Below are 246636 nucleotides of genomic sequence, written 5' to 3' on the forward strand. Positions count from 1 at the left end.
GCGACAGCTAATGCTAAGCCAGGCACCAGAAAAACAAAGAATCGTCTTCCACACCCCACATCCAGACACGCAAGAACACAAAACTCTCACACACGCACACACACACACCTGATAATTCCTTCCCCACGGCTCCCAAATTCTCCTCCCCGGCCCTAGCAATATCTCCCTAGACAGCTCAAGAACCTGGTCTTTCCACCGCGCCGCGCCGAAATATCCTTCGATCTGTGCCGACGCCGCGCGATAGAGCGCCTGGAGCGCGAGAATCGCAGAGGAGAGATCAGCCGCCGAGCGCTGGCCGCCGCGATTGAGCCGCGCCGCGAGCGTCGCGCGAGGAGGCGAGCTCCGCCATAGCCGCTAGGCTTTTGGCCTTCTTGCTTGAGAAGCAAAATACCTATACTTACACTCACACACACAAAAGAGTAGTAGTCTCGCCAGCATCCAACAGAATGAATGATTCTGACAAAGGGGCGCATCACAAGGGGATTAAACTAAGGCACTTTACGTGCTTTTTTAACCATGGGGCGAAACTTTTCTTCCCTCGCATTTTTCTATTCTAGGGATTTTACCTGCTACGCCAAGTACAAGGGAATATTACGCGGCGATGCCCCATGTATACTACACGTGCATGGAATCACTGACAGGTGATTGGCCGGCGTCACGAGTGACGGGTGGGGGTTTGGAACTGACGGCCTCGCGAGTTTTCCTCTGACGGGCCAGACGACCCTTGGAGAAAACCAACCTTCCCATGTTCGAATCTCACGAGGTTATTTTTCTTTGGTGGCTTTGACAAGGAATATAAGAGAAATATTCATGCTTCTGTCTTCTCTCATGAGCTTCGAAACTGGAAAAGAAGCTCGATAGAGATTGTGTGACTGACCAAACAAAAAACTCTATAGGCATAGCAGTAAACAAAACTTCATGATCTCGGCCATCTCGCGGCCACCTCGGACTCAGTTCATCATCGCGATAGCGATAGCTCGTCCATGGCCGCCTATCCTTTTTCCTCGTTTTCTCACCGTTTTAGCGAAAATGCTCTCGTCCTCGCGAAATGCCGCGTAGCGTGAGGATGCCGTCTAAAGACTTAGTCATCTCGGTCACCACGTCCACCACAGAAGCCACCACTGGGTCACTGTAACCACTCATCCACCCCGGAAGCTATACTGTCAAGTCCACCTCGAGGTCCAAACCGGCCACCTTGCCGTTAAAATCGTCGCCATTGTCGAATCTGCCACGGGCGGGCACCTCCTCGTCGACGGACCAGACCACCCCGAGGCTTATAATTAATCTAGATTTTCCCTGGATCAAGTCCTCAAGGATTCTCTGATAATTCCCTTGAATGGCTACTCATCCTTTCCACAATGCCACATTCCTCCCCGTGGCACGAACTTGTCGATTAATAAAGTATTAGATAACTAATTAATTAAAAAGTGAGGTTTAGACTTTTAAGCTAGATTTAATATAGGAGGAAACCTTCCCATGTTCGAATCCTGCTAGGTTCTGTTGTTTTTTCGTGCTTTGACAAGGAATATAAGAGAAATATTCATACTTCTCTTCTCTCATGTAGAGATCGTCAAACGAAAAACTCTATAGAAACTTACGCACCAACGCCATCGCCTTCTTCTCTTCAGTAGTCCTGGCCTCTAAAGCCGGATCCTCCTCTCCCCCGGAATCCACCGCGGCCGCCACCACGGAAGCCTCCTCCTCCTCCACGGCCGCCGCCAAAGTCATCTCGGTCCCGGAAGCCACCCCCACCCCGGAAGTCATCTCGGTCTCCAAAGCCGCCGCGGCCACCTCGGCCTCCACGAAAGCCACCACCACTCCGGAAGTCATCTCGGTCACCATATCCGCCTCGTCCGCCGCGCCCACCTCGGAAGTCATCACGGTCTCCAAAGCCACCACGTCCACCGCGGAAGCCACCGCCGTCACGGTCACCGTATCCACCTCTTCCACCTCGGAAGCCACCGTCGCGGTCGCCATAGCCACCTCGTCCGCCCCGGAAGTCATCCCGGTCACCGTAGCCCCCTCGTCCACCCCGGAAGTCATCTCGGTCGCCATATCCTCCACCACGGCCGCCGTATCCTCCACCTCGGCTTCCAAACCGGCCCCCGCCACGACCACGGCCTCCAAACCGGCCGCCACCTCCACCGTCGTCATCACTCTCGTCGCTAAAGTCGTCGCCATTGCCGTATCTGCCTCGGCCACCTCCTCCTCGTCCGCGGCCCCGACCACGACCGAAACGAGGCTCGTCATCCTCGCTCAGGAAATCGTCGCTGTCCAAGTCGGAAGCGTCGTCGCTGGCGTCAAACTTCTTATGGCCAAACCGGCTGCCTCTTCCTAATGCTCCGCGAGCTCCTCCTCGGCCGCCACGGCCTCCTCTCGAAAAACGGTCGTCTTCGCTCACGTCGTCGCTGTCGTCGTCGAGGTCGTCGTCAAGTCGCGAACGGAGTCCACCACGGCCTCTTCCTCTGGCTCCTCGACCACGACCACCACGGGAGCTTCCAAAGTCGTCGTCGTCATCACTGAGATCGTCCATGCTGTCGTCTTCACTGTCAAACCGGCCACCACCTCTGCCTCTTGCTCCTCGACCACCTCGGGTGGTGAAGCTACCACCACGTCCTCCACGAGCACCCCTGCGAGGCATGTCATCGTCGTCACTGTCGTCCAAACTGTCATCAAGGTCGTCTTCGCTGTCCTTGGCAAAACTCGCACGACCACCCCTTCCCCGTCCGCTAGTAAAACTCCGGCCTCGTCCCCCACCGTCGTCTTCTCTAAGTGAGGACGCCCTGGATGCAAATCCTGCTCCTCGCCCTCTACCTCTCATCTGGCCACCACCACGTTTGGAGGACGTAAAGTCGTCATCGTCGTCGGAGTCGTCGTTCCATGCATCATTTTTGCTCTGCTTCTTGCCTAAATTTTTCCTGGACCCTACGTCGAAGTCCTTGTCGTCGGAGTCCTCATCTAAGTCACTCTCGGACTCGGACGCCATTCTCCGGTTTTGAAGGGAAGTTGTTCGCTTAGGCGCAACTTTGAAGTCATCATCGGAGTCGCTGAGACCATCACTGTACTTGCCTTGCGCTTGTTTGGCTTTCCTCTCGAGGTGTGTGTGCTGCCGGGCAAAATCTTCTGGACTGCCCTCCCACTTCTCTTTGGTTCCTTTTATTGTGTGGAACACCTTGACTGTGTCAGGCCGCTCGGCTTTGCAGTCGTGGCATTCTTCATTTCTTGCAAAGTTCACGAACCGGCACCTGAGAACAAAGAAGACGACTCGTTTGAAGTTGGTATAAAAAGCATGAACTTACTCTGGACATTCCCAATCTCCGGGACGGAGATCTTGTGGCGGACGTGGTGTATGACACTCTCGGCAATGCCTATTCCTACAAAAATTGATGTAATCACACCTGTAGAAAGAGAGAGAAAAAAAAACATCAGAACCAGACGAGGAAATTATTCAATCTTACTCGACGCATTTCCAGTCTCCAGGTTTCATTTCATAGTTCTCGTTTTGTGGACGGCTAGTTTTCGGTTTTGCAATCACTTCCTGACGGTCACGAGGCAGTGTAGGATCCCGAGAGACGGCACCTAGACTGGTAAGCTGCCTCAAGATGTTCTTCACAGCAGTCTTGGTTTTTTCAGGGAAATCCGAACCCTCGGACGTACACACCACAAACTGGAAAAGATACTGTAGAGCATCACTGGTTGAAGCCGTCGAGTCTGGAGGCAAGTACGCACGACTGCAGTCGTCTTTCTTAGAGCAAGACTTGCAAACCTGGATTAAAGAAAAGGAAAACGACCAGTAAATCTGAAAAAAGGAGCCAGCTTTTGATTACTTACTTCTGCTTCCTCGACGTTACAAAATCCTCGCAACCTCTTTCCAGAGTTGACAGCCTTACGAAGTGTAGTCGGACAAGGATGACTGGCCAAAACTTTCAAGTCGCCCATTGGAAGCATTCTGCAAAGATTAAGAACAGAAGTCTGAGCTAAAAAGAATATTGGAAAGTAAAGGAAGGAAAAAAAAACTTACTTGAGGATGTCGTCCCTCTCGGTGCTGAAACGCTTGAAAGCCTCTGCGATGTTTGAGAAGCTTTCATAAGCCGCCTCACCCTTCACAAGCTCCTCGGCATTAAGCTTGAAGTAATTCTTCTGCTTGAGCAGCGCAACGAACTTCCTCCAGGCGTCCATCACCTCCCCACCAATGGACGAGTCCAGCGTTTGCCTGTGACCAACAACTCTCTGCTTCGATGCCAACACGTCTTCGATCTCACTGTCGCTCAAGTCGGACACCTCCTTCCCATTCTCGGCTCTAACATCAAAGTCCGAGTCCGACCCGGACTCCAGCTTCTTAAACTCCTTCTCGAGCTCCGAGTCGGACGCCACATCCTCCTCCACCTCCGACTCGGTAGAAGCCCCAAGAGCGTCCTCAATCTCAGAGTCATCGAGCTCCGAGAAATCGCTTTCATCGTCCGACTCCATAGCAGCAGCAGCGGCCTTTGCAGAGAGCTTGCCGCGCTGGCCAGCCGACGCCCCCCGGCCTGTGGAGCTATTGATCTTGTCCATCTCTCTCGCCATCTTCATATTCTCCAGCTTGAGCGACTTGGTCTTCTCCTCCTCGCCTTTGAGCGACTTGTTGAGCGCTTCTATCTCGCCGTCCTTCCCTTTGACGCGCTCCTTGAGCGACATCAACCCATCCTCGGCATCCTCCTCCTCGGTGGAGACCGCTGCTGATTTCCCAGGAGTGTAGCATCTTGTGGAAAGAATCCCAAGCGCCGTTGGGAGGAATCGCGACGCCCCAAACAATGCCGGCATTCCTGCCGTGCTGCTGCTGCTCCGTCCAAATGCCGGAGCTCCAGCTCGCGGCGCTCTAGTTTTGCGAAGAAGCATACCTTGCGTGGTGATTGCCCTACATTGCCACGAGCGGCTGCTGGCGGAGACGAGCGAGAGACGCGAGCAAAGGCCCGCCGGTGCCATTGCTCTGGAAACGTTCATAGCCGCGCCTTAAACCCTAAACCACCATGGATAAAACCCTAGACCTAAAGGGTTTAACCCAACCTCCTCCATCCAACGGCTATGGGGGTGTCGAGATTTTTCTTTAAAATTTAAAACTTTTTAGGTTTTAGGGCTCTCAGCTATGGCGACTTTGGCGCCCACATCGGGATTTCGCCTCGGCGGCAGCATTTTCCAGGCGAAGCCGCGGAGATTTTCGCCGGTTCTTGTGTCGAGCAGGAGTGGCGGCGGCAATGCGGCGTCGGACATGGCAGTTTTTCTGGAGATCGACGGGTATGGAGGATAATTTCACTGTTTCAGTGCTTGAAAAGGGCTTGTTCTTCCTGGGCATAGAGTTGTGGCTGATTTGCACAGGCACGGGCATCGGCAAAGCTTCAATGTAGGTACAGAGGTTTTTGTGGCTGTGAGCTGAAAATCAAGCGGTATTTTTGACAGCTTTCCAGAGGCTGGGCCTCGACTGCGCGAATTGGACTGAGCCTGTCTACCTTGATCTTCTCAGGTTGCTTTTCCTTCTTCTGTTCTATTCTCCTCGTTTTTTCCGTGAACGAATTTCTCTGCAGGCAGGCAGGCAGTGATGAAACGCAAATGCTGACCACATTTTTCGATAGAGTATGTTTTTTTTCTTCGGTTTTGTTCTTTTGTTCTTTTGTAACGTTGGAAAGGATTCCAGATTGGATGGCCCATGTCGCTGCCAACGAATGAGAAGGACACATTCGTAAGAAAGCTAATGGAATCCAAGGTACAATTCAATCTACAATTTGGTTTCTCTTTCTCTGACAGAATTGAAAACAACTGCTATCTATCAAGCAACACGAACTGGAGACTCTGGCAGCATCGGATGCGATTCCAATTCGACCCGACTTAACGAGGTATGTAGCAGAGAGAGCCTTTCGTCACCTTTCATGTGTTTTCACAGCTTTGTGGACGAGGCCATGGGCGAGCTCGTCCCCGTTGTCTTCATATCTTCCTACAGCAAGAGCGGAGAGCGGGTTGCAAGGTAGTCTTTTACAAAAAGACGAACACGAAATGGATATTTGGTGTGACCACAACAGACTGCTACTCGACAAGCTGGGAATGGAGCGCCTCGACTACATCAAGATTGTTGGCTCGCACGAGGTGGAAAGCAGTGCGTATGGACAAGTTGTCCTCGGCCTCGGCGTTTCTTCCTCTCCAGATGAGCTCCTTGCCACCGAAGTCGCCAAAGCTGGTTTGTGTCACCTGACTCTATACTTCGACTCACTACTCTTTTTCCACCAGTTTCCAGCGAGAAGCAAAGGCTTGCCAGTGAGGTTGCTTCCACCTTGAAACTTAAAGTCGATCTTGACACAACCTCTAGTGTACTGTATGGAAACTTCAAGTTTATATTGCTAAAACGTATCTAAGTCTTTGTTCCTTCCAGATTAAAGACAACAATAGCAGCTCTAAGAGCCGCTGCTGAGACCGCTGGAGTGCCTATCGATCGGGGCATCCTTCTGGCTGGTGCCTATCTCGGCACAGAAGCAGCCAGCAGAATCAGCCTTCCCTGCGTTGTTGTACGAAGCAGGTTTGTGCTTTAAAGTTCTTTCCATCCAAACAGAATGAGTTTTTGTCATACAGTCTAACGGCTAGAGCGGAGTTTCCCCTTGCTAGAGCAACACTGGAAGGCTTTGGAGCTGGAGCTATAACTCTAAGTAGATTGCGGAAGTACCTGGCTTGAAATTCTACCCTGTAAGTTGTAAGCTATGTCAATATATATGAGCTTGGGCTTTCTAAACCACCGCTTCTGTGTGTTTCTCGTTCTTGATGTTCTTGATGAGATCGTTGGTTGATTGCTTCTGTGTGGACGAGACTGTTGGCAGGAAGAGGGCAGTGTAGATAAGAGCGGCTGCCGTCGCTCCCAGCAGCGGCGCGGCCCAGTAAATCCAATGGTTCTTCCACTGCCCCGACCACAGTGCTGCTCCAAGTGATCTTGCCGGGTTCATCGATGCTCCAGTGACGGGCACCCCAACGAGGTGGTCAACAAGTACCGCCATGCCAATTGTGAGGGGCGCTATAGTCGAGGGGCCTGTTTTGTCCACCGCGGTTCCAAAGATAACGTATACAAGCACGAAGGTGAGCAGCGCTTCCAGTCCGAAGGCTTCGATCACTGTGAACTTGGAATTAACAGCATGAGCTCCAAAGTGTCCCTGCAAAGTTGCGATGGGAAATGTAAAGTTGCGTGGAGTTGTACAATGAGACTTACGGCGATGGCAGATGGAAACTCGCGGTAGAATCCGGCACCGAGCACTGCTCCTGCCAGCTGAGAGATCCAATACATGAGACCTTTGATGATGCTCATGTTGCCGCTCATCATGAAGCCGAACGAGACAGCCGGGTTAAGGTGGCCTCCAGAAACTCCAGCGGTTGCGGCTACGAGGATAGCGATCGCGAAGCCATGCGCGATGGCTATAACGAGAAGCCGGGCAGAGTTAAGCTGGTCATCCACGATTCCTGCACGAAAAGTTTTCGCGTAAGTTCATGATCCTCAAAAGATAAAACAAAACAGACCCGAGGACACGACAGATCCGCATCCGAGGAATACGAACAGGAACGTCCCGATGAACTCTGCAGCACAGCCAAGGAGTGTTGTTGGAGAGAAGGGGTCTCTCACTCCCAAGCTCCAGCTTCTCAACATGATGGTTGATGAGGTAAAAGCTTCTCTCTAGTTGAGGTCGCTCCACACCAAGGAACTGCAACGAGGAGAGCTAAGGTCCCAGAACTTATATACGTCCCCAAGGCGCTTTGTTTGTTTGTACCCCTCTATCTGCGATCGATGGACTATTCCCGAGTCGGCCGAGCAGGGTCCACGTGGAGGACCGACCGTTAAGAACTGAGCTCCCGGAATAATTCTGCCAATGTTCCATGCTTCATAAGTCCATGCTGTAATGGCCAACCAGCCGCCCTGACTGGGCCCTTGCCTTGAATTCGTTCTTCCTCATGCGCTGCTCGTTCATTGAAATGCTCCTTAGATAGATTCGAATACCCCTGATTGCAAAACAACGAAAGTCGAAAGTCTATAGCGAAGGATTCAAAAGCAAGAATGATGAAAACCTGCTTTTAAGTTCTCGGCTGAGCAATAGTAGCTCCCTCTCACGAGCACGATGGCGATGGTGATGACGATGAAGATGACGTCGAGGATGATGTTCTCCGTCTCTTCGACTTGTGGCGTTTATGTCTTTCCTTCCTTTCTCTTCTCTGCAATAATGCGTAACGTAATTCAGTCGCATGCTTAGTGCTAATACCAAAGGACCTTACTTTTCGTTTGCTCCGTTCTTTGGAAGACTCCTCCCTCCTGTCCCTGCTCTTGTCCTTCCTTTTGTCACGGGACCGGCGTTGATCTTTATCGTCCTTAGTAGTGGCGTGGTCCTCGGGTTCACTTGTGTACTGCGCATCCTTGGCTTGTGCTTTCTCGTCTCTCTCTTTCTGAATATCGGCTTTCGGTTCCTCTCCTTTCCGAGACGGTTTAACGAATTTAATATGACCCTTTGGAATGTCTTGAGGTTGTCCGCTTGAAGTGTCCTCAGTAGTTTGTCCTTTTGAAATGTCCTCAGGCTGTCCTCCTGAAGTGTCCTGAGTAGTTTGTCCTTTTGAACTGTCTTCAGGTGCCTTAACTGGAACAGGCATGGGAGGAGGAACTGCAAGTCCCAATTCCTTTCCAAGTGACTCCAAAAAGTCATCCGCCACCAAGCGTGTTAAAGCTGCATTCGCAGCATCTACGTTTTTCACCGGTTGGCTTGGAGCTTCTTCCTCTTCATCATCAGAAAAGATAGCCTGCCACCATTCACGTTAGATTCATATCCAATTTGACGAGGAATAATACCTTGTAAAGATCAACGGGCTTTTCTGCAATTTTCTCCTCGGGTTCCTGTTGTTCACCCTCATCAACAGGAGGTGTGCTTTCCCTTTGCACTTCTTCATCTTTAGCAGCACTTCCAAGAGCTTCAGTTATCTTCGAGGAAAACAGACTCTCTGACGGCGTAGCAAGCGTCAAAGACTCTATCCGGCTCTTTGGTTTCGCTAGAGAAGACTGCAAGACGATGTAACATTCAGAATAATAGGCAAAAAGATACTGAGGCGCACCTGTCCAGTGTATGGATCTAGCACGTCGAAACGTTTGCAGAGAAGTGGAAGAGGTCTCCATGGCTCCTCAGTCCTCCTAGGATAAGACAAGGATGTGGAAGGCTGAGGTGCATAGTTTGTTGATGGAACTGATAGTTGATTTGGTGACTGCTGTTCCTCGATGCTTTCTGAGGAAAAAACGAATATGTAAGCTTTAATGTGCTAAGAGATTGACATGATACACACTTACTTACAAATTTGCCTGCCTGTTCAACACCCCCGGACGTGAATCTGTCACTTGAGGCAGCCAACTTGCCAAGTAAATTTGCACCCGACGATGAAACAGTTCCTCGAGCAGCATGTGCAACAGCCTCAAACTCAAGAATTTCCTGCGCACGTTGGGCTTCTGTCAGCTGTTGAGCACCTTTGTTCATTTTTCTTAAACCCCCGGTGTACTTATCCTTAACAAACTGCTCATAGCGTGCTTGCTTAGCAGGGTCATCCTCGAAAGGTAGACGATTTGTCTTAGTTGGCTGCAAGACTACAAAGTAAGTGAAAAAGTACACTATCATCGAGCCTACCTCTGCAGATGGCTTCATAAAAGTGTTATTGAGTGTCGCCTGTAACCGAGCACGATCTTCAGCGGGAATAGCCGGCAGCGCTGATTTTTGCAGAGGCATTTCCCCAAGAGCTTGACCACGTTCGCTTGCACCAAGCTTCGGCCTATCTCGATTAGATTGAATCTGCAAACCACGCTTCGATCGTTCTTCCCATAGCCTCCTTGTATAGTAGTCACCACCCGGCCCCCCAAAAAGAAACTGAAACAAAGGATTTTCTTTGTTCTTCTCTTTGGAGAGAGCTTCAAGTTGAGTTCCACTCCTTGCCACAAGGATTGCCATGCCGTCTATCAGCTTCACAAGAGTTTTATCTTCCGGCTGTGGTGCTTCGAGTGGGGCATTGTCAGATTGTGATTGTGATAGATCCAAGGCTGCAACGAACTTGTGAACTGGAACGTAGTCAGGAGGAACCACAGGAGGGTGAAACCTGATATATGAAACAATACGTGAGCATAAACAGTAATGAAAATGCATACTACAAACCATTCTGCTTGGTAAGTGTTCTCGCTAGCAAGTTTGAATCCCGGCAAAGCATCTTTTCCAACTGCCACAGTCGGAAGCCTTGGCCTTGGTGGTGCTTTTTTCTCTATTTTTTCTAGCCGCTCTAGCTCTTCATCTTCGAGTACCATCATCTCAGGATGAGGACCTTAGGAGAAAGAAAAGGCAAAAGAAATTAGCTGAAAGTCCCAAGTATACATTTACAACCTGTTGCATAGACGTCCTCATCTTCATCCCCCATCTCTTCAAGGGCTCCTATGCCGAAGCCCTTCGACATTGTCACAGCTGCAAAGTGCCACGGTTTTAGATTTTATAAAGCAAGGATCGAATTACCATTTGGACGAAGCGTTCTCCGCTTGACTTTGTCCTTATCATCATCCAGCCGATAGTCCTTGGCATCTGCAGCCATCGCATTATCATCTGAAGAGAAAGAAACAACGAATGCCTACGTCGAAATTCAGGAGCACTTTGAAACGGATCAAATCCCAAGCCATGAACGTTGTCCTTTATTTTCCTGACAAAGTCCTGCACGGAAACACAAACATGATGTCTGCAAAATCGCCACAAGCAAACAGCTTACAGGAACACTAGTCGGTGGCAAATCCAATTGTTCCTCTGCAGTTTCACTATCTTCCAATGATGGACCAGCATCTTGTGAGCTACTGCCTGCACTAGCTAGAGCCAGCATAGCTTTCCTGCCTTCTCTTTTAACCTCTGCAAATGCCCGCAGTTAGCAATCATTAGAAAAAAGAAACGTACTATTACCTGAAGAGGCTGCTATGTGTTTCGGGCCAATACCCCGACCATGTCGCCATCCCATTTTCCTCAGCAGCTTCACACCGATAGAATCTGTCGGAGGTACGATTATCTCATCCGGCACAAACCCCGGAATAACAGCAGGCCTAGAACGTAAATCTTGAGGAAAAATCACGAGAAACAATGCGTACCTGTTCGTTTCTTGAGTAGCTTCACGCCGAGCATACTCCGCTGCAGTGAAACCGAACGTGTCGAATTCTTGAGCAGTTCCAATTTGCTTAGAATCCATCTCCTGCAAACGGGTTTCCAAGGCGGCCATTAAGCGGACTCCAGCTCTAAAATTCCTACAATGCGTACCCTTCGTTCTTCATCATCCATATAATCATAGGCGCTGTGTTGTCGCATATCAGCTCGACTTCCTCGCGACGACTTGAAAGTTTTTGGCTCCCATCCTTGAAATCAAAAACGTTTAAGCACACGCAACGAATGCAACATTTCTCTTACCGTCTTTGGACCCGACAGTGTTGAAGTAGCCAGCAGAGAAGCCTCCCGTAAACGCTCCATGGAATCTCCTGCGGCCCTCGCTATCACGAGCCTAGAAACGAAATTTTCAGCAAGAGAAGCGAGAAGAACACATCGATCTTACATCCTGCTTCCACACGGGCTGCTGCTGGCGAAGCGTCCCCTTATCCAGCGCCTTGGCGCGTTTGCGAGCCGAGAGCTCATCGGAATTCTCGAGTGGAGTGCCATAGACCACCAGGGCGCTTCCATCGTCATCGCCTCGCCCCATTAAATCCCAGCCCTAAAACAAGAACCCGATCAAAACCCTAATACAAAAGGGGGAAAGAAAGCTAGTGTCGTGCGATCGATCGAGCGATGGCGGAGGACGGCGACTACACGGCGGCACTGCGCGGCAGCAACAGCGATCAGTGGCAAGCATTGAAGCCTCCAGCTCCAGCGGCGCCTAGGTTTGGCGGCAATCCAGGAGCTGGTGGATCATCTTCTTCTTCCGACGGTGCGTGCTACCGCTGCGGGCAAGCTGGCCACTGGTCCCGCGATTGCTCGATGCGCCCGGCGGGAAATGCAAGTGGAATCCAGCCTCCTCCCGCGATGAATCTCTCCTCCAAGTCTTGCCCTTGTGGAGCTGGGATGTGCGTTCTTCGCACGTCCAATACTGCCAAAAATCCCGGCCGCCAGTTTCTCACTTGTCCAGCTCCACAGGTAAGCTTCTTTCGTTCTTTTATGTTCTCGCTATAGAACGTAAAGTTCTTCGTGAAACCATTGGTTCTTTCACGGTTTCTTTAAGCTTGTCAACTTTCGCTAACACGTAGTTCTTGCTTGATAGGGCGCGAAGTGCAGCTTCTTCGAGTGGTGCGATGCCGCAGGAGCACCCTCTACGAATCAGCCACCGCAGGCACAGCAGCCCGGCGAGCCCGAGTTGAAATGCCGCAACTGTAACCAACCTTGCGTGGTATTCACAGCCAGGACCGACAAGAACTCCGGCCGCCGGTTCTACAAATGCGTAAGAACCTGTTTTCTTGTGCTTCAAAGCCTTCGTTATCGATTGATGGATGGTGTAGAAAAACGAGGACTGCCACTTTTTCAAGTGGTGTGACGAAGCGTTCGCTCCCTCCTCGTCCCCCGGCTATAAGCCTCCTGCTGGCTATGGAGGCGCGAACTACACTGGAGCAGGATATGGAGGTGCTTCTCCCGGCCATGTGAACCCAGGTATCATCCACCACTACTCACCTCTAATAAATCATTTTGCTTAAGCAGGAGTATATGGAGGCCATGGAAACGTTTCCTCCGGCTATGGTGGTCCAGGTACCATTGAAACACAGAGAAAGCATTCACTTTCGAAACCTGTATAGGCTTTGGAGGGCCAAATAACACCGAAGGAGGATATGGCGGCCATGGCTACGGTGGCTCTGGTACCTCTCGACTCTCGTGAAAATGCTTTCAGTCCCAGGCTTTTTTGCAGGGCCAACATACTCGGGAGGATACGGGGCCCGTGGAAACGCCTCTTCCGGCTATGGACGCCCAGGTACCATCTCTCGACCGGTATAAAACTTCCAGCGGTTTACAAGCTCCTGCAGGCGATGGACACCCGAGCGCCAGTTATGGTCGTGGATACGGAGACTATGGAAACACGTAGCTTGCTGAAGCGATCTAGAGATATGGATTGAGAGAGGATAGTAGAGAGAAGAATGCTCGTCGAAAGTTTAAAGGTTTGCTGTTAATATTTTGCCCCGGTTTTAATGTATCGCATTTTGGTTCAATCTTCTCTGTTTTCTAGGGCTTTCCTTGTGAGGGAAAAATGCAGTCTCTCCGAAGAGCGTGGTCATGGCTCAGGCGTCGCCAACAAGAAGACCAAGGGCCTCAGCTTTCGGCGGAGGACATGGGTTACTACACGGAGAATTCTTTCTTCTCGGCGCGTGAAGTTGCTGTGCTCTACAAAAAATTTCACGTAAGCATTCTCTTCCGTCTCTGTTCTTGATGGATGGATTCGTTCTGTTTTTTCTTTTTCTTTTTCTTGTCCCCAGGCAATGTGCAAGGAGGGATGGAATGTGCTCACTCACGAGGATCTAACGTCCATTGAGGAGATGCTCGCAAATCCATTTGCTCCGAGAATTCTCGAGCTTTTCAGCGAGGACGGAAGCGGGTTCCTGACTTTCGAGAAATTCGTAAACATGGCGGGCGTGTTCTCCGCAAAGTCGCCACCCGAGGTGAAAATGATATGGGCTTTTGCGCTGTGGGATTTCGACGGCGACGACGTCATTGGAGATGGTAAGGCTCTCGACGTTTTTGGTCTCAAAGCTTTGCTTTAAGCTGTTTTAGAAAGCCTTGCAGACGATCTAAAGCAAGGGATCTCTCTCATCACGCAAACTGACGAAAGCTCCAATCCTTCGGCTCTTGCCACCCTTGGAGAAGAGCAGATTGACGAGGTCGTGTCCAGAGTCCTGCAAGAGATCGATCCAAACAACTACGGGCTAAACTATGCGGACTTCCGAAAAGTGCTACAGAGAATGCCGGATTTCATCAATAACTTCCACATGAACTTTATTGCTTGAGTGCGTAAGTAGCTACACGTCAGCTTTTCCTCCTAATCTTTTGTTATTGCGAAGGGCCGTTCGTCATTTCTACAGTGGCCGCCACACAAAGGATACTTCGTCTGATCATACCCCGTCCTTGCGCCCCTTGCTGCCTAGTTGAAAGTATAAAGGGGACTTCTTGCAACGCTCCTCAAGCATATTTCTCTCTGTTCTTTCCATTGATCCACAGACGCATGGGTTCGATCGCCATGATCCACAGTGGTAAGCTCTAGATGGTTTTCCTTGCGCTGCTAATTTGCTTTGGTTTTTTTCTTTGCAGGCTCTTGCATCCACCACAAGCTGGGTATTTTACCGAGAACAACAGCAAAGGGCCTAACAGCTTCATTGAGCATGTCTAGCGCTTTCGAGATTAGCAGGGATCTTAGAGCTGCTTCTTCTGCAGGTAGGTGGATCGACATACATTCTTCCTCTATGTTATTACATGTTTCCTCTTTCTTCCAAAGTCGGCATACAGGGAATTTTGTCCAGCGCTTTTTCTCGCCAGCCACCAGTGTGTCTCGCCGTGAGAGCAAGCGCCGAATCCAAATCCAACGCTGAGCTCGTTAAAGACTCGTGGCGAGTCTTAAAGAGGGACGCTGGAACGCATGCTACCGCTTTCTTTCTCAAGTAAGTTCCTTTTGCTGTTTGTCAAACCAGCTCACGTCTAAGTCCTCTCATCGCAGGATTTTCGAGATCGCTCCCACTGCCAAGCAGCTCTTTTCGTTCATGAGGGACTCCACCGTCCCGGCGGAAGCTAATCCGCACTTAAAGTCCCACGCACTCGTCGTCTTTACAATGGTACGCTTGTTCTAGCAGGATTGATATCATCAAACAAGCGTTTTCTCCATTTTCATGACTAGACTTGCGAGGCCGCGATTCTTCTCGGAGAGGATCCCACACTAGCAGCTTTGAGACCAAAGCTCTTGGAGATGGGACATACGCACGTCGTCCACAAGGTCATCGACGAGCATTTCGACGTAAGTTTGCTTGTCTTCTCAATTCATTTGGAGCTATTCATTCCTTCAATATTTTTCTTCTCTTTCAGGTGGTAAAATATGCGTTGTTGGAGACTCTAAAAGAAGCACTCAAGGACGAGTGGAGCCCAAGCATGAAAGCTGCGTGGGCGGAAGCCTACGACGCTGTGACGAAGATTATCAAAGACGAGATGCACGCTGTAAGACGCATGGAAGTAGCTGTCTAGTGTTCTTTCCGGCTGGGAATGTCCAGGCGATAGGAATGTAAGCCGACGGACCAGATCGTTTGGAGGATTCTGGGAAGTGACAATATAAAGATCTCTTTGAGCCAAACCCCTATTTGCGTGTTCATTTGGTTGAGAGAGAGCGGCGATGGCGTCCTCGGCTGTGGAAGAGGGTGCTGTGTCTGCGTCTGGCGCCGTCATTGGCGATGCTCCTGGCCATGGCGCTCCCGGTGAGATATTTCGCCCTTCGATCTTGATTGCTTTGTGTCGCCATTGAAATTTCGATCTCTTTCATCGATATCTTGCATGCACTTGCAGATCGTGTAGCCCGGGTGCTAGATCGGCTCGTTTTGAGTGCTAGATCGTCTTTGTCGGCGCTAAGTTTCTGTCGGTTTGATTTCAGGAAAGAAAGATGGCGAAGAAGCTCCGGCTGTCAAGAAGGAAGAAACTTCCGCCGTCGAAGCCAAGGTAATGCCACTTCATGTCTTTGATCTTCCAGAACGAAATCTTGCGCAGGAAAAATCCCTGGAGAATGCTCCGGCTGTCGAATCCAAGGTAATGACATTTCTTTTCTTTGATCTCCCCTTGTGGACAGGACGAAATCTTAATCAGGACAAAGCGCTGGACCTGGGTGTCAACACGGATGTCAACAAGGTGAAAGCGCCTGGCTTTATGGAGCGTACCATGGAGGAAGTCGAGGCCGTGGCGGAGGCTCTTCACGAGAAGCTCGATCTCAAGGGGACCAATGACGAGAACAAGGACCAGAATGAAGAACGCGACGGCATTTTCAAGCGGCTTCTAAAGAAGATTGGCTTCAAGTGAGCGGACTCGCTGGACATGCCGGTCAGTATATCTCTTTAGCTTATCTTTGCCTTGTGTTGCTAACGTTCTCTGTGTATCATTTGCAGCTTTCGTCTTAGGCTTTTAAACGTGTATAGAAAAGACTTCGGGCTCTCTGTTTTGTTTTGTACTGTGATTTGTTTTCACTCAACACGATGCTACAAATTAAACAAAGGTACTGTCCTTGAGGCTGCGATCTTTTGTGACCACTTCCACTTCTCGGCAACGTAATCCAGGTTTATTATGGTTCTTTTGTTACTAAACAATTGTCTGTCGTTCAAGAGTAGGAGTGACGTCTATCTCTGCTCGGCTTCTGGGAATGACTTCCTTCGGATGCTTTGGAAAAGGAGTCGGACTCTTTGGAGCTTCTTCTGCTGAACGGGTTGAGGCGATGAAGTCGCCTGGAAACAGTTTGCGCGAGGTTAGCTGAGCTGGTTGTTTTCTCGATGTCCTGTTTCATGTTGTTGTGACTTTTTTCCAGCTCCGACAGACGCATTCTCATCCGTGCGATCTCTAGCTTGAGCTCGCGGTTCTCCCGTCTCAAGGACGAGTAGTTGTCTCGGGGAGACATAGCAGCACTCACAGTACCACTTGGTCCACCTCGGCCACCAGAAAAGTGAGACAGGTTCGGGTCGTCCATAAACAACGTGCTTCCCATTTCCGTTCTTATTCTCACTTGCTCGAAGTAGAGAACCTGAATCGCAAAGTGCGCGGGCAGCCTGTCGTTCTGAGCTGCATGGCAGCATGCTTCTTGGGACAACTTCTGAGCGCTGAGTAATCTGCAAATTTTCTTCCTCTCCTGCTCACCTAGATTCGGATGTGCCTGGAAGATTCAAACTGAGGCAGTCAGGTACTGAAAGGTTTCTCTGAAGCTCCCTTACCTTGAGATAAATGTCTACTGCTCTGTACAGGCCGTCGTCAATCGCTCGGGCATAATCTGGCAAAAGTTCTCCTATCGCTACGAACTTGTTGACCTTCAAGTTGGCATCTGGCGCAATCTCGGCCAAGTAGCCATCCATCAACTTGGCCACTTTAGAAACTGATGTCTGCGTCGGCGTAGCAAGACCATCCGACTCGTAAGTAGTTTGAGCCTCAGGCAAGTCGTCATTCTCATGCTGCTGTATGAAGTTGGTCAGGATCCGCTGCACTATGTCAACGTCAAAGAGCGTTTCCCCGTTGTAAGAAAAAGATGGCACAAGCAGGTCGTCCAGAGTTGCCTGGTCCAGCTGCAACGCGATTCTCTTCTCTATGTCTAGCCTGCAAGCGACCGTCGTATCGAGAATGATGGCCGTCCGCAGCAAACCGAACAAGAAGCTGCACGACGCTATGTTCTTCTCTCGAGGTAGCAAGCTGACAATTGTCTCGACTAAGATTCTCTGCTCGTGCTCCAGGGCCGCAGTATTTTCCTGGACTTTCATCAAGCCTCGACCGCCAGTCGGAGCTCTATTGAGGCCCTTCAGCGACTGCTGAGCGTAGTGCATGAGAGTCCCCCAGAGGCTCTCCTCTCGCACGCCTTTGGACTTCATCGCTTCCAGGACCCTCTGGTAGAAATCTATCCGCAGCAGCGACAGGTCCTCGGCCCACCACTCCGTGAAGGCAGACTTTGGAAGTGTGGCATTCGGCTTGCCTTTGCTGCCCAACCGGCCAGAGCTACCGTAATCCGAGCTGGAGAGGCTGGAAGCTGGCTTCTGATCCTTGCAAGCGATTGACGCGATGGCATCGATGCACCTGGAGACGAGATTGTTGTCCTCGGCAATCGGGAGGAGCTCCTCGCAGCTGTGCAGCACACACAGAGAATTGGCGAAGCTGGGTAAGACAACCTCGTTGACAAACGCTTCTGTTCTTCCCAGCAAGTTTCCTTGCCCGTACTCATCCTTCATTTCCAGGTACTCGGCGGCACAGCGCAGCGCAGCCACATTTGCGGTGGTGATCTCGAAGTTGATGCCGTAGCAGAACTTGGCGGCTAGCTCGAAAGTCTCGGCTCCTCCGGGAACGTCTGGGAACTCGATGCGGGAGAGGTCCATCTCCCGCGCCTCGGCCACCGCCCGCCTGATACGCCCGCATCGAGCAACCAAGGGGAACTGCCAAGCCAAGTTCGCTCATTGGTAAGTCCAAGATCTCTGTTTGAGAGAAGTTTCTCACGCTTTCTTTCATTACCTTGTGAAGGGAAAAGCTGGTGCCGGCTGCCTCAACTACGACGTCTGTGGGAACGTCTGCGGACATGATCCTGCGCAAATAGGGGGTAAGATTTCTTCTCTTTCTCCTGCCTCTCTACTTCGTACTCACCATTGCCCAGTTCTTTTCTTGTTGTAGGAAGTCCGGGACACCAAGCGTTTGCCTTCCTGTTTCGGCATGACGCCCACCATCACCGATCGATCCTCTCAGCACTTGATCATATCAACGAGGGGGAAAGGAATTGGAGACTTCTGGAAGCGTCGAATTGGAATGGGAAAGAGCGTCCAATGGAAAGGCCGTCACAGCACACGAGCACCCAGGATCGCCATAGCCAAACCGGCTTACACACACACGGAATCAAAATGTAAGTAGCAGCGCCTACTTACTTGCTAGAGCGAGCGTTTGCGCGAACAGACGTTGATCTGGAGGATCCGGCGGTGGTCATGCTTGCACGCCAGACGCCGCGCTGCCGTTTATTCTGGATCTTGGCAATCCAACGGTCGGGGGCACGAGTCGGATCCAACGGCCACCATCTCGCGTCGTGTGGCGTTCCAGGCCGCTGATTGGTTCACCTTCTCTGCTGACAACCGTCCGATGGTAGGCGCTAGAGACAGCGGATTGGTCAATTTACACGGTAACTTGTCGTACATTCCGCTGGCAGGCAGGTGAAAAGAAAATTTGGAGGAAAGTTTCCGCTGTGATCGAAGTTTTTTGATCCACCGGATTGGATGCTTGACGATCGTATAGTAAATCCTTTGTCTTGCTAACAGCCAGCAGCCTTTCATCAAAGGGAGAGAGACTTTGGCCAAAGGCCTTGTAACGCTGCCAGCGCGGCGTCCAGCTCAGCATTTTCGTTGGGTGTCCATGTTATTATGGGTGCGCATGCCCAGATCTGTCTAGTAACGCCCTTCTTTCTACGTAGATAGATGATTTACATGGTTTGTTTGGAACGAGGGGATCTGGAGGAGCCACACTTTGGTAGGCCATAAGTTTTGAAACTCAACATTGGAATCAATCAAATTGGTAGGCCACAACTCTTGAAGCTCAACATTGCGATCAATCAAAAATCACACCTTGGTGGGCCACCAACATTGGAATCAACCAAAACGATCCAAAATCGCAAGTGGCTCAACATCTGTAGGAAAGTGAATCTTATCTCGCGAGGGGGGAAAAGAACCTGGTTTGATCGAGAGGCCACGAAATGCAATGCAAGACGTTAGAAAATGGGAAGGACCACCGCAAAAGTTTAATTGAGGAACACGAGTTAGGCGACGAGGATCTATCGGAGAGTTATATGTTTGTAGTTTTGTATGTCTAGAGAGCTCTCCTTAAAGTTTGAGGGGAGATGCCTTTCATTTGCCACCTTTCTCAGACGCGAACGATATTTCTTTGGCATGTGCTGTGGCTACGAGACAAATAGCATGATAGATCCACATAAAGAAACGCTTCACGAGATTAGCGTCAACTTGGAAAAGATTCGAGCTCTTTTCTGGTATAAGTTTACTTTTCGTTCTAGTTGGAAAGTGTCAAAACTTGCCAGTGCCAACCTTCTCACAAAATTTAGGCAGCTCCCTTGAGTTGCTAGCCAGCAGCACGGATCCATTCACCATCCTCAAGCTTATTTTCGCCGATCTTGTGGTAGTAAGCTTTCCAGCTTCGTCTTGGTGGCCTTAGCATTGCCGGAGAAAACGTAGTCATTCACGGCCGACGATAGCGCCGCGGTGTCCACGAGCTTGGACAGTGGCCGGCCCGGGAAGAGCACGGGCAGGGCCTCGAGCCAAGCGACGCAGAAGCGCAAGAACGATGCCTGTTTTGCCTTCTTCAGTGGCTTGGCGAGGTAGAGGATAAGTAGCTCGCTAAGCAGCGGGAGATGAGGCTCGATATCTCCCGCCATTGACGAAGTCTTGTTTGATCCGGACGGCTTGGAGCCCGACTTGGTGTAGTGCTTGAGAACCGAGGTCGAGAGCTCCATGGCCTCGGCCTTCTCGTAGTCTGTCCGGCCATCTTTGCACTTGTTGAGTAGCTTTCCAATGGAGACGCCCCGGAGCCAAGGATATCTCATAGCAGCGTCGCGGAGGAATGACAGCGGTAGCGTGTTCTTCTTCTTCTGAAAGATGTCGTCCAGCGCAGCAAGCATAGTTTTGACAACTTCCTCGTCAGCCGCACCGCAAGTTGCTTGAGAAACTTTGAGAAGCCAGAAGACAAAACCTTGAGACAAGCCACGGAGCTTTTGGTCTGTGGTTTTTGCGGCCAGAATCAGCAGCTTCTGAAGCAAGTCCTTGACAGCACCCATATCCACCTCAGACCCCTTGGGATAATTCTTGGCTTTGAGAAGTCTGTTTAGAACGCCACCTATCCTGTCGCTTAACTGCTTGTGCCCGTCTGATAAAGCGTCGAGGTAACTCTGAAAGAGTGTTGGCAAAACCGTCAAAACCGCCACACTCTCGGACTGCTTCTGCAGGAACGTGTCCAAAAGGCCGAGGACACGAAACTTGAATTGCACGAGCTGTGCCTGTGTGTCCGGCTCGCCACTTCTCTTGGCTTTGAGAATCTGCGCGAGGTGGACATCCATCCTAAACATGGCGTCGTCATCCATGTCCGAAAGCTCTGCATCGTCCATAGCACCTTGGATCTGGTTATCGGTCTGCTGTTTACCATCTGTACCACCTGTTTCTGGATCTTCTTCCGGATCACTGACTTCACTGGCTTCGTTGTCCGTAACTTCTTCTACACTGAGAACGTCTTCGTCGTCATCAACTTGAATATCAAACAGTGGCTCCTGTCGAGTATGGCCAGTTTTCTTGCTGATCACCTTGAGCAAGCTACTTAAGCCTGACGAGGTGATTTCGCCACAAAACAATTCGAACATCTGAAATAGACAAACACGAGAAGTGAATATCGTCATACACAGTTGCAATGGTTACCTGCTCAGCGGCAGCACGGATTGGCGCCGGAGACTGCCAGAGTACTGAAAGAATTATATCAAGAAGCACATCCCCCATTGATGGTGCCTCTTCCTCGTCCTCCATCTCATCGCTAGAAACGTCGACAACCTTCCCGAATGCCTTGTTACAGCAAATAAGTAGCTCGTTAACGATATCATCCATAGAACCAGGTTCGAGGTGCGACTGAATAAATAGCTGCGACAAGAAGCTCCGCATGGCTTCCAACTTCTTATTGCGACTTTCTTCCTTCTCGATCTACAAAACAAAGAGAAAGAAAAAAGTTGAGTTAAATCGCATGAAACAGATCTTACCGCAGATGAAATCTGAAAAATCGCATCTCTTAGACTGCGTTGTACGGTTCCCTTGTCCGGTTTCTTCCAAGCACTCCGAAAGAACTCAACAATATCGTAGCTCAAGTCTTCGTGAACGTCGTCGTCCTTCGAGCGAGGACTCTTCTCCGAAAGTAAGGATCGGAGCTTTCCAATATACTCATCCTTCTCAGAATTGGATACGTCCCCAGAAGCACACATTATAAGAGCCTTGACTTTATCAGTGTTCACCGCGTCACTGTTCAGAAATATATGAGCGGCAAGAAACCTCGTAACCTCCTTTGCCGCGGACATCGACTTTGATACCGATATGGCTTGCTTGGAAAAGCTGCACATAAGTTCAACCATCCAGATTTTCTTGCTAGCTACCATTCTCTGTGTATCATCTGACTCGTCTGTGGCATTGATAGCGTCACTGACAAAAAGGCGTTGGAAGTTCTGAATAGCGAGAAGGCAGCTCTCTTCGCTGATAACTTTTCCTAATAGTTCTTTCACCGTAGAGCTCTTTGTCAGATGATCAAACTTTCCGGAGCTGCTCTGCTGTAAGAAGCCAATCGTCAGAACCAACCTGTCTTGGTCTTCTTCAGCCCATGCGGATAAATCGGACACGAACTGCTGAGCGGCACTATGGAGAACGTTGTCCATTCCTGATAGAATGTCGAGTAGACAGCGTCCGAACGAAGCAGATAAGATGATGGGAGTGCAGGATATCGGCAGCTTCGAAAGGAAGAGTAGCACTAGCCGCATTGCTAAAAACTTCCGTTCGTGAGATGAATCCAAGAGGCTCTCATCCACCACTCTAGTCCAAAAGGTTATCAAACTGTGTTCCTTGGAAGCCAAGTCGTTCTTCTGCTTACTCTTCTTTTGGCGGGTTCGAAGAAGCCCTTGATCCAAAAATATGTCCGCCAGAGCATTCCAGACTAGATGTAGTCGAGGATGGCTCGAAGAAGACTCCTGCAACATATAACGTTAATCTATCGATCGATATTCATGCCTAGAACGCACCTTTAAGTACGGGATGAGAACGTCTAGATGTGAGGCCTGGACCAAGTGCTCCAGAGATCCGGACTTGGGTAACATACGGCATTTTGAAGAAAGAGAGTCTGGTAATTTTCGCCACAGCTTCAAGGCAACAAGTAGCGCATCGGCCCCTCCAACTTCGGGACTAGCATTCAACCACTCTAGAAAATTCGGTAGTGTAAAAACTGATTTTTGTAGAGAAGACGAGGCAAGCTGCATATCAAAACTGTTAGATTATAAACAAGCTGGTATTGTCGATGCTGTACTTACTCTCTCGGACAGGTCCAAAAAGATGGAAGCGGCTGGTTCTCGAAGAAACGTTTTCTTAAATCCAAGAGTCAGGAGCTTTTCTGCGACGTGCTTGGCAAGCTTTTGTTGCTCCTCCGTCATGCCGTTGTCAATCAATCGATCAGCTCGAACAATCGAAGCATAAGCAAAAAGCCTCCCCAACAGCCCATCCTTGATATCCTGCAAGAATCACACTGCTATATATGAGAAGTAAAAGAAGACTATAACAAAAACGCAGACCTGTCCCTTCATCACGGAAGATACTTCTATTTCCTTGTCAATAAGATTGAGAACCATATCACCGGTTATAGAAGGCAATGCATGAATGGCAGTAGAGAGCGCCGCAGCAAATCCTTGCCTAGCACACTAAAAATCACACCACGCTGAGAAAGAAGAGAGACAAACCAAGAAGTAGAAAGCAAACCTGGTTAGAAGATCCGACTCCTCGAACAAGCCTTGGAAGCGCATACTGGAGCTCCGGAGCACACGACTTGAGCGCACCACCACTGTGCTCCTCTCCGAGAAGAATCCTCTCGGCACCACTCTCAACTCTTCCATCGACCGCCTCAAACGTCTGCTGAGCGGCTTGGAGCTCTCTCACCAGTGCCAATGCCGCTGCCTGTCTCTCCGCCGGATCCAAAGAAGGGAGCTTCCAATAGACTTCCAGCCCTGTCAGCTCAATCGCCTCAGCGCCGAGCTTCCTCCTCTTGGTTTTCGGCAAATCCGGCCGCTCCTCGCCCGGATTGCCCGACGATGGATCATCCGGAGACGGATTATCAACATTTACCTCCGGCGCCCTGGATTTCTTCTTCTTCCGCCTCTGCTGCGGCGGCTCTGGCGATGGATCGACCATTTCTACATCGATCTTCTTCGTTTTCTTCTCCCCCGTCGCCATGGCAGCTGGGTTTTAGCGTTTAGGGTTAGGGTTCATATGGAAATATGGCTAACGGAATGTGCATAGAGATATTCCGTCCTCGTAAAACAAACCCTTGCATTTTGCGGTTGCCCTAAATTTTCGCAAGGCGGGAGGAGAGAGTGGAAGCGAAGGCGGGAGGCTTCTCCGCGCCACTAGCGCGAGGTACGCTGTTGAAGATCTCGGGGGTGGAAATTCTCGAGCCAAGGCGCCAGCGCTTTGATCTTCGCGGTTTCTTGGAGCGCAATGGTGTAGTCGGGGACAGGGCTGGGAAATATGAAGAAAAGAAGGCGATTGGAGTAGTGCTGGATGCTACATTGGTGTGGATCATGCTTGCCGCTGGCGAGCGTGAGCAGAGAGCTGGATGGGGAGTTTAGAATTTCGGCTAGACAATGGAGGACGCTATACAGCAGCTGTGCGCGAAGGACACCAAGGAGAGGATGGCCGGGGTGGAAAGGTTGCAAACGCTTCTAGAGAATAGCCGGAAGGGCCTGTCGGTGACGGAAGCTAGCCATCTTGTGGACGCTACGTTGGGTCTTCTCAAGGACAACAACTTTAAAGTATGCCAGGGAGCTTTGCAAGCGCTGGCTCTGGCCGCGGCACTCGCGGGCGAGCACTTGAAGTTCCATTTCAACGCTCTCTTGCCGGCGGTCGTGGAAAGGCTCGGAGATGGAAAACAGCCCGTGAGAGATGCTGCGCGACGGTTGCTGCTCGCGCTCATGGAGGTACGAAGAAAAGAAAGAGGGAAGTCTGTCATTCACCCTGTGGTGTTTTTAGATATCATCTCCGTCGACGATCGTTGAGCGTTCTGGGAATTGTGCGTGGACGCACAAGAACTGGCGGGTGCGGGAGGAATTTGCTCGCACCGCTGCTTCTGCTATCAACTTGTTCTCTGCGAATGAGCTTCAAAGGCTTCTACTTCCGCCGGTACTATGGCTTTGCCACTTGTCTTCTTATTGAAGCGAATTTTTCTTATTACAGATCTTGCCCTTGTTGGAAGACTCAAATACGAGCGTGAGGGAGGCAGCTATGATGTGTGTAGAGGTATGTTTGAAAGTTTTGGAACTTTGTGATTTATATAATTGCCTACAGGAAATGTATCGGCAAGGTGGTATACAGTTCAAAGAGGAGCTGCAACGCCATTCTCTACGAGCCAGTCAGGTTAGTGATTGTATATGAAGTGAAGTGGAGTTCTTATAATTTGTTGTTTTTTTTTTTTTTTTTTCCGCAGCTCAAGGATATTTTGTCTAGATTTGACAAAATAGTTATCAAGACGCAAAATCTTTCGTTGGCGCCGGAGCCCAAACACTCCTCAACTGGAAATCGCCGAAATAGTCCGAAAGCAAAGTCTTCCCTCGAGATTCCCAGTACTGGTAAGGTATTCTTGCTGTTGTCCTGCTAGGAAGACAAAATTTGCCTTCATGCAGTTGAAGCTGAAGCGAGTGATAAACCTGTGGAACCTATTCGAGTTTCTTCTGACAGAGATTTGGCAAAAGAAATAGAAAAGGTAGCCAGCATGCTTACTCCAGAGCAAGACTGGTCTGTCCGCATAGCGGCCATGCAACGGGTGGAGGGACTTGTTGCTGGAGGTTTGTATTTGTGTACTGAAAGCTTGTTTTTTTTTTTCTAATGTTTTAGTTCAGGTGCTGTGGAGCATATGTGTTTTCCATCTCTCCTCAAACAGCTCGTTGGGCCTCTTTCTCTCCAGTTATCTGACAGGCGGTCTAGCATAGTAAAACAGGTATCACAAGCGTGAGCCTGAAACACATTTGATTTCTAATCTCGAGCGAACTGCAGGCATGTCATCTGATGAATCTCTTGTCCAAGAATTTGCTGTCCGACTTCGAAGCTATAGCGGAGGCCATTATACCGGTATTTTGTCTGCTATTGAGATATAGAGCTTACAACCCGGGTCTTTTGTTTTTACAGGTTTTATTTAAGCTGGTTGTTATAACAGTATTGGTGATAGCTGAATCCGCTGACAATTGCATCAAAACGGTTTGCTTGCAATGGGCTATCAATTCGATAATGTTTTTCGGATATTGCAGATGCTTCGGAATTGTAGGGTGGCTCGTGTACTTCCTCGTATTGTTGACTCTGCAAAAAATGATCGGAATGCCACTTTAAGAATGAGGTATATGGTCGTAAAACATACTGCTTTTGGGTCTGAAACACTTCTTTTCAAGGTGTTGTGAATATGCGTTGGTAGTGTTAGAACGATGGGCGGATTCTCCTGAAATACACCGGGCAGCTGACTTGTTTGAGGATTTGATAAGATATTGCGTTGGGGATGCCATGAGCGAGGTTCGTGTGATAAGTTCTTCGCAAGAAGTTTTAAACCTGTATAATTTTTCTGTACAGGTTAGATCCATGGCAAGGTCTTGCTATCGGCGCTTTGCAAAAACATGGCCTGACCGTTCTCGTCGACTTTTTTCAACATTTGATCCTGTCATCCAGAAAGTATACTTGAATTTCTTGCACTCTTTTCTATATTATCTTCTATTTTGCAGCTGCTTAACGAAGAGGATGGCAGCGTCCCGAAACGGTATACTTCTCCTACTCGCGAAAGAGGCCATCATCTGAGAAATTCGGCTTCCGTAACTGTAAATACAGTCGTGCCGCCGCCAACAACGCAGCTGGATAGGAGCGTCAACTCTTCGATGTCGGGAAATTTTCTCAATCATAGAAGATCCGCGGAACAACTTGCCGAACGTAATTTAGAGAATGTTCTCCAAGCTAGTCAACAACAAGTAAATGCCATCGAGACGATGCTTAAAGGCATGGACGTTCCTGATAAGGCGGTGGTTTCAACTACGGCTCGATTAATTGGAAAGGATCCAGGTAGTTTTCTGTTCCTGAGTGATGTTATCCTAATGATATTTTGATTTGCAGTCGGTGGAAGTTACCGAAAAATTCACGCTCCTGGACGTGTTAATGTGGATCCTCCGTCTGCCCGGGATCCACCCCATCCCGCATCTGCGCCAGCAGCAAATATCGTTAGTAATCGGGCACCGTCCTTGCCATCCAATTTCCGTGGGGGCCTGAGTTGTCCTTCCGAAGCTTTGCAGCAGTCCTTTACGGATCATGGAAGATCAGCGAGGGAAACCAGTGGAAACGTTGCAAAGAGAGTACCGATGACCACTGAAAGATCGAGTCAAACTTTGTCCGGCGAGCCTATTGACGTGAAGGGGCCGAAGCGCATTCTAAGGACCGAACCTGTGCAAGAAGGCATACCAGGTTTCCAGCGACCTCTCATGCGCAGCTTGATATCTGGGAAGTCTTCGGTGAGCAGTAGAAGCAGTGTCGAAGAGGCTCAAGCGTCATACTCAGAACCTTTCACCTGTTTGGACGGGCTTATGTCACTGAACGACGCGTTAACGGAGGGCCTTAGCATGAACGCGGACTGGTCAGCTAGAGTTGCAGGCTTTACATATCTTCGGAAGCTTCTACAGCAAGGACCAAAGGGGCTACATGACGTGAATCAGAACTTTGAGAAGGTCATGAAACTGTTTTACGAGCATCTCGACGATCCGCACCACAAAGTTGCACAGGCAGCCTTGTCAACACTGGCCGAAGTCGTACCTCCTTGCAGAAAGCCTTTTGAGGCTTACTTGGAGAGAATCCTTCCTCGAGTTTTCGCGAGACTTATAGACGGTAAAGAAGCTATCCGCCAGCTTGGTACGTCAGCTTTGGAGATCATCGGCAACATATATTCGATCGACTCGCTACTTCCGGCCTTGTTAAGGTCACTGGACGAGCAGCGTTCTCCCAAGGCAAAGATGGCTGTCATTGAGTTTGCGATTGCCGCTTTTGCGAAGCTGGCTCTCAACGGTGAGGCTCCTGGAGGCAGTGGTATGCTCAAACTCTGGCTTGGAAAACTAGCTCCTCTTGCGAACGATAAGAACCCCAAGCTAAAAGAGACGGCTGTTACTGGCATTATCTCCGTTTATTCACACTTCGACTCCGCGACGGTCTTAAATTTCATCTTGGGACTGTCGGTTGAAGACCAAAGTATTTTACGACGAGCCTTGAAGCAGTACACTCCGAGAATCGAAGTCGATCTTATGACATACCTGCAAAACAGAAGCCAAAGAGCAAGGTCCAAGACGGCAACCAACCATGACGAGCTTCCAACGCCTTCGGAAGATAACTCTGCCGGCATGCAAGTGAAAAACTCAAAGGTTCAGCCAGTGAACAACGAAGGTAATGGTTTGAAGCGGAATTCCATGCACTCGGACAGGCTGGGTGACTTCGAGCCAGGCAAGCTTTTCCACTCGGACTACGACATGTATGTCAGTACTGAAGATCCAATAGGCCATGCTCGGGAGGTGCACCATGTGGACACAACGAGTCTGGACAAGTCTGTTCGAGACAGCGACGCAAGGAGTATTCCGCTTAATCCGATGGGATTTGTGGACTCTCGGATGGTTCCTTCTTCGACAGTTGATCAGGATGTCTACAAAACTCATACCACCGGGTATGAGTATTTGTACGAAGAATTGCACCGTAAGCCGCACAGGGGGACACATCCGGATACTGGCCCAGGCAGACTGCTGCAAAAGGTAAAGTAAACATTACACAGTGACGTGACTGATTTCTCTCCTGCATTGACAGCTCTTAAACTGGATGGAAGTACCCGTTCATGAAAAACGCGAAGCCTTTCAGGAGCTTTTGCAGTTGCTGCGGTCAAACGACTTTACTCTTTGGTCGCAGGTTTTATACACCTCTGTTTTTCAGCTTCGGTGCTAAACTTCTTGTCCTTGTGTGCAGTATCCGAACCAGATATTGTCAATGATACTGGAGGCTTTCGATGACCCCGACTCACAATTGAGGGAGATTTCGCTAACAGCGATATCCGAGATTGTCACTATTCAGGTGCGGCAGATCCTGTCTATGCTTTGTACGTGACATCTTGTTTACCTGATTTGTTTTCCAGAAAGCGCTGATAGAGAACAGCATCGAAATCATCCTAGAGAAACTTATACATGCCACGAAAGATCTTTCAGTAAAGGTAAGGTCATGGCCATGTTCATGCCAGCGCCAGCTTGACTGTAAAACTTACAGGTTTCTACCATCGCTGACCGTTCTTTGAGCGCCGTGCTATCCCAATGTAATCCTCAACGGTGTCTTGGTGTAAGTGTTCTCATCTATTGTTTCAAAACTCTTGAATGACTTTCTAGCAGGTTGTGATGCCTCTTTTGGTTAGTGACGATGATAAGACTCTTGTCACTTGCATTAGCTGCCTGACAAAGGTAAAGCCGGAATATGTATGTACGATTAACAGACACTGTCCATGCAGCTTGTCACTCGACTTCCTCAAGAGGAGCTCATGGCACAACTCCCGTCTTTCTTGCCAGCATTGTTTGATGCTTTTGGCAATCAAAACGCCGATGTTCGAAAGGTGATTTCATTTATTTTGTGTCATTCGTTTCTAACAAGAGTGTGGAAACTTGCAGACCGTCGTCTTCTGCTTAGTTGATATTTACATCGTACTTGGGAAAGCCTTTGTTCCGTACCTCGGAAGCCTCAGTAGCACCCAGCTACGACTTGTAACAATTTACGCGAACCGCATATCACAGGTGAGATTTTACTTGGTGCATTGCTTCTCGAGCTTTTCGTGTTCTTGCCCGTGCATTCCAGGCCAGAACTGGCGCAACTTTGGACACACAATAACGACTGGCAAACCCAGTCAATCAGTCATCATGTACAGTAACGTGTAACAACACTGACCAAGCCTTCAATTTTTGCAATGAACGGACGTCTTCACGCTTGTTTTTGGAAGTTCCTCTTGCAGATCTATTCTAAACCATTGCTCAAAGAGAATAAGCTACAAAACTATTCTTCATGCTGATACGAATTCTTGATCACAGTGGTGCGGTCTGATTGATGATATACCAGAACAGTAAGTAACTCTTGATTTACTTTTAGAGCTCACCTTTGCATCTCCGACTCGCTCTTGCGCATGTCAATGACGAACCGATACTTGACATCCGACTTTGCCAGCCGCTCCATGGCCTCGTTGACGCTGCCCATCGTGATCTGCTCAACGATGGCCGTCACGTTGTGCTCCCCGCAGAAATCCATCATCTCCTGCGTCTCTTTGATGCCCCCGATCAGGCTCCCAGCGATCATCCGACGTCCTGGGACATAAACCACACAAGATGAGGCACAAGAGGATTGAAACTCATGTGTTACCAGCAAGGAGAGTTATGGGTGCTATCTGCAAAGGAGCGTCCGGTGCTCCAACCAAGACCATCTTGCCATTTACTTTGAGAAGCGCCAGCAGGGGCTCCAACGCGTGCTTCGCCGAGACGGTGTCAATGATATAGTCGATCGACATCGCGGCAGCCTGTGCACATATATAGAAGGAAATCTTGCAAGAAACTAAGGTGATTCTTACCGCCATTTGTTCTTTGTCCGTGCTAACCAGGAAATCGTCCACTCCAAGCAGCTCCCTGGCTTCCCTCTCCTTCTTTGGCGACGTGCTAATCACCGTGACTTTCATGCCAAAGGCCTTGCCGAACTTGACAGCCATATGCCCCAGGCCTCCCAGTCCCACCACTCCAAAGCTCCGCCCAGCCTCCGCCATTCCAAAGTGTTTCATGGGGCTATACACCGTGATCCCGGCACACAGCAGTGGAGCTGCGGTGTCCAGCGGCAACTTTGCCGGGACCTTGATCACAAAGCTGGGAAGTTCCATCAAGGAAAAGGTTGGCATACTGTTCATAGATGGAAGAAAAGCCAAACACTAACCTCTCGTCCACGACGATGGCGGTCGAGAAGCCTCCCATGGTGTGGCTTCCATCCGGTAAGTGAGAATTGTAAGTCCACACAAGCTTTGGGCAGTAGTTCTCCAGGCCTTCGTTGCAAGAGTGGCAGTCATGGCAAGAGCTAACGAGGCAGCCCACGGCCACACGGTCCCCGAGTGTAAAGCGGCTCACCGAGGAGCCCAGCTGTTCCACCACGCCAGTAATCTCGTGCCTGGAATAATAGAATCGCAAGAAGATATAGTAGCTTACCCAGGAACAACGGGAAAAATCGTTATCCCCCATCCGTTCCTGATCTGGTGTAAGTCCGAGTGGCAGATTCCGCAGTAGAGGATCTTAATCACCACGTCCGTGGCACTGGGATTCCTGCGGAACTCTTGCAATTCATCGAATCGAGGGAGGGAAAGCTCCAAGGATTACCTCCGGGCGAGCTTGAAAGGGGCAAGAACACCCGCCGCATCCCTTGCCGCCATCGCCATCGCCTCAAATCCAGCGCTCTTGCCCATATCTTCCCGATCGATCGAAGCGAGCACTCTCAGGGACGTAAAAGGACGTCCGGGGAACTCAACCACTACTTTTTGAAGGAATCTAATTGTGATAAAGTATATTTTTGATATGATGGTTATGATATCAATAATTATGAGTGCTTGGAATATGGAAAGGGAATACAAAACATATGCATATCAATTAACCCAAAAACTTTAAATTATATACAAGAGTGAGTGGTTTGGATTGAAATCAATTTGACAGCTATCAAAATTCCATTATACTAATATTAGCTATACATTTGGCCCTCACATCATCCCCTCCTCTCAGAACATGCAGATATGTAAATGGTATTAATTGCTCTTAATCATTTTCTATAAAGCATTTCAACTGTTACACATGCACAATCTTTGGAGGATCGGCCTGCTATACGTTATGCCAAACCTCATAAACTTGTGGTTCGACTTGCCATAACACTCAATATGGTCCTTTCCACTGCACAAGGAGCTCTTTATATAAACCACATACCATAAGATAGGGAAAATGGACTAACACCAAATCCTTCATTTTGTACTCTGCAGGTGGACAATGATAAGAGTTGTACCGCTATTGTTGTCCCATTTGTACGTGGCCTAAGTGTTAGGCAAACTCTACTCAAACAAGTGGAAGAATGCTCATCAAATATTGATCTCATGACCTAGCATTGGCAGCACGTGGCAATCGCGAAGGTAAACCCAGCTCCGTTGGTAATATTGGATCATAACCATATAAAAGTTTATATGGTGAAGCACCAACAGAACTCTACACCCCTGTGACATATGAATATCAAAGAGACGGTAAATAACCATCCCAATCCGAATGCTGAAAGTTCACATACTTCGCAATCATCCCCTTGAATGTCCAAACGAGCCATTCCACCAGACCGTCTGATTGTGGATGATAAGCACTTGTGAAAGTGTGGCGTATCCCCAACCGAGACGTCAAAACATGAAATGCCTCAATCATAAATGCGGGACCATTATCTGAAAGAATCCACTCTGGACAAGAATACTGGAACACCACTCGATTGAGGAGGAAGTATCCAATGGCAATTGCAGAGGCACTATCAAGAGCACCAACTTCCACCCAACAAGTCAAATAGTCAGAAGCAATAATAATATACTCATTGCCAACAGTCAATCGTGGAAAAGGTCCCATAAGATCAAATGCCACTAACTCAAATGGATGGGAAACTACCAACCGTCCTTCCGCAGCCCGACGGGGAGTATTACAAACTTGGCACCAAACGCAGTTATGCACATACAGGATAATATCACGTCACATCTCTGGCCAATAGAAAGACCTGCGCAGCTTCTCGGTTACATGACGATGTCCCATATACCCACCTAGAACAAGAGAATCACGGTAAGCCTGGAGAAACCGTGGAACAAAAATAAAAGGCACCATTAGCTATAAATGATTATTAGGATCCGTCCTCACAAAATAAAGAAGGCCGTCTTCAAAGCGATATTGAGAATATAAATGCCAAAAAGGCAAGTCATCAGCAAGTGATGCAAGATTTTCAAACCCATCTCAAAGCCTTTAAATTCATAGCTCAATCTTTTGAGCTTCGCGAACCTCATCAAGAGAAGGTAGATCTTGCTCTGTGCCTTGTGGATACTAAACGTCAAGTACAGCAACCGCCGATAGCACAGAATCCTCATCTAGAAAATCCACAGAGGCTGGAACAATAGGCTCGTCAGAAACATGAGAAGAAAATGGAGAAGGAAGAGGAGCTTGAGAAAGAGCATCAGCATCAGCCATAGAACTCCCTAGTTGATGAACAACATCAAAATTATATATTTGAAGTTTCAAAGCCTATCGAGCAGTACGACCAACCAGGTTCTTCCATTTTAATAATGAAGTAATAGCAGCATGATCACCTTCAAGTAACATCCGAGAACCATGTAGATATGCATGAAGTTTCTCGAAACCCCAAACTACTGCTAAACACTCCTTTGTCGTGGAGTAGTTCATTTCCACTGGTTGTAATATATGGCTTATATACGCAATAGGATGGCGCTGACCAGGCACACTCGAGCTCTCTTGCATCAACACACCTCCAAAACCAATGTCAAAAGCATCCATGCACAAAATAAAAGGTCAAGTGTAGTTAGAATATGCCAAAACCGGAGGAGTTGTCAATAGCTCTTTAAGATCCCTAAACGCCCGCTCACAATCCAGAGACTAGATGAAAGATGATGTTGATGACTTCAACAACGCTCGCAATAGTGTAGTGTGATCAAAAAGATGATCCACAAAACGACTAAGATACTACACCTTGCCTAAGAAGCACTACACATCATTCACACACTTTGGAGTAGGGAACTTTAAAACAGCCACAAGTTTGTCAGGATCAACTTGCAAACCCTCACGAGAAATACAGTATCTAGGGTAAGTTGTATCTTGGACCCAAACACCCACTTCGACCACTTCAGTTTTAAACCAGCATCGCGTAGCTGATCCAACACTTTACAAACATCACGAACATGCTCCTCCCATGTCCCCTTTGAGTGAATCAAGACATCATTAATGAAGTTAGTAGTGACCTCCAGCATATTGCAAGAACCTCATCCATCATCTGCTGGAAAGTTGCTAGAACATTGTTCAAACCAAACGGCGTCACCAAAAACTCGTACAAACCAAATAGTGTACGAAAAGTAGTCTTAGGAATATCTTCTTCAGCCATTAGTACTTGTCAATACCTAGAAGCAAGATCTAGTTTGGTGAACTAATGACTTCGCCCTAGACGATCCAAGAGATCAGCAGTGTGAGGAGGGTACACATCTGGGATCATCACTTCATTTAATGGACAATAGTCGATGTAGAAATGAATACTCCCATTAAGCTTCGTCACAAGATTAGGTTTACATGCCCAAAAACTCCGCTACTTCTGAATAACACCCTTCTCCAACATCTCCTTGACATTTGCACATAAAATCTTGATCTCCTTGGGTGACTGATGACGAACGGGAACCTTGATTGGACGAGCATCCCCGGTTGGAATTGGATGACATGTGGCAACCTTGGCCCCAAACTATAGGTCAAATTCAAAGAGATCAGAATACTCTTTCATAAGCCGGTCCACCGCTGCAACATAAAGATCGTTGGAGGGATCGGAAAAGGGAAGAGCAGAACAAGATAGAAACATAGGAGGAAATAGTGGGGGAACAAAAGTAATGAAAGCAGAGGTAGAAGGAGAGGGACAAAAAGGTACAGAAGTGAGAGGAATGGATGAAACATAAGGAAGTATGAGATAAAGGGGAGAAGCCTGAAAGTCACACTTGGCATGATTGTGTTGCAACCAATCCATACCAAGAATGAGGTCAAACGCTTGACTCGGCACCACCCGCAACGACTGCAACTCAAGCTCAAGATCGCCCACACGCACAACCAGGTCCTCCTCATCCCGTGCACATGCATGTGTACGGCCGTTGCCATAAAGAATGAAAACTAGTTTTGCCACATGATGCAAGTATAGACGACAATGTGTGGCAACAGGACGAGCAATAGAAAATAAACTCGAACCTATATCAACCAACACGGAGAGAACAATAGGAGACCTCTTGTTATAAAAACAAGCTTGGAAAGTAAACACTGGATGAACTGGTGCCGAGTGAACCCCTTGATGATACCCCCGAAAGAAAAATGGAAGGGTCACTGACTTATTCGCGCAAGGTCCCTCAGTTTACTCGCGTGAGTCCTCGTTTCCCGGATGCATCTTGGTGTCCAAACCTTCCACTGTAGCAACACTAATGGGACGTTGTTGACACCAAGGTCTTTGAAGATGTTCGGGAGAACACTCTAATCCCCACGAGTGGCTACACTCAAACCATTGTACCATTGCAACGCCATCCCTTGGAAACACATGGGAAACTCACGCAAACATTGAGTATTATCCGAAGAATGATATGTGGCAATCACTATGAAGTGATCAAACCAATGGTACACATTATCCCCAAGATTCCTGCGAAAGAACTCCGGTCGAATGCGAGGATTGGCACTAAGAGGAGGAGGAGTTGTACCACGTGTCGTGAATGTCACCATAAATTGAGTTTGGTTGTTCAATTGCAAACACATAGCATCAAGCAATTGGACCAACTGCTGCTCAATGTAAGCAACCAAAGAGAACGACTTGAGAGACGATCCGTTGGAGTTCAAATATAGAGGGAAAAGGGCCCATGAACAAGAGTGCACCCCCTTTTCCAATTGGTTAAGGGTCTTGGGATATTTGGGGTTAAGTGTCCTTGGGTTTGAATAGTACTGGGCTGGGTGACCTCCCGGGGAAGTCCAAACTCAAGAGCTTACACTCAAGAGTTAAAGGAGAAGATTGTTAATCTGCTATGAAGATGAATGAAAAAGAAAGAGTAAAAGAAGATAAATGACAAAAAGTTAGAAGGAAATAGTAGATCTAGACAATGCAAAAAGCTAAATCTAAAGGAAATGGAAAAAACTAAATCTAGATAATGCAAAAGCTAGATCTAAACCAAAATCCCAAATTCAAGCACTCCTCAGAAGGTGCTATTCACCTCCACCAATATGAGTGGAATATAGAAAGGGAATACAGAAAATGTGCATATCAATTAGCCTAATCCTCAGAAGGTGCTATTCACCTCCACCAATATGAGTGGAATATAGAAAGGGAATACAGAAAATGTGCATATCAATTAGCCTAAAAACCCTAGCTCAGGAGTGAGTGGTCCGAATTGAAACTAATTCGATGACTACCAAAATCCCACTACGCTAATATTAGTATATAGCATTGTAGCCGTACACTTAGCTCTCACAGAACGATATTATAACCTTGAACGATGGTCATGTGGCTTTGGTTTGGGCGAAATTTAAAATCTCTTAAAGTGGTTTGAAAATTCTACTTGGTGTTTAAGCAAAACTTAAGGGACTAATATACTTAGAATATACTTGGATTTTCTAGGATATTTTACCCTTATTCAGTTAAATTAATCTTATAATTTATAATCATATTTATAATTTATAAACTTTCCTAAACACTTCATAATATATTCTTTAATATTCTACCATCTAATGGTTAATATGCAATAAGATTAATCTTGATTTACAAATTATAAACATGTTTATAATTATTGATCAATTGGATTATTCAATGGCACTACAATTAAGCAAACCAAATGTTGTTTCATGCAAACATACAGCAATATATTTAAATTGTGGTGTCAAGACTTTTTACTTAAAATATGAATTCAGATAGTTTTGTTAATTCAGATAATATAAATATTTCTTCAAAAGATATAATTAAAACTTATATAGAAATACAAGAAGAATTAAAATTTTGCATGCCGCATGTGCTTAATAAAAGTGTTATTCCTGTTTATTAATAAAATTGGAAGTTTATAATCATAAATAAAAAGAAACCTAATTTTATTACATATTGGTAGAATAAATTAGAATATACTAAGAAGTGTTTAGGAAAGTTGACAACTCATAACATGTTTATAAATTATAAATACAATATTAATATAAATGAACAACAATTATTCAATAGTAGAACATTACCTACAACAAGAGACGCATTGGTGGTTAGAAAAGTGAAAAACTAAGTTCCAGCCACAGGAGTACTGCATGAGAAGCCAAAGTCAACGCTGATGGTATCTGCAGCTGAATGGTGGAAACAGAATCAGTGTACATGGAGAATAGTACGCGAATGTATTTCAAAACGAAGTTGTACGCCATCATTGCCACGTCAGTGTACCCGCCATTTCGAGTCCTCCGGTGCTCAAGCATGGCGACGATGTGCTTGTTTCTTATGGGGGGCTCTACTACAATGCCAAGGTGATTTCAAAGGTTTCGAAGCTAGGTTTTAGCGATCTTAGCGATCCCATGGCAAATGCAGGTCACCAACATCAAGTTTCGAGCGAATGCTTGGCGGTATTTAGTGCATTACACGGTTTGTTTGAGACTACCAAGAAATGTGTCAGTGGATTTTATTGTCCTGTATTTTTGCAGGGATGGAGCAAAAAGTAGTGTAACCCTTTGATATTAATCTAGGCAACAATTTTCTTGGCCTCGATTCTTGGTTTTGCAGATTTGACGAGTGGGTTCGCAGCAATCGCATTTTCGACGAGAAGGCCAGGGGCCAGCTTAAGATCGCCCCAAAGGTAAAGCAGGAGCTTGGTTTCAGCGATGGATTGAACCGGCAGGAGGCAAATCCTTCGGACTCGCTGTCCAAAGTCTCCAAAGTCGAGCAGTCCAAGCGTTGCAAGAGTCGGCCTTCTGTGGGAGCCACTGCTGAGAGGGGAAAGATGATAAAAACTCCTAAACAGGAGTTTATAATCGAGAGCCCTAGCGATTTGGGAAAACAGGACGCGAAGCTTCTTCCAATTCAGGTACCGTAGTTTCTTTCAATGCTACTTTACTATTGCTTTGTCTCTTTTCTTTTCTGTTGCTAGATTGTTCTGCCGAGAACTTTGCGGCGACATCTGCAGGATCACAAGGATCGCATCGAGAACCTCCAACTCACAAGACTTCCCAAGAAACCCAGCGTGGAGGACATTCTGAAATTGTATCAAGACCACAGGATGCTCAAGAGAGGAAAAGCTGAGAGGTGTATATATAATGCCGTCAAGTTTCATTGTGCAAACTTTTGCCTTCCAGGATTGACGTCGAGGTTTCAAACGGCCTGCGGTATTACTTCGACAGAACTCTCAAGAACTTGCTCTTGTACCCGGCAGAACGGAAGCAATATGCAACCTTGCTTTCGCTCAACAGCGACATTGTACCGTCCACGATCTATGGAGCCGAGCATTTGCTTCGTCTCTTCCGTAAGTGATGAGCTTTCCACCTTTAAGCCCTCTTAACAAATCACCTAGATAACAGCCAAACTCGCGGAGCTTCTCGTGTATGATCAGCTCAAAGAGAAAGAGGTGTCCGAGCTCGAAGACAAAGTGATGGAGATAATGCTGTAAGTGGACCATTGCAATCTTCTTCTTGTTTGTTTGACTCAAGAAGCCATGGCAGATTCATTGAGGGAAACGAGTCGCAGTTCCTGTGTGCTTAATCGAACCATAGACGTATCAGGTGGTGAAACGATCCCCAAACGATTAAGTTCGCTTTCATCGTTTCATGATGTGGTAGCTTGTGGATTTTGTAATTTTATGGTTATAGCACTCTCGCGCGAGCGACGAGCTACTGGAAACTAGATAGCTTTTCACTGATGCCATTAACAATTCTCAGTGAATTGACGGACTTTTGGCTCGAGAACAAAGCTGCTAGCAATCGAAAATCATTGCACGAGAGGAGTGTGGCTCCCTCTCTTGCTACTCTACTTTGTCGATATTTCTATAGTAGATTGGAACACAAGCAGACAGTGTGGACCACACCTCGACCATTAGTTAAAAAAGAGAAAGTTTCTTCCTTCTTTATCTTCCCCAAGGACAAGCAGACCTCTGTACATGTCAACGTTCACTTCTTTTCTATCAGCAAGCAAGCGAGCAAAACGAAAGAATCGAGCCAGGGGTCGAACACTGCATCATCTCTTTTTTCTCCTTTCCTTGTTGCTTGCTCTTTTGGCGGCCTCTCAAGAAGAAAAGAAAAAGAGAGACAAGCACAGTTGGATTCAATCGGATTCCCCTGTGTTTCTGTACCTCCCCTTGGCCCCTTACAAGTTTGCTTACCAACATAGCAGAGATAATATCATAATTCCATTGTGATATCTAAAAGGGTTTGTAAAAATAAAATATAAATAATTAAAATATTTATAAATCAAAGTTAAACAAAAAACTGTGGTCAGTGTGGGTGGGGAAACTTGAAGAAGGCACCAAGACGAAAGTTCTGACAATAACTAGTTGAATGGACAATGTGGATTTGCACATTTTGAAGGGGTGGGAGCAAAAACAAATATTAAAACTATAGCATTGAAATAATATGAGAAAATAATTACAAATATACAATTACTAGTTATTGATAAAGTAGCATTTTAAATTAAGAGATTAAATGAAGTACACAGTTTATATAAATTTTTTATAAATTTAAGAACACTTGAAATTATAAAATATTTGAAAAGATAATATCAAAGATTATGAATTACATAGATAATAAGACAATATAGAAATAAAAAAATTATACAAAAATAAAAATAATGAATCCTACTAAAAAAGATAAAGATATGAAAATTTTAAACTTTGAAGTTCCGCTATTAAAAGTAACATAATAATATCCATATACTATATACAAATAATCAAGTACAACATTAAGACTCCATCTTGAATGAAAAGTTTAATTTAATAACAAAAAATCATTCATTAGAATATTAATGAAAGGATTAAAACTTTAATATTAAACTATTTATGAAATAATTTAATTACAAACTATAAAGTTTATAAATATATATATGTATATACATGTATTACCTTACATAGATAATACACTAATTATAGTACTAAAGCATATTGACCATCCATATCATATTTGAATATGATCTATCCATCCAAAGCACTCACATTAGTGGAGATGAAGGGCAATGCAATTTGTACTTAAAGGGCAAAGTTTTTTGGCAATGCTTTACTTTAATATTCAGGATTGTGTTTTTCTTTTTTATTTCTTCATTCTCTTTTAAATTTAGATTTGTATTAGCTTTTTGCAAGATCTAGAATTTTAGCTATTGCTATGCTTATATTTGTTCTTTCTTCTAATCTTTATTGGATTCTCTTCTTCTACCATGCCACATTGTCATTGATCAAGGAGTATGTTATTTGAGATTGTTTATGCTATTCTTTTGGATTGAACTTTTGGTGCTGTGTCATATTAATGTTACATTAGTCCTTGATGTATTGCCATCTTTAACTTTTATGGGACATGATTATACAATTTGTCTTGTTTTCGGTGTTCTGCCATCTTTAGTTGATGTGAAGTGTGATTGTGACATTGATTGGCAATCTATGGATAATCCAGTTCAATTCTTGAAAAATATTTGAGGATCAAATTTATGAAAAGATGATATGTACAAACTCTAGTGGATTCTAGATTATGATGACAAGTTTAATTATTATAAAGATTGTTTTGGAGATGAAGTGAAGATTTTGTAGGGTAAATATCAATCCTTCAATTTGCCATTTAATCTTTTCTCTTTACCTTTTGCTATTTCTCAACCTTTTTTTATTTCTTAGCTTGAGCCACTTTTTCATATTCTTAGTGTTCCTTCCTCCTCTGCAATATTTCATTTTCTTGGTATATTGATTATTTCTGACTCTTATGATTCTCATTCTTAATCTAGGGTTGAGTTAAGTGTTTTCTATCTTCCTCATACTAATATGGATGTTGAGTATGTATATGAAATAGAGAATTTTACTTTTGTTTCATTAACAAAGTCTTTGATTAATTCTAATATTGAGTATTTCCATATTTCAAGGGTTAAGTCACTTTGGCCAGAATTTCAAGTTGTGTCTCCACTTATTAGTGTTACTAGGAGCTTTTGTTTTCTTATTGTTGCTAAAAAGTTTATGTATTCCCTCGAGAGTGTAGATATTATTATTGATTTTCCCATCTCAAGTGTTGAGTTATATATTGAGGAAGTTGAATGGTGTGAATTTTTTGTTTATATTGTGGTGGCAAAAGTATTTTATGATAAGAAGTCCCCTATTTTCCAAACTTTAAACATATATCCTTTTAATTTTATTATTGTTGCATTGCCAGCTTCTGTAAATTTTTCTTCCAATGCTTTTTGATCCATTTTTTTTTCTTCTACAATGGTTTTTCCTCAGTTTTTCTCACTTTCTCTTTTTGTTTTGACATTTCAAAAAATAATTCTTTAGAGGGGGGGAGGGGTGGTTAGAGGGAAGGTATAGTAGTTTGGCCTCGACAATAAAGTGAGGATAAGTGACTATGGTAGTAAAGTGAAGATGAATAATGGAATGAGGACAAGTATAGTGAGTCCGAATAGAACATTTAGCCCTGGCATAGTGAGGCTAAACGAATATGATAATGGAATAAAGCCAAATATAGATAATAAAGTGAGGACGAGCATAGCAAATCCAAACAAAGATAGTGTTTTAGAATTTATTTTCCTTCAAGGAGGGCATAAAGAAGATATAGAGGACAAACAGAGTGAATCCAACCTATTATATACAGTGTTAGACAAGGATAATGATTGTGAGTTTAAGTTAATATAGATTTCAAATATTAACCAAAAGGAAGGCATAAGTAAGTTTTACTTATGGTCCTAAGTCCTAGTTAATGATGGTTTTGGAGGATCATCAATAGATACACTTAGAGATAGGATATATTATTTGCTACAATGGTGCTTTATGGACTACAATGGCTCTTGAAGTTCTTTACTTTGGTTTAAAGTTATGGTTTCAATGTTGGTTTAAACATTTAGTAGTTGCACATAGAGTTGCAATTGGTTTATTAAGATTCCGTAATTGACTAATACTTATGCTATGGCTCTAGATTTTGTTTCAATCATGGTTGTCAACAACTTTGTTATTAGTTTTGTGGGAGCTACAGATTCTTATGATAATTTGTTATTGTTCAATAAAATTATTGTCATTACCTTTTCATTTTCCAAAGAGGAAGATGGTGTAAGGTTTGTAAATACATATGCATGTATTATCCTGCTTAGATAATACACTAATTATAGTACTAAAGCATATAAAGTCTGGTCCATCCACATATATACATAAATCTGTATATAAGCAGGGGTCTAAACCCCAATTAATATACCTATTCCCACTCACATAAACTAAATATTAAAATGTTGTGTTAAAACTAAAACTCAATTTTTATATATTTACTAATGTTTTTCTCTAATCAAGAGATAAAAATATAAAGCAAATAAAAAGTAAATACTATATGTTGAAAATGGAAAATATAAAGTGATAAAATGTTTTTATTACTTTTGCTTTGATGATTTAAAATACATAAAACTTTTAAAATAGGAGCAAATACATACTAAGGATAAAGAAGGCTATAGGAGGCAACTATTACAGATTAATGCTTAAGTATTAATGTGATATAAAATCTTTTTTTGAAAATGAATAAACTTATTTAAATTTTAAACATATTACTATTTCTGTTTAACTTTCTAAAAGAATTCAAAATAGATAATTTTTATTATAATTTTTATTAAACCACATTATATAACAAGAGTCTTGCCATTTTAAAGAAAAACATTAATACCAGCCTTTATGAGTGCATGGAATATGGAAAAAAATGTGCATATCAATTAGCTCAAAAACTTTAGCTTATACACAGGAGTGAGTGATCCGAATTAAAACCAATCTGATGGCTACCAAAACCCCACTACGCTAATATTAATATATGGTATTGTAGCTATACACTTGGACCTCACATCATTCCCTCCTCTCAAAATAATAAAAAGACCATCTGGGTTCTTTTGTAGATAGGCCAGGATTTGGAGGAACATCAAGAGGATGCATTAGCAGATATATAGATGGTATTAATTATTTTTGATCCTTTTGTACAAATTGTTTCAAATGTTGCACATACAAAATTTCTAGAGGATCGACCTACTGGACATCATGTCAAACCTTATAAACTTGTGGTCCAACTTGCTGCAACATTCGATATAGTCTTTTCCACTTAGTAAAGAGTGCTTTAGATAAACCACATATCGTAAGATGGGGAAAATGGACTAACACCAAGTCATCCATTTTGTACTCTACAGATGGATGATGATGGGAGTTGTAGTGCCATTGTTGTCCCACTTTTATATGGCCTAAGTGTTCAGTAGATTCTACTTGGATAAGTGGAAAAATTCTCATCAAATACTGATCCCATAACCTAGTATTGGCAGCTCGTGGTAATCACGAAAGTAAACCCAGCTCCATTGGTAATATTGGATCATGACCATATAAGAGTTTATATGATGAAGCACCAACAAAACTCTGCACCCCTATGACATATGCATACCAAAGAGATGGCAAATAACTATCCCAATCCGAATGCTGAAAGTTAATATACTTCGTGATTATTCCTTTGAATGTTCAAATAAGCCGTTCCACCAAACTGTCTAACTGTGGATGATAAGCACTCGTGAAAGTGTAGTGGATCCCTAACTGAGATGTCAAAACGTGAAATGCCTCAGCAATAAATACAAGACTATTATCCGAAAGAATCTATTCCAGACAAGAATGCTAGAACACCACTCAATTGAGGAAGAAGTATCTAATAACAGTTGCAGAGGCGCTAGCAAGACCACCAACTTCCAACCAACAAGTCAAATAGTTAGAAGCAATAATAACATATTTATTGCTAGAAATCAATCGTGGAAAAGATCCCATAAAATAAAATGCCACCAGCTCAAACAGGCGAGAAACTGCAATTGACTTTAACCATCCTTCTGCGGCACGAGGGGGAGTATTACAAGCCTGGCACCAAACGTAGCTATGGATATACTGGATAACATCACGTCACATCTCTGGCCAATAAAAAGACCTACGCAACTTCTCAGTTACACAAGATGTCTTATATGCCCGCCTAGAATAAGAGAATCATGGTAGGCATGGAGAAATTGTAGAATAAAGACAGAAGGCACCACCAGCCATAAAGGATCATCAAGAACCGTCCCCACAAAATAAAGAAGGCTGTCTTCAAAACAATATTAAGATTGTAAATGCTAAAATGGTAAGTCATTAGCAAGTGATTGAAACCCATCTCGAAACCTTTGAATCCACAGCTCAGTCTTTTGAGCCTTGCAGACCTCATCAAAAGAAGGTAGATGTAACGCTGAATTTCAAGCCGAACTCCAAGCCTGTTGCACAACAAAACGAGGGTCCAATACAATCCTACGAGCACCAGCTCCCCATATCCAGCACCTGCACGCAAAAATGGTGTCAGATGGGAGTCTGGCACAATTTTGGCATACTAGTGGCCTAACGTGAGGAGCAGGGTACCCTACCGACTGGAGCAGTGTGGAGCTTAGGTTTAGACTCAAGCCGGACGCAGAACAAGGAGCAACATAACCTAACAGGAGCCAAACTAATGTCTCAAGTGGTCGAACATGCATTTCAACCACTATCCCTACTATACATTTAGAACTCCCTATATCCCCCCCCCCCCTTGAGGAACACACACTTTGGGTTTTCACCCCAAGCCTCCCTTAGTACCAAGAGTTAGTCTTTGAGATAAGCTCAAAACTTACTAAATATGGAATGGCATAAGATTGCGAATTTGGACACAGGATGAACACTATTGTGTTCAGGCCAACCTCTACATTCTATAGATATGCCAAATGAGTGAATCTAGACACTTTCCATAAATAGCATTTGGGACCAAAATGAGACCAACACAAAGGGTATGATAGCGAGAGTGTTTGGCAAACACGATAAACTATCATCTAGCAATATTGAGGGATTAGTCTCAATACATGAGGGTTTTTGCCAAGCTAGTGCAAGATAGAGCAAAAGAAAACTAAAAAGCCAGGCCAAGTATGTTTGGCAAAATAGACACTTAAGAATTCCGTCCTTATGCTTATCCGGCCAAGTACAAATAAGCTCTATTTCGTTAAAGTGGGATTTATTCAGTAAAATGGGACTAAGTACAAATTTTCAAGTATTTGAAAATGATGTGAATTTATATGTTTTTTGTCCATGGGCTAGACATATCTGGGGCATGGTGACTAGCGCGGTGACTTTGTGTCCAGACTGAGTCCATCTGGTTGTATAATAAATCTCATTGTCAAGGTGAACAAGCCGAATCTGAAGCTAAAGAAGAGCGATGGCATGCGCGCACACACTATTTGTTTGTTCATTGAGCGTGTGGTGAGCTTTCCAAGATGAACGTCATTCCTATTAGCTAGACATATAACTTAATGGTGAGAACATTTAGATATTATTCAATGTTATCTTTTTCTAACGAATCTAATTGTGAAGGTGTAGCAAGAGGCATTGCTAGTCTGGAGAAGTCATTTAACTCATTTGACCCTTAGTGTATTTTCATGAAACTAAATAACATTTATATTATTAAGGAATTTCTCTAGTACCTTTTTTTTACGACATAAAGGCTTGCATTTCTTTCAAAGGTGATTTAGTAAAAGGCCTGAGGGCACATGCCATTTTCGACAAAGCCATTTTGATAGCAGTGCACTCGTCACACTTTGAAAAGCTGGAGTACTTTCTTATACTCACATCCCTGAACCTGTTGCTCCACAATCTACTAAATCTAGATTGGCTCAGCTTCCTGTAGCCATTACTCTGGAGTTCCCGATTCACATCTTCCAATATGGCCCCCTTGGTATACATGGAAGGGAGAACTCGTTAGGTGTCTTGTGTTCCATCTTCCAAGAGGCGGGTTTTATGTGGTTGTTGCTCGCTACATGTCTCGACAAACCTCTTGAAGATTGCCTCTTCATATACAACATGACCCCTGGTTTTGTGAGTACTGTCGTTCCCATGGACTGCCTGTTGAACCCTTTGTTCCTCGAATTCAGTTTTGATTCTGTAGAATGTGGTTTGAGGGACTCCATAAATGATTCTCCATGCCTTCATGCAGACCAAACCCTTCTGGAAGACCATGCCCCCCACCTGATGTTCTGAAGCATCAACAGATGACCGTAATGCCTCATACACAAAATTGCGAGCTGCCTTCCAGGACAATGTCTTGTATCTTGCTCTCTCCTCTTCAATAGCATCCCAATTAGCATGTTGACAGCACCTCCTCTTGCAACAAGCAACTGTCGAGACCATTCGAACCTCCATCGCCATTTTCTGCCTTTTCGGTTCGTTGCTCAGATCCCTTTGGCTGCGCTTTAGAAAGGTGTACTTTCTTTTCCCATGAAGAGATGTTCTGTCATCAGTTGTAGTGGTGTTTGATTGTGAATCCTTCACATTCTCAAACACTAAGTACCTCAATTTCCACCGCACAATGCTTCCAATAGTCAGATTGTTTTCTTCTGTGTCAACAACCTCTAAAATCGCAACTCCAATATCATCCCAGCCCAATTCTTGATTAGCAACCGCATCTCTTGGATCGACAACTGTGGCTAAGCCCTCAGCTACCACCTCCCCCTCGGGGTTGTTTAGAAACACCTTTGCCTAAATCCATGTAGCACGGTTCTTAAGATCCACGGAGGGAACATGCGCTGTCCCCAACATCTGCTTTCTTCTGAAGATTTTTCAAGGCAACAACAACATTTACCCCGACGACCATCTCTCCTCGTTCAATAGCGACCACATTCCCATCGAAGACAGTCTCTACTGATACACCCTAAGCCATTGACAGTGTATAACAAAGTTCCGATCCATAGACACAAGGGTCTCTTTTGCAACTCTCTTCCCACCATTCAAAATGTAAACCTTTTCCCCAACCCTGAAGGCCATTCTGAAAGTGCAGAAAAGAAGTTAAGACCATAAAAAAAATGATTGGAGAATGGCCTAAATCATAATATACCAAACAACCTCAATAGCATGAGGCCACATGCCATTATTCAAACATGTTATTGACACCCATGTGAAATTTCGCATTCACAAAATTGGCATGAGCCCTCATGCCATTAGTGGTACCATTAATGGCATGAGGCCTCACGCTATCTTTGGCCCCTGCTAACCTGTTGCTATATTCCTTTTGCCTTGTGGCAATTGTATATATTTTTGTGTGCGTGACTAGTCACCCATACAAAAATATATACAGTTGCAGCAAGGCAAAAGGAATATGGCAATAGGCTAGCAGGGGCCAAAGATGGCATGAGGCCTCATGCCATCTTGATATACACACAGCTGCAGGCAAGTAAAAACATACATAACAATACGCTAGCCATGAAATTGCAAGAGCCCAAGATGGCATGTGGCCTCATGCCATTTCTAAATGTGGTCTTAAGCCATTCCATAGTGAACATACCAGGAAGCACAAGTGCCGAATATCAAGAGGAAGCGGTAGCCACACCAAAGACAGTGCCGCTCGCAACACCGCAACTACTTGTAGTGCCGCTCGCAACACCGCAACTGCTCGTAGCGCCGCTCGCACAAACTGCCACTCGCATAAACTGCTGCTCGCAATGCCGCAACCGCTCGTAGACGCATAAACCACAGCTCACAACGCTGCTTACACAAGCAGCGCTCACTGCGCTCAGCAGAACCAAGAACATGGCGCACAAAATGATAGACCTAGGAATGAGTTTGAGAATTCAAAAATAACACACGCTTGAACGTCACATCAAATCCTTTGACAAACCAGATCTTATGATTCCTTTGACAAATTTCAAACTGAGTAGCTTCTAGACTTTGCTGTCGGACGTTGAACTTTTTCACATCATGTCCTTGCCTCGATCCAGCTGTGCCATGTCAGTGATTCGAACTTTGCCATGCCATGTCAGCGATCCGCGCCAAGATTATTCGCCATGTAAAGGAATAATTATGCTATGTGTGTACGTCCATTTATGGCAATATAAGGCCACATGCCATTCAAAGACTAATGCTAGTCGAGCATTTTTTGGTGCATTTTTGGGTTCAAAATTCACACGCTATAAAGTTTACCTGTACCAAAAATAGAAACAGCTTTATTTACTTGGGAATTTAAGTGGTTGAGGCATTTTTAAACTTACAAACACATGCCCTACTTACATTCCTTTGGTTGCTTAAAATTCAAAAATATTATAAACCTTTCTTTTTGCATTTTCAATGTTTTCAATTATGGTTTTTGATTTTCGCAGGACTAGCCTAGTAATCTATTTGCATCCCGTCATGTTTATAGCTAGCTTTCGTTTGTCCCCTTCGCTAGCCTGAGATACATCTGCTCGGCATCTGCCTCTTACAGCATTTGCCCAGAAAGGGCATCTTTCTTCACGCAGCATTTGCCACATGTTTAGGGTTTAGGGTTTAGCAATTCAGTAGCTTGATAAACATGCAAATACAGAACTTGATGCAAAATCCTTTGATATATCACAATGCCCCTAGGACCATAAACACATTTCAATAGAGAGGGTCCTTTCATTTCATAACTCCTTACGTAGATCTTGGTGAAACCAGAGTTAGTGAAGTTAGTTTCTTGAGATCCCGCATCTGATTGTGATGTCCCTTTGTAGTGTCGATGGAAAGGTCAATGCAGACCAAACTGTAAAATCTTGGAGCAAAATAACGGTCGGATCTATGGCAAATGCCCCTGAAACATTGTAAGGTTCGTGTGGTTTCATATGGTGTCCGATCGAGATGCTTCTTTGCAAGGTCATCAAGAAAGACATTGTATACCATTTTGTAAAATCTAGTTGCGATTTAACGGTTGGATCTCCAGAAAACTCAATAAAATCTCACGCGTGTAAGAATATTCTAGGAATATACTCCTATGTGCCCCTGAAAATGGCATGCAGCCCCACGCCATTCAAGAGATAACGCCAGATGACACCGAGCATTTTTTGGTGCATTTTTTGGGATCAAAATTGCATGAGCCCAGACGCTTGAACGTTACATCAAATCCTCTGACAAACCAGATCTTATAATTCCTCTGACAAATTTCAAACTGAGTAGCTTCTAGACTTTGCTGTCGGACGTTGAACTTTGTCACATCATGTCCTTGCCTCGATCCAGCTGTGCCATGTTAGTGATTCGAACTTTGCCATGCCATGTCAGCGATCCGCGCCAAGATTATTCGCCGTGTAACTGCTCGGCATCTGCCTCTTACAGCATTTGCCCAGAAAGGGCATCTTTCTTCACGCAGCATTTGCCACATGTTTAGGGTTTAGGGTTTAGCAATTCAGTAGCTTGATAAATATGCAAATACAGAACTTGATGCAAAATCCTTTGATATGTCACAATGCCCCTAAGACCATAAACACATTTCAATAGAGAGGGTCCTTTAATTTCATAACTCTTTACGTAGATCTTGGTGAAACCAGAGTTAGTGAAGTTGGTTTCTTGAGATCCCGCATCTGATTGTGATGTCCCTTTGCAGTGTCGATGGAAAGGTCAATGCACACCAAACTGTAGAATCTTGGAGCAAAATAACGGTTGGATCTATGGCAAATGCCCCTGAAACATTGTAAGGCTCGTGTGGTCTCATGTGGTGTCCGATCGAGATGCTTCTTTGCAGGGTCATCAAGAAGGACATTTATTTAGCTGAACATCTGGCATTTTTGGAAATACAAGATGCTTTGGAATATCCAATCATGCATGGTATAAATATAGCGAGGGTATTAAATGATATCCCAATCATGATCTTTCTTTTGGATTTCGCGTGCATGCAGTCTGAGGAATGATGACGTTGTGGATTTCTTTTGGATTTCACGTGCATGCATGCGCGCGGCGATCCAGAAATTAATGGTGGCGCCCAAGTCCGAGGAATGATGACGTTGCGGGATTACCAACCGTCGTGACATTTCGCGCGTGTGAGGTTAGGTTTTGCATTTTGCTTCGTACTCGCACTTGCACACTCGCGCTCGCATCGCACTCCCACTCGCGATCACGCTCACATTCGCGCTCATCTACCTTCTCTACAGGTTTCTCGTGTGCATCGGCGTCCACTCGCGCTTGCATCACACTCGCGCTCGCATCGCGCTCGTGTGCATCAGCATCCACTTCAAGACACACCCAGTTTGTAACTTCGCTGCCAACTCCGCCGCCCACTCCGCCACCCACACGCAGCCCACTTGGCGTCCCGGGAGATTTCAGCACCACTCTCCAACTGTAAGTGGCAGAGTAGCCTTGTTGCTACGATCCGCTGCACACACAGTGCACATTCGCCAGCGAGTCCGGCCTCGATTGTCATGCCTCCATTCGGCTTCAAATGGTAAGTCTTTTAGGCCAAGTAGAAAATGGCATGAGGCCACATGCCATTCAGTAGCAACATTGGCATGCACCGATTAGGCTCTTGAGTGCAGTCCGGTTACAGATGGCGTGTAGCCTCATGCCATCTTAGGATGCAGCCTCAAGACATCTGATGCAGTGGTGAATGGCGTGTGGCCTCGCGTTATTTCCAGCTGCTAGCTTTTCATCTGTCAACTCTAATTGTTGTGCATTTCTGAACAGGCGAGGAATTGCGTTCTTCTTCCAGCCACTATCAATGTGGATGCAGAGAAGGGGGAGGAGCTCACCAGTTGGACTTTTGGGATGGAAGGCGAGGATCTGAGGCTGTACAACACAGATGGTGGGAGAAAAGAATGCATGGGGATCCTCATCCAAGTGACAGACACTCCATGCAGTTCCATACAAGAATATGGACTGGCACTTGTGGTAGAGATAGCGTCCGCCTTCAAGATCCACCTTGCACATCCTAGCGGCTTCCCGGAGGGGGGCAGCGGCTATGAGAAATTCCTAGAGGGAGCTAGGGAGAGGTTGTCCAGGAGGCCCACAATTTCAAAGACGCTGCGGGTCTATGAAGATCACATGGAATCCACGAACCTCACCTATGGCGATATTCAAAAACTATATTCCAACATTGAGCCGTTGAGAGTGACTCCAGTTTGCGAAGCGAAGGGGAAGGGGGTCGATCTGGAAACTACCCAGAAGCAGAAAAGGGTGGTCAAGCTCAAGCCGACGTCCGACTCTCCTGCTCCAAAAAAGAAGCTACTCGGTGATGCCATTGCCTCGGGTTCGAACACTACACCCACCAAAAAGAAGAGCCGCAAAGAGCAGAAAGAGCAAGAAGAGGCAGCAAAAATCGTCACAGATAATAGTACTTGTTACTATTCCAACAAAGTATATACAATCGATGTGAGCCACATCGACATCCAAAGCAAATACAACCACAAGCTAGTATCTGATGAGTGGCTGGAGAAACTGAAGCAGAAGATGCTGGCAAGTCCAATAACACCCGACATCGCAGACGTGATCCCCTACTACCGAACAATGAAGGGCGAGACGAGGTTTCCAGACTTGATTAATAGGAAGGTGTTGGACGATCAGAACATCCGGTTCTATGCCGTCTCCGGGCAGCATTCTAGCTTGGCGATGCAAGAGATAGTTGTGGATATTATGGTGGGCGAGGAGGTGAAGAAAGTCTTCAAGACAAGAGTTGTCTGCCTGATAAAAGGCAACTCGCCCCTCCGATCTATCATATACATCTCCCACGCGCAGAATGTCAAGCAAGAAACGTGCTACAAATCGGGTCTGCACGAGACATTGGCACGAACACGGAAGCTCTGGGTTTAACTAAAGAAGCCACAAAAACCAGGACAAGGACGTGCACTAGCAACTAGCGCCTGGCAGGTAAGCCTCATTGCATGTGGCATAGCATGTGGCCTCACGCCATTTCCATTGCAGAAATCAACCAAATGGCAGATGGAATGGTATATCAGAAGCCATTTGATCGGACAGACACCAGTCATCATTTATGGCATATATATTGTCTAGCCAAGCACTATCCGCATCTCCATAATCTGCTCAACCGGATGGGTTCTTCGACCACTGAACATGAGCGTGGACGTATTAGAGAAGAGATGGCATTACTATTGGGTTTAAATCCTGATAGTGTGGAGAGTGATGAAATTCCAAGATTATTGTATAGGCGTTGGAGGCAAAAAATAACAGTCTGAGATGGCATGTATTTATTTAAAAATGTAACTTATTATGGCATGGGGTTCCATGCCATTGTATTAATATTAAAAGACAATTCTTTGAGAGGATTTACATTATACTAGAAGTGTTACAGCATGTTATTGGAAGTTTACGAAGTTGTTTTATTAATAAGGGGAAAGTAAAGATTGAATGGGGACTTGGGCTCCACCTAGACTCGGAGCAACTGAGCCAATATTAAAAGGATGGAAAGAAATTGAACGACGATGACAAGGAGAAGAGAGAGGTGAAGCAGTGGCAGGGAGAGAAGTGATTGAGTAGACATTTCCTTGTTTAAAATAAAATGGCATGTGCCTCAATGCAGTTGAATTTTGTTATATTTATACACTATATAAAGGTTTGGAAACCTTATTTTACAAGTGGGATAATGACAATTCCCACTTTAACGAAATAGAGCTTAAATGCTAAGTCTAGTTTACTAACACTTGGACAAGAGGGGCCAATAAAGGGAACCAACAGTACCGACCTCTTGCCGTCATGGTAGTAAGGAAAGAGTGTCCGTAAGGACTGGCCGACAAGTATCTTTCAATACCCGAAATTACATTCGCGACACTCTCCCCCCCCTGGAGAAAATCGATATCTTCGTTGATGCATACCCAAGTTTAGCAAACCGTCAAGGAAACAACTCTGAAAGTTAACGGAAAGCACACTATGTGGGAAACACACCGACTTATATGAGTTATGGAACAACCTCTCCTCTACGTCCAAAGACGTCCAGACTTAGACACCCTCCGACCGTCACCGATAAGGAAATGACTAACGGAGTTAGCCACCCTTGTTGCTCCAAGTACCACTCAACTTATAAAGGAATGATATATCCTTGCCTGTAGAGATATGGGGAGAAGGCCAGAGGCCTAACTTCCCCTGAGCAAGAAATCAACCCTTTGGGAAGATTTAAACAACTATTATAAACAAGCAGATTAAGTTGTTTACATGATCACACCCCTTTTCAAAAATGAGTCATCGAGAGAGAGAGGCGGGGACTTGTGATCAGTCTATAATAGTTATCCCCATGGTTATGGATTGGACCCACGCACCGAAGTGCCGAAGTCAACCTGCCAAAACTGACCCAAGTACTAATGAACGAGAGAAACAAAACTTTGATTTATAGAAATATATTACTTTATTATTTTTCAAGATTTAAGACAATATTTACAAAAACTAGTTTTCTTTTACTATTCGCATACTCCGTAATAAGCTCATGAGCATGTGTAAGATTGCTAAGAGGCTCTTAAGTTGATTCACAAGTTGGATAGCCTTTCCACTTAACTAGATACTCTCGACGTTTGGCATGTTCAAGCCAGCATGCGTCCAAAATAGCCTCCACTTCATATTCAAGTTCACCATCCACAACTTTTGGAAATGGATGAATCTCCCTGTGTCATGCAACATCCATAGTGTAAGGAGTCAATAGATTGGCATGAAATACATTATGAATATTTGACATCTTCGCAAGATCCAACCGATAGGATACTGTGAGACACAAAATCCCTAGGCCCCAAAGTGGAGCTGGAAAGGGTGCCACGTGGTAATGGCCGAAGCAAAAGCCAAACGAGCGTAACATGTTTGGACTAAAAGCTCCGACTTGGAAGGCTGAGAGTGGGAGTGGAACTCCCAACAAAGTGCTCAAGGAACAAGCATGAAGCGAGCAATAAGTGAGACTCCAAAAAGGGACCCAAAAGGACCAACACCTGACACGTGGAAGTGTCCGAGATGGAGTCCGAGGTGGAGTCCGAGGTGGAGTCCGAGATGGAGTCCGAGATGGAGTCCGAAGTGGAGTCCGAAGTGGAGTCCGAGATGGAGTCCGAAGTGGAGTCCGAGATGGAGTCCGAAGTGGAGTCCGAGATGGAGTCCGAGAAGGACCCGAGATGGAGTCCGAGGTCGAGACCGAGACTGGGACCGAGACCGGAACCGAGACCAGGACCGAGACTGAGACCAAGACCGAGACCGGGACCGAGACCGAGACTGAGGCGAAGGCCGAGACCGAGCCCGAGCCCGAGTCCGAGTCCGAGTCTGAGTCCGAGTCTGAGTCCGAGTCTGAGAGGGTGAAAGCCCAAAGCGTTTGTCTCCCAGACCCTGGGGGGTTTGGTGAGCTCCAAAAGTATAGTAAGGGGGAGGACTGTAGTGGAGCCAGTTTGGCTAGGAAAGGCCAGTTTGGCCCAGGAAGGCCAGACCCAGTGTTGGGTGATGAACTGACCACTGGGAAGTCCAAGACTAGAGTGAATACGGATCGACAAGCGGGGTAGCTTGGTGAAGTGTTCAAGAGCCGGCTCTAGTTCCCCCGGGAGATCGACTGGCCGATGCTCCCAGTCCAAGTGTGGGTGGCACTACCTACTTGGATACCAGGGGTGGCTCAACGGAACCTCGCTCTAAGCCCATGGCTAGAGCACCCAAAGGCGAAAGGCGGGGAGAGTACCCAGGTGGCTCGCGTAAGGTCACAGTGTTCCGAAGTGTTGTCCCAAAGTCCCAGACTGTGGAAAGGAAAAGGAGTAGTCCTTTAGTGTGGTGGCCAAGGATACTGTCATGTGGTGAGGAAGTCCCAGAGGACCATGGGACTTAGTGGTCAAGCTTGTGGGCCTCGATCCAGTGGCAGTGTTGGCACACACGGTCAAGGGCAGAAAGGGACTTAGTGGGGACAGACAGAGGGATATTGGGGAAGGCTGCTCCCCTTGTCGGTGGGCATCCTAAGGATGCTAAGGAGTGGATCTGGAATGACCACTCACAGATGGTTGGCTCAGTCTTGGAGAGACAAGACTGTGTTGCAAGTGGTATTGGACTACCGGTGCGGCAAAGGTGATTAGGCATGGCCTTAGCGTAACAGGCTGCTATGTCGGTGGTACCTTTGAGTGTCGGTCATGGGATCAGACACGTAGAGCACTTGGACCAGGTGCAAGGGTGGAGTGGCATGGATGCCACTCTTGGGGCTAGCAAGTCCCAAGTCCTGAATTGGACTTATGGAGGTTGTGAATGAAACTCCTCCAAGTGGTCAAAGGTGTGGTTAAGTGACTAAAGTAGAATGGAAAAATTAGTCGCTTACAACTTGGTATCAGAGTTGTTCCTTAGTCCGACTCTTATTGGTGGCCAAGTATATCACCGCTTGTATTGGAATCGGAGGGTCCTAGATATGGACCTATCCTTGAGGAGTAGCATGTCGAAAAGACATGGCTCTCCACTCAAGTTCATGCATGAACTTGCGCACGATGTGGTGGATGGAAAAAGGGCCAGTAAGGGAATGACTTTGGGATCTTGGGAACAGTATAAAGGTTTCTTCATAGAGTTGAGGATGTGATCTAGATGAGCGTTTGACTTTGCAAACTGGCTAAAGTAGTTGTGGTAAACAACTATAGTTAGGATCATGGGAAAGATAAAGACTCCAAAACAATAAAGGAGTCACAAGATTATCCTCATATATTTGAGGTGGGTGCTCATGAATGTGAGACTAGAAGTAATGACCGTGGGAGGTCAAATACGAAAAAGGACACAAGTCCTTGAAATGGTAGCTGGAGCTACCTCTAATAAATGCTAGAATAAACCAAGGAGGTGGGGGTGTACTTAGAGGATGAGTTGGTATTCTCATCATATGGACAAGTGGTCCTAAGGGGCAAAGGTTAGCCCCAAGAAAATCATCAAGTGTCAGAGTAACACTTGCAAAGATTGTCCTTGTGAGTAGGACATGAATACAAGAAGTTGTATTCTAGTGAGTTGGCACCTCTAAGACTGAGACCTCGCAGGTTGTTGGATTAGCAAAGTCCAAAATGCTGGATGACTCAAGCGGAGTCAGGGAATGGTCCTAAAGGATTGGTTGAAGCATTTAGACTAAGGTGTATGGTGCCCCATGAGGTATGGGGAGGATCATAACATCCAAGTATGAGAACAGTAGGTATCTCATTAATGGCAGAATGTGCCATACTAAAGTTGTGGGAAAGATGTTCCCAGAAAAAAGCAACTTTGGCCCAGAGTTGGGTACAAGCACTATGGTGCGGTGCTAACGGATAGTTAACATGAGGAATAATTATATTGGTCTTGGCAAAGACCTAAACACTAATAAGTAGTGTTATAAGGGTAGGCTCGTGGGGTTGATGGTGTGGAGACACCAAATGTGCCAAGGTGTGATACCTTGAGGTTATGATGGTGGGTTCATAAGAACCCCTTGCCAAGGGAATCCTAACGGAAGCGGGAAAGGCATGGCCTAAGCTGGAAGGCATGCGGTTGGAGTGTGGTGACCCAGATAATGATGAAGGTGTTGAAGCACCAAGCAATGAGTTGTAGGACTTGACAGCTATGGGGCAACTAAGCAAGAGGTGCAAGATAATTGGTTAAACTAGTAGAAGGTAGCTACCCAAGACTTCTTAATGGTATAAAAAAGTTAGATATACCCTTACGGGGGATAAATTACTTATGTTGTGATATAGTAAGTCAATGTCGTAAACGGGAATGCTCATTGTCCAGAAGCCATCATTGGGACACCCAAACACTCTAGAACACCAGGAGGTGGTGTTTTGTGTCGTAAGGGCAATGGATAAGGCCCAAGGGACTAAGTCTCTAACGAATGATGGATAGAAGGTGCTATCCAAATGTCCAATGTTGTGGAGACGAGAAGACTGTCTACCCGAATTGGACAAAGCCAAAAATGAAATTTTGGCAAGGCTAGTGATAGGCATGTAAAGGCCCATAAGCAGCAACGTTAACCCTGGTGTGGGGGATTATAAGGTGAGCATGCCCAAGATTGAGGAACCACTCCCTAGGCTATCGAGTAGGTTCATCCCTAAGCATACTTGCTAAGGCATAGTAAAATGTGCAAAACTATCCTCCTAGTTTGGAGGAGAATAACCAAAGGAAACATATGGGGCCAAAAGGCAAGTAGTATTGGGATGGAACTAAACCATAGAAATTGAAGGGCATATCCAATGATGGTTATGGAAGTTGGGAGTGGAGAATCAAGAGGGTGCTTGAGGATATTGTTGCTAGCAACCGTGAGGCCATGGAGAGTCTAAAATATGCAATTGTCCATGTTAGACTATATGGCAACTATAAAGCTTGCGAAGAGGGAGGCCTTAGCAAGCTAAGGGACAGAATTCCTTCAAGGTTCCCAAAGATGATTCTAGGTAACTTAGTACTTAGAAAGGCCAAGTGTAAATGGTTCATGGAACGCGCGAAATCAGAGTGGTGTAGCAGAAGCGTGGTCTTGAAGCTTGCCATGAGGCAATGCTATCAAGGTTAGGGAAGTAGTTCCCGAGTGTTCAAAGAGAGGGCTTTGAATGAAAGTCGATGGTCAAGGACTTTCACGCTTATGCAAGAACCATGTTACAGTGGTCGGAGGACTTGCCAAACGAGATTGGCAAGTCAGGGGAACAAATACCCTAGTTGAAGGTGATTACTTCAAAAAGGGTGGGCCATGGGGCCAAGCATGGACGAGTCCCTGCATGATCACGGACTTGTCAAGTGAGAGGACTTGGCAGTGTGGAGGAACTAGGTTCCTAAGCTGTGATCTGTAGCGCGCTTTAAGTATAAGTTGGTACACCGGCATGGGGAGTCACGCTAGGCATCTAGGGTGATGCCGTCCGTAGATGCATATACAAAGGTTGGGTTCGAGTCCCGACCCTCTAGTGCTTGGGTTCGAGTCCCAAATCGCTAGGGCGTGGTGATGGTTTGGAATATGAGGATACTCATATTTCGGTGGTCATGGACTCTCAATGAGGAGATTGGCTTGGGCACACCGCCAAGCGGTGGATGCCCCGGAGTCGTGATACACGGTTAGATTGCTTAGAGTGAAAGCTCGGCATATCTAACTTGAACACTTTGGTGTAAAGGGCACTAAGGACGTGGTGAATGAGATGGGGACACCCAAGTCTCAGTTGCTATGAATCCTTGGCCGAAAGGGCTGGCTTGGGCGCACTGCCAAGTGTGGGGGGTACCCCCGGGGTCATAGTCAACAACTTAGAAGGGTCTGGAAGACCTAGTTCCTATTGATAGACTTATTAAGGGGTCAAGATGAGATCACTAGGTGATCTTGTGGCTAAACAAGGACAAAGTCTTTGTTTGGGTTAAGGAATATAATTCTTAGTTCAAAGTGTTGATTTGAACTATTGATAAAGGTGTGGCTTGGTCGAAGTGACCAAGTGGGAAGAACACCTAAGGGAAATGAGTTATGTCAATGCTATGGCATAGTAAGTCCAAGGAAAGTAGTCTCTATAAGAGATCCAAGGGAGGGTCTCAAAAAATTGGGCCGTGGATAGAGCCCACGACAGAAAATGTTAAAGAGACGTACTAGGGGTGAACACCCTCTAGACTTGGCAAAGCAAAGTGTTTGCTATGGAACCGAAAGGAAACCTCAAAAATGGAGGTAGCGATCCTATGTTGTTGGGTGCAACAATCAAGGATAGGAGCAAAAGACTAGTGGCCAAGAAAAGAGCCATGGGAATCATGGGAAGGAATCCAAATTGCAAAGTTAGCCAAGGAACACAAATGTGTTTGATACTAACGGATTGCGAAAAAGGAAGTGGACTTCCAAGGATAGATTCCCAAGTGCTCCAATTTGGCAAAGTAAAAGCTCCAAGTGAGGAGCGGCAAAGTAGCCAAAGGATAGGGCCGTGGACAGCCCTGGCATAAATGATGATAATTGAAACGTAGTGCCAAGGGTGGCACAAAATAGAAAAGAGGATGGTGGTGCCCTCAAGTAAAGAATTTCCTAGGATAAGGAAGTGGACTTGCACAATATGTGCAATGCAAGGTGTCGGAGACACCTAGGAAAATTGACTTCAAGAAGTCAAAAGTAAACGTTCCAAAGTGCAAAGGTTATATCGATGAAAATTGAGACTACTCAAGATGGAGTAGTGGGATTGAGATAGAGATGGTGTCTCTAACAAATTTAGCGAGAACTAAACCAATAAATGGAAAGAACCACCACAAGTGGTCTAGTCAGTCTCTAAGTTGGAGAGACTATCCTCCTTAGAGGATGGACAAGGCATGGTGAGCCTTCGGGGTCAAACCATAGACAAATATTGGCCGGGTGCCAAGGATGGGAATGGTAATACTTGTGGGTGTTACTTTATAAAAGGGTTTACTGCTCGATGAGGACATCGAACTTCGTCTATGGGTGGGAGTTGTGAGACACAAAATCCCTAGGCCCCAAAGTGGAGCTGGAAAGGGTGCCATGTGGTAATGGCCGAAGCGAAAGCCAAACGAGCATAACACATTTGGAGTAAAAACTCCGACTTGGAAGGTCGAGAGTGGGAGTGGAACTCCCAAAAATGTGCTCAAGGAACAAGCACGAAGCGAGCAATAAGTGAGACTCCAAAAAGGGACCCAAAAGGACCAACACATGACACGTGGAAGTGTCCGAGATAGACTCGAGTTGGAGTCCGAGATGGAGTCCGAAGTGGAGTTCGAGGTGGAGTCCGAGGTGGAGTCCGAGGTGGAGTCCAAGATGGACCTGAGTTGGGGTCCGAGATGGAGTCTGAGGTGGAGTCCGAGGTGGAGTCCGAGATGGAGTCCGAGATGGAGTCCAAAGTGGAGTCCAAAGTGGAGTCCGAGATGGAGTCCGAAGTGGAGTCCGAGATGGAGTCCGAGATGGAGTCCGAGACGGAGTCCGAGAGGGAGTCCGAGATGGAGTCCGAGATGGAGTCTGAGATGGACCAAGATGGAGTCCGAGATGGACCCGAGATGGAATCTAAGATGGAGTCCGAGAAGGACCTGAGATGGAGTCCGAGGTTGAGACCGAGACCGGGACCAAGACCGGGACTGAGACCAGAACCGAGACCGGGACCGAGACTGAGACTGAGACCGAGACCGAGACCGGGACCGAGACCGAGACCGGGACCGAGACCGAGACCGAGGCGGAAGTCGAGACCGAGCCCAAGCCCGAGTCCGAGTTCGAGTCCGAGTCTGAGAGGGTGAAAGCCCAAAGCGTTCGTCTCCCAGACCCTGGGGGGTTTGGTGAGCTCCAAAAGTATAGTAAGGGGGAGGATTGCAGTGGAGCCAATTTGGCTAGGAAAGGCCAATTTGGCCCAAGAAGGCCAGACCCAGTGTTGGGTGATGAATTGACCACTGGGAAGTCCAAGACTAGAGTGAATACGGATCGACAAGCGGGGTAGCTTGGTGAAGTGTTCAAGAGCCGGCTCTAGTTCCCCCGGGAGATCGACTGGCTGATGCTCCCAGTCCAAGTGTGGGTGGCACTACCTACTTGGATACCAGGCGTGGCTCAACAGAACCTCGCTCCAAGCCCATGGCTAGAGCACCCAAAGGCGAAAGGCGGGGAGAGTACCCAAGTGGCTTGCGTAAGGCCACGGTGTTCCGAAGTGTTGTCCCAAAGTCCCAGACTGTGGAAAGGAAAAGGAGTAGTCCTTTAGTGTGGCGGCCAAGGATACGGTCATGTGGTGAGGAAGTCCCAGAGGACCATGGGACTTAGTGGTCAAGCTTGTGGGCCTCGATCCAATGGCAGTGTTGGCACACACAGCCAAGGGCAAAAAGGGACTTAGTGGGGACAGACAGAGGGATATTGGGGAAGGCTGCTCCCCTTGTCGGTGGGCATCCTAAGGATGCTAAGGAGTGGATCTGGAATGACCACTCACGGATGGTTGGCTCAGTCTTGGAGAGACAAGACTGTGTTGCAAGTGGTATTGGACTACCGATGCGGCAAAGGTGATTGGGCATGGCTTTAGCGTAACAGGCTGCTATGTTGGTGGTACCTTTGAGTATCGGTCATGGGATCAAACACGTAGAGCACTTGGACCAGGTGCAAGGGTGGAGTGGCATGGATGCCACTCTTGGGGCTAGCAAGTCCCAAGTTCTGAATTGGACTTATGGAGGTTGTGAATGAGACTCCTCCAAGTGGTCAAAGGTGTGGTTAAGTGACTAAAGTAGAATGGAAAAATTAGTCACTTACAGATACATCACCAAGTTTTTTCAACACTCGATAGGGTCTGACATATCTCGGCAAGAGCTTCCGAGACAAAGAACCCTTAATGTTCAAGTTTCGGGAAGATAACCACACCTGATCTCCCACTTGATAGGATACATCCTGACGATGCTGATCCTTATCATATCGATACCTATTCTGAGCTTTGCCCATCGCCTCAGTAGCTCGAGACTAACCTTGGCATAGCTACTCCACATAAGTCTCAACAGCCAGGACCAACACTTCAGATATTGATTTCGGTATAACAATCTATTGAGGGACTCCACAAGCATTTCCTTGCAGCATCTCCCAGGGAGAACAACTAATAGCGCTGTGAAATGTGTTGTTATAACAAATTTTTATTGTGTTTAAATGCTCAACCTAGTTGCGTTGGTCCGCCGTGACATAGTACCATAGATAATCCTCAACTTGAGCATTCACACGTTAAGTCTGCCCATCAGTCTGAGGATGATAAGTTATACTAAACTTCAACTTGGTACCGAACAACTGGAACAGAGTGCCCTAAAACTTCCCTGTAAATCTCGAATCTCTACCCGAGATCATCTTTTTAGGAAGACCACAAACCCGCATTACTTCATGGAAAATGAGCTTTGCTGCTTATTTCGCATTCATTATTCCCACAGTTGGAATGAAGTGTGCAATCTTCAACAATTGATCCACAACCACCATCAAAGTATTATAACCCTTGGATTTCGGCAAGCAAATGATGAAATCAAGTGTCACACTTTGGAATGGCCATGCTAGTGCTAGAATGCATTGCAACTTTCCAGTTTGCTTCTCAATTCTGCACTTACATTGCTAGCATATAAGGCATGAACAAACATAGTTTGCTACATCACCTTCCATACCAGACCAGAAAAAATCCCTTTTTCAATGAAGCCAGAGTCTTCCACTTTCCACCATATCCCGCTGCCGGAACATCATGATGTTCCCACAGAAACAACTACTGCAAATCCTTAGAGGGAAGATACAATCTTTCTTGCTTATAGAATATAAGCCCATCCCAAACTGAGAAGTGAAGCTTCACATTGGTGTGGCTAACAACTTTCGTTGCATCGCTATCAAAGTCCTGCTTTGACAACTCCACACGGCATAACATTGCTTTCGTCAATAGATCACTTCCATATGAAGCTCAAACATCCTCCAACTAGTCCGAACTGATTGTCGATATTGCCGGAAATTGAGCCTGACGACTCAACGCATCCAGAACAATATTGTCTTTACCAGGTTTATATATGATTTCAGTATCATATCGAGCGAGCTTCTCTTACCAATGAGCCTGCTTCGGTGTAAGCTTTGGCTGCGTAGCAAAGTATCTTAGTGTGTTATTATTTGTATAAACCTTGGTATATCCACCCAAATAGTATTCTAGTGCCAACACTATAGCAAACATCTCTTTTTCATGCGTTGGCCATTTTTGTTAAGTTTCATCCAATTTCTTGGAATAGAACACAATGGGACAACCATATCGCTTTAGCGTAACACCAATCACTTTGTCACAATCTTGCTATAACATGGCACCAATAGCATAGCTAGATGCATCACAATGCACTTTGAAGGGTTTATCAAGATCTGGGATCCTGAGAACAGGAACTGTAGTCAAGATCTCCTTCATCTGTACGAAAGTATGCTGACAAGCTAGTGTCCAATGAAATTGTACACTACTCTTTGTCAACTCAGTCAACGAAAGAGCAATTCTGTCAAAATTGCAGACAAATTTGTGATAGTATCCCGCCAAACCAAGAAAGGAACGAACATCTGATACAGTGGGCGGAACTTCCTAGGATTTCATTGCTTCCACCTTCTTTGGATTTACCTCAATTATGCCACCACCAACTATATGTCCGAGAAAGTTTACGCGCAATTGTCCAAAAGCACATTTACTTTCCTTAGCATACAGTTTATGTTCACGCAACTTCTGAAACACCAGCTCCAAGTGTTTCAAATGATCCTCCAACGTTTTGCTGAAGACTAGAACATCATCGATGTATAAGACAACAAATGTCTCTAAATAATCTTCGAGTATTCTATCCATCATAGTGCTGAACGTTGCCGGAGCATTGCATAACCCGAACGGCATGACAAGGAACTCATAAAATCCGTACCGAGTATTAAAGGTTGTCTTCTTGACATTCTAATTTGCCACCTGTATACCCGGACCATAAATCAAGTCGCATAAAACTTAGCCTTTAAGAGTTGGTCAAACAAGTCATCAATGTGAGGCAAAGGATAACTATTTTTGACCGTGATCTTGTTGAGTGCTCGATAGCCAATACACATCCTCATGGTTTCATCCTTTTTCATAACAAAAAGAATTGGCACTCCATATGACTTGCTTGGTCAGATATGACCTTTGTCAAGAAGCTCCGTGAGTTGCTTCTTAAGTTAAGCCATCTCCTTGATATTCAATCGATATGGAGCTTTCATAGGTGGTTTAGAACCCGGAATAACCTCAATCCGATGATCAACCTCACAACTAGGAGGTAGCCCTAGTGGTAAATCCTTTAGGAAGATATCCTGATTCCATGCCAACAACTTTAATATCTTCTTTGGTACAGGATCAACCCCGTCGCTAATTCGAACTGAGTCACCAATACCCTCAGCTTCCATCACTTGAACCCAAAAGGTCCAACATCCCTTCTTAGCTACTTTTTGAGCGACTCTCGCAGTCAGGAACTTAGAATCCCAGTCCTTTGAGGAGTGCTTTTGCAACTGGAAGGACACTTCGGGACGTCCTTTTGATTTCAACATGATACGACTTTGTCCAGCACCATAAATCCCTTTAATATATTTGTTGAAGAAATCCATACCAAACACCATATGAAAATCTAGTATCTTCAACACTACCAAGTCCACTCTTTTTTTCCACTTGGATATTTTTATAGGAATATCACTCACAAACTTTCTGGCTACTTGCCCACCTTTTGCAAACCGGAAGTGCATATGCGACATTTGCTCAGCATTCAATCCTAACAACTTAACTAAGTCTTCGGATATCACGCTGTGCGTAGCTCCCATGTCAATCATCACTCAAATTCGATATCCGCAGACAAAACCTACCAGATACATCAACGAATCAGTGTTTGCATTGACTGCGAGAAAAGCTTGAGGAAAGCAACAAAAGTAACTCGCCTCTTCTTCCTCATAGTCTGCATTGACCAACTCATCAACCCCTTCAGCTTTGCCACCATCGTCTTCCCTCATGACATTAATCTGAGACCTTGTCTTATACTTGTTGGGACATTTCGAGGACCTATGTCCTGACTCTCCACAATGGAAGCATTGGCCCACACTACCTGTTCCACTAGGAGCAGGTTTCATAGGTTGCTGCTGCTTGTACCCACCAAGAGGAGGAACAGAGGGCCTAGAACTAGAAGAAGTTGCTGGTGGTCTCCAACCACCACCACCTTTGTTAACTGTTGCTTGTGAGCCTCTCAAGTGGAACCTACCTTCCACTTTCTATTTCTGGTCACCTTGTTTATTCCTAGAATTTTTATTATTATCCAAGTTACCAGCATACGATTGCCGATATTGTTCCATGAGCGAGTGACTAAAGGCAACTTGCTGTGCTGCCTCCTTACACTCCAGATACGTCTTTGGCTTAAACTTCAAAATCTTATTGTGAGAAAGTGAACTTAAACCCTCTAGAAAATAACTCCGAGCATCTTTGTCACTCATATTTGCAATTATAATGCACTTTTGAGCAAACGAATTAACGTAATGCATGAGGGTCCCCTCGCTGCTTTAACCACTACAACTCCGCGTGAAGTCTCAAACCAAGATCATCCAACAAGTATTCCTTACGGATATAAGACTGCATCTTGGTCCAACTTCTAGTTTGCCCTTTTTCAGCACAGACTTGGCACCACCAAGTTTTGGCATGTTTGGTGAGAAAGGATTGCGCACACGCAACTTTCGTACAATCATCTATGTCTACCGCTATAAAATAGTTTTTAATATTGTAGACCCAGTCTTCCAAAACCTGATAGTCCTGCATACCTCTGAAATTGGGTGGTTTCAGAGGCTTGAACTTTGAAACTCGTGCAACCGAGGGTGGTTGCAGAACTTACTCATCCTCAAAACTTGAAGAGGAGTTTGGTTGCTTAGGTTTAGCTAGTTTAGCTGCCTCAACTTCTTTCTTCCTTTTCTTGTTCTCCTTCTTCAATTTGTGAATCTCCTTTCGCAAATTCTCGATCTCGACTTCATGAGCCATATGCTGTAGTGCCGAAGCATTTGGCTCTTCCTCTTTTGACTTAGCCTCAGCCTCTTCCCCAGCATCTCTAGCAAGAGTTTCCTCCTCTCGATTCGCCCGTCTAGAGGTTTCAACATCATCAGCACGGTTCCTTTTCACCATCCCACTAGCTGCATGCATGCCTCTATCAGTAACTGAACATGCATACAACATTTTTACCGAATGGTGCAATCTAACTAATCCTACATAAGTTGTTTCGGATCTACTAGAAAAGTCTCTACGTATGTAACTTCAGTTAGAAAATTCGACAAAAGTTGGATAGGAATCGCTGAGACAATTCCTCTGATACCAAATATAGCGCACTTGAATTTGGAGCTGAACTCTAAGCCCATTGCACTACAAAACGAGGGTCTAGTACAATCCCACGAGCACTAGCTCCCCATATCCAGCACCTGCATGCAAGATGATGTTAGACGGAGTCTGGCACAATTTTGGCATACTGGTGGCCTAACGCAAGGAGGAGGGTACCCTATCGACTAGAGTAGCGTGAAGCTTGGGCTTAAACCCAAGCCAGACACAAAATAAAGAGCGACACAGCCTAGTGAAAGCCAAACTAATGTCTCAAGTGGTCGAATATGCATTCTAACCATTATCCCTACTATACATTTAGAATTCTCCATATCCCCCCCCCCCCCCCTTGAGGAACACACGCTTTGGGCTTTCACCCCAAGCCTCCCTCAGTATCAAGAGTTAGTCTCTAGGACAAGCTCGAAACTTACTAAATATGGAATGGCACAAGATTATGAATTTGGACACGAAATGAACACCATTGTGTTTAGGCCAACCTCTACATTCTATAGATATGCTAAATGAGCAAATCTAAACACTTTCCATAAATAGCATTTGGGACCAAAATGAGACCAACATAAAGGGTATGATAGCGAGGGTGTTTGGCAAACACGGTAAGCTATCATCCAGCGAAATTAAGGGACTAGTCTCAATACGTGAGGGTTTTTGCCAAGCTAGTGCAAAACAGAGCAAAAGAAAACTAAAAAGCCAGGCCAAGTATGCTTGGCAAAGTAGACACTTAGGAATTCCTTCTTCATGCTCATCCGGCCAAGTACAAATGCTAAGTCCAGTTTACTAACACTTGGATAAGAGGGGCCAATAAAGGGGACCAGCAATACCAACCTCCTGCCGTCATGGCAGTAAAGAAAGAGTGTCCGTACGGACTGGCCGACAAATATCTTTTGATACCCAAAGTCACATTTGCAATAGTAGATCTTACTCTACACCTTGTGGATACTGAATGTCAAGTACAACAACTGCTAATGACATAGAATCCTCATTGAGAAAATCCACAAATGCTGGAACAACAAACTTATCAAATTTTTCACTTTCATAAGAAGAGAGTGAAAAAGAAAAAACAGCTTAAAAAAGGGCATCAGTATCAGCCATAGAACTCCTCGAATGATGAACAACATCAAAATTATATATCTGAAGCTTCAAAGCCCACTAAGTAGTATGACAAACCAAATTCTTCCGCTTTAATAATGAAATAATAGCAATATAATCACCTTCTAGTAACGTCTGAGAACCATGTAGATATGCATGAAGTTTCTCAAAACCCCAAACTGTTGTTAAACACTCCTCTATTGTGGAGTAGTTCATTTCTGCTAATTGTAATGTACGGCTTATATACACAATGGGATGGCACTAATCAGACACACTCGAGTTCTCTTGCATTAACACACCTCCAAAACCAATGTTAAAAGCATCCACGCGCAAAATAAAAGGTCAAGTGTAGTTAGGATATGCCAAAATCGGAGGAGTCATCAATAACTCTTTGACATCCCCGAACGCCCACTCATAATCCGGAGACCAAATGAAAGATGATGTTAATGACTTCAGCAACGCTTGCAATAGTGCAGTGTGATCAAAAAGATGATCCACAAAACGACTAAGATACTGCATCTTGCCCAAGAAGCGTTGCACATCATTCACACACTTCGGAGTAGGGAACTTTAGAATAGCCACAAGTTTGTCAAGATAAACTTGCAAACCCTCATGAGAAATACAGTACCCAAGATAAGTTGTATCCTTGGACCCAAACATGCACTTTGACTGCTTCAGCTTTAAACCAATGTTGCATAGCCAATCCAACACTTTACAAACATCACGAACCTGCTCCTCCCATGTCCCCTCCGAGTGAATTAAGACATCATCAATGAAGTCAGCAGTCACCTTTGGCATATCGCAAAGAACCTCATCCATCATCCACTGGAAAGTGGGTGAACCAACGATTTCGCCCCAAACGATCCAAGAGATCAGCAGTGTGAGGAAGAGGGTACACATCTTGGATCGTCACTTCGTTTAACGGATGATAGTCGATGTAGAAACGAATACTCCAATCAAGCTTCGTCACAAGATTAGGTTCACATGCCTAAGGACTCCACAACTTCTGAATAACACCCTTCTCCAATATCTCCTTGACATTTACATGTAAAATTTTGATCTCCTTGGGTGACCGACAACAAACGGGAACCTTGATTGGACAAGCATCCCCGGTTGGAATTGGATGACATGTGGCAATCTTGACCTCAGACGATAGGTCAAATTCAAAAAGATCAAAATACTCCTTCATAAGCCAGTCCACTGCTACAACACAAAGATCGTCGAAGGGATCGAAAAAGGGAAGAGCAGAACAAGATAGAAACATAGGAGGAAATAGTGGGGGAACAAAAGTAATGAAAGCAGAGGTAGAAAGAGAGGGACAAAGAGGTACAGAAGTGAGAGGAATGGATGAAATATAAGGAAGTATGAGACAAAGGGGAGAAGCCTGAAAGTCACACTTGGCATGATTGTGTTGCAACCAATCCATACCAAAAATGAGGTCAAAAGCTTAATTCGGCACCACCCGTAACGACTGCAACTCAAGCTCGAGATCGCCCACACGCACAACCAGGTCCTCCTCATCCCATGCACATGCATGTGTACGGCCGTTGCCATAAAGAATGAAAACTAGTTCTGCCGCATGATGCAAGTGTAGACGACAATGTGTGGCAACAGGATGAGCAATAGAAGATAAACTCGAACTTGTATCAACCAACACGGAGAGAATAATAAGAGACCTCTTGTTATAAAAACAAGATTGGAAAGTAAACACTGGATGAACTGGTGCCGAGTGAACCCCTTGATGATACCCCCGAAAGAAAAATGGAAGGGTCACTGACTTATTCGCGCAAGGTCCCTCAGTTTACTTACGCGACTCCTTGTTTCCCAGATCCATCTTGGTGTCCAAACCTTCCACTACAGCAACACTAATGGGACGTTGTTAACGCCAAGGTCTCCACCTAGGAAATGGAGGTCGCCAATCCAGAAAACGCCGACAATGCCGATAAGTATGACCAACTTCATCACATGCCCAGCAATGAACATCACGGCCACAACCACGTGCTCGCCCTTGTCCTTGGACTCGAGCAGCAGCAACATCAACCTCCATTGGAACAGAACCATCACTCATAGGAAGTGGAGTTGAAAAATTGTGTAGCGAGAAGTGGAAGAAGCGACTTCTCATAACGTTGTGCTAAGCAAAGAGCATCATCAAGGGTGGCGGGAGCAAGTGCATGCACAAGTCTGACAAGATCTTAACGAAGTGCTAGCCACAACATTCCTAGCTTGATCCACTTCAACATATTGGGCTCCACATGAAGCAAAAGACTTCAGAAACAAATGCCAAATTGCATCACTGACTCAGATAGCTCTTGGCGAAGGACGATGTAATTGTTGGAAGGCATCATCACAATCATCGACATGGCCGAAGGCGCATTTGAAGATGTCCGGGAGAAGACTTCAATCCTCACGAGTGGCTGTGCTCAAACCATTGTACAATTGCAATGCCATCCTTTGGAGACAAGTGGCAAATTCACGCAAATATCAAGCATCATCCCATGAATTATATGTGGCAATCACCGTGAAGTGATCGAACCAATGATACACATCATCCCCAAGATTCCCGCGAAAGAACTCCGGCCGAATGCAAAGATTGGCACCAAGAGGAGGAGGAGTTGTACCACGTGCCGTGAACGCCGCCATCAATTGAGTTTGGTTGTTTAATTGCAAACGCATAGCATCAAGCAATTGGACCAACTACTGCTTTAGAGTCAAAGGAGGAGATTTCGGATCTGCTATAAAGATGAACGAAAAAGAAAAAACAAAAGAAGAGAAATGACAAAAAGCTATAAGGAAATGGTAGATCTAGACAATGCAAAAAGCTAGATCTAAACCAATATCCTGAAAAAGAAGAACAAAAGAAAGGAAATGGAAAAAGCTAGATATAGACGATGCAAAAGCTAGATCTAAACCAAAATCCCAAATTCAAGCACTCCTCAGGGACAATCAAGGGTGCCCCTCACCTCCACCAATGTAAATGTTTGGAATATAGAAAAGGAATATAGAAAATATGCATATTAATTAGCCCAAAAACCCTAATTTATATACAAAAGCGAGTGGTCCAGATTGAAACCAATCTGACGGCTACCAAAATCCCACTATGCTAATATTAATATACGGCATCGTAACTGTACACTTGGCCCTCACATTATATATTTATATGAGTTTTAACCATTTTATTTGTTAACTATTAACTATGAACTTAAATGAATTTAGATACTTTTTTAGTTCTTCTAAGTAAAATAGCGATACTTACTTTAGCAACAACAAAATGTACGTCTATGCACTTTTGAAACTCACACTTGAATGAAGATGTAAGTACTTTTTAACTAAGCAGTATCAATCCCCAACAAATTTAACTGTCAAGCTAGCTAAACTAAATTTTATTAAATTTTCTAGTGGTTTGTTTTGCATTGCTTCGAAATACGGTTTCAAACGCTGCGTGAATGAAGCGGAGAGAAAGAAAAGGAAGGCTATCACCCTGCCTAAAACCTTGATAGATCCGTGGTACTGCTCCAGCTAGGGGAATATTCTACTCCCAGGTTTTAGGGTTTTAGGGAATGGCGGAGAAGAAGAACAAGGGGGGCATGGCGCTGCGCGTCCGGCCTCCGGCATTTGGACTTCCCACGGCATGCCCGAAATGTTTGCCATCTCTTCTCTACTTGCGCCTTGCCAACATCACATTCTGGCCCGAGTATAGCGCCGCCATGCCTGATTCCGGTAAGGCGAGAATCCATCACGTTATATCTTGGTGTTTTTCTCTTTTATTTTGCGTGGCAGACGATCTTCCCATGGTGGAGCTGGGACTGCTGGTTGGATTCGCGAGCGAGCCGGGAGGAGTGGAGGAGTTCTTGCGGACGGAGAAGCTGGGCGATCTGGACGCGGATCTGGCGGAGGTGGACAGGTCGGAGCTCAAAGCATTCAAGTCTTTGCTGGTGCCGCTCAGTGACGCGCTACAGCTGGAGCTCTGGTCCAGGGAGAATGAGAGCATCGCACACAAGATTTACGTCTCGCATCTTCCATGGCCGATCAACAGGGCGATCGAGTGGAACATGAGGCGAAAGTTGATGAACAGGCTCGGAGTGAACAAAGAGAATGCCAAGGACAGAGAAGCCGAGGTGAGCTTTTATCCCATGGGGGAGAGAGATTGGAACAAAAAGTGGTTTGACGTCTCCTTGGTTGTGGTTTTAGATCTACAAGTGTGCCTTCGATGCGTACGAGGCCTTCTCGGCTAAAAAGCAAATGGACTCGCTCTATCTTGTGAGCGACAAGTAAGTACCGTATTCACTGCTGAGATTGACTCCTTTCTTTTTTTCATTTTTGTGCTTTTAAGGCCAACGAGTCTCGATGCGATGCTACTCGCACACATCTTATTCGTTCTATCTGTGCCTCTGGTATGCTGGCCACTTTCAATTTTCTCGTTATTCTTATGATGTTGTGTTGATCCTGCCATGACAGGTAGGATCTATTCTCAAGGATGAGCTGGTCTCGAAGCATCCATTGCTGGTCCAGTATGCCGAGTCCATGAAGGATACTCTCCTCAAGAGCAACGAACCATCGCCATCGGACAGTGTAAAGTCGCCACCGACATCACCCCGAGCATCAAGTCACGCTAGTTCATCGTCCAGAGACAAAGATAAAGGTTTGTTTTTTCAAGGCGATTTGATTCGATTGATTTGCTGGTTTGTTTTCTCTTTTTCCAGGAACAAACCCTGAGCCCAAGCGCAAGCAAACTCCCAAAGAGAAAGAGTTCCGGAAAAGGGGAAAGATGTTCGTTATGGCTCAGTTAGCAGCTCTCGTGGCCTACATCGTATACTCGGGCCTTCCATTCGAAGAAGACGACGGTGACGACAATGGGCATGACGACGATTGATGCAAGCCCTCTGGAAAAGCACTAACAAACAAACATCGAAAGGTTTTTCGAGAAAAAAATGCATTGACAATTCAAGGAATAATCACTTTGGTGCGAGCAGGGAAAGCAAAAGACTGATCCGTTTGTGCTTCCATTGGTGGCTGGAGATAAACAAAGAATGGATGCGAGAAAATAAAAACTCTATGGTTTTGCGGCCGGTCTCACAGATATGAGCCAAAAAGCAACAATCCGAGTCGCCACGGAATCGAACAGGTAAAGCAAAAGCTCACTCAAATCTGCCAAGAATCACACAAAGCTTAGTGCTGAATCAACACTATTTAGGCAATGGTCTTAAATCACGACCAAAGCTTGAAAGGATGATAGAGTTTGCCTGCCTTACGACAGCGATTTGTGATTGCTGTCGTCGTCTAACTTGTGTGTGTTGTCTCCACTAAAATCATGGCGTCAAACTACAGCAAAACATTTCCAGTCGCCACGAAATCCACTTCAAAAGCGAATTCTTTTTTGTAGCCATCCAAGTCAATCATTCCATTTCTTTCTCGCTGGGCTCCCAGAGGATCAACCCACACCAATTGAATAGATTAGATGAAATTCCTCTCTTGTCAGTGCTGAATCTCCGCGATTACAACAGCCCACCCAGCAGACAGGGGAGGGGCTGGGCGGGAACGCTTTTCAAAATCTCCCGCCAAAACTTAGGGTTTTAGGGTTCCTGCGGGCAATTACGTTTGCTCCGGCCGGAGACGCAATGCCGGATCGATCGGCGGGTGCTTCGACCCACCTCGATCTTCAAAGACGCGGCAATCCCATCCAATGCGCCTGTAACAGATTGGCGAGCGCCTTTGTTCCGTGTGAGCTCTCATTCTTTGTGTTTGCTTGTTCCCTGTTGGAATGTAATGCTTTCTGGTGGGCCTAAAGGGATCGTCTCGACGTCGGTATTGTCCAGGCTCGCGAAGGCTGTCTCGGTATATGATTTTTTTTTCCGCTCTTGTGGCTAGCATGTCTGTAGTACTTTGGACTAAATGCCTACTTCTTTTTCTGCGTCTAATCAGGGACAGGAATTGCTTGCTGGCCTATCATTGGCGCGCGTTTTCAATCAATCAGTGTCCTTTAGTACCCGCTACTATTACGATTGGTGCCGTCAACTTCGGAAATTCGCGCGCATCCGGTATGTGGATTCGGTAAAAGCATTCTCCCTCTCCTTGTTGTTGCTTAGCCCTCCCCCTTTTTGCTGGATGTCACTCAAACTTTTGCTTGCGAGACCTTCCCGCTTTCGTGGTTGTGTTACTTACTTGCATAAAACTTACGAGCATTCAATGGATGTCTTGTTTGTTTGGATAGGTTCCGCGTCGAAGAACAATATTTTCGAACACTCAAGTTGCAAAATCCATGCCACTGGAGTCTGGAGGGTCAATAATCCAAGGCCCCTATGGTGCTGGAAGGGAATTTGCTGCCACGAGGGGAACACCCCACAGTTGGTGGATAAAGCAGGATCCGTCCTTCACCTCCTTGGGTACGTAAATTCTTTCCAGCCACGCCATTATGGACGGTGGCGATGCCGTGGAATTCGGCGTTACGGCTGGGCCCGAGAGGCATTGGTTCTACAAACGGTTTTGTGGAGCTGGAATATGCCCGGGACTCTCGCCTTTGTGCCTGTTAAACGCACCAAGGGGCGCAACAACAGCAACAACGGGGACAAAAATGACACAGCAAACCGGAGCATAACTATCAAGAGGGATGGGGAATGTGGTTATGGGAGAATCACAGGGAGAAAAAGCTACAGGGAGCGTGAAAGGCAACGGAGGAAAAAACTTTCAGCCACAGGGAACAACACAACAGGGGGACTGCCACTTAAGTACATTTCTTAGAGGCTCCTGCATTGAAGAAAACAGCGTAGCAACAAGAGGAGTATATCTTGGCCCACTCACGCGTGCACTAGAATCTTGCGGGGCCGGGGGGAGTGACCCAATGGCCTCAGTCGTTGTGTGGTATAAGAAGGAACGAAGCCGAGACGGGCATCAGTGGCGGTAAGGTGGTGGAGGAGTTTTCACAAAAAACTTCCCCTCCATTTAGTTCCTGCGAGAATGGGAAGCCTCCCTCCCCTGGAGCAAGAGAAGCAAGCCGGCTTGAAGAGCTTGGAGTTTCTCAGCAGCAACGACAAGCAGAGTGCTTACTCCGCAGCAGAGTTGGAGGCCGGGCACTGCGCGGAGGGAGGCTGTCCATGCGACACCAAAGCTGCTGCTCACTCGGCTGGCCAGTCAAGTTTCTTCCAGGCCGTTGTCAATTCTTTCGTGCTGCTGATCGGTAAGAAGCTCTCGTTTCTCCATTCTCGTCTCTCCATTCTTCCTGCTGATTCCCTGTCATGTTTCAGTCACTTGATATGCATGCAGGGATTCTCTTCGAGTGTTTTTGATCTGTATGGAAGAGTTTGTCAGTGTTGAATTATGGAATGATTGCCTGCATGTCCGGTGTACATTTTCGAACCCGCATCTTTTCGTGATTTCTTTTTCTTTGTTCCTTTCATTAGTGCCGCACCAGGTGAGTCGGCAGATACTTCTAGAACTGTTCCCTGTTTCTGTTTTCTCAACTGATCTACTTTTACTAATCATTTGCGCTAACAGGCCTGGGAACTCTCTCCTCTGCCTATGCGATCGAGAAGGCCGGATTCTTTGGTTTGCTGGTGCTATGCATCACCGCATCGTTCTACTGGATCGGCTCCAAGCTGATAGTCATTTGCATGAAGCGGACAAGAGCCTCTGACTACCAAGATGTCGGGACCAAAGCCTTTCCTCGCTGGGGTCGGCTGCTCATAACAACGTGCTTCTACATCGACATCCTGGGATGCCTGGTCGGGTACCTCGTGTCCATGGGTGACACCATGATGCACATCTTTCCTCACCCTCAACTCGACATTCTGGGATTCAAGGGGAAGACGCTCTTCACTCTCCTCGCCTTCTTGGTCATCCTGCCGTCGGTGTGGTTCCGGAAGCTGAGCACCATCTCCTACCTCTCCTTCTGGTGCGGCATGAGCATCATCACGACAATCATCTGCCTGCTCGTCGCGGGGGTCAAGGATCACATTGGTTTCAGCCAGGACGTTGCCATCTTCCGCCCTGCCAACGTTCCAATCGCTACAGGGGTCTACACCTTCACTTTCGGAGCAACCGCCGTGTTTCCGAACGTTTACAGATCCATGAAGAACCCCAGCAGATTCACCGAGGTAACTTCAAGTTCGAAGCGTGCCTTTCTCTTTGTTCTAACGCTGCTCTGTTCGTCCAGGTGATGACACTGAGCTTCTCCATGGCAACACTGCTCAACATCATTGTTGGCATCGTCGGCTCGGTCATGTTTGGAGCAATGACTAAAGCCCAAGTCCATCTCAACATGCCACCGGCGCTCATCGCCTCCAAGGTTGCAATCTGGGCCACTCTCCTCACTCCGGTCACTCAGTTCGCGCTCTTCCTCTCGCCAATCTCTTGCGAGCTGGAGCAGATCATGATCAAGTATCTGCCGTGGAAGGCCGAGTCGCGGATGACCTCTGGAGCCTGCATCATGCTCCGGACAACGCTGCTCATCGCCATCGCCATGGGAGCTCTGCTCTTTCCGTACTTCGCCAACATCATCGAGCTCATAGGATCTTCGGTGAGCGTAACGCTCTGCGTTATCTTCCCCGGCGTCTTCTACTTGAAGCTTTTCTCCCACAAGATTCCCAAGTCGCGGTTTGCCGGCATTTGCGTGGTGATTGGCGTGAGCGCCTTGGCGGGGGTCGCGGGCACCATTGTTTCCATCCAGGACTTGATACACAAGTAAGAGAACTTTCTCTTGGTTTCTTTTATATCGGCCAGGAAGAACCAAGAGGAACCAAGAGGAGAGAAAGAAGAAAAGAACTAACTGGTATTCTCGTGTTAATAGATGATAAGAGCAGATTCAATACTGGATGTTCTTTGATTTTGTTTGGTATTAAAACCATTTAAATGATTAAACCAAGAGCCTATAGCTTTCGTAGTATAGTAGAGTCCTTGTAAGCCTGAAAGGTAAGAACCGCACAAAGCGTGAGCTCGTTGATTCCTCCGCTACGAAACAAGTTTTGGGATCCTGATCACGTAAGTTGGAAGTGACAGAAAGAAGCGCCGCTTTTCACGATTTCCTGCGCGTTGCCATCCCACGATCTTGGAAGCCTTTCCCATGGAAGAGGAGAAAGAGAATCTGTGCTTCTGCTGTTACCAGAATCCACCACACGAGCACTTCCCGTCTCTAAAAACGTGGAACCGGGCCGTGTCCCTGCAAACTATCTCCCGTTCTTCCATCCCGGACAAAACTTCCATCACCCTGTGACAATCGTCGCAAACTCGCAAATTCTTCGTGATCCGGATGGTCGATCCCGGAGCCGTGCTAATGAGAGCGCAGCCCATTGCCAGCCTCTCGCTGTGACCACGAAGAACTTCTTCCTTGGCATCGTCGCTAATGTTTCGTGCGACGCTGTCCAAGTCCGCGACGTAAAGTCCCTCCTGCTTCATCCTCCAAGTTACCATCTTTACCTTGGCTTCGATGGCTTTGATCAGAGCATGGGTACGATCTCCGGCGATAAACGAGTGAACTCTCGACGAGGAATCCGTCCACCAGCTTCGTCCTTCCTCGGCTTTCCTCCATGCACCGCTCTTAATCCTCAAAGCTTCGATCTTTGATTGCTCGCTCCACATCTTCAAGCTGCCGTAGAGACTTGCCATGAGCATGTATGGAGCCGAGTCTCTTGGATCGATCCGGAGCAACGCCTCGAAAGAAACCTTGGCTACTATCAAGTTCTTCCACTTGCGGCACGAACCGAGGAGCGTCATCCACGTCGACCAAGTTGCCTGGAATGGCATCGTCTCCACCACCTCCACCGCCTCCTCAAGCCTGTTCGATCGCCCAAGCATGTCGAGCAAACAGAGGTAGTGCTCGATGACCGGAACTATCCTGTGCCTCGACTCCATAGCCCGGAAGAACTCCCGGCCTTGGTCGACAAGACCGGCGTGGCTGCAAGCGGTGATGATGCACACGAGCGTCACCTCGTCCGGTCGCAATCCCTCCTCCACCATCTTCTCGTACAGCGAGAAAACTTTCGCGGTCTCGCCTCGCCGGCTACTCCCGGCTATGAGAGCAGTCCAGGCCACCGAGTCCCTCGCGTCCAAGACGTCGTAGAACACCCTCTCGGCGCTCTCAAGGCTCCCACACCTCCCGTAGAAATCCACCAGGCAAGTCCCGATAATTCCATCTCCATCAAAACCGAGCCGGCAAATCTGTCCGTGGAGAGCTCTCCCCGCCTCCAGCGCCACTAGAGCTCCACACGCCTTGAGCGCCGCCACAAAGGTGGCCTCGTCCGGCTCGAAGAGCCTCCCAATCTCCAGGAGCTCCAGGCAAAGATCGGCCTCTCCGAGCTCCGCCAGTCCCAGCAGCAGCGAGTTCCACACCACCACACTGTGCTCTTCGATCCGGTCGAAAGCCCGCCTCGCGTCCGCCAAGCTCCCACACTTCACGTACATATCCACAGCACACCCGGCCACAAACACGTCCCCGCCATAGCCACGCTCGCAAGCCTGCGCGTGGATCTCCATCCCTCTCTCCAGAGCCGCGGCTTTCACCACCTTTCCACTGATCTCCCGGCCCTTCTCTCGCATGCCACAGCTCGAGCAGGCCTTGAGCGCCGCTACGAAGCACCGCGAGTCGGGCTCACACCCCTGCCTCCGCTGGATCCCCGCGAAGATCTCCAGCGCGAGCTCCCCCTGCCCCTGCCGGGCATAGCCGAGCAGCAGCGACGTCCACGCCACTGCGTTGTGGCAAACCATCCGGTCGAAGACGCGGTGAGCGTCGGCCAGGCTGCCACACCGCGCGTACATGTCCACCAGCGCGCTGGAGACGAAGAGATTCGCGCTGCTGCCGCCGTCGATCGCCTCCGCGTGGAGCCTCCTCCCGCGCTCCAGCTCCGCGGGGCTGCGACACGATCTCAGCGCCGCTAGCAGCAGCGAAACACTCCGGGACCTCACCTTGCTGGGCCGGAGCTCCATCGCAATCCCAGTCCCCGCCCGGCATTCCTTCCCTCGCGGAAGCGCCGATCGATGGAAGAAAATGCGATGAACTTGGCTGCCCTAAATTCTGGACGAATATTCCAAGCTTCTAAACCTTATTCAAGCAAAACGGTCCTTTGAATCCAAGGGCCCGAGTTCGAATCTCGGTGGGACCTAGTAGCTCCCCCTAGATGCTATAAGCATATTCTTTTGCTCCCTGTCTGCCCTAAACCAGCCACATTCCTGGCGAATATTCTAAACTTTTTAGTTAGTGGAAGGGGCGGAGTTCGAATCTCGGTGGGACCTTAGGGCTAGCTGCCCTAGATTCTTGTCGAATATTCTATTACTGCGAATCTCTTGGCGCGGGAAAAGCCGTTTTACTATTTCCTGCTTGTGCTGGATTGCACTCCCCTCCACCAATCCGTTGTCTCATTCATTACGTCGGGCCCCCTTTTTTGTTTGCAAGCATGATATGGGCGGGCAGAAATCAGCCTGTCTCCTACTCACTGTAGCTTTTCCTTGCCCTAAATTTTACACCGCCATGGCGCCACGGCCAGAGTACGTACGCGTACTGGGCGCCACCAGGCATGTAACAATACAAAGAACACCCTGGACTTAGAAACGTTTCAAAGCCGGATCCTCCCCGGTACGCTGGGCGGAGTACGTACGGAACGGACCACGATTTTTCACCCCATTGTTTTTTATTCCCTTTCCATCATCGGGGTGGCACCAAGTACACAGCCAATGCACCCTAGCAATCTAGCGAGATAGAAGAAACAAAACCAGACATAATATCTGAATTTCTATATGGTCTTGTATGGTCTTTTATAACCCTAGCTACACAACAGGCTGGCGGCTGGCAGTAACAAATGGCCGCCCATCCACGTCATAGAGCCGTATCCTGGCCACTGGCCATGGCCATGGAGCCGTATGACCACGCCGGAGAAAAGCTGCCCCAACGGGTCGAAGCGGCGCCACCGGCGGCGCAACCAGCGGCGCCGCCGGCTCCCATTGTATAAATTTCCGACCCTCTTCCATCCGCCATAGCTGGCGAGCTTTCTCGGGGAGGAGGCGGCGGCGTCTTCGGGGAAAGGAGAGGAGAATAAGCCAATCCCGCATACTTTTCTCCTCGCATTGCTGCGACATTTTAGTCTAACGCGTTGATCGAGCGATTCACAGCCAAAGTCCAGACCATTTCTCCAAACAACGCAGCCTAGCGTCCACCCAAGAGCGTAAACCACCAAGAAAGGCGAGGCAAAGATTAAAAACCCTGGATTGTCACTGTTTGGTTGTTGGGGCGAGAGGTATTTAGATTGGGGGACCCTCGGCATTCCACCATCTTCTCCAATCCCTCTCCTCCTCCTCTTCTCCGCCGCTCTTCCATTCTCTTCGATCGATCACTCTGCCTCTCTCGATCTATCGCTCTCTCCTCGCGTTCTTCCCAAGATCTTGGAATCGCGATCACAAAATCTCCTCTTCTCTCGCAAAATCTCTCTCCCCTCCGCAAAATCGTTCCTCTTTCTCCCCTCCTCTCGCGATTCCACTCCCCTTTGCTTGCATTGCAATTCAAGGATTACGAAGATCCCCCTTGCAAGCGATCGATTATCGCGGAGTATTGGTTTTCTCTTCCGTGATTTCTCGCTCCTAGAGCTCCTTCCCCGTCAAGACTAAGAAAGGCGGCATCAAAAACAAGGGAGAGATCGATCACGCATGGCATTCATCGCGGCGGTGGAGATCAGGCTCAGGAAGATCGGGCTCCAAGCGGCGGCCAGAGGCGGAGGAATGCTTCGGTCGTCATGGCCATTGCTGCTCCTCGCCGCAATGGCCGCTCTCCTCGTCTCCCTCGGATCCTTCGACCACCTCTCGCTCATGGCGCAGCGGCTGTCGCTGGACAGGCTTCCCCATCTCAGGGATTCCATCTTCGGCACGCAGCCCTTCCTCTTCCTCGTCCTCAATTCCGTGATCTTCGCCGTGCTCGCTCCCTCGGGCCTCTTCAAAGATGGTTGCTCCTCCACTCCAGATGATCTCCCTTCGTCTACCCCGTGCTCTTCTCGCACTTCTTCTCTCTCTCGCACTGATTCGATCGATGGGTCGTCGCACAGCACCACCACCGCAAAGTCTCTCGAAGAACAGTCATCCAAGAGCGACACTCCGGCTCCAGAGCCAGATCCAGCGCCGGCTCCACAACCGGAGGATCCAATCGCCCCGAGCTCCACAGCAGATCTCTCGGGTCCGGCTCCAAGCCCCAGCACGGATTCTTCGCTCCCGGCCAAGGAGGTCCTCAAGAAATCGCCGAGGCCGAGCAATGTGAGCCCGCCCAAGTCGCGAGTGAAGCGCGTCAAGAAGATGCAAAAATCCGCGGCAGCTCCGAGCAAGCAAATGGTGGCGCCGGGCATTGTCGAGGAGCATCCCAAAGATCCCGTGGGGGATCCCACGGATTCGCTCGAGGACGAGGATTTCAAGCGCTTCATCGATAGCTTCATCGCCCACACGCGACACCAGATGCTGCTCCAGGAGAGAGAGTACGTCTGAAGCAATCCAGCGCAGCGGTGCCGCACGATCTAGGGCTTGGGAGAGATCGGACGCCTCACACACGCCCATGTTTTCTCCTTTTTTTTGCCACAGCTCTGTACAAAAGTGTTGATGGTGGGAGGGTAGGAACTCAGCACAGTTTCTTGCTAGTTTTTTGAAAGCAAGAAAACTGCTATGCATATATTTTTTAAGCATAGATTTAGGAAGGCATAGCCAGCTTGTTGCAAAATAAAACATTTCTGGAAATAAAGAAAAGCAAAAAAAATTAGTTAGGAAAACTTCTGCTCCTGTTCCTGTTTGCTGATGAAAGATCTACACTAGATTAGCCATGGATTAACAAAGATTATGGGAATGTTCCAATTACACTTAAGAATTGAGGATTTTTCTTTGGAGGGTGATGGGCTGCTCGATCTCACCGACCATATTCGCTTGTTTGTTCCACGCCGTACGCTGCGTACGGAGGTGACAACGACGACCGAGCAGGGTGTTTGGCTGTCTGATCGATTGATTCAAAGGCAGCAAAAGTTTAAGTTTACCGAGATCTTGTCATGTACCTTGAACGGGATATTTCAAACATTCTCAGACGATTTCGTTTCGCTAAGCTAGCTTGAGGAACTTGTGTTTGGCCGCTTGCCATTGTCACCTTGCAATCGTATCGTGATCGACTGTAGCATATAGGCCGCGGTAGCCGAGGGGAGGTACAGAAACACGGGGGAATCCGATCGAATCCAACTGTGCTTGTCTCTCTTTTTCTTTTCCTCTTGAGAGGCCGCCAAAAGAGCAAGCAACGAGGAAAAGAGAAAAAAGAGATGATGCAGTGTTCGACCCCTGGCTCGATTCTTTGGTTTTGCTCGCTTGCTTGCTGATAGAAAAGAAGTGAACGTTGACATGTACAGAGGTCTGCTTGTCCTTGGGGAAGATAAAGAAGGAAGAAACTTTCTCCTTTTTCACTAATGGTCGAGGTGTGGTCCACACTGTCAGCCTGTGTTCCAATCTACTATAGAAATATCGACAAAGTAGAGTAGCAAGAGAGGGAGCCACACTCCTCTCGTGCAATGATTTTCGATCGCTAGCAGCTTTGTTCTCGAGCCAAAAGTCCGTCAATTCACTGAGAATTGTTAATGGCATCAGTGAAAAGCTATCTAGTTTCCAGTAGCTCGTCGCTCGCGCGAGAGTGCTATAACCATAAAATTACAAAATCCACAAGCTACCACATCATGAAACGATGAAAGCGAACCCTTCACCGTTTGGCGATCGTTTCACCACCTGATACGTCTATGGTTCGATTAAGCACACAGGAACTGCGTCTCGTTTTGCTCAATGAATCTGCCATGGCTTCTTGAGTCAAGCAAACAAAACGAAACAGAAGAAGATTGCAATGGTCCACTTACAGCATTATCTCCATCACTTTGTCTTCGAGCTCGGACACCTCTTTCTCTTTGAGCTGATCATACACGAGAAGCTCCGGGAGTTTGGCTGTTATCTAGGTGATTTGTTAAGAGGGCTTAAAGGTGGAAAGCTCATCACTTACGGAAGAGACGAAGCAAATGCTCGGCTCCATAGATCGTGGACGGTACAACGTCGCTGTTGAGCGAAAGCAAGGTTGCATATTGCTTCCGTTCTGCCGGGTACAAGAGCAAGTTCTTGAGAGTTCTGTCGAAGTAATACCGCAGGCCGTTTGAAACCTCGACGTCAATCCTGGAAGGCAAAAGTTTGCACAATGAAACTTGACGGCATTATATATACACCTCTCAGCTTTTCCTCTCTTGAGCATCCTGTGGTCTTGATACAATTTCAGAATGTCCTCCACGCTGGGTTTCTTGGGAAGTCTTGTGAGTTGGAGGTTCTCGATGCGATCCTTGTGATCCTGCAGATGTCGCCGCAAAGTTCTCGGCAGAACAATCTAGCATCAGAAAAGAAAAGAGACAAAGCAATAGTAAAGTAGCATTGAAAGAAACTACGGTACCTGAATTGGAAGAAGCTTCGCGTCCTGTTTTCCTAAATCGCTAGGGCTCTCGATTATAAACTCCTGTTTAGGAGTTTTTATCATCTTTCCCCTCTCAGCAGTGGCTCCCACAGAAGGCCGACTCTTGCAACGCTTGGACTGCTCGACTTTGGAGACTTTGGACAGCGAGTCCGAAGGATTTGCCTCCTGCCGGTTCAATGCATCGCTGAAACCAAGCTCCTGCTTTACCTTTGGGGCGATCTTAAGCTGGCCCCTGGCCTTCTCGTCGAAAATGCGATTGCTGCGAACCCACTCGTCAAATCTGCAAAACCAAGAATCGAGGCCAAGAAAATTGTTGCCTAGATTAATATCAAAGGGTTACACTACTTTTTGCTCCATCCCTGCAAAAATACAGGACAATAAAATCCACTGACACATTTCTTGGTAGTCTCAAACAAACCGTGTAATGCACTAAATACCGCCAAGCATTCGCTCGAAACTTGATGTTGGTGACCTGCATTTGCCATGGGATCGCTAAGATCGCTAAAACCTAGCTTCGAAACCTTTGAAATCACCTTGGCATTGTAGTAGAGCCCCCCATAAGAAACAAGCACATCGTCGCCATGCTTGAGCGCCGGAGGGTCCATGGACTCGAAATGGCGGGTACACTGACGTGGCAATGATGGCGTACAGCTTCGTTTTGAAATTCATCTCTATGTACGCACGTACGTATTACGTCTCCATACACTCGAGGGAGTAGCCAGCTACGTGCGAGCAGACGGAGCCAGCCGGCGTGCCGGTGTTGGCCAGCGTCAGGTCCACGTCACGGAAGTGGATGTCCGTACATGTGGTCGCGCACTGTAGGCTGATTCCGTACGGCGAGACCGAGGTGCCCCGGATGTTTGAGAATGTGATGTTGCTGATCTCCAGAGAGGTTCCCTAGGTTTATCAGTTGAGTGGCAGTAAGTTTTCGGGTGAAACTTACCTGGTTCTGGCAATTGTGGCCAAGTTTTGATCAACTATGATTGGGTTCTTCACGTTGTTCATCACAATATCGTCGAAAGCTTCCTCACATAACCAGAGCCACCCTGCTTGCTCACAGTTTAGCAACAAAAGCAAGGAATATCACAGTGCCGCACCTGCCAGGTTTTGATCCGTACGCCATTCGTGGCTCCGTCGATTTTGATTCCTTGGACCAAACATTGGTCACCGTGTCGAAAGACCCGCCTTTCCAAGGCTGCCGATGCTGATTCCATGCCCAGGCCCGCATCTACTGTTGGTCACCTTGACGTTGTCGCTCCCACTCACAATCGACACACAGTCGTCACCTTTTCAAGTAGAGCTTTCAGTAGATCAATTGAAGGGTCTTACTCACCAGCCGAGACGTCTGCCTTGTCAATGACAATGTTGGTGGTTCCAGAGACGTGGATTCCATCGGTGTTGGGGCTGTCCCCGGGGGAATCAATCACGACATTCACAGCCTCAACAACATCCGACTTAGAGAATGTGAGGTGGATTTGAGGGGGTGTTCCGAACGGTGGTGCCATCGACCTTGATGTTCTTGCCACCGCTAAACCTGATACCCTGCGCCGCAAACACAGTGGAAACTTATCGATAATCAGAGCTTGGCTTACCGTTGGAGCATCACCGTCACTGCAACCCTGGGAAAGAAAAGATTCAGTCATCGTTGCATACAATGGAGAGAGTACCTGTGTTTTGTTGCGTTTGCAAGACTGCGCCCACCAATCAGCGCCATTCCCGTCGTACGTGCCGCCAATCAACGTGAAGTCCGTCACCCCCACGAATTCGAGTCAAACTTTTGCAGCTGACTCGGCTAGCCACGCACTTCTAGGGCTGGCATGGAGGGTGGCGTTTACCTGGCCAACCAAACTTTAGAATTCGCTTCAACCATTGACCAGCGTTTGTGACATTAGAGCACTTCTCAAATACAATGGGCGTGAGGTAATATCTGCCTGTCATGTAAGGAATGGCGATGGTGGCCTCGTTGCCTTGAGTGCATGCAGTTATACATTAAGAAGAAAAGAGAAAAAATAAACAAAAATGATAAACAAAGCACACCAACCTGAGAATTATCATGGACTCCATTCCCCAAAGCTCCAAACTCAAGCACATTGAAGTTTGAAGATGATGGAGTGGGAGACTTCTTTGGGAATGGGGGAGAATCCTTTGGCAAATGAGGAGGGGGGAATTCTTTGGCAAATGTTTGGGACGAGGAGATTGATTTGGTGACGGGGTAGCATCTATCCTTGAGAATGTATCTAAAACAACAGCAATCAACAAAAGTATTAGAGTTCTTTTACTTGCCATTGCCCCCAACAGAATAGACCAGAAGTTGCAAGTATATATCTTAATCTCCCTGTGTTTTAACTACTGTATTATGCGTAGTTTTACTTTTATGAATGATTTCTCCATCAATTTTTTTTTAAACGGAAAAAGAGGGAACACAGACCAAAAATTTGTCTAACCTCTTCTTTGAAAGTGCAAGCTAGTATGTAAAGTAAGGCTACCTGCATGGTCATTGAACTCGAACCAAGTCGGCCGATCGGAAACGCCGGACGTTTGACATAACGTCGGATGGGAGCACTCGACCTCGCTCCACAAGAAGGCACACTTGAAGAACGGGAAAAAACGGGAGACGTGTCGGTGATCTAATCCCAGCCTGCGAAGTCTGTCGTTAGCAACATCTTGGACAAACCCCGCAACAGCAAGAACAACACTGGAAAGTCGTCGCTAGCATATCACCTAAATGATTCAAGATCTGAAACATTGCACTCGCAGCAGATTAACCAACATAAAACATTCTGTTGGCCATAGATACAACAAAATCTAAAATCTAAAAGATAATGTATGCTGTTTCTGTGTGGAGCATTCCATTTCTCCAGCATGTCTGCTACACTTTCATGGCCCGGCGCGAGGATGCGACTCAGGAAACCCCTTCATCTCGTCCGTCCGGATTATGGAATTTTGCTGCCACTCCGGAGACCAAAACACTCCCGCAAAACTTTGCTAACAAAAACGTGACACTCTCAAAAGCTTTCTTCGCAGCTTACAAAAATTCAATCCTCGTGATTTTCAAGGAAAAAACTTTTTTTTACCATATGCCCATCAAGAAATAATATCCCTCGGGGAAAGAAGTGCTCTGCCTCGTGAAAATGGCTGTGGTTGAAAATCGGAATCAAAACATGATCAAGATGCCCGTTAGTAATGGCTAAAGACAAGGATCCAAAACCCTAATAACTGGTCCACGAAAGCGAGGATGACCTCCAACATTCTTGTTTTAGGGTTCATGCGCTAGGGTTCTGGATCACGATGAGAGGCGATGCGAGTTCTCCTCGCCTCCAGCAGCAGCCGCGGCTTGAAGCGGTGCCTCCACACCGCCAGCTTAGATCGTTCCGACATCGCCTCCGCCGTGCTGGATCTCGAGAAACAGGCGGTGCGGGCAGAGAATGCGACCTACGCACGGCTCCTCCAGCGCTGCGCACGGGCCCAAGCGCTACCCGAGGGCAGAAAGATCCATTCCCTGGCTGTCAAGCACAATCTCTTGCCCGGAAATCTCATCCTGGGCAACCACATTGTGAGTATGTATGCTCATTGCGACAGCCCCGGGGATGCCAAGGCCGCTTTCGACGCCTTGGAGCAGCGCAATCTCTACTCGTGGACAGGGCTGGTCGCGGCCTTCGCGATCTCCGGCCAGAGCAAGGAGACGCTGCGAGCTCTGGAGAGGATGCGGCAGGATGGTGTTCGTCCTGATGCTGTGACTTTCATCACTGCCTTGGGCTCTTGCGGCGATCCAGAGAGTCTGCGGGATGGGATCCGGATCCACCAGATGGTGGTGGACAGCCGCCTGGAGATCGATCCCAAGGTGAGCAATGCGCTGCTCAACATGTATAAGAAGTGTGGAAGTCTCTCCCACGCCAAGAGGGTCTTTGCAAAGATGGAGAGAACGAGGAACGTGATAAGCTGGAGTATCATGGCCGGGGCTCACGCTCTCCACGGAAACGTCTGGGAGGCTCTTCGCCACTTTCGATTCATGCTGCTGCTGGGTATCAAGGCCACCAAGTCGGCCATGGTGACGATCCTCAGCGCTTGCTCCAGTCCGGCTCTCGTCCAAGATGGTCGGATGATCCACTCGTGCATCGCTCTCTCCGGTTTTGAGTCGGAGCTCCTCGTTGCCAACGCGGTGATGACCATGTATGGACGCTGTGGAGCTGTGGAGGAGGCGAGGAAGGTTTTTGACGCCATGGACGAAGCTCTCCGGGACGTGGTCTCGTGGAATATCATGCTCTCGACCTATGTACACAATGATCGAGGCAAGGATGCAATTCAGCTGTACCAGAGGATGCAATTGAGACCTGACAAGGTGACCTACGTTTCGTTGCTCAGCGCGTGCTCTAGCGCTGAGGATGTTGGACTGGGACGGGTTCTCCACAAGCAGATCGTCAACGATGAGCTCGAGAAGAATGTGATCGTCGGGAACGCGCTCGTTTCGATGTACGCGAAGTGTGGAAGTCACACGGAAGCTCGAGCTGTTTTTGACAAGATGGAGCAGCGGAGCATTATCTCTTGGACAACGATCATCTCGGCTTACGTGAGGCGGAGGCTGGTTGCGGAGGCTTGCCACCTTTTCCAGCAGATGCTGGAACTGGAAAAGAACGGGTCCTCTCAGCGAGTAAAGCCCGACGCTCTGGCATTTGTCACGATTCTTAACGCTTGCGCCGACGTCTCGGCACTGGAGCAAGGGAAGATGGTGTCCGAGCAAGCCGCTAGCTGTGGATTAAGCTCGGACAAGGCCGTCGGGACTGCAGTGGTGAATCTGTATGGGAAGTGTGGAGAGATCGAGGAGGCTCGCAGGATTTTCGACGCGGTTTGTAGCAGGCCAGACGTCCAGCTCTGGAACGCGATGATCGCGGTGTACGCTCAGTTTGGACAGAGTCACGAGGCGCTTAAGCTGTTTTGGAGGATGGAGATGGAGGGCGTGAGACCGGATAGCTTCAGCTTCGTGAGCATTCTCCTGGCGTGCAGCCACACGGGGCTGGAAGATCAAGGAAAGAGCTACTTCACTTCCATGACGACCGAGTACAGGAACGTGACGCGAACGATCCAGCACTTTGGCTGCGTGGCTGATCTTCTCGGTCGCGGTGGCAGGCTGAAAGAGGCCGAGGAGTTTCTGGAAAAGCTTCCGGTGAAGCCCGATGCTGTGGCCTGGACGTCACTGCTGGCCGCTTGTCGGAACCACAGGGACTTGAAACGAGCGAAGGAGGTGGCCAACAAGCTGTTGAGGCTGGAACCGAGGTGTGCCACGGGATACGTAGCGCTGTCCAACATCTATGCCGAGCTCCAGAAGTGGCACGCCGTGGCTAAAGTCCGGAAGTTCATGGCCGAGCAAGGCGTGAAGAAAGAGCGTGGCGTGAGCACCATCGAAATTGGCAAGTATATGCATGACTTTGCCACCGGCGACGACGCTCATCCTCGGAACCGTGAGATACGTGAGGAGCTTGCGAAGCTCCACTCGCAGATGAAGGAATGTGGCTATGTCCCGGATACCAAGATGGTGCTCCACTTTGTGGACGAGCAGGAAAAGGAGAGGCTGCTCTTCTCGCACAGTGAGAGGCTGGCAATAGCTCTGGGTCTCATCTCGACTCCTCTCGGAACTCCTCTGCGAGTGACGAAGAATCTCCGGGTGTGTAGTGACTGTCACACCGCAACCAAGCTGATCTCCAAGATCGCTGGAAGAAAGATTGTGGTCCGAGATCCAACTCGGTTCCATCTTTTCAAGGATGGCAAGTGTTCCTGCCAGGATTATTGGTGACAGGTTCGACACATTCAATATATCTTATAATTTTTGTTTAATAACAGGGAGTTCATTGCAGGCTCGAAGCAATCACCCTCGTGATCCAGAGCTCCGGCTTCCCTCTTGCCACTTCGAGGCATCGTCGTAGCGCATGAGTTCCATCGTTTCTCGTGGAAACCAGATCTCCAGCCGGCAAAACCGTCCTGCTGTATAATCCTGTAAGCAACACCTTATTGGAAAGTGGATCTTCTCCGTTCTCTCGGGAGTGATCGGTAAGAGGCCGGTGCCAGTCCATCCGACTCCATTAGTATTATTTCAAAAGCAACAGCAAAAACCGCTATGCCATTTCGCAACTTGATCTGATCAAACGTTCATTCACCGGAAAGAAAGGCTCTCGCTCCGCGTTCTTCGTCTACTTTTTTTAAAATTTCGAAAACCGTAACTAACCCGGTTAAACTCTGCCGCGTGGCGTTTTGGACGGTATAGATTAAGGGCCAAAGACTCAAATCGATAGTATGGGAGCGCGCAAGTTGGCAAGGCAAGTAACAAAAGAGAGCGCGAGGAGGAACACAAAGTTGGCCAACCCCTCAAGAGGGTAAAGAGTCAACCTGCAAAGATCAAGGCAAGTCTAGGAGGGAGCTATCAAAAAACCCTGAAAGGATCACTGCAAAGATCAAATCGTGAGGATCAAGCTCCACAAAGAAAATATGTATCTACTTTCAAGCACCATAGTATTACTCTAAACAAGAGTCCCCCATTCCCTATCTCTATGGGTGTGCTGCTCGTTCCATGGCTCCACAACCCCAGGTGCTCCTCCATTCGCTCATGAATTGTAATAAGTTACATAATTTGTTGTGTGATGTAGCATTGTTTAGATTTTATATTTCTACACAATAAAATCTTTTTATGTCTCTAATATACCTTTTATTTTAATACAAGAAACAGCTTGAAAAGGATAAGCTTCTACCCATATTCTTCTCTTATAAAAATCTTAAGACTTCTTGTTTGTGTATACCACCTGTAGCAAAGATGAAGTTGGAGTCAGTGACATTGGTATTTAGTTCTGCTTCCTAAAATAACAAATTTGAAAATGTGAGGCTTTTGAAATGGATCTGAAGTTAATTTTCACTGATGAACACTGTATAAAAGATGCCAGTTAGCTTCTCACCAAATATTGGAGTTGCTCTAGTTGGATTTCTGATTTGTTCATCATCTTTGACAACAATATCCAATACACTTTATTCCCACACTTCTCAAAATACTGAATACAAAATGGTTGAGATTGTCCTGCTCTTAAAATTTGTAGTCAAGGTTTAACTTTACTTATTACTAATACAGGTTTTCTTGGATTGAAAAATATACCGGAAGGATATTTAAGATATTGTTAAACTGTATTCTTATAAGATAATCATTCTATGTTGCTTATACAATCTTAAACCATTTACTTTTACTGTTTACTCTGGTTGATCATGATTTGCCATAAGAAAATATCAAATATATTATTATGGTGTTAGAGGGAAATAAAACAATTTTATGGATATGTAAATCAAAGCTAGTCCATAACCTCCGAAACATCACTATAAGAAAGCAGCCAAGATGCATTAGCAACATCGTAATCTAGAGGCAATAAATCTTTGTTCTTTCAGGGCTCACTTGTTTTTTACCCTAGTAGTTTTGGGATATGATCTAGTTGCAAAGAGGAAATTCCATCGACTTGCAAATAAGGTACGAGAGACATCTATACTTTGCCACTGCCACCAACTGAAAATGCATCTCCTTGTCACTACTTTGATGAGTGACTTTTGGTGCCTAGAATATAGTCATGCTCATCGTTAATGCAGCCCAAGACTAAATCTGAAGGGACCTTCCCCACTATGAAAAGTTGGTAAAAACATTCAAATGTTTATAAACACTGTAATTATTGATTTAAACATTAGAAAATTGAATTTTGAAGAGGAACAACATGTAGATTCAGCAAGAAGAAGAAGAATGAATTGCAAAGATTATTCTGGCCACTTAGAGCTCAAGAGATGGAAAAGAACTCGATAGGGAATTCCTCATTGCAGCAGCATGTTTCCCATGCCTTGACACTCTTGGGACATTCTTGCCTAACTTTAGCCCCAAGTTTAGTAAGAGGAGCTAGATTTTTATGCAGCAAGAATTACCAAGGTCAGTGATAAAGTAGTGATCAATGGTCACATATTATGATATGAAAAGGTTGAAAGGTAAGAAAGTTTATCAAAGTACACTTGAAACTTATAAGAATACCATAGTGAAGATGGTCAAGTACACAAAGTTTCCAGATAGCAATGGAATGATGATAAATGGTCAAGAGACTGAAAAGTGCAAAGTGAGAGGATAGGATTACTAGTTTACTAGAGATGATTTTTCATTTAATTTTCTTACACACCAAAGTGTTCTTTTTCCTCAAGATGTCCTTCAAAGATGAACTGTTATTAATATTATTGATTTGTTATAATTAATAAGTTTTTCTTTTTGGAATCAGCAAACCATGATTGCTGTTGCACAGAAATATAATTAGTAGAATAAATTATTGAATTTTTTGTTGGTCATAAAACACCAAGAAGTCTTGGTGTATAACCAGTACCAATGAAAACAAAAGAAAAATGAAAAAAAGTCCAAAATGCAAGCATATTCTTCTTTTAAATCAAGCATCTATGCCATGCAACGGCTGGAGCACCGGTGCACGATCCGGTGCATGTGCCGGTAATTGGGCGATAGCTGGAAGCTAAATCTCTGTAAGATCATGGCCACGGCGATCTTGGCTTCGGTGTGGGCGAAGGATTGGCCCGCTCTGGCCTTGGGAGAATGGGAGAAATGCGAAGAGGTGCTGTGTCTTGGAAGTGCGTCCGCAATGCGCTCGGGTCTAAACTCGTTGGCGTCGTTGCCCCAGAGATCCGTGTCGTGGAGGAGGCAGAGGATGGGGACGATCACTCCGCTCCGTTCCGGGAATGACAAATGCCCAAGCTTGGCATCTTTGAATTAGCTCCGGACGATGACAACGGCAGGAGAATACAATTGCAAGCTCTTGTTGAGCACCATCCCGACCTGGAATTTGCCATAGGTATAGAGTTTAGAGGAGAAGTCCAATGAAGAATGAAGAACTTACGATTTTTAGCTTGCTTAAGCCCTTGGCATCTGGTGCTTTGGACTGGCAGACTTGGCGTACTTCATCTCGGGCTCGTTCCTGCCAGGATGGGTTTATGGTGAGGGGCATCATTGTCCATGCCAGCCACTTAGCTGAGGTATTGTGTCCCGCAATGTAGAACGTCTTGCATTCCTCCATCATCAATGGGGCGGTGAGGTGTCACTTCCAAGGCAAAGAAGAAGTGTTTGAGTTTGTTTCTTCAGCTTATGGGAAGATTCTTTTTGTAAGAAAAGATTCAAATTGTTTAATGTATGGCATTGAACCATCTTCAACAACCCTAAACAATTCAAATAAGGGGAGAAATGCACAATCTAATACCCCTTTTTCTTACATGTTACCCCTTGCCATGCTCACTCCTCCCTCCCTCCGTGGCATGCTTAGTCACACCTAGCTCTGCACCTTAAATATTTAACAACTAATTCTAAATTAGTGATGTTAAAATTTAATTAGTAGATGTTGTTAACAGATATGCTAACGACTATATTTGTATAATTAGCCAGTGAATGAACGGTTATAATTTATACATATATAGCCTACTATTTGTGCTCCTTATATTTTATTTCTTATTTTATTCATTATCTTTAGTATTATGGCTAGATTGGAATATATAGATTATGCTAAGATAGTATTCTTTCTTTTTCTGATCTTATTGAGAGAATTAATAGTAAAGTAAATTATTTTTACTTTTTGTATTTCTTCAAGAAGAGAGAGAATATAAAAGATATCATCAACCAATGACATCTTTTATTGGTCTTCTTCTTCATTTTAATGCACCAATAATATTCTAAGCATTTGAGCAAATGAGAGATTACTATTTGCAAACTAAGTATTAGTTCTAAGAGGTCTTGTGGTATTGCAATTTTTATGATTCTACTTTAAACCATCTTTACAACCTTGATTATCAAATGATATGTCATTGATCAATGACATCTTTCACATTCTCTCTCTTCTGGAAGAAGACCAATTAGAATATAAAAATTAAAAGAATTTATTTTACTATTAGTTCTCTCAATAAGATCAGAAAAAGAAAGAATACTATCTTGAGCATAATCTACATATTCCAATCTAGCCATAATACCAAAGAGAATGAATAAAATAAGAAATAAAATATAAGGAGCACAAACATAAAATACAATGAGGACAAACTTAAACCAAGCTAGGTTATATATGTATAAATTATAGCCGTTCATTCACTGGCTAATTATAAAATTATAGTCGTTAACATATCCATTAACAAAATCTGCTAATTAAAATTTACAGTTACTAATTTAGAGTTAGTCGTTAAACATTTAAGGATGGCAAAAAGGTAGCCACTTAAAAGAGGGGGTGTGCAAATAAGACTCACAGCCTAATTCCTCACCCATCTATTTGTCTGTTAACACTTCCTGGCCTTCACCTGAAAGGGCGCCAGAGACAAAAAATGTATTTTTGATATATATAACACAACAGAAGAAATTAAGTTATAACCCTCTAGTAACTTAACTTACAGAATCTAAAAGGTAGCAACCAACATTTCCCTTCACAATATTGACTTACTATGTCCTTTGAAAAATACGGTTAAACTCTGACACATATTTTTTCTCGGTTTAGGTCAATCATCTAGTCTTTGGAGAAGCAAGGGCATGCCGTGCAGCGGCTGGAGCGCGATCCGGTGTACGGGGCTGTGCCGGTAATTGGGCGATAGCTGGAAGCTAAATCTCTGTAAGATCATGGCGACGGCGATCTTGGCTTCGGTGTGGGCGAAGGATTGGCCCAGGCACACGCGCTGGCCTTGGGAGAATGGGAGAAATGCGAAGAGGTGCTGTGTCTTGGAGGCGCTGGAGATGCCGTCCGCAAAGCGCTCGGGTCTAAACTCGTTGGCGTCGTCGCCCCAGATGTCCTTGTCGTGGAGGAGGTAGAGAATGGGGATGATCACTCCGCTCCCTTCCGGGAATGACAAATGCCCAAGCTTGGCATCTTTGAAGCAGCTCCGGACGATGGCAACGGCAGGAGAATACAATCGCAAGCTCTCGTTGAGCACCATCCCGACCTGGATTCGCCATAGCTATAGAGTTTAGAGGAGAAGTCCAAGAAAGAACAAAGAACTTACGATCTTTAGCTTGCTTAAGCTCTCGGCATCTGGTGCTTGGGACTGGCAGACTTGGCGGACTTCTTCTCGGGCTCGCTCCTGCCAGGATGGATTTATGGCGAGGAGCATCATCGTCCATGCCAGCCACTTAGCCGAGGTCTCCTGTCCCGCGATGTAGAACGTCTTGCATTCCTCCATCAAGCCGTCAATGGTGAAGGAGAGCCCGGTCTTTGCATCATAGTGCTCCGCGTCGACTTCCTTGAGCATCACTCCGAGGAGATCACTTCCATAGCCCTCGATCTCTCCCGCCGCCGTTTGATCCTTCCGGACTTGGACAATCTCTTCCAGTGTCGAGCGCACCTCGGCATTGACGGCTTTGATATCGCGGTTGATCTTGGAGAATGGAAGCTTGCTGTGATGGAGTTTGTAAGAGACAAGTTCAAGTGCGAAGTCTATACCTCTGTATCCATAGCGATGAAAATTTGCGGTAGACGAGCTCGCCCACTTGATCCAGCAGCTCGAAAACTCTGTGGCCCTGCTTGTAGCTGCTGCCAAATGCCGCTCGAGAGATAATGTCCGACGTTAGTGTAATGAGCTCCTTGCAAACTTCCAGTTCGATGGGCTCTTCTTTGCCTTCTGTGAGAGCATTCCATTTCGCCAGCATGTCTGCTACGCAATCTCGCATGCCGCCGACCATGAGCTACAAGATTTTATGTCAAGAGAAGAACTTTGGAGTGATTTTCGCTCGCTTGCCTTGATCTTGTCGGCGTGAAAGGCCGGTGCGAGGATGCGACGCCTCAACGCCCACTCGTCTCCATTCACGACGGCCATGCCTCGGCCCAGGAGATCGATCTGGAGCTGACGCTGCCAGTTGGAGTTCCAAAACGCTCCAGCCTTGTTGTAGAGCACCTCTTTGATCATGTCGAGGTCCGTAAGAACAACGCCAGGCTCGCTTCCCCACCACCACCGCAATGGTTGTCCTGGAAGAGAAGAAAATGTAAGTGAAATCTCTACAAGAACAAGAACTGGCGATGGGTACCATAGAGTTTAGCCCACTGGAGGTGGTGTGGCTGGACATACTCCATGATATCGTGGGTGATCGGCCCTTCGATGCATTTGGCCTCGACGCGAGTCCGGATGTCAAATATGTGCTTGACATTTCCAGAGAGAATCGACCTGGGCGGGCCCCGAATACCCTGCCGCCGCAGCTTGGCCTCGAGGATCCAGGGCTTGAGCAAGGGCTTCGTCACCGCCTTCCACACCAGAGCTACGCATAACGCCGCGATCGTCCATAGCCACATTGGCGCCATGGAAAAATGATTTAAGAGATTTCCTTTGAGGGAATAATGTGAGCAAGTTTATTTAGTATAGTACCTTGCTTGAGCGCCAAGCGATCTGCGAAAAAAAAAAATTGTTTGGTGCCCTACCGTGGCGAGAGATGACTGGCTGGGTTTTACCACATTGGCTGTCGCTTCCAAGGAATTTGGACCAATGCCTGCCAAAAGGAAGAGGTGTTTGAGTTCGCTTCTTCAGCTTCTACACGGTAGAGAAGAGATTCTTTTTGTATTCATCGAGATTCGAGTTCTTTGAAGTACATTCTTTCAATCCCAGCAATCGAGAAACCGTTGTTTTCCCGAAGACTTCTTCAGCGGGTCCCGATTTCTTCACGCCAATTCAGCAAATCTCCAACCCACCTCTCTTCTGTTACACCAAGAACGAATGGGGCTTATGCTTGTGTCTAGGATTTCCTCTTTGAATTAAGAAATGGCTTCTCGTTGTGGTCCGGACCCGTTTGAAAGCCCACTCTGAACTATGTCTTCAAAGTTGACCTCGACCCTGACATAAACCCACTCTGAACCATGTCTTCAAAGTTGACCTCGAGCCTAGCTCATCGCCAGGGTGCTTTTCTGTGCCGCTTCAGACCAACTTCAACCTCTACGTTGGGAAGTTGCTTCCCATTCAGTGAGTGAATTATGGCCAAACCCTTCACCAAACTTCTAGGCACAGCTTTGTGGGCCCAAAAAATATCACTTTGATAGTAAGCATACATGCTCTTTAAATTCAAGGAGAAGGATTTGTAACAAAGAAGAAAGAGTAATAGACAATAGTACTTGAAGAAAGACCAAGTCATTTCCATAGATGTAATTGTTGAAAGTTGAATTTCTTATAGTCTGTGCAAACTTTTTTTTTGAAATAGCATATTAGTGGCCTAATGTGAAGATATAAGTATTCCACTAAGGAATTTAGGATTAAACCCACTAGAGAAAATTAAATTGCCATATGTTAATCTCAACATATAGTGTGATTCCCCTAGCCAACTAAAAGAGTTTAACCAAAGCCTAATACTAAATGTAAACTCTCGAGTTTGGAGGTCACCTAACCCAATATTACTCAAACCCAATGACATTTAACCCTAAATATCCTAAAACCTTTAATTAATTGAAAAAGGGTACCCTTATTCATGAGCTTTTTCTTTTTATATTTAAATCTTAATAGATTATTTCTCAAGTCATTTTACCCCTAGTCACATTTATGACACCATAAGCTATTGTACTATAACTTCTAGTGCTTTTTAAGGTATTTGTTCAAGAATAACTTGTTAATTTAGGATGAATTTATGATGCTCGTCCTTGCTATTTGATTTAGCATTTGCTCCAAACTTTGATCAACTCCTTATATGATCTATCTTAATTTGTATTACACCCTCATTAAAATATATTGAGCATTAGACAAAGATTTTTCTCTTCATTAGAATCCAAACTCCATCCTCTTCATATTTAATAAAGATGTAAAAATAGACTCAATCATCCATTTTGCCAACTGTTCATCACAAGATATATAGCAAAAACCTAAACTTCAAACACTCAAAGATGGGAGACTTTAGGTTTCTTACCTATCCATGCCTTACAAGGAGTCTAAACATTGTTGATAGGCTCTAAAGTTAATATATATGTGAAATGCCTCTCCAAAAACATGAAGTAATATTTTTGGCTTTCATTATAGAATATATTACATTTCTAGAATGCCATTCTAGCCAAGTTCATTTGCCATCGATTTTTATTGAGAAATTCCCCTTTTATGTAAATAGCATCAAACTCCCTATTCAGGAACTCTAACCCTCCATCAATATAAACAGTTTTGATATAAGTAACTATATCTTTGTGATTCTACTCAAGAACAAAGCATAAATTTGGTCAATGTTCCAAGTTTAGATAGCTAGAGTTGAGCATAAAACTAGAAAATGGCTCATCCACAATGAGCAAAAAGCACCTTGATCCTTCAATAGTGATGTTTTGACCCATTTGTACAATATTAAAGTAAAAAAATTTTAAAATTTCTATACCTTATTGAGCTTTTGTTTTTTTAAAGATTTCTTTAATCCACTACAAAAATCTATACACCTATTAGGATTGAAAGTTTTGTGCTATAGCTCTATCATTGAGATGTCCCCAACATGAGCCACCATGCTAGAAACACTTTTATATAGCAAGATATAAAAATCACCATCTCATTGGGCAAAAGTCATTAGATTGATTTATCATTCTTTTCAGCATTATGATCTTGGTTTTGAACTTGCCTAAATTTTTTGAAATCTCACTTATACTAATCCACATCCTCCTCAAAAGCCACTTCATCTGACTATTGTAATGTTGTAATCTCCCCAGACATGACCTCCCAAATTCCACTATGCCCTAAAAGCTTACAATCATCTCATTGCTAATGTTTATTAAAACTAAGCAAAAGAAACCATGTAAAGACCCACTCCAATGGAACAAAGAAAATAGCAAAATAAAAGTATCTTCAAGTATAGTCTTAACATACTTTAATTTTTCCCTTGATGCTCTATAGTGTCTCATAATGCTCCAGTTGTCATGTCCTTTGTCATTCTTTTGGCTGTACCTAATATATGGGATCAACATGAGAATGATGTGATACTTTTAGATTCAAGTGGTAAATATCATGCGTGGTAGGTAAAAGGAAAGAATTTACATTCTTGTATTAAGAGTTATTATTTCTCTAGAATGGAAAATTTTCCAAAAATATTTTAAGATTTTTCAATAGTTGATCTATTGATCATTTATCCTAAAAACCATTTTATTTTTATAAGTCATTATAAACTAGTGAAGTGACTTTAGTTTACTTAGATATTAATAAATGGTTTATTATGATGTGGTTAAAGCAATTGAGTTGGATAAAGTTTAAAGTTTTAATAAAAAAAGTCAATAATATTTTTTTATAAAGGTAATCTTTATGCATTTCTTATATAGTATTATATGCACTTTACATTTGGGTTAGACTCTATGAGAGTAGTAAACTTTCATTGATCTTAATTTGATTTTAGTGGCCATTTACCTTGGCTAAGGATAGGAATGTCCAACTTAGTTAATATGTTTATTAAAGGTTGTGTACCTATATAAGTACATCTGATGGTCTTTACTTTAGTTTTAGTTGGGTGTTGATCATTTATAGTTAGCCTCTTTAATTATATTTAGAGTTATTAACTAAACATATTAGTGAGCTTATTGTGGTTCAATTGCATTTGAGTAGTCATTTATCTATACTTATCTATGTTTTTATATGTTATACCTAGATGTAGAGTATATGAATTTGGAGATGAACTCTAAGCCCATTGCATTATGAATTGAGGGTCTAATATAGATTTAAATCCTCTATGAGCACTAGCTTCTTATATTCAACTCTTACATATAAAATAGTGTTAGATAAAGTTGGACATAATTTTAGCATACTGGTGGCTTAATGAGAGGGTAAGGGTAGCCCATCTATTAAAGTAGTATAGAGCTTGGGTTTCAACCTAAGTAAAATGCAAAACAAAGAGTAACATATCCTAATGGAAGCCAAATTAATATCTCAAATGGTTTATCATGCTATGATAGGTTTGTTTATTAAATGGTATTGCGAAGGATTGTATTATTGGGCTTGTATGGTTTTCCTATGTTGGTATATTGGTTTCACCTCTATTAATAATGTTTGGCATGGTAGTGGATTATATTGAGTCTTGGACATAATGATTCACTCCTTGAGGATGTATTATTTATAATTGGGTATTAATAAAAGATTGGTCTTAGATATTAAATATAATATCTTTGACTTTTGTTAATTTAGTTGCTAGAAAGTTTTGAGTGGTGGTTTGCTCTTGCTTTCTTTTAATTTTGTTTTGGTGTTGATAGTGTTAAAGTAATCTTGATGTTGATATTGTAGAAGTTAAAATTAAAGTGAGATTAAATATTTTTCCATGGTATATTGAGGAAGTTAAATTTTCCCATCTATAATGATTCAAATGATTGATGATTGGTTAAACTCTCATTAGAGATTGACATTTAGTTTTGCTAGTCTTAATGAAAATGGTGTTAATGGTTTGGCTATACTTTTATATTATTGACATTCAAGAATTTGTTAGATAGCAATTATATTGGCATTCAAACTAATTGAGTGATAAGTTAAGTTAATCTTAGTCTAAATGAGATTATTTAGTAAAGTGTTGCTCTTAAAAAGTGGTTTAATCATGAATTATACTAGCTTTGTAAAATGAAGAATTAATGATCAATATTAAAGTTGTTGAGTCATTGATAATTTGAGTTTGTGAGGGCTAAGTGTACGGCTACGATGCCGTATACTAATATTAGCGTAGTGGATTTTGGTAGCCGTCGGATTGGTTTCAATCCGGACCACTCGCTCCTGTATATAAACTAGGGTTTTTGGGTTAATTGATATGCACATTTCTGTATTCCCTTTCCATATTCCATGCACTCACATTGGTGGAGATGAGGGGCACCTTTGATTGTCCCTGGGAGTGCTTGGATTTGGGATTTCGGTTTAGATCTAGCTTTTGCATTGTCTAGATCTAGCTTTTTCCATTTCCTTTCTTTTGTTCTTTCCTTTCAGGATTTTGGTTTAGATCTAGCTTTTTGCATTGTCTAGATCTACCATTTCTTTCCAGCTTTTTGTCATTTCTCTTCTTTTGCTCTTTCTTTCTCATTCATTTTCATGGCCGATCCGCAATCTCCTCCTTTGACTCTAGAGCAGCAGTTGGTTCAATTGCTTGATGCTATGCGCTTGCAATTGAACAACCAAACTCAGTTGATGGCGGCGTTCACGGCACATGGTACAACTCCTCCTGCTTTTGGTGCCAATCCTCGCGTTCGGCCGGAGTTCTTTCGTGGGAATCCTGGGGATGATGTGTACCATTGGTTCGATCACTTCACGGTGATTGCCACATATCATTCTTGAGATGATGCTCGACGTTTGCGTGAGTTCCCCACATGTCTTCAAGGGACGGCATTGCAGTGGTACAATGGATTGAGCGCAGCTACTCGTGGCGATTGGAGTGTTCTTCCGGACGTCTTCAAACGCGCCTTTGGACACGCCGACGATTGTGATGATGCCTTCCAACAATTGCATCGTCTTCGCCAAGGGCCATCTGAGTCGGTGATGCAATTTGGCGTTCGTTTCCGAAGTCTTTTGCTTCGTGCGGAGCCAAATATGTCGGAGCGGATCAAGCTAGGAATGCTGTGGCCAGCACTTCGTCAAGATCTTGTCGGACTTGTGCATGCACTTGCACCTGCCACTCTTGACGATGCTCTTCGCTTGGCACAACGTTATGAGACGTCGCCTCTTCCACTTCTTGCTATACGTCCTTCAGCTCCACTTCCTATGAGTGATGGTCCTGTTCCCATGGAGGTTGATGCTGCTGCTACTCGAGTCCAAGGACAAGGGCGAGGACGCGGTCGTGGCCGTGACATTCGTTGCTGGGCGTGTGATGAAGTTGGTCATACTTATCAGCATTGTCGGCGCTTTCCGGATTGGCGACCTCCATTTCCTGGGTGGAGACCTTGGCGTCAGCAACGTCCCGTTGGTGCTGCTGCGGTGGAAGGTTTGGATACCGAGGTGCATTCGGGAAATGAGGAGTCGCGCGAGTAATGGAGGGACCTTGCGCGAATAAGTTAGTGACCCCTCCATCTTTCTTTCGGGAGTATCATCAAGGGGTTCACTCGGCACCGGTTCATCCAGTGTTTACTTTCCAAGCTCGTTTTTATAACAAGAGGTCTCCTATTCTTCTCTCCGTGTTGGTTGATACAGGTTCGAGTTTATCTTCTATTGCTCGACCTGTTGCCACACGTTGTCGTCTACACTTGCATCGTGCGGCGGATCCAGTTTTCATTCTTTATGGCAACGGCCGTACACATGCATGTGCACGAGATGAGGCGGACCTGGTTGTGCGTGTGGGCGATCTCGAGCTTGGGTTGCAGTCATTGCGGGTGGTGCCGAGTCAAGCTTTTGACCTCATTCTTGGTATGGATTGGTTGCAGCACAATCATGCCAAGTGTGACTTTGAGGCTTTTCCCCCTTGTCTTATACTTCCTTATGTTTCATCCATTCCTCTCACTTCCGTACCTCTTTGTCCCTCTACTTCTACCTCTGCTTCCATTACTTTTGTTCCCCCATTATTTCCTCTTGTGTTTCCATCTTGTTCTGCTCTTCCCTTTTCCGATCCCTCCGATGATCTTTGTGTTGCAGCTGTTGACCAGCTCATGAAGGAGTATTCTGATCTTTTTGAATTTGACCTATCGTCTGGGGCCAAGATTGCCACACGTCATCCCATTCCAACCGGGGATGCTCGTCCAATCAAGGTTCCTGTTCGTCGTCGGTCACCCAAGGAGATCAAGATTTTACGTGCAAACGTCAAGGAGATGTTGGAGAAGGGTGTTATTCGGAAGTCGCGGAGTCCTTGGGCATGTGAACCTCATCTTGTGACGAAACCTGATAGGAGTATTCGTTTTTGCATCGACTATCGTCCGTTAAATGAAGTGACGATCCCGGACGTGTACCCTCTTCCTCACACTGCTGATCTCTTGGATCGTCTGGGGCGAAGTCGTTGGTTCACCAAGCTAGATCTTGCTTCTGGGTATTGGCAAGTACCGATGGCTGAAGACGATATTCCTAAGACTGCTTTTCGTACACCATTTGGTTTGTACGAGTTTTTGGTGATGCCGTTTGGTTTGAACAATGCTCCAGCAACTTTTCAGTGGATGATGGACGAGGTTCTTTGCGATATGCCGGAGGTGACGGCTGACTTCATTGATGATGTCTTGATCCACTCGGAGGGGACGTGGGAGGAGCATGTTCGTGATGTTTGTAAAGTGTTGGATCGGCTACGCGACATTGGTTTAAAGCTGAAGCGGTCAAAGTGCGTATTTGGGTCTAAGGACACAACTTATCTTGGGTACCGTATTTCTCGTGAGGGTTTGCAAGTTGATCCTGACAAACTTGTGGCTGTTCTAAAGTTCCCTACTCCGAAGTGTGTGAATGATGTGCAGCGCTTTTTGGGTAAGGTGCAGTATCTCGGTCGTTTTGTGGATCATCTTTCCGATCGCACTTTACCATTGCGAGCGTTGTTGAAGTCATCAACGTCATCTTTCATCTGGTCTCCCGATTGTGAGCGGGCGTTCATGAATCTCAAAGAGCTATTGACGACTCCTCCGGTTTTGGCATATCCTGACTACACTCGACCTTTTATTTTGCGCGTGGATGCTTCTGACATTGGTCTTGGAGGTGTGTTGATGCAAGAGAGCTCGAGTGTGCCTGGTCAGCGCCATCCCATTGCATACATAAGCCGTACATTACAACCAGCGGAGATGAACTACTCCACGACGGAGAAGGAGTGTTTAGCAGCAGTCTGGGGTTTCGAGAAACTTCATGCCTATCTACATGGTTCTCAGACGTTACTTGAAGGTGACCATGCTGCTGTTACTTCATTATTGAAGCGGAAGAACCTGGTTGGTCGTACGGCTCGATGGGCTTTGAAGCTTCAGATATATGATTTCGATGTTGTTCATCGCCCAGGGAGTTCTATGGCTGATGCTGATGCCCTTTCTTGAGCTCCTCTTCCTTCTCCACTCACTTCTCATGTTTCTGACGAACCTGTTGTTCCAGCATCTGTGGGTTTTCTAGATGAGGATTATGTGCCGTCGGCGGTTGCTGTCCTTGACGTTCAGTGTCTACAGGGCGTAGAGCAAGATCTACCTTCTCTGGATGAGGTTCGCGAGGCTCAAAAGATTGAGCCGTGGATTCGAAGGCTTCGAGATGGGTTTGAGAATCCTACATCATTTGCTGATGACTTGCCTTTTCGGCATTTACATTCTCAATATCGCCTTGAAGATGGCCTTCTTTATTTTGTGGGGACGGATCCTGATGCTCATTTATGGCTAGTGGTGCCTTCCGTGTTTATTCCGCGGTTTCTCCATGCCTACCATGATTCTCCTATTCTAGGTGGGCATATGGGACACCGTTGTGTCACCGAGAAGCTGCGCAGATCTTTCTATTGGCCAGAGATGCGACGTGATATTATCCGGTATGTGCGTAGCTGCGTTTGGTGCCAAGCTCGTAATACTCCCCCTTGTGCTGCGGAAGGACGGTTGGAGTCAATTGCAGTTTCTCGTCCGTTTGAGTTGGTGGCGTTTGATCTTATGGGACCTTTTCCGCGATCGACTGCTGGCAATGAGTATGTTATTATTGCTTCTGACTACTTGACTCGTTGGGTGGAAGTTGGTGCTCTTGCTAGTGCCTCTGCAACTGCTGTTGGATACTTCCTCCTCAATCGAGTGGTGTTCCAGCATTCTTGTCCAGAACGGATTCTTTCGGATAATGGTCCTGCATTTATGGTTGAGGTATTTCATGTTTTGACATCTCGGTTGGGGATACGCCACACTTTTACGAGTGCTTATCATCCACAATCAAACGGTCTGGTGGAACGGCTCGTTCGGACATTCAAAGGGATGATTGCGAAGTATGTGAACTTTCAACATTCGGATTGGGATGGTTATTTGCCGTCTCTTCGGTATGCTTATGTCACAGGGGTGCAGAGTTCTGTTGGTGCTTCACCATATAAACTTCTATATGGTCATGATCCAATATTACCAACAGAGCTAGGTTTACCTTCGCGATTGCCACGAGCTCCTGATGCTAGGTCATGGGATCAATATTTGACAAGCATTCTTCCACTTGTCCGAGCAGAGTCTGCTGAACACTTAGGCCGCGTACAAGTGGGACAACAACGGCGCTACAATTCCCATCATCGTCCACCAGCGGAGTACAAAGTGGATGATTTGGTGTTAGTCCATTTTCCCCATCTTACGGTACGTGGTTTATCTAAGGGGCTCCTTGCGCAGTGGAAAGGACCGTATCGGGTGTTGCGGCAAGTTGGACCACAAGTTTATGAGGTTCGGCATGACGTTCAGCAGGCCGATCCTCCGGAGATTGTGCATGTGCAGCGGTTAAAACGCTTCATACAGAGGGATCAGGAGCAGTTAATACCGTCTACAGATCCACCGATGCCTCCTCCTGACGTTCCTCCAGATCCCGGCCCATCTACAAGAGAACCCTGACGGCCTTCCATTATTCCGAGAGGAGGGGATGATGTGAGGGCCAAGTGTACGGCTACGATGCCGTATACTAATATTAGCGTAGTGGATTTTGGTAGCCGTCGGATTGGTTTCAATCCGAACCACTCGCTCCTGTATATAAGCTAGGGTTTTTGGATTAATTGATATGCACATTTCTGTATTCCCTTTCCATATTCCATGCACTCACAAGTTGAGGTTATATTAATCATTAATAATTCTCATTATGTTATTATAAAGTGAGTTGCATTTTGATATAGAGAGATGGATCACAGAGGATCTGTTTAGTGATAATTTGTTAAGTATATTGTGGCTTAAAGTATGACTTTAGTCAATTTATTTTATGACAAATTAGCTCATGACTAATCAAGGGTTTTTAGATATGGTGAAGGTAAAGGAGTCGCATAGAGGGCTTGGGGGTGGCTGGGTGGTGATCCATTTTGCATTAGTGTGGTAATTTTTCATTAGGTTCTAATAATTAGTATTAAAGGGTAGAGTTTGAGAATCTGCAAGTTTGCTATTATGGATTCTGCAGAGGAAGTTGCTCATCAATCATTTGTGAAATCTTGGATGACTGATAATATAGTGTTAGAATTGCAAACCCTTAATAACAATATTTAAATCCTTGAGGTTGAAACCTTTGGTAGACATGTGTGAGTGCATTAAGAAAATGGAGAATTCTTGAGGTGGTAGGAGTTTTGTTATAAATCGAGCTCAAATACCTAAGTTTGATGGCATTGATGTCTCTGTGGATGCTCAACTGGCTGCACAAAACCTTGAAACTAATCTAGGTTCAAGGATTGCTAAATGAAGATGCACTGATGGAGGTGGCGCTTAAAGGCTGAGCTACATGTTAGTGGGCTCACCTTTTCTTGATTTGACGATGGTATGTTTATATGTAACAATAAACTCATATCAAGTTACTTATCAATGTAAATTCTAAGATGGTATAATAGATATGATTAATTAACCTACTATATTATTTAGCTCCTTGTTAGGTGTGTTTATCTTTGTTTTTGTGTCTCACTTATGGGCTTAATCAAAAAGGTAGAATGTCAAGAGAGTGGGACGTTTAGGAGAGTTATACCTTTTAACTTCTATTCACGAAGATGTGAACTTGTAGGGAAGTGTAATGGTTTGAGAATCTGTTAGGGTTTAAATATAGAACAAGCAAATTTGATTTGGGTTTCAAATATAAAAGGAAAGGGCCAATGAACAAAAGTGCACCTATTTTCCCAATTATAGAAAATCATCCATTGGTTTTCACTCGCTTATGATATTGAGTTTCATCCCTTAATATTTACTACATGATAATTTACTATGTTTACCAAACACCCTTACTATCATGCCCTATGTGTTGGTCCAATTTAAGTTCTATCAACTATTTATAGAAAGTGTTTAGATATACTAATTAGTTACATCTACAAAATGTAGAAAATGTCCTCAACACAATAATGTTATTCCTATGTCCAAATTCATAATCTAGCATCATTTCATATTTAGTAAGTTTTTGAGTTTTTCAGAGACTAAAAACATGCTTTCATATAGGTCTATAGGGGGTTCTAAATGTATATTAAGGGTAGTAAGTATTGGTTGACTAATTTGAAATATTATCTAGTTCTTTATTGGGTGTATTTATCCTTATTTTACATCTAACTTAAGTTTAAGTTAAAGCTCTATACCAAGTTAACTAGTGGTATACCTATATCCTTATATCAAGCCATTGGTATGTTGTAATAGTGTTAAACTCCATTTGACTCTGTTTTGATATTAATTTTAGTGTTGAGATACTACTATTTAAGTGTTGTTTTGTAGTTCTATTCCTTCCTTCCTTAAGTATGTGTAAGCAATTAAAGAGAACAATTTAAAAGATGGTCTATAAAGATTCAAATATAAAGGGAAAAAGGCCTATAATAAAAGTGCATCTCATTTTTTCAATTAGTTAATAGTCTTAAAACACTTAGGATTAAACATCCTTAGGTTTGAATAATACTAAGCTAAATGACCTCTCAAGAAGTCTAAATTTAAGAGCTTATGTTTGGTATTAGAAGAGTTTTAGATACGATTCTATTAGTTGGCTAGGGGAATCACACTATATGTTGAGATTGATATCTAGTAAGTTTAATTTGCCTTTTGGTAGGCTCGACTTGAGGGGTAAAATGTTAAGAGAGGGAAACTCTTGGGAGAGTTGTGGCTCTTAACTTCCGTTCATGAGGGCGTGAACTTACAAGAAAGTGTGGTGGATTATAAATATAGCCAAATAGAATAATATGAAATATAGTCTATTAGGATTTAAATAAAGAGGGAAAAGGGCTTATGAATAAGAGTGCACCCCCTTGAGATATTTGGGGTTACATGTCCTTGGGTTTAAATAGTATTGGGCTAAGTTACCTCTCGGGAAATTTAAATTTAGGAGCTTACAATATGCTTATATCTTATCCCTTCATTTAGTGGCCCAAAACTTATGCTTGATTGCCCTTGGCACACAGATCTAAGGGTTAAATTCTATTTCATGGTTATCCTATCATAGAGTATAGGATGAACACCATGTGCACTATATTTAGTATCAAAAGGATTAGTCTCAATGATTTTTATGTAATAAAATTGGGTAACTAATCTTATTGTATATGCAAAGATGAAAATAATAATCCAAATGGGTATATGTTTGGTTGTTATAGCTTTACATATAGCTTTGGGTATGGATTTTGGCACATAATATTTTATACAACTTTATATGAGTTTTTGCTTGGGCTCATTAGGTGGTTTTGAGATGTATGAACTTATACTTAAGGATTGATATTAGCCTATCCATGAGTTATTACTATATTAGGGTAAAAGTATACCTCCATATAATTGGTGAATAGGTTAGTTTGTAATTGTTTAGCATGACATTAGTGAATTCTTCTTAGGCATGATTACGAGTGGATTAATCAAGAGTATAGAGATTAATCTACTGGTTCAAGTAGTCATTATTGTGCTTTTTTACAAACTTTTCTTAGATTGAATTTAAAGTAGTGCAAATATAAATTTAAGGTTTAATTTGAAAAGAGAGTTATCATGGATGAATGATCAAATATGTAAATAATCTTCTCTTTTTTGAAAGGCAATTTGTAATAAGATGTGATCTCATTGCTTGTATTCATATTATACAATTGAGAGTCCCTACTTCAATATATATTGGTTATGGTGGTCTTAGAAGTGGTATATCATAGATTAGAAAGCAATAAAGCACTAAAGCATTTTACTTATATTTGCTATCAGAATATTTAAGTTGTAATGCTCAATTCTTTTCTAGAAAACCTTACTATTTCTCCTTAAGTAATTTAGTATTAAATTAGTTTTAAGTTTAGTCAGAAAGAGAGTGGCATGAGCTTGCCTATAAATCTTTAATAATGGGGTATAACATTTATATTGCATTTTGTTGATTAGAGTTAACACTTAATACTAGTGTCAATCTTTGTAGTAGTAATATAGGCTTTTGTCAAGACATTATAATTCTTATATCATATCCTTGTGATTATAAGTAAGTTGTTTATTCAAAAATTCATTAACCCAAAAATGGTTAATAGTGATGCTAATCTACTTGTAAGTAGTAGTCTCAACTAAGTTTTTCATAAGTAATCTATTAAATGCTAAACTAGTATCAATACCTTGGTTTTTTGAGGTAAGGGCCTGCCTGATGAAGTATCCATTGGAGCTGGCCACTCCAAGGCTTCCTAAACACATACAACCTGTAAATTCTTAAAATATCAATGATACAGAAATATCTAGCACTTCTAAGAGGGCATCCAACATCACAAAACCTCAACATAGGCACATGCTCTATTCAGTCATAGTTTCAAACACATAACAAAGATTTTACAAAGACCATTTGTGGCAAATACTCCTAGATTCCAAATCGCAAGGACACTATATTTATCTTGGCCATGCTTTTGAACAACGCTTCTGAATTTTACATATCAAGGGTTTTTTTTTCAAATACATGAATTAAGACACGAGGTTTAGAACACTTCCACAAATTCCTATGAGCAAGTTCGCCAGGAACTTCTCGTGCCGCATGCCTGGTCTTGGGAAATGCAAGCATGGATGCATCTGGCATTGATCGAGGCAGATTTGGGTGGATTTTATCTGGAATTGGGAATCTAGAATTGAAAACTATGGAGAAAAAGCTAGAAAAACTGTTCATGACAGCTACTGACCACTCCAAGGCTTCCAAGTCGCTTTAAAAGTCCGGAAATATTGACACAAGCACCACAGAAATGGATCTAGCACAGAAAGACAGCTACTGACCACTCCAAGGCTTCCAAGTCGCTTCAAAAGTCGGGAAAATATTGACACAAGCACCACAGAAATGGATCTAGCACTTGCTGTGAGCTTCTTAATTTTCATTGCTCTCTTGATCTTGTGGTTCTTGAAAGCTGGCTCAAATCTTCCACCAGGTCCATGGGGATTACCCCTGATTGGCCACTTACACTTGCTAGCAGGAATGCCCCCGCACAGAGCATTGCAACGCATAGCCAACAAGTATGGTCCTATTACTTCCTTGAGGCTGGGAATGATCCCAACTGTGGTAATATCCAGCCAGGAGCTTGCCAAGGAGGTCTTCACCGCACACGATTTAAATTTTGCTTCCAGGCCATACTTGGCTTTCTGGAAGCACCTCATCTATAACTTTTCTGGAGGTTCAAGTAGTCCCTATGGAGAGCTATGGCGAAACACCCGCAAGCTCTGTACAATGGAGCTCTTCACGGCCAAGTGTATCGACTCCTTCTCCTGGGTCAGAAGGGATGAGCTTTCTCGTGCCTTGGAGGGAATTTTGAAGGCCCATGGCGATGGCAAACCTGTGGAGGTGAGAAAAGTGGCCAGTGTTTTCTCCTTCAACGTCACATCACGAATTTTGATGGGTAAGAGGTACTTTGGTGATGAAAACGTAGATGCCCATGCCATGGAATTCAAGGAGCTCAACGACAATGTTCTTGAGCTGGCGATCAATCCCTGTGTTAGCAACTTGGTGCCCTGGTACTTGCGATGGCTGGACTGGCAGATCCCTCGCTACAAGCGAATCCATGCCAAGCAAGACGAGTTCTTGCAAAAGATTGTTGAGGAGCACAAAGAGAGGACACGGGAATGCAAGGACTTCCTGGATATCATGCTCGACTTCTTTGGAGCAGGGACACAAGGGGAGACTTACGTAAAGGCGAATCTCATGGTAAGCTTTTTGCAAAACTTCTCCTTGATTGACTAACAGGTATTTCTTATGCTACAAATGCCCAGGAGATGTTTATTGCTGGAACTGATACCACCACCACCGTCAGCGAGTGGCTCATGGGTGCAGTGATGCACAATCCTCGAGTCATGGCCAAGCTCCACGAGGAGCTCGAGAGGGTTGTGGGCAACACTCGGATGGTACAAGAGTCGGACCTGCAAAAGCTTGAGTACCTCCAGATTGTCCTCAAGGAATCACTCAGACGCTATCCCCCGGGAGCCTTACTCCTGCCGCGCATCTCAAGGCAAGCAGCAAACGTTGGCGGCTTTCACATTCCAAAAGGGACCACTCTCCTGGTGAATACATGGGCGATTGGAATGGATCCGGCAGTGTGGGAGAATCCCACACAATTCCACCCGGAGCGCTTCTTGGGGAGCTCCATCGATGTCAAAGGCCACAACTTTGAGCTCCTCCCGTTTGGTTCCGGGCGGAGAAAGTGTCCGGGAATGGGCATGGGATTGCGATCGGTGGAGCTGCTCGTGGCAAATCTCATCCATGGCTTCAATTGGAGCTTTGTGCCTGGGACAATGCCGTCCATGGAAGAGGTTTACCGCAGTGCTCTGAAGCTCGAGACCCCATTGCAAGCCATGGCCAGTCCAAGGCTCCCCCAGGAGGTCTACACCAAATTTTAAAGATCACTTATCATGGCATTCAATGAAATAAATTAGTCTCACCACGGGTTATTCGAAGCAATGAAATTATTATTATTATTATCATTATATTCTGTTTTGGCAGTCTTGCGGTGCCCACCAAGAAGCATGAGAATGCCAAGCAAGATGTCACGGCCTGGACTGCAAGGAACACAACAAATTTACAAACTTGTTTGCACAGTCTCATGTGGAAGGGCGCTTACAACCGTTTTTATTGTCAAATTAGCCAAACATTAGTAGTCATGGTGCCATTTAAATTGTTGGGCTCGCCAAACAACCATAGCAGGAGAATCCGATGAACCAGGAACTCCACATTTACAATATCACCCTTGAACACCCACTTCCATGGTGCGAGTGACATACAGCGAGATCCGGAGGGATGGTCAATGTCCTGTGGCCCTGTGCGCTGACAATGTAGCTTCCGATAACACGGTTCAAGCGGGAGAAATCTTCTGGCACGTAAAGTCAAGTAGGTATATCATATAGAGGAGAAAATGTTACTTCACAACACACACACAGACCACACGCAAACATATCTCGCAAACTTAAGTTTTTTTCACGCTGCCTGTTCTTCATCGTCGTCCTCGTAGTCCGCCTCCACGGCCGCGTCCTGGTACTGCTGGTACTCGGACACCAGATCGTTCATGTTGCTCTCGGCCTCGGTAAACTCCATCTCGTCCATCCCCTCGCCCGTATACCAGTGAAGAAACGCCTTCCGCCGGAACATGGCCGTGAACTGCTCGCTCACCCGCTTAAACATCTCTTGGATCGACGTCGAGTTCCCCACGAAGGTGGACGACATCTTGAGCCCCTTTGGAGCGATGTCGCACACGCTCGACTTGACGTTGTTTGGGATCCACTCGACGAAGTAGGACGAGTTCTTGTTCTGGACGTTGATGAGCTGCTCGTCCACCTCCTTGGTGCTCATCTTGCCGCGGAACATCGCGGACGCGGTGAGGTATCGCCCGTGTCTCGGGTCCGCGGCGCACATCATGTTCTTGGCGTCCCACATCTGCTGCGTCAGCTCCGGGACCGTGAGCGAGCGGTACTGCTGCGAGCCTCTGGAGGTGAGCGGCGCGAATCCCACCATGAAGAAGTGGAGGCGAGGGAACGGGATCAAGTTGACGGCCAGCTTCCGGAGGTCCGAGTTGAGTTGCCCGGGGAAACGAAGGCAGCAAGTGATCCCACTCATGGTTGCGGAGATGAGATGGTTTAGATCTCCAACTGGATGAAACAAACACCCTTAACTTATATACCAAACAAAACAGGAGAACGTACATGTAGGAGTGACGAGCTTGAGTGTTCTAAAGCATATGTCGTAGAGAGCCTCGTTGTCTAGCACCATGCACTCGTCTGCGTTCTCCACGAGCTGATGAACCGACAGAGTTGCATTATATGGCTCCACCACCGTGTCAGAAACCTTGGGAGAAGGGAACACCGAGAATGTAAGCATCATCCTGTCCGGGTACTCCTCTCTGATTTTGGATATGAGAAGCGTTCCCATGCCCGACCCAGTTCCTCCACCAAGAGAGTGACAGACCTGGAATCCTGCTCAACAAAAAAAAAAAAAAAAAATTCTTTTTTGCTTCAAAGTGTGGTTTTCGTTCATTTTACCTTGCAGGCAGTCGCAGTTCTCAGCCTCCTTGCGAACAACATCGAGAACAGCATCGATCAACTCGGCACCTTCTGTATAATGACCTTTGGCCCAGTTGTTTCCGGCTCCAGTTTGTCCAAAGACAAAGTTGTCTGGCCGGAATATCTGTCCGTAGACGCCGGATCTCAGGCTATCCATGGTGCCAGGCTCCAAATCCATGAGCACAGCGCGAGGAACGTAGCGGCCCCCACTGGCTTCATTGTAGTAAACGTTCACTCTTTCCAGCTGAAGCTCGGACGTCCCGGTGTAGCTCCCGGTCGGATCGATCCCATGCTCGTCGCACACAACTTCCCAGAACTTTGCACCGATCTGATTGCCGCACTGACCACCCTGGATGTGAAGGATTTCTCTCATGCCTGTGGACCCTGGAGCAAAGAAATTCGAGTGAGGGGGAATCCGTCAAAGATCGCGCATGATACGAGCAATCTCTGCGAGATGACGATTCACCTCGTGTTTCTAAGCACAAAGAGCACGAATCGAATGGAACACAACCTGTCAAAGCTCATGATGCACACACGGAAAGCAAGCATTAGAACCCGCAAAAATTTCTCAACACATTCGAATAAACGCCAGCTCGTCAAAGATCATGATAGCAGCACTAAGAGTGGGCAGGAAGAAAGACTTGGAAGAATCTTCAGGAAAATTCAACAAGACAGAAAGCTTAGCTAGAACAGGAACTCCAATTCTCCAAAAGGAAATTCAAACAAGACAGAAAGCTTAGCTAGAACAGGAACTCCAATTCTGCAAAAGGAGATTCAAACAAGACAGAAAAACATGAACAAAGAAGAAGCACAGAACCAGAAGTGTTGGAGAGAACCTGCTTGAAGATAAAAGGTTGAGCGACAGCGTCCTTTCGAGATTGAGAGAATGAATGCAGTGAGTAGGGCTTAAAGGACTTCTATTCCACTCCTAGGAGTGCCGGAAAGGAATCGAAACCGACACACCTCTCAAGGGATAAGAACTGACAAGGAACCGCGACCAAACTCTATATTATTCCTAAGCAAATCAAAACAAGACTCTGTGACTGATTCGACAGCAATCCCAATCGATCTGGTGGGATTGAAGAAGACTTCGCAGCAACAACACATACTCTTGGAGTAGCTACACGGACAAGGAGCAAAAACAATGCCTCTACGCGAACCTTTTGGCGTGATAATTGATCCGGGACTGTCTTAGCGATCACGAACGATTTTCTCCAGCACTCTCGTACGAAAACAGCTAGTTTTGTGTGCCTGTAACAGCGTTATGAGAAGCAGTACCGCAAAATAAATTTAAATAAAAAATAAAAAATGATAAGAATTCGTGAAGTTTATGAAAGACTCACAGCGAGATGGCGCCACCCAACTTCTCTGGACAGCTGACAACCAACTTGTGTGCGTCGTGGTCACTGACATTATGTCTTGCCGCAATTGGAGCAGCCACCGGATGCAAATAATCAAAACAACGTACCATTCGCATTGTTTTGGTCCAACATTGCCTTGTATCAAACTCTAAACCCGAGGTTTAGTTAGATTCAGAGAATGAGCAGCGCTCTTCGATCTGGCACGCGTAGCATGCCTAGTTACGAAGCTCACAAGAAAATAAACGTACCAGGCGCCGCTCCGCCCACGGTCTAAGTTAAGGCTTTGGAAAGGAGAATATCCTGTTCGACGGGTAGGAATACTTCACACCAATGCGAATATGCAAAGCGAATAATTGATGGAGCTGTACCAAGCCAAAGTTTTGAAAAGCGCCCATTCGATTCGCGCCCGCCCCTCCCGGCCCATTCCCATGTCTCTGTACGGACGGCGGGCTCGCATCGCAGCCGTTCCACCGGCATCCAACGGCCGGCGCGCCGCCGTTTAAGTTTCGTGCATTACCTACCGTTAAAACGCGGGGTCCGGTTTAAAGAGCTCTCGCCTTTGATTTTTAAAGAGCCCAGCATCGCCAGAAGAGACGAAGAGGAACAACATACAGGGGCTAGGGAAGAATGTCCGTTTCTTCTCGATGGGAGCGCCTTGATTTCGTCGTCAGTAGCTGGGCACAGCGCGGCATGGCGGGAGCTCTCATCGTTTGTGTAGATTTTCGTTCGGATCTGTGCGGGATCGCGGGCCGGACGAGGCCCCTCGCTCGCGTCATTCGCCCGCTGGTCTAAGCCGACCTAGGGGGCTGGGATCGGCAGTAATCTCTGCTGCTCGGCCGCGCGCTCGATATTTTGGGCGCTTCCTTTCAGCGATCAATCGGTCAGTCGTCGAAATCGATCGCCATGGTCGTGGTCACCGCGGGTCGAGGCTGGGCGTATTTCGATCCGGAGTATGAGTCGCTCAACGCGAGCTTGAATCCACCGAGGTATCTATCCAGAGTGAAAGATTTCGCGCTAGCTAGGCTCTGGAAGCTAGATTGATCTTGCTTTCCTCCTCTCAGGGTCGTGATCGAGAATGCGGCATTTACAGATGCGACGGTGATCAAGGTACTCTCTAGAAAAACTTTCTGCGCATTGCGCTCTTAGATTTGGATTTGCGAGGGATGGGATGCCTGAGATGTGTATCTTTTGCAGCTGGACAGCGTCAATCGCCATGGAATCTTGTTGGAGGTTGTCCAAGTCTTGACTGATCTCGATCTCTTCATCAGCAAGGCCTATGTTTCGTCCGACGCTGGCTGGTTCATGGATGGTATGTGATCAATCCCGTTCTCTTTTGATCGATCGCATCGCACTGTTCTTGTTTTTCTTTTGCCAGTATTTCACGTAACCGATATCGACGGGAACAAGATCACCGACGAGGAAGTTCTCAAGTTCATCCAGGAGGTATGTGGATTCCCAACAATGGTTGAGTGTCAAAGCTCATTTCTTTCTTTCTGCCGACCAGTCGCTGGAGAAGAAAGCGGCAGAGATGCCTTGGATTGGATCCAAGTGCTCCAATCCTTCAAAGGTATGCTCCGCTGAGGGAGGAGAGATCACCCGCGTCAGCCTGGGAACAGGTCCTCACCAACACACTGCGATTGAACTTTCAGGCCCCAACCGACCAGGCCTGCTGTCCGAGGTCTTCTCAACGCTCAGCAGCATGAACTGCAACGTCCGCTCCGCCGCCGTGTGGACACATAACCTCAGAGTCGCCGGCATGATCTTCGTGGATAACGCTTGCAGCAGCGGTGGCCCCATTGAGGACTGTGACAAACTTAAAGACATCAAGGACCGGCTGTGCCGCGTGATCCGTGCCAACGACGGCGAGCGAGGTGGCGGTGCCGGCAGGACGGCCGACTTTTTCTCGGGTTTGACACACATGGAGCGGAGGCTACACCAGATGATGTCCGCTGACGAAGATCACTCCGGCGAAAGTCGCGAGCTCGAGGGACGACTTGGCGACGAGACGGAGCAGCGCACGGTAAACGGGAAAGGCAGACCCGCTGTTACGGTCCGGAACTGCGTCGAGCGGGGCTACTCAGTAGTGAACATTCACTGCCGGGACCGCTCCAAGCTCCTTTTTGACACTGTTTGCACGCTGACAGACATGGACTACATGATCTTCCACGCCACCATCCTCTCCGAGGGGTACTTTGCCTATCAGGTACAGGAACTTGTTGCTTCTTCCAACTTTCTTCTGCTTCTTTTGCCGGACTCATCACGCTAGCTACGCCCGTGCAGGAGTTCTACATTCGTCACACTGACGGCTGCACGCTGGAGACGGACGAAGAAAGGCAGCGGCTCATAAAGCGCCTGGTTGCCGCGATTCAAAGGCGATTCCCTGAGGTACTTTCTTGTTGGAACCGGAAGTAAAAGAAAGAGACCCGCGCTTTATGTGTGCCTGACGCGATTGTTTGTTCGATCCATCCATTGTAGGGGCTGCGGCTGGAGCTTTGCACCTATGACCGGGTGGGGTTGCTCTCGGACGTGACCAAAGTCTTTCATCGCCACGGCCTGTGCGTCACCCGGGCCCACGTCTCCACCACACGGGCCGGCACGGTAGCCAACACCTTCTACGTCACGGACGCGGCCTCCGGCGACGCCGTGGACATGAGAACCGTGGAAGCCATCCGCGAGGAGCTCGGGCAGGCCATGCTCAACGTGAGGAGCGCCCCGGTTTGCCCCCAGCTGCTCGGCCTCGACGACTCGCCATCGCCAAGGTTCTCGCTGGCGGCCTTCTTTAAGTTACACTCGGAGCGCATTCTCTACAGCCTGGGCCTCATCACCTCCAAGGACTCGGCCCCTTCCACATCTAGAGCAGCGGCCTTGTAAAGAGTTTCGTTTGCTCTTGTCGACTGACCACCACCCGCGAGATTGTACAGACGCATTATACCACCATCGCCATCGTCATCATCTTCGCTTGACAAGGATCTTTACTTCCTACACACGACGATATCATTCCTCGAGTTAGATCCACACCAAAGCAAGACAAAGAAAATCACTACCTATAGAAGAGATAGATCACTGTAACATATCCATTTGCTCGTTCTATATCAAAAAGGTTGTAGCTACTCTAGCTACAATATACTTAATCTGGGCGTGCAAAGCAAAGAATATTGGCGTCAGTGGCCAACGATCAATCACGACACAGACTCCCGGTTGCTTCGAATCTTTTCACATTTTTGAGTTCTTCCGCTTAGCTTGCTCTGTTACTGCAAGGTAGCTGTCAGTGCGTTGAGATCCAAAAAGGAAAAACAGACATGAAAGCAAAAAAAAAAAAAAAAAAAAAAACACGTTGGATACTCCATGACAGCAGCCGGCATCAAGTGTTGCTTGCCTCTCTCGTCCGCTTTGTTTGTCCCTCTGATCTTTAGCAGCTATCATTGTTGCCGGCTTCTCAGTGGCCACTCGGATTCGTGGCCACTCCTTGGTGGCGTCCAGTCCTTGCTTTGCTGATACTCGCCGCTGGAGACGGAGGGATTGACACCATAGTCGCTCGTCGCGCCGCTGTATTCGCTGCCGTATTCCTGGCTGGTGCCCAGTGCCATCTTTCTAAATCTCCGCAGGTCGGTGCTATACTGTGTCGAATCATAGTCGTCACTGGCGAATGGCGAGTCGTGCAGGCCACTAAACCCGGGCCTCGAATCTGAATCACTTTCCAGAGCACGAACGATCTGCAAGTAAAAAGGGCATAAAAAATGAGAGATCAGCGTCAATCCATCAATCACGCAGAAATACACGCGCAGCGCGAAGAGAACCGTAGACGCATCGCATCAAATGCTCCGGTACGTACCTGTGCCATTTTTGGTCGCTTATTAGCTGAGTGTCTAACGCATGCCGCGGCTGATCGGAGCATCCTAAGCATCTCGTCCTTGCTGTATTCATTCAGCAATGGATCGGCCATAAGATCCAAGTTTTGTGTCTCTAGCGCCTGGTTTATCAATGGTCGAGACTGAAAATGCAGGAGCACTGTGTAAGAAAAAGGCATGGGCAACAACGTCAAGGAGTACGTACCCACTCAACCAAACTTTCCTCCCCAAGAGGCTGAGATGTGTCTACGGGCTTGCGGCCAGTAATCAGTTCGAGTAGAACTACGCCGAAAGAATAAACGTCGGATTTGTCCGTGAGCTTTCCACTGGAAGCATATTCAGGCGCCAAGTACCTGGTGACGGACAAAGATAACGCTCAGAACAGAACAATCCTATCTGACTTCAGAGAATTTACCCGAATGTTCCCATAACTCGAGTAGTGACGTGTGTGTGAGCATCGGATGCAAGCTTTGCCAATCCGAAGTCGGCTACCTGTTGAAACATACAGATATCCGTCAACAAAAGAAGAAAACGACATACAAACGACCTCTGTACCTGAGCTTCAAAGTTACTATCCAGTAATATGTTAGACGATTTTATGTCGCGATGAATAATTTTCGGATGACCTGTCCAAGCCGTTAAACAAACAGTACGCGAAATCAAAGGAACTTACAATCTTCGTGAAGATACGCTAAGCCCCGAGCAGAGCCAACAGCAATCTTCATTCTTAAACTCCAGTCAAGTAAAGGTCTGCCTTTGCCTGTAAAGTTTGTAAGAGTCAAACATTTTCCCGAAAAAACGGTGGCCCTTTTACCGTGGAGATGATGTTCTAATGTGCCATTAGGAACGAACTCATAGACAAGAAGACGCTGAGTTTCAGAAATGCAGTAGCCTACCAATGTTACAAGATGACGATGATGGATCCGGGTGATAATCTCCACTTCCGCCCGAAATTCACGTTCGCCTTGTCCTCCTCCAATCTTGAGCTGTTTTACAGCCACCTCCTGTCCCCCTGGTAAGATTCCCTTGTATACACAGCCAAAGCCTCCCTCTCCAAGCATGTTGGCTCTAGAAAACCCGTTGGTAGCCTGTGCTAGATCTTCATAGCTAAAGAAAGATCCATTGGACCCCTGTCCTCTCGTAGGTGCATGCCCAAGAGAGCCTGAAGGTGGCATTGGAGGAAAGAATGGCTTTCCATTTGCATCAGACGCGGACGAGTAACCGGAATCAAATCTTCGTCCCGGATCATAGTAAGTGTCTGCCCCTGAGATAAATCAATTCAGAAAAGAAAGAGAGAACGTCAAACTGCTCACCATCCTTGTGATAAAACGAGTGAGCTGCTCCAAAGTTCTGTGTGTTCCCGGTGCCCGATCTTCTTCTCTTCCTTGAAAAGCAAACGACCAAGAGGACCAGCATTGCCACGACCACCACGCCCCCGATAGCAATGCCTACGATCGTTGAGCTCGCAACGCCAGACGAACCTGTTTGGCCATTCGGTATAGACGTTGGCGGCGATAGAACAGCAGGCGGACTTGGTGTTCCTGGAAAGAGCGATGGAGTGCCGGTGGGAGGCGAAACTCCAGTTGGAACCGTCGTAGTAATATTAGGCAGCAGAGGTGGCGACTGAGTTACAGGGGACGTTGGCGGAGTTGCTGCCGGCAAAGGTGGCGACGAGTCATCCGCTGGAGGAGGTGGCGAAGAGTCACCCGCTGGAGGAGGTGGCGAGAGCCTTCTCGAAGGACGAGGAGGCGGGGCCGAGGAGCCTGGATCAGATGACGATGGTGGCGGGGAGCCGGATTCGTCCGGCGGAGCTGGCGGAGAAGGAGCAGTGGGATTCGGCGGCGGTGGAGAGTTTACGACAGGAGCTGGCGGAGATGGTGTCAAATCCGGAGGCGGAGGGGACGCTGACGCCGCTGGAGGAGGAGCAACGATCACAGGAGGTGGCGGAGAAGATTGAGGGACAGGCGGCGGAGACGAAGGGACTGACGGAGGCGGTGAAGCCTGAGGGGCAGGAGGCGGAGGAGACGGATTTTGTGGGGGAGGAGACAAAACCACTGGAAGTGGCGGCGGGGGAGACGACGCAGGAGGAGGAGCAGTGGCAGCGGGAGGAGGAGAGAGCACTGGAACGGGCGGAGGCGCGAGAATCACCGGCGCCGGAGGGGTGCCCCCGGCGAGTGGCGGCGACGCTGGCAGGGGCGGAGAGGTTGCCGGGGGCGATGTAGAAGGCGCTGACATTTTGCTGGCATCCAAGCCGTTCGGGATCTCGAGCCTCAAGAATCACGGAGAAGGAGAATGCCGGGACATAGCATTGGCGACGGGCGAGCGATCGATGCGATAGCGAGCTACATTTGCCGGATTACGGCCACTTACCGGTCGATGATCGAGGTGGAGCTCCGAGGATACGTGCGATCGTCTCCCCCTCCGCCTCCACTATCCGGCCAAACCCTAGGGCGCATGGCGTAGAGGCGTTCTTGCCCCGTGCTAGTCGTGCAGAGGACGAGCGCCGAAGCGCGTGGAAGGAAAAGAAGGAAGTCGCAAGACCGTATATTCCGTCCTGGTCAAACGGATATGTTGCGTATATTCCGTCTGGTTATCAGTCGGATGTGCGAAGCACGACCACACGTTTTGGCGCTCACGACCACGGTTTGTCCGGACTCGTGAAATTCGTTGTCTGGATTATTTCCAAGTTATAAGATGAATTCCCTACCACCATTTCAAGAAATTACTCCTATTACACGGCCGTGGACTTTTTATTTGCAAGCTGTACCATTGAGGGTGAGATACGGTCATTTGATTTGAAAAGTAGAGAACACTATTAACAACCAGGAGTTGAAGAGCATCGATCCCCTTAGCAATTGCATGCAAAGCTTTACTTCTGAGCTACCGTTAATGACAGATCATTTTGTAAAAAACATGGGAGGCGGGAAGAGCATTTCCCATAGGGTACTCTTTCTCTGTTTATTTTCTTTTAAAAATATATTAAATTATTGATATATACTTCATTGTTTTTTTCTCTTTGTCCCAACTTCTTGGATATTACTTGATGTTTACACTATCATATGGAATATTGTATTGATCACTTTGAAAACAAGACATAAGAGCAATTTAGATTCACTTTTGAAACTTTTATATTTCAATCCTCTCATTCAAATTTTTCTTATTGATATCTTTTAGAAATGCTCAAATTCCAAAACACATAGGGTGGGCCTCCTAAAAAACTGTATAAGCTTGCAAGATATATAAAATTAAAACACATATGTGTTTGAATGGTGGTACACAAAATAATTTACTTTTTTTCAAGGTATATATGCATATGTTCTATATATCCACATCCAAGGAAGGTGGCAGGCACTCAAATTACCCAATCTTGATACAGGGGGTAGTGACAATAAATAACAATACTAGGCTTCCAAAGTCTATATATGCATGGATGTCCACATATAATCCATATTAGTTTATTGCCACATCAACATCTTTTTCTTTTTTTAGTTTCAAACCATAAAATCATCTATACTTTGGGTGTCAATCTAGAGTCTTATTGATCTCTATCTTAGAATTGCAAATGTTACATCATGGCACTTAAACTCTTTATCAAAGGTTTGATTTAGAGGAGTCACAGCAGCAGTGACTGCTAAATGAAATTATTAGTGGATTGATAAAGATTGTACTGTTGTATGACATGTTTGATGAGCTAGAGCATACAATCCTATTGCTAGGTAACGTGCTTGACCCAAGCTCTTGTTTTCAACTGCACACAATCACATTTTAATTGCTATTATAGCAACTAAAATATAATTGTGTGCATTATAGTTTTGGCATATAAATGCTATATATGAATCCAACCTATGTCAAGTTAGGATTGCTTATTACTGCAAAGGATTGCAAAGATGTCTAGAATTGCCAGACTGCATATTACAATTGGATAGCAAAAAACTTCAAAAATTGTCAGACACATTGCCTAAGAGGGGGATTGTGTGCTCTAGCTCATCCAATATGTTATACAACACCATCATTTCTATATATCCATTAATAATTTCATTTAACAACAAGATTCTACTCACCCAAGATAAAACCCATCTGTGTTTGGTGAAAAGTTTGAATATGACATTTGAGATTCTAATGTAGAGATTGGTCAAATTCTAGATCAACACTTAAGTGCACATAACTGTTGAAAATTATGACTATATACTTAGTGCCCCAAGAGCCTTAATCAAGTGCTCTATCACATTAAAGTGGAAAGATATTTCCTCTCCTTTAAACATATGGTGCACTTTTGATTTCAAATGCACGAATGGATGAATATTTAAATGCCAAATTGGCATAACATCCAATGGAAAGTGGTGAAACCCATGGCTAACACTCTTTTGGCATGATGTTTGGTTTAACTAGACTTCCAATTAAATCAATAGATTAATCACTTCATTGTGTATTTTTGTTAAACTAAAAGATGAAGAAGAAGATGTTGATGTGAGAATAATTAAAAATGGTTATATACTTTATAAAAACGTTATATGGAAAATATTATTTTGTTAGTCACACTTATGTGTTATACCAATTCAAGTGATTTAATTTTATATATTTTGTAGACTTATACATTTCTTGGGAGGTGTACTTTCCCCCAAAACCTACAATCACAAATTATTTGTCATATCTTAAAATTATAAAAAAGAGAAATATAATTGTAGTAATTTAGATAGATTAATAGTTTTTTTAAATTTTTTTTTCCAATTTAGCTAATTATACTACTCTTCATTGTTATATCTCTCAGAGAGCTTAGAAATTATTTTCATAAAACCCTTATATTTATAATTTTGAATTGCTCAATGTTTTTTATAAATACTAATCTCAATATAATCTTTTGGAAACATTAAGAGCAAATAAATTAGTTGACAATCTTGCTTCAATTTATATTGAATGCATATTTTTCCAATTTAAATAATTATACTATTTTTCATTCTTTTGGAAAGCTTTAGAGTTATTTTTATGAAAACTTTTATATTTAAAATTCTAAAGTGCTCAATAGTTTTAATAAATACCAATTGCAATGTAGTTTTTTGGAAGTATTAAAAGCAAATATACTAATTAACAATTTTGCTCTAATTTATGTTAAATGCATTTTGTTCTAATTTATGTTAAATTAACTAAATTCAATTGTTCACACACCATAAAAAAAAACATTTGCATGCACAAATTCCTAAACTACATTTTTTTTTTAGATTTGATTGGCTACGTTCTTTGACTTGGCTACTAGAAGAAAAAAGCCCCAATCTTTTTCTTTTAACCTGCCAATCCAAGGAAATCTCCCAAATCTTTCATCCATGGCGGTATGGCTATGGACGATCGCGGCGTTGTGCATAGCTCTGGTATGGAAGGGAGCGGCAAAGCTGTTGCTCAAGCCCTGGATCCTGGAGGCCAAGCTGCGGCAGCAGGGCATTCGCGGCCCGCCCAGGTCGATTCTCTCTGGAAATGTCTACGAGATCTTCCAAATGCGCGCTCGTACAGAGGCCGAATGCATCCAAGGGCCGATCACTCACGACATTGTGGAATACGTCGAGCCACACCTCCTCCATTGGGCAAAACTCTATGGTACTAAAGCTATGCCTTTTTTTTTTTTTTTGTTGTGAATTTCTCTAGCAAATTTTCAAAACATTTCCTGCAGGACTTCCTCTGCTGTGGTGGTGGGGAACCGAGCCTGGCGTTGTTCTTACAGACCTTGACATGATCAAAGAGGTGCTCTACAACAAATCTGGAGCGTTTTGGTCTCCGGAGTGGCAGCGAAAGTTCCAAGTCGATATTCTGGGCCGAGGCCTCGCTGTCGTGAATGGAGACGAATGGGCCTTCCGGCGTCGCATCCTCGCGCCTGCCTTTCACGCAGAGAAGATCAAGGCAAGCAACTGCAGTTTAGAATTTTTCTGGACGTCTAGAGATCTGTTTTTTATTTTTTATTTCTCTCTTGGCACAGTTCATGGTAGGGGGCATGCGAGATTGCGTAGCAGAAATGCTGGAGAAATGGAATGCTCTCACAGTAGGCAAAGACGAGCCCATCGAACTGGAAGTCTGCAAGGAACTCACGACGCTAACTTCGGACATCATATCTCGAGCAGCGTTTGGCAGCAGCTATAAGAAGGGTCACAAAGTTTTCGAGCTGCTGGATCAAGTGGGAGGGCTTGTCTACAAGAAGTTCTCATCACCATGGATACAGAGGTACATATAGACGTGTTTTCCACTTGCTAAACGATTCACGCATTGCCACAGCATGCTTCCGATCTGCAAAGTTAACAGGGAAATCAAAACTGCCAACTCCAAGCTCCGCTCGACGCTAGAAGAGATTGTCCAAGCGCGAAGAGATCAAAAGTTGGCGGGAGAGATCGACAACTATGGAAGTGATTTGCTCGGGATTATGCTGGACGAAGTTGATGCCGGGCACCACGACGACAAAACCGGGCTCTCCTTCACCACAGACAGCCTGATGGAAGAATGCAAGACGTTCTACATCGCGGGACAGGAGACCTCGGCTAAGTGGCTGGCATGGACGATGATGCTCCTCGCCGCAAATCCCTCCTGGCAGGAGCAAGCCCGAGAGGAAGTCCGCCAAGTCTGCCAGTCCCAAGCACCAGACGCTGAGAGCTTGAGCAAGCTAAAGATTGTAAGTTCTTCTTGATCTTCCTTGGACTTGCCTAAACCCCATAGCTTTGGCGGAACTCCAGGTCGGGATGGTGCTCAACGAGAGCTTGCGCTTGTACCCTCCTGCCGTTTTCAACGTCCGGACCTGCTACAAAGATGCCAAGCTTAGGCATTTGTCATTCCCGGAAGGAAGCGGAGTGATCATCCCCATCCTCTACCTCCTCCACGACAAGGACATCTGGGGCGACGACGCCAACGAGTTTAATCCCCAGCGCTTCGCGGATGGCATCTCCAGCGCCTCCAAGAGCCACCACTCATGCGCGTTTCTCCCATTTTCTCAAGGCCAGCGTGTGTGCCTGGGCCAATCCTTCGCACAGATCGAGGCCAAGGTCGCCATGGCCATGATCTTGCAGAGATTTAGCTTCCGGCTATCGCCCACTTACCGGCACAGCCCCGTGCATCGGCTAGCGCTCCAGCCACAGCACGGCGTGCCTTTGCTCCTCGGAAGACCATAAACGTCCCGTAAAAAAAGCCATAAGACAAAGGTTTCAGAAATGCAGTAGCTTACCAATGTTACAAGATGACGATGAGGATCCTCGACTGAGCCGCGGACACCGCGAAGTTTATCAAGCTCGGAGAACCCTAGAGCTCGGATTTCAGCTTCAGGCTAATGATCAGGGCGATCTTATGCCCTGTGAGCTAGATGAGGTTGACGAGGAGTGAGACGTTTTCATCATGGAGGTTCAGTCGCGCGTGTTTTGAAGCTATGGGATCCAGAGATAAAGTGGAGTATCCGTGTTGGTGTTAAAAAAATTGAATGCCGTGTTCGTGTTCGTGTTGGATTCGGAAACACTCCGGACCTGCTACCGAGTGGCAGATGGTCTCCAGCTTCATGAGCAACTGCTCCGGTTCCTCCTTGTGGGCCAATGTCCCATACTTTCGATAACTGGAAGTCTCTGGGAAAACGAAGAACAGCCGTTGGAGATGGAAATAGCGGATGGTGGAATGATCAAAACGTCTCAAAAGACTTGATGTTGGGGTTAGCGGAACATTCTGCGTGTTGGATATGGGAGCGATTGACATCACCCTGGGTGTCGAAACGTTAGAGCAGCTGGGAAATATCGTTGTTAATTTTGGAGAGCAGCTTCTCGCCTTTGAAAAGAACGGCCGGACATACAAATGGTCAACCAGTCTCAATGGCGTCCATGGCTCAGTGTCGGAGGTTGGCGGCTAAAGGAGCGGTGTTTTGGAGTTATGATCGTGGCACCAGAAGCTTGATGCCGAGGGAGCAAGCTAAATATTGTAAGTTCATCTTGTTCTTCCTTGGACTTCACTAAACTCCATAGCTATGGGAAATTCCAGGTCGGGATGGTGCTCAACGAGAGCTTGCGCTTGTACCCCCGGCCCCCCTGCCGTTTTCAACTACAAAGATGCCAAGTTTGGGCATTTGTCATTCCCGGAAGGAAGCGAAGTGATCATCCCTATTCTCAACCTCCTCCAACACCATTTTCGCAAAGCTTGCCTGGGCCAATCATTCGCCTAGATCGAGGCCAAGGTCGCCATAGCCAGATATAGCGTCCGGCTATCCCCCACTTAGCTAGCGGCACAGCACGGCACGGCCTGCCTTTGCTCCTCGAAAGACTCTAAACTTCCAAAAGTGTCCTATACTCAAACGGAATGAAAAGAAAACTCCCATTTCATGTTGCACTGTACAAGCGTCTCCACCCCGAAAAACAAAATTTTTTGCCGCGAAAGCGTCCTCCAGCCGCCTGCCTCCCTTTACAGGTAATTTACACTCCCGCCGAGAAGAGGAACAGCCTCTAGTCCTCTACGTGCTGTATCTCCCCCATGAGTATCCTGTTACTCGTCACGCTAAATCCTAGCAGCGATGGATCCACCACCTTCTTCCCCTTCTTTGCTTTCTTCTTCCCGGCCTTGGATTCCTGGAACTCGGTCTCCGCCGCTTTGCTCTTCTCGTAAAACTGCCCCTGTCCCCGGCTTGCCTGCTTCCAATCCTCGCTGATAACCGCGTCACTCACCGTGAAGACGCTGCGGAGAGCTTCCACTGGCAGCAGCTCCTTGCGCTGTAACAACTCGGACTTGAATGCCTGGACGTTGGCCGTGGAGCCGAGATACTGTGTGAGGTACTCACCGGCCTCGGCACTGGATGGGAGGGATAAGCAAAACTCCAAGAGCGTCATATCTGGACAGAGCTGTCGCTTAGCACACGCAAAGACGGAACAAAAGTTGCGGACATACCATCGTTACCAGTCAGCTTTTTCATTTGGCTCTCGCACCACTGCCGGAATGCTTTGGCCTCTGCATTTGGGCCTGTACTCGGAGAAGTAACAACATCTAAAGATGGCAATAGATTAAAAATGTATAGATGATCAACAAACAACGAGGACTTACCCTTCTTTCCAGCTACCTTCTTCACGGTATTCGGGGTTACTGGTGTCAACGGCCTTATCGAAGATGACAAGGATGGAAACTCCGCAGCACTGCCTTGTGAAACCGCGGCAGCAGAAGCTTGTCGAAATCCTGTCGCGAGCTCCTTGGCCGGGCCTTTCCTGCCCGATGACTCTTGCCTGTAACCAACATGTCAGTCTTAAGTCTCGCATAGACAATTATACCTTTCTGACTTGGCCGCTGGCTTGAGAGCATCTTCACCGTAGTCCCAGAACAGGTCCATATCGTCGTCAACCTTCGGTTTCGACTTGGAAGTCTTGTTCGCTTGGACAGGCGTCGCCACAGCGGGAGATGGTTTCTGCCACGCAGAGCCATTAATACCTGCATTTCGAATGATTGCTGGCTTAGAGGCCGCAAGCTGCTGCTGCTGTAGCTGCAGCTGCTGTTGTTGCTGCTGCTGCAGAAGTCTGAGCCTCTTATCTTGCTCCTCCCTGGCCTGACGTTCAGCCTCTTGGATCTCTTTCAGAGACTTAGCCGGTTTCACTTGTTTGTTTGTGTCAATCGACCAAGCAGCAAGTGGTTGAGAAACAGCTGGCTCTTCCCGAGCAAACATATAATCCGCAAGAGAAGGCCCTGGTGGCGGAGACGGTAAAATCTCTTTGCTCAGGTCTGGAAGCTGCTTCGAGCTGTTCGCCTTTGTTGTCGCAGAAGGGAACGCAGGGCTGTCGATGGCACTGACGTTAGACTTATTCGACTTGTTTTTGGATGCCCGCTTCTTGCTTTTCTTAGTTTCCTTTGGCTCGATAAAGTCGCCGTCTTCACTTTTGAATGGAGAAACTTCATCTGCCTCTTGCACGGTGGAGTAAGCTTGAGTTGGAGCAGGGGTAGGAACGTTTGTGTTCGATGTTGTCGACTTCTTGAACGATTCCTCCTCCTGAGACTCTTTCGGAGCTTTCGGCTGTGAAGCAGGAGCGACCCAGGCAGTTGGCGAAACGATCTTCTCCTCACTCTGCCTTTTAGCCTCCTGAAGCAAAATTTCGAGAGGAGTAGCAACCTCACTGTGCTGCTGAGCCTGGAGTAACGGTGATGTATTCTGTGCAGGAAGTGGTGGTTCATCAGCAATGCTTCGTAGCGGCTTGTTCCCCGCCACCTCAATATTCTCCTTGAAGTTCACTTCGGCTGTCGGCCACTGCTGCTGCTGCAAATTTCCTCCAGGCGAATATAACGAAACAGTTGGATTATTTTCAGCCTTGAAACTCTCCTGAGTAGGATCAGTCGGAATTCTTCCCAAGCTGAGGCTCCTCTCGAAGTGAGTGCTTAGAGCTACGTCCTTCTGATCACCAGTCCCAGGTGGCGCTGACGTCCGCATGAACTGCCCGTAGTCATCTATGTCCCATACGCCGGGCATTCTAGTTTTCTCAGCCGTCGGCCACTGCTGTGCAGGAGGTACGCTTACCTGCCGTAAAAGGTGACGCTCGTCTGTAGGATAGAACTGTCTGAATGCCGACTCGTGCTGGTGTTTCAACTGCGCCAACTGCTCTAGCGGATTACTAGAAGCTCGAACTCCAGGCTTTTCAGATAACGGAGACGCGTCGGGCTGCCTGCTTAACGCCTCAAAGTTGGCATTCTGCAGTCGCTGATACTCGTTCATGCTCGCTTGTTGCAAAAGCAGCTGCTCAAGTAAAGTAGGATGTGGAGCTTGTTGATGCAGCTGCTGCTGTAACTGGAGTTGATGTTGTAGCTGCTGCTGCTGCTGCTGCTGCTGTTGTAACTGCTGCTGCTGTAGCTGCTGCTGCCTCATTTTGAGTAGCTGCTCAGTCGTTGGAGGTAAAACCTGCTGTGATATTGGCGAGTGTAGCTGTTCTAAAAGTAGTCCCGAACTCGTACGTTGAGGAAAATTCGGGTTTATGTGCTGGAAGACAAGTTCCGATTGTAGCTGCTGAGAACGAGGCCAATCGGCACCCGCCATAGCACCCGGCATAGGTGACAGCGGTGTCATGACATCCGTGGGTTTTACACTCGCTGACAGCTTAGCGACATCAGCTTCTGAAGAGTTGTCGTGTGGCCATTTTCCTTGAAAAAACCCTGGACCTTGATCAAGTTTTTCCAGCCGACCTTGCGAAAGTACAGCTATTCTCTTTCTTGCCAAGTCTTCTTCTGCAACCTCTGAATAGAAAAATAAATTTAAGTTAGAAAAAAAGAAAAAACAAAGAAAAGAAAAAGAGTGAAAGAAATACCTGGCGTCAATCTACTAGAATCCGGCTTCACATCCAGTCTCTTCGTGTCAAGTTCTTGTAGTAAATGAAGGTTATTATCGAACCCCGCCTTCTCTTCCACTTTGACGTCAAAACCTGGAGGCACGCGAGCTTTCGGTTTCAAGTGCGGCATGATGTTCCCAAGCGGTACAAAACCAGTTCCCTCTGGAGCGTCGGAAAGACGAACGGGCAGGTCTATGTTGAAGAAGCCAGCTTCAAACCATCCTATGATGTCTGCACCAATAAAGGGGCCTTGAATGACACCCTGAGGATCTGTATAAAAAAGTTGAAGGTCTTCTGGTCGCGGCTGCGGTTTGACTTGCTCTTCCTTTCGGGCACTTGGCTTCCAACCCCTATCTTCCTTGTAAGGATCCATGTCGTCTTCATTCACCTCCCATTTCTTGACTTCTTCAGTTGTTCTATATCGCCGAGCTTCGTCCCTCCTCCCGTCTTTTAAACCTGCACAATGGCATATATAAGAAAATTAATCTGTGCTAAACGCATGCATACCATTGTAGTTCGTCCGATTCTCGGAGTCCCCTTCGAAATCTCGAAAAGCGTCTTCATCACTGGCTTTATCGTCATCCTTGCCTGTCAAAGAGAAATTAGAGCTCAAGTGAATAACCACAACACAATTACCAAATGCTCTTCCAAGCCCAATACGCGGTCGAACTCTTGCAGTCTCCTCACGAGGAACACGACCGTCTTTGGAAGCATTCTGTGCAGCTCCGCTACCAGTTATGTCCCCTTTCTGAATAGCTTCCAATACCACCTGCTCCAAAGAATTCAGGCAAGAAAAATAAACATCAAAGCGCATACCTCTTCATCATCATCGGGAGCGGAAACGGCCAGCGGTTCCACTGGCTTGTCCGTAGTTAGCTGTTCGACTTCAATGAAACCATCGGGGAGTTTCGGCTTGACTGGACAGCTCCGATAGATGTCAAGAAGCTTGCCTCTTGGATAACGGTAAGTTGAATCACCCCGTCCCGGACGCATTTCCGCTTTGTCACCGATATGACTTCCTTGCGCTCCAGGCAAGCCCGGACCATGCAGCGGGCCACTTCCATAAGTGTTGCGACCACGTCCCGCAGTAAACGTATCGCCACGCCCTCTTCCAAAACCCGGTGCAAACTTCGGTGGTGTACTCCCTAGTGGAGAAGCAGCTTCACCGCGTCTAGCATGCGGCGGAACCCATGCTCGGGAAGAGTTCTCGTGATCAGGCTCTCGAATGCTGATGGGATTACTTGCATGCCTGTCCTTCTCGCCTTCCTTGTCTGGATCCACCCATTTATCACGACGTGGTTCCTTGTCCTTGTCACCTGGACCCCAGCGGCTGTTCCATTTGCTATCTCGACGATTATCATAGCTCGTGTCCCTGTTGGAGAAATCAGTCCACCGCTCTAAGTTGCCTCGTTTTCCTTCCCCCGGCTCCTTATCTAACCACCTCTTACCATCCGGTCCTTCTCGGTCACCGTCCTTCCACCTCTGTCTCGTGTTCTCCCTCTCGTCCTCTCTCCATTTATCCCTGCGCTCGTCATTTCGCCACCACTTTCGATCGAGCTCGCGAGCACCATCCCCACGCCAGTTGTCCTTGTTGAGCTCGTGATGGAGTCCGGACCTGGGCGTATAAGGCGGCTCCTGCAACGATCAAGCCTCAAAACTAAGGAAAAAAATTCTTTCCACAAATAAGTCCTTACTCCGGCTGGTTTCTCGGACGATTTGGGATGGAGCCACTGTGGAGACAGCGGAAGATCGTTCTCTGCGCCATCTATGCACGAACCAAAGAAAAAGTCACGACTGTGGAACACAAACGAACAGAGAAGAGTGAACCTTTGACATCCGTGTCCAAAATATTCGCGAGAAGCTTCGATATCCCGTTATTCCCATCGTCTACGCCCACAGACACCATCCACGAGCTGAGCACAAAGAAACCGACACAACGGCATCCTCACCTCGAGATTTCCAGGGCGGATTCACGACCTCAGCAGCGCCGGGAGCGTTGCCTGCTGCAATCCCGTCGGTCGCCTTGCCGTCCATCGCAAAAACCCTAGATCAAACCCTAGACTGCGATTCTAGCTCTGTGCCGCCTCGCCCCTGGCGAATCACCGAAAGCAACAGCAAATCCAAGCTCCGCTCGCGCCCACAGCCTCCTCTCTCCGCTCTCGGGTATTAGGGCTTCCTGAGCAGAAAAAGTAAGTACAAGCCGGGGCCGTACGTACGGAAGATACTAGCTAGGGTTTAGGGTTTCTTGGGACGAGATGCGCAAGTAGGATAAAATGTGGAGGGCTTTCTCTTCGCGCTTGAGGTATTTAGGTAGTACTTCTTGTTTCTCTCCATTTCAAGTGTGATTTTGTGCTCGTTTTTCCAGACTCCATGGAAGGTCTTCACAGGTAGCTTCTATCTCTTGTTTTTGCTGTGAATTTTGGGTGATTTTCTCAGTTCTCTACAGGGCGTTCGTTGGCTCAGGAGCTCTAGCAAGGAGTTTAAGCCTCCACTTCCAAAGGAAGTCATGTTTGGAGTGGAAGCAAGAGCTCTTATGCTGGAGGGAGTGAACGAGCTGGCCGATGCAGTGCAAGTGACCATGGGTCCCAAGGTGTGTGATGCGATACTTTTACACTCGTACTCTGTTCTTAGAACGAGGAATTCTCTGTTTTTGTTGATAGGGGCGAAACGTCGTGATCGAGCTGAGTTATGGCACTCCCAAAATCACAAAGGATGGAGTGACTGTTGCCAGGAGCATGGCTTTCGAAAACCGAGTAAAAAACGTTGGGGCTGCTCTGGTCAAGCAAGTTGCTAATGCTACCAATGCTGTGGCAGGGGATGGTAAGGCTTCCGGTTTTTTCTCTCTCTCTCTCTCTCTCTCTTCTTCTAAAACAGTTTTGAATGTGTTTTTTTTTTTCTTATAGGGACAACTCTGGCAACTGTTCTTGCGAGGTCCATATTTGCCGAAGGCACCAAGTCCGTGGCCGCTGGAATGAACGCCATGGATCTTCGCCGAGGCATGAATATGGCAGTGGACACGGTGGTGGAGTACCTCAAGAGCAAGGCGAAGACGATTAGCACTCCTACTGAATATGCTCAGGTCCGTGACGATTGTCTCGACAAATGTCCATCTTGTGAGTTCTTTCTCCAGGTTGCTTCGATCTCGGCCAACGGGGACGCCGAAGTAGGAGATTTGGTAGCCAAGGCATTGGAAAAAGTCGGCAAAGAGGGTGTCATCACAATCAGCGTAAGCTCACAGCTAGACCTTTATACGATCTCTTTTTATATTTCCGATCTCAGGAGGGAAAAACACTTGAAAACGAGCTCGAGGTTATCGACGGTTTGAAGCTGGACAGAGGCTACTTGTTAACAAACTTTATCACCAACACCAGAACTCAGAAATGTGTAAGGAGTGAAATACTGCCCTCGTCATGATTTCCTGATTCACACTCTTTCAGGAACTCGATGATCCCCTCATTCTTGTGCACGAAAAAAAAATATCGGAGGCTAGCAAATTGAAGCCACTGCTTCAACTGGTGGTTAAGGTAGATTTTGTTTCAACTCAATCTTTCACAAGCTTGTGTTCTTTCAACTTTAGTTGCAAAGGCCGTTGTTTATCGTTGCGGATGATGTGGTGGGCGAAGCGTTGACGGCACTAGTCGTTAACAAAGTCCGCGCTGGTCTCAAGGTAACTCTTGTACGGATACTATTTGGTCGCTTTAATTCGTCACCAACATTCAGGTTTGCGTCATAAAAGCTCCTGGATTCGGCAGCTATCGAATAGATCACCTTCTCGACTTTGTAGCCTTGACGGGTTCAAAGGTGATGGAAACAAGATACTTCATTCTAACGACTTTCATCTCTTTCTTCAGCTTATAAGCGAAAGCACTAGTTTGAAACTCGAGGACGTAACAGTAGAAATGCTTGGAAATGCAAAGAAGGTTCGGAAACACTAGCCCGATAGACTAGTTGTCTTTATGCTCCTCTGCAGATTATTGTAACCAAAGACGACACTATCATTTTAGGTGCTGTGGGTGATAAGCAAGTTATTCAAGAGCGACGGGACGAGGCAAGTAGTGCGAGATTCTAAAAATGTCACTGCAATTTTTTGCTTTTCAGGTGACATCTCAGCTAAAGAAAGCTACTGCGAAATTTGACAAGGAAAAACTGGAGCAAAGACTCTCCAGGTTATCTGGAGGGGTAGCTGTGATCAAGGTGAGAGCAATTTAAATGATTTCCGCTATTTTTATTTTTATTTTTTCTCTTATTAGGTGGGTGGAGCCAGCGATGTTGAAATATCGGAAAAAAAAGATCGAGTAGTGGATGCCTTGAATTCTGCGAGAGCAGCTGCTTATGAAGGAATTGTGCCAGGTAGAGCCATGTAAGCTAGACTTTGTGGTAAACACTCATCCTGCAGGTGGTGGAGTAGCTCTTCTTCAAGCCTCCCGTGAGCTTGATAAGATCAAAACAACAAATTTTGAGGAGAAGGTTGGAGTTCAGATCATTCAAATAGCCATGAAGGTATGGTAAAAAGTGTATCGCTTTGAACTTGACGAAAACTTGCAGATACCCGCTTATATCATCGCCGCAAATGCTGGATACGAAGCATCCATGGTTGTAGGGAAACTGCTGGAGAAGATTGAAAACGATAGCTTTGGCTTCGACGCTGCTCAAGGTGAATCCAACAGATACTTCCATTTTCGTTTTCCTTGCGTACTCATGAGCTACACAGGCGAGTACGTGGACATGTTCAAGGCAGGCATTGTGGACCCAGTGAAAGTTTTGAGAAGGGCAATCCAGGATGCTGTCAGGTATGTTCTTTCAAAATCTCGTGATTTAGTGTGCTTTGGTCAATCCATTTATGACAGTGTTTCAACTCTCTTGACGACAACGGAAGCAGTTGTTTACCCAAATTACACATCCAATAGTAACTCTAACTTACATTATAATTAGTAGTATATTGTGTATTGCACCTTCAATAATAACTCTAATTTACATTATAATTAGTAGTATATTGTGTATGACTAGTTATGACGGTTATTAGTAGTAATACTTTGAGAATAAATTCTTAAAATTATATTGAGCAAATTCCAAATTAGCACCACACATAAAAACCTATTATAAATTTTAATAAAATCATAGATATTGTATACTATTATTAGTTTAATGGGTTTTTGATAGACTATTTGCTTTATATATAAATAAAGGTTAGTTTAATTGAATATACATATATATGCACTCATATGTATGAAGTTAGAGGCGTAGCTCTTCCATGCACTCACATTGATGACATTAAGAGGCAGTAAGAGTGCTTTAATTTTAGCTTTTACATTGTCTAGATTTTTCTTATTCTTATAGCTTTTCCATTTTTATTTTTATTGTTTTCTTCTTCTCATTCATTATTATAGCAGAGTATCCTTCAAGAGCAATAATTAGTGTAATTGCTCAATGTTATATATTAGCAATTGAATAATCAAACTCAATTTAGTGTTATATAATCTCTTTAAGTTCTTTAAGTTGGATTTCCCCGACCCAGTATTACTCAAACTTAAAGGTACTTAACCCAAATAAAATGTACTCTTATTCATAGATTAATATTTTAAATTGTTTTTTTTTATTGCTTACATGTTCATAGCATATAATGTAACTTTTCATGCTTTTGCTACCAATATTCATATTTAGTAGAATTTCTTTTGTGGGAATCCTAAAGATGATATATACTATTAATTTGATCACATTGCCACTTATTATTCTTAGGATGATATTTTACATCTATATAAATTTTTCTCATGGCTCTTAAAGATAGCATTACAATGGTACAATAGCTTGAGTGTATATATTCATATAAATTAAAGTTTTCTTCCAAACTTCTTCAAGTGCACATTTAGACATACTGATGATTATAATAATGCTTTCAAGCAACTGTATTTATTATAAACCTTTTGAGTTAGTTATATAATTTGATGTTTACTTCTAAAGTTTTTTTATTCAGAGTTAAATACATCAGACTAAATTAAGTTGGGAATATTGTGGCTAATACTTTGTCAAAATTTTATAAAGCTTATGCATATACTTGCCCCACTTGACAATACTCATAAAACTTGTTTAATTCAATATCTAATAATTTAATTTTATTAAAGTATATCTCTTAAATTTTTTTTTTTTTACTAAAATATAGTTTAATGTTAACATTTTGGTTTGCCATCTAGGCAAATCAGTGTTTAAGCATATGCTGTTTAAATGGCTGAGATTCTAGGTTCTATATCTTTTATGATTGTGATTTGTTTTATTAACAACTATGGTTTAAAAATTTTAATCAGCAATTGTCGGATTTTTAGCATCTCGCAAGCAATTGATCGTAGTATCAGTAATTAAACTTTGTGGGAGCACAACCCAGAGTCCTAGAATTTTTCGAAGAGCTCCATGATGAGAAGTAGCACAGTAAGTGGAGGACTGGACAAGGATAGAGGTGGCATCGTCGCAGCTGGCGAGGGGCCGACGATAGTGACTCTGGGCGAGCTCGTCCAAAGGTTGATAGGCTAAGATCTTCGACAAGACTTGAAGCTTAAACTCCTTACTGGAACTCCCAGCTAGAAAACTTTTATGAATGATGCTAGTATTTTGACACAATCTAGGTGAGCTATAAGTTGGAATCCTTCTGAAATGCTTTGCCTACAAATGTTGTGCACCTCATGGAGAATTGACCAATCTACATTGAGCTTCACATTACATCCATCCTACACTTAAACTAGCTAAACTTAAGACTGGGAATAAGTTGGTCTCCTTCGTTTTTTGGTTTTATGATTTTCTCTCTTTCCTTTCTTCCTCAGATACTACAAGGCTCTAGTTTGAGAATTGAAGAGATTCCAGGTTTTCAATTGAGAACCGACTCCATTGCCAAACGAAGGAAGCTGGACTGCTATGCCTTGGAGAGATGCCAGAGTCACGGTTTTGGCAGTGGCTGTCACTGAACACGCTGTTCTAGCCGCAGAGCTAGCTGCAAAAGAGTCCGACCTCGCCAATTAAGAGCTCAAGATTGAACAAGCGGCTGCCGGGCATGAAGAAAAAACGTAAGTTCTCTCCTCTCTTGAGGTTGATGCTAAAGCTTGCTCTTGTTTCTCTCAGTAATGAACAGTCATCAACTCACATGATTCAAGAGGCAAGTGGGCTCGTTTTTACTTCCTTTTTTCGAAGCTTTCTTTGTTCCAACAGCTCTGCCACAAGATGCAGTAAAGCAAAGACCAAGAGGAGCCGGAAGTGGTAATATACACGAAAATGACGATGGTGTATGGTCAGGGTGGTTGAGTGTCCAATGCCAAGCAAGATATTATTGTGATTATTATTATTATAATTATTGGAGAAAGCATAAATATATTCAAGCTACGCTAATGCGATCAATAATTCATTTATTTAGATTGCTCTGTATGACAAAAAAGTAGCTCTGCTCGGAACGTGACCATTTTTTTCTTGTTGTAAATTACTTTCTTATTCCTCTTCTTGAAGCCTGGTGCCTTGTTTCCAAGAAACGAAGAGTTCGCTTCTTTCTTTTTCACACTAACGCTAAGTTCAGTGTTCTTCCAGCGTAATGGTCCATAATTGCAGCTAGTCCCGTACAGTCACGCATCCCAGACGTCTTGTTGCTGTGTTTAGGAAATGTTTCTATTACCAAGAGCCAGAAAAGAAGTCAAGTGTTTGCATCTGATTTGAGCTGTCGTTCTTCTAAGCGTGTTTCTTCCATATATATCTTGCCGCCTCATCCACACAGAAGTTTGAGTGTGAAAGAACACCGCTCTCGCTTTTCTCTTATTTTCTCTCCAATTCTTTGGTTTAAAGCTCTTTTGTTTCCTTGTGCCGAAGGACAAAGCATGGCACAGACTTGTCAAGGTTTGAGCATGACACAATGGACTGGACTATGGAAACTAGTAAGCAGCGGTAAGTCCTTGATCAGGCATGACAAGGTGTGCCGCGAGATGTGCTAAAGTCAGCTGGTATCCCGGTCACAAACAAGTGGCTCGCACATGAATATCTAAGCTCTCGGATCAGAACAAGCAATCTGGAAGTCGGATGGACGCAAGAATTTGGGATCCGCTAGTCTATCTTCCTCGATTCCACCTGGATGGAATAGAAGTCTGGCCTTCAAAGATACACATATAAAAGATGGATGGGACCGACAAGCCTTTACGAAGTCAGCCTGAAAAGTCTAGTTGTTTTGCTCGCGGTGAACAAATCTAGGATTTACCCAACCTACCATTCTCAAAGTAGTCAAAGGAGCGCTTTTCTATCCTTGTTAACCATTATCTTTCTTGACACTTTCAAGGAACTGTTTTCTTTTTTTTTTCGTAGTTTTGCTAGTAGAATAAGAGGGCCTTACGTTGTCTAATTCACCAGTCGTGATCATCGATATCGAACAAAACATAAGAACAGAAGTAGATGCATGTAGTAGACAAAGTCCTGCTCTGATTAACAATGTAAAACGCGCGTTTGCCGTCTAGAAGGAATTCACGAGTTGTGATTATCGATATCAAACAAAGCATAAAAACAGAAGCAACCAGAAGTATAAAAGTGGTGACAAGTGATTATTTGATGTAAGCCGTGCGTTTGGCAAAAATCCAAGTCGTGCCCATCAAACAATCAAAGCCGACCTCACTCAGGAACAGAAGTATTAATCGAGAGACGACGTAGAAAACTTCACTCGTATTGTTTATTACTTTTGACACAATGCCTTGCTTTCACTTGTGGAACTCCACTACTGATATGAAGTCTACAGTCACGGGAACTTTGACGCTCGAGAAGCCCGACGCCTTGGCGAGCTTCTCAAAATCCTCAAACGTCCTCTCCTTGCCACCCGGATTGTAGACGAGCATCAAGAGATCGATGCTGAGCGCCACTCGAGCTCCAGCACCCGTGTCCAGCACCGAGGGCAGAACGGAATCCACCACAATGACTTTTCCGTGCTCGGGGATGGACTTGTAGCAGTTCTTGAGCAGCGTGATGCAAGCCTCATCGCTCCAGTCGTGCAGGATCCACTGGTCAACGCACGGTCAGCTCCAGTCGACAATAGTCAACGAGAGGGGGCGCTTGCTTACCTTCATGAAGATGGCGTCTCCTTGCGGGACGCTCACAAACATGTCCCCGCCAACGTGCTCCACACCTGGATATTCCCACACGGAAGTGAGAAATTCAATCGCTTCCGTGCTAGCTAGATTTGTTACCTGGAATTTGAGGAGCCTTGGCAACGACGTGAGGAAGATCGAAGTTGATCCCTTTGATCTCGGGATACTTCTTGAGAATCACCGCCAGAGAAGTCCCGACTCCACCACCAACGTCGACTAGTGTCCCAATTCCCTTGAACCCGTGGTAGGCCTCCAGGATGGCGTTCATGTAGAGCTTAGAGTGATTGGACATGGCGGCGTGGAAGAGATTGTTGACCCTGGAATTCTCCTTTCCCAGCTCAAACTCGGTCTGCCCAAACGCCTTGGTGAAGGGCTCGCCGCCGTCAAGAACAGCTTCGTGGAGATATTGCCAGGTCTCCATGAACACCTAAATTCCCCCCAAAAAAAAAACAGAGTGATACTCCGGATCAAAATGCGGATGGAAAGAAGAGAAATTCGAGGAGTTCCCACCTTGTCTTGATTCATGAGGACGTGATGCGCCAGAGAGACCCCTCTCTCGTCCTTGATGAGATGCTTACACATGGAAGTAAGCCCATACTTGCGCACGCCCCCTTCGTCCACCTCCTTGAAGATCTTGCGGCTGGCCAGGACTCGCATGATCCGGTCGAGGTAGATCGGCGACATGGGGCTGGAGCACTCGGGGATCTGTGACACTATCTCGGCGGCGGACAGAAGCCCGCCAGGCCCCGCCTTTTCGATCCGCTCCGCCACATCCATCTCCACCGCTACTTTGAGCGCCATGGGCACCGAACACATGGTCGCGAGCTCCATTATCTGGAGGCGATCTTCATCCTCCACGATCACTCCCCCGGCAGACCCCATATCCTCGAATTCTTCGAGCGATCGATAAAGATCTTTGCCAGAAGAGAGAGAGAGAGAGAGTAAGAGTGGAGAGAGAGCGAGAGAGCGAGATAGAGAGAGAGAGAGGGGGATAGGGAAGATGATATAGGTATAGAGCAGTGCTTACGCGCTGTAGATTTCTAATTTAACCACCATGCCTACTCTTCCAAGAGCTTTATCTCTCAAGGACTCATAGAGCAAAAGAAGAACAGCGAAGTCTCGGATCCAGCAGGCAGCAACAATCAGCTCTAATGTTTTTGGGGCCCTTTTTTCTGTGGCACCCATGTCCAAAAGAAGTATCAACTTCAGAAGTTGGGAGGGACCCTTTGCTTGCGTTTTACTCGTTCAAACCGTGTTATGAAATTGTTACACGAGAAAGGGTAAAAAGTTGGCGGATTACTTACATGTGGCCATTTCCTATGCAACGTAAGCGTGATGTCGCAAGAAGCCACACGGACTCTGTAGTTGCCAAAGGGCGTCTGCTTTTAAATCTCCGCTTTCTCGTAGCTGATTCTCAGAGCTTCCCCAAAGCTCGCACTCTTTCCCCTCACTCTTTGTATCTTGACGGACAGTCTTTCCCTGCGATCGACCAATTGGATCGACGCTGCTCACTCAAGTGGTATCACTCACTCAGTCAGTCATGAATCTCTCCTCGATCATGGGCGAGTACACACAGCATGACAATTTCACGGCCGTGGCCTCGCTCTCGCTCGTCCTCGCCGCCGCGATTGCGCTCCTCGCTGCCTTGTACTCCCGGCTGAGGAACTCCAAGCGCCCGCCGCTGCCCCCATCGCCGCCCTCCAAGCTCATCACCGGCCACCTCCACCTCCTGGACCAGCTTCCCAATCAGTCCCTGTACAAGCTCGCCAAGATCTACGGCCCGCTCATTCAGCTCCGCCTGGGTGTGGTGCCGGTGGTGGTAGCGTCCACCGCGGAGATGGCCCGGGAGTTCCTCAAGGTGAACGACTCCGTGTGTGCGTCCCGGCCGAGGATGGCCGCCCAGAAGATTATCACGTACAATTTCACGGACATCGGGTGGGCCGCGTATGGTGCTCACTGGCGGCAGCTCCGTAAGATTTGCACGCTGGAGCTCTTCACGCACCGGCGGATGCAGGAGACGGCGAAGGTTCGAGCCCGGGAGCTGGCAGACACCATGGCCGGCATTTACCGCGACCGGGAGACGAGCATCAACATGAACACCCGGATCTTCTCGCTCACCATGAACGTGATCAACCAGATGGTGATGCGCAAGAAGCCATTCTCCGGCTCCGACACCACGGAGGCGCGGGAGTTTATCGACCTCATTAATGGAGTCTTCATGGTGTGGGGAGCGTTCAACATTGGAGATTACATTCCGGGACTTTCCATCTTTGACTTCCAGGGGTATATCGGCATGGCCAAGGTCCTCCACAAGAAGCTCGACCATCTCCTAGACAAGGTAATTGAGGAGCACATCCAGCGGCGGATGGCCAAGTCGGACGAGCCGCCGGACTTCGTGGACGTGCTTCTCGCGCTCACGCTCGAGGACGGGAGCAAGGTCAGCCACAAGACGATCAAAGGCATAATTGTGGTAAGTGATCCTTTCCCACTGAGTGGGTTCTAGTCAAAAGTGGGATCGATCATTCGCCCATGACGAAGAGAGATCAAAGACGAGAGGGGGTGGCGGGCGATCTCGAGAGATATTTTATTTGATGTCTATCTCTTCTCTTTGTGCAGGACATGATAGCCGGAGGAACCGACACGGCAGCTGTTACCATCGAATGGGCCCTCTCCGAGCTCATGCGAAAGCCACACATCCTCAAGAAGGCCCAGGAGGAGATGGACCGAGTCGTAGGGCGGGACAGGGTGGTGGACGAGTCCGACTTGCCAAACTTGCCATACCTCGAGTGTATCGTCAAGGAGGCACTCCGGCTCCATCCCTCGGTGCCCATCCTCCGCCACGAGTCCATCGAAGACTGCGTGGTTGCCGGCTACCGGATCCCCAAGGGAACGGGTATCATGATTAACGTTTGGGCGATTGGGAGAGACTCAGCAACCTGGGAGAACCCAATGGAGTTTGATCCGGACAGATTCATATCGGCTGGTAATACTTTGGACGTGCGGGGCAATCACTTTGATCTCATTCCCTTCGGTTCCGGGCGGAGGATGTGCCCAGGAATGCCGCTGGGCATCAGCATGCTGCAGATGAGCCTTGGCCGATTCATCCAGTGCTTCGACTGGGGGCTGCCACCGGAGATGAAATCAGCCGAGGAGATCGACATGACGGAGACCTTCGGGCTCACGGTTCCTCGCAAATATCCCTTGCATGCAGTGCCTATTCCGCGGCTGCCGGCCCATCTCTATCAAGCTTGATCCAAACAAAAGGTGAAGTTCCAAACGAAGAGAAAGCGCAAAGAAAAGAGAGATAACTCTCTCCATCCTCAATAGTCGTATTTCAATTTGAGTAGTGTGTACATGTCGTGGTTTTAGAAAATGGATGTGGAGCCAGGCAGTCCAAGGGATGTCGGGAGGTCTATCATCCATCAAGAAACACAGGGTCAAGGGTGATAATAAATTTATTTTTATGCTTAAATCTATAGAATACGGTGCATTAGCCAGCACTGATCAAGTTTTTTGGAATGAATAACAACCGACATGTTTAAGTGATAAAGCTGGAAAATAGAAAGGTGGTCCAAGTCCTCTCCTCACCGTCAAGTGGTTCACATATGGCATGATCGAACGTGAGGCACAAAGATTTTTGGGAGTGAAGTTCTAAGGTGGGCATTTCCAAATTTTCATACCAAAGAGCTAGTTTGTTTTAAGTAAGAAATCGTTAGTTAACATATAATTTATTATTATTCAAAAAATCATATTTCTAAATGAGATGGTAGTGGATATACTTAGAATATGCTTGATTATTTTAAGATCTACCATCTAACGGTTGTTATTCATTTAGATTAATCTTGTATTTATAATTTATAAAAATTCCTAAACACTTCTTAGTATATTCTTTTTTATTCTACCATCTAATGGTTAATATGTAATAAGATTAATCTTGATCTATAAATTATAATTTAAAAATACTAAATAAGTATGACACTACTATTAAGCAAATCAAGTGTTGCTGCATGCAATGCACAACAAATTATTTGTGTTTTAATTCTATTTTGTGCTTTTTTCAGTATATAATATATCTATAAATAACATTATGTGGTATGTGTTTTTTGTTCATTGTTTTATCTACAATTTATTGATAGTTTATGTTGATTATTAGGATATCACTTAGTATTGCATTAGGATGTCACCTAACTTGCTGTTTGTTTTTTTGTCAAACATTAAGATCTTCCTACACTATTGATTCTTTTTGTTAATTATTAAGATTTATGTTGTATTAAATTCTTAAACTGTTTATCACTATTGATGTTTTTGCGAATTGTTATGTCACCTATTCTACTAATTTGCTTTTATATAATTCAATACTGTCTTTTGGCAGCCCCCAAAAAACATAAGACCAACAGATTTAAATAGGCTGTTGATGTCTTTTATGGTCTCCCCCTCTGGTGTGCCAACTATGACTTGTATTACCAAGGATGAAATAAAAGTTAGAACCTAAGAGTTGGATATGTAAAATAGTCATTAATGATGTGGTTTACATCTTACACTTTATCAAGGCAAGAGGGGCAGAATTACAATTCTCATAGGATCTTTGGCTTGGTGTGATATCCTAACTCCACCATGTGTTAATTCGGCAACTTGCAAGAATCTTTATTGTTAGGCTTATCCTTTAGAGGGTTGTTAGCTAATTGTTTTTTTTTGTATTGTATCATATCAAATTTGTTCTAAGGGCTTTTTAAATTAGCTTAATTTGCAATACCACATTGGAATGTCTATGTTGTGGTAACAAGTACTTGTTACCACCCATAAACCTTTTTTTTTTTCACATTGCGTGAACCTAGGTGTGCCATATAACAAACACTTGATTGGGTGGGAGAGTTCAATGAAATTGAATTTGATATAATTAATGCATAAAAGGGCAAAAGAGGTTTATGTGTTGATCATTCATCCACAGCTAAATACATTATGCAATAGACTATATAGATTAATAATTGTTTTTTCTAGAGAATTAAACACTTTTGAAGGGAGATATAATGTAGAGTGACACAACCCATCAAAAGCTAAACTAATATCTAAGTTGACCATATAATTTTCTAAATCTTTAGTATGTCATTCTTTTTTTACTTCTTTGACGTACATTTCAATATGGTTTTATGTTTCATAGTTGAAGTGGCTCCTACAATAAATGAGTATATTGTGCAGGGCAATGTAAGGGTTAAGGAGGTTGTTGTAGTGCTGTATAATTGTGGAGGTGATAAAGAATATTCTAAGCATATTTCATAGTATATAGTAAGAGTATATTCTAAAGTTTCACATGACATTATACCTTTCTTTATTCATTTTTGGCACACCACATGGGAAAGAGTGACTTTATAATTTTCTTGCTTTGTGAATCTAAAAGATTGAAAGAAATAAAGGTAAAAAATTTGTGGTTTAGGTGATTTGATACATAAACTTTGGAAAAACAATTCTTGTGGGATATGGTTGCAAAGGAGCCACATGTAAGTAATTGTTTGGTCATCAAGATATTTTGAAGTGATTTGAGATTTTTAGTATTTGGTGTGTTTAATTTAAGATGTTTTGTTTTTTTTCTTATGCCTATGTCTATAACAGGAGATACACACTCAACACTAGAAATTTCAAGGCAAAAATTCTTTGATATTTGAGATATTATCAAGAAGTCCACTTTATAGTTTAGATGCTGGTGAAGTATCAAATAGAGTTGTATCAATGGGGTCATTACTTGACTTTTTATTCTTCCAGAGCTAGAAAAAATAGCAATCAATCTTTATAGCATCACAATTTTACCAAAATTCTTGGATATAAACAAGAAAGAGCCATGGGTATACTTGGATTTGGTAGAGTTATTCTTGGAGGTTTTGGATGTGACAAATGCTACCTTATAATACCAGTAGGAGGATGTTTGGGCTCTATATGGAAGTGATCTATTAGCAAAGGCAATATTGCACCATACGGAGTTGTTAAAGCAAAATAACAAAAGTGTAAGTGACTAAATTTTCCATTCTACTTTAATCACTTAACCACACCTCTAACTATTTGGAGGAGTCTCACTCACAACGTCCATAAGTCCTATTCCAGACTTGGGCCTGAGAATGACATCCACGCCACTTAACTTTTACACTTGGTCCAAGTGCTTTATATGTCCAATCCCATAACTAACACTTAAAGGTACTACCAACATATTAGCTCGTTATGCTAATGCTATGCTCATTCTTCTTTGTCACACGGTGATTCAACATTACTTATATTATAGTCCCATTTCTCAAAAACTAAGCCATCCATTCATGAGTGATCATCCTAAATCCACTCCTTAACATCCTTAGGATGCCCGCAGACATAAAGAACAACCTTCCCCAATATCCCTTTTTCGGTCCCCATCAAGTCCCTTTCTATCCATAGTTGTATTCACTAACATTGCCACTGGGTTAAGGCCCTTAGGCTCGATTATTAAGTCTCACTATCCTCTAGGATTTACTCACTATTGTAAGCAACTAAAGGGAACGACTTGAGAGATGATCCATGGGGTTTAAATATAAAAGGAAAGGGCCCACGAATAAAAGTGCACCTCTGTTGCGAATGTGACTTTGGGTATCAAAAATTACCATTTGGCCAGTACTTATAAGCACTCTTTCCTTACTGCCATGGCGGCAAGAGGTCGGTACTGCTAGTTCCCATCATTAGTCCCTCTTGTCCAAGTGTTAGTAAACTGGGCTTAGCATCTGTACTTAGCTAAATGGACATAAGGTAGGAACTCCTATGTGTTTTTAGCTAAGCATTCTCGGCCTGGCTTTTAGTTCTCTTTTGTTCTGTCTTGCATTGGCTTGGCAAAAACCCTCGCGTATTGAGACTAATCCCTCAATATCGCTAGATGATAGCTTATTGTATTTGCCAAACACCCTCGCTTGACAATACGGTCATGGAAACAAGAGAATGAGAATAAAAAAAATGGCTCAAATCATATAGCAATATGGCTATAGAACTCAAATCATGCCCTTTGTGTTAGTTTCATTTCGGTCCCAAATGCTATTTATGGAAAATGTTTAGATTTGCTCATTTGGCATATCTACAGAATGTAGAGATTGTCCTGAACACAATGGTGTTCATTCCGTGTCCAAATTCGCAATCTAGTGCCATTCCATATTTAATAAGTTTTGAGCTTGTCCTAGAGACTAACTCCTGATACTAAGGGAAGCTTGGGGTGAAAGCCCGGAGCGTGTGTTCCTCAAGGGGGGGGGGGATATGGGGGGTTCCAAATGTATAATAAGGATGGTGGGTAAGTTGGGCATGGCTAACCAACCTAAGGCATAGTCTAGCTTTTGCTTGCATGCCTGTCTTTGTTTTGCATCCGACTTGGGTTTAAGCCCAAGCTCCACACCATACTAGCTGGTGGAGTACCCATGTCCTCACATTAGGCCACCGGTATGCTAAAATAGTGCCAAACTCTGTTTGGCTCCGTTTTGCATGCTGGTCTTGACATTAGTTACTCTAGGACTGTTCCAAGTCACTCCATGCTCCTGTCCCTTCGCTCCTTGGGTTGTACGCTCAGGAGTCATTTTGTGCTCCAGTGCCATCACTCCTTAGTGTAAGCAATCAAAGGGAATATCTTGAGAGACGATCCATGGGGTTTAAATATAGAGGGAAAGGGCCCATGAACAAAAGTGCACCCCCTTTTCCAATCGGTTAAGGGTCTTAAGATATTTGGAGTTAAATGTCCTTGGGTTTGAATAGTATTGGGCTGGGTGACCTCCTAGGAAGTCCAAATTCAGGAACTTACACTTAGCTCTATATTTAGGAGTTTGGCACCATTCCTTAGTTCAGTGGCCCAAGGCTCTGAAACTCGGGTTCCACACTATTGTCCAAAGGACAATATGGCATATGACACGTGGCATCTATCATGTGGCACAAAGAGGGTTTAGGTTCCGTTCCACACCATTGTCCTTTAGACATGTGGCATATGACACATGGCATCTATCATGTGGCATAAAGAGGGTCTAGGTTCCATTTTATGGTTATCCTATGATAAATGACTATAGGATAAAGGGGAAAAACCATGTGTATTACAACCCCCTTTTTCAATTGGTTAAGTTTTAAGATATTTGGGGTTAAGTGTCTTTGCATTTGAATAGTATTGGGTTGGGTGACCTCCCGAAAAGTTCAAATTCAAGAGTTTACATTTGGTATTATAGGGGTCTTGGGTCCGATTCTGTTGGTTAGCTTAGGGGAATCGCACCATATGTTGATTGATATCTGGCAAGTCTAAGTTGTTTCGGCTGGGCTCGACCCAAGGGGTAAGGTGTCAAGAGAGCAGGGCTCTCGGGAGAGCTGCGGATCTCAGCTTTTGTTCATGAGAGCGTAAACTTGTAGGGAAGTGTAGTAGATTGTAAGCAACCAAAGGGAATGACTTCAGAGACGATCCATAGAATTCAAATATAAAGGGAAAGGACCCATGAATAAGAGTGCACCTTTTTTTTCAATTGGTTAAGGGTTTTAAGATATTAGGGGTTAAGCATTTTTGGGTTTGAATAGTATTGGGCTGGGTGACCTCTTGGGAAACCCAAATTCAGGAATTTACAACCATGTCACTATATCTTTGGTCACTACACTAGAGGACTATTCCTCTTCCTTTTCACAATCCAGGACTTTGGGATAATATTTCAAAACATTAGGCTCTACACAAGCCTCATGGGTACTCTCCCCACCTTCCACCTTTGGGTGCTTTAGCCATGGGGCTAAAGAAAGATTCTATTAAACCACACCAAGTATCCAAGTAGATAGTGCCACTTATGCTTGGATTGAAAGAATTGACCATTCAATCTCTTAGGGGAATTAAAGTCGGCTCTTGAACACTTCACTAATCTACCCCACTTATCAGTCCGTATTCACTCTAGTCTTGGACTCATTAGTGAATATATAATCACACAACACATAGGCATAGCCTTCTTGGGTCACACTGGCCTTTTCTGACCAAACTGGCTCCACTAGGGTCCTCTCCCTACTATACTTTTAGAACCCCCTAACCACCCTAGGGTGGGGACGATCATTTTGGGCTTTCACCCAACAGCTTATATTAGTATTAGTATTCAGACTTGGACTTGGACTCAGACTTGGATTCAGACTTGATCTCGGACTCGGTTATGGTCTCGGCCTTGGTTCCATCTCGGACTCTATCTCAGGTCCATCTTGGACTCCATCTCAGACTCCATCTCGGGTCCATCTCGAATTCCATCTCAGATCCATTTTAGACTCTATCTCAGATTCCATTTCAGGTCCATCTCAAACTCCATCTCGTGTTCATCTCCAACTCCATCTCAGACTTCATCTTGGGTCCATCTTGGGTCCATCTCGAACTCCATCTTAAATCCATCTTGGACTCCATCATGGACTCCATCTCTGGTCTATTTCGGATTTCATCTTAGATTCCATCTCGAACTCCATTTGAAACTCCATCTTGGATTCCATCTTAGACTCCATCTCGGACTCCATCTTGGGTCCATCTTGACACTTTTACGTATCATGTGTTAGTCTTTTTGTATCCCTTTTCTAGAGACTCACTTATTACTTGCTTTATACTCGTTTCTTGAGTATTTCATTGAGAGTTCCACTCCCACTTTTGCCATTTTAAGTCGGAGCTTTTAGTCCAAACATATATGCTTGTTTGGCTTTCACTTTAGCCACTACCACGTGACACCCTTTCAGCTCCACTTTTGGGGCTCTGGGATTTGTGTCTCACAAAGAGTTGCTAGCTATACTAATGTGAAGCTTCATTTCTCAGTTAAGAATGGGCTTATTTACTATAAGCAAAAGAAATTGTATCTTCCAACCAAGGATTTGTGACAATTATATTTCTAGGAACATCATAATGTTCTAGCAATAGAATATGGCGGTAACTAGAAGACTCTTGCCTCATTAAGAAAGATAGTCTAGTATAGAAGGTGAGGTAGTAAATTATGTCCATTCTTGTTTTATCTACTAGTATTGTAAGTAAAGGATTGAGAAGTTGGGAAGTTCTAATGTATTCTAGTACCAATATAGCCATTTTAGAGTGTTATATTTAACTTCATCACTTACTTGTTGAAGTCTAAAGGTTATTACAGATGGTAGTTGTAAATTAGTTGTCAAAAGTTGCATACTTTTGTGAAAATAAGGAATATTAAGCAAGCAATAAAGTTCTTTTTCCCTAAGATAGGATGTGAATTTGGATTTCCTAGGATGTCAATCAATCCAGTACTATTCAAACCCTTAAATATCCCAAGAAATTTAATCAATTAAAAAAGAGGGTGAATTTACTTCTCTATAAATTCACACCTTTGTGAACAAAAGTTGATTCTCCTAACCAACCCACAGAGTTGCACCCAAGACCTTTTTGATACCACATGTCTTTACAAATATACACTTTGAATCAGATCCAAGACTTCTTTAATACTAAATATCTTTACATGTTCACGCCCTTGTGAACCGATATTAATTCCCCTAGCCAACTAGTAGAGTTAGATCCAAGATCTCTTTCATTATAAATGTAAAAAGTCTTTTAGTTTAAACTTCCTGAGAGATCATATAACCCAATACTATTCAAACCCAAATATGCTTAATCCCAAAACTATTAACTAATTCAAAAAAAAAAATGCACTTTTATTCATAGGCCATTTTCCTTTTATCTTTAAACCTTTATGAATTGTATTTTAAGTTGTTCTCTTTAGTTGCTTATAGATTTATGGACTTCCTGAATAGATGATCTTGGGATAGGGGTTTAAGGTTTATAAGGAAGTTTTTGGGCACCATATTCAAGTTGTTTAGTACCAAGTTGAAATTTAGTATAATTTATCATCCTCAAACAAATGGGCAAATTGATTATGTGAATGCTCAAGTGAAGGATTATTTACAATACTCAGTAGAAATCTATTATAACAACACATTAAACAATATTATACACTATTCTCTATGTTTATCAAGGAGAGATTCATCCATCTTGTGCCATAGAATTATGAATCAATTAAGAACCTCTTAGAAATATTACATATACCTATAAGTTTGTCGTGGAGTATGAATTATATAATCAAAAATAGGTTTTGTAATAAATCTTGCAAATCAATAAAATAAATTAAAAATTTCCTCTTCTAGGTCAATTTTGGCAAGTTGAATTTGGCATTTTGGTGCATGGGTCCAATCTATAATTATGGGGATAACTATTATAAACTAATCAGAAGTTTTTGCCTCTCTCTCATTGACCCATTTCCAAAAATAGGCATAATTGTGTAAACAACTTTATTTGCTAATTTATAATAGTTATTTAACTCTTGGGGTTTATTTGTGCTTAGGGGAGTTAGGCCTTTAATTCTCTCTCTATATCCCTACAAGCCAAGCTATATCATTCCTTTATAAGCTAACTAGTAGAGATGGTTAATTTTATTAGTCATTTATTTGTTGATGATAGCTAAAGGGTGTTTAAGTATTAACATCTTTTGATATAGAAGTTTTCCCACTCATTTAAGTCAATGTGTTTCCCACAAAATGTGTCTTTAATTAACTTTCAGAGTTTTTTTTTTACAATTTATTAAATTAGGTATACATTGATGAGGATGTTAATCTCCTAAAGAAGGGGAGTATGTTGCAAATATGACTTTGAATATCAACAAATATTTGTTGGTTAATCCTTTTGGATATTTTCTTTTTGCTACTATAACAGCAAAAGATTGGTATAGTTGGTTCCTTTTGTTGGCCCTTTTTGTGTTAATGGAGTTAATTGAACATCTTAAGTATACTTAAACTAGACGAGCATAAGGATATAATTTCTATATGCTATCAACTAATTGTACTTAACCTAATAAAGATTTATGTCTCATTGTGTCTTGCATTGGTTAACAACAAGAACCCTCGAATATAAAGCCTAGTCCTTCAATATCATTATATGATGTTTTACTTATGCCCCATTGTAATGCACTTGATTTTAAAACCAAACTTCAAACCTATTACACTACAAAATAAAGATCTAATACATACCTAATATCCTCTATGAGCATTAGCTCCCTATAGCCAACTTTTAAATACAGAACAATATTAAATAGTATTTGGCACAATTTCAATATGCCGGTGGCCCAAGTAAGGAGGTGCATACCCCATTAGCTAAAACAACATGGAACTTGGGCTTAGGCCTAAGCCAAATGCCAAATAAAAAATAAAATAACTTAATGGGAGCCAAACTAATGTCTCAAGCATGCTATCCTTACTTCACATTTAGAACCCTCTATAGCTCCCCCAATACAAAACACACACCTTGGGAGTCTTAAGAGTTAGTCTCTAAGACAAACTTAAAAACTTATTAAAGGTAGAATGGTGTTAGATTGTGAATCAAGACACAAAATAATACCACAGTGTTCTTGATATTCTCCACATTTCGTAAATATACCTCTCAGGTAGATTTAGATGCTTATTATAAATAGCATATATATCCGAAACAGAACCAACATATGGGGCATAATAGTGAGGGTGTCTAACAGACATGATGACTAAGTTCAATATCATAGGGTTCCTAACACTAACAATGCAAGTAAACAAATAAATTTCTTTAACCAAACCAAGTATCCTTAACTAATAACATTTAGAAATTCCATTATGCTCATTTGGTTAGATAGAGACCATGTCCAGAATTAATAGTACTAATCTTATGTAAGACAATTAGTTATCCATCTGGAATCAGTAATATTGATCCATTATGCTCATTTAATTAAATAGAGACCATGCCCAGAATTAATAGTACTATTCTTATATAAGACAATTAATTATCCAAAATCAATAATATTGATCTTATGTGAGATAATCATTATGTTTGTGGATGCCCTACAAGATGAAGGATATACTATATATATAATTTCAATATTTTAGGGTAAGAATATACCTTGCTCAAGAGTATAGCCACTAATAAACGGGAATTGAACTCGTACTATTTGCATATAATAATACACCCTATCTTAATCCAACTGAAAAAAGGGGTAATTGTTTAATAAAAGATTTTTTAATGGCTATTTTATCCATATTTACTCTAATGTTTTAAGGATCCACAATGATAGTATATATAAATTTCATCCTATAGTCATATATATTACATCTACAAAATGTAAAAAGTGCCTAAAAGCCATTATATTGTTCTTGCATCTCAATTTACAATCTAGTGCCATTCAAATTTTCCAAAACTAATTCCTAGAACTAAGATGAAAGCCTCAAAAAGAAGCTCTCATGTGTGTGTGGGGGGGGGGGGTGTCTAAGGGACTCAAAATATATAGATATATAGTAAAGATAGTGGTTAGAAACATAGTTAACCATTTGTGGTTTTGCCAACCAAGGCATAACTTGTAGTCACACCTTTGACAATTTTATATATCATCTTTCTCCATCGATTGAGGATGTTCCATCACTTCTGGCACATTCTGTTCTAGAACTAGACTAGAGCTGGAGTATTCAAGAATTTCCAGACCATCATTAAGTGCAATTGGATCATGCATTAGCTTGGGCCTTGAGGGGAGTATAAGATCCCATCAAGTGGTAGGATATGGGGAGTAGTGGGGCAAGTGAGGATCTAAAGCTCTTGGGTGTTGTTACAAGACGTGCTTAGCTTTGGCAAAGTGTGGAGAAGATTCCTACTTAGCATCTTAAGGCTGGGAGCAAATTTTCCTGCAACAATGGCTGATGCTTATGTTCACTTTAGGTGTAACACTTTGCTTAAAACAACTAAATTGGTATTCTAGCCACTAATGTAATATTTTTTCTTTCTGTATCTGTTATTTTCTCTTTTTGTCCCTGAAAAACAAAAAATTGAATAATATATTATTCTTTAACAAGTAAACCATATTTTAATTTTAAACCTGACCTAACGAAATGTAGGGTTCATGGCGAGCAATGCACAGAAGGAGGCGGATTCGCACCTCAAAGCTCTGATGGCATGGCCAGAGAATCAGAAATGTGCTGACTGTGGAGCCTCCAAGCCTCGGTTTGCATCCATCACGCTGGCTGTCTTTCTGTGCAATCGCTGCTACGGGATCCATCGCGGCGTCGGTGCTCACATCACGCGCACCAAATGCGTGGGGTTGGATCGATGGGGCCCCGAGGAAGTGCATCGCATGAAATGCATTGGGAATGCGGTCGCATCGGCGTATTGGGAGCGTAAGTGTGAGAACTTCACTCCCTTTATCTTTCTTTTTATCCTGGACTGATTTGGCGTTCTTTTAATTTTGTAGAGAGACTGCCTCAAGGAATCCAGCGGCCATCGCCGGAATCGCCGGACTCGGAGGTGGAGAGATGGATCAGAGACAAGTACGAGAAGAGGCTCTTCTGCCCTCCGGATTTGCCTCCTCCCGAAGCTCCAAAGTTTGCGATCGAGGTACTTCAAAGAGTTTTCTTCGCTGATACTTTGCTAAAAGGTTTTTGACAGGAAACGGGAGCGTCAGTACGTTCTTCCGACTGGAAACCATTTGGATAGATGGATACGTTTGGAATCCAAGTGCCTGGAACTTCTGTTACTTGATAGCGATCTCTGGCTTGCGTGCCGCAGCCGGAATAGTTAGATCCAAGAGATCCAAGGGAATTCTGGTCTTCTACAACTCCACAAACTAAGTACACAAGCTTTTTTTTTACCTTCTGGCAAGTTGGCGGGGCATGTTTTCTTAACTTGTCTCTTAGATGTCACTTTTCACCAAAAGAGTTTTGGCAAGATCCGCACCGGGATAGCGATTGATCGCTCCCGCTAACTATCCAATTTCTGTTCATGATGTGGCTCTCTCCGAGCAAGATGTGTCGCTTTTACAAAAGCTGACGTGAGTCCTCTCTGTCGCCAGCGAGATCCGTGCTCGCTTTGCCAGCCACACACCTCTTACATCTCGAGAAGTTACGCGAGAACATTTGTTTCAAGAATGGCTGACGGACTCGTTGTTGGATTGATCCCCAGGAAGACAAAGGGAGGCCACGTCGGGAAGTCGGGCAAAGACACGAGATCATCAATCTCCTCATCAATCATCAACTTGTTTCGTGTAGGTTTGATCAACTTCCGGTCTGCAGGTCAACGCAAATTAAACCTTCCCACATGGGCAGACCTAGAAGCATCGCTCATCAATGAGGTCAACGTGGAATCATTAACGACCGCAGCTACTACTACTACCGAGTCCACCCTGGTCAACATATGGTCAATTGAGGTCAACACTCCAGCACGCTTCTAACACTCGCACCAACCACAAGAGATCCCCCTGGAATCTTGGTGGATCCCTCTCTTTTACAGCGGTGTGGGATGGTTTGGCTTTGCGCCGGGGCGAGTCTTGTGTGAACCACGTGGATTTTGTTTTGAGCAATAACGCCATTTCTTTGTACTTCCAACTTGGGTGACGGAAATGTACAAGGCGAGTTGATCGCCAATCCTATCAATCAAGCTGCTATCAATCTAGAGCCTTTACTCTCCTATAAGTTGAGAAGCTTATAAATGGTGGTGGTGGTGGTAGTGTTGTGAAATGTATACTGTTGAGCTGATCCTCTCGATCATCAATAGACGAGAGCCGAGAGTTTCTTGTTGGAGAGGATCTGCTCATTGCTGCCAAGGAAACGAGCGCGAAAGTCGAGTCAGAGAAGATGGAAGTGCCAGTTTGATGCATAGATAACCAAACCTTTTCTTGACATTGCTGCCAGTGACAATGTCTCCGAAGCATATGTATCGCCCCACCGCGTTGGGCTTCTCCAGAGCTACGAGATGCGCAGACGCAACTTCTTCAACGTGAGCGTACGCCAGCACTTCGTCACGGTGGAGTTGCCTCAATCCTGGTCCATTTTGACAAAAGATTATCGCTCGTTCAAAACTTGTAAGTTCTTGGGGAGCTACCTTGTATCGAGGGATCCCGGGAAACAACCGTGGCCGGATTTAAGACCACCATATCGAGGCCTTTGTCGAGGGCGAGAGCCCAGGCAGCGCGCTCGGCCAACGTTTTCGAGAGAGGCGACCATAGCTGAGCTCAAGAACAAGACAAGGAATAGTGTCAGGGCGACAGTGTGATGGACACACACGCAAATCTTACCTTGTTTTCTCTGCAAAAATCCAGATTTGTCCAGCACTTCTCGTCCAGAGAAGTTTCCTCCTGCGTGTAGACAATGGTGGAGAGACACGAGGTAAGAACCAAGCGCCTGACGGTCTCGGAGTTGGCGCACGCCTCCACGACATTGAGAACTCCCTTGATTTCGTACTCGATCATGTCGGCCTGGAAGAAAAAGAAGAAAGAATCTTTCTAGCTCGCAAGAAAAACATTAAACGAGAGTGTTTCTTTGGCTCACCGGATAGTCTCGCATTCCATTCATGTCGTGTGGCGCTGGCGAGTGGATCACTCCCGAGCAGCCCCGGATCGTCTTTGCGAGGCTCTTGTAATTGAGAACGTCGACCGAGACGAGGTGGAGCCTTTGCGCGGCTCCTGGCAAAGATTGGAGCTGGGAAAGCTCCTCTGCGAGAGATCACAGCTCGTTAGGAAGATCACATCATGATCCAAAGAACCTACCTGAGCTTATACGGACTCCACAACGAACAGAGTATCCTCGCTCCAGAAGCAGCTTCACAATCCAAGAGCCCATCAATTCCCAGCTCCCGGTGACACACACGAGATCGACAGTGTCCTCAGCACCCATTGTAAGACCAGAGAAATAAAAACAAGAAAAGAAACGAGGGAGAGAGACGAGAGATCAAAGAGTGGCGGCGATGAGTGGAGGAATTGGGGGGCGCGGGGCGGGATTTTATAAGCAGGAGCAACGAGAGGCCACGAAACCCAATTCGGGTAAAAAGGCGAAACGTGGAGGGAGTCAATCTATGGCGGGGTTGACTCGCGGCGACCGGCAACGACCGCGAGAAGATGGCTGGCTATGGCGCGCCGAGAGAAAGAGAGAATGACATTAAATACGTACAGGTGGGGAGACAAGATCGTGACCGTTCGTTGCGGGCGGTAAATGCGACACAAGCAACGGTGATGGTGCCTAATACTATGGGTTATTCAAATGATTTTGATTGGATTGATTAATCATAGACTAGCACTCAGTAGCGATGCTCTTGGCCACAGATTCTACAGTGGAGGGTGTCATGGAGTTTTCTCCCAAAATCCACTCGATAATGGAAGTGGAAACGTTCTCGTTGTTGACAATGAAGCTGGAAGGAGCTTTTGATCCTTCCTCGTGAACGAAAACCTGCGAGAATCATACATTGATTTGGAAAAAAATCTTTCCTGAGAGGAATTTTTGAGATCTTGCCTCAACGTGAGAGCTTGACGATGGCCACGAGTAGACGATGGTGGAGTTTGGCTCCAGTTTCTTGCTCTGGAAGAACTCGCAGAGATTTGCGAGAGCTATCTCCTCGTCCTCCTCGTATTTGTCATCGTAGGCTAGCCTGTCGCGAACGCTGGTCTCGATTGTGGATGCGTACTGGCTCCCAAGTTGCCCCTTGACGAGCAAGATCTTGATGAGCTTGGAAACCGGAGCTGCGAATTTTTTCTAAGATTTTATTTTTCTTCCCGAGCGAAAAGAATTGAATCACTCACCTTGTATGAGCTGCTGGAAAAACGCACTGCCATCCTTGAGGAGCTCGGATACCGGGAGGCACTTGAAGGACTGGAGATGATCCTTGACTTGCGGAGCAAAGTAAACGCCGATCTTGGTGAAGATGACGTGAATTGTCTCGATGGTCATGTCCGTGATGCCTGCGAAAAAAGCAATGGTCCGCAATCACAGCGAGCAGCAAACAGAGATTCTTACCATGCCCCAGGAGAATGAGTGTCTCCGACGAGGAGGGAGATTGAATGGATTGCGCAAAAGTGGGATCCATCTCCATCGCTTGAGCTTGGCCACTGGAGAAAAAAGCACGAAAGAAAGAAGAAAAAGAGAATTCAAGTGCTTCTATCTTTGCGTACTCCAAAGCATTGAAGACAGGGATGAGAGGAGGGCATTGGGGAAACGTTGAGAAGATCGACAGTAGCCACGTCTTTGTTGTGTGAGGTCCCAAACTCCGCTGATTCTCCTCCTACCCGACGACGCTCGGCTTGACTGGCCGGTGTCAAAGAGAATTATTAGGGTTCTTCATAATCCATTTGAAATATTTGTAATGTTATGTGCCCTAAATCGATGAGAGCATTGAGGAGCATGAAGGCGATGCTCGCCTTGGGTGGGATTACTGCGGTGTGGCTCTTCTTCCAATGGATCATGCTTCTAGGTACCAACATTGGATCTATCTCCTCAAATCCTCTTCCTATCGTTTTTTTGGTTTGGATTTCTAGTTCCAAAGCCCTGGGTTTCTCTATCGCATGAAGATAAGAGCACATTGAAGGAGTTCCATGGTAAATTTCATCAGTGTGTTGTAAGTGCTGGCGAGCTTATCAAGTTTTATCCTGGCTGCGATGATTTGCTTGCAGCGAACAAACGGGATTGGAATCTACAGCAGGTCTATGGATTACTGCACTGCAAACTTCTACTTTTCTCATGATACTGAAGCGAAATGGGTATGCTTCAATAGTTTTCATGGTTGTTTTGATCTCCTCGCTTGTTTTATAGACGGATCCAAAGACTGGAAATCTCGAGCCTCTCACTTACAATCTGGATTTGTGCGAGGCAATGAGAATCTGGGAACAAGTGAGATTTTTTTTGGTTTCTTGACATCTTTTTTTGCTTATACATGAATGAACTTAAAATTTGCTCCAGGTTCGCAACAGCAGTACGATTCTTACAAAGGAATACATCGATGGTTTACCAAATGGCTGGCATGACTACGCTTGGAAGAGAATCAACAAAGGCATTTTGCTGTATGTGATTCTTTTTCTTTTGGTTTTAATACCATTAAACATGACAACGCACAGGAGAAATTGCGAGGATAAAAAGCTGTGCTTGGATAAACTATCGAAAGTGCTGCCAGATACTCCACCCTTTGTGCCTCGTCAATTTGGACGCTGTGCTGTTGTGGGAAATTCTGGTGACTTGCTCAAGGCAAAGTTTGGCAGGGAAATAGACGGCTTCGACGCTGTAGTAAGGCATAATGGTGCTCCAATAGAGGTAAATGATTTTTTTCTTTACGATTCGTGTTATCATTCGATATCCTGATAGTTCGTGACAGAACTATACAGATTATGTTGGCTCCAAGCGTAGCTTTCGACTTCTCAACCGCGGATCTGCCAAGGCGCTGGACAAAGTAGCAGAATTGGATGGTTAGTAGCTTTAAGTTTTTGATGTTCTATAGTTAAATGGATATCTCAGGAACGGGAAAGGAAGTTCTGATTGTCAAAACCACGATCCATGACGTGATGACGAAAATGATCAAGGTAATCTTTCTGTCGTCTCTGGTTTCTCGTTTAAGCTCTGTAGTTTCATCAGGAAATACCGATCATCAATCCAGTTTATTTGATGCTCGGTGCGTCCTTAAGCTCTTCGGCAAAGGGGACCGGCGTAAAAGCTTTGGAGTTTGCATTATCAGTTTGCGAGACGGTGGATATCTACGGATTTACTGTCGATCCTGGCTACGTTGAATGGTTTCCTTCTCTTTCTTTACTTTTTTCCTGCTGCTTGAATTCTACTTCACGTTTTTACAGGTCTCGGTATTTCTCGGAATCAAGAGGCGGTCACACTCCGCTACTGGGAAGAGCTTATTACCAAATGATGGAGTGCTTAGGAGTAAGAAGAACTACTTCATCTCGATGATTTAGCTAATCCATTGCGTTTTGCAGCTAATCCGGATCCACTCGCCAATGCGCTTGGCAAGGGGCAGCAAAAGTGGCCAAGTTCCCAGCAAAAGCACTCTTGATGCTGCAAGAAGAGTTTCTCAAAAGATAGTGAGGTGAGGTTTCTTACACTGTAGAAAAGTCACTCAAGTTTTTTGTGGGCCTCACGCAGGAACGATGCTCACAGTGATCCACTGAGCTCTTGTTCTATATGGAAAAAGAGGTCGCACGGCCATCGCCGTGTGCTTCCAGCGAGTAAAAAAGCGGCCGAGCACGATAGAGTCGTAAAGAGCGTCACTCAGTACCCACTAGAGCATGGCACTGGGATGCTTTGTGTCCAAAGCTAGCGCGTTTGCTCCAACCTTTCAAGTCCCCACAGGTGGGCGTTTCGAATCCCGACGCGTGCAAAGCCTGCTCCATTGCCACGCGTCAAAATTATTTCCCTTCTCGGATACGAGCATTCAAAAAATTTCTTTTTTATGGCGTACAGATTTTAGGGCTTAGCGATTCCAGCGCTCTGGCGGGAGCGGCGGGTTCCGGGCGAAGCTTGTAAGTCTCTACTCGTAGATGTAGCTGCGATTTCTTCGTGTAATGCACTGGACTTTCTCGCGGCATTGGCTAGAATGCGAGCTGCTTGAGCTTAATCCATCGCTCTTTCTCCGGAAGAACTTTCGCGATTGAGTTTAGTCCATGTTAGAGCTGCTTGAACAATCGAATTCATCGCTTAGAAGAGGGAATTCTCACTCTTTATGGTTTTTTTTTGTGTGTTCCAGATATTGGAGGGATATTTTTCTGGATGTATATCTAGATGGTTGTTTCTTTGGCGGTGGCTCCAGTGCCCTTGTACACAGCAATTGCCGGAGCCTGTGGAAGTACTATCGCGAGCACTCATCACAACAACGAGGCTGATGGAAAGGTGAAGCTTTCAACGTTCTTACGTATCGACTCGCGGGGGGTTCCGTTCTATGGTTTGAAGGCAGACGTCCATTTTCTATCGTCGAAACGCTGGCGCTATACACTCTTGACGTGCGTCGCGTTGGACAAGGGATGGAGCCAGAAGCGTAGCGGCGATTCGGGTTTTAAGCCGCTGGTAGAGCACACGTACAGAACTGCTGCAAGTTTAGTGTCCGAAGCCACAGGAAAGGAGAAGAGTTTTGAGGCTACAGTTGCTACAGGATCTACTCCAAGTTCATCATGGGACTATGCGAACTCGTCCAGGGTGCTCGGTGCCTCTCGGTTTGCTGTCCTCCTTGGAGTGGTGATCACGATTTTTGGAGCGGTGTCATTGACGGCTGTTTTATTTGGAAGGTGGTGGAATCGGTTGAGAAATCAAGACAGGAATGATTTGAAGACAAGTGATTCTTGGCCTGGAGGAGTCGCAAGTCCGTCAGTTGTGTTTGAGGCTCCCTCGGCTTTTTCGTTCTTTCTGAAGAAAGACTTGAAGCGGAAAGAGTCTGTAGAATGGGTGAACATGGTTCTTGGCAAGCTCTGGAAGATATATCGCCGTGGCTTGGAAACCTGGCTCGTTGGACTTCTTCAGCCTCTGATCGACAATCTTCATAAGCCGAGCTATGTGCGGAGAGTTGTGATCCAGCACTTTCACTTGGGAGACGAGCCCTTGACGGTAAGAAGTGTGGAAAGAAGAACATCTCGTCGAGCGAATGACTTGCAGTAAGTTGACGTGACTGTGACTATGTGAGTACTGACTGCCTTTTTATCAAGGTACCATATAGGCCTCAGGTACACGGGGGAAGCAAAGATGCGTCTTATGATCACTTTAAGCGCCGGCTTTCTTCCTGTCATGATTCCTGTTGGAGTTCGGGGTTTCGATGTGGACGGAGAAATTTGGGTGAAACTACGATTGGTTCCGTCAGAGCCGTGGATCGGCACCGCAACCTGGGCCTTCGTATCTTTGCCAAAAATAATTCTGGCCTTGGCACCTTTTGGTCTTTTCAACATAATGAGTAAGTGAGCTACTGCTCTTTGAGCCTTACTAATCGTCATTTTTGTGTTCTACACCAGCATTTCCGTTCATTTCAAGGTATTTAATACTCTTTACTTTTGTCAATTTCTGGCTCTCTAAGTTTTGATTGTGTGCATGAAGATTTTTGACAAAGCTGCTTACCGAAGATCTGCCACAGCTGTTTGTAAGGCCGAACAAGATAGTTGTCAATTTTCTAAAAAATCCGGCAAGTGGTCCATTTGCTCAACAGTTTCAAGACGAAGGTGTTAACGTGGAAGGCAGCAAAGACTTTACTGGGGAGTTGTCTGTCACTCTAATGGATGCACGGAAGCTGAAGTATTTCCCAATTGGTGAGTTAGTTTTTTTTGGATTTGAACGATTTCATTGACATTATTGTACCTCCCAGGTAAGACGGATCCGTATGTAAAACTGATGTTGGGCGATCAAGTGATTCGTAGCAAGAAAAACAGCCAAACATCTATCATCGGACCTCCGGGAGCCCCGATATGGAATCAAGTAAGTTTTTCTTCGTTTACAAACGATACGACGGTGTTTGGTGCATTTACAGGACTTTCAGCTGCTGGTTGAGGACCCAAAGACCCAAAAAGTAGCTGTCCGTGTTCGAGATGCCGTTGGCTTGGGAGTTTTCACTATCGGGTATGGCGAGGTAAATGATCCTTCAGTCTGAAAACTATATGCTGATGTGCCTCTTTGTTTTGTAGATTGATCTGAGCACACTACAAGATACCGTTCCTGTTGATAAAATCGTGACACTTCGAGGTGGCTGGGGTTTTCCTAAACGTTTTGCTGGAGAGATTATGGTCCGATTGACTTACAAGGCATATGTGGAAGATGATGAGGAAGAAGATGACGGGCCTTTCAATCAACTCTCGGACGTCGAATTGGACTCGGACAAGGACGAGTTTAGTACGAGGAAATTCTTTCGCAAGAAGAGGAGACTGGACTTTCTGAGGGACTTATTCGCTGCTGTGAACGTCGTCATCAAGGACTTCGGCTACGATAACGTCCTTGTAGAACCAAAGAAATTCGTCGACAAGAAGCGAGAACACGCGCAAGGTGATGGTCACAGGGGATCATCTCAAAGTGAACCGAGGCGTCACGGTGATACGGGACGGCTACCGCCTTCAAAAGCCAAACACAGACAGGTGCCACCATCTCAAAGTGACGATGGCGCTGGGAAGAAATCACAGGAGGTGACGGACCAGGGAAACTTGCAAGAACCAAGACCTGATATTCCTGCACAGACACCGGAAGCCGAGAAAGAACAAGCCGAAAAAGAACAAGCTGAGGAGACAAGAAGAACGAGCTTGAACTCCGGAGGTGGAAGAACCAAAGCTTCCGGACGGTGGACCGAGAGTAAGCAGTAGATCATCTTTTCTCAGTTCCTCAGTCGTGGTTTGCTGCAGATCCAGCAGTGTTGTGGCTTGGTCTAGCGACGGGCATTGCGCTGCTGGCAGCGCTAAGCCTCAACTTCTCCAACTTGGTCAATCCGTGATCATTTTGCAATTTTTTGTAAGTAAGTTCGCAATGTTATTACGATTCTTTTCCTGTCAATAGCCAGAAGAGAAAGGCAGGGATTTAACTCTCTAGCCGATCGAAAATTGCTACTGGAGACCAATTCTTTGCGCTACAGACCCCTTGCTTCTATCCTGCCCGAGCGACGACGACGCCGATACCTTGGAAGGTCGGGAAGGAGCTCCCTCACCAGTAGTGGCCGCGGCAGCGGCGGCGGCGGCGGCGCGCTTGCGAGCATCCTCCAGCTCCTCCTTGTCCTCCGCCTTGAGCTCCAGGCGCGTGGGCTTGCGACGCAGCATTTTGACCGATCAATTCTTTAGGGTTCTTATCTTAAGTTCTTTCTCCGTACATTCCTGTGATAGTTTTCGGGATTTTACATTTTGTTATCCGTACATCCACGTCACTATGACCAAGGGCCTAAATTCGTAGGAATTCCCCCTATGATGTGTCTGAAACTCGAGGGAAGCTAGGCTTAGATGGCGGTGCTATCTATCTTACAATCATGCTGCGGCCATGTCTTCCGGATTGGGGCCTGCGACGGAGGAGCCCGGGCGCACTGGAACTTGGGCCTGCCTCTCGTGGAAGTCCTTGATCGCCGGCTCCATCGCCTTCTTCCTCTTCGCGTCGTAATCTTTGATCGCGGCTTTGATCGCATCCTCGGCAAGCATGCTGCAGTGGAGCTTCACTGGCGGCAGCGACAGATGCTTGGCGATGTCACTGCGAAGAAGAAAGAGGAGAGAGCTTAGCCTCGGAGAAATCCTCTCAAGAAGAAAAGTTACTTGTTTGTGATCTTCGACACCTCGTCCATCCCCTTGCCTTTGATCCACTCCGAGGCTACAAATCCAGCGAGCCAGTGCGAGATGAGAGGGCCAAAAGAGGAATTCCAAGAAAGAATCTCTTACCCACGGAAGACGATGCGATAGCCGAGCCGCAGCCAAACGTCTTGAAGCACGAATCGACGATCTTGCCGTCGTCGCCGACGCGGATTTGGAGCTTCATCACGTCGCCACAGGCGGGAGCTCCGACCAGGCCGGTGCCAACACTGGGGTCGCTGGCATCGAAAGAGCCCACATTCCTGGGATTGTTGTAGTGATCCACGACCTTCTCATGGTAGAATCGGACCCTAGACGCTCCGCCAGCGCGGCCACGCGACACGATCTGCCTCAGCATCATCTAGAAATCACGCCCAGAGCATCAGCAAACCGGCACAAACGCGCCAAAACCTACCTTCTCTAAAGCGACTAGCTAGGGTTTCTAAAGTGCCCAGGCACTAAAGACTGCAACGTGGGGCCATCACAGCCGTACACGTGTCCTTAAAAAGGTATATTCGCATTTCTTCTCTACAAGTATCTCCTCATGCGCTTACTTCCGGGGCCGAATCCACCATTGTTTGACTGTTGGAGCTCCTTCCAAGGATCTGGCCAGGGGAATCGAAGGATCTTAGCTATCCAGGAAACGAATGCCTACCTTGTAGAGTAAGATCGTCGGTGATCATATCCAGCTCGAGGAGATTGAGCAAGCGCCCAGGTCGACACCGCTCGTCCACTTCTCGGGCTGATCGGACCCATGCCGCAGCTTCAGTCGCCCTCGATTCATCGAGCCTCCCCAGATCAATCCCACCGGCCTGGGCTTGTCACCGTGGAGCGCAAAATCAGGCTGCCACTGTCGCCCTCCGCGTCAAAGTCCCCGCCATCGCCCACCACCAAGAGATCCGTGAACAAGCACCCGCCCCCTTCGTCTTGGTACTCCACCCCGTACGCGACCACGGTGCCCCGGGTGAGCCCGGTGCTCCTCCCAACTTTGATCGCCGCCTTGCCCACCAGGTCGTCCAAGTTGATGGTGAAGAGCTCGCCAACCTCGCCAACGAAGGGGATGGTGGCGGTCACGGAGGAGCAGTCGAAGCTGGCGGCGAAGGGAACGAAGGCTCCATCGGCCCGGACGAAACTTTCTAGCACGTAGCGGCAAATGTTAGACAAGCATTCGGCATTTGCTGGAGAGCGAGAGAGAAGGCAAGACCTGAACAGCAGGAAGCAAACATCCCGTACCAAAGATCGTCGGTGACGAACGAGGACGCCGGCTCCACGGCGCCCAGGTAGACGCCCTGCCCGAGCCTCCCAGGAGGTATCGGGTGGAACGTCTTCCGGTACGGGAAGTCAAGGTCCACGGCAACGTGTGTGTTAGTGAGGAACCATAGTGTCGCTTCCCAATGCGGCTGCGCACCACGGGCCCAATGGTTCCAAAGAGCTTTAAGCTCGCCACCTTTTCCATCGGGCATCATATGAGCAAATAACTCGGCTATGGTATCTACCTGGGATCCAGGACCGATGCGTTGGCTATTCCCTCGCAAGTAGTTGATGAGCTCCGAGTACACCCGTTCTTTTGGGGCCGGAGCCGGCGTGCCATGGAACGAGAACTCCACAACGTCGACATCACACCAAGTGAGATTCCCCGGGCCCTGAAAGAAAGATCAAGACTCGAAACGATCCCAAGTGGGGAACCCAAGAGAGAGGCCAGTGCGAGGACAACCTGCAAGATACGGGGCAGCATTTGCCCGTCGAGCACCCAGGGCATGCAGCTTGCGCGGGACGAAGACGATGATGGCGGGGCGATCGGTCACCTGGCTGTTGCGGGTGCGGAAGCCCAGCGCGGTGCCCAAACTCCGGCGGCGGAACAGCTTCCCGTGGATGGCCCGGATCGCCATGAGCTCGCGCAGCGTTCTGGCCTGGCGTCCCGTCCCCATCGTCTCGCCGCTCGCCATGTTGCTCCAGTGGTGGCTGAGTAGTAGGCGATGCGCTCCACCGCGCATTCCTCGACGTGGAAGCATGGCAGGCACAGCACGTAGTCGAATAATCCGTCCTTGCGGCCGCGGTAGCGCGATCCTGAGGCGTAGGCCCGCATTAGCGAGCGATCTGGTTTCGGGACGGGACTGCCACCAGTGTGTCGAGTCCAAAGATAGCTTAAATAGCGTGGCTAGCCTGCGTTGTTTGGGCTTCCGAGCTCTCGGCGGGTACGAAGCGCCCGCCAGAGCAACACGAAGAGAATCTTAAACCCATCTTAAACCTTCCAAAAAAACAAAAAAAAAAAAACAAACAAACAAAACAACTCGAGTAGAAAACTCCACGAGTTGCCACAGCTGATGTTCTCGCTGTGCCTTGAAAGGCTCCCCGTGAGTGTCCAGTAATGGCAGACAGCTGGTGTGTTCTCTCAGGCCAGAAACTCGTTCTGACATTATTAAGATAGAAGATTGTTCTATGTGGTCGATTGCGAGTCTTTATTGCTACTGAAGACCAACTCTTTGACCCTGCTCCTGTAAGAATATGTTCGCCTTTTATCCGTATATTTTAGCTTTATCCGTATATGGCTCGTCAAACGTGCTATATCACAATCATGTCTTGAGCACGCCTTCTGGGTCGTGGAAGTCTTTGATCCATTGGCTCCATTGGCGTCATACTCCTTTGAAATCTTCAAGAAAAACAAATACTGATCTTATTCCCACTTTCGACGCAACAATCCAGCGAGGCAGCGAATGTCGAGAAAGAATCTCTTTCCCCACGATGGGATCGGGCCAAACGTCCTCAAGCACGAATCGACTCTCAATTGGCGCGGTTTTCTTTTCGTTAGGGTTTCTGGCAACGTGTCTTCATGTGACAAAAAGGGATCTTGGGATTTTCTTCTCTCTACAAACTTATCCTCGTGCGCTTGGCGTTCTGGCGCCCCTCGGCATCGTCGCTACTTCCGGGGCCGGATCTCTTGATCTCGCCTTCCCGTTGCCATGACGAAGGCCCGGGAATGTCTCCAGGTTTCAACTCGGTGCTACAATCCTTGGACTGTTGGAACTCCTTCCAAGCATCTGGCCAGGACAAGTCAAGGAAGAAGCTAAAGCCTAAAGCGATGGGAATGGATGCATACCTTTGAGAGCAAGATCGTTGCTGATGATATCCAGCTGGAGGAGATCGAGCAAGCGGCCCAGGTCGACACCGCTCGTCCAGTTCTGGGGCTCGTGCCCCTGCCGCAGCTTGAGCCGCCCTCGATTCGACGTGCCCCCCCAGATCATTCCCACCGGCCTGGGCTTGTCGCCGTCGCACAGCAGAATCATGCTGCCGCTATCGCCCTCCGAGTCAAACTGGCCCCCATCGCCCACCACCAAGAGATCCGTGAAGAAGCACACGCCCTTGTCGTCGTGGTACTCCACCCCGTACGCGACCACTGTGCCCCGGGTGAGCCCGGAGCTCCGCCCGACTTTGATCGCCGCCTTGCCCACCAGGTTGGCGATGGGGTCGTCCAAGTTGATGGTGAAGAGCTCGCCAACCTCGCCAACGCCCTTGATGCTGGCGGTCACGGAGGAGCTGTCGAAGCTGGCGGCGAAGGGAACGAAGGCGCCATCGGCCCGGACGACAGTTTCTGGCAACGCGGTAAGCAACATGTTAGACTAGAGAAGCAAGGCATTTGCTGCAAAGAAAAGTAAAGCTTTCGGGACACCTGAGCAGCAAGTAGCAAACATCCCGTACCAAAGATCGTCGGTGACAAAGGAGGTCGCCCGCTCCACGGTCCCCAGGTAGACGCCAGGCCCCAGGTTGGGAGGCAGCGGGTGGAACATCTTCTGGTACGGGAAGTCGAGGTCCACGGCAACGTGCCTGTTGGTGAGGAACCCTATCTGGTGCTCTCCGGTGCGGCTGCGCACCACGGCCCCCATGGTTCCGTATACCTCCAAGCTCGCCACCTTTTCCATCGTATAGCGTATCATATATGGCGATAGCTATAAGCTGAGACTGTTACCTGGGATCCCGGACCGACGCATTGGTCATCCCCTCGCAGGCACTCGACGAGCTCCGAGTAGACTTGCTCCTTGGGAGCCGCGGATGAGGCGCCATGGTAGGAAAACTCCACAACGTCGACATCACACCACAGATCCCCCGGGCCCTGCGTGACGAGCGAAGAAGAAACAATCAAAACCCAAGAGGGGCCAGTTGGAGGACAAAACCTGGACGGTGCTGGGCAGCATTTGCCCGTCGAGCACCCACTGGGCATGCAGCTTGCGCGCGACGAAGACGATGATGGCGGGGCGGTCCGTCACCTGGCGGTCGCGGGTGCGGAAGCCCAGCGCGGTGCCCAGGCCCAGGCGCCGGAACATCTTGCCGTGGATGGCCCGGATCGCCATGAGCTCGCGCAGCGTTCCGGCCTGGCGCCCCGTCCCCATCGACTGCCGGCTGTCGTCGCTCGTCGCCAGGCTCGCCATGTCGCTGTACTGGCGGCTGAAGAAGCTGCTGCGCTCCACCGCCCATTCCTCGACGTGGAAGCATGGCAGGTACAGAACGTAGTCGATCGATCGGTCCTTGTAGCGCGACCCCGATGCGTATGCCCGCATGTAGCGGGCGATCTGGATCCTCGGGACGGGATGCTTGCGGCGGCTGCCAGATCCACGGTATGTCAGCGCAAAGATCTATCTATCGGATCATACCATGGGAAGAGCTCTCGCCTGCGCTGCTTAGGAAGTGGGCATCCCCGCGGCTTGGATTTGTGGCACGACAGCGCTACACAGGTATGGTGCGGCGAGTCAAACAGGCAGCTCTCGGCGGGCATGAATCGCCCGGGAGAGCATTTAAAACCCATCTCTAAACCCCCCGCTCTCCCACTCCCCTCTCCCCCTCCCCCTGGTTCTATCTCTCTCTCTCTCTCTCTGGTTCTCTCTCTCTCTTTCGCCCATCCACGCGTCAAAACTCGAGATTCCATATTTAGAAGCGTGCGCTGTCGTCAATGGATTGTTTTGGTCACAGAATATCCCTTGTCAAGGGCTTCATAGATTTAAGTAGTGTCTCGTAACAGTGTGTCCATGGCAGCGTAGACGCAATCCCTCAGGAAGCTCACGTCAGGGACGATCTTCTCCTTCGCCATGACCGCGATCCTCACGTCATTCGCGTAGCTTGTCATGTGGACCAGCAGCCCCTTTTTGTCACCCGAGGGATTCGCAAACTTTGTCAGGACTTGGTGTGTGCTTGTGTCGATGATAAGAGATCTTAAAACGTACCTGTGGAAGGCCCGAGCTCGTGGGGATGATGTAAAGGAGAGGATTTCCAGCGAACGTTACGGTCTCCACAGGGCCAACAATGTTGGAGATTGTGAGGGTGGTGTGGAGCGCGGCCCTGTATGTCATGTCTCGCCCGCCCTGCCGCGATCGAGCAATGAGCTAGCTTTGATTGACGCTCAGACAGTACCTTGATTCCGAGGAGATGGATCAACAAAACCCCTCCAGAGTACGTGAGCTTGGCCTCGTAAGAGAGCTTCTTCCGGGTGGAAATGGATTTTGCGTGGTGGACGTGCTCGAGTGACGGGTGTGTAGGTGCGTTGACCTTATTGACCGAGAGGGGAACGAGCATGTAACCCAGGCTATTGCCCCATCTTGCCTTCGACCTGGTGTTCATCATCTCGTTTACTTCCTACACAAAGTCAGTCAAACATTCGCAAAGTCATGGTTGAAGGACTTTGACTAATGGTTTGACTGACTTGCAAACCTGGGGAAGGTCTGGTGTTGACCATCACTAGCGCCCGGATCGAGAGGCTCTTCAACCATTTTGCTGTGGAAACCATGTCAGAGAGAGAGATGGTTGAATGATGGTTGGGAACTCTTAAACTTACAGTGATTGCCATTGTCATTGCCAGTTTGAGCGTGATGCGTGAGATACTTCTGGAGAGCAATCGAGACAATCGCGAGTAGCACATCGTTCACCGTCTGGGATGGGTAGAAGTGGAGTGAAATTCTTGTTCTCTGTTACGTGAAAACGCCCAAGAAACTTACCGCATTGGCGGCATTCTTGACGCGCTTGACATCGTCGAGCTTGAGGTCGGCGATGGCGAGCCGACTTGGCTCGTTCTCGGCTCCACGATAGCCTCGCAGGCATGAACGGCTGTCCTTGACCCACGCCTGCATGCACAGAAACTTGACAATCTCCGTGATAGAGAACCATGCCACGAGCACGAGCCTCCATATCCGCGGCACGAGAGACCTCCAAATCCACGCCAGTGGATCAAGATCATTCTCTGGCGCCGGCGCTGGCCTGGGAATCGTGGGCAGCATCGCGGGATTTTCCAGCTGCCGTGTAGATGCCAGGAAGAGCGACATGAGCGAAGTTCCATCGCCGAGCGCGTGATGGAAGACGAGGATACAAACACCTCTCGCGCCACCACGAAGAGAGATTTGTGGGCGATCATCATCCATCGCCAGGACGTGGACCTCCCACAGAGGCTTGCTGGCATCCAGGCGAGCGGCGCTGAGCTCGGCGGTGTAGTCCTCCACGATCGTGGGCGAATCCCGCGGGAAGCGCGAGAGATCCGCTACGATGATGTGATCGTCGATGTTTACGTGGGTTCTCACCCAGATCTCCCTCCCTCTACCGTTTAGCCTCTACAGTGTTTACGATCGATCGATCGATTCGAATAGAAATGGAATACGAACCATGAGGCTGGAGAATCGTGGGTGTTTTGCCAGTGTGTTGGAGAGCTCGCTCTTGAGCGCCGGGAGATCGATTGGGTTCTGGAATCCAAGAATGCACTGGGCCGTCAAGTAGAAATCCGGCTGGAGGAACAATCGCCCCGCCGGTGTCACCGGCTCCTCCACTCCATCTCCAATCCGCGGGAGAGAGTTTTCATTCTCATTCCCATCGCTAGATCTTTGCTGAGAGGTTTTGATTCGCCGAAGCACTCCCATTTTTTTCTGGGCGAGAAAGCAGAGCTTCGATGTTATATAGTTCCGCACGACAACTCGTGATGATACTCGAGCCCGAGACCTACTTCATTGTTCTAGGGCTCGCTGTGAATGGCGCTGTGAATGCCGCTGCCATGGCGTCCCCAGCGATGATCGAGTCGGCATTCTTGTCTCGGAGCTGCGCAATCCTGCTCGCGCGCAGGATCGGCGTGGGGAAGCGATCTAGGGTTGCAAATCTGCGGAGGAAGTCCGCGAGCTTCGTTTCCGCCCGATGCTGTGCCAGTGCGAGTGCTGGCCCGGATGTGTCGCCTTCTCCTGCTACAACAAGCAGATCCAAGGTTTGCGCGAACAATCAATCGCTCGTGGTTTTCCTGATTCTAGGATTTGTTCCTTCTTTCTTTCACTGTAGAACACACTGGGCCCAAAATTTAGTTTTTGCCCAGTTTGTGGAGGTCCTGCCGATCAAAGAGTTCCAGACGGGGAGCACGAGCCTAGAAGCGTTTGCACCTTGTGTGGATTTGTACACTATCAGAATCCAAAGATGGTGAGAGCTGGAAAACAAGTCTTTCATTCATTCCAGAGACGAAAGCATCACTTTCTTTTACCAGGTTGTAGGATGCGTTGTAGAACACGATCGGAAGATTCTTCTCTGCCGGAGAAGCATTGAGCCGTGCTACGGTCTCTGGTAAGATCAAAGCTCCATTTCCTTTTGTCGATTGAAGAAGGTGATTTTCTGCCTCAGGACTTTACCAGCGGGATACATGGAACTTGGAGAATCGGCTGCCGAGGGTGCGGTGCGCGAAACGCAGGAAGAAGCTCACGCGCAGGTGGAGCCAGTTTCGCTGTTTGCTCATCTCGACATTCCGCTCATTGGCCAGGTTCTCGTTCTCTCCTCGTTCCTTGGGTTTTCGTTTATCTCTGGTGTTTCTCATTCTTAAGATGCGTGTGCAGTGCAGAGCTATGTAATTTTTCGTGCCAAGTTCGCGCACGGCGTGCAGTACTCACCGGGCCCCGAGTCCTTGGAATGCGCTCTCATCGAAATGGATGAGATTCCGTTTGATAAGATTGCCTTCTCAACCATAAGCGTGGCTCTCAAGCTGGTAAGCTCTCGGAAAGTTTCCGTTCTCGCTTTCTTGGTTATTTGGTTTACGTATCCCTTGGCATCAGTACATCCAGGATTACAAAGCAGGACGGTTTAGAGTTCACTCAGGGGTGATCGATAAGAGGCCCGGTGCCAGTCCATCCGATCCTCAAGGCTTCGTTCTCCGAGACTACCTTTCATCGTAAACTCCCGGAGAGTTTTGTTTCAAAAACAGCAGGAAAAATTACCAAGGCCATTTGATCTCTTTGTTTTGTTTATTCTCTTGGATTATCACTCGTTATTCCACTCTTCCTAGGAAGAACAAAAGTTCTTGGGGTTATTTGGTTTTTATATGATAGATTTAAATATTTCTTCCTTTTGCCTTATTTGTTTAAATTTTGCAAAACCCGAAAACCTTTTGGGTTAAACTCTGCCGCGTGGCATTTTGGACGGTGTAGATTAAGGGCCATGTCCATCTTCCCTTTAAATTGGCATTAAATCCTTTGACTCAAATCAGGGTAAAGGATGATGGTGAGCACTTTTGTGGAGATGCACGGCGGTATGCCCGTCATCAAGGAGCTGATAGTTGACAATGACGAGCTTATGGAGGCTTTGGCCGAAGCTGGCGAGGCAAGCAGGAAAAGAGAGCGCAAGGAGGAAGACAAAGATGGGCAACCCCTCAAGAAGGTAAGGAGAGATGACGTCCGAGAGGAACCCTGCAAGGATCAAGGGCAAACGATGGCGAGTACTTTTGTGGAGATGCACGGCGGTATGCCCGTCATCAAGGAGCTGCTAGTTGACAACGACGAGCTCATGGAGGCTTTGGCCGAAGCTGGCAAGGGAAGTAAGAAAAGGCAGCGCGAGGAGGACTGCAAAGATGGCCAACCCCTCAAAATGGTAAAGAGAGATGATGCCCGAGAGGAACCCTGCAAGGATCAAGGCAAGTCGAGGGGTCCCATAATCGTGAGGATCAAGCTGCACAAGAAGGGAGATGCAGTCGTCAAAGAACCCTGCAATGATCACTGCAAAGATCAAGTCGCGAGGATCGAGCTCCACAAAGAAAACAAGGAAAGCAGTAGCGCTGTTGCAGAGGAGACATTGAAACCCAACGAGGGCAAGAAGAGGAGTGAGACAGAGCTGCCAATCGCTAGGAGCGCGACAAAGACAGTGGGAAGGGCGATCAAGCCTTGCAACACGGCAAGAAAGGCGTCACAGCAGCGGAGGAGTCATAAGGAGCTTGAGACTAGCGCTAGCATGAAAATCGAGTGTGCGCCAGTGAAGAAGGTGCTCAGTGCTAGGTGCTTGAACGTGCCATTGGGTGATGCTGCGAAGAGACGAGATGCCCCCGTTCACTATCTCGATTTTGGTGCTGGCAACGGCTGCGCTGCTCGTTCCACAGCTCCAAAGATCAAGTGGAACCCCATGCGCTCCTCCACTCGCGCATGATTTGCAACAACTTCGTTAATGTTAGAAAACAAGATTAAGATAGGAACTGAAGTTTTTTTAGTAGAACAAATTTGTCTTGATTAATTTGTGCAAATCAAAGAATATAGTGTTTTTTTTCTCCCATGATAATATTACCCGGACGCTGCAAAGAACACCGACGACATAAAGCTAGCCTCTTCAAACAAAGACCGAGTGTGTTAGTGCCGCAGGCTGGCTGAAGAAAAACTTCCAAAACAAAAGCTAAAACCATCACTCCTTCTCTATGTATACTCTTTCTCAACCCAGCCATTCTCCCTCTTTTATCATCCCAGTCCCGGAGTACCAAGCCACACAATGAAAGGAAAAAAAATAATAAATAAATATAGCGTCCCCCCCTCAGTACCAATGAAAAACAAAAAAAGAAAAAAGAAAAACGAGGAAAACCAAAAGACAAAAGAAGAAAAGAAAAGAGTAAAAAGCTTTGCTCTCTTACGTTACCTCCATGGAACGCTGGATGGAACGCTGCTAGAAGTGTCACTGTGATCCTCTTTTCTAAGCCGCCGGAGGAAAGAGCTAGCTACTGTGATCAGCCGTGGAAGGATATGGCCTAAAGCGAGCGTCTGGATTCCCTCCTCTCTGGGATTGTCTACTGCTCGCTCCATAGTTCGCACCATAGCCTCCTCCATTCCCTGTCCCATCACCTGTTGCTCCACTGTTTCCCATCCCTCCGCCATAATTCGATCCAACACCGCTACCACCGCCGCCACCACCGCCACCACTTCCACCACCACCGCCGCCACTCCCGCCACCGCCGCTATATCCATCTACACTCCCAGCTCTCCAGGTGTTGTCCGGATAACCAGAGTACGCATCTGCATAACTCGAGCCATAGCTACCTGCATTACCACCACCGCCACCACCGTATCCTCCGCTGTTATTCCCATATCCTCGCCCACCATAGCCAGCGGCAGCACTGCCATACCCCGCGTCGCTACTATAACCATAGCCGCTCCCGCTATACCCCGGACTCGTCGCAGCATTCCCCTGTCCGCCACCTCCAGAGCCACCCCATCCAGCGTTCCCATATCCGCTCATATTACTCCCACTGCCTCCATATCCACCGGAACCAGCAGCTCCACCATATCCCGGAGCACCGCCACCACCCCAAGCGTTCCGTCCACCTCCATACCCGGGGCTGCCACCTCCGGCTCCGCCATACCCCGGACCGCCACCTCCGTATCCCCCGCCACCTCCGCTAGCGTAGCCACCGTATCCTCCCCCAGCAGCAGCAGCAGCAGCAGCAGCACTGGCACCATATCCTCCACCGTAGCCATATCCAGCAGCGCTTGCGCCGTAGCCTGTTCCTACAGCTCCATACCCGCCAGCGCCACCGTAACCAGCAGCTCCATAGCCAGCAGCACCGCCGTAGGAAGGATAGCCACCCCGGATCCCTGGAGTCGGACTGTACCGGCTGGCAGCGGCGTAGGCACCGGCAGCTCCACCACCTGGACTGCTCGGGTAGCCGGGGCCGTAGGCGCTGTATCCTCCGGGCCTGGGAACTCCCGAGTAGCCGGCTCCTCCGGGACTCCTGGCCGGCCCGGCCGAGAGCTCCTTGGGCACCGCCCGCTTCACCTCCACCATCTTCTCCTTGAGCTCGTGGAAGGTCTTGTGCAGGACGTTGTCCACGGCTTCCTCGGTGTCGAAGGTGATGAATCCAAAGCCGCGGGGGCGCTGCGTCGCGTGGTCGTACATGACGACGACATCTGTAATAGTACCAAACTGCTCAAAATACTTTCGGAAGTCATCCTCAGTTACATTAGAGCCTAAACCACCCACAAAAATCTTTTTGGTTTTAGACGAGGCATGGCCGCCCGGCCCAGCCACGGCACTCCCGTTGGCCTTTACTACACTGTGCTGCTCATCCCTGGGCACGGCCTTTTTCGCTTCCACCTATGTAGAGTTAAAAAAGAAAACAAGCTAGCACTAGTTATAAACCAGCTAAAGACCACACACACTCTCACTCTCTTCAAACACATCACACACACAAGCAAGCCAAGCAAAGAGAGGAAAAAGTATGGAACAAAACACTCTATAGCGCTACTATCACGTAGAGAAATCTAGCGAGCTATGGAGGGAGGGGGGACGTACCACTCTTCCATCGATCGTGTGCTTGTCCAGCAGCACCCGGTCGGCGCAATTGGGATCCGAGAACACCACGAATCCAAACCCGCGGGCGCGCCCAGTGGTCCGGTCCCTCATAATCACCGTCTCCACGACCTCGCCATAGGCCTGGAAGTAATCCTTGAGCTTCTCCTCGGTCGTCTCCCACGAGATCCCGCCAATGAAAAGCTTCCCCTGATCTGTTTCCATGGTCTACAGCAATGCGCGCCCCCGGATCTGAATGCCTGGCCGCCGCGCTTAGATCCGCGGCTGGAGCTCCATCCCCGCGCCCCCGGCGCTGCAATGCGCTGCTAGATCTGGCCTGGAACCGGGAATGCGCCAATTCAGATCCCTGGCAAAGCCGGCGCCTCGGCTGGAAGGCGCCTGCTCTGCGATTATCCCAATCGTCGCCGCCAAAGAGAGAGGGGAAGAAGAAAAGAGAGATTCTCCGAGAGAGTGTGAGTGTGAGTGTGTGTCGTGGTGAAACCCTACAGATCTCCTCGCTCTGGATTAGGGTTAGGTCAACCGGTACGGCACGCGATGACAAGTTAACGGCTAGGATTGCACTCCCGCGATTCCCACGTGGTCGTACCAAGTGTCGGGATAAAAGAAAGGTGGCCGTACGTAGTGTCTGGATAAAAAAGTTAATGATGGAGATGAGGGGCATCGATCCCCTTACCTATCGCATGCGAAGCGATCGCTCTACCATCTGAGCTACATCCCCAATCGTTGGACGCTAACCATGTGCTCGCCTAAAACATGAGACTATAACCTAATTTATTATTCTAAGAATATTCGATGTTTAAATTTCCTAGAGCCTCTCAAAACTCTTTTGCCAGAGAGTTTATTTCATGGACACACTCGCAGCACTGGGAAATCTCTACCCGAAAACGCGGACCAAGTTCTCCACAAACTGGTAGCTCCGCTCCTCCTCTCCACCTCGCCTGGGCTGGCGCTCGCGCCGGGGGAAGATGTAAGCCTCCTCGGCGCGACGATCCTCGAGCTTCTGCTGGAGCTGCTCGTCGATCTGGAGCGCGCTGGACATGACGCTGCGCGGGACTCCCTTGTACACCGAGTTCCTGCCCGCGAGATACGATTCTATCGGCCTGGGAAGAACCAAGACATGATCAAACAAAAAATCCAAAGCAAACGATCCAGGAACTTACAAGTGGGTCTTGTAGATCACCGCGAAATCGAGACCTTCATTTCCGGCCAGCTTTGCGGAGGGATAGTTCGCCGGGACAACGAGAAGAGAGCCCTCGTCCATGTCCGCCTCCACGGCCTGCTCGCCATTCTCGCGCACAACTTCAATCCTCCCGCGTCCCTCGTTGACGTAGATAACTTTGTGTGCGTTGTGTGCCCACGCTGGAGCGGTCAGAGCACCCTGGAAGCCAAGAATCCATCAAAAAAATCACTTTTTTCCCGATCGATCTTACCGATTTGAGCTGGTAGCATGCAGCCGAGAGTCCGAGCTCCTTGAGAATCGGCATCTTCATGCTGTTAAGCTGGCGCAACTCTCCACCGCGCGGAACGTAGACATCGGGCTGCGAATCACCCAGGCGGTAGACGAAGTCCATGTAGATTCCGCTGTTGGTCACCGACGGCAGGCTCCTTCGCTGCTGCTCGTCCACTTTGATGATCTGTGAGCCCTTCTGGCCCTCGCGAAGTCGCTGCACGATCGACTCGTCCACGCCCCACGCCTGAGCCAGGATCTCCTTGCTGAAACCGTGGAGCAGGGAGTTTCCGGTGGACTCGTCCTGTGATTCTCGGCGCCGGCGTGGAGATCTCTCAGACTCTTGCTCGTCACTTCCCGCGAGATGGAAGACCTGCGCAAACAAAGCTGATTGTTTCAGATGAGAACGAATGGGAGAGTGATCTTTGCGGACCTTGAATCGTCCACACTCGCAGCTAGTGGTGGTGTCAGCGACGTCGAGGAATCGAGCGCGCTGGTTTCCATCGTTGAAGAGCCACGCCGCGAATCCTCGCGGGATCGCCATGGTATCTCCTTTCTTGAGCTCAAACACGCTCTTCTCAGTCACCTTATCTGTGAAGGGACTCACGATTCCAGCCCGGAGCCTCCCTGGAGCAACAACATCAACGCAAACACCGTGAGAAACAATCCAAGATCGAGAATGTGGGTGGCGAGCGATCATACCTTCCATGACCGTGAGAAGGACATGCGAGTCCTTGTAGCCCGGAAGAACAAGACCATTCGGCTCCACGGTGACGCGCTTCACTCCAAACTCGGCGTCGCACAGCGCGCGGTAGTCACCGGCGTCATACTCCTCGATCCTGCCACCCTCGGAGCGGAAGATCTCGCGGGGCTTGCGCGGCTTCAAGTCCCGGAACGCCTGGCGCTGCTGGCGCCGATCGCTCGACTCTCGATCGTGGTGCTGGCGATCACCCTCGCGACGAGCGTGAACATCCAGAGCCAGCACCGCGAGAGCCAGCGCGAGAACAAAGAGCTTCTTTCCCATCTCTAGCAGCTCGAAAAGAGGAAAAAGCGATGGTGGATGGAAGAAACCATAGCCGGGGACGAAGCTTATATACTCGCTGGCCAAGCTTGTGCATGGCATCCATTTGGCGTCGCGTATCCTGCCACTATACTTGCCATTTGGGGGCACCTTCCAAATCATCTCCAGTGTGGAGCTGGAACTTCACCATAGCTCAAAGCACCCGTTTAGAAGATCAAATGGAAACGAGTGTGATACCTTTGATTCTTTACGTGTACAAACAAAGCTCGCGGCCTCTTCGCTCTCTCGCTCCGCGCTTGCGTTACGAGATAGCATGGCCGAATCCGAGCTCCACCGCGTGAGTGGCATCCAAACCACACCCCATGCCTTCGTACCACTTATCATTCTCTGCGCAGTAGCTGCTCAAGCCTCCATCTTCGCTGGGCTGCCGGAGGAGCGTCTCGCAGTTCTTGCAGTAGCCCGTCTCGAGCAGGACGTCCGCCTTGCAGCAGCACCTCGTGCAAGAGAGCGTCGGGGCTTTCTCCGCGGCCTTCTTTGCTGGCCGTCGTCTCGAAGATGGCTTCGCCATTGCGTCGTCCTTGGTGTCGGCCTCCCTGCTCATCTCGTCCTCCCGGGACCAGTGCTCCACCAGGCTCATGTCGTCGGCCAGGCTTTGCTGCTGAGCACCAACACCCGCCGCAACGATCGCTCCCGCCGCCTTGTCGATGCTTCGGAGCCTCAGCACCGCCGACGATACGTCCTGGCAAACGCTGTTGAGAACGTCCACGCTCGTGTTCCCCAGCCTTTGTTCCAGGCTCCCAAGTTCCATCTGGAGCTCCTGTATCTGCCGGAGTAGAACCTGGCGCGCTTCATCCTCTTCCTTCTCAGCCGCAAGCTCCTCGGAGATGCTGTTCGGGTCGACAAACCGGTGAATTACCCTCGCGCTGCCTTCGTGCGGACCCGGCTCATGGCCGGAGTGAACCGCATAGAGCTTGAACGTTGCGACGCCTTCTTCCTGGTACGCAAACGTTTTCTCCTTCTCGTCGTAGTTCGTGATGGGAACTATCGCCCGGATCCGGAAGCTGCATCCACACCGCTTGGACATGTACCGCTTCCTCTTGAGCACACCGGGCTTCCTCCCAGTCGGCTCTCCACCCCTGTGGCAGCAGTAGTCTTTCACCTCGGCTAGAAACGGCTTGTATCTGATATACTTCTGCCGGATGCACAACACCACCTTGTACTTGGCCGCGAGATGCTGCAACCGCTGAGGGACGTCTCGAGCCACCACCTCGAACGACTCCGTGTACTCGAATCTCTTCCTCCTGGATTGCTGGAGAGCGGCACTAGCAGCAGCAGCGGCAGTATCAGTAGTAGCAGCAGTAGAAGTTCCGCCACCACCATTACCACCATCACCACCAACACCAGTAGGAGCATGACTAGCGACGCTACCACTGCCAGCACCAGCAGCATCACCGCTTCCTCCAATGCTCTTGATGCTCTTCCCACCGCCGAGGGACGAGCGCTCGCTAGAGCTCCCACAAACCGGGCACGTCGAGATACATACCTTGACATACGACTCTGGAACTCCATAAACCTTGGCACCGACAGTCCACACGTCTCGCATCCTCTCCAGCGTCTCCTTGCAGCCGAGGTGCTTGAGATCCGGGCGAATGTGGAACTGCTGGACGATCCCACCCCATTGCTCGATGAATGGCACGAACTGATAAGGATTGCTCTTGAAGAACAGCACCTCGTTGCCGAGATCGTCAACTTGGGCCTGGAGCTTGTCCTGGATCCTCCTCCAGCCCGTGAGATAGGCCGTGTCTTCGTGACGATCCTTCCACACGCCGCGCCAGGAAGCTAGAACCGGCGGCGTCGCCACGCCCCGGATCTCGTCCGGCGATGGATGCCGCCCGGCCATGAGGCAGCGCACCATGAGCCTGTGAGACGCGCGATTGAATGTGTAGAACTGGCTCGACATGTGAGGCTCTGGATCCACGGGCATCATCATCACGGAGGAAGCTCGCGACGAGGATGGATTGGCGGCGGCGGATTGAGGATTGGAGAGATTTGGCGGCGGGACGATGGCGATTGCCGAGCTGCTGGCCGCGGCTATGCATTCCGCCCCGGCGTAGAGCTCTTCCTGGTCGGGATCGGTCATGGCCGCGTCCTCGCTCAGCACAGACATATTTTCGCTGCTTGGCGAGATCGCTAGAACCTGACAATCATCTGGATTGGTGTCGCGTCCCGTCGGGCCGCCGGATCGAGCGGAAGAGATCCCTCCTCCATCGCCATAGCCGGCTACCTCTGCCCTACTCTCTATATACCCTAATCATTGTTTCGCCAAGAACCCTATTCTCGGATGGGAGGAGGACACCATCACGCCGCCCAGGTCCCCGCGAGCTTGGGCAGGGATCTACGCGCTTGTCTTCGATGCCGCCTTGTCAAAACCTACGATCAGGTGAGCTCACGCCGTGGTTCTTAGAGCGATCGATTGATTTTCATTCCCGATTCTTCGCAGTTTAACAAGAATGGCTGCGAGAATTGTAAGTTCTTTCACATGGAACAGGAACACGATCGAATTCTAGAGTGCACTACTGTGAATTTTTCCGGGTAAGATCAAGCTCTCTCTCTCTCTCTCTCCAACTTAACTCCTCTCTCGCGATTGACAACTCGTGAACTCCATCGATCACCCATCTCTCTCTCTTGACAACTTATGGATTGTGGATTGACAACTCGTGAACTCTATCGATCACCCATCTCTCTCTCTCTCTCGATTGACAACTCGTGAACTCTATCAATTACCCATCTCTCTCTCTCTCTCTCTCGATTGACAACTCGTGAACTCTATTGGTCACCCATTTCTCTCTCTCTCTCTCTCTCTCTCTCTCTCTCTGAGAACACTAACATTTTTTGGTAGGCTTATATCCTCGATGGATCCAACTGGGAGCTGGGCAGCTCGATGGTTGAGAATAAGTGAGTGGATTTTTTTTTTTGTTCTTCCTGTTTTAACTCGAAGTGCTTGACTCGAGCAGGCAAATTCGTTCCTGGCTGCTACGCCCTGGCTGTCTCGGGCGTTCTCAACGAAGATATGCAGGTCAGTCTCACTTGTTCGTCTTTCATTTCTCGGTGATTTCGAGATCTCTTTGTTTCTGGCATGATTCTTGTAAAACTTTTGTTCGTCCATGCGCTAAGCTACTTCTGGTCATTGCCGTGCAGAACATCTGCGAAGACAATAACATCAAGTACGTTCCTCGGTGAGCAGCCGATGATCGCAAGCACAGGAAAAAAAAAAATTAGAAGATCACAGATTCAGAGGAGAAAACAGTGAGAAAAATGTGAATTTTGTCTTTCTCCGCTACTTATTACGCTACTTGATAATGAGATAAGTAGCCTCGCCTTTTACAAGAAAGGACGTAGAATCGACACGAGTTTTGGCCGAGGCACTAGGTAGAGCAGCCATAGCTCGCTGGTGTTTGTTGACCGGATCAATCGCTTGGCTCTCCAGTGCATGACTTGGGCTCTTAGATTTGGCGAGGAGGGAGCGACCCAAGTCGCCAAAATCGCGGCTTAGGCACGGCTTATGGCCCTAGCGGCATCGTCGTCCTCCTCGTCCGGATTCCTGCGCCTCGCCGACGCCCGGAGGAAGAATTTGCCGCTCCGCCCGCAGCGCAATCTCCCCCAGCTCCGGACGATGAGCGCCAGGGCCTGCTCGTCCCCGAATTCGTCGTCGGGCACCTCCGCCGGTGGCGATCTGGTGACGAGCGGCAAGAAAGTGGTGCCGTATGCCAACTATGCCGTGCCCATCGACAATTCCAGCGCCTCCTCCTTCATCACCCGCCCCCTGGCCGAGATCCTGCGCGACATGAACAAGAGGGTGCCGGACAAGGTGATCAAGATCAAGGTGGACGAAGATGGCAACGAGCTCAAGTACATTCCTTGGTATGTTGAGCTCTTTGCTCTCCTGGTGTTCTTGTGCTTGGAATTTGTCTTTGTTTTCTCGGTTTCGAAGACTTTTCTTGTCGTAAAAAACATGTTTTTGGTTGTACTGCTCATCGATCTGATGGTTTTGTAGGTTCCATGCCAACAGGATGCTGAGCTTCTACGCTCCAGGTACGAATTCTCCTTCTCAAGCAAGAAAAGTAACGAGAAAAAGGATTGTTTTTCTCGCAGGCTGGAGCGGAGAAGTTCGCAACTTGACATTCTCGCCGGACAGCAAGACCGTCTCAGTCGTGTACCGAGTGACGATCCGAGGCTCCGATGGCGAGGTAAGCAAAAATTCCTCTTTTTTCTAGGCGAGAGCTCTGGAGATCTGTTCTTCCAGATCTCTCGCGAGGCCTCGGGCACCGCTTACATGCACGATGTGGAGTTTGGCGATCCCGTCCAGAAGGCCGAGGGCATGGCGTTCCGGAGAGCCTGCGCGAGATTCGGGCTGGGCCTCTACTTGTACCACGAAGACGATGCGCAGTGAGTGAGAGACAAGCAAAGCTCTTATAGCTAAGATTTTGCAGTGTTTGAGAGACCTCGCTACGAGAGAAACGACGACTAAGAAATACTCCTTGTAAAGTTGGAGGTGTCTGTTCCATTTTTTCTATCTTTCCTGCTGGTCACACTTTATTTGAAAAATCATGTAGCACGATTTCGTCGTGAAAACGGAGGCTGTTGCCAAAAGTTCCGTTGCCGGGAATTGAACCCGGGTCTCTCGGGTGAGAGCCGAGTATCCTGACCGACTAGACTACAACGGATTACATTATCTTACCATTGACAATCACTGTTTTAAATGATTTTCTAAGAAGACAATGAATGCCATCTTTATCACTCATGTGTTCCATAGTGTCCTGCACTGTGCAAATGCATAAAATTGCCCACCCCAACTACCCCCCTATGATAGAGAATCTACCAGAATATGCTTACAGCCTGATTTCCACCTTTATTAAAAGAATCAATTATTTCACAAAAGACACAGCTGGCGCACATTGATTGGGGAGGCATCGTCCAGGCCCCCATCAAACAGCCGCTTGCCCAGCACAACATTTGCAGCATCTGTGGGGTGGTACGGATCCCAGAACACGTATTTCGTACGGTCGGGGCAGTACTTGACCAGCCCACCTGGCAGGCATGGGACTTGACCGTTGAATGGCCCGGCTCCACAGCATCCTCGGTTCCCATAGTCAAAGCCTATGCGTTGGATGGATGGATCGATTAGAACACGCAAAGGATAGAGGAAAGCATCCAGTCAGAGGGATTACCAAACTTGGATGGGTGGTCGATGACGTCTCGAAAGATGTTGTACACGTTTCCATAGACGATGGTGGCTCCGGGGAGTTGGGAGTTGAGCTCCACCAGCATGGGCTTGAGCGCGTCGTTGAAATCCCTCACGATGGCTTCCACGGGCTCGATGCATCCCCCGGTGGTGGAGTTGTAGAGGAAGAGCGACGATGGGATGCAACCCAGGGGACCAACGTTGGCCACCACGATCTTGCGAGCGCCAAGTCGATAGATCTCCTGGAAGAAACCGCGATAAAATCCAGAGCTCTTTCGAGCTCTGGGCGATTCAATCTTCCAGACTTACTTACCTGGAGCTGCTTGGAGAAGATCGAGAGGAGCGTGTCTCGAAACGTGGATGTAGGAAGATTGTGGCTCCGGGTGTAGGGGAGGAAGTAATTGTTGATGTAATCGTTGCTGCCCATGATGATCGCGACGAGCGAGCGGGAGATGAGGCTGGATGCGGCGGACGGACCCAGCATGGAGCTGATCTCTCCGATGCTGTTGCCGAACCACTGGATTTGCTTCCAGAACGTGATCCTTTCAGCCTGATCGAATCGACCGAAAGAAAACGATGTCACAAACAATGGCATTCCAATATCTCGACGATTACTCACATAGTTTCCCCCGGTTTCATCCTCAATCCCCGCTGCTCCCGACGCATAGCTCACGCCCTGGAGGATCTTGCTCCCTTTCGCGGATGGATCCAGATATGGTGGCACCAGAGGCAATCCAATGAGCTCCCCTGTGACAATTACATCCAAGATCAAGGACAAGAAATCCACAGAGTCTCTGTTACCGACGACGTCCACCACTGTCCTCCCGTTGGAGAATCTCCCAGTCGCTCCCAGCGGGAAATCAATCCCATTCGGCGCCGTGTCGCCCCTGGCCACCGCGGCCAGGTGATTGTTGTTGCCCACGTCCACCAGCGAATCCCCAAAGATGAATGCCGCAGGGACGAGGGGCTGCGATTGCTGCGCGGCGCAGCAGCAGAGCATGATCGTCGCGACGACGAACAGCAGCGCTAATACCAGCGCCATGTTGAATCGCCTCGCGACTGCTGATCGCTCTCAAGAAGCCCATGGAAGGAGAAGAAGAAGAGATCTTTAATCCATCTCTTTCCAAGCGCAGGCGATCACGCGCTCGTCATAAAACTATGGTACTCACAAGAAAGCCGACAGAGCATTGAAACTACCAGTCGGAATTATTCCTGGAATAATTCTGGGTCGAATTTACGCTAGCCCTAAAACCTAAAGTGCAGGTCAAAGCCAAATAAAGTCAACATGGAGTCGTTTTGTTCTATTATGTTTTTAGTTTACTTGCTGGCCGTACACCTGGTAACCAGTAGTATAGACAAGCGCCGGATCTTGCGGATAGAGGTAAGCGTACGGAGCCTGGCTATGGTTGTAGGGGTAGAACGCGTTCCATTGAGAATCAAACGGCGGCTGGTACCACGGCAGTGCAGACGACGAGAGCCTCTGGAAGAAAAAACTTGTCTTGATGAACAAGAGAGCAAGGGAGCGAATTTGCTACACAAATTACCTGCTTGTTCGCGGGGTGACGCCCCCAAGACAATCGGACAGTTTGCTGGCCTATGACGGAGCCATGGACTTGCTTCAATGCTTCTTCAGCACTGGCCCTGAGAGAGATCGAGTAGAGCATTAGAACAGAAACTTCGCTCGGGCATGAGTACCTCGTCATGAACTGTACAAAGCCGCAGCCTCTACCCGGGGGGATCTTGGTGTACTTGATCTCACCATACGGGGAGAAGACGTCTTTCAAGTCGTCCAACGAGACATTCTGGTCTAAGCCGCCTACAAAAATCTGCAAAGCGCACAAAGAGTGCTGAAACGTGAAAGGAAGGAAACACAAAGACTCACGGTCGTGTTTGTAAAGTCGTCCTCACCTGCCGGAGCGGGCATTGCGTAGGCAGGGACCAGCTGATACGAAACTGCGACAAGTCTCAACACACGCGATTACTTCACGAATCAATGCGATGCAAAGCCAGCAGCCAGAATGCACAGAGAGAGCAAACCTATGATGAGTAAAAGGTTCCTTGCTCAAAGTTTCATCAGAGGTTGCTCGAGTAGATTACTTCCCAGAGTCTGCTCAGAGTTCTCTCTTTTGGTGGTTCCTTTGAGTCATAGGGTCCGCCTTTAAAACCAATCAGCCTTATAAGCTTTTCCTTTCCTGCCCATGAAATCACAAGTTTCCAGAAACATGCAGCTAGAGAACAAAGAAACATCCACGAACAAAGGATAAAGGACGAAAGAAAAGGGAAGAACACATACCTCTTTGTACAGGGTGCTGTTGAGTTTGCTTTTTCGGCGTAGCAGTACGTATTCTCATCGGCCGGGAAGAGCAGTAGACTCCATGCATCTCCGTCATTGCCGAGCTCTTCTCGGCCTCGTCTCCAAACCTCACAAATCCATAGCCTCGGCACCTCCCGGAGTTGACATCCATGACAACTTTGGCGCTCTTCACCGAAGGATACCGGCTCTTGAAAGTCTCGAGCAGCATCGCGTCGGTCACGTCCGCCGCAAGGTCCCCCACAAAGATGGAGTCATCGGCTCCAGAGTCGCGCTTGTCACCTCCGACGCAAGCCCAATTCAGCCGAAACGCTTGCTCGGTGCGCGGCATCACGGCCCCGGTGAAACTCTGGAGCGCTTTCTCGGCGGCAGCGTGTGATTCAAACTCCACGAATCCATAGCCTTCGTGGTGGCCGGTTATCTTGTTTCTAATCACCTTGGTGGACACCTGAGAGGCAAAAAAGGGAAGATCTTCCACCGCTTTGCTCCAGAAAAAATCGGAAAGAACTTACGATCGTGGATTGCGGGAAGCAGCTCTTGAGATAGCTCTCGTCCATCCAGTACTGCAAATCGCCGATCCAAAGGCTGCGAACATCGTCCCGAGCTTGCGCTTGCGTCGCGCCCGGCTGCTGCTCCATGCCGCAAATAAACTTCCAACCCTAATCGTGGACGGTCAAGATATGATGCCCGGACACGTGGCGGGCGGAAAAGGCCGTTGGATGAAGCACCATAGACGTGGCACAGATCCGGGCGTCGATTGATTCCTCTGCCCTAATTCCTTGAGTGCCCCAGCCGCCTTGTTGCTGTGCGCGCTCCAAGCTCGATCGAGGTATGTATGATCTTTGGCCCCCTTGCGCGCCGGAATCTCACAGAGAATCGCTGCTTAGAAATGTCGGATGATGAGAGTAAGGAGGAGAAGGAGCTCGATTTATCGTCGGCGGATGTAGTGACCAAGTATAAGCTCGCCGCAGAGATTGTCAACAGTAAGAGCGTTAATTCTTTCCCGTTGTTCTTCCGGTGCTAAAATTTTTGTTCCAGAGGCTTTGCAAGCTGTATTGGCGGAGTGTAAGGCAGGGACCAAAGTCGTAGAGCTTTGTGATAGAGGTGACTCTTACATAAAAACGTAAGTGTTTTTTCTTCATTGAGACGGGGAAGGAGAACTTAGAACTTTGGTGTTTTGTTTCACAGCCAAACGGCCAGCGTCTACAAGAATGCAAAGAAGAAGATCGACAAGGGCGTCGCCTTCCCGACTTGCGTCTCGCTAAACAACACAGTATGCCATTTCTCTCCCTTGGCTGGCGATGAGACGGCTCTGTCCGAGGGTGACATTGTAAAGATGTAAGCTATGGTTATGTGCTGGTTTAAGTTGTGGTTCTCATCAAAGCTTTTTCGCAGTGACCTCGGCTGCCATATCGACGGCTTTGTGGCTGTAGTCGCTCACACGCACGTCCTCCAGGAGGGTCCAGTGACTGGAAGAGCAGCGGATGTTTTAGCAGCTGCCAACACTGCGGCAGAAGTTGCTCTCAGGCTCGTGAGGCCTGGAAAGAAGGTGTCTTTACCAGTCTGAGTATAGGTGGTCGTTACTCACGGTTTCTTTCTGTTTGTGTTTCTGAATAGACCAGGGACGTCTCGGAAGCCATCCAAAAGGTAGCGGCGGCTTATGACTGCAAAGTTGCCGAGGGCGTCTTGAGCCACCAAATGAAGCAGTTCGTCATCGATGGCAACAAAGTCATACTGAGTGTTTCGAATCCGGAAACCCGCGTGGACGAGTCAGAGTTCGAGGAGAACGAGGTCTACGCCATTGACATCGTCACAAGCACCGGTGAAGGAAAGGTTCGTAGCTTTGACTTATCGTTGAAATCTAACGAAGTAAGAAACGCAAACGCTATCACAGCCGAAGCTTCTCGACGAGAGACAGACAACAGTCTACAAAAGGGCCGTGGACAAGAGCTATCATTTGAAGATGAAGGCCTCGAGGTTTATATTCAGTGAAATAAGCCAGAAGTTTCCGCTCATGCCCTTTACCGCCAGGCAAGTTGTTTTCTTCTGTAATTCTATCCTTCCGGTGAGCTCAAATTTGCATTTTCCAGGGAGCTGGAAGAGAAGCGTGCAAGGCTGGGGCTGGTCGAGTGTGTCAACCATGAGTTACTGCAACCGTACCCTGTTTTACACGAGAAAACAGGTCTCCCTCTTTACTTTTCAGTCTTTGGATCGAACTTAAGTTTCTCTTTTCGCAGGGGATTTGGTAGCTCACATCAAGTTTACGGTGTTGTTGATGCCAAATGGCTCGGATCGAATCACCGGACACAGCGTTCAAGACGTACAACCATCCTCGACCGTGGACGATCCGGAGATTAAGTCGTGGTTAGCCATGGGTATAAAGTCAAAGAAGAAAGGAGGTGGAAAGAAAAAGAAAGGTTTGTAGTGATTGGATTTTCTCTTGGGAAGATTTTAAGATCGCAACCGTGTGCCGTGCAGGGAAGAAGGGTGAAGAAGCTGCCGAGGCTAATGAAGAGGAGGAGGCCACTGTTTAGCAAAGCAAAAATTTTGACTGCCAGGTGTTTGTAGGCAATACTTCGACTTGCAAAGAAACAAGAAAAGATTCCATCTTGGAGAGCGCCACGTACAAAGTTTGGAGGAATTGATTTGTCTTGGCAGCAAAGTCAGACTTTTGTTGGCCTACTCCTGAGAAAAATGATGGTTTCTTCTGGACTTCGACAATCGATTGAGTTCGTAAACATCCAATAGCTTTTGTTTACTGCCGACAACATAAGAACCTCTTGTTATTTTCTTCTTTCTACCAAAACGTCGCTCAGTTTAGTGGTTTTTTTCTTCATCGTTCCTCAAGGCTTGATCACGAACAAAGGCTGCACAAACAAAAACAAAATCAGGGAATCCAGAACTTTTGAGATCTGGAGACGAGACTTACATCATCGGCAGCGACGGGCTTTCCATCCTCGGCGACGATCTCGACAAGCGTCCCGTCTTGATCGGACTGTTAACAGTAGGTGGAATAAGAAATGAGAAGCTGGCAAAAAAGATCCCCACCTCAATGCTGTTCATCAGCTTCATTGCCTCAATGATGCAAAGAACTTGGCCTTTACGGACTTTGTCCCCCAGCTAAAGGAAGTAACCCGATGAAAAGCTATGCAGCAAAGTAAGAAAAAGTCTCACCTTTACAAATGGAGGCTCTCCTGGTCCTGGCGATCGATAGAAATTCCCAGCCATGGGTGAGACCATGGGTGGATATTGTGGAGCGCTTGGAGCAGCTTGCGGAGCCTCAGCAGCTTGCGTTACCGCGGGAGATGGAGATGGAGCTGCTGGCATGGGAGCTGGAGTCGGCATCGCAAAAGCCGACGGTGGAAACATTGGATATGGAAGCCCAGCGGCGGCGGGGACGGGAGGAGCTGCCGCTGGTGGTGGTGCCAAAGCCTCGGCCTTCCTGATGACGATCTCATAGTCCTTGTGCTTGAGTTCCAGCTCCACTATGTCTTTGGAATCCACTAGCCTGGACGAAAAGTTCGTGGCATAAGAACAAAAGATTGCTTTGTTGTTTTGGGAGTACTTACTTGACCAAGCTCGACACGTCGGCTAGAAAGGATTTCACGTCCGCGGCCGCGAGAGGCGGCTCCTCCTCTATAGCCGGCTCCTCCACTGGACTCGTCGCTCCCACTGCCTCGGTGAGCTTCTCTTCCGCCTTGACGCCATCGACAGTCACCTGCGACGAGACTTAGCCACTGATCTAAAGCGCGAGAACAAAGAACAGGGGAAGTTCTAAGCCCGCATTGCGCAATGCAGCCAGTGCAATCCAATCAAACCTAGCACGTACCGCCTCCGCCACTGCCACGCTCCTCCACACCCCGGCTTTTCGTTGTAGATCCGCCGCCGATCTGCCGCCAAGCCGGACGCTCCGCCCGTAGAAGCACGACGATGCCGGCGCCGCGGCCGCCCGCGGCACTCCACAGCATGCATCCTCGCACCGCGGGGGGATCAAAATCCGGCATGCCGCCATAGCTGTCGCTCGAAATCGCCCGCTGGAATCGCTCGCGCTCTAGAAATACTTCCTCTCTCTCGCGCTCGCTCGCCCTAGGGATTAAATTGTGGAGCTTGGCTTGAAATAGGACAGGAGGCAACTGGACATACCAATGCCTGTGTGTCGGATCGGCCCAAGCGCTGGGCCTTAAGGACAATACGTGGATTTACACTGGTAATTTCGCAAGGACTCCATGCGAAAGATACGAGCCCCTCTTTCTTGCATGGCTGGGCTCCACTAAATACCGGGGGTTCGATTCCAAGGAAAGAGAATATGCTTTGGCATCACCTACATTTGAATGTTTTAGTTTTTGGCGCCGATTCAAGATTAGGGCTCTTGCGAGGATAGGGTTTGCTGATGAATTTGGCGAGGGCGATCGGCAATCGTGCGCGGAGGAACGCGATCGGCGCCAGCGCGCTGGGCCGGATCCGGCATTTCGATGCGCCACGGACCTCGCGGCCGTGTTTCCAGGTTGGGGGAGGGATCGATGCTGCCCATGGGGCTCCGCGGTTCTTCTCTGCGGGGCGGCTGCTCCAGGGGGGCAATGGCGCCGGGAAATCGGACGTTTCTAAGCAGAAAAAGGGGGGATTTGTGGGATGGTACTTGAATAATCTGGACAAGCGGCCAGTCGTCACGAAATCTCTCACTGCCTGTACGATTTACACCACAGCGGACCTCGTTGCGCAGGTAAGCTCTTTCTTTCTCTGCGATTTCCAGGTGTGCTTTTCGCGTGCTTGAGCTCATATATTTTTTGGCAGGGTGGTCTACACACTTAACGAAAACGTTATGAAAAGTAAGATAATCCAGTGTTCTGTGTGTGTGTGCATAGTTTCTTCTCCTGGTTTTTTTCTTTGTGTGACAAACTTCAAGGTGGTCTTTCCAGAAACTCACGGCTATGAAGCTGGGTAACGATTCTCCATGGGATCACGTACGTACACTGCGCATGTCCGCTGTTGGATTGCTTATGTCGGGGCCAACGTTGCACCTATGGTTCAATTTCTTGAACAAGATACTGCCGGGGAGAGATATGATCAGCACGCTGAAGAAAATGTTGCTGGGACAAACAACCTACGGGCCTGCGTTTACAGCCACGTTTTTCTCTATAAATGCCCTCGCGCAAGGTCTGAAGTCATGGCTACGTAGTGTTACTGTTTCTGATGCTGGTGTATGTGTGTGTTTTGCAGGCGAGAATGGTGCCCAAATCTGGCACAGGTTGAAAAGGGACCTTATTCCCACTTTAGCGAGTGGGCTTATGTATTGGCCATTTTGTGATCTGATCACGTTTCGCTATGTTCCTGTGCATTTGCAAGTACGCTGCGCTTTCTCCTTGGCTTTAGTTCTCTCCAGTTGCTGACTTGTGTTTTTTTGTAATGCAGCCTTTGGTTAGCAACTCTTTCTCGTTAATATGGACCGTCTACCTTACATACATGGCAAGCTTGAAGTGAGGTAAAAACTTGCCTTTCAATTTTGTATACATAGGCAAGCGATGCCCCCAGTCACACGCACACGAACTCGTTATTTTGAGGTCCGGTTAAGTTTGGTTAGATTGTGGACAAAGACCAGCTCTGAACTTTGCTGTTCTTGCCACGTTAAGTTATCGGTTTCACTTTATAAAGCTCCGCTAGTTGATCTCGATCCAGTGTCACCGCCAGGAAGACAGATTTATCAACCTTGCAAAGAAAATTTCTTTGACAACATCCATTTACAAAGATTTTTTTTGGCCACACGATTATTTTCCTCACGAGACGCTCTTCATGCAAAGGTGCGGCGGAAGATTTCGATGACTGACATTCTTTATATATATATGTTGTTACAAATGACAAGGAAACCACTTCCGACCGTGGCCCTTCGGTCGCTGCTCATTTATAATCCGGGTTGACCTTATGAAGCTCCCAGCCCAAGGAAATCTATGAAAGGTCTGCTCGTCGATCCTCCGGATCCAGCATCGCAGCTGATAGCAGGACCTGGGCTTGACGACGGTGTCAAAAGCAAAGAACTGGCATCCTGAGCAGCAGCGGTGGTCGACTCCAATCCAAGAGCTGGCTTCACTGGAAACGGATGAATGCACTCGGACACATCGGAGACGGAGGAGGAGCTGCGTTTGCTATCCTCCAGAGACTGTTCGTGGTGGCCTATCAACCAGGAACTGGCAGCATCGAGATGGTGGTGGTGGCTCCTTTTATTCACGGCGGTGGCGGCGGTGGTGGTGGTGGTGGCGGAGGTGGCGGCGACTTTGCTTAGAGACGGACTTTGGTGGCTGCTGAGAGCGCTGCCCAGAGACGTGACTCCGTTTGCGCTGATATCGTCGAGATGGAAGAGGCCATGGTGGTGCATTGGAGCAGGGCCAGTGTAGATCTTTCCGGCGAGAGCGTCTTGGCTGCAAGTGGGATGGCCCCAGGGACAGGCTTGCGAGAGGAGAAGAGTCGGCTGAGAAGGAGGTGGCCCGGAAGAAGCTGCACAAAGAAAGACGGGGCCAGCAATGTGAGAACGATGCGTGATGGCCTCGGTCGAGCTCTCACCTCTTGTGGCCGCATTGCTCCCGAGTTTGCGAGCGCTCGCGTCGAAATGATCCTGCGGCACGGCATTGAGGTCCAGGCGGTCCGCCGCTCGATGGAAGAGGGTGCTGTTGATCGACTTGGTGGCACCGCCGGCGTTGCAAGCCGATTTCAAGCGATCGTCGTTGACAAGAGAGTACTTTTGGATCCACGCCGTGAGGGACTGGGCTACCGTCTGGCCGATGCTGGGACGCTTGGTTCTCCAGGAAGCCTGGCTCTTCTTACGTCCTTGCATCCGGGACCTCTCGCGGAGCTTCCTGGCCATGACAACGTGCCAGTGGTTCTTGACAGCGTTATCAGTTCTCCCGGGGAAGATCCTGGCGATCATCGCCCACTTGTTCCCGTGAAGCTGGTGCGCGGCGAGCAGTCGCTCCTCCTCTTCCTCGGAGAATGGCTTGCGGTTGATCCGGGGATCCAGCTGGTTGAACCATCGCAGCCGGCAGCTCTTTCCTGCGACATCATCGACAGTGGTGGTGAGAAAAAACAGATTTTCAAACAGGAGGACGAGGATGAGAGAGCTGTGACATTCACCTGATCGACCCTCGAGCTTCTCGGCAATCACGTTCCAGTTCTGAGGCCCGTGGATCCGGACGAGCTCCTTGAGCTTCTCGTCCTCGGCGGGCCGCCAGTGGCCGCGGTGGCACAGCTTGGACTGCGAGCAATCGGCGTCCCTGTCCACGGAATTCTCCGACTCGTCGTTCATGGTATCCTGCGTCTGGTTGTTGAAGCTGCCTTGATCCATGTACTCATCGCCACCACCACCGCCACCGCCACCGCCGCCGCCACTACTTCCAACAACTTGGGGACTCCTTTGCTGCTGCTGCTGGTGTTGGAGCCCCCAGGTCCAAGGAACTGGCGGCATTTGCATCTGGATGGACGGAGCTACAACACTAGACTGCTGCTGCTGCTGCTGCTGCTGTTGGTGCTGGCTGCTCCATCCGATCCGAGAGTTACTTCCGGCCATCGCCTGTGCTGCTGCTGCTACTGCTGCTGCTGGCGTTCCTCCCAGTTCTCCAGCGGCAGCACCATTCATGAAGTCGAGGAACATGAGCATATGGATCGATGTGTGGGGGGAGGGGGCGAAGGAATAGGAGGAGGAGAGAGCGCGAGAGAGATGGGAGAAGTTACGCAACAACAATGCAAAAGTGGCAGCACAGAGAGGCGAGCAAGGAGGGCGGCCGAAAAAAAAAGGAGAGAAACAACGAGAAACAAAACAAACAACTTACTTATACCCGGGGCCGAATGACTGGACTCCGTTACGCGCGCCCGCATTCCGGCGGCGCGCGCGCCACACACTGGAAAAAAAAGAAAAAAAACAGTTTGGTATAATTGCCACGTGGCTGACACGTCAGTGCCACGCGAACGACCAGATTCTTTTTTAAGCGCTTTAATTATGACGTCACCAAGCATCACACGTCATAGTGACTAAAGAATCTTTGTTGGATTCGCGTTTCTTTTATTTCTCTCTTCGCGGGCGACAACGTCACAGTGTGAAAGAATTAACTTTTGCTTTCACGATATAACGACGCTTAAAAAGAATAGCACCAACAAGCTGGTACCTTGCGAAAGAAAGAACGCTATCAAAAAATTCGTGCCTCTTTCTCAATGGGTTCTGTTATTCACACACACATTTCCACGAGCGTGAGAAGAACACAAGCGAAGAGAAATCAGCTCACCAGTAGCGAAGGATCACATCGCATCCCATCGCATTGTCACGGAGCACGGACTGGTTCCTGGCTGTCAAATTCGGGAAGAACAAAAAAGAAAAAACCAAAAGCCACACTTATCTCCCGAGTGAATGTGGCTCCAGCTGAGGCAGGCCGGATTCTCCTCCATCTTCCAACGATGCTTTTCTTTCTCCGTTGTCTCTCGAATCTCGCTCTCTCGATCAAGCGCTTCTTCCATGAAAGTAAAGAGAAAAGGTTCCAAACTCCGAGGCACTGTGTCTGTGTAGGTGGCGCTCCCTGCTTGGCGGTGACGCTTTTGTCTTTCTCAACCCGTCAGGCCCGAAGATAATTGCACACCCGAGGTACCACCACCAGTACCACCACAAGTCACCGAGTTCGCTGACTTTAGCTTCCCGAGAGACAACACCGCAATGAGTGCCTTGGAAGGCAGAATCATAATTCCAGCAGCAACTTATCTGCCATAAAACCCACGAGTGACGACTTCCTGTAATGCTGCTGCTGCTATCCTGCTGCTGCTGCTGTTACTTTTCCCCTCCGAGATGCAAAGAGAGAGAGGGAGAGCTCTCCCTTCAAGTCCCTGCTTACTTCCTGCTATTCTATCTATCTATATGCTGTTTATATTCCTTTCCTCCCTCCCTCCCTCCCTCTCTCCCTCCTCTGGCTGGCCCCTGGCACTCCCAAATTCCCAGATTCCCAAAGGTACCCCTAGTGCTATAGCTAGAATTGGAGATAGAGAGATGATCTGGCCTAGGCAGGAGTATGAAGCCTATAACAAACAGAGCACACTGTTGTAAGGCCTGACTATGGACAAGACGACTTCTTTCTAGCGGGGCTTCTGGTAAGTCTGCCTATTACGGACGAGACGAGGAGATGGTGGATGGAGATATAGAGAGAGGATGGTGATGCTAAAAGAGAGGACGCTTAGGGAAGCACACGCGCTGCTGCAATCAATACCACATGCAACATCAACAAGCCAAGAAAGGACCGACGACGCAGCTCGCAAGAGCGATCTTTCGAGCAAGGAATGAAAATCTAAGCTACACAAAAAGCCCACTTGTAAACTACACATACCTTTCAAAGCCTCATTACGACAGCCGATATCACCACCACCCCCACCACAGACACACCGTTGCTGCTGCTGCTGCTCCTGCGTAAGTATTCCTTTTCGTGGACTCACAAGGTACACGTCCCCTGTGCGCAATGCACGTGGATGGATACGGAGGGTTGAAACTCCACGGGACTGCACTGCCACATCGGCTCTGTGCCTGTTCTGTCTGCCTGCGCAGAACCAAAACCGAGGTGAGTATGAGGACTTTTTAGCATTTAGCATTAGGCTCACCTTGATGATACCATTACCAAGTGGTCAACTTAGCATAGCTACCTAAGGTGGAAAATGAGGAGAGAAAAAAAGAAAAGATCGTCAATAAGAATGAAATCAGATTACCTCTGCCTGCGCGATGCTCTTTTACACACCAGTATCAGTAGCGTTGGATCTCGGTTGGAGCGCCTCTTCTCTAGCTTTATAGACGCCTAGGACATAGTTCCTCTGCCTGAGATGTGCTCTGACTTGTCCAAACAGCTGCCAGCGGAGAAGCCGCCCATAACCAATACCAAATCCCACCAAGTACTTATGGTGGATTTGATCGATCACATGGAAAGGCCTTCACAATCGGTGCAGACAGTAAGCAGCAACAACAACAGCAGCAACGAGAGAGCCTGGTTAAGCTGTTTTTCCCTGCTGCAGGAATCCAACACCACAACCTTGCCTTTGCTGACGACCCGGATGATGGAAGCCTCACACGCAAAAGGCACCCCAAGGACGACCTGGGAAGAGTCAGCCACCTTTGCATAAAATACCCCCGCTCCACGAACTGATGTATGAAAGGGGCGCCTGAGAGGCAGTCCATATCCATCCAGAGCCAAATCTATATCCAATGTTCCCCTGCCACTGTACTCGAGCCTCGCCATCAATACCGCCCCACCTTCCAAAGCCGAGAAAAAGACCATTCCTGGCACCAATTGAACCGACAAGTGACCGGATTCGAGCTCCATGAGGTGCACGAGAAGGCAATCTCATCGGACACATAGTCCTGATTCGAACCACCTTCGTTTCTCCTGTGCCTGTGCCGCTCAGTCGCCAGAGAAAGAAAAAAGAATAAACAATATGCTTACCCCGATTTGTTGTGGACTGTAAGATCCAGGATACGAAAGCCAACTAAATCCTGCCTGATGATGGTAATAAAACACAATGATTGCACGATTGCCTAATTTAACCAGATTATCTGCACCAACACATCAGAAAGACCCCACGAGGCGAGCTAAGATAAGCAAATCGAACTGTCTATGTACGCATCATACCTTATACGTCTAGGCCCGTGGTAGATTACGAGCTGTTTGATGCTCAAGTTGCTCCACGGTTTCCCGTAGCATCTTTCTGTCCGCGCTTGTCAAGGCTTTATCTACGTGAAAAAAACAAAAGAAGAAAACCGCGAAAGGATACACTTGAGCTGCCAGGAGATGGATATCCTTCATCTCCTCGTTAAGTCTGCAACTCACAAGAAAAACATGAGAAACAAGCATCTAGAGAGGAAGCAGAAAAAAAGAAAAAGAAAAGAAAAGAAGAAAAAGCTCACCTGAGACAAGAATTTACAAACTTATTTCCTTTCGTAGCAGCGTCAATGCCTGCATTAGAATCGCATATCAAAAAACAAGAAAAAACAAGAAAAAGAATAACTTACATCCATTTTGTAGACTCCCGGCAGCATTATTGTAGCACGCCAGATGATCCCGCGTACTGCCAGTGACCTAGACCAGAAATCTTCACTCCAGAGGCCAAAATTTAGGCTTGCAGAACCATACCTCGCTCATCGCCTCCCTCAGCGATGCCACCAGCGAGCAGAAGCTACCCGCGGCATCTCTCGCTTCATCCTCCACGGCTTGCAGCAGCTGCGTCGCCCTGCGCACATCCGCCGTGGAATCAAACACGGGCTGGATCTCGTTCTGGAGGGCGCCTCCTCCTCCTCCCCCCGCCATCGCTCCTCCAAAGCCCTAAAGCAAACGCGGCGGGATTAACACGAGATAAGAACAGTGAAGTAAAAATTCGCATTGCTGTGATAGACGGCTCAAGGTTTTTCCATACAAAACGTTTCTTTTCATACGCTCGACTGTGGTGAGGGAGACTCGGGAAGAAGGAGAAGAGTCTAGCCTGACCCGGGGAGCATTATCGACCAGTAATGGCTGTGTCCCATTGATTTATCGCGCTGCGGACCTGGATTATCGCTATGTCGCCCACTGACGATCGCCTCATTTTTTCTCAGTGGTGACTCCCACCGCCACACTGGTCACCTGGAAAGTTTTCACAAAGTTTAGAGATCTTTCCTACAGCAAGGAGCGCAAAGAAAGGAAAGAGATCATACTAGCTTGCCGGTTTCATCCATGGTCATGGGGTTCTCCACAACCACAGTCTGCGATGGTTGCCTCGTCGGCGCAGGCTGCGTGATAAGATACATTAGTGATCGAGTGCTATGTCAATCAAGCTGTGAAAATGGCTGATACCTCTGATACGGATGCGGGCTGGGGAAGGGGAGCGTAGGTTGGTCTTTGCACAGGGAGGGGCATTCTCGCGTTGCTGAGATGCTGGTCACACAGGGAGAAGTGGCGTGATAAGATCAAAACATAACGTCGCCCTCAAGAAAAGACTTACCGGTATCGTCGTGACATACTGGCAGAGCGCGCATTTCACCGATTGCGCTCCAAACGCATACATGAGAGTCGTATTACAGCCTCCGCAGCTAATATGCGCTACTTGGTTCGCTAAAATCACAAAACAAGTGCGTTAAGAAAACCAAAACCAAAGATAAACGAACGAAGAAAGGGACCACACCTTCCATCGCCAAGTTGATTGTGTGACAGCACGAGCACTGGACACTAGTGGCACCACGCACATACATGAGTAGCGTCCGGCATCCCCCACAAACGAGCTGAGCCATCTCGGTTCCTACAGGGACCACTCGCAAAACAAGACAAAGTCAACAAAAAACGTAGCAAGAGAAAAGATTTCTTTGCTTTTTTCTTTGATTTTTTTTTTTTTTTTCTTGATGGAAACCGACCTGGAGGAGGAACGGGAGTGACAGAGCTGCATAGCGCACAGCGGACATTCGTAGCACCTTGAGGATATACGAGCAAAGTCCTACATCCACCACAGATCAGCTGGCCTTGAGACCCTGCAAAACAATTTTGACAGACAACATAAGATAAGGGATGAGAGAGGAAACCAAAGACAAAGTAAAAGCGATGAAAGCGAAACGATTCGTTATCTCCCTCCCCCCTTTTCACGATTTCACGAGATTATGGAGCAGCGATCGGTCCGGGGGGAAATTCTGGAGAAATCGGGGCAAGAAGGGGGGAGCGATTGATTTCTCACCTGGCGGTGGCGGCATATGAGGCTGGGGAGCGTAGGGCACCAGCGGAACCGGCATTGGCGCGGAGATTCGCGTGAATCGCTGCCGATGAATCCGATGAATCGCGCGCCCGGAAATTCCGCCGAGAGATCGAAACAGGGCAACGATCTCCCCCAAAACTTCCCTGCAATGCGCCGATCCGATGGCGCTAGCGCCGCGCCAGGCGCCTCAGCTTCGTCGAAGCCAAACCCTACGCGTCGCCCGGGAGAGCTAAGCTTTGTGGTGAGAGCTTCTTTGAATCCATGAGAATTTTCGTCGAAAGCCTGATCAGCCAGCGCCAAGGCTTATCCACACCGTCCATCGCGACAATCGTAAACCGACGGCCGAGATGGGTTAGGTCTCCTCTTGAGTTGAATATTCTCAGCTTAGAACCCTAATTCTTCCATAGAAGAGGGCGATGAAGATCACGGCGCTGCTGCTGCTCAGGGCGAGCGATTCGGCAGCAGGATCATCGGCTTCCGGCAGCGACCCGGCGGTACTGGCAAATGCATCGGATGTGAGCCATTTCGGCTATTTCCAGCGCTCCAGCGCCAGAGAATTCATCATGTTTGTAGCTAGAACTCTCGCCAAGCGGACGCCGCAAGGGCAGCGGCATTCCGTGGAGCAGGATGGTAAGCGTTGATTTCCAGATCCAGTTTTCTCATTCTTTGCGTGTAGAGTATGTGGTGTATTGCTACAACAGGAATGGGCTTTGCGGGCTGGCGTTCACGGACAAGCAGTATCCAATGCGAAGTGCTTTCTCAGTAATTAACAAGGTGAGCAATCCAAATTCTTTTGTTCTTCTCTTGAGCATGATCATCGCTCAGGTGATCGATGAGTACATCCAAGCGTTTGGAAATTCCTGGAAATCAGTGACAACCGATAACACGGAACAATGGCCGGCTCTAAATCAAGCCTTGATGAAGTACCAGGTTGGTTGCTCCATTCCAGTTTTGCTCTTCAATCGTGAGATCTTTCCGTGAATTGCAGGATCCAATGGAAGCTGACAAGCTCATGAGGATCCAGAGGGATCTCGACGACACCAAAGTCATACTGGTACGTGACGCCATAGCTTAGCTTCCTTTCGACAAGGATTTATTTTTCTCCTTGTTTGTACAGCACAAGACCATAGAAAGCGTCCTCGCTCGAGGGGAAAAGCTCGACTCATTGGTGGAGAAGAGCTCTGATCTTAGCATGGCTTCCCAGGTATCCAAAATCTGTCTTTTCAATCGTATCAAACTCCCAGCCTGCAGATGTTTTACAAGCAAGCCAAGAAAACCAACCAGTGCTGCAGCATCTTGTGAGAGCGACGCGATTTTGATAAAACTCGCTATACATACCGTGTGTTGACGTAAGCTTGTATAATCTACCAGCACCTCAGAAAAGTATCTATCATCACTGTAATCAGCCAGATTCACGAAACTTCAAATCCATTCTTTTCTATCTTCCTGAAACAAGCTAGAAAAAAAGTTAAATCTTACAAGTAAGATCAGAGGTGTTCTTTCCATCACATAGACATTGCTTGCTCACAGCTCTGCAGCGCTTGGTTCGCGAAGTATCTCACGTCCACGTCCGGATCTTCGCTCAACTCCACCAAGCATGGGCGAATCGACTGCTCAACAACCTGGAAATACACATTAAAAAGTAGTCTCTAGAAAGCTTGAGAACTTCTGTGACTTTACCTCGCTGCCAACGATCGGGATAAACGATTGTAGGATCTTCGCCACGTTGAACTTCACGTTTGGAATCCTGTTACAATTTATTAATTCGACTTCTACCTTGGCTCGACGTACCTGTCTTTTGCAGCGTTGATCACGACTGGTAGCATCATCTGGCATGTCACTTCCGAGCCAACAACAGGGGCGAACAAAGAAATGGCATACAGTATCGTCAACCGGTATAAATAGTGAGGATTGTTAATCATCTCCAACACCTGAGAAAAGCATTACTTTCAAGAGATCTTCACACACAAAAAACTCATACCTGTGGAATAATATGTCTGCAAGCCCATTCTGTGCCAAACTCTTCGGTCAGCCTCTTCAGGTTGTTTGCGGCAGCTTCCCTGATAGAGCACACCTGGTACACGATTTGGTTGAGTGTCAACACTTGAGATTTCACGATTCAAACCTGATCTCCAAGCCAATGCATACACAAGGCACCAAGCTTGTCATCAAAGAATTCCACTCCCAGTTGGCTCGCAAGGAGTGGAATGTACTCAATAATAGCCAGCCGCACCCGCCAGTGTTTGTCTTCGGCCAGTTCCACAATCGCGGGTAGGAGAGATTGCGATAACAAGTCAATACCAATAACCTGTAACGAAAAGATCAACTCAAAACAATGAATCTTCGTTGGGCGAACTTGCCTTGTTGACTTGATCCAGCTTGCTTATGATGTTGAGCCTAACGTCAGGGAATTCATCCTTCAAAAGGGCCAAAAATATTGGTAAAAGTTGTTCGATTGTCGCGTCCTGCAAACCAAACTAATCAGCACAGGACGAAAGAGCACAAATTGCCTACTTTTCCAAGAACCGGTGCCATGCCCATTATTACAGAAGCCAAAGCCGCACGAACATGTTGTGACGAGTCTAGAGAAAGTTCCTGTTGGGAGTCAAAAGAAGGTCATGTCTGTGCACCACAGAAAAATCTCTCGGCTTACCTTTACACATGGTAGAATGCTTTGCATGGCAATCTCGGGCTGGACTATCTCACAAAACTTGGTCACTTTATCGGCTGCTGCTATTCTGACTTCCGCTTCGTTATCTCTTAAAAGTCGCACATAGGCGGGGACCAGATCAACCCTTTGCACATAAAAGAAAAGATCAACAATCCATCAGTGTCCCCAAGAAAAAGCCAATGTCAGTGGACAATACCTAGTACATTCCGGTCCAACAGTTTCACAGAGTTCATATAGTTGATTAGCAACCATATAACGTACCCGCCAGGACTTGTCCTGTAGAAACAAACACGCACCGCATCAGCAACAGGAACAATAAAAGAATGAGACATACTTGTGAGAAATTTAGTATGAGCGGCAACACACAGGCAATGCAGTCGCTTGTTTGTAGCAACCTTCCAAGCGCAGCACAGCCTTCAACAGCTAGAAGCCTGACCGAATCCTGCTCTGAAACATCGAAAAAGAAATTTGAGAAAAGAAAAAAAAAACAAAAAAAAATATTGGGAAAGCGTTGCTGATCATACCATCCTGTGTGAGGTCCCGAAAGACAGCCATGATATCGGTCTTTAGAAACGCAGGCTCGATGGTAGCAGCAAACTTCCCGAGGTTGGAGATGGCGGCCCTTCTCACCAAAGGCATATCGTCGTGACTTAGTTGGTTGTAGATGGTTCTCAATTCCGCTCGGAGAAGCTCCGGAGCGCTCGGGTAGACAATGTGTAGCAGTCCACACACCGACACTCTAGCCGTGAACCATTCTCCAGCCGCGAGCCTCTGCGAATCAAAGAGATCTCACGCCGTGAGCTCAATGTAGCTACAGATCTACGACCTTTACCTTGACAACCGGAGCAAACCATTCCACAAGATCGCGCTCGTTCATCACGCTGGCGATCTTGCATAGCGACGCCACCGCCTTCTCCCTCACCGCGCTCTCCTCCACATCGCACAGCGCCTCCAGCGGGGGTAGCAGAGAATGCGCGTACTCCACGCCCCCAACGTAGGGGACCAGATTCCCCAGCTCCTCGGCCATGGCAAGAAGAACCTCTTCATCGTCGTCGCTGCCGTCGGCGAGGAAGGGGATCAGCTCCCGCCGCGTCCGATCCTCGCCCAGAGCCCTAGCGATGGTGGACAGCCGGCGCACCGAGTTGATCCGGAGCTGGACGTCGTCGTTCTTGAGCTCGTCGATGAGCACTGCGATCGGATAGAGCGGCTCCTCCACCATTGCCGCCATAGCTCCCAGGAGAGAATCCACAAACCCTAGAACGGTATTAGTCCGCCAGGAGACTAGAATATGCCAATCGCGTCTTTTAATTTCTAGAATGGGTCCACCTGCAAATAAAAACTAGGCCTTCTAGAACTGATCTTTTCTTCATGCATTTCTTATTCCCATGCTTTTGATGTTCTTCGCAATGACTGCCACAGAACAGCTTGATCTTGATAGAGCCAACACTCAAATCTACATACCTTACTTGGGAGGGACGAGAAGCATCGAGGCTCAAACTCTCACAGCAAGCCATCACCAGATTCTTTCTCAAGTCACTGGAACGTAAAGTTTTTCATGAGAACTTCATAAAACGCTAATTTCTTTCTTTTCTACCTTAGTTTGTAGCGTGCCATGGATGCTGTTGTCTACGCCTTTAGTGCTTTCTCTGCAAGGCTAACACCAGATCAGGCCGAGAGATTGTCCAAGTTAAGTCTGTTCTCAGATAAATTCACTAAACAATGTTGTTCTTATTTCCTGAAATCTGAAACAAACAGAGGACAACGTTCCTACCTTAAATTCCAGAAGCCATAGAATATTCTTAAAATATTCCTGTGATTTATGTTATTTTTCTCTCTCTTGTGACCCAACTACATGCTAAAAGTTAAATAAGCCTCAAATAAAGGGAGTTTAAGCATGGAGAAAAATTGTGTAAGCGGCAATACTAACATTACAATTAATGGCTACACAAGAAAAGAAGCAATATAGCTTTATTGAATAATAATATGGTCATAGAAATAAAAGAATGAGAATAAAGTAAACAATTTAAATTATATACCAATATGGCTATAAAACTCAATTCTCCTTTTCTTTAAGAATGTCATTCAAGTTATATCTAAAACTTGGAAACATTTTTTTCATCTTTAGTCCACATAACCAATAATTCACAAATTGTCTTATAGAATTTTTTCACCAATTTTTTAGTAAGAATATTTATTGGATCAGCTTTCTTAGCATCAATCTCTAAGACTTGGATGATAGACTAATCCATGACATCACCATAGTGTAAACACAATTTAAATTTGCTTACATGAAATATTGGATGAATCTTTGAACTAACTAATAAATTGAAAATATAAACAAGATCCCCCATATGCTATAAAATTGTCCAAGGCCCACAATATAATGCATTGCCACCTCCTTTCAAATTAAATATCAACCTTTTCAAACTTCTTGATAAACAGTTGTAAAACCAATAACTTTCTAATGATTCCAACCAATAATCAACCTTTTAGCTCACAAATGTTTCATGATTAATACCATAATTTTTAGCATGTTTGATATAACAATGGTAATTATAGATACAAGATTGATTCAACCTTTAAGGGTGTGAAATAGGAAACCCTTAATAAAATTGATGGAATCCTTAATCTCCTTAATGTTGCTCTAAATCTCAGTAATCTAGCATCTTTATCACACAACAATATCATCAAAAAATTCTTCATCCTTATCAAAGGCATCATCCACTCTTCCACCACCCTAAAAGAACATATTGTTTTAATACCAATGAAACTAACAAAAGGTCAACCTCCCAACTTTTAAGGTGTTCATGTGTTTTGCATTTTTTTTGTCTTATTAAACTTATATGCCCTTTCTAACCCTAAACCCAAACTTAAATCCCACAGGTGTGGAATATTCTTGGAATATTCCCATGGTTTGTGTCCATCAGTTGGCTTCGGCGAGTCTCTAAGTTCAACGCAATCTGGAATCAACTTCTCCCCTCGGCAACGTTTACAATGTCATTGTTGGAATTCTAGACACCGGTAACACTCCTGTCTCTTCATAAGCTAGCATAGGAACAACCATCAGCCGTTCTCAGAAAGAATGGCTGCGAGATGAGCTTACTCATTTTTTGAGAAGTTTAGCCTGATCTCATTCTTGTACAAGAGTATACGCCAACATGGGACCCGTTCCAGGATGCTGGAAAGGAACTTGCATGAATCCAGCTGGAAAAAACGCATCCGCCATTATCAATTGAAACAGGTTTGCCAGCCTAAAGAAAAAAAAATTCAGTTACCTGGATCATGCTTGTGCTCGTTCTTTCGACGCTAGCCACTCACCATCTATGAGAACGCAAGGGACAAGATTGGTCACGGAACTCACACTGCCTCCACCGCGACTGGAAGGCTCGTTTCAAACACAAGTATGAAACGAGGAACTGCCCAAGGTGGTGCACCGTTATCAAGGCTTGCAGCTTACAAAGTTTGCTGGGGTATCACCTGTGACGAGGCTGATATTTTACCTGGATTCGACAATGAAATAAATGATGGAGTTGGATATCATCTCAATCTCGGTCGGGGGAAATCCACTTCGATATAGCATCGATGGATTAGCAATTGGAGCTTACCACGCATTTTTGTCACTGCAGCTGCTGGAAACTTTGGCACTTGTTACTATGAAATTGCAAATGGTGCACCTTGGCTCTTCCAAGTACGATTGATCGAAAAATCACGGAGGATAGATCATTCTTGAGAACTTACTTGTTTTCTATTTCTTTTCTTCATCAAGTTTGCGCGAGCTCAACCTCTGTACATTGAGGAATTGCGGTCGTTTATGCGAGTGATGGTTTTTCCTTTCTTAAAAACATTGTAGTTATCTTTCTCGAGATGTTTTTCTAATCACGATATACCTTTCTATTTTATCCTCCACTATTTTACTGTTATTTTGTAAAAAGGTTAACATGAAAATAGAATATTAAATTAAATAGATTGGCGTTAAATTAGCAGCATTAGGATAATTTAATGCCGCCCCTTAATTGCAAGCAAAAACTATCTTTTCGTCATGGTCTCCATTTTGCTTTTCATGTTCTTCACAGTGACTGCCGCAACGCAGCTTGATGGAACCAATATTTACATAGCTTACTTGGGAGGGACGAGAAGCATTGAGGCTCAAACTATCACAACAAGCCATCATCAAATTCTTTCTCAAGTCACTGGAACGTAAAGTTTTTTCATGAAAAGCAGGACTCCACAAATCACTAATTTCTTTCTTTTCTACCTTAGTTTGGAGTCTGCCATGGACGCCATTGTCTACAGCTACAGCCACGGCTTTAGTGGTTTTTCTGCAAAGCTAACACCAGATCAGGCCGAGGCATTATCAAGTTAAGTCTGTGATCATGGAGAGGTTCACTAAACAATTTTGTTCTTACCAGAGTTTCCTGAAATACTGAGCGTTTATCCCAGTAAGACGTATCACATCCAGACAACTCGTTCGTGGGACTTCGTTGGCTTGAGCGAGTCTCTAAGTTCGGAGCAATCAGGAATCGAGTTCTTACCCCATGAACGTTACGATGTCATTGTAGGAGTTCTAGACAGCGGTATCACTCCTCTTGCCCCTTCATATGCTAGCATAGGAACAACCGTCAGCGTTCTCGGACAGAAAGTCTGCGAGACAAGCTTACTCATTCTTCGAGAAGTTGATCTTGATCTCGTTCTTGTACAGGAGTGTGGCCAGAATCCAAGAGCTTCCACGATGCCGACATGAGACCCGTTCCAGGACGATGGAAAGGAACTTGCATGAATCCAGCTGGTACAAACGCATCTGCCATTATCAAATGCAACAGGTGAAAAGAAAAAACATAGCAAACTTAACACCAATACACTAACCTGAATCATCTTTACAGGAAGCTTGTCGGTGCTCGTACTTTCGACGCTCACGGCTCACACGTCTATGAGAATGCCAGGGACGGCACTGGTCACGGAACTCACGCTGCATCCACTGCGACTGGAAGGCTCGTTGCAAACGCAAGTGTGAATGGAGTTGCCCGAGGAACTGCCCGTGGTGGTGCACCGTTATCAAGGCTTGCGGCTTATAAAGTTTGCTGGGGTTTCATCTGTGACGAGGCTGATATTTTAGCTGGATTTGACACTGCAATACACGATGGAGTTGATATTATCTCAATCTCAGTTGGGAGAAGCCCGCATAGATATAGTACTGATGGATTAGCAATTGGAGCTTACCATGCCGTGGAGAGAGGCATTGCCGTTGCAGCACCTGCTGGAAACTTCGATTTTTTTATCTATCAAATTGCAAATGGCGCACCTTGGCTCTTCACAGTTGCTGCAAGCACGATTGATCGAAAAATCACAGAGGTTAAGATCTTTCAGAATAAAAATGAGGACTTATTTTTTCTTTTTTTTCTTTTATGTTCTTACCTGTTGTGCAGAATAATCAGACCGACAATTATAAACCAGCTCCAGTTATGGCTCCATTCTCCTTGACTGGACCAAACAGCTTGGATGCAAGTATCATAAAGGTGAGCATTAGAAGCAAAGCATTGTTTCATAGATGACTTACACAGATGATTTACATGAGCGACTTTTGTAGCCCGATATCACTGCTCCTGGTGTTGATATTCTAGCAGCCTGGCCAACCAACATTCCAGTTCATGGTACCAATGCAACTTACGGTGAATACTCACTTCTCTCGGGGACATCGATGGCCACTCCACACGTTGGGGGAGCATTAGCATTCCTCAAGTCGATCCATCCGAAATGGAGCCCCGCAGCACTAAAATCTGCACTCATGACAACAGGTAAACTCATCAAACAATTGCGAAAGATGATCATCAACGATTCAATGCAGCAAGCACCCTGGATAACACAAACGCCACAATCACGAGAGGAAACGCCCCATCCAATCCATTCAGCTTTGGCTCTGGCATCATCCAGCCCGCAAAAGCAGTCGATCCAGGACTAATCTATGATATCCATCCAGAAGACTACATACAATATCTCTGGAGCATCAACTATACCTCCGTCGAGATCCAGCACATGACTGGCAGCCATTGCCCCAAACACTCCACGGATTTCAGCCTCAACTATCCCTCCATCGCGATCGACAAGCTTGCGCCGGGCGCCAGCCGCACAATCTCAAGGATCGTCACGAATGTAGGCACCGGAAGATCTTCCTACACTGTCGCCGTGGCGCCGCCGAGCGATGCCGCGCTTGCCATCGCCGTGAACCCTAAAACCCTAGATTTCTTCTTCACTGGCCAGAAGCTCTCTTACACAGTCACGCTATCTTTGAATAAGGAAGCGGCGGGAAAGAGCTGGATATTCTCTGCTTTGACTTGGACCGATGGCACCCATCAAGTACGAAGCCCCATTGCTGTGTCCTCTAGCTGATGATCAAAGTGAAAATAAAATTTAGGTCTTGGAAGACCGCTAGGTCATTGTGGATCTTCACTTCTTGCAGCGTCATCGATTCTTCCGCGTGGATGAACTACTGCTTTCCTGGATCGGCTAGAACTTTTGATCCATTGGATGAGCCACGGATCGGCTAAGAACTAGCGCTTAATCGATTCTCCGCGTGGATGAGCTTCTCCTCGGCTAGAAATCACAAATGTAAGTGTTCTTCTCTTTTAGAAGCTTCATTCCACTCTCTCTTTCCATGAAGTGTTTCTTGCGGGAGGTTCACATCCAAAGTTTTCCATCGCGGCCACGAAAACTATCACCGCCTCGTCCACAGCGGCATTGCTTGCTGCTCTAAAGGCTTGTAGCGGCCGGGCAACGAAAGAAGATGCCACAGAAGTTAATGGAAGGCTTGTCAAGGCCAAGTCTCTGCAAGAAGGTATGGAAATTCATTCTCAGGCTGGCTGCTTACGGGACGTGTTCGTGGCTAGCAGCTTGGTGGACATGTACGCGAAGTGTGGAAGCCTGGAAAAGGCTCGCAACGTTTTCGAGGCGATGCCTTGGCAGAACGTTGTGTCATGGAACGCGCTGATGCTCGGGTATGCTGAGAATGGGGAAGAGGAGGCATGTGTGAACTTACTTTCGTGTTTAGTGCCGAGGCTTCGATCACCGAGAACTTACGCGATTGCTCTCAAGGCTTGCAACAAATTAGCAGCAAAGGAAGAAGGCCAGAGCTATGGTGAACAGGAGCTTGTCAAAATCAAGAGCCTGGAGACGGGTATGAGGTTGCATTGTCAGGCTGCTCGGAGTGGTTTTGACGCGGAAATTTTTGTTGCTGGCAGCTTGATTGATATGTATGCCAAGTGTCGGAGCTTGCGGGATGCTCGCAAAGTTTTTGATACGATTCCTTGCTACGACGTGGTGTGTTGGAACTCGCTCATGTCGGGCTACATTGAAAACGGTGAGGGAGGCACAGCTTTGGCATTGTTTGATTGTCTTGGCAGTTTAGCGGATAGTCTAAGCTATGTTGTTGCTTTCAGAGCTTGCGCTGGTCTGGCAGTGGAAGAAGAAGCTAAGAAAGGCAGTGTGAAGTGGGAATCGCTTCAAAGAGGTACCAACCTTCACCTTGATTATACAAAACGACTTGGGAATAATGGTGATTGTAAGCTTCAGGTGGTCACCAGCATTATAACTATGTACTCAAAGTGTGGATCCATGGTGGAGGCTCGTAGAGTATTTGATGGTCTCGAGCGAAACACTCACGATGCGGTTTCATGGACAGCGCTTATGTTTGGGTACGTCGAGAACAAGCAGGAACTCCAGGCTTTGGAACTTTTCGTAAGCATGGCCAAAGTTTGTCGACCAAACGCGCGGGCGTTTGTGGTTGCACTCAAGGCTTGCACTCGAGTAGCTGCGAACGAAGGTGGCAAGGTCGTTGCTGGGGACACGATTGTGAAGGTCAGAGCTTTGGAAAATGGGATGGAGATACACCGCAGAGCTGCAACCGATGGATTCGACAAGAACACCATTGTCTCCAACGCGGTGGTGGAAATGTACGCACAGTGTGGGAGCCTAGTCGATGCTCGGGCAGTCCTGGACAGGATGGTGGAACACGACGAGGCGTCCTGGAATGCCTTGCTTCTCGGCTACTCTCAAAGCGGCGAGCAGGAACTGGCTCTGGAGCTCTTTGAGCTGCTGAGCTCTTCGGGAAGAAGCGGCGGCCGTCCGGCTTACGCTGCTGCACTGAAGTGCTGCGCTGAACTGGCCGCTAAGGAAGATGGCAGGACGGTCGACGGGAAGCTCGTCAAGCTCGGCTCTCTGGGGAAAGTTATGAGGATCCACTCGCAGGCTGTGAAGATCGAGCTCGACTCGGACAGGTTTCTAGCCAGCGCGCTGGTTGATACGTATGCCAAGTGTGGGAGCGTGCTGGACGCTCGAAGAGTTTTCGACAGCATGGTGCTCGAGGGCCAGGACGACTTGGTTTTGTGGACTTCGATCATGCTGGCTCACGCCGACAACGGTGAAGGGAGAGTGACTTTGGAGCTCTTCTCGCGGATCAAAAGCCAGCCTTGGTGGTCGCCGCGGGATCCTCAGACAATGGTCGCGGCGCTCAAAGCTTCCGGGAGCAGTGAAGTGGCGTCGCTGGAGAGCGCTCGGCGGATCCATGCGGAAGCTTGCCGGCACGGCCTGATCGAGCGCGACGAAGCTCTGGCGAGCTGCCTGGTGGACGCGTATGGAAGGCTCGGAAGATCCGGCGACTCCCAGCAGGTATTCGACTCCATTCCCGTGAAAGATCCACTGACTTGGACGGCGCTGGTGGCCGGTTACAGCCGCGTGGGAGATCCGGAGCTCGTCTTTCGCTGGTTTCGCAAGATGGTCGACGAGAAGATCATCCCGGACGCCATCGCTTGCGTGTGCGTGCTCGCGGCTTGCAGCCACGCCGGCCTCGTCGACAGAGGCCGGGAGTTTGTACGCGAGATGGAGGCGAAGTTTGGGATCAAGCCCGACATCCGGCACTACTCGTGCGTGATCGACATGCTGGGGCGAGCAAACCGGCTGGAAGAAGGTCTGGCGATGGCGGAGACGATGCCGGTGGATCCAAATGCGGTGACTTGGACGACGCTGCTGGGCGCTTGCGCCAAGTGGAAGAACGCGACGCTGGGGAAGATCGCGTTTGAGAGATCCAGGCAAACGCATCCCTCAAACTTCCAGTTGATGGCAAACATCTACGCTTAGGAAACTCAAGAGCCCTAATTTTCTGACAATATAAAGGTTCTTGTTTAAATGATCCATAAAAGTGAATTTAGGGCAATAGGGCAGTTAGGGTTTATCGATTCTCTCCTTTTTACTATTTAACGCGAGGTATAACAGCGGAGGGTGTTTGTTCGAGCTTCTAGGCGCTGGGAATCCCATGGCAAGGTGAGTGCTTTGGAGCTTGCTAGATCGAGGGATGGGGCGGAGGAGCCAGAAGAGCGCCATTGCGAATCGAGAAGGGGGAGCTGCCGGGGAGGAGGAGGCGACCCACAAGCCCAGGAAATCGAAATCCGGGAGGACTGGGAGCAAGGGCGGAAGGCCGAGAACTAGGGATCAGGAGGAGCCGTGTAGCTCGTCGCGGGCGGAGGCGGAGAGGGAGGCGAGGCGGCGGAGGAAGAAAATGCGCGGCACGCCCATCGGCCATTGTGTGAGCAATGCCGACGCCACTGCCACCGCCAAGATCATGAAGCAAGTCAAGTACTACCTTAACTCTATGAAGTTGGAGCAAAGCTTCATCGATGCCTACGCCAACGATGGCTGGAAGGGACAGAGGTAAGAATAAAAAAGGCTAGAACTTTCTTCTTCTTTCCTTGCTTGCCTTCCTCTCTAGAACTCATGAGTTCGTTTGTTTTCTTGCAGCCGAGAGAAAGTTCGGCCCGAGAAGGAACTCGAGAGGGCTACCGCAAAGATACTCGGCTGGAAGCTCAAAATCCGGAAGGCCGTCCAGGAGCTCGATAAGATGTGCTTGGAAGGCTCGATTCTAGACTCGGCTTTTGACGCTGATGGACAACTTGACTACCAAGAGGTATGTATCGCTTGTTCGTCCTAGTTTTAGATTCTCTTTTCCTCTGACTCTTGCAGATTTTCTGTGCCAAATGCCACTCTCACGAGGCGGAAGTGGACAATGACATTATTCTTTGCGATGGTTTTTGCAACCGAGGATTCCATCAAAAGTGCCTGAATCCACCACTAGCAACGGAGGACAGTTAAGTGTTTTCTCTTTTCTCGCAAGCGAACGCTCGTATTTAGACTCTGTGTGCAGTTCCTCCCGGTGACGAAGGCTGGATGTGCCCGATCTGCGATTGCAAGTCGGACTGCGCATCGTTTCTAAACGACCACTTAGGCACGGACTTCGATGTCGAGATGAGCTGGGAGGTGAAGTACTCCTTTCGTCTTTACTCGTTTCTCGCTAAGAGCTAGCGTTTCTTTGCCAGAAATTTTTCCCCGAGGCAGTTGAAGGTAGTAATACTATTGTAGCTGACGATGCGGTCCAGGATCTTCCATCCGAGGACTCTGACGACGATGACTATGATCCGGATAACAAAGATAAGGAACAGGAAAAGCTTGCCAACGGCAAGGGAGCTAAAGCCAACGAAGCTGGGGAAGAACAGGATCAAGCAGGAGACGATGACGACGAAAACGACGATAGCAGTGGCGATGACTCCGGGGGTGGTGATGACTCCGACTCCGACGATGGAACGACCGACTTATCCGGCGAGGAGCCTCTCTCGGCTGCGGAGGAGGACGAGGACGAGAAAGAGAAAGAGGGAGACGAGGAAGGCGGCGGCAGCAAGAAAGACTCGGACGAAGTGTCCGGCAAGAGGCGGCGGAGAGACGTAGATTACAGAAAGCTCCACGATGTGAGTACTTCTTCTCTCCAGAAATGAAAGCCTCGCACTGTTTCGTGTGAGTGCTTTAGACAGCACGAAGCTTTTCTCGGGGATTCATTCGGGTGTGGGCCTGTAGGAGATGTTTGGAGTGGAGTACGAATGGGCCGAGGCTTTCCAGAGCGAGGACGAGGACTACGGCCCTTTGAAGAGGCCCAGGAAGCAACGAAGCGAGAGAAAAACCGATAGAAACGAGCAAAACCAAGACCACGGCGAGAACCAGGATGGTTTCAGCGATAAGTCGAAGAGAATTCCTCCGGAAGCTGTACAGGTTTGTGCTTGTTATCTCCAAGCGCTTGGCTTGTTTTCGATCGAAACTTTCCAACTTTGCAGAGATTGAGAGAAGCTTTCGACCGGGACCAGCTTCCCTCGCGGGATAGCAAGGAAGCGATCGCAAAAGAGCTGGGCCTCTCTTACAGGAAAGTAAGTTCGTGCTTCGATGTTCGTCGCTTCTTTGTTCTTGCTTAGCTCTTCTTCCACAGGTGGACGTGTGGTTTAAGAACGTAAGAACGCAAGCCTTGAAGAAGGCCAAGAGCGACGAGGCCGAGAACCAAACGCTGCTCACTCAAGTCAGCCAGGCGGAGCTCAAGCTCGAGGATTTAAAGAGAGCTATGGAGGCTGTGCGGCACTTGGAGGTGCTCAAGCTCTCGTCATACGCGCAGGGCTTCTACGAGAACTCGGTTGTGGACGTCAACCGTGGAAAGAGGCTCGTCTACATGCCAGTAGCCGAGGTTGTAGAACAAGGTGGCACCAATCCATTGTAAAATAGATAGAAACTTACATAGAGAACTCGCTAAGTTCTTTGATCTATTCTCACTTTCCTCGCTGGAAATCTACACGGCTCCTGCTGGATCCCCCCTCGTAGCTCTCTCGAGTCCCGGATCCACCGCTGGCTTTCATGGTTCCTCCTCCGCTACGATCACTCGGCTTCTTCCCGCGCTTCACTTCGCTGAGATACGAGTTGAGCCCGAATGGATCCTGGTCCTTCTCGTCCTTCTCAAACTCCACCGGCTTCTCCCTGGGAGCGCGCTGCTCGGTCGCCCCGGCGAATCCCTTGTCCGGCCGGAACCGGTCCGTCTTGAGCTTCTCCAGGTCCTCCTCGCCTCCATACATCTCCGAGTCCGCGTCCTTCTTGGGCCTGTGAAGACCACCGATGCTCGGGTGGCTCGTGAACAGCCCGGTTGTGTAGACGCTGTAAGTGTCGTCGGCCGCGAATCCAGAGTCCATGCCTTGCTCCTGGTTGAAGAGCCGCTGGTCGTAGAGAACCTGCTCGCCACCGCTCGACTTAACGTTGGCCATGCCGAGAGCAACCTTCTCGGTGATATCCCTGTCCCTGTCCCTGGTGAGCTTGCTCTTCTTCCCCCCGGCCGCATCCTTGGCCTCGAGCCGCCGCTCTCTCTCGCGCTCGCGCTTTCTGTCCATCCGGATCGCCTCCCTCTTCTGCCGCTCCGCTCTCTCCTCCCGGTCCTCCCGGTCCTCCTCTCGCTCTTCTCGCTCCTCTCGCTCCTCCTCCACTGCTACTGCTCGGCCCCCGCCCCTGTCCGGCGCCACCACCCCTGCTCTCTCCATCCGCGACTTCTGCGCCAGGGCTCGCAGCTCCTGCTCCTTCTTCTCCTTCTCCTTGAGCGTGATCTCGCGCTGGATCTTGGACCGCATCGTGACCGCCTCGCGGGCCTTCTGCTCCGCGACGTAGAGCGCCTCAGACAGCTTCGCGAAGTTGTCGTTGATCTGGACCTCCTGGAGGCCGCGGCCATCGGCGGCCAGGCGCTTGTCGAGCGGGATGGTGTATCCTTTCGGGTTCTTCCAGTTGGAGATGCACGGCGGGATCTTCCAGTCCTGCTGGTCCTTCACCGTCACAGGCCGGGGTGGCGAGTGCATCACCGGCACCGGCGGCGACCCCGACGGCTTTGGAACTCTCTTGTGCTTGAACTTTGGCGGCTCGAGTGGATCCACGGGCATCTCCACCATCTTGATAGTCCTCTCCTTAGCTCCAGAGTTAAACGCGGACGAGAGCTGCGAGGGAGTGTACTTGATGTAAGACGGCCCGGAGCTCGCCGATGGAACGTTCTTGGGCTGCGCGGCCGCCAGCCTCTCGTGGACGATCTTCTCCAGCGCCATCTTCGTCCTCTCGGTTGTCTCCTTGATCTCATCCTCGCCCGGCTTGGCCGAGGGAACCTCGCTGGGGAGCTTGGGGACAAGATCCCTGTGCTGGGTGTAGACGATCTTGGAAGAATTCTCGCCCTGCTTCACCACCGCGTCATACCTCACGTTCCCCTGCGCGTCCACGGTCGTGGGCAGCACCGAATTGTTGTGCTTGTCGTGCTTCTTGCCCATCTCCAGCGGGAACTGGGCGAGATGGATCTCCGGGAAGGCGCCGCCATCGCCGAAATCCTCAACCCTCTTCGGCACGAAGCCAGAGCGCTTGCCATAGGGCGGCGGCTCCTTGTGCTTGCTCACTGCCTGCGGCCTGATTACCTCGAGACGGCTCTGGTACCACGATTGGGAGGCGACGTCGTCCACGCGCTGCTGCTCCACGGCGCTCTTCGGAGGTGGAAGGCGGCTCAGCAGCGCCATAGCCTCGATCCTTAGAACCCTAAAATTCTATAACCCTAATGAGTAATGGTCTCTTTAAATAGTCTCCAAAAAGCTTTGATTCCAAAAAATATTATTGGCACCGTTAGTCTCTACCGTTGATTCTATTTCTTGGGCTTCAATGCGATGAGTGGATCTCCATAGCCAACCGGCACTATAGAAAAAACAAAGGATTTTTTTAATCTCGAATCGAATCGAATAGAGCTCGATATTTACCTCCGTCTTCCCAAAGAACTTTGATCACATCTCCAGACGTTTCGCTCTGCAAAACAAGTGCATAAACAAGGAAGCTCTCTAGCGGCCAAAATAAAAAAGGATTTTGCGAAGTTACCTCCACTGCTGTTTGAGTTCCAAATTGCTCCAAGTAACACACGACTTGGCCCTCCTTCACCGTCTGGCCCTGCAAAGATCAAGGCAAAGTTTTCCTCCTTTTTTCTTGTTATTCGATCGATCGGACTTACCTCTTGGCAAAGAGGTGCACCAAACTTTCCTTTCACTAAACGAGATCGTCGAAACAGACCAACCTGTGCGTTCTCAGTAAGAATCGATCGATCTAAGAAGGAGAAGATAGTAAGTAGTACCTTTGGAGCATTAACGAAGACCACTCCGGTCTCCGCGGCTGCCTTTTGGAGCTCGTCATAAGCAACAGCCTTGGACATCATCGGCGAAACTTTGGAAGTTTTCGCGGCCGGTTTTGATGGAGCAGCCGGCTTGCTAGAAACCGGTGCTGCCGCTGGTGCCGCCACTGGTGGAGCAGCGACTGACGCCGCCGGAGGAGGCTTTGGAGCAGGAACGCTTCTTCTCATGTGAAGGTTAAACGCGCCAACCTGAGAGAGACAAAGAACAAAAATTCCATTCATCGATCAAATGAATGAAGAAAGCAAGAAAGCGTTACTACCTTGACATTAAGCTCCGCGATCTTCGTCTCATCGCAAACTTCTCTGAGGAGGGTGTGGATCTACGTGAAACCAAGAGGAAAAGATTTGTTTTCTTTCAAGATCTAGAGGCAGCAAGCTTACTTCCGCAGAGGTCGGGATCACCGGCTCCAGCTCCTCGATTTCTAGAAGAAAAAGGTCAGCAAAAAAGTAGAGGAAGAAAAAGAGAAAACAAGGAAAAAAGAGGTCCAATTTTTTGTCTTGACTTACTCGTCGCGACACAAAAGACTCGCTGGCTCCTCCGTGCCCAGCATTGCCTCACGGAGACTCTAGAAATGCTGATAATGGCGCTGGATCCATACGAAACCTGGCATGCGTCCAGTGACGAGCTCGCGGGCGAGAATTGAGCTTGCAACACTGCATTTGGGCGGACCAGAGGAGCAACATTAGAGATCGAGAGCAAGATCAGAGAAACTCACAGGACGACGCGGCCATCTCTAAGCGTTCCCCCACTTTCCCGAGCAAGCACAACGATCTAGGGCTTTAAGGGCTTTAGTAACCAGCGATCATTCCAATGCAGGGAACCGACGGCCCTGGCCACGCCACGTGGCATTGTTCAAATTGATCATTAACTGTTTACTTGAGAGGTTTAGCGTTAACTAATGAAAATGGGCATTTGGTCTAGTGGTATGATTCTCGCTTAGGGTGCGAGAGGTCCCGAGTTCAATTCTCGGAATGCCCCAAGATCATCCATTTTTTCATTTTGACAAAACAAAGCAAGTTATTTCCAGTCCGCCACCTTTCTCTTCTCAAGCACATAGCAAATCTATCAAGCGCCACCAATTTTCTTGAGCGCCTCACAGACGTGCCGCATCTTTGGCCGCTGCTCCGACGCCAGCGCCACGCAGCTCAACGCAATCCGCAAGAACTCGGACACGTCCCTCTGCTGTGGAGCAATGCCGTGCATGAGCGTCGGATCCAGCAGCTCAAACACCGGCCTCTTCCCCTCCCACATCTTGTGCGCCCATTCCACCAGCGGCATCGTCTCGCTCGCGGCGGTACCGGCGGTATTAGCCGCGGTGCCGCCGGCGGCAGCGGTGGTGGTGGGCGTCGCCGCCTTGGATCCCGTCGTCGGCGTCGGCGTCGGCGTCGATGGCGTCCTTGGCGTCGACGGAGTGGCCGCCGGCGTCGTGGGTGGCGTCGTGGGCGCGGTCGTGGGCGTTGTCGATGGCGGCGTCGTGGATCCATTCGAGCTTCCAACATTCGTGGAGGACGCCGCCACCATTTGCTGCTGGATCAAGTGCTGCTGGAATTGCAGCTGCCACTGCTGGAGCTCCTGCTGCTTGAGGTGCTGCGTCGCGCTCTTGCCGGTGATGAGCTCCAGCATCACCAGCCCAAACGAGTAGACGTCCCACTTTTGCGTCGGCTTGGAGCTCGCGAGCCGTGCCTCGGGTGGCCGGTAAGCCTCCGTCTCCAGGTGCCCGGCTCGAAACTCGCTGTAGTCCGCCTCCACGGACACGCCCGAGTTGAGACCCGTGCCGCCGGCGGCACCCAGGACTACCGCGGCGGTAGCCAGCGACGCCGACGTGTTTGCGTTGCGGCTGCCCGACCTCGAGTTCTCTGCGCTGCCCGAGATGGTGATGAGCCGGCTCAGCCCAAAGTCGGAGATGAAGGCGTCCATGTTGGAGCTCAGGAGGATGTTCTTGGGGCGGATGTCGCCGTGGATGTATTTCTTGGGCCCGCATTCGTGGATGTGAGCCAAGCCCTCGGAAACCCTCCTCGCGATTCTCACTCGCTCCGCCCACGTCAAGGATGTGAGCGAGTAGGGAGCAATCTGGCCTGAAAGAAATCATATCGCGCGGTATCAGAAGCCATCACAAGTAATGCCGCGCGGCAAGCTTTGATCCATAACTATACCGCGCGGCACCAACAGGCAAGAAGGGAGAGGAAGGGTCTCTTACCGTGGAGCGCGGTGGCGAGGCTACCATTGGGAATGTAGTCGTAGACGAGGAGCTTCTCATCGGGGCCGCTGTAGTAGGCTCGCAGCTTGACGATGCAAGGGTGACGGATGCGCCCAAGGATCTGGACCTCGGTGTCGAAGAGCTTCTGCTTGCGCGGTACGCCGGCCGCGCCGCCGCCGCTGTCCGCCGCCAGCCGGCGTACCGCCAGCGTCACGCCGCTCTCCAGGACAGCCTTGTAGACAATGCCGCCAGATCCGCCTTTGCTGATGACATAGGCCGAGGCGCGGAGAAGATCCTCGAGGTCGAACGTAAGGCGATCGTTGCGATCGTTCTCGAACAGCACCAGCTCGCCCTCGGTGCCGGATTCATCCCCGAGCCAGTCGGATCCATCGCCGCAGCAGCAGCAGCAGATGCCCCAGAGGCAGCAGTGATCCGGAGGCTCGCTGCTGCCACTGGAATCGCCTCCAGGAGATCGAGCTCCACGATTCTTGTGCCGCAGCTTCAAGTAGCGGCAAATCCTGTTCCTCCGGAAGCAGTAGATGAAAACCAGACCCAGGAGAACGATCCCCACGGCATCCCCCACCACAATGGCAAGAATCTCCTTGACGCTCAGCCCTTGCCCCTTGCTCTTGGCCGCCCTGCTGTTCTTGCCGTTCGCTGCCGACGGTACCGCACGGTGAGACGCCCGCGGCGCCGGCGCGCCGCACGGACGACGCAGCGGTGCACCGCACAGACCGGCATTGCCGTTGAACGCCGCGCGCGGCACACCGTGGAGCTCACGCGGGATCGGACCGCTGAGATTGTTCCGCGAAAGATCCAGGCTGGCGGTACTTAGATTCTGGGGTATATGCCCCGAGAGGATATTCCCGGAGAGATTGAGATGCTCGAGCTCCTTCGTCCCGCCCAGGCCCGGAGGAATCGCGCCCTCGAGGAGATTGTTGCTGAGATCAATGTACTCCAGATTCACGAGTGCGGCGAGGTCGCGAGGGAGAGCCCCGGACAGGCGATTGTTGCCGAGGATCATCTTGTGGAGAGTCTGTATGCGCGTGATTTCTTGAGGGATCCCGCCCGAGAAGCTGTTGTTGCGGAGATTGATCCGCTGGAGCTGCGACAGCGCCTGGAGATCCCTGGGAATGGAACCGGAGAGAGATTTGTCCGGGAGATTGATACCCACGACCCGGTGCTCGTGCTCAATCGTGCTGCACAGGACCCCATTCCAGCGGCAGTGGAGGGCGTCGCTGGGATCCCATTCGCCCAGCGTGCCCAGTGGATCGCTGGAGATGGCAGCCTTGAATGCCAGGAGCGCATACCTGTCCGAGTTGTGGGCGCTAGTGGGCTGGAGTAGAAGAGCGAGCAGAATCACGGCGACCCAGCATTCCATCCCCAAGTTAGCCGCCATAGCCAGGAAGAACACGAGCTTGCTGTCATTCTTCCGAGAACTCCGGAGGGCCCGAGGAAGAAGAACACATGATAGAAGCAATGGATTTAAGAGGAAGACAAGCCAGGGATTGGATGAGGGATGTGTATATCCCTTGGAAGTCAAGCACCACTTTCCAGGATCGATCTAGAGGGAGCCCAGAGAACTTTTCTCACTTAAAAAACCAGGGAACTTGACTTGGAAGAAAGAAGAGAATGACGAATTTCTTGGAAGAACAACCAAAACAACCTTGGAAGACGAAGAAGAATCGATCTCGATGTCGCGCAATTGTTGTTGCTGTTCGTGTGTTGGTGGCAGCCTACCCCTGAATGCGACAATCTCTGGCACCCCCACGCAGCTTTTTGCAGTGACAGAACACACACCCTGCTAAGTTAGATAGATCTCGCCCCTTTGCTTGGCAATTTAGGATGGATCGATCTATCTCTCGGTCGATCGATCGCGTCGCCGGCAAACCAACAGCAGCAGCAGCAGTGAGCCCACTTGGATCTGGCAGGATCCCAATTGCCAGCTCAAAGCAATCCAAATTGTGATCGAGCAGCATAAAAACAAGAGTCCCCCCTGTCAAAATCGCGGAGTTTTCTTTTCGATGATCATGTGATCATACCAAATGCCGCTGGAGGGCATTTGCCTAGTCGGGATTTTTTTATCATCTGTATGATTGACTGCCGGTTTTAGTTCTCCTCCGTGACGTCGATGCGCACCAGCAAGCATGTTGAGAACATTCTTGATTGATCAAATCATGGCTAAAAACTATTGCAAATTCAGGACTCCGGGGGATCTAGCTACCAACGATGTTCTTATTGTAAATTTTACCGTAGTGATCGAAAAGCTATCTATCCATCCTTCCTAGACCTGTATGGACGAAATATCACAAAACAAGGCCACAAGAACAAGACAATGATTGCGCGCTTACATTGAAACCCTCCTCTCGCAGGCACCGGAGATGGACATCGATCCACTTGCCGCAAGCGTCCTCGCCGTGCTCGGCAATGCATTCGTCCCGCAATTTCTTGGTATCAGGGCAAGCGCAGCAAATCTTCTTTTTTGGAGCCGCCGCTCCAGCTCCGCCCGATCCAGCTGCCGCCGCCGGAGCCGCTGCTCCAGCTGCTGGCTCCGCCAGCGCTCCCGGCGATCGCTCAACTATCTCCTGCTTCATCTTGCCCTAATTTCCCAAGGGTATAACGTTGGTACATTCTTTAGTTCCCAAGGTATATTCGTTGCCCTAAAACCCAAAAACCCTATCCCACGAGCCGGAGCATAAAATCGTGCCACCATTTCTTTAAGAAGGGCGAGGAGGGCTCTTTACACTTACCCGTCCCTGCCGAGGGTGAGGCGACAGGTTTATGACCGTATGGGATGACCTGTCGTGCTGACTTTTTTGTATGGACACATCGTATGTGGGAATCACAGCAGTCTTTTACTTGAAAGGCTGCTTCTCACTAATTTTTGGAGCCTCGTAATGGGGCACACAAAAATCTCCACTACAAAACCCTAACGTGCCACGTCACATTTTTCTAAATTGCCACGTCTTCACTCGTTAATGTTGATGTTCCTCAGGAGCACGTATGGATCGGAGGTTCCCGGATCGAGTCTCTCGGCAGCCCGAGCCGCCAGCGTGGCCTCGCTGTGGATCTGGCACGAGCCAACGATGGAGCGCCACGTGGCGGGATCCGGCGGGAAGGGCATCCCGTCCGCCAGCTCCTGGGCCTCGGCGAGCTTGCCCGCGCGGCCCAGGATGTCGACCATGCACACGTAGTGCTCCGGAATGGGGGTGATCCAATGGTCGCGGATCATCGAGAAGAAGTAATCCCTGGCCATGTCTAGCAGACCCAAGTGGCTGCAAGCCGTGAGCGTTGCCACAAACACCACATCATTTGCTCCAATCCCAAAGCCTTGCATTTCGTGAAATAGTGATATCGCCTCCGCGGCATGCCCTTCCAGAGCATACGCCCCAATCAATGTGTTCCAGGACACAAGGCCTGGCTCTGGCATCTTTTCAAAGATCCCCCTGGCATCAAAAAGATGCCCGTTCCTGGCATATGCCGCGAGAAGATTGTTCCACGCCCAAACATCGTGTCTGGGCATGGCATCGAACACAATCTTCGCCGTTTTGGTTTGGCCGACGTGTCCGTACGTTGCGGCCAGCGACGTCCACGCGGATATCCCCCGCCCGGTGAGAAGATTAAACATAATCTGGCTCTCCTCTACGTGACCAGCCCGGGCATATGCTTGGAACAATGCATTATACGGCACGAACTCAAAGTACGGCATTCGCTCCAGCAGAATCTTTGCCTCTGTGAGGCATCCGTGCAAGGAATATCCCACCACCATGGCGTTCCAAGACAGAAGCTCTCGCTTTGGGACCGAATCAAACAGGGACTTTGCGCGAGAGAAATCCCCTCGCACGGCATTTGCAGTGATTGTGGTGTTCCAAGTTACCACGTCCCGCTCGGGAATCTTCTCAAACACCTGTTGGGCGAGAGCCAAGTGCCCGGCCATTCCGTACGCCGTGAGAACACAGTTCCACGATACTAGCGTCCTCTCGGGCATCTCATCGAAGACCATCTTCGAGGCCGCGGCGTCCTCGTTGTGTGGAATCAAGGCATTCCAGGAGGCAACGTTCCACTGCGGCATTCGATCAAAGACCTCGCCACTCTCGCGGGCCTGCCCCTCCTGCGCGTACCCAGTGAGGAGCGCGTTCCAGGATCCCAGATTTCTTTCAGGGATTCGCGCGAAGAACTCTCTCGCTTCGCCCGGCAATCCACTCGCGGCAAACGTCCCAATGACGCTGTTCCATGTCACGAGATTGTGCGCGGGCATTCGCTGGAACATTGCCAGCGAGCCGTGGATTTGCCCAGCCTCGGCAATTGCTGCGACCATCGTCGTCCAGGACGCCACATCCTTGATCCTCATCGCGTGGAACGCAACCTCGGCGCCGCGGAGATCGCCCGCCGCGATGTGAGCATTGAGCATCGCATTGGAGGCAAACACATCCGGATCCTCCATCTCGTCGAAGATCTTCCTGGCACGACCGACATGCCCATGCCGGGAATACGCCGTGAGGATGGTGTTGATCGAGAACTCGTTGCGCTGCGGCATCCGGTCGAAGAGATCCGCCGCGCGATCCAGCCTCTCCCCGATCGCCAGCGCCCCCAGCATGATGTTCCATGAGAACTGGTTCCTGCCCTGGATTCCATCGAAGATTTCCTGCGCGGTCTCGAGGCTCCCGCACATCCCATACATCCGCACGAGGAGATTCGAGAGATAGACACTGCGGCGGAGCTCCGGAGAGCACCAGATCTGTGCGTGGAGAAGCCTGCCCTGGTGGAGATCCTGGGCGGAGGCGCAGTGCTGGAGGAGACGGCCCCATGAGCGAAGATTAGGGCACTCCAGTGTCAGCCCAGAAAGAGTACGGAGCTGGCGGACATAGCTATTTGGCCATCGTGGCGGATAAATCCATCGTGTCAAGAACCCTAAAAAGCAGCGGCGGCCGCGCGAGAAAGATCCCGAGGTATGTCTTTCGATCCCACATTTTGGGTCTGCAAGACCAAATCTCGCCCGCATTCAGTCCAGATCTCGCGATTTTCTGTTTTTTTTTTTGCTCAAATTGTAGCTAGCATTTCATTAGCTCTGAGCTTCTCGCGAATGAGTTCTTCGCATTTCTCAACTAGTTTCTTTCAGTTCTTCGCCCTCTTTTCATCCGTTTTGATGTAGATTTCCAGATTCTCGGTTGTTCTTAGAAGACTTCTTCGTGACAGCTCTAGTCATATTCGTATCAGCTTCTTGTTCTAAAGATTTCGTCAAGTGTTCTTCGCCTGACTTCCTTCGTCCTTCGATTTCGTCACAGAGACGAGCTTGTTTGATGGCAACCAGCGCGCAGCTTCCAGCGGACGAACACATGACTCGCGAGGACCACCGCTGCTCCCCGCCGCGAGCCGCGAACCACGCGCACCTCAAGAACCTCAAGAAGGGCGTGGAGCGCAAGGACCGCCACCCTTCCACCGGGATCAATCCCTCGCCTAAGAAATCTGGCCGCGGGGGGCGATTCACCTGGGAGGGCTCCTCCCACGCCGACGACTACGCCGCCAGTTACGATGACAACAACGCGCTGGACAAGAACGATCCAAACTACGTCGACGAGGAGGAGGAAGAAATCCATGCCGCGGCCGAGATCGAGGGGAAAAAGGAGTGCGCAGACGCTCCTCCCAAAGCTGCTCCAGATGCTACCACTACCACTGTTGCTGCCACAGCCTGACGATCAAGATCAAGTCAATAACTAGCAGCAAGTCTCGGACAAATCATGTAAATAGAAGATCAAAGCATTCTCGAACTAAAGGGTTTGATGCTTCTTGGTTGTAAAGATTGTAACAAGTCTGTAGAGTTTAAGATCTATGGTGCAATTGCCACTGATCAGGTGGCCATGGCCAACAGCCCCGAGACAAATGCGATAGTTAGCGTTTAGGGGTTAAACTCGGGGTTAAACTCGGTGATGATGCGAGATACACGTAGAGAAAAGAAGAGATAAAAGATAAAACTAACAGGATCATGGCACTTCATAGATATGGCTCTGGATTTAACGACATGAAAGACGTGACAGCAATCGACTTAAAGTATTTCCTCAGGCTGGATTATAGTCTTGCTAGAGAGGTGGACCTTTGGCCAGAGTTACCGAGTTGCTTCAGGTTAAGTTTTTTCTTGTCTAAAAGTTCTTGAATCAAAATTGATACAACAGGGAAGTGATGAAAGAGTACCATGACCAGGTCTCAGCCTTTGGACACTGCTTGCTCGACAATATTTCCAAGGGCCTTGGCCTGGATAATAGTTACGATCCTAACGTAATGGGCGAGAAGATCATATGCATCATGAACTACTATCTTCCATACCACACACCGGAGCTCGTCAATTAGAGGTAAATTTCCTTTTTTCTCAATACCAATCTAAGTTTCCAGATAATGACGAATGCAAAAATATAAGAGCGCCGAGCACCGAGTTCGAGCACACCCTGAGAAGTCGCGATTGTCCGTGGTTGCGTTTTTTGGGCCTGGAATGGACACAGTGGTCGGTCCCCTGCCAGAGATGGTAACCGAAGAAAATCCTCCTCTATACAGGGAATGCGTTCCAAGCCGCTCGATGGCAAGAGGTGCTTGCACTATGTTAAAGTAGATCATGGCGCTGAAGTTTGAGAAGAACAATGCATGAACGTGTAATAATTTGTCTTCTCTGAAGTTGGAGTTTGTGTGAGAAAAATAAAGACCTTGTGTGCTCTACATGCATATAATAATACATGGTTTTGGGGTTTTCTAGCGCCCATGTAAAGGCACAAGACCTCTTGGATGGAACAAGAGGGATCATCTCTAATAATCTACCTCCTACACTACCTCTTTGCCCACCTCTCTTACATATTGTTCTAAAACATTTGGTGGTGAATTGCTATGTGAACGATGCCATATTTTGCGATGTACAGGTTTAAAAGTGGAAGTGTGCTTTCCTGGTGAAACTTTTCTCCATAAAAGCTACCCCAGCTCTTGCGAAGTTCCCGGGTGGCACCCCAGCAGCGGCACTCCTTTCGAAGAAGTAAACAATGTGAAGTCCATCTTATGTATGTAAGTCAGGATGGCCGAGCTGGTCTAAGGCGCTAGTTTCAGGTACTAGTCCGCAAGGGCATGGGTTCGAATCCCATTCCTGACAGTATACATTTTTCAAGCTCAAACTCCTGCGCTGGAGCCTCTGGAACTTGGGCTTGAACTTGAACCTCCGTGTGGTCATTTTAGATTCCGCCAAAAAACTTCGGTACTTCAGTTTAAGAATAATCGTTGTTAAGTCTTGAGCTTCCTCGTCTTTGGACGAGTTCGACGAAAATGTTCTCTTCTGTTTATTTATTTATTGTGACGCCACTTTCGCGACTCCCTCTTAAACACATCCTCAAATTTTTTCACTACGGTGTGGGAGAAGAGAATCATCTCCAAGATCTTAAAGAAGGATGTGCAAGATAGATTTCAAGAAAGAGCTTGCGAATCTTGATGATTTTCAAGTTCCTATAATTGATTTCTCTGGTGATCCCATGTATATAGAAGATGCTATAGCTTCAGCTTGCCAGGAATGGGGATTTTTCCAGGAGGGGAAATGGTTATTCGTTTTATCTCTTCGTGTTCTGGCAATAAATCACGGGGTTCCAATTGTTAGTATGCAAAATGTCCTCGATTTAGCCAAAGAGATTTTCAATCAGCCATCAGAGGAGTACAATTTCCTGGGGAATAAACTCAGTGATAATGATCCTTCTAAAGCATACAGGTAGAGAAAAGAAAAGATAAAACTAACAATATCATGGCTTTGCAATAGATATGGCCCTGGATTGAACAGCAGGAGAGACACGAAAGCAATCGACTTAAAGTATTACCTCATGCTGGACTATAGTCTTGCTCGAGAGGTGGACCTTTGGCCAGAGTCACGGAGGTAGGAAAGTTTGGAGATAACATGAGAGCATATTTCTTCCTGTTTATAACAATGCCGTGCAAACAGTCTTCCTACACAAACTTCCAACTTCTTTGAAGACAAATTGTTATATGCTCGCTTTAGTTTTGCATAGAGCTGGGTCAAATAGTCTTTGGTGACGCATTCCCTGTAGAGAGGAGGATTTTCCTCGCTTACCATCTCGGGCAGGGGACCAACCACTAAAGAAAACCACCACGAGTCGCGACTTCTCTGGGTGTGCTCGGACTCGGTGCTCGGCGCTCTTATACTTTGCATTCGCTTAGCAATGTTATTGGGAGAAAAAGAACGAAACCTACCTGTAATTGATCAGCAATGTTGACAACAAAGGCGTCTTTCACTGGCTCTACCGCAAACCAGCGACCATCTTTGCAAACTTCCAATCCCCCCGTCGTCTTGGAGGAGGATGCTCATGGCACGGGCCTTGACGAGCTCGGGTTTGTGGTATGGAAGGCAGTAATTCATGAACTTGGTAAAATCGTAAATATTCTCCAAGCCAAGGCCTTTGGAGATAATATCAAGCAAGCAGTGTCCAAAGGCTGAAACCTGGTCGTGGTACTCTTTCATCACTTCCCTTCGATTTTGGTTCAAGAACGTTTAGTCCAGAAAAAACTTTTTAGAAGAACTAACATATGCGAGATCGATATTTATCATGACGAGAGAAATTTCTTGTGTAAATAAATCCATAAAACTTTGGGCTTTAAGACAGTCCATTTCCTCTTGTGAAATATCTGCTACTGGCAAAAGAGTTTGTAGAGCAGGGTATTTGTGTAATTTCGCTATGAGACATCATTTCTTTCGTGTATAACTGATCATCACATCTATTGTCTCGAGACTCATGTCGATAAAGGTCTAATTAAAGAAAATATATGCTTGGAATATACTAAGGGCGGTTGTTACTTGCTTCCTTTTTGAAATATCCACCTGTTTTCATGTATGAACTTTTTTCTTAATAAATTCTATTATCTGCTGTTTTGGCAGCGCTTAACACCTTTGAATTTGATGCTTCTCCCACTGATCAGGTGGGGATCCACAAAGCCTAGTTAGCCTAACCGCACTACTGATCTAACCTAACCCGAGTTAGTGCTAGTTATATACCTTTTTTTGTGGCATAATCCCGAGCTTTGGCATGTGGGATAATATAAAATACGAATACGCGAATATTCCAGTGGCTTTATTTGGGGAATTGCGAGATTCGAACTCCCGACCTCATGCACTGGTACTTGAGGGTTTATTTGTCGGACCGATGACAACGATGGGAGTGACCTCACTCTTGTAGATCAATGCGCAAAGCCATGGCGCTCTCTTCGTCCATCGCGCTCTGCCTAGCCCTGTGGATGATCGCCGCCGTGTCTCGGGAATACAGAGTCTTGTCCGTGATCGAGCAGGCCAATGCCGGCGGCGGGAGCGCGATCCTGGTGGAGATCGCGGACAGGATCGACGATTTCGGCCCCGACATTGGGCGCCTTCTCATCAGCGTCAGGTGATTTTCGATCCATCGGTTGCTTTCTTGGAGATTGGTTGATTTTCCCCCTTCTTTCTTGAATTTCCCAGCTATGAGACCGACGAGCGCTTGCATCTGATGATCACGGACGCCGATAGCCCTCGCTGGGAGATCCCATTCCAGCTGATACCGCGATCGATGGACGGCAACAGCAGCAGCGCCAGATTTTCCCAGGAAGTTCGCAAGATCACGTCGCCCAAGCTCCAGCTCTCCTACACGGTGAATCCATTCAGCTTTACGGTCACTCGGGTCTCGAACGGGGAAATTCTCTTCGACTCGCCATCGTCGTCGAGTTTCGTGTTTAAAGATCAATATCTAGAGATATCAACGAGGATTCCAGCCCAGGCAGCGCTCTATGGGCTCGGGGAGAGCACTCGCAGCGATGGCTTTCGGATTCTTCCAAACTCGACTTACACACTCTGGGCAGCTGATACAGGTGCCGACAACACGGACGTAAATCTATATGGATCGCATCCTTTCTATATGGACGTGAGAAGCGGAGGACAAGCTTATGGTGTTCTTCTTCTCAACAGCAATGGCATGGACGTGAACTATGAGGGAGAGTTTTTGACGTACAAAGTTCTTGGAGGTGTGTTTGATTTCTATTTCTTCGCTGGGCCGTCTCCCCTCTCCGTCGTCCAGCAGTACACAGCACTTGTTGGAAAACCAGCAGCGATGCCATATTGGTCGCTCGGTAAGCTCTCCAGTTTTTTCCTTCGATCACTTTGATCACCATCTTGATCTTGCAGGATTCCACCAGTGTCGATGGGGATACAAGAACGTATCTCAGGTCGAGCATGTTGTTGCCGAGTACAAGAAGGCGAATTTGCCTCTGGAAGTTATGTGGAACGATATAGATCACATGGACGTGTATAAGGACTTCACTCTGGATCCTGTAAATTATCCTGCTGAACAGCTGCGAGCGTTTGTGGAGAAACTCCACAAGAACGGCCAACGATATGTTCTTATTGTAGATCCTGGTAAGTTGCTTGTCTCACGCTTAAATTTGTTGATAGATCTTCCTTTTGACAGGACTCAAACCGGAGAAAAATTACGAGACTTACAGACGGGCCAAGGAAATGGATGTTTTTATCAAGGACGTGCAAGGCAAACCATATCTCGGTCAGGTTTGGCCCGGGCCTGTGCATTTCCCGGACTTCCTCCATCCAAGAGCTCTAGAGTTTTGGACAGGAGAGGTCTCCAGATTTCACAAGGAGGTTCCATTTGATGGTCTCTGGATTGATATGAACGAGGCCTCAAATTTTTGCCAGGGAGTTACGTGCACCTTACCAGCCAACGTTACGTGTCCGATCCCCGGTTCCTTCACTCAGTGCTGCCTGGTTTGCAGCAACGACCTCGCTACAAAGTGGGACAATCCACCTTACGCCATCAACAATGCTGGCACTCACAGAAGCCTGGGTGGAAAGACTATACCGACGAGCGCTACGCACTACAATGGGACTTTAGAGTACAACGCTCACAATCTCTACGGGCTTGCTGAGGCCATCGTGATCAACAGTGCTCTCAAGACAGTCGTGAAGAAGAGGCCGTTCGTGCTCTCGAGGTCCACCTTTGCTGGAAGTGGCCGAGTCACTGCTCACTGGCTGGGTGATAACCGGGCGTCTTGGAACGACTTGAAGTACTCCATCTCCGGCATCTTAGGCGCGGGGCTGGCTGGAATTCCCATGGTGGGAGCGGACATCTGTGGCTTCTCAGGCAACACTACCGAGGAGCTTTGCAACCGGTGGATACAGTTGGGAGCATTCTATCCGTTCTCGAGGGACCACAACGATTTTTTCAGCAGTCCACAGGAGCTCTTTGTGTGGAAGTCAGTGACTCGATCGGCAAGGAAGGCACTGGAGCTTCGCTACAAGCTCCTCCCATACTTGTACACTCTTTCCTTCGAGGCACACACACTGGGCTCGCCGGTAGCAAGGCCGCTGTTCTTCACGTTTCCAAACGATCGGGCCACCCTCGACATTGACAAGCAGTTCCTTCTCGGCCGCGGCGTTCTCATCTCTCCAGTGTTAACTCCCAACGCCACCACCGTCAAGGCATACTTTCCTCAAGGCACTTGGTACAGCCTCTTCGACTACACGAAGTACGTGACATCTCCCTCGGGGTCTTACCAGCAGCTGGACGCTCCCTGGGACACGATCAACGTTCACGTCCACGAAGGCTCTATCATCCCCATGCAAGAGTTCGCGCTGACAACAAGGCTGGCTCGCAAGACTCCCTTCACTCTGGTGGTGGCCTTCTCTTCCACGGACAGCGAGAATTCGACGGCGTCGGGAGAGCTTTTCCTGGACGACGACGACGCGCTGGAGATGAAATTGGCAGAAGGAAAGTCGAGCTTCATTAAATTCGCGGCTTCCTCGAGTGGATCAAGTGGCGGGAAAGTGTTAGTGAAAGCGTCCGTGGCGCACGGAGACTTTGTGAAACGCCAAAGCCTCGAGCTCCACAGGGTGGTGGTTCTAGGTGGAAGACAGAGTACGAGCCAACCACGAAAGGTGCTCGTCAATGGGAAAAATCCATCCGAGAGCGTCACAGCAAAAGTGTTTCAAACTGGAGTGGAGATTTCTGGACTTTCTCTGCCGCTAGGCAGCGATTTCCAGCTCTCCCTCGAATTATGACAGAGGGACTTTTGGCAAAAGCTTTGCGACAACGATGTTGTACGAAGTTCTAGACTTTCAACCAAAAGAAAGATAGACAATGACTATGAGATCACGAACGATGTTGTACGGAGTTCTAGACTTTCAACCAAAAGAAAGATAGACAATGACTATGAGATCACGAACGATGTTGTACGGAGTTCTAGACTTTCAACCAAAAAGATGACTCTGAGATCACGGATTCTATCACGTAGAAACTTTGGTGATAAATATATAAGTTTCTTGATCTTCGAGAGGCTCAACAGCGGCCATGGTTCGTAGTTTGCTCCTCTTCTTGTGGCTCTTAATTCTCTCGCGATGCTCGCTCGCTGGCTATAAGATCAAGTCCATCACCCAAGACACGAATGGCAACATCGATGCTCGTCTAGACCTCCTCTCACCGACAAGCACATATGGTCCTGATATCAAAGAGCTCCAACTCACCGTAAGGTACGTCAATCGTTCTCTTTCTTTCGCCATCTCCTCCACGAACTCAAACTCTCCATTGTCCATTGTCCAGCTACGAATCCCAAGACCGGCTGCGAGTTCACATCACCGACTCCTCGTCCCCGCGGTGGGAAGTTCCAGCCTCGCTCGTGCCAAGGCTACCACCCACGAAGAACGGCAGCGCTAGCGTTTCCAAGCTCCAGTTCTCGTACACCCGGGACCCCTTCACGTTTGCAATCCTCCGGAGATCATCCCAGGAGCTCCTCTTCAGCTCCACCCCGGGCCTCACTTTCAAGGACCAGTACCTGGAGATCTCCACCACGCTCCCGAGCAATGCGTCGCTCTACGGCCTCGGGGAGAGCACTCGTACCGCGGGCTTCCGGCTCGTCCCGGACTCCACGTACACGCTGTGGGCCTCGGACACCCCTTCGCGAGAGACCAACAAGAACCTGTACGCCTCCTGGCCCTTCTACCTGGATGCCCGCCTCTCCGGGGACTCCCACGGAGTCTTCTTGCTCAACAGCAACGCCATGGACGTGGAGCTTGCGGAGGAGAGGCTCACGTACAAAGCCGTGGGTGGTGTCCTCGACTTTAGCTTCTTCGCGGGGCCGTCGCCATTGGAAGTCGTCCAGCAGCTCACTGATATGGTCGGGAAGCCCGCTCCAATGCCTTACTGGTCTCTAGGCAAGTCCTCCTTGGTCTCGGCTGGAAGTGTTCCTTCAAAGCTTTTCTTCCTTTGCAGGCTTCCACCAGTGTCGATACGGCTATAAGAACGTCGAGGAGCTTCAGGACGTGGTCGAGAAGTACAAGTCTGCGCGCATTCCTCTCGAGGTGATGTGGTCGGACATAGATTACATGGACGCCTTCAAGGACTTCACGCTGGATCCCATCAACTATCCCCAGTCGAAGATGGACGATTTTGTCAAGCAGCTCCATGCCAACGACCAGAAGTACGTGATCATCATAGACCCCGGTGAGCTCTCCCTTCCGTGACCTTCTTTCTTGCATCCGCCAGCTTACAGCAGTTTCTTGCCAGGGATCAAAGTCGAGAGGAACTATTCGTCATACGAGCGTGCAAAAGCTCTCGAGATCTTTGTCAAAGACTTGCACGGCGAGCCATATCTCGCTCAAGTGTGGCCGGGGCCTGTTCACTTCCCAGACTTCCTCCACCCGAAAACAGCCTCTTACTGGACAAGCGAGATTTCCAACTTTCACAAAATCCTCCCCTTCGACGGCCTCTGGATCGACATGAACGAAGCCTCCAACTTTTGCACGGGCGTGAGCTGCTTGCTTCCTCCGAACGTGACAAAGCCTTGCCTCACAACATGCTGCTTGATCTGTACCGAGAACTCCATATCCAAGTGGGACAATCCACCTTTTGCGGTAAATAACAACGCTGTCCGCAATAGAATCGGCTCCAAAACCATGGCTGCCAGTGCCGCCCACCACGGAGGAGTTCTCGAGTATGATGCTCACAACTTGTACGGGCTCTCGGAAGCGATAGCCACCAGCAGCGCTCTCAAGTCTGTCTTGAAAACCCGGCCCTTCATGCTCTCGAGGTCGACGTTCGTTGGCTCTGGCCGCGTCACTGCGCACTGGAGCGGTGACAATGGAGCAACCTGGGACGATCTACGATACTCCATTGTCAGCGTTCTCAACTCTGGCCTGGTTGGAATACCAATGGTTGGCGCGGACATCTGTGGATTCCTGGGTAACACCACTGAGGAGCTTTGCAACCGCTGGATCCAAGCCGGAGCCTTCTATCCCTTCTCCCGGAACCACAACGGATTCAATGCAGTGTCACAGGAGCTCTATCTCTGGAAGTCCGTCACCCAGTCCGCAAGAACAGTTCTGTCACTGAGATACCGGCTCCTTCCTCATCTCTACACGCTCTTTTACGAGGCCTGCTCGAAAGGATCACCAGTTGCCAGGCCTGTCTTCTTCGCATTTCCCAAGGATCCGGCAGCTCTTGGTGTTGAAACTCAGTTCATGCTCGGGAGTTCCATTCTTGTCTCCCCTGTTCTCGTAGAAGGCGCGAGGGATCTCCAAGCTTACTTTCCCAAAGGAAACTGGTATAGCTTGTTCAATTACTCGCAAGTTATTCTGTCGCCGGGATCAACTTTCATACTTCCGGCCCCGCTGGATTCGACGAACGTCCACGTTCGAGGAGGCTCGATACTTGCCATGCAGGATGCTGCCATGACTACTGCTGCTGCGAGAAAGACAGCCTTCACGCTGCTAGTCGCTTTTCCCGGCGAGGAAGAGGATGACAAGCTAAATGCTTCGGGCAGCGTGTTCCTGGACAGTGGCGAGGACCTTGAGATGAAACTTGAGCAAGGGTCGGCTACTCTCGTTGAATTTGCTGCGAAGAAAGTTGGGAACCGGCTCTCCGTCAAGTCTAGAGTGAGTTACGGCGAGTTTGCTCTCCAGCAGAAGTGGATCATCAGCAAGGTTGTAGTGCTGGGGCTCGGCAGTTTTGCGTTGGAGAAACAGCAGCAGGAACTCGTAAACGGAAAGACTCTGTTGCCTCAATCAGCGGACCATGTCGAAGAAGTTAACGAGCTCAACTTGCCTCTGGGAAAACCTTTTCATATCTCGCTGAAGATGGCCTCATATCAGTAACTGGTCCTCACTGTTTACAACGAACAAGCCTTCAAGAACAGACCTGGTGAGCACTCAAAGGCCCAACAAACGGAAGAGACTCAATAACGGCATCAGCTAAGTCAGCAATAAACGTTGGTTCGCATCCGAGTGCAGGTACACGCCGCCAATTCGTAATACCGGATTCTTCAGCTAGCTCCCTATACTCCATGTCCATCTCCTCAAGCGTTTCTATGTGCTCGCTGACAAAACTAGAGGACCAGAAAGCCGTGTAAAAGAATGAAAAGGTGAAAGTATTTACCTGATTGGCACAACTAAAAGACTTTTTATGCCTCTTTCTCCCAGATCTTTGATGGTCTGATCTGTGTATGGTCTTAGCCATTCTACAGGTCCAACTCGGCTCTGGGAACAAATCAACACCATTTGAGGCAGGAAGTAGCGAAGAAGTAGCTCCTAACCTGATATGCAAGCGTGTGCTCGCAAATGACACCTTCCTGTCGTAAATCTTTCATAATGAAGTCAACGCATTCCTCCATTTCGTCCTTGTAGGGATCTCCCGCTTTCTCCACGTAAGAGACTGGCACACCGTGTGCACTAAAGAAGATATGTGCCTGCATCTAACGGTGTTATTCTCTTCGTTACCTCGGCCTCGTTACCTCTTCAGGCTTCTCGAACTTCAAAAGTTCATTCTTGATTAAGTTTGACATGGACTTCACGTATCCCTTACGATGATACCACGAAGGGATCACAGTGTGCTTCATGTTCAAAAGGTATTCGTCTCGCCTGTAATACAGTGGAAACAGCCTCATATAAACGAAAAGTATTGCCTACAAAGCGCATACCTGAAAATGCTTTCTAGCAAGCGAAGGCTAGAACCACTGGTGGAGATTGAGAATTGTGGATATAAAGGTAAAATTACAAGCCTGTTGATCCCATCGGCTTTGACCTGATATTCCTCCAGCGAAAGGTTACCAGTTTCTAGATTACTGAATATGTAGAGATAAAAGATGTACCTTATCTATAGCTTCTTCTGTGAAAGGATACCAGTACCGCATTCCAACGTAGATTTTAGCTGGCAATCCCTTCCGTTCCAATTCTTTTGCAAGAGCAGCAGCCTGTGTTACAAAAATGGGGGCGTTAAAAAGACACTAAACAAATGAAGGGCAGAAAAGTTAAACCTGCTCGTCCGTGATTTTTCTCAAGGGCGAGCCTCCACCAATAGCAGCATAACCTTCACTGCTTTTAGGCGCCCTCAGTGTTGAGATAAGTCGAGCAAGCGGCTTTTGCAGGAAACGGAAAAGTCGAGGCAGTCGAATAATGTCCTGATCAGGAAATCGTCTTTAAACGTATCACGTCGAATGGAAACACTTACCGGATCAGCAAAGAGGTTGTAAAGAAACGGCTGAACATCCTCAAGCTTATCTGGACCACCAAGATTTAGCAGCAACACGCCTAGCTTGTCTCCTGGTTCGTTGTAAACACTTGCTTGCTCCGAAGTAAGCACTCCGGGACTGCTGGTACTCGAGCAACAAACTTCTATCGATCGCCGAGAAAGGGCTAATGTCTGCTTTGGCCCGCTTGACAGCCCACACCTCCGCTGCAAATGATAGTTCGATCCAAGTCGAATGTGCTTTGGCGACGTATCAAAGAGTGGCTCGCAGCTCAGGTTATGTGATGGCGAGGGAATAGACCTGAAAGTCTTGAGTCTTGAGAAGAAAAAAATAGAAATGACTAGCTTACTTGTGAGCCAGCATCGTGACGAGCTCGAAATTTCAAATCGAGTGACGATCCCTGAAGCTCTGGCGAAAATCTAGGCGCTATTTGCGAAAGAACGGCGATTGTCAGCTCGATCGGGCCGCTAGAACACTGAAGAACATAGAAATAAGCACGAATTCGTTTCTACCTGGAGAGTGCTCGATCGGATCGGGAATACAGCGATCTTGAAGGCGATCGATCGATATTTCGCGAAGCCAGCCCTGAAATGCGGCTCTTTGAGCGGCACCGCCTTCGACCAAACTCTTCCCCACTAGTCAACACGCGGACTCTTCTCTAAACCCTACTCTAATGGTACCTTTTCTTCCAAGGCAAGTCGAATGCTAAGTACTTTAGGGCTCGTGAGGAGGAAGACGAGCAATGGCGTTCTTCCTGTAGCTAGGGCACAGGGCAAGGTTGATCGATCGAGCGAGGATGCTGGGGATTTTCAGGGCCTCCTTTTCATTCACGGCGGGCACACTGGTGGGGATTTACATTGCCCAGAACTACGATGTCCCAAACATCGAGAAGCTGTTTAGAAGCACAATGGATCGAGCCAAGGAGTATGAGGAAGCGTACCGACGGCGCGGCAGTGGCAAGGAGTGATTGATCGATCCTAAAGAGTGGTAGAGATGGTTGCTACAAATTTAAAGAATTTTCATGAAGTTTTGGATGGAGTTTTCTCCTTCCTTCCCTCTCTAGTTCCTTCTTTTGGGGTTGCTCTTGGGCTTATTCCGTGAATTCGATGCAGGGCTGTTGTAGTCATTGACAAACGCAGCTAGTAACTTTCGAGCTCCTGGTGGTTTGATCAAATCGAACGATAGCTCTCCAGTAGCTCCATCGACAATCCCAGAAGCATAAACTTGATCGTCACTCGTGACGCCTGGAAAGAAGCAGCAGGAAGAATGTAAGTATCAAGTATCTCTTTCTCGATCGATTCACTTACCTTGAGTGATCACAAATGCGATCGCCTGACAGAGGATGATCACTGCGATTGCCCTCGCATTCATCTTGGTTCTCACTCATCCCACGGCCCTCTCCTCGAATTTAAAGAACTCCCTTGTCTCGCAAAGTCAACCTCGCAAATTCATGCCATGATCAATCCTAGAATCGAGCACTCGGTGGATTCTCGCAATAGCTGGTAACCGTGTCATTGACTTCCCAAGATATTCACACTCGTGGGTCAAAGCCCGGGGATGAAAACCTCGTCCGTAACAGTTAAAAAACGTTTTTCTACCACTGATCCAATGGTGGCGATGACGAATGGCCCATGTCACGACCTCCGCCCAAAAATACTGGAAGATAAGATGAAGACAAAGGCGTTGTTTCTTCCCCAGATTATAAGCACACGTGTCAGTGGCACCTGGGTGCCACGCACGCACGCATGTGACACGAGGGCTGCCGTACGTGCGATTCGTGGCTTTTAGGGTTTAAGGGGGTCGCCAATTCGCCAGCGGTGGAAGAGCGCCAGGACAGTGGAGTAGTGGGATTTGGATTGATCGCTGGATCCATTTTGGATCGGGCGCCAGGAGGGCAAAATCTCGCTCACAGGTTTGTGTTTCGATTCATCCAGCCGCGAGGAGGTGGAAAGAATTGGCAAGAGCGAGAGGAAGAAGAAGCAAAACAAAAAAAAAAAAAAATTATCAGGCGCATCGACGGTTTTGATCGCCCTTGCATTTAGCTAGAGGCGGTTTCTTCCTCTCTCTCGCGGTGGTTTCCAAGAATCAAGATAGGTTTGGGGGAAGTTCTAGCTAGCGCTAGCGAGGATTTTGGGGAGCTGGAGCTGTGATCGATCGATAATCTACCGACAGGCGCTCTGGATCGCCAGATGATGGCTAGGGTTGGAAGAGCCGATGCGCTCGCCGCCCAGCGCGAGGGGATCTCCAGCCTGAGCAGCGTGATCAGGGATCACCGGATGGCAATGGGGAGCACCAGCCGGCGGGACAGGCTCCTGGGCGTGAATTCCTCGCTGGATTTCAATGGGAGCTCGAGCGAAGCTAGCGAATTCAAGGAGGAGGATGTCTGGGGGATTGTTCCAGCGGCGGTGGAGCGCAGCAAATCCTCGCTGAGCTTGGAGGACGTGGTGTCGGATCACCATTCCACCTCCAGCTTGGTGGGATCGTCGGGCAAGCGCGGCCTTGCGCTGGATTACTCCTCTGGAGCTCTCGGCCTCTCCTCGATCGCTCGCGGCAGCGCCACTGCGTCTTCCGGCGGTGGAGGCGGGCGAGTGACATCGGCGTCGAGGATGATCCCGCAGAGGGTGGCGGGCTCCGGTGTTGGTGGCGGCGGCGGCGGAAAGGCGGCGATCCAGCACCAATCCGCGCCAGTGAACGTCCTGGACTGGTCGAGGATCCTCGGCAGCAAGAACAAGGATCGCTCCTCCGGCAATTTTGGAGAGGATGGAACCGCTGGTGGCGTGGTCGACGATCTAGAGGACGATGAAGACGAGAATTTCTCGGTGGAGAAGCTCCCTCCTCACGAGCTCGTCGCGAGGAGTCAGACCACCACCTTCTCGGTGTTCGAGGGCGCCGGGAGGACGCTCAAAGGCCGGGATTTGAGCCGCGTGAGGAATGCCGTGCTCAAGCAAACGGGCTTCCTCTAGACCTCTTCCTCCATCGCCCAAGAACACAAGAAAAAAAAAAAAAAAAACCCGAAAACAAGAGAAGAAAACAAACAAAAAGAATTGGAGCTGTCTAGAGCTCATCGATAATTCATCATTTTTCGAGAGATCAATCTCATCAATGATTTCAATCACACAAGATTTACATTTATCCTTTCCTCGTGAAATTTGCCAATGTAATTCTTGAGTGATTCTCCATGTCAGAAGAGATTGGAACCAATTCCTTTTGGATTTCTGGCTGGCACTGGCGAAAGCAAGATCCTCCACGGAACCTCGACGAATATTCTGATTCTCGAATATGCTTGGACAGGAATATGCCCGACACGGGAAATGCGCGTGAATATGCAGGTAGCATGTTGGTGGCATATGCCGTCGGAATATTTTTGGCCGGGCTGCGTTTCCCGCCCACGATAATAGCGCGTTGTACTTTTTGGAAGAAGGTAGCGGCGTTACCTAGTTGACGGAGACCACTGTGCTGTGAGTGTAAAAGATTTTCTTCGTCTCCACAGAAGCTTCTCTCTTCTCTGCGCTTTGGCCGCCGTCGTTGACGCCCGGGCTGGGGTTTTTGGTCGCGACGCCGCGGCTTGATCCCCTTAAAGCGCGATCTCTGTGCGCTCTGGGGCGGCAAGATCCCCTTCTTGTGGATCCATCGATCGATAAATTTCCGCGCTTGCCTTGGATCGCATTGCATTGTGCTTCTTGTGCTTGATTTTGATTCGGCAATGGAGTCCCAGCTTAGAGAGCTCCGGGAATTAGAGCCCGAGGTGAAGAATGCGTCCCTTGGGATTCCACTGCGAGGAAGCTCTCGCGATGTCTATGGGGAGGATAGCGCTACCGAGGATCAGCTTGTTACTCCGTGGGTTCGAGCTGTGGCCAGGTAAAACTTTCGTAGTAGAACTTAAAAATCTTTTTGGACTAAATGATCTGTGTGAACAGCGGCTGTGAGCTCCTCCGAGATCCGCGCTACAACAAAGGCCTTGGATTTACCGAAAGGGAGAGAGACATACATTATCTTCGAGGACTTCTTCCACCGGCCTATTTCTCCCAGGATCTTCTCGAAGCTCGCGAGCTCGACAACATTCGTGGCTATGAGGATCCTTTGCAAAAATACGTTGCCATGATGGAACTCTCGGTACGTACAAGCTTTTTCCTGCTTTGCTTTTTTCCTAAACGAAAGTTGGATCTTATCACAGGAAAGGAACGAGCGATTGTTCTATAAGCTTCTCATTGATCACGTCGAAGAGCTTCTCCCCATCGTCTACACGCCGACTGTGGGCGAGGCGTGCCAAAAGTATGGATTGATTTTCCGTCGTCCACATGGCCTCTACATCAGCCTGAAAGAAAAGTATGTCTAAGATCTTAGTTTTTTATGTTATCTATGTATTGAGTTGAGACTTGGATCTTATATGTTTTTCTTTTCAGGGGTAGAGTTTTGGACGCATTGAGGAACTGGCCAGAGAAAAACGTCCAGGTTATTGTCGTTACCGATGGTGAGCGTATCCTTGGTCTCGGTGATCTTGGACTACAGGTAAAATACTACCGTATTTTAGCGCTTCTCTAACAAGTACTTTGTTACAGGGCATGGGTATTCCTGTCGGAAAACTTTCTTTGTACACAGCTCTTGGAGGAATTCGTCCCTCCCTGGTAAAACTCAGTTCGATTTAATGTGTATCATGACTGATTTGTCGTGATTATCAATCCAGTGTTTGCCTATCACGATTGACGTTGGTACCAACAACAAAAAACTTCTTGATGATCCCTACTACATCGGCTTGAAGCAAAAGCGCGTAACTGGACAGGTAAAAATTGTCTTGCTCCATTTTCTTGTCTTGTATGTATTTCTCAATTTGTGATGTTTCTCAGGAATATGACTCCCTCATTCACGAGTTCATGGTTGCTGTCAAGCAAGAATACGGAGAGAAGGTTTTGGTTCAGGTTAGTAACGTGCTTTTAGACATGGTTCTTTTATTTGGATTTATTAGGAAAGTTCTAATTCTTTGAGTTTCAGTTCGAAGACTTTGCGAATCACAATGCATTCAAGCTTCTTGCTAAGTACGGAAGATCTCATCTCGTTTTTAATGATGATATTCAGGTAGATTTTGTGTGCAACACTTGTGGTGTTTACTACGTTATTTCTATTTTATTGTTTTGTAATAACTAGGGAACCGCGGCTGTGGCTCTCGCTGGCTTGTTGGCTAGTCTCCCTCTAACAGGTGGAACTTTGGCTGACCATAAGTTCCTCTTCCTTGGTGCCGGCGAGGTGAGTTTTATTCAGGCTTTTTATTCTTCTTTTTATTTGTTTTACATCAGGCTGGCACTGGTATTGCGGAGATTATCGCCATGGAAATTTCACGACAGGTATCTTGTCTTTTGGAGCTAGTTTGAAATGGCGAGGTGAATCATAAATGTCTTTGCAGGGAGGAATTTCATTGGAAGAAGCACGGACGAAGATTTCGCTTGTCGACTCAAAGGTCGGTCCGCTCCTGCTAGTTGACTTGCTTGTGCTGACAATTAAGCTTTTTATACAGGGGCTCATTGTCAAGTCGCGATTGGAATCTCTGCAGCATTTCAAGAGAGACTGGGCCCATGAACACGAACCTTGCAAGGACTTGCTGACTTCTGTGAAGGTGGAATCAATTCTAAGCTTTTACTTGGATTTTGTATTGACTCCTAGGCTGGTTTACAGGCATTGAAACCCACAGTTTTGATTGGAACGTCAGGGCAAGGACAAACATTCACCAAGGAAGTCATCGAGGCTCTAGCTTCCTTTAACAAGGTAGGAATTAGTAAGTTTTCCAAACGAGCTTGTGTTTATTCTTTCGCCTCTCTGTTTAGAAACCAATTATCATGGCGTTGTCGAATCCTACGTCTCAGTCCGAGTGCACAGCGGAGCAAGCTTATACCTGGACCAAGGTAACAGTTCATCGATCGACCACTTGAGTTTCAAGCTTATGTTTCTTTTGCTTGTTCAGGGTAACTGCGTGTTTGCGAGTGGAAGTCCGTTCTTGCCAATCACAATTGACGGCAAAACTTACTACACCGGTCAGGTACGAAATTTCCATGGTTAAAAGCAAATCGTTTCTGACCGGTTTTATCTCCTTCTGAAGTCCAACAATGCATACATCTTCCCAGGGATCGGACTGGGCTGCACCATGTCGGGAGCCATCCGAGTCCATGACGATATGTTCTTGAAAGCTGGTAAGCAAAATTAGCTATCAAATTCTCCCCGACGTTGTCTTAACTCTCCGACGTCCCTGCAGCTGAGGCACTGGCAGCACTCGTCACCAAAGAACACTTGAACCTGGGGCTGGTCTTCCCTCCCTTCCAAAACATCCGGAAGATCTCAGCACACATAGCCGCTGCTGTGGCTGAGACAGCATACGAAAAAGGTAGAGAAAAAACTATCTTTTTTTCTCCATAACTCAAGCTTTGGTGTTGCAGGCGTTGCTACGAGACTTCCCAAACCAGCGGATTTGCTCGCGTACGCGGAGAGCTGTCAATACAGCCCCAGCTTCCGCCAATACCGTTGATAAACCATGAAACGTATCACACTTTCCCTGCACTTATATAGAACGGGGAAATTTTATCATGTGATTTTCTTATGAACCATAGTAAATCCTGAGGTGTGATTTTTATCTGGAGGAAGCTCAAGCATATACTAGTAAATGTTACAGTACACATCCGATGAGCGTGTGTGTCTGTACTTTTGTTTTTCTTACCACAACGGTAACTAAGTAACGGGTGAAATGGAGCTAGATCTCCAATGATCTAGTTTTACATTCTTTTCTCACACACCACACCCACACCACACTTGAGTGTCGGGTTCAATTCCTTTGCACGCAACATAGAGACGTTGACACTAAATTGCATACAGACACCACTTCCGTGCGCTCTTTTCTTTCTGCGATGCAGTGTTTCGTACTTTGTGACTTGACCTCTGGGCCATAAGCTAAGTTCCATCGATTAAACGCCAAAAAAAGAGAGAGAGAGCTCTGTTTCTGGCTGTTACATTCTTTCTTTCGAGGTTCTTCGTTGGGATTCATCATAGCTTCGACTTCTTCTTCTTCTTCTTCTCCTGCTGGATCTGTGCTTTGCTCTTTCATCTTCTTACGCTTTCCACAACAGTGGACGAAAGGGTGATTGCGATCACTGCCGGCCGCTACATCTTTTCCTCCTTTTCCTTCTTTGCCGCTTGCAATCACTCCTCGCTCGCGCGCCTAGAGACGCAGCTCATCGAGCACGGCAACATGAGTGCTCCACCCGCAGTGGACTCCAACCGGGCGAGATGAAACCAGGAGTTACCTCGCATCGGCAGCAAGAAAATCACCGCGCGGAGATCCAGGGGCGATCAGTATAAGTAAGCTTTGCTGTGATCTTGTCCATCTCTGTGCCTGCGTGTGCGTTCCTTGTCTTGCAGCGGCTTCCCATAACCGGGCTTGAGATCCATCGCGAGAGGGGAAAGCTGGCTGCGGCTCGGAGGAAGAAGGCGGCACCGCAGTCGAGGAGCAAGTCCTCTATTTCTTTAATCTTCTGTGAAGGTACATTTTTGTTTCTGCATTGGATTCCTTTGCCTGTCTGCCTGTGAGAGCTGCAATACGTGCTTTCAAAGAGACCTCAAGGCTGGACAGCAGTCTCTCCTCCAGAGTGAAGCGAAGATATGATACTCTGCTTTGTTGGTTCTTGTTGTTTCTCTCTATGCCTCTTCCTAGGCTCGATGCCGAGGGACGTACCAAGGTGAGAAGCGCGAGAGAACCAAGCGTGTGCTGCTAGAAGCTGTGCAATCGCCGGGAGGTTCGTGTCTCTTTTAAGTGATCTCCGAAACGTCTTTCGAGGATGGATACCTGCAGAGAGAAAATGGCAGTAGCAGCACATCTTCTGGATCCACCGGGGAGGAAATCCAGGCAACCAGGTGCAGCACAGACAAAGATTCTAGTAGCGTTTCTTCACATGACTTCCATTCTGGTCCAGCAAACATCGGCTCTCCTGTGGCTGGACTCGTTGGAAGTTTCGGCTCTAAACGACATCCGGAGCAGCCTCCGCGACCTCCCCGGCTCGAACTTCCTGGCGAGCTGGGATTTCTCGCACGACCCCTGCAGCAGCTTCAAGGGGGTGGTGTGCTGGTCGATCGGAGGCGTCAACCACGTAACCATGCTCAGCCTTGGCAGCGGGATCGCAGGGACTCCGGGACTAGCAGGAACTCTGAGCCCATCGTTGGGGAAGCTCACGTACCTCCGGAGCTTGGCGCTCGTCCCGGGACAAGTCCACGGTTGCATCCCAGACAGCATCGCCGGCCTCAAGGACCTCCAGTTCATCGGCCTCGCCAACAATCGCCTCTCGGGCTCACTGCCATCGTCCTTCTCCGAGCTGTGCAGCGTCCAAGGCTTGGACGTGAGCTACAACGCTTTGACGGGGAGTCTACCGGAGGGGGTGGCGAAGCTCCCGAATCTCAACACGCTGACGCTCTCGCACAACTCCATGTCGGGTGCGCTGCCGCTCTTCTCGGCCCCGCTCATCCACCTCGACCTCCAGATGAACGGCTTCACGGGGCCGATCCCCTCGCTGCCAGGAACTCTGGAGTATCTATCGCTTGCCAAGAACTGCCTCACGGGGACGATCCAGGGGATGGCTACCCTGCAGCGCCTGGCGTTCCTCGACCTGAGCTTCAACCAGTTCACCGGAGGCATCCCACCAGAGATCTTCGGCTTCCGGATCAGCAACCTCCTCCTCCAGCGCAACCAGCTCTCGGGGCCGGTCCAGGTTCTAACATCGCCCTCCAGGCATGCAACCACGTCCTTCACAGGCATCCCAGCGATGGTAGATCTCAGCTACAATTGCCTCACGGGGCAGGCTCCCGCGGGGCTGGCGTTCGCGCAGAAGCTCTTCCTCAACAACAATCGCTTCTCCGGGGCGGTGCCGCAGGAGTTTGTGGACGCCATGGTGTTCGGGGACCTCCAGGTCTTGTACCTCCAGCACAACTACATCGCCAACATCAACCTGGCGTCCACCATCCCGCTGCCAACTACATGCACATTTTGCATCCAGTACAATTGCCTCAGCCCGCCGCAGCAATCGTCGTGTCCATTCAACGTCGGGAGACAAGCGTCCAGGCCGATGACCCAGTGCTCCACCTTTCACTGAGACCATGTAATTGCTACATAGAAAAAAAGGCTTTACGAAGGTGGTGGCAATAAATTGTAACTCTTACATTGTGATAATAGTTTAGATTGAACCATTCATGGAATTAGAACTCAAAGCAACTACAAAGTAGTAGACTCAATTAAGTTTGTATGTAAGCTGAGTTTGTATTCAACTGGAGCCACTCCTTGAAAAAATTGTGCTCCAAACAAGCAACATTAAATTAGATCTCAAAATGTCCATGCAACTCCTCATACCATTTTTTCTGCTAGCTTATCCAACTCCTAGGTAACCACACACTTTGAAGAATGCATCACTAAAGCCAAGGATGGATCAATTCATATATCTAAATAGTTAACATATACCAGCTAGACATAATGTATGTCTTCTGAAAGAAAAAGAATTTGAAGAACATTGCAGCAACAATAGATATTACAAAGTTTTGCTTTACACCAGTGAATAGCCAAGATTGAAAGTTTGTAGGAGCACCAAGTATATGATGATAGTGTGTTTCAAATGTAGATATTGAATTCAAAGCTAACTCTAAAAACTTGAGCATGGATCTCTTTAGAACTACTATTCTTTCTTCCTTTGTTATCACTTGATCTTTTCCTATAAGCCAGAGCAAGGGCCATAAGCTAAGAAGCCATATGATCTCTCTATCTAGCTCACACCATTCCAAAATTAGCAAATTCTATATACTAGTCCCCATGAGGCTGTCTATTGGGATGTTGTAGAGGATACTTCTGGCTTAGCTAAGTGTTTCAGAAGATGTAAAAGATGGCATCCAAGATTGCTAAAATGCTCAAAACTTAAAACTTTTGTGGTTTTTATATTGATAAATTGTAAAATAGAGTTAATATGCCAACAAACATAAAGTGGGAGTGAAATTTCTAAAGATGCTCAAAGAATGAGCATAAAGTGATTCTTTAGAAAAGGATAATAAATAAGTCTAGACTAACACGTGGCAGGTGTTGTGACATGAAATTAAAACCCTAGAACCCAAAAACTTGAAATAGAACAATGTCAACATCTTGGCAAAAACCAAATGTTTGAAATGTCAAAGGCCAAACATATTCAAGGTTTAATATATTCAGATCTGAAATCCCAAAGCAATCATCTCTCTAACCCTAAAGGGTTTGATAAGTCCAAAAATTCCAAAGGAATTACATGGTGGGAAACATTAAAGAGTATAACATGAATGATTTAGTGAAATATTCAAGAGTTGACACTACTTACAAGGCTTGAATTGTGTTGCAATGTTTCGAAATGCATTCCAAAATCTTTGAAATCCTAGAGATTAATAGGCCTTACTAAACAGGCTTCAAAACCCTAATTTAGTGGTAGTGTTGGTAAACACTATTATGGATGAAGAATAAAGGACATTAAAGGATGGTATTCCTTATGGACAGATGGTTTAGTCTTGAAGAGACAAGATTATAAATGGTTTTAGAGTGTTAATATATCACCTTAAACACATAGAATGCAAAGTTAGTGTGGTTTTGAAATCACCTTTGGGGGCTTACAAGTTGGGAGTTGAGTGAGACTCTTCCAAGTAGTCAAAAGTATAATTAATTAACTACAGTAAAATAAAAAAAATTGTCAACACAAACCTAAAGCTAAGGATGAAATCATGGCAAACCTATTAGTTAGGTGTGAGCCAAGTGGATAGTTTCGATATAAGGAATATATCCTAAAACTTGGTTAGGCATAATAATATTCATAAAATATACTTATTAAGATAAAATATTTCATCACATTACTAAAGAAAATAAGAATAACTTCTCAATATTTGTGGCAAGGATAACATTTGAAGATTTGTCCAATTGGGAAATTTATTTATTATTTCACAATAGAAAGAGCATCAAGAGTATCCACTTTCTATTCAGTTTAGAGTTGTTAGTGTGGCAAATAATACAACAATGCTAAGACAAGACTTTGAGGCCACTCTAAGAATATTTATATTTTTTTAGAGCCTAGACCATGGTTGGTCCCAACCGCATTCGGCTGAAATCCCGATTGCCGCCAAACACGGTCGGACAGCTCTGTTTGGTGATTCTGTTCACCGATTATAATGGTGATCACGCTCGCAGGGGCTAGATTTCCGATGCTGCTGCGGCTAGGCTATCGCCATCACCACTACATCTCCACCGCTTTGCTGTTCTCCTGCTGCTATGGACAATCCATCCACAAATGCCCAGTCCAGCAAGCCTACATTGAATCCAACCAAGAGGGCTATAGCTTGTAGGAGTTGCGTGCATACTGAGCTCTATAAAGCGATACTTCTCTGCTTTCAATTGAGCGTGGAGCAGCTTGCTAAGATCTCGCAAATCGCCTAGTTTGCGACGCTTGAACTATAATTTTTGCCCTAAAATAGAAATTACAATTCCAGTGATTTCAGAGCGATTCTAGTGATTCTGGCACAATTGAGCAATGGCACCTAATTAGGCATGGTCTTATGTTACCAAGCTTGGCAAAAGAGTTGGGTGTTGGAAATGTAATTATTGTGGAAAATGTATAGCGGTCCGCTGAAATGAATTAAGGTGCATCTTGCTAAAATTTCTAAGCATGACATTGAAGTATGTAATGTTTCAAATGTTCCTCTTCATGTTCAGAACCAAACTCACCAAATGTTTGTGGAACAAATTGTAAATACCTCTTTGTTTTTACCTTCTACAGCAAATCTACAAAGTAGGCATTTTGATGGGGTATTTGCTTCTAAAGCTGGTACACTTTTATTAGTGTGGTTTTAATAAAAATGTATTTTTTTATCAAAAAAATTTTGTGAACCGTTCGGCTGTTTGGCATTTTCACAGCCAGTCGATAACCACGGTCGGGGGGTCAGTGTAAGACACAAATCCCTAAGCCCCAAAGTGGAGCCGAAAGGGTGCCATGTGGTAGTGGCCGAAGCGAATGCCAAACGAGCGTAACACGTTTGGACTAAAAGCTTCGACTTGAAAAGTCGAGAGCAGGAGTGGAACTCTCAATGAAATGCTCAAGGAACAAGCACAAAGTGAGCAATAAGTGAGTCTCTAGAAAAGGGACACAAGAGGACCAACACATGACACGTGGAGGAATTTGAGATGGACCCAAGATGGACCCGAGATAGAGTTCAAGATGGAGTCTGAGATGGACTCGAGATGGAGTCCGAGATGGAGTCCAAGAGCCGGCTCTAGTTCCCCTGGGAGATCGACTGGCCGATGCTCCCAATCCAAGTGTGGGTGGCACTACTTACTTGGATACCTGGTGTGGCTCAACAGAACCTCACTCTAAGCCCATGGCTAGAGCACCTGAAGGTGGAAGGCGGGGAGAGTACCCACGAGGCTCACGTAAGGCCGTGGTGTTCCAAAATGTTGCCCCAAAGTCCCAGACTGTGAAAAGGAGGAGGAGCCGTCCTCTAGTGTAGAGACCAAGGATACAGTCATGTGAGGAGGTAATCCCAGAGGACTGAGGGACTTAGTGGTTGGGCTTGTGGGCCTTGATCCAGTGGCAGTGTTGGTGAACATGGCCATAGACAAAAAGGGACTTGGTGGGGACTGGAAAAGGGATATTGGGGAAGGCAAACCCCCATGTCTGTGGGCATCCTAAGGATGCTAAGGAGTGGATCGGGGATGATCACTCATGGATGGATGGCTTAGTCTTTGAGAGATGGGACTGTGATGCAGGTGGTGTTAGACTACCGGTGTGACCAAGGTGAAGGGGCATGGCCTTAGCGTAATGGGTTAGTATGTTGGTGGTACCTTAGAGTGTCGGTCTTGGGATCGGGCACATGGAGCACTTGGACTAAGTGCAAGGGATGAGTGGCATGGTGTCGCGCATGTGACTTCGGGTATCGAAAGTTACCTGTCGACCAGTCCTTACGGACACTCTTACCTTACTGCCACGATGGTAGGAGGTCGGTATTGCTGGACCCTTTATTAGTCCCTCTTGTTCAAGTGTTAGTAAACTGGACTTTGCATCTGTACTTGGCCGGATGAGCATAAGGAAGGAATTCCTAAGTGTCTATTTAGCTGAGCATACTCGGCCCGGCTTGTTAGTTCTCTTTTGCTCTGTCTTGCACTGGCTTGACAAGAACCCTCGCGTATTGAGATTGGTACCTCAATATCGCTACATGATAGCTTACCGTGTCTGCCAAACACCCTCGCTATCATGCCCTTTGTGTTAGTCTCATTTCGGTCCCAAATGCTATTTATGGAAAGTGTCCAGATTTGCTCATTTGGCATATCTACGGAATGTAGAGATCGGCCTGAACACAATGGTGTTCGTCCCGTGTCCAAATTCACAATCAAAGGACATTCCATATTTAGTAAGTTTCAAGTTTGTCCCAGAGACTAACTCCTGATACTAAGGGAGGCTTGGGGTGAAAGCCCAAAGCGTGTGTTCCTCAAGGGGGGGGGGGCTATGGGGGGTTCCAAATGTATAGTAGGGATAGCGGGTAGGTCGGGCATGGCCGACCAACCTGAGGCATAGTCTAGCTCCCGCTTGCGTGCCTGTCCTTGTTCTGCGTCCGGCTTGGGTCTAAGCCCAAGTTCCATTCCATGCTAGTTGGTGGAGTACCCATACTCTCACGTTAGGCCACCGGTATGCCGAAATAGCGCCAGACTCCGTTTGGCTCCGTTTTGCGTGCTGGTCCTGGCATTGGTATGCTGGTTGCTCCAGGACTGTTCCAAGTCGCTCCGGGCTCCTGTCCCTTCGCTCCTTGGGCTATATGCTCGGGAGTTGCTCCGTGGTCCGGTTTCATCACTCCTTGGCGTCACGCTTGGGAGTTTGGCACCGTTCCTTCGTTCAGTGGCCCAAGGCCCTGAACCTCGGGTTCCTATGGACACGTGGCACGGACACGTGGTATGTGACACGTGGCATTTGTCACGTGGCACAAAGAGGGTTTAGGTTCCGCTTCGTGGTGTTATCCTATGGTAAATCACCATAGGATAAAGGGTCAAAACCACGTGCGCTACATTTGGTATCAGAGAATGAGTCTCAGCGAGTACTATTCAATGAGATTGGGCAACTAGTCTTGTTGCATACGCAGAGATGAAAACGATGATCCGAGTGGGTACACGTTTGGGTGCAAAGACTTCGGAATTGTTCCTTGGGTATAAATATTGTTACCTTTTTTGTTCCATATTATGTGAGCTTGCTCTTGGGCTCATAGGGTGGACTGAGTTGTTCCGGTTGCACGAGTTTGCGCTTGGGCTCGTGAGTGAGGCACATTAGCAACTCAAGGTTACACTTTGAGTTGGCAGGATTAATGTTAGCCTATCGGTGGATCCATGAGTTGTTCCATGTACCGTGGGTTAAGTAAACCTTTCCCTGGGTTTGCTATGAGTGGCAAATAGGCTGGTCCGTAGCTGTTTAGCACGGCACTAGTGGATCCTTCCTAGGCATGATTATAAGTGGATCAATCAAGACTATAAGGGATTAGTCTATTGGTTCAAATAGTCATGGCCGTGCTCTCTTATAAACTTTTCTTCGATTGAACTGAAGGCAGTGCGAAAGCAAGTTTGAGGTTTGGTCAAAGATGAGACCGAAAAGAGAGTCATCGGGGACGAAGGATCAAACACGTAAATCATTTTCTCTTCTTGGAGAGATGATTTGCAACGAGGTGTTAACTCATTGCTTGTGTTCACATTATGCAATCAAGAGTCCCTACCTTGATGCATATTGGAGATGATGGTCTTACAAATGGTGAGTTGTGGGATGGATAGCGGTGAAACGCTAAACCATTTTATCTAGACTTGCTATCGGAAGACTTGGGTTGCAATGCTCAATTCTTTTCCGGGGAACCTTGCTATTGCTCCTTGAGTAGCTTGGTGTTGGAATAGTTTTGAGATTGGTCGGAAAGAGAGTGGCATAAGCTTGTCTGTGTTGTGAACAAAAGTTAGTGGTGTTGGGTGTCGTAAATCTCTATTGGTGGAGTGTGGCATTTATGTTGCATTTTGTCTAATCGAGTTGGCATTTGATACTCACATAAACATTTGAAGTAATGACATAAGCCTTGCTCATTGCGTTACTCAATTGATGATCAAGTCATTGTGATTTATATCATATCCATGTGATAATGAGCAATGTGTTTACGAAGTTGCTTGGGTAAATGATGATCAACCCCAAAGTGGTTGATGGAGAAGCTAGTCTACTTGCACGAAGTAGCATTGTAGTAGCCTTGACTGGATTCTCAATGGTGGTCCATTATGCTAAGCTTATGTTGGTACCTTGTTTCCTTGAGGGTTTGCCCATAAGGTGTTGGGAATGGGTTGTAGCATTCATTTGTTATAGCTCATCTGTTGATCCGTTAGCACTTGGAGTAGATTATTGGATGGAGAAGGTGTGAGGTTGAAGCATTGACATCGCTAGCACTTGTGTTAGTGGAAGTGGCATTGTTGATTCGAGTGATGAGGAATTTTCCTTAGAGCTTGATTTTCCATGTCATTTTTCTTGTTAGTGTTTTGGCTTCACATTGGATCTTGAAGGTGATTGAAGAAGAGTGTTAGTGCAATATGGATATCCGAAGATGTGGTCTTCGTGATCAAGTCTTGGATGTTCATTTTGCATTTTGCGGATGTCGGTGTTGGATGTCGGAAAAATGGGCAAAGATGTTCGATGCTTAAGCATGTTGTTCGATCATGAGAATTTGTGTTGAGGTGAGCCTATGTGAAGTTGTTGGTAGGAGGAAGTTGGTTGAGTCTTGAAAGTTTGCATTCCTGGACTGAGAGTTATTCTTTCTCTAGGATGGAAATTTTCCACAAATTTTCTTAGACTTTTCCAATGGCTGATCTATTGATCATTTTGTCCGAAAACCATTCCGTTTTCGAAAGCCAGTACAAACTAGTGAAGGGGTTGGAGTTGACTTCGGTTGGCTTAGATCCTAGTAAGTAGTTTGTATGATGCGACCCGAAAGGGATGCTGACTTTTGGGGCTAAGATAATTGAGTTGGATAGAGTTTGAAGTTAGTGTAGAAAAGTGGCCGTTGCACTTTTCTAAGAAGGGTGACTCTTGTGCCTTTCTTTTGTAGCATTATGCTCGGTGGCAAGTTGCACCTTGCATTTCGCTAAGACTCTATGAGAGTAGTGAGCTCTCACTGACCTTGACTTAGTCTTGGTAGCCCTGCACCTTGGCTGAGGATGGTGATGTCCAACTTAGTTGTTTGAGGTTGAGATGTTGGTACCCGTACTATAGCTTTGTCTATGAGGAGGTTGTGTACCGATATGATCCATCTCATGGTCTTCACTTTAGTTTCGACTGAGTGTTGATCACATAGCTAGCCTCTTCAAGGCATGCTCAGAGCTATTGACTAAATGCATTAGTGAGCTTCTTGCGGTTGAGTTGGATTCGAGTGGTCATTTAGTTTGTGCTTGTCTATGAACTTTTATCTCGTACCTGGGGTATTATGTTCATGTTGGACAAGTATGTAACTCGATGACATGAGTTAGTGTTTGGGTCTTGTGAAGGCAAGTTGAAGGGCGATTGTTAGTTGCTTTGCGACTAGTGATTACTTGTAGACTTCATCAAGGACAATTGACACTTGCTTTGCTCGATGATGATTTAGCAGTGATGGGCTTGCTTTACCGGATGGTGTTGCGGAGGATCGTGTCGTTAGACTTGCATAGCTTTCCTATGTTAGTATATCGATTCTATCTCTGTCGATATCATTTGGTTACGTTTAGTCCG

General features: G+C 47.3%; 65 protein-coding genes, 3 long non-coding RNA genes, 4 other non-coding genes and 2 pseudogenes across 91 annotated transcripts in view; 34 read left to right on the forward strand and 40 right to left on the reverse strand.

Moving 5' to 3' along the window:
* Window positions 1-462, reverse strand: part of LOC112341623 — a 2844-nt gene extending 2382 nt beyond the window's left edge. Inside the window, exon 1 of the mRNA XM_024662074.1 lies at window positions 109-462. The gene's annotated coding sequence lies outside the window, so the exon portion shown is untranslated. The remainder of the gene's footprint in view (window positions 1-108) is intronic.
* Window positions 463-1452: 990 nt separating this feature from the next.
* On the reverse strand, window positions 1453-5014 carry LOC9662657. Of its 2 annotated transcripts, XM_024662071.1 has the most exons (6): window positions 4022-5014; window positions 3832-3949; window positions 3459-3766; window positions 3300-3398; window positions 1765-3245; window positions 1453-1728 (listed from the first exon to the last, which is right to left on the reverse strand). In XM_024662071.1, the coding sequence occupies exons 1-6, from the start codon at window positions 4981-4983 to the stop codon at window positions 1625-1627; spliced, it is 3072 nt and encodes a 1023-aa protein (XP_024517839.1). In that variant the 5' UTR covers window positions 4984-5014; the 3' UTR covers window positions 1453-1624. The 2 variants fall into 2 exon arrangements, with proteins under 2 accessions (XP_024517839.1, XP_002988265.2); XM_002988219.2 differs by having other exon boundaries at window positions 1453-3245.
* Window positions 5015-5114: 100 nt separating this feature from the next.
* LOC9636312 (CBBY-like protein) lies at window positions 5115-6754 on the forward strand. The gene is made up of 11 exons (XM_002988123.2): window positions 5115-5274; window positions 5335-5384; window positions 5437-5500; window positions 5562-5610; window positions 5672-5740; window positions 5809-5870; window positions 5918-5998; window positions 6054-6208; window positions 6259-6343; window positions 6401-6544; window positions 6598-6754. The coding sequence occupies exons 1-11, from the start codon at window positions 5126-5128 to the stop codon at window positions 6695-6697; spliced, it is 1008 nt and encodes a 335-aa protein (XP_002988169.2). The 5' UTR covers window positions 5115-5125; the 3' UTR covers window positions 6698-6754.
* LOC9662653 (aquaporin TIP2-1) lies at window positions 6546-7671 on the reverse strand. Its single transcript, XM_002988220.2, has 3 exons — window positions 7528-7671; window positions 7223-7470; window positions 6546-7166 (listed from the first exon to the last, which is right to left on the reverse strand). The coding sequence occupies exons 1-3, from the start codon at window positions 7652-7654 to the stop codon at window positions 6750-6752; spliced, it is 792 nt and encodes a 263-aa protein (XP_002988266.1). The 5' UTR covers window positions 7655-7671; the 3' UTR covers window positions 6546-6749.
* Window positions 7672-7916: 245 nt separating this feature from the next.
* LOC112341622 (G patch domain-containing protein TGH homolog) lies at window positions 7917-11751 on the reverse strand. Of its 2 annotated transcripts, XM_024662073.1 has the most exons (17): window positions 11596-11751; window positions 11454-11544; window positions 11307-11401; window positions 11141-11241; window positions 10959-11095; window positions 10774-10907; window positions 10643-10718; window positions 10527-10592; window positions 10401-10478; window positions 10179-10341; window positions 9660-10122; window positions 9329-9611; window positions 9100-9266; window positions 8840-9046; window positions 8275-8790; window positions 8071-8214; window positions 7917-8004 (listed from the first exon to the last, which is right to left on the reverse strand). In XM_024662073.1, the coding sequence occupies exons 1-16, from the start codon at window positions 11737-11739 to the stop codon at window positions 8110-8112; spliced, it is 2826 nt and encodes a 941-aa protein (XP_024517841.1). In that variant the 5' UTR covers window positions 11740-11751; the 3' UTR covers window positions 7917-8004; window positions 8071-8109. The 2 variants fall into 2 exon arrangements, with proteins under 2 accessions (XP_024517841.1, XP_024517840.1); XM_024662072.1 differs by having other exon boundaries at window positions 10959-11241.
* Window positions 11752-11795: 44 nt separating this feature from the next.
* LOC112341624 (DNA topoisomerase 3-alpha-like) lies at window positions 11796-13228 on the forward strand. Its single transcript, XM_024662077.1, has 7 exons — window positions 11796-12170; window positions 12295-12471; window positions 12530-12677; window positions 12726-12773; window positions 12821-12880; window positions 12931-12993; window positions 13046-13228. Exons 1-7 carry the CDS (start codon window positions 11826-11828, stop codon window positions 13102-13104), a joined length of 900 nt encoding a protein of 299 aa, XP_024517845.1. The 5' UTR covers window positions 11796-11825; the 3' UTR covers window positions 13105-13228.
* Window positions 13229-13255: 27 nt separating this feature from the next.
* On the forward strand, window positions 13256-15348 carry LOC9662654 (hemoglobin-2). 2 transcript variants are annotated; one of them, XM_002988125.2, is made up of 9 exons: window positions 13256-13416; window positions 13493-13736; window positions 13788-14020; window positions 14075-14263; window positions 14322-14444; window positions 14506-14668; window positions 14725-14839; window positions 14902-15018; window positions 15087-15348. In XM_002988125.2, exons 4-9 carry the CDS (start codon window positions 14236-14238, stop codon window positions 15240-15242), a joined length of 702 nt encoding a protein of 233 aa, XP_002988171.2. In that variant the 5' UTR covers window positions 13256-13416; window positions 13493-13736; window positions 13788-14020; window positions 14075-14235; the 3' UTR covers window positions 15243-15348. The 2 variants fall into 2 exon arrangements, with proteins under 2 accessions (XP_002988171.2, XP_024517853.1); XM_024662085.1 differs by lacking the exons at window positions 14322-14444; window positions 14506-14668; window positions 14725-14839; window positions 14902-15018; window positions 15087-15348 and having other exon boundaries at window positions 13788-14024; window positions 14075-14235.
* On the forward strand, window positions 15348-16253 carry LOC112341625. The gene is made up of 5 exons (XM_024662088.1): window positions 15348-15469; window positions 15643-15707; window positions 15756-15794; window positions 15852-16082; window positions 16148-16253. Exons 1-4 carry the CDS (start codon window positions 15388-15390, stop codon window positions 16059-16061), a joined length of 396 nt encoding a protein of 131 aa, XP_024517856.1. The 5' UTR covers window positions 15348-15387; the 3' UTR covers window positions 16062-16082; window positions 16148-16253.
* Window positions 16254-16295: 42 nt separating this feature from the next.
* LOC9662655 (BTB/POZ domain-containing protein At5g48800) lies at window positions 16296-19051 on the reverse strand. The gene is made up of 4 exons (XM_002988221.2): window positions 18366-19051; window positions 18237-18306; window positions 16961-18160; window positions 16296-16902 (listed from the first exon to the last, which is right to left on the reverse strand). The coding sequence occupies exons 1-4, from the start codon at window positions 18443-18445 to the stop codon at window positions 16357-16359; spliced, it is 1896 nt and encodes a 631-aa protein (XP_002988267.1). The 5' UTR covers window positions 18446-19051; the 3' UTR covers window positions 16296-16356.
* A 574-nt stretch (window positions 19052-19625) lies between these two features.
* Window positions 19626-23759, reverse strand: LOC9636314 (DNA polymerase V). Its single transcript, XM_002988222.2, has 7 exons — window positions 23261-23759; window positions 23077-23202; window positions 22819-23016; window positions 22534-22761; window positions 21511-22482; window positions 21179-21454; window positions 19626-21123 (listed from the first exon to the last, which is right to left on the reverse strand). Exons 1-7 carry the CDS (start codon window positions 23729-23731, stop codon window positions 19873-19875), a joined length of 3522 nt encoding a protein of 1173 aa, XP_002988268.1. The 5' UTR covers window positions 23732-23759; the 3' UTR covers window positions 19626-19872.
* Window positions 23760-23865: 106 nt separating this feature from the next.
* On the forward strand, window positions 23866-29676 carry LOC9636315 (CLIP-associated protein). The gene is made up of 22 exons (XM_024662070.1): window positions 23866-24474; window positions 24527-24676; window positions 24731-24793; window positions 24842-24910; window positions 24981-25122; window positions 25177-25338; window positions 25393-25490; window positions 25547-25621; window positions 25679-25747; window positions 25798-25883; window positions 25936-26053; window positions 26111-26209; window positions 26260-26590; window positions 26642-28311; window positions 28364-28462; window positions 28520-28624; window positions 28686-28760; window positions 28814-28882; window positions 28933-29001; window positions 29049-29150; window positions 29206-29328; window positions 29390-29676. Exons 1-22 carry the CDS (start codon window positions 24142-24144, stop codon window positions 29420-29422), a joined length of 4140 nt encoding a protein of 1379 aa, XP_024517838.1. The 5' UTR covers window positions 23866-24141; the 3' UTR covers window positions 29423-29676.
* On the reverse strand, window positions 29486-31043 carry LOC9662658 (probable mannitol dehydrogenase 1). Its single transcript, XM_024662075.1, has 7 exons — window positions 30937-31043; window positions 30769-30882; window positions 30503-30730; window positions 30150-30435; window positions 29945-30098; window positions 29685-29889; window positions 29486-29628 (listed from the first exon to the last, which is right to left on the reverse strand). The coding sequence occupies exons 1-7, from the start codon at window positions 31020-31022 to the stop codon at window positions 29592-29594; spliced, it is 1110 nt and encodes a 369-aa protein (XP_024517843.1). The 5' UTR covers window positions 31023-31043; the 3' UTR covers window positions 29486-29591.
* Window positions 31044-36662: 5619 nt separating this feature from the next.
* On the forward strand, window positions 36663-38348 carry LOC9636316 (protein MRG2). Its single transcript, XM_002988127.2, has 9 exons — window positions 36663-36682; window positions 36765-36849; window positions 36911-36964; window positions 37024-37037; window positions 37103-37403; window positions 37467-37621; window positions 37672-37838; window positions 37894-37978; window positions 38035-38348. The coding sequence occupies exons 1-9, from the start codon at window positions 36663-36665 to the stop codon at window positions 38072-38074; spliced, it is 921 nt and encodes a 306-aa protein (XP_002988173.2). The 3' UTR covers window positions 38075-38348.
* A 31302-nt stretch (window positions 38349-69650) lies between these two features.
* LOC9662659 (mitochondrial outer membrane import complex protein METAXIN) lies at window positions 69651-71324 on the forward strand. Of its 2 annotated transcripts, XM_024662076.1 has the most exons (7): window positions 69651-69814; window positions 69875-70212; window positions 70286-70365; window positions 70428-70488; window positions 70553-70736; window positions 70798-71009; window positions 71068-71324. In XM_024662076.1, the coding sequence occupies exons 1-6, from the start codon at window positions 69655-69657 to the stop codon at window positions 70965-70967; spliced, it is 993 nt and encodes a 330-aa protein (XP_024517844.1). In that variant the 5' UTR covers window positions 69651-69654; the 3' UTR covers window positions 70968-71009; window positions 71068-71324. The 2 variants fall into 2 exon arrangements, with proteins under 2 accessions (XP_024517844.1, XP_002988174.1); XM_002988128.2 differs by having other exon boundaries at window positions 70798-71324.
* Window positions 71325-72883: 1559 nt separating this feature from the next.
* On the forward strand, window positions 72884-73777 carry LOC112341597. The gene is made up of 3 exons (XM_024661990.1): window positions 72884-73268; window positions 73586-73716; window positions 73748-73777. Exons 1-3 carry the CDS (start codon window positions 73049-73051, stop codon window positions 73775-73777), a joined length of 381 nt encoding a protein of 126 aa, XP_024517758.1. The 5' UTR covers window positions 72884-73048.
* On the forward strand, window positions 73733-74951 carry LOC9662660 (amino acid transporter AVT1E). The gene is made up of 2 exons (XM_024662078.1): window positions 73733-74184; window positions 74244-74951. Exons 1-2 carry the CDS (start codon window positions 73831-73833, stop codon window positions 74772-74774), a joined length of 885 nt encoding a protein of 294 aa, XP_024517846.1. The 5' UTR covers window positions 73733-73830; the 3' UTR covers window positions 74775-74951.
* On the reverse strand, window positions 74896-77597 carry LOC112341598 (putative pentatricopeptide repeat-containing protein At3g15130). The gene is made up of 3 exons (XM_024661991.1): window positions 77516-77597; window positions 76988-77096; window positions 74896-76934 (listed from the first exon to the last, which is right to left on the reverse strand). Exons 1-3 carry the CDS (start codon window positions 77595-77597, stop codon window positions 75185-75187), a joined length of 1941 nt encoding a protein of 646 aa, XP_024517759.1. The 3' UTR covers window positions 74896-75184.
* Window positions 77598-80562: 2965 nt separating this feature from the next.
* On the reverse strand, window positions 80563-81695 carry LOC9662662 (protein MRG2). Its single transcript, XM_024662087.1, has 5 exons — window positions 81507-81695; window positions 81289-81443; window positions 81072-81238; window positions 80932-81016; window positions 80563-80866 (listed from the first exon to the last, which is right to left on the reverse strand). The coding sequence occupies exons 1-5, from the start codon at window positions 81588-81590 to the stop codon at window positions 80827-80829; spliced, it is 531 nt and encodes a 176-aa protein (XP_024517855.1). The 5' UTR covers window positions 81591-81695; the 3' UTR covers window positions 80563-80826.
* A 3-nt stretch (window positions 81696-81698) lies between these two features.
* Window positions 81699-82122, reverse strand: LOC112341626. 2 transcript variants are annotated; one of them, XR_002990623.1, is made up of 4 exons: window positions 82061-82122; window positions 81946-81999; window positions 81873-81886; window positions 81699-81807 (listed from the first exon to the last, which is right to left on the reverse strand). It is a non-coding gene; the product is annotated as an uncharacterized LOC112341626 (long non-coding RNA). The 2 variants fall into 2 exon arrangements; XR_002990622.1 differs by having other exon boundaries at window positions 81699-81886.
* Window positions 82123-82217: 95 nt separating this feature from the next.
* On the reverse strand, window positions 82218-83290 carry LOC112341599 (annotated as a pseudogene).
* A 1503-nt stretch (window positions 83291-84793) lies between these two features.
* On the forward strand, window positions 84794-87682 carry LOC9636317 (pentatricopeptide repeat-containing protein At3g26782, mitochondrial). Its single transcript, XM_002988131.2, has 2 exons — window positions 84794-87318; window positions 87377-87682. Exon 1 carries the CDS (start codon window positions 84826-84828, stop codon window positions 87313-87315), a length of 2490 nt encoding a protein of 829 aa, XP_002988177.2. The 5' UTR covers window positions 84794-84825; the 3' UTR covers window positions 87316-87318; window positions 87377-87682.
* Window positions 87683-91978: 4296 nt separating this feature from the next.
* On the reverse strand, window positions 91979-94249 carry LOC9662663 (cytochrome P450 72A15). The gene is made up of 5 exons (XM_002988225.2): window positions 93574-94249; window positions 93288-93514; window positions 92993-93234; window positions 92556-92946; window positions 91979-92495 (listed from the first exon to the last, which is right to left on the reverse strand). The coding sequence occupies exons 1-5, from the start codon at window positions 93842-93844 to the stop codon at window positions 92058-92060; spliced, it is 1569 nt and encodes a 522-aa protein (XP_002988271.2). The 5' UTR covers window positions 93845-94249; the 3' UTR covers window positions 91979-92057.
* Window positions 94250-106924: 12675 nt separating this feature from the next.
* Window positions 106925-108937, forward strand: LOC9636318 (flavonoid 3'-monooxygenase). Its single transcript, XM_002988132.2, has 2 exons — window positions 106925-108161; window positions 108227-108937. The coding sequence occupies exons 1-2, from the start codon at window positions 107304-107306 to the stop codon at window positions 108848-108850; spliced, it is 1482 nt and encodes a 493-aa protein (XP_002988178.2). The 5' UTR covers window positions 106925-107303; the 3' UTR covers window positions 108851-108937.
* Window positions 108938-109328: 391 nt separating this feature from the next.
* LOC9662664 (tubulin beta chain) lies at window positions 109329-111467 on the reverse strand. Of its 2 annotated transcripts, XM_024662011.1 has the most exons (5): window positions 111340-111458; window positions 110970-111014; window positions 110483-110887; window positions 110147-110416; window positions 109329-110092 (listed from the first exon to the last, which is right to left on the reverse strand). In XM_024662011.1, the coding sequence occupies exons 3-5, from the start codon at window positions 110874-110876 to the stop codon at window positions 109425-109427; spliced, it is 1332 nt and encodes a 443-aa protein (XP_024517779.1). In that variant the 5' UTR covers window positions 110877-110887; window positions 110970-111014; window positions 111340-111458; the 3' UTR covers window positions 109329-109424. The 2 variants fall into 2 exon arrangements, with proteins under 2 accessions (XP_024517779.1, XP_002988272.1); XM_002988226.2 differs by lacking the exon at window positions 110970-111014 and having other exon boundaries at window positions 111340-111467.
* A 956-nt stretch (window positions 111468-112423) lies between these two features.
* LOC9636319 (ACT domain-containing protein ACR6) lies at window positions 112424-114995 on the forward strand. The gene is made up of 7 exons (XM_024662128.1): window positions 112424-112850; window positions 112926-112971; window positions 113059-113173; window positions 113240-113307; window positions 113369-114067; window positions 114145-114249; window positions 114340-114995. Exons 1-7 carry the CDS (start codon window positions 112768-112770, stop codon window positions 114733-114735), a joined length of 1512 nt encoding a protein of 503 aa, XP_024517896.1. The 5' UTR covers window positions 112424-112767; the 3' UTR covers window positions 114736-114995.
* LOC9662665 (proline-rich receptor-like protein kinase PERK8) lies at window positions 114955-118239 on the reverse strand. Of its 2 annotated transcripts, none has more exons than XM_024662114.1 (8): window positions 117026-118239; window positions 116527-116970; window positions 116386-116472; window positions 116268-116338; window positions 116128-116204; window positions 115918-116065; window positions 115697-115855; window positions 114955-115577 (listed from the first exon to the last, which is right to left on the reverse strand). In XM_024662114.1, the coding sequence occupies exons 1-8, from the start codon at window positions 117945-117947 to the stop codon at window positions 115284-115286; spliced, it is 2202 nt and encodes a 733-aa protein (XP_024517882.1). In that variant the 5' UTR covers window positions 117948-118239; the 3' UTR covers window positions 114955-115283. The 2 variants fall into 2 exon arrangements, with proteins under 2 accessions (XP_024517882.1, XP_024517881.1); XM_024662113.1 differs by having other exon boundaries at window positions 116527-116976; window positions 117026-118238.
* Window positions 118240-120958: 2719 nt separating this feature from the next.
* On the forward strand, window positions 120959-122920 carry LOC9636320 (cytochrome P450 72A15). Its single transcript, XM_024662122.1, has 5 exons — window positions 120959-121298; window positions 121372-121598; window positions 121675-121916; window positions 121968-122358; window positions 122420-122920. Exons 1-5 carry the CDS (start codon window positions 121031-121033, stop codon window positions 122849-122851), a joined length of 1560 nt encoding a protein of 519 aa, XP_024517890.1. The 5' UTR covers window positions 120959-121030; the 3' UTR covers window positions 122852-122920.
* Window positions 122921-123634: 714 nt separating this feature from the next.
* Window positions 123635-129174, reverse strand: LOC9662666. The gene is made up of 11 exons (XM_024662111.1): window positions 128953-129174; window positions 128831-128890; window positions 128698-128768; window positions 127820-128638; window positions 127640-127772; window positions 127511-127591; window positions 126983-127459; window positions 124970-126911; window positions 124749-124924; window positions 124596-124691; window positions 123635-124539 (listed from the first exon to the last, which is right to left on the reverse strand). Exons 1-11 carry the CDS (start codon window positions 129035-129037, stop codon window positions 124157-124159), a joined length of 4323 nt encoding a protein of 1440 aa, XP_024517879.1. The 5' UTR covers window positions 129038-129174; the 3' UTR covers window positions 123635-124156.
* A 47-nt stretch (window positions 129175-129221) lies between these two features.
* On the forward strand, window positions 129222-131988 carry LOC9636321 (chaperonin CPN60-2, mitochondrial). 3 transcript variants are annotated; one of them, XM_024662119.1, is made up of 18 exons: window positions 129222-129305; window positions 129369-129390; window positions 129450-129593; window positions 129664-129823; window positions 129907-130082; window positions 130134-130229; window positions 130283-130387; window positions 130441-130527; window positions 130581-130670; window positions 130724-130804; window positions 130855-130923; window positions 130974-131051; window positions 131102-131197; window positions 131254-131353; window positions 131400-131503; window positions 131549-131657; window positions 131715-131793; window positions 131851-131988. In XM_024662119.1, the coding sequence occupies exons 1-18, from the start codon at window positions 129277-129279 to the stop codon at window positions 131933-131935; spliced, it is 1710 nt and encodes a 569-aa protein (XP_024517887.1). In that variant the 5' UTR covers window positions 129222-129276; the 3' UTR covers window positions 131936-131988. The 3 variants fall into 3 exon arrangements, with proteins under 3 accessions (XP_024517887.1, XP_024517886.1, XP_024517888.1); XM_024662118.1 differs by having other exon boundaries at window positions 129238-129313; window positions 129440-129593; XM_024662120.1 differs by having other exon boundaries at window positions 129256-129305; window positions 129440-129593.
* Window positions 131989-135658: 3670 nt separating this feature from the next.
* On the reverse strand, window positions 135659-137260 carry LOC9662667 (caffeic acid 3-O-methyltransferase 3). Its single transcript, XM_002988229.2, has 4 exons — window positions 136606-137260; window positions 136195-136522; window positions 136069-136133; window positions 135659-136008 (listed from the first exon to the last, which is right to left on the reverse strand). Exons 1-4 carry the CDS (start codon window positions 136975-136977, stop codon window positions 135712-135714), a joined length of 1062 nt encoding a protein of 353 aa, XP_002988275.1. The 5' UTR covers window positions 136978-137260; the 3' UTR covers window positions 135659-135711.
* Window positions 137261-137457: 197 nt separating this feature from the next.
* On the forward strand, window positions 137458-139641 carry LOC9636322 (cytochrome P450 71A1). The gene is made up of 2 exons (XM_002988136.2): window positions 137458-138565; window positions 138712-139641. Exons 1-2 carry the CDS (start codon window positions 137636-137638, stop codon window positions 139345-139347), a joined length of 1566 nt encoding a protein of 521 aa, XP_002988182.2. The 5' UTR covers window positions 137458-137635; the 3' UTR covers window positions 139348-139641.
* Window positions 139642-150011: 10370 nt separating this feature from the next.
* LOC9662668 (probable ADP-ribosylation factor GTPase-activating protein AGD15) lies at window positions 150012-150869 on the forward strand. The gene is made up of 3 exons (XM_002988137.2): window positions 150012-150264; window positions 150339-150481; window positions 150533-150869. Exons 1-3 carry the CDS (start codon window positions 150039-150041, stop codon window positions 150578-150580), a joined length of 417 nt encoding a protein of 138 aa, XP_002988183.2. The 5' UTR covers window positions 150012-150038; the 3' UTR covers window positions 150581-150869.
* A 563-nt stretch (window positions 150870-151432) lies between these two features.
* On the reverse strand, window positions 151433-152877 carry LOC9662669 (cinnamoyl-CoA reductase 2). Its single transcript, XM_002988230.2, has 6 exons — window positions 152628-152877; window positions 152410-152573; window positions 152157-152336; window positions 151964-152087; window positions 151752-151902; window positions 151433-151678 (listed from the first exon to the last, which is right to left on the reverse strand). The coding sequence occupies exons 1-6, from the start codon at window positions 152752-152754 to the stop codon at window positions 151630-151632; spliced, it is 795 nt and encodes a 264-aa protein (XP_002988276.1). The 5' UTR covers window positions 152755-152877; the 3' UTR covers window positions 151433-151629.
* A 232-nt stretch (window positions 152878-153109) lies between these two features.
* Window positions 153110-154146, reverse strand: LOC9636323 (probable chalcone--flavonone isomerase 3). Of its 2 annotated transcripts, XM_024662137.1 has the most exons (5): window positions 154023-154146; window positions 153868-153959; window positions 153654-153812; window positions 153367-153593; window positions 153110-153303 (listed from the first exon to the last, which is right to left on the reverse strand). In XM_024662137.1, exons 2-5 carry the CDS (start codon window positions 153941-153943, stop codon window positions 153148-153150), a joined length of 618 nt encoding a protein of 205 aa, XP_024517905.1. In that variant the 5' UTR covers window positions 153944-153959; window positions 154023-154146; the 3' UTR covers window positions 153110-153147. The 2 variants fall into 2 exon arrangements, with proteins under 2 accessions (XP_024517905.1, XP_024517904.1); XM_024662136.1 differs by having other exon boundaries at window positions 153868-154146.
* A 62-nt stretch (window positions 154147-154208) lies between these two features.
* Window positions 154209-156301, forward strand: LOC112341631 (sialyltransferase-like protein 2). 2 transcript variants are annotated; one of them, XM_024662129.1, is made up of 12 exons: window positions 154209-154321; window positions 154386-154465; window positions 154521-154607; window positions 154660-154737; window positions 154807-154907; window positions 154962-155154; window positions 155216-155306; window positions 155356-155420; window positions 155473-155627; window positions 155688-155769; window positions 155823-155932; window positions 155989-156301. In XM_024662129.1, the coding sequence occupies exons 1-12, from the start codon at window positions 154219-154221 to the stop codon at window positions 156161-156163; spliced, it is 1320 nt and encodes a 439-aa protein (XP_024517897.1). In that variant the 5' UTR covers window positions 154209-154218; the 3' UTR covers window positions 156164-156301. The 2 variants fall into 2 exon arrangements, with proteins under 2 accessions (XP_024517897.1, XP_024517898.1); XM_024662130.1 differs by having other exon boundaries at window positions 154225-154321; window positions 154386-154445.
* A 6-nt stretch (window positions 156302-156307) lies between these two features.
* LOC9636324 (tricalbin-3) lies at window positions 156308-159418 on the forward strand. The gene is made up of 9 exons (XM_002988138.2): window positions 156308-156365; window positions 156590-157487; window positions 157539-157780; window positions 157839-157857; window positions 157921-158129; window positions 158186-158295; window positions 158348-158446; window positions 158502-159156; window positions 159207-159418. The coding sequence occupies exons 2-9, from the start codon at window positions 156625-156627 to the stop codon at window positions 159293-159295; spliced, it is 2286 nt and encodes a 761-aa protein (XP_002988184.1). The 5' UTR covers window positions 156308-156365; window positions 156590-156624; the 3' UTR covers window positions 159296-159418.
* A 195-nt stretch (window positions 159419-159613) lies between these two features.
* LOC9662670 (iron-sulfur cluster assembly scaffold protein IscU) lies at window positions 159614-160610 on the reverse strand. The gene is made up of 4 exons (XM_002988232.2): window positions 160543-160610; window positions 160218-160488; window positions 160095-160149; window positions 159614-160032 (listed from the first exon to the last, which is right to left on the reverse strand). The coding sequence occupies exons 2-4, from the start codon at window positions 160486-160488 to the stop codon at window positions 159816-159818; spliced, it is 543 nt and encodes a 180-aa protein (XP_002988278.2). The 5' UTR covers window positions 160543-160610; the 3' UTR covers window positions 159614-159815.
* Window positions 160611-160759: 149 nt separating this feature from the next.
* On the reverse strand, window positions 160760-162544 carry LOC112341600 (annotated as a pseudogene).
* Window positions 162545-162776: 232 nt separating this feature from the next.
* LOC9636325 lies at window positions 162777-164945 on the reverse strand. Its single transcript, XM_002988233.2, has 6 exons — window positions 164774-164945; window positions 164297-164723; window positions 164092-164235; window positions 163795-164035; window positions 163225-163716; window positions 162777-163165 (listed from the first exon to the last, which is right to left on the reverse strand). The coding sequence occupies exons 1-6, from the start codon at window positions 164923-164925 to the stop codon at window positions 162993-162995; spliced, it is 1629 nt and encodes a 542-aa protein (XP_002988279.2). The 5' UTR covers window positions 164926-164945; the 3' UTR covers window positions 162777-162992.
* A 107-nt stretch (window positions 164946-165052) lies between these two features.
* On the reverse strand, window positions 165053-167017 carry LOC9636326 (O-acyltransferase WSD1). Its single transcript, XM_024661992.1, has 7 exons — window positions 166766-167017; window positions 166109-166714; window positions 165949-166042; window positions 165817-165887; window positions 165528-165749; window positions 165341-165478; window positions 165053-165258 (listed from the first exon to the last, which is right to left on the reverse strand). The coding sequence occupies exons 1-7, from the start codon at window positions 167015-167017 to the stop codon at window positions 165118-165120; spliced, it is 1524 nt and encodes a 507-aa protein (XP_024517760.1). The 3' UTR covers window positions 165053-165117.
* An 88-nt stretch (window positions 167018-167105) lies between these two features.
* On the forward strand, window positions 167106-168470 carry LOC9636327 (nudix hydrolase 23, chloroplastic). The gene is made up of 6 exons (XM_002988139.2): window positions 167106-167352; window positions 167424-167558; window positions 167623-167699; window positions 167757-167892; window positions 167971-168114; window positions 168182-168470. Exons 1-6 carry the CDS (start codon window positions 167149-167151, stop codon window positions 168299-168301), a joined length of 816 nt encoding a protein of 271 aa, XP_002988185.2. The 5' UTR covers window positions 167106-167148; the 3' UTR covers window positions 168302-168470.
* A 1105-nt stretch (window positions 168471-169575) lies between these two features.
* On the reverse strand, window positions 169576-172195 carry LOC9662672 (heterogeneous nuclear ribonucleoprotein 1). Its single transcript, XM_024662121.1, has 2 exons — window positions 171669-172195; window positions 169576-171470 (listed from the first exon to the last, which is right to left on the reverse strand). The coding sequence occupies exons 1-2, from the start codon at window positions 171888-171890 to the stop codon at window positions 170094-170096; spliced, it is 1599 nt and encodes a 532-aa protein (XP_024517889.1). The 5' UTR covers window positions 171891-172195; the 3' UTR covers window positions 169576-170093.
* A 136-nt stretch (window positions 172196-172331) lies between these two features.
* TRNAA-CGC lies at window positions 172332-172404 on the reverse strand. The gene has a single exon. It is a non-coding gene; the product is annotated as a tRNA-Ala (tRNA).
* A 92-nt stretch (window positions 172405-172496) lies between these two features.
* Window positions 172497-174330, reverse strand: LOC9636328 (legumin B). Its single transcript, XM_002988236.2, has 5 exons — window positions 173836-174330; window positions 173567-173760; window positions 173117-173506; window positions 172847-173064; window positions 172497-172786 (listed from the first exon to the last, which is right to left on the reverse strand). Exons 1-5 carry the CDS (start codon window positions 174314-174316, stop codon window positions 172561-172563), a joined length of 1509 nt encoding a protein of 502 aa, XP_002988282.2. The 5' UTR covers window positions 174317-174330; the 3' UTR covers window positions 172497-172560.
* A 43-nt stretch (window positions 174331-174373) lies between these two features.
* Window positions 174374-176465, reverse strand: LOC9636329. The gene has a single exon (XM_024662115.1). The coding sequence runs from the start codon at window positions 176319-176321 to the stop codon at window positions 174456-174458; it is 1866 nt and encodes a 621-aa protein (XP_024517883.1). The 5' UTR covers window positions 176322-176465; the 3' UTR covers window positions 174374-174455.
* Window positions 176456-177545, forward strand: LOC9636330 (transcription elongation factor SPT4 homolog 2). Its single transcript, XM_002988141.2, has 5 exons — window positions 176456-176594; window positions 176655-176746; window positions 177054-177109; window positions 177169-177230; window positions 177353-177545. Exons 1-5 carry the CDS (start codon window positions 176496-176498, stop codon window positions 177392-177394), a joined length of 351 nt encoding a protein of 116 aa, XP_002988187.1. The 5' UTR covers window positions 176456-176495; the 3' UTR covers window positions 177395-177545.
* Window positions 177546-177574: 29 nt separating this feature from the next.
* Window positions 177575-178752, forward strand: LOC9662673 (DNA repair RAD52-like protein 1, mitochondrial). The gene is made up of 4 exons (XM_002988142.2): window positions 177575-178075; window positions 178209-178246; window positions 178307-178401; window positions 178458-178752. Exons 1-4 carry the CDS (start codon window positions 177717-177719, stop codon window positions 178602-178604), a joined length of 639 nt encoding a protein of 212 aa, XP_002988188.1. The 5' UTR covers window positions 177575-177716; the 3' UTR covers window positions 178605-178752.
* Window positions 178753-178805: 53 nt separating this feature from the next.
* On the reverse strand, window positions 178806-178878 carry TRNAE-CUC. Its single transcript has one exon. It is a non-coding gene; the product is annotated as a tRNA-Glu (tRNA).
* Window positions 178879-179040: 162 nt separating this feature from the next.
* On the reverse strand, window positions 179041-180485 carry LOC9662674 (GDSL esterase/lipase At1g71250). The gene is made up of 5 exons (XM_002988238.2): window positions 180198-180485; window positions 180016-180143; window positions 179710-179946; window positions 179383-179638; window positions 179041-179311 (listed from the first exon to the last, which is right to left on the reverse strand). The coding sequence occupies exons 1-5, from the start codon at window positions 180436-180438 to the stop codon at window positions 179085-179087; spliced, it is 1089 nt and encodes a 362-aa protein (XP_002988284.2). The 5' UTR covers window positions 180439-180485; the 3' UTR covers window positions 179041-179084.
* A 186-nt stretch (window positions 180486-180671) lies between these two features.
* On the reverse strand, window positions 180672-182363 carry LOC9636331 (polyadenylate-binding protein RBP47). The gene is made up of 6 exons (XM_002988239.2): window positions 182220-182363; window positions 181690-182155; window positions 181279-181349; window positions 181092-181222; window positions 180941-181037; window positions 180672-180876 (listed from the first exon to the last, which is right to left on the reverse strand). Exons 1-6 carry the CDS (start codon window positions 182343-182345, stop codon window positions 180709-180711), a joined length of 1059 nt encoding a protein of 352 aa, XP_002988285.1. The 5' UTR covers window positions 182346-182363; the 3' UTR covers window positions 180672-180708.
* Window positions 182364-182445: 82 nt separating this feature from the next.
* LOC9636332 (ERBB-3 BINDING PROTEIN 1) lies at window positions 182446-184317 on the forward strand. The gene is made up of 10 exons (XM_024662131.1): window positions 182446-182536; window positions 182595-182690; window positions 182746-182830; window positions 182896-183045; window positions 183103-183256; window positions 183325-183540; window positions 183602-183738; window positions 183798-183889; window positions 183945-184124; window positions 184186-184317. Exons 2-10 carry the CDS (start codon window positions 182597-182599, stop codon window positions 184239-184241), a joined length of 1164 nt encoding a protein of 387 aa, XP_024517899.1. The 5' UTR covers window positions 182446-182536; window positions 182595-182596; the 3' UTR covers window positions 184242-184317.
* Window positions 184318-184432: 115 nt separating this feature from the next.
* LOC9662675 (biotin carboxyl carrier protein of acetyl-CoA carboxylase 2, chloroplastic) lies at window positions 184433-185932 on the reverse strand. 2 transcript variants are annotated; one of them, XM_024662133.1, is made up of 6 exons: window positions 185537-185932; window positions 185277-185404; window positions 184882-185215; window positions 184756-184827; window positions 184637-184702; window positions 184433-184574 (listed from the first exon to the last, which is right to left on the reverse strand). In XM_024662133.1, the coding sequence occupies exons 1-6, from the start codon at window positions 185717-185719 to the stop codon at window positions 184551-184553; spliced, it is 807 nt and encodes a 268-aa protein (XP_024517901.1). In that variant the 5' UTR covers window positions 185720-185932; the 3' UTR covers window positions 184433-184550. The 2 variants fall into 2 exon arrangements, with proteins under 2 accessions (XP_024517901.1, XP_002988286.2); XM_002988240.2 differs by having other exon boundaries at window positions 185277-185425; window positions 185537-185930.
* A 165-nt stretch (window positions 185933-186097) lies between these two features.
* Window positions 186098-187373, forward strand: LOC9636333 (PXMP2/4 family protein 3). Its single transcript, XM_024661993.1, has 4 exons — window positions 186098-186427; window positions 186624-186861; window positions 186925-187049; window positions 187117-187373. Exons 1-4 carry the CDS (start codon window positions 186098-186100, stop codon window positions 187183-187185), a joined length of 762 nt encoding a protein of 253 aa, XP_024517761.1. The 3' UTR covers window positions 187186-187373.
* Window positions 187374-187515: 142 nt separating this feature from the next.
* LOC9662676 (myb-like protein Q) lies at window positions 187516-189026 on the reverse strand. The gene is made up of 3 exons (XM_024661994.1): window positions 188827-189026; window positions 188260-188745; window positions 187516-188193 (listed from the first exon to the last, which is right to left on the reverse strand). Exons 1-3 carry the CDS (start codon window positions 188996-188998, stop codon window positions 187622-187624), a joined length of 1230 nt encoding a protein of 409 aa, XP_024517762.1. The 5' UTR covers window positions 188999-189026; the 3' UTR covers window positions 187516-187621.
* A 691-nt stretch (window positions 189027-189717) lies between these two features.
* On the reverse strand, window positions 189718-192267 carry LOC9636334. Of its 3 annotated transcripts, none has more exons than XR_002990626.1 (6): window positions 192156-192267; window positions 191428-192098; window positions 191323-191360; window positions 191055-191261; window positions 189972-190749; window positions 189718-189907 (listed from the first exon to the last, which is right to left on the reverse strand). It is a non-coding gene; the product is annotated as an uncharacterized LOC9636334 (long non-coding RNA). The 3 variants fall into 3 exon arrangements; XR_002990624.1 differs by having other exon boundaries at window positions 191323-191364; XR_002990625.1 differs by having other exon boundaries at window positions 191323-191364; window positions 191428-192104; window positions 192156-192261.
* A 797-nt stretch (window positions 192268-193064) lies between these two features.
* LOC9636335 (protein LOL1) lies at window positions 193065-194710 on the reverse strand. Its single transcript, XM_002988243.2, has 7 exons — window positions 194407-194710; window positions 194093-194206; window positions 193867-193980; window positions 193687-193796; window positions 193539-193619; window positions 193400-193474; window positions 193065-193328 (listed from the first exon to the last, which is right to left on the reverse strand). The coding sequence occupies exons 1-7, from the start codon at window positions 194459-194461 to the stop codon at window positions 193287-193289; spliced, it is 591 nt and encodes a 196-aa protein (XP_002988289.1). The 5' UTR covers window positions 194462-194710; the 3' UTR covers window positions 193065-193286.
* A 90-nt stretch (window positions 194711-194800) lies between these two features.
* Window positions 194801-195853, forward strand: LOC112341633 (VAMP-like protein YKT61). The gene is made up of 6 exons (XM_024662135.1): window positions 194801-195054; window positions 195101-195198; window positions 195250-195354; window positions 195413-195478; window positions 195542-195628; window positions 195676-195853. The coding sequence occupies exons 1-6, from the start codon at window positions 194841-194843 to the stop codon at window positions 195724-195726; spliced, it is 621 nt and encodes a 206-aa protein (XP_024517903.1). The 5' UTR covers window positions 194801-194840; the 3' UTR covers window positions 195727-195853.
* Window positions 195480-198377, reverse strand: LOC9636336 (serine/threonine-protein phosphatase 2A 65 kDa regulatory subunit A beta isoform). 2 transcript variants are annotated; one of them, XM_024662117.1, is made up of 13 exons: window positions 197928-198377; window positions 197620-197866; window positions 197430-197542; window positions 197292-197371; window positions 197078-197219; window positions 196939-197019; window positions 196785-196889; window positions 196550-196732; window positions 196406-196498; window positions 196216-196355; window positions 196105-196171; window positions 195904-196046; window positions 195480-195820 (listed from the first exon to the last, which is right to left on the reverse strand). In XM_024662117.1, the coding sequence occupies exons 1-12, from the start codon at window positions 198321-198323 to the stop codon at window positions 195930-195932; spliced, it is 1764 nt and encodes a 587-aa protein (XP_024517885.1). In that variant the 5' UTR covers window positions 198324-198377; the 3' UTR covers window positions 195480-195820; window positions 195904-195929. The 2 variants fall into 2 exon arrangements, with proteins under 2 accessions (XP_024517885.1, XP_024517884.1); XM_024662116.1 differs by lacking the exon at window positions 195480-195820 and having other exon boundaries at window positions 195836-196046.
* Window positions 198378-201347: 2970 nt separating this feature from the next.
* On the reverse strand, window positions 201348-201886 carry LOC112341634. The gene is made up of 3 exons (XR_002990627.1): window positions 201754-201886; window positions 201502-201696; window positions 201348-201414 (listed from the first exon to the last, which is right to left on the reverse strand). It is a non-coding gene; the product is annotated as an uncharacterized LOC112341634 (long non-coding RNA).
* A 1239-nt stretch (window positions 201887-203125) lies between these two features.
* On the forward strand, window positions 203126-204677 carry LOC112341601 (pentatricopeptide repeat-containing protein DOT4, chloroplastic-like). Its single transcript, XM_024661995.1, has 3 exons — window positions 203126-203446; window positions 203720-204576; window positions 204659-204677. The coding sequence occupies exons 1-3, from the start codon at window positions 203126-203128 to the stop codon at window positions 204675-204677; spliced, it is 1197 nt and encodes a 398-aa protein (XP_024517763.1).
* LOC112341630 (putative pentatricopeptide repeat-containing protein At5g09950) lies at window positions 203498-206270 on the forward strand. Of its 4 annotated transcripts, none has more exons than XM_024662127.1 (7): window positions 203498-203698; window positions 203751-203924; window positions 203980-204263; window positions 204328-204446; window positions 204526-204596; window positions 204659-205753; window positions 205816-206270. In XM_024662127.1, the coding sequence occupies exons 6-7, from the start codon at window positions 204680-204682 to the stop codon at window positions 206161-206163; spliced, it is 1422 nt and encodes a 473-aa protein (XP_024517895.1). In that variant the 5' UTR covers window positions 203498-203698; window positions 203751-203924; window positions 203980-204263; window positions 204328-204446; window positions 204526-204596; window positions 204659-204679; the 3' UTR covers window positions 206164-206270. The 4 variants fall into 4 exon arrangements, with proteins under 4 accessions (XP_024517895.1, XP_024517892.1, XP_024517894.1 ...); XM_024662124.1 differs by having other exon boundaries at window positions 203980-204084; window positions 204138-204263; window positions 204659-206270; XM_024662126.1 differs by having other exon boundaries at window positions 204653-206270.
* Window positions 206271-206322: 52 nt separating this feature from the next.
* Window positions 206323-208716, forward strand: LOC9662677 (homeobox protein HAT3.1). Its single transcript, XM_002988146.2, has 8 exons — window positions 206323-206791; window positions 206879-207044; window positions 207101-207224; window positions 207282-207394; window positions 207454-207879; window positions 207986-208177; window positions 208240-208329; window positions 208389-208716. The coding sequence occupies exons 1-8, from the start codon at window positions 206436-206438 to the stop codon at window positions 208668-208670; spliced, it is 1749 nt and encodes a 582-aa protein (XP_002988192.1). The 5' UTR covers window positions 206323-206435; the 3' UTR covers window positions 208671-208716.
* On the reverse strand, window positions 208642-210512 carry LOC9662678 (SNW/SKI-interacting protein A). Its single transcript, XM_002988245.2, has one exon. The coding sequence runs from the start codon at window positions 210478-210480 to the stop codon at window positions 208720-208722; it is 1761 nt and encodes a 586-aa protein (XP_002988291.1). The 5' UTR covers window positions 210481-210512; the 3' UTR covers window positions 208642-208719.
* Window positions 210513-210519: 7 nt separating this feature from the next.
* On the reverse strand, window positions 210520-211947 carry LOC112341632 (biotin carboxyl carrier protein of acetyl-CoA carboxylase-like). Its single transcript, XM_024662134.1, has 9 exons — window positions 211853-211947; window positions 211644-211790; window positions 211518-211558; window positions 211397-211456; window positions 211080-211325; window positions 210960-211022; window positions 210830-210898; window positions 210715-210760; window positions 210520-210652 (listed from the first exon to the last, which is right to left on the reverse strand). Exons 1-9 carry the CDS (start codon window positions 211866-211868, stop codon window positions 210603-210605), a joined length of 738 nt encoding a protein of 245 aa, XP_024517902.1. The 5' UTR covers window positions 211869-211947; the 3' UTR covers window positions 210520-210602.
* A 96-nt stretch (window positions 211948-212043) lies between these two features.
* On the forward strand, window positions 212044-212115 carry TRNAP-AGG. Its single transcript has one exon. It is a non-coding gene; the product is annotated as a tRNA-Pro (tRNA).
* LOC9636338 (receptor protein kinase-like protein ZAR1) lies at window positions 212064-216127 on the reverse strand. The gene is made up of 3 exons (XM_024662112.1): window positions 215686-216127; window positions 213335-215624; window positions 212064-213212 (listed from the first exon to the last, which is right to left on the reverse strand). The coding sequence occupies exons 2-3, from the start codon at window positions 214731-214733 to the stop codon at window positions 212203-212205; spliced, it is 2409 nt and encodes an 802-aa protein (XP_024517880.1). The 5' UTR covers window positions 214734-215624; window positions 215686-216127; the 3' UTR covers window positions 212064-212202.
* A 175-nt stretch (window positions 216128-216302) lies between these two features.
* On the reverse strand, window positions 216303-218336 carry LOC9636340 (pentatricopeptide repeat-containing protein At4g02750). The gene has a single exon (XM_002988248.2). The coding sequence runs from the start codon at window positions 218334-218336 to the stop codon at window positions 216303-216305; it is 2034 nt and encodes a 677-aa protein (XP_002988294.2).
* LOC9636342 lies at window positions 218194-219132 on the forward strand. The gene is made up of 2 exons (XM_002988147.2): window positions 218194-218283; window positions 218620-219132. The coding sequence occupies exon 2, from the start codon at window positions 218635-218637 to the stop codon at window positions 219025-219027; it is 393 nt and encodes a 130-aa protein (XP_002988193.1). The 5' UTR covers window positions 218194-218283; window positions 218620-218634; the 3' UTR covers window positions 219028-219132.
* A 1247-nt stretch (window positions 219133-220379) lies between these two features.
* On the forward strand, window positions 220380-220460 carry TRNAL-CAG. The gene has a single exon. It is a non-coding gene; the product is annotated as a tRNA-Leu (tRNA).
* A 2060-nt stretch (window positions 220461-222520) lies between these two features.
* On the forward strand, window positions 222521-225496 carry LOC9636343 (probable alpha-glucosidase Os06g0675700). Its single transcript, XM_024662089.1, has 4 exons — window positions 222521-222744; window positions 222816-223459; window positions 223515-223745; window positions 223798-225496. The coding sequence occupies exons 1-4, from the start codon at window positions 222545-222547 to the stop codon at window positions 225396-225398; spliced, it is 2676 nt and encodes an 891-aa protein (XP_024517857.1). The 5' UTR covers window positions 222521-222544; the 3' UTR covers window positions 225399-225496.
* Window positions 225497-225657: 161 nt separating this feature from the next.
* Window positions 225658-228507, forward strand: LOC112341627 (alpha-xylosidase 1-like). The gene is made up of 4 exons (XM_024662090.1): window positions 225658-225866; window positions 225937-226547; window positions 226606-226836; window positions 226900-228507. The coding sequence occupies exons 1-4, from the start codon at window positions 225688-225690 to the stop codon at window positions 228483-228485; spliced, it is 2607 nt and encodes an 868-aa protein (XP_024517858.1). The 5' UTR covers window positions 225658-225687; the 3' UTR covers window positions 228486-228507.
* Window positions 228479-231245, reverse strand: LOC9662681 (ferrochelatase-2, chloroplastic). Its single transcript, XM_002988251.2, has 11 exons — window positions 231163-231245; window positions 230368-231099; window positions 230205-230281; window positions 229837-230155; window positions 229643-229786; window positions 229478-229579; window positions 229307-229410; window positions 229121-229247; window positions 228923-229075; window positions 228766-228866; window positions 228479-228715 (listed from the first exon to the last, which is right to left on the reverse strand). The coding sequence occupies exons 3-11, from the start codon at window positions 230216-230218 to the stop codon at window positions 228517-228519; spliced, it is 1263 nt and encodes a 420-aa protein (XP_002988297.2). The 5' UTR covers window positions 230219-230281; window positions 230368-231099; window positions 231163-231245; the 3' UTR covers window positions 228479-228516.
* A 2042-nt stretch (window positions 231246-233287) lies between these two features.
* On the forward strand, window positions 233288-236477 carry LOC9662682 (NADP-dependent malic enzyme). Its single transcript, XM_002988151.2, has 18 exons — window positions 233288-233713; window positions 233773-233968; window positions 234030-234181; window positions 234259-234364; window positions 234415-234480; window positions 234540-234635; window positions 234700-234771; window positions 234845-234928; window positions 234998-235096; window positions 235147-235194; window positions 235254-235307; window positions 235365-235463; window positions 235523-235612; window positions 235672-235749; window positions 235809-235883; window positions 235944-236034; window positions 236097-236225; window positions 236278-236477. The coding sequence occupies exons 1-18, from the start codon at window positions 233559-233561 to the stop codon at window positions 236364-236366; spliced, it is 1779 nt and encodes a 592-aa protein (XP_002988197.1). The 5' UTR covers window positions 233288-233558; the 3' UTR covers window positions 236367-236477.
* Window positions 236478-236676: 199 nt separating this feature from the next.
* On the forward strand, window positions 236677-239113 carry LOC9662683 (LRR receptor-like serine/threonine-protein kinase ERECTA). Of its 2 annotated transcripts, XM_002988152.2 has the most exons (4): window positions 236685-237374; window positions 237546-237627; window positions 237684-237745; window positions 237805-239104. In XM_002988152.2, the coding sequence occupies exons 3-4, from the start codon at window positions 237691-237693 to the stop codon at window positions 239025-239027; spliced, it is 1278 nt and encodes a 425-aa protein (XP_002988198.2). In that variant the 5' UTR covers window positions 236685-237374; window positions 237546-237627; window positions 237684-237690; the 3' UTR covers window positions 239028-239104. The 2 variants fall into 2 exon arrangements, with proteins under 2 accessions (XP_024517859.1, XP_002988198.2); XM_024662091.1 differs by having other exon boundaries at window positions 236677-237374; window positions 237684-239113.
* Window positions 239114-246636: the final 7523 nt, after the last annotated feature.

The sequence above is a fragment of the Selaginella moellendorffii genome, unplaced genomic scaffold, assembly GCF_000143415.4.
Source record: "Selaginella moellendorffii unplaced genomic scaffold, v1.0 SELMOscaffold_87, whole genome shotgun sequence".
Taxonomy (NCBI): domain Eukaryota; kingdom Viridiplantae; phylum Streptophyta; class Lycopodiopsida; order Selaginellales; family Selaginellaceae; genus Selaginella; species Selaginella moellendorffii.

What these genes read in the sequence shown, in the direction of transcription:
- LOC9662657 (XM_002988219.2), bottom strand. Translation starts at nt 4,983, where the DNA reads ATGAACGTTTCCAGAGCAATGGCACCGGCGGGCCTTTGCTCGCGTCTC. An exon ending in GTAACGTCGAGGAAGCAGAA is followed by an intron (nt 3,767 to 3,831) that starts GTAAGTAATCAA and finishes TCTTTAATCCAG; the next exon opens with GTTTGCAAGTCTTGCTCTAA. An exon ending in GGAGACTGGAAATGCGTCGA is followed by an intron (nt 3,399 to 3,458) that starts GTAAGATTGAAT and finishes CTCTTTCTACAG; the next exon opens with GTGTGATTACATCAATTTTT.
- LOC9636312 (XM_002988123.2), top strand. Translation starts at nt 5,126, where the DNA reads ATGGCGACTTTGGCGCCCACATCGGGATTTCGCCTCGGCGGCAGCATT. An exon ending in GTTTTTCTGGAGATCGACGG is followed by an intron (nt 5,275 to 5,334) that starts GTATGGAGGATA and finishes TCCTGGGCATAG; the next exon opens with AGTTGTGGCTGATTTGCACA. An exon ending in GAAAGCTAATGGAATCCAAG is followed by an intron (nt 5,741 to 5,808) that starts GTACAATTCAAT and finishes CTATCTATCAAG; the next exon opens with CAACACGAACTGGAGACTCT.
- LOC9662653 (XM_002988220.2), bottom strand. Translation starts at nt 7,654, where the DNA reads ATGTTGAGAAGCTGGAGCTTGGGAGTGAGAGACCCCTTCTCTCCAACA. An exon ending in CGGATCTGTCGTGTCCTCGG is followed by an intron (nt 7,471 to 7,527) that starts GTCTGTTTTGTT and finishes CTTTTCGTGCAG; the next exon opens with GAATCGTGGATGACCAGCTT. An exon ending in AGTTTCCATCTGCCATCGCC is followed by an intron (nt 7,167 to 7,222) that starts GTAAGTCTCATT and finishes GCAACTTTGCAG; the next exon opens with GGACACTTTGGAGCTCATGC.
- LOC112341622 (XM_024662072.1), bottom strand. Translation starts at nt 11,739, where the DNA reads ATGGGGCGAGGCGATGACGATGGAAGCGCCCTGGTGGTCTATGGCACT. An exon ending in CACTGTCGGGTCCAAAGACG is followed by an intron (nt 11,402 to 11,453) that starts GTAAGAGAAATG and finishes TTTGATTTCAAG; the next exon opens with GATGGGAGCCAAAAACTTTC. An exon ending in ACAGGCAGGCAAATTTGTAA is followed by an intron (nt 9,267 to 9,328) that starts GTAAGTGTGTAT and finishes TTTTTTCCTCAG; the next exon opens with AAAGCATCGAGGAACAGCAG.
- LOC112341624 (XM_024662077.1), top strand. Translation starts at nt 11,826, where the DNA reads ATGGCGGAGGACGGCGACTACACGGCGGCACTGCGCGGCAGCAACAGC. An exon ending in GCCGCCGGTTCTACAAATGC is followed by an intron (nt 12,472 to 12,529) that starts GTAAGAACCTGT and finishes TGGATGGTGTAG; the next exon opens with AAAAACGAGGACTGCCACTT. An exon ending in TCCCGGCCATGTGAACCCAG is followed by an intron (nt 12,678 to 12,725) that starts GTATCATCCACC and finishes TTGCTTAAGCAG; the next exon opens with GAGTATATGGAGGCCATGGA.
- LOC9662654 (XM_002988125.2), top strand. Translation starts at nt 14,236, where the DNA reads ATGGGTTCGATCGCCATGATCCACAGTG. An exon ending in GCTACCGCTTTCTTTCTCAA is followed by an intron (nt 14,669 to 14,724) that starts GTAAGTTCCTTT and finishes CTCTCATCGCAG; the next exon opens with GATTTTCGAGATCGCTCCCA. An exon ending in CACTCGTCGTCTTTACAATG is followed by an intron (nt 14,840 to 14,901) that starts GTACGCTTGTTC and finishes TTTCATGACTAG; the next exon opens with ACTTGCGAGGCCGCGATTCT.
- LOC112341625 (XM_024662088.1), top strand. Translation starts at nt 15,388, where the DNA reads ATGGCGTCCTCGGCTGTGGAAGAGGGTGCTGTGTCTGCGTCTGGCGCC. An exon ending in TCCTGGCCATGGCGCTCCCG is followed by an intron (nt 15,470 to 15,642) that starts GTGAGATATTTC and finishes GTTTGATTTCAG; the next exon opens with GAAAGAAAGATGGCGAAGAA. An exon ending in CTCCGGCTGTCGAATCCAAG is followed by an intron (nt 15,795 to 15,851) that starts GTAATGACATTT and finishes AATCTTAATCAG; the next exon opens with GACAAAGCGCTGGACCTGGG.
- LOC9662655 (XM_002988221.2), bottom strand. Translation starts at nt 18,445, where the DNA reads ATGGTGGGCGTCATGCCGAAACAGGAAGGCAAACGCTTGGTGTCCCGG. An exon ending in AAGAAAAGAACTGGGCAATG is followed by an intron (nt 18,307 to 18,365) that starts GTGAGTACGAAG and finishes CTATTTGCGCAG; the next exon opens with GATCATGTCCGCAGACGTTC. An exon ending in CCAGCTTTTCCCTTCACAAG is followed by an intron (nt 18,161 to 18,236) that starts GTAATGAAAGAA and finishes TTGGCTTGGCAG; the next exon opens with TTCCCCTTGGTTGCTCGATG.
- LOC9636314 (XM_002988222.2), bottom strand. Translation starts at nt 23,731, where the DNA reads ATGGCGACGGGGGAGAAGAAAACGAAGAAGATCGATGTAGAAATGGTC. An exon ending in TTTTTCAGATTTCATCTGCG is followed by an intron (nt 21,455 to 21,510) that starts GTAAGATCTGTT and finishes TTTGTTTTGTAG; the next exon opens with ATCGAGAAGGAAGAAAGTCG. An exon ending in TCCGTGCTGCCGCTGAGCAG is followed by an intron (nt 21,124 to 21,178) that starts GTAACCATTGCA and finishes TGTCTATTTCAG; the next exon opens with ATGTTCGAATTGTTTTGTGG.
- LOC9636315 (XM_024662070.1), top strand. Translation starts at nt 24,142, where the DNA reads ATGGAGGACGCTATACAGCAGCTGTGCGCGAAGGACACCAAGGAGAGG. An exon ending in TGCTGCTCGCGCTCATGGAG is followed by an intron (nt 24,475 to 24,526) that starts GTACGAAGAAAA and finishes TGGTGTTTTTAG; the next exon opens with ATATCATCTCCGTCGACGAT. An exon ending in CTGACAATTGCATCAAAACG is followed by an intron (nt 25,748 to 25,797) that starts GTTTGCTTGCAA and finishes CGGATATTGCAG; the next exon opens with ATGCTTCGGAATTGTAGGGT.
- LOC9662658 (XM_024662075.1), bottom strand. Translation starts at nt 31,022, where the DNA reads ATGGGCAAGAGCGCTGGATTTGAGGCGATGGCGATGGCGGCAAGGGAT. An exon ending in CCTTTCAAGCTCGCCCGGAG is followed by an intron (nt 30,883 to 30,936) that starts GTAATCCTTGGA and finishes AGAGTTCCGCAG; the next exon opens with GAATCCCAGTGCCACGGACG. An exon ending in ATTTTTCCCGTTGTTCCTGG is followed by an intron (nt 30,731 to 30,768) that starts GTAAGCTACTAT and finishes CTATTATTCCAG; the next exon opens with GCACGAGATTACTGGCGTGG.
- LOC9636316 (XM_002988127.2), top strand. Translation starts at nt 36,663, where the DNA reads ATGGTATCTGCAGCTGAATG. An exon ending in CGAAGCTTCTTCCAATTCAG is followed by an intron (nt 37,404 to 37,466) that starts GTACCGTAGTTT and finishes TTCTGTTGCTAG; the next exon opens with ATTGTTCTGCCGAGAACTTT. An exon ending in AAGAGAGGAAAAGCTGAGAG is followed by an intron (nt 37,622 to 37,671) that starts GTGTATATATAA and finishes TTTGCCTTCCAG; the next exon opens with GATTGACGTCGAGGTTTCAA.
- LOC9662659 (XM_002988128.2), top strand. Translation starts at nt 69,655, where the DNA reads ATGGCGGAGAAGAAGAACAAGGGGGGCATGGCGCTGCGCGTCCGGCCT. An exon ending in CGCCGCCATGCCTGATTCCG is followed by an intron (nt 69,815 to 69,874) that starts GTAAGGCGAGAA and finishes TTTGCGTGGCAG; the next exon opens with ACGATCTTCCCATGGTGGAG. An exon ending in GTCCAGAGACAAAGATAAAG is followed by an intron (nt 70,737 to 70,797) that starts GTTTGTTTTTTC and finishes CTCTTTTTCCAG; the next exon opens with GAACAAACCCTGAGCCCAAG.
- LOC112341597 (XM_024661990.1), top strand. Translation starts at nt 73,049, where the DNA reads ATGGGAAGCCTCCCTCCCCTGGAGCAAGAGAAGCAAGCCGGCTTGAAG. An exon ending in TTCTTTCGTGCTGCTGATCG is followed by an intron (nt 73,269 to 73,585) that starts GTAAGAAGCTCT and finishes TTGCGCTAACAG; the next exon opens with GCCTGGGAACTCTCTCCTCT. An exon ending in TTTGCATGAAGCGGACAAGA is followed by an intron (nt 73,717 to 73,747) that starts GCCTCTGACTAC and finishes TCGGGACCAAAG; the next exon opens with CCTTTCCTCGCTGGGGTCGG.
- LOC9662660 (XM_024662078.1), top strand. Translation starts at nt 73,831, where the DNA reads ATGGGTGACACCATGATGCACATCTTTCCTCACCCTCAACTCGACATT. An exon ending in ACCCCAGCAGATTCACCGAG is followed by an intron (nt 74,185 to 74,243) that starts GTAACTTCAAGT and finishes CTGTTCGTCCAG; the next exon opens with GTGATGACACTGAGCTTCTC.
- LOC112341598 (XM_024661991.1), bottom strand. Translation starts at nt 77,597, where the DNA reads ATGCCTGGTGGCGCCCAGTACGCGTACGTACTCTGGCCGTGGCGCCAT. An exon ending in TAGGGCAAGGAAAAGCTACA is followed by an intron (nt 77,097 to 77,515) that starts GTGAGTAGGAGA and finishes ATATTCGTCCAG; the next exon opens with AATTTAGGGCAGCCAAGTTC. An exon ending in TGGAGCTCCGGCCCAGCAAG is followed by an intron (nt 76,935 to 76,987) that starts GTGAGGTCCCGG and finishes ATCGTGTCGCAG; the next exon opens with CCCCGCGGAGCTGGAGCGCG.
- LOC9662662 (XM_024662087.1), bottom strand. Translation starts at nt 81,590, where the DNA reads ATGATAAAAACTCCTAAACAGGAGTTTATAATCGAGAGCCCTAGCGAT. An exon ending in AAGAGAGGAAAAGCTGAGAG is followed by an intron (nt 81,239 to 81,288) that starts GTGTATATATAA and finishes TTTGCCTTCCAG; the next exon opens with GATTGACGTCGAGGTTTCAA. An exon ending in GCATTTGCTTCGTCTCTTCC is followed by an intron (nt 81,017 to 81,071) that starts GTAAGTGATGAG and finishes CCTAGATAACAG; the next exon opens with CCAAACTCCCGGAGCTTCTC.
- LOC9636317 (XM_002988131.2), top strand. Translation starts at nt 84,826, where the DNA reads ATGCGAGTTCTCCTCGCCTCCAGCAGCAGCCGCGGCTTGAAGCGGTGC.
- LOC9662663 (XM_002988225.2), bottom strand. Translation starts at nt 93,844, where the DNA reads ATGGCGCCAATGTGGCTATGGACGATCGCGGCGTTATGCGTAGCTCTG. An exon ending in CCAGTGGGCTAAACTCTATG is followed by an intron (nt 93,515 to 93,573) that starts GTACCCATCGCC and finishes CTTCTCTTCCAG; the next exon opens with GACAACCATTGCGGTGGTGG. An exon ending in GCTTAAGCAAGCTAAAGATC is followed by an intron (nt 92,496 to 92,555) that starts GTAAGTTCTTTG and finishes TGGCGAATCCAG; the next exon opens with GTCGGGATGGTGCTCAACGA.
- LOC9636318 (XM_002988132.2), top strand. Translation starts at nt 107,304, where the DNA reads ATGGATCTAGCACTTGCTGTGAGCTTCTTAATTTTCATTGCTCTCTTG. An exon ending in ACGTAAAGGCGAATCTCATG is followed by an intron (nt 108,162 to 108,226) that starts GTAAGCTTTTTG and finishes ACAAATGCCCAG; the next exon opens with GAGATGTTTATTGCTGGAAC.
- LOC9662664 (XM_002988226.2), bottom strand. Translation starts at nt 110,876, where the DNA reads ATGAGAGAAATCCTTCACATCCAGGGTGGTCAGTGCGGCAATCAGATC. An exon ending in GAACTGCGACTGCCTGCAAG is followed by an intron (nt 110,417 to 110,482) that starts GTAAAATGAACG and finishes TTTGTTGAGCAG; the next exon opens with GATTCCAGGTCTGTCACTCT. An exon ending in CAAGCTCGTCACTCCTACAT is followed by an intron (nt 110,093 to 110,146) that starts GTACGTTCTCCT and finishes TGTTTCATCCAG; the next exon opens with TTGGAGATCTAAACCATCTC.
- LOC9636319 (XM_024662128.1), top strand. Translation starts at nt 112,768, where the DNA reads ATGGTCGTGGTCACCGCGGGTCGAGGCTGGGCGTATTTCGATCCGGAG. An exon ending in CAGATGCGACGGTGATCAAG is followed by an intron (nt 112,972 to 113,058) that starts GTACTCTCTAGA and finishes TATCTTTTGCAG; the next exon opens with CTGGACAGCGTCAATCGCCA. An exon ending in TTCAAAGGCGATTCCCTGAG is followed by an intron (nt 114,250 to 114,339) that starts GTACTTTCTTGT and finishes CATCCATTGTAG; the next exon opens with GGGCTGCGGCTGGAGCTTTG.
- LOC9662665 (XM_024662113.1), bottom strand. Translation starts at nt 117,947, where the DNA reads ATGTCAGCGCCTTCTACATCGCCCCCGGCAACCTCTCCGCCCCTGCCA. An exon ending in CGAGTTATGGGAACATTCGG is followed by an intron (nt 116,066 to 116,127) that starts GTAAATTCTCTG and finishes GTCCGTCACCAG; the next exon opens with GTACTTGGCGCCTGAATATG. An exon ending in AGGAAAGTTTGGTTGAGTGG is followed by an intron (nt 115,856 to 115,917) that starts GTACGTACTCCT and finishes CTGCATTTTCAG; the next exon opens with TCTCGACCATTGATAAACCA.
- LOC9636320 (XM_024662122.1), top strand. Translation starts at nt 121,031, where the DNA reads ATGGCGGTATGGCTATGGACGATCGCGGCGTTGTGCATAGCTCTGGTA. An exon ending in CCATTGGGCAAAACTCTATG is followed by an intron (nt 121,299 to 121,371) that starts GTACTAAAGCTA and finishes CATTTCCTGCAG; the next exon opens with GACTTCCTCTGCTGTGGTGG. An exon ending in TTCACGCAGAGAAGATCAAG is followed by an intron (nt 121,599 to 121,674) that starts GCAAGCAACTGC and finishes CTCTTGGCACAG; the next exon opens with TTCATGGTAGGGGGCATGCG.
- LOC9662666 (XM_024662111.1), bottom strand. Translation starts at nt 129,037, where the DNA reads ATGGACGGCAAGGCGACCGACGGGATTGCAGCAGGCAACGCTCCCGGC. An exon ending in CTCCCGATGATGATGAAGAG is followed by an intron (nt 127,773 to 127,819) that starts GTATGCGCTTTG and finishes TCTTTGGAGCAG; the next exon opens with GTGGTATTGGAAGCTATTCA. An exon ending in AAAGCTGACTGGTAACGATG is followed by an intron (nt 124,540 to 124,595) that starts GTATGTCCGCAA and finishes AGCTCTGTCCAG; the next exon opens with ATATGACGCTCTTGGAGTTT.
- LOC9636321 (XM_024662118.1), top strand. Translation starts at nt 129,277, where the DNA reads ATGTGGAGGGCTTTCTCTTCGCGCTTGAGGTATTTAG. An exon ending in AAGTGACCATGGGTCCCAAG is followed by an intron (nt 129,594 to 129,663) that starts GTGTGTGATGCG and finishes TTTTGTTGATAG; the next exon opens with GGGCGAAACGTCGTGATCGA. An exon ending in TAGCCTTGACGGGTTCAAAG is followed by an intron (nt 130,805 to 130,854) that starts GTGATGGAAACA and finishes CTCTTTCTTCAG; the next exon opens with CTTATAAGCGAAAGCACTAG.
- LOC9662667 (XM_002988229.2), bottom strand. Translation starts at nt 136,977, where the DNA reads ATGGGGTCTGCCGGGGGAGTGATCGTGGAGGATGAAGATCGCCTCCAG. An exon ending in CAAGGCTCCTCAAATTCCAG is followed by an intron (nt 136,134 to 136,194) that starts GTAACAAATCTA and finishes GGGAATATCCAG; the next exon opens with GTGTGGAGCACGTTGGCGGG. An exon ending in GAGACGCCATCTTCATGAAG is followed by an intron (nt 136,009 to 136,068) that starts GTAAGCAAGCGC and finishes TGCGTTGACCAG; the next exon opens with TGGATCCTGCACGACTGGAG.
- LOC9636322 (XM_002988136.2), top strand. Translation starts at nt 137,636, where the DNA reads ATGAATCTCTCCTCGATCATGGGCGAGTACACACAGCATGACAATTTC. An exon ending in CGATCAAAGGCATAATTGTG is followed by an intron (nt 138,566 to 138,711) that starts GTAAGTGATCCT and finishes CTCTTTGTGCAG; the next exon opens with GACATGATAGCCGGAGGAAC.
- LOC9662668 (XM_002988137.2), top strand. Translation starts at nt 150,039, where the DNA reads ATGGCATGGCCAGAGAATCAGAAATGTGCTGACTGTGGAGCCTCCAAG. An exon ending in CGCATCGGCGTATTGGGAGC is followed by an intron (nt 150,265 to 150,338) that starts GTAAGTGTGAGA and finishes TTAATTTTGTAG; the next exon opens with AGAGACTGCCTCAAGGAATC. An exon ending in CTCCAAAGTTTGCGATCGAG is followed by an intron (nt 150,482 to 150,532) that starts GTACTTCAAAGA and finishes GGTTTTTGACAG; the next exon opens with GAAACGGGAGCGTCAGTACG.
- LOC9662669 (XM_002988230.2), bottom strand. Translation starts at nt 152,754, where the DNA reads ATGGGTGCTGAGGACACTGTCGATCTCGTGTGTGTCACCGGGAGCTGG. An exon ending in TGGAGTCCGTATAAGCTCAG is followed by an intron (nt 152,574 to 152,627) that starts GTAGGTTCTTTG and finishes GATCTCTCGCAG; the next exon opens with AGGAGCTTTCCCAGCTCCAA. An exon ending in CCGGGATCCCTCGATACAAG is followed by an intron (nt 151,903 to 151,963) that starts GTAGCTCCCCAA and finishes AAAATGGACCAG; the next exon opens with GATTGAGGCAACTCCACCGT.
- LOC9636323 (XM_024662137.1), bottom strand. Translation starts at nt 153,943, where the DNA reads ATGGAGATGGATCCCACTTTTGCGCAATCCATTCAATCTCCCTCCTCG. An exon ending in ACTCATTCTCCTGGGGCATG is followed by an intron (nt 153,813 to 153,867) that starts GTAAGAATCTCT and finishes CTTTTTTCGCAG; the next exon opens with GCATCACGGACATGACCATC. An exon ending in TTTCCAGCAGCTCATACAAG is followed by an intron (nt 153,594 to 153,653) that starts GTGAGTGATTCA and finishes AAAAATTCGCAG; the next exon opens with CTCCGGTTTCCAAGCTCATC.
- LOC112341631 (XM_024662129.1), top strand. Translation starts at nt 154,219, where the DNA reads ATGTGCCCTAAATCGATGAGAGCATTGAGGAGCATGAAGGCGATGCTC. An exon ending in CCAATGGATCATGCTTCTAG is followed by an intron (nt 154,322 to 154,385) that starts GTACCAACATTG and finishes TTGGATTTCTAG; the next exon opens with TTCCAAAGCCCTGGGTTTCT. An exon ending in GATCCTGGCTACGTTGAATG is followed by an intron (nt 155,628 to 155,687) that starts GTTTCCTTCTCT and finishes ACGTTTTTACAG; the next exon opens with GTCTCGGTATTTCTCGGAAT.
- LOC9636324 (XM_002988138.2), top strand. Translation starts at nt 156,625, where the DNA reads ATGGTTGTTTCTTTGGCGGTGGCTCCAGTGCCCTTGTACACAGCAATT. An exon ending in CGTCGAGCGAATGACTTGCA is followed by an intron (nt 157,488 to 157,538) that starts GTAAGTTGACGT and finishes CTTTTTATCAAG; the next exon opens with GTACCATATAGGCCTCAGGT. An exon ending in GAGCCCCGATATGGAATCAA is followed by an intron (nt 158,296 to 158,347) that starts GTAAGTTTTTCT and finishes GTGCATTTACAG; the next exon opens with GACTTTCAGCTGCTGGTTGA.
- LOC9662670 (XM_002988232.2), bottom strand. Translation starts at nt 160,488, where the DNA reads ATGATGCTGAGGCAGATCGTGTCGCGTGGCCGCGCTGGCGGAGCGTCT. An exon ending in TATCGCATCGTCTTCCGTGG is followed by an intron (nt 160,150 to 160,217) that starts GTAAGAGATTCT and finishes CTGGATTTGTAG; the next exon opens with CCTCGGAGTGGATCAAAGGC. An exon ending in GTGTCGAAGATCACAAACAA is followed by an intron (nt 160,033 to 160,094) that starts GTAACTTTTCTT and finishes TCTTCTTCGCAG; the next exon opens with TGACATCGCCAAGCATCTGT.
- LOC9636325 (XM_002988233.2), bottom strand. Translation starts at nt 164,925, where the DNA reads ATGGGTTTTAAATGCTCTCCCGGGCGATTCATGCCCGCCGAGAGCTGC. An exon ending in AGGCGAGAGCTCTTCCCATG is followed by an intron (nt 164,724 to 164,773) that starts GTATGATCCGAT and finishes TGGATCTGGCAG; the next exon opens with CCGCCGCAAGCATCCCGTCC. An exon ending in TGCTGCCCAGCACCGTCCAG is followed by an intron (nt 164,236 to 164,296) that starts GTTTTGTCCTCC and finishes CTCGTCACGCAG; the next exon opens with GGCCCGGGGGATCTGTGGTG.
- LOC9636326 (XM_024661992.1), bottom strand. Translation starts at nt 167,017, where the DNA reads ATGGGAGTGCTTCGGCGAATCAAAACCTCTCAGCAAAGATCTAGCGAT. An exon ending in CACGATTCTCCAGCCTCATG is followed by an intron (nt 166,715 to 166,765) that starts GTTCGTATTCCA and finishes TAAACACTGTAG; the next exon opens with AGGCTAAACGGTAGAGGGAG. An exon ending in GACCTTCCCCAGGTTTGCAA is followed by an intron (nt 165,750 to 165,816) that starts GTCAGTCAAACC and finishes GACTTTGTGTAG; the next exon opens with GAAGTAAACGAGATGATGAA.
- LOC9636327 (XM_002988139.2), top strand. Translation starts at nt 167,149, where the DNA reads ATGGCGTCCCCAGCGATGATCGAGTCGGCATTCTTGTCTCGGAGCTGC. An exon ending in CTACAACAAGCAGATCCAAG is followed by an intron (nt 167,353 to 167,423) that starts GTTTGCGCGAAC and finishes CTTTCACTGTAG; the next exon opens with AACACACTGGGCCCAAAATT. An exon ending in GAGCCGTGCTACGGTCTCTG is followed by an intron (nt 167,700 to 167,756) that starts GTAAGATCAAAG and finishes TTTCTGCCTCAG; the next exon opens with GACTTTACCAGCGGGATACA.
- LOC9662672 (XM_024662121.1), bottom strand. Translation starts at nt 171,890, where the DNA reads ATGGAAACAGATCAGGGGAAGCTTTTCATTGGCGGGATCTCGTGGGAG. An exon ending in ACACGATCGATGGAAGAGTG is followed by an intron (nt 171,471 to 171,668) that starts GTACGTCCCCCC and finishes AACTCTACATAG; the next exon opens with GTGGAAGCGAAAAAGGCCGT.
- LOC9636328 (XM_002988236.2), bottom strand. Translation starts at nt 174,316, where the DNA reads ATGATTTGGAAGGTGCCCCCAAATGGCAAGTATAGTGGCAGGATACGC. An exon ending in GCGAGTGTGGACGATTCAAG is followed by an intron (nt 173,507 to 173,566) that starts GTCCGCAAAGAT and finishes TTGTTTGCGCAG; the next exon opens with GTCTTCCATCTCGCGGGAAG. An exon ending in GTGATCTACAAGACCCACTT is followed by an intron (nt 172,787 to 172,846) that starts GTAAGTTCCTGG and finishes GGTTCTTCCCAG; the next exon opens with GCCGATAGAATCGTATCTCG.
- LOC9636329 (XM_024662115.1), bottom strand. Translation starts at nt 176,321, where the DNA reads ATGTCTGTGCTGAGCGAGGACGCGGCCATGACCGATCCCGACCAGGAA.
- LOC9636330 (XM_002988141.2), top strand. Translation starts at nt 176,496, where the DNA reads ATGGGAGGAGGACACCATCACGCCGCCCAGGTCCCCGCGAGCTTGGGC. An exon ending in TTGTCAAAACCTACGATCAG is followed by an intron (nt 176,595 to 176,654) that starts GTGAGCTCACGC and finishes GATTCTTCGCAG; the next exon opens with TTTAACAAGAATGGCTGCGA. An exon ending in ACTACTGTGAATTTTTCCGG is followed by an intron (nt 176,747 to 177,053) that starts GTAAGATCAAGC and finishes ATTTTTTGGTAG; the next exon opens with GCTTATATCCTCGATGGATC.
- LOC9662673 (XM_002988142.2), top strand. Translation starts at nt 177,717, where the DNA reads ATGGCCCTAGCGGCATCGTCGTCCTCCTCGTCCGGATTCCTGCGCCTC. An exon ending in GAGCTCAAGTACATTCCTTG is followed by an intron (nt 178,076 to 178,208) that starts GTATGTTGAGCT and finishes ATGGTTTTGTAG; the next exon opens with GTTCCATGCCAACAGGATGC. An exon ending in TCCGAGGCTCCGATGGCGAG is followed by an intron (nt 178,402 to 178,457) that starts GTAAGCAAAAAT and finishes CTGTTCTTCCAG; the next exon opens with ATCTCTCGCGAGGCCTCGGG.
- LOC9662674 (XM_002988238.2), bottom strand. Translation starts at nt 180,438, where the DNA reads ATGGCGCTGGTATTAGCGCTGCTGTTCGTCGTCGCGACGATCATGCTC. An exon ending in GACAGTGGTGGACGTCGTCG is followed by an intron (nt 180,144 to 180,197) that starts GTAACAGAGACT and finishes TAATTGTCACAG; the next exon opens with GGGAGCTCATTGGATTGCCT. An exon ending in ATGAAACCGGGGGAAACTAT is followed by an intron (nt 179,947 to 180,015) that starts GTGAGTAATCGT and finishes CGATTCGATCAG; the next exon opens with GCTGAAAGGATCACGTTCTG.
- LOC9636331 (XM_002988239.2), bottom strand. Translation starts at nt 182,345, where the DNA reads ATGGAGCAGCAGCCGGGCGCGACGCAAGCGCAAGCTCGGGACGATGTT. An exon ending in TTTGTACAGTTCATGACGAG is followed by an intron (nt 181,038 to 181,091) that starts GTACTCATGCCC and finishes GATCTCTCTCAG; the next exon opens with GGCCAGTGCTGAAGAAGCAT. An exon ending in GTCACCCCGCGAACAAGCAG is followed by an intron (nt 180,877 to 180,940) that starts GTAATTTGTGTA and finishes TTTTTCTTCCAG; the next exon opens with AGGCTCTCGTCGTCTGCACT.
- LOC9636332 (XM_024662131.1), top strand. Translation starts at nt 182,597, where the DNA reads ATGTCGGATGATGAGAGTAAGGAGGAGAAGGAGCTCGATTTATCGTCG. An exon ending in TCGTGAGGCCTGGAAAGAAG is followed by an intron (nt 183,257 to 183,324) that starts GTGTCTTTACCA and finishes GTTTCTGAATAG; the next exon opens with ACCAGGGACGTCTCGGAAGC. An exon ending in TGTTTTACACGAGAAAACAG is followed by an intron (nt 183,890 to 183,944) that starts GTCTCCCTCTTT and finishes CTCTTTTCGCAG; the next exon opens with GGGATTTGGTAGCTCACATC.
- LOC9662675 (XM_002988240.2), bottom strand. Translation starts at nt 185,719, where the DNA reads ATGGCGGCATGCCGGATTTTGATCCCCCCGCGGTGCGAGGATGCATGC. An exon ending in GACGTGTCGAGCTTGGTCAA is followed by an intron (nt 185,216 to 185,276) that starts GTAAGTACTCCC and finishes CTTTTCGTCCAG; the next exon opens with GCTAGTGGATTCCAAAGACA. An exon ending in AGCTGATGAACAGCATTGAG is followed by an intron (nt 184,703 to 184,755) that starts GTGGGGATCTTT and finishes TACTGTTAACAG; the next exon opens with TCCGATCAAGACGGGACGCT.
- LOC9636333 (XM_024661993.1), top strand. Translation starts at nt 186,098, where the DNA reads ATGAATTTGGCGAGGGCGATCGGCAATCGTGCGCGGAGGAACGCGATC. An exon ending in TATAAATGCCCTCGCGCAAG is followed by an intron (nt 186,862 to 186,924) that starts GTCTGAAGTCAT and finishes TGTGTTTTGCAG; the next exon opens with GCGAGAATGGTGCCCAAATC. An exon ending in ATGTTCCTGTGCATTTGCAA is followed by an intron (nt 187,050 to 187,116) that starts GTACGCTGCGCT and finishes TTTGTAATGCAG; the next exon opens with CCTTTGGTTAGCAACTCTTT.
- LOC9662676 (XM_024661994.1), bottom strand. Translation starts at nt 188,998, where the DNA reads ATGAACGACGAGTCGGAGAATTCCGTGGACAGGGACGCCGATTGCTCG. An exon ending in GAAGCTCGAGGGTCGATCAG is followed by an intron (nt 188,746 to 188,826) that starts GTGAATGTCACA and finishes ATGATGTCGCAG; the next exon opens with GAAAGAGCTGCCGGCTGCGA. An exon ending in GAGCAATGCGGCCACAAGAG is followed by an intron (nt 188,194 to 188,259) that starts GTGAGAGCTCGA and finishes TTCTTTGTGCAG; the next exon opens with CTTCTTCCGGGCCACCTCCT.
- LOC9636335 (XM_002988243.2), bottom strand. Translation starts at nt 194,461, where the DNA reads ATGCCGGTTCCGCTGGTGCCCTACGCTCCCCAGCCTCATATGCCGCCA. An exon ending in AGTATGTCACGACGATACCG is followed by an intron (nt 193,620 to 193,686) that starts GTAAGTCTTTTC and finishes CTGTGTGACCAG; the next exon opens with CATCTCAGCAACGCGAGAAT. An exon ending in TGGATGAAACCGGCAAGCTA is followed by an intron (nt 193,329 to 193,399) that starts GTATGATCTCTT and finishes AAAACTTTCCAG; the next exon opens with GTGACCAGTGTGGCGGTGGG.
- LOC112341633 (XM_024662135.1), top strand. Translation starts at nt 194,841, where the DNA reads ATGAAGATCACGGCGCTGCTGCTGCTCAGGGCGAGCGATTCGGCAGCA. An exon ending in CTTTCTCAGTAATTAACAAG is followed by an intron (nt 195,199 to 195,249) that starts GTGAGCAATCCA and finishes ATCATCGCTCAG; the next exon opens with GTGATCGATGAGTACATCCA. An exon ending in ACGACACCAAAGTCATACTG is followed by an intron (nt 195,479 to 195,541) that starts GTACGTGACGCC and finishes TTGTTTGTACAG; the next exon opens with CACAAGACCATAGAAAGCGT.
- LOC9636336 (XM_024662117.1), bottom strand. Translation starts at nt 198,323, where the DNA reads ATGGCGGCAATGGTGGAGGAGCCGCTCTATCCGATCGCAGTGCTCATC. An exon ending in GCATTCTACCATGTGTAAAG is followed by an intron (nt 197,020 to 197,077) that starts GTAAGCCGAGAG and finishes GACTCCCAACAG; the next exon opens with GAACTTTCTCTAGACTCGTC. An exon ending in TGGCACCGGTTCTTGGAAAA is followed by an intron (nt 196,890 to 196,938) that starts GTAGGCAATTTG and finishes TTTGGTTTGCAG; the next exon opens with GACGCGACAATCGAACAACT.
- LOC112341601 (XM_024661995.1), top strand. Translation starts at nt 203,126, where the DNA reads ATGACTGGCAGCCATTGCCCCAAACACTCCACGGATTTCAGCCTCAAC. An exon ending in GGACCGATGGCACCCATCAA is followed by an intron (nt 203,447 to 203,719) that starts GTACGAAGCCCC and finishes CTTCTCTTTTAG; the next exon opens with AAGCTTCATTCCACTCTCTC.
- LOC112341630 (XM_024662126.1), top strand. Translation starts at nt 204,680, where the DNA reads ATGTACTCAAAGTGTGGATCCATGGTGGAGGCTCGTAGAGTATTTGAT.
- LOC9662677 (XM_002988146.2), top strand. Translation starts at nt 206,436, where the DNA reads ATGGGGCGGAGGAGCCAGAAGAGCGCCATTGCGAATCGAGAAGGGGGA. An exon ending in GATGGCTGGAAGGGACAGAG is followed by an intron (nt 206,792 to 206,878) that starts GTAAGAATAAAA and finishes GTTTTCTTGCAG; the next exon opens with CCGAGAGAAAGTTCGGCCCG. An exon ending in TTCCTCCGGAAGCTGTACAG is followed by an intron (nt 208,178 to 208,239) that starts GTTTGTGCTTGT and finishes CCAACTTTGCAG; the next exon opens with AGATTGAGAGAAGCTTTCGA.
- LOC9662678 (XM_002988245.2), bottom strand. Translation starts at nt 210,480, where the DNA reads ATGGCGCTGCTGAGCCGCCTTCCACCTCCGAAGAGCGCCGTGGAGCAG.
- LOC112341632 (XM_024662134.1), bottom strand. An exon ending in TCGCGGAGCTTAATGTCAAG is followed by an intron (nt 211,326 to 211,396) that starts GTAGTAACGCTT and finishes TGTCTCTCTCAG; the next exon opens with GTTGGCGCGTTTAACCTTCA. An exon ending in GAACTCAAACAGCAGTGGAG is followed by an intron (nt 210,761 to 210,829) that starts GTAACTTCGCAA and finishes CTTGTTTTGCAG; the next exon opens with AGCGAAACGTCTGGAGATGT.
- LOC9636338 (XM_024662112.1), bottom strand. Translation starts at nt 214,733, where the DNA reads ATGGCGGCTAACTTGGGGATGGAATGCTGGGTCGCCGTGATTCTGCTC. An exon ending in CCTCGCCACCGCGCTCCACG is followed by an intron (nt 213,213 to 213,334) that starts GTAAGAGACCCT and finishes GATTTCTTTCAG; the next exon opens with GCCAGATTGCTCCCTACTCG.
- LOC9636340 (XM_002988248.2), bottom strand. Translation starts at nt 218,336, where the DNA reads ATGCGGGCGAGATTTGGTCTTGCAGACCCAAAATGTGGGATCGAAAGA.
- LOC9636342 (XM_002988147.2), top strand. Translation starts at nt 218,635, where the DNA reads ATGGCAACCAGCGCGCAGCTTCCAGCGGACGAACACATGACTCGCGAG.
- LOC9636343 (XM_024662089.1), top strand. Translation starts at nt 222,545, where the DNA reads ATGCGCAAAGCCATGGCGCTCTCTTCGTCCATCGCGCTCTGCCTAGCC. An exon ending in CGCCTTCTCATCAGCGTCAG is followed by an intron (nt 222,745 to 222,815) that starts GTGATTTTCGAT and finishes TGAATTTCCCAG; the next exon opens with CTATGAGACCGACGAGCGCT. An exon ending in GATGCCATATTGGTCGCTCG is followed by an intron (nt 223,460 to 223,514) that starts GTAAGCTCTCCA and finishes TTGATCTTGCAG; the next exon opens with GATTCCACCAGTGTCGATGG.
- LOC112341627 (XM_024662090.1), top strand. Translation starts at nt 225,688, where the DNA reads ATGGTTCGTAGTTTGCTCCTCTTCTTGTGGCTCTTAATTCTCTCGCGA. An exon ending in GAGCTCCAACTCACCGTAAG is followed by an intron (nt 225,867 to 225,936) that starts GTACGTCAATCG and finishes TCCATTGTCCAG; the next exon opens with CTACGAATCCCAAGACCGGC. An exon ending in CGTGATCATCATAGACCCCG is followed by an intron (nt 226,837 to 226,899) that starts GTGAGCTCTCCC and finishes GTTTCTTGCCAG; the next exon opens with GGATCAAAGTCGAGAGGAAC.
- LOC9662681 (XM_002988251.2), bottom strand. An exon ending in GAAAAATCACGGACGAGCAG is followed by an intron (nt 229,580 to 229,642) that starts GTTTAACTTTTC and finishes TTTGTAACACAG; the next exon opens with GCTGCTGCTCTTGCAAAAGA. An exon ending in CAGAAGAAGCTATAGATAAG is followed by an intron (nt 229,411 to 229,477) that starts GTACATCTTTTA and finishes GAGGAATATCAG; the next exon opens with GTCAAAGCCGATGGGATCAA.
- LOC9662682 (XM_002988151.2), top strand. Translation starts at nt 233,559, where the DNA reads ATGGAGTCCCAGCTTAGAGAGCTCCGGGAATTAGAGCCCGAGGTGAAG. An exon ending in TTTCGCTTGTCGACTCAAAG is followed by an intron (nt 235,308 to 235,364) that starts GTCGGTCCGCTC and finishes CTTTTTATACAG; the next exon opens with GGGCTCATTGTCAAGTCGCG. An exon ending in AAGCTTATACCTGGACCAAG is followed by an intron (nt 235,750 to 235,808) that starts GTAACAGTTCAT and finishes TTGCTTGTTCAG; the next exon opens with GGTAACTGCGTGTTTGCGAG.
- LOC9662683 (XM_024662091.1), top strand. Translation starts at nt 237,691, where the DNA reads ATGGCAGTAGCAGCACATCTTCTGGATCCACCGGGGAGGAAATCCAGG.